Genomic DNA, 271618 nt, shown 5'->3' on the forward strand with positions numbered 1-271618 from the left:
GGAGGGAGGAACCTGCTTCCACAGGCTGACTCTGCCCAGCACTGGCCCAAGAGAAACACAAAATAGATGCTTGTAAAAAAAATACTCTTTTCCTTTAGGAGGAGATTCAGGAAGCGGTAAGGGGCTTCTCAGAACTTCCAGGCCTCCTCTGCACCTCTGCCAACCCCTGCGGTCCACCAGTGACAGCAGAGAGTCCTTTCCTAACTGTCCATGACCTAAAGGAAACTCCAGTTTACAATTCTCCACCCTTGTGTCACCCACCCCACCCCACCTCCACCCCCAGGCCAGCAGGAAAGGCCACCCTGCCCCTGCCCCTCCCGGTAAGATTCAAGATAGTATCTCCCAGACTCTAGAACCACAGCCAACCATCGAAGCAGGAGAAACTGGTCGGCTTCACCAGGGACATCCAGAGACTGCAGCCAACCCTCTGGCAGCTTGGCCATCCCTGGCACACAGGATCTGAAGCAGCCATGGTGGTTACCTTTGGGGGGACGAGCAGGCTTCCCAGTGTGGTCCCCTAGGAAACTGGACACGTGTGTCCAGGAGTCAGCAGAACCACAAAGATGGATGGTGGACCCACACTCCAGCCCTCCCCCCAGGAGTGCACACAGTCCCGAGCTGGAGCGAGGCTCTTACGCCACAGCATCAAAGGACCTGGAGGACAGTGGGCCGAGTGAGAGACCCAGACACAAAAGACCACACAGTGTGGGGCTCCATGACAGGAAATGTCCAGACAGCGGGACCCGGAGAAGGAAGTGGACTCACGGAGGCTGGTGGGGGTGGGGGTGGGGGGCTGCTCAAGGCAACAGTTTCCTTTGCCAAGGAGAGAGTTCTGCGTGGGGATGGCTGTCCCAACACTGGTCTCTCCGTCTGACGCACTCCGTTCTCAAGAAGAGAATATCTTACATTTCTAACAGCTGACTGACTGGTTGAGTTCTATCTGCTAATACTTGTTTAATATTATAACCACCTAGATGGCTGAACAGGCAAAACTGCTTGCCGCACAAGCCAGATGACCTGAATCTGGTCCTGGAATCCCGGTGAGGATGGAAGGGAGAACTCACTCCTGCATTTTCCCCTGACCACCGTGAGCACCATGGAATGTCACCCTTACATACACATCACACATGCACATCAACAAACATCTTTCCAGCCCCTCTGGAAAAAAAAAAGTTTTGTATTTTTGTTGTTTGTGTTTTGAGACAGTATATCTCTACCTAGCCCTCGATCAGGCTGGCCTTGAACTCGCAGGAATCCTCCTGCCTCTGCCTCTGAGTGCTGGGATTAAAAGCGTGCTTGCGGTCACCGTTGCCGCCACTGCCCCCCAGCCCGGGCTGTCTTTTTTAAATTACATTTACTCATTTTGTGGTAAGGACACGTGTGCCATGATGCATATGTGGGGGTCACAGGACAGCTTACAGGGTCATTTCTCTCCTTCCGCCATGTGCATCATGGGAATCAAGCTCGGGACATCAGGCTTCATGGCAAGTGCCTTTACTCACTGAAGTACCTTGATTTGCCTGGGCGAGTTTAGTTTTGTCTGTCTGGGAATGGGTGCTTCTGTGGGAAATGGGGTCTCAGCAGACGCAGGTGGAGGCCATGAATGTAGGGCGTAGAGCAGCAACAGGTTCATAGAAGGTCAGTTCAGACTGGCGCTCCGGGTGGAGAGTGCTCACCTGGCATGCTAGGAGCCCTGGCTTCTATCCCCACCGGTGAACCGGCTGGGTGGTGCAACCTGTCACTCCCAAACTGGGGAGATGGAGGATCAAGAGTTCAAAGTCATCCTCGGCTACATTTACAGCCAGCCTGGGCTACACAAGACTCTGACTCCAGAGAGAGGAAGACATTCAGGCACAGGCACACAGGCACACTGCCCTGTACCGACTGCCATAGAAACCGGGTTGGTGAGGAAGGCCCCTCGAGGGCCCCTCTGGAGGTCCTGGAGAGGGAATGGACAGAAAGAACTCCTCCTGGACCCTGGGCATGCTGCAGCCCTGTGCTTGCCCGGCGGCGGCGGCGGCTCCCATCCTTGTAATTCCATTATTGAGCCACAGTGTGTTTTTCTGAGTGGCCCAGGCTGTTCAGATCGCCACAGTGCAGGCTGCCGAGCATCCAGGACGGCGGGTGGAGCAGGGCCAAGCGTTCCTGGGCCCCGTGCAGCCATGGAGACGGGGTAGCAACGGCCCCGTCCGCAGGCTTGCCTCTGAGGCCTTGCAAAATTTATTAAAAGGGAGATGTCTAGATAAGACAGTGAACCTGAGCCAGGCTGGAAATGATCCAGCCTGCCTCTTCCCTCCTGGCTGTAGGATCAGGGGTAGGGAGCATCAGGGGACCTGGAGAGCCCTCCAGCTGATAGTTCCAGGGTGAATTTTTGGGGACCACCCCCCATGTGGGCCTCTGTGGCTTTTAGACCTTCGCTTTTATAATCACCAAGTGTAAAGGATGTGCTTTTTTTGTTTTCTGTTTTGGTTTTGAGAAAAGGTCCCCAATAGTCCAGGCTGGCCTCAAGTTCACGGTATAGTCCGGGATGAGCTTAATCTCCTGATCCCCCTGCCTCCACATCCCAGGTACCAGAGTGACAGGTGTACACCGCAGTGCAGGTCTCTATGGTGCTGGGGATGGACCTCAGGGCTTCATGAATGCCAGTGAGCTCCCAACCCACTGAGCCCATCCCCAGTCCTAGCCTAAGACATCTTTTTTTGTTTTGTTTTTTGTTTTTTGAGGGTTTTTGTTTGTTTGTTTGTTTTTCAAGACAGGGTTTCTCTGTGTAGCTTTGCGCCTTTCCTGGAACTCACTCTGTAGACCAAGCTGTCCTCGAACTCACAGAGATCCGCCTGCCTCTGCCTCCCGAGTGCTGGGATTAAAGGTGTGCGCCACCAGCACCGCCCAGCTCTAAGACATCTTCTTTTTTCCCCCCATTTTTATTTATTTTTTTTTCTATTATCAGCTTGATACAGTATAAATTTTCATCCTAATAATGAGATGTTTCACTGAGGCTTGCCCAGTAATTGAGTAAAACCAAAACTTATAAGCCACAGTCACCCTAGGGTCCCCCCTGCTATGTAGCCTCCCTGGTTCTGTGGGTCGCAGTCTGATTGTTCTTTTCTTTATATGTAGTATCCACTTATGAGTGAGTACATACCATGTTTGTCCTTCTGGGTTTGGGTTACCTCACTCAGCGTATTTTCTAGTTCCATCCATTTGCCTGCAAATTTCATGCTGTCTTTGTTTTTCTCTGTGGAGCAGTACTCCATTGTGTCTATGTACCACCTTTTCACAATCCAGTCTTCGGTTGACGGGCATCTAGGTTGTTTCCAGGTTCTGGCTATGACAGATAGTGCTGCTATGAACATAGTTGAGCGTGTATCTTTGTGTTATGTATGATTGAGCATTCCTTGGGTATATGCCCAAGAGTGGGATGGCTGGATCTTGAGGTAAACCTATTCCCAATTTTCTGAGAAACCGCCATACTGATTTCCACAGTGGTTGTACAAGTTTGCATCCCCACTGGCGGCGGTGGAGGAGGAGGAGGAGTGTTCCCTTTGCTCCGCATCCTCTCCAACATTGACATTGGTGTAAGGTGGTATCTCAGAGTCATTGTCTTGATTTGCATTTCTCTGATGATTAAGGAAGTTGAGCATTTCTAAGACATCTTTTTTTTTTTTTTTTTTTTTTTTTTTTTTGAGACAGGGTTTCTCTGTGTAGCTTTGCGCCTTTCCTGGAACTCACTTGGTAGCCCAGGCTGGCCTCGAACTCACAGAGATCTGCCTGCCTCTGCCTCCCAAGTGCTGGGATTAAAGGCATGCGCCACCACCACCCAGCTTTAAGACATCTTCTTAATGTAAAGAGAATAAAAGCAAGGCACCAAGGATGGTCTTCTCTAGGAAGACCCGGGTTTCATCTCTGGTACCAAAACTGAGAGGAAACAGAAGCAAAGCATGCAGTTCAGCAATCCCAAGAGCACAGGGAAGGCTTCTCATCCAAAGGTGAGCCGTCCCCAGGGATGGTGGCTGATGTCTGGAGATACGAATGTTCACAATTGGGCCAGGAGTAGCAGGGCTACCTAGAGAGACCCTGTATCCAAAAACAAACAAACAAACAATATAGAACATGATCTGGCCTGTGTCCACAACCCCAGTGGGAGACCCTGCACAATAGTGTACTTAATACTACAGTGTCGGTGCCAGGCGGTGGCGCCGGGCGGTGGGGGCGCAAGCCTTTAGTCGTCTCTACTGGGAGACAGAGGCAGGCGGATCTCTGAGTTCCAGGCCAGCCTGGGCTACACAGATAAACCTTGTCTCGAAAAAACAAAAAGCAAAAACAAAGCAAAACAAAAAACCCCACCAAACCTACGGTGAGTAGCTGGGGTGTGATGTCTGTCACCCCAGCTGGGAAGGGAAGGGCTGGTTATAATTTCAGATCAGCCTGGCCTACACAGGGAGACCCTATCTCTGAAAAACTGAGGCAAAGCCAAACTGCTCCCTGATACTGAGCCCCGGTAGTTCCCATGTGTCACAGACTTGGAATGTCATTACCTCTGGGAGGTACAGGTGAGTCCCATGGGGCTCTGGGACCGAAGAGTCAGCAGGCAGACCTGGCTGTTGGCTGTCCCTGTCCCAACACTGGTCACCCCCTCCCCAGGGTTTTATCCAGGGTGAGGCAGGAAACTGGAGATGGAAATCTCACAGTGTGGGGGTGATCTTTGCAGCATCAATAATTCACAGCGGGCACCCAACACTCGATCTTAGTCCCAGCTCAGGTGGCCTTCTGCCCGGTGATGGACACTGCTGCAGCCAGCCCAGGAGACAAGCCGTGTGGGACCAATCAGAACTGCTTGGTGAGCACCACATGGCCTCATGGAGAAGAAGAGTCACACCACTGTGAAGAGCCCGCACTTTCTCTTTCTCTCTTTCTCTCTCTCTCTCTCTCTCTCTCTCTCTCTCTCTCTCTCTCTCTTTCTTTCTTTCTTTCTTTTTTTATTTTTTGGACAGGGTGTCATGTCATGTAGCCCAGGCTGGTCTCAAACTCACTATGTGGCAAAGGACAACCTTGAATCTTAACTCTCCTGCCTCCGCCTCCAGAGTGCTGGGACAAGGTTTAGCTAGCAGGCCAGTTTGTTACTTTTTCTTCCAAAGGGCGTTTTAAATGTACAATTGTTGGTTTATTTGGTGTGTGTCTGGGTGCACAGGCAGTGGACGTGCTCGGACATCTGAGGACAGCGTACGGCAGTCCGTTCTCCCCTTCCACGGTGTCAGTTTCTCCGGTCATCAGCCTCAGGGGCAGCAACACCTCACCCAGAGACGCCGCTGGCCTGACCCTGTTTCTCTGGGACAGTGTCTCACCCTGCAGCTAAGGCTGGATTTTTTATTCTTTTTTTTTCTTTTTTTTCCTTTTATTTTCCTTTTATTTTATTTTACAATACCATTCAGTTCTACATATCAGCCATGGGTTCCCCTGTTCTTCCCCTCCCTCTTTTTTTAAAATTATTAATTCTTTTAGGGGGATTTTCCAGACAGGGTTTCTCTGTGTAACAGTCCTGGCTGTCCTGGAACTTGCTTTGGAGACCAGGCTGGCCTTAAACTCACAGAGATCTGCCTGCCTCTGTCTCCCGAGTGCTAGGATTAAAGGCGTGCACCACCGCCTGGCTACTTTTAATATTTTTTTCATACACTGTATTTTGATCATGTTTTTCCCATCTCCCAACTCCTCCTAGATCCTCTGCACTTCCCTAAACACCCAACTTTATGGGTTTTTTTTTTCTTTCTTAAAAAAAAAAAAAAAGTCAAGTATCAAGTGGTGGTGCACGCCTTTAATCCCAGCACTCGGGAGGCAGAGGCAGGCGGATCTCTGTGAGTTGGAGGCCAGCCTGGTCTACAGAGTGAGTTGTAGGACAGCCAGGGCTATGAAGAGAAAGCCTGTCTCAAAAACAAACAAAAATAAACCAAACAAAAAAAATAAAAACAAAAACCTAGTAAGACAAAAATTCCAAACAAATAAATAAATCAAAAATCCTCCCCCTGCCGCCGCGCTCCGCCCCCCAAAAAAAACATGGAATTCCTTTTGTGTCTACCACTCCTGAACTTGAGACCTATTGTGAAATGTGGTTTATAAACGCAGTGAGATTTCATTGTAAAAAAAATTAATTTTTCTCTTGGCAAACAGATATCAATTGCAATAAAGTCTCTCTGGTTTTTTTTTTTTTTTCTTTTTTTTTGGGGGGGGGCAGTTTCGAGGCAGGGTTTCTCTGTGCAGTTTTGGTGCCTGTCCTGGATCTCGCTCTGTAGACCAGGCTGGCCTCAAACTCACAGAGATCCTCCTGCCTCTGCCTTCCGAGTGCTGGGATTAAAGGCGTGCACCACCACCACCCCTGGGCTGTTTTTTGTTTTTTCAAGACAGGGTTTCTCTGTGTGGCCCTGGCTGTCCTGGAACTCACTCTGTAGACCAGGCTGGCCTTGAACTCAGAGATGTGCCTGCCTCTACCTCCAGAGTGCTCGGAATAAAGATGTGCTGTACCTTAGCCAGGCTCTCTTTTTCTTTTATTGTTATTGTTGTATATATGTGCACGCCTTTAATCCCAGCACTTGGGAGGCAGAGCCAGGAGGATCTCTGTGAGTTCGAGGCCAGCCTGGTCTACAGAGCAAGATCCAGGACAGGCACCAAAACTACACAGAGAAACCCTGTCGCAAACAGACAAACAATACATATGTATATATAAATCCAACCTGCTCAGTCCGTTTGTTGTGTTCAGTGGATTCCGAGCTGAGCACTCTGTCCTGGACACCCTGGGAGAGGCTACCTCTTCCCCCGGCAGTCACTCCTTGCCTGCAGCTCCTTGTCCCGGGGTGGGAACCTCACCAAGTTTTACTGTGTTAGCATGTCCGTTGCTATTGCCATTGTTCCCGCCTTGTTTATGCAGCCTTTTCTAGGACAGACTGTTTCACAGCGGACTTCCTGGTATTCTGGCTTCCACAATCTTTGTACCCCATCTTCCGCTGTGTCTGCTGTGATGTTGGAGCCGGGATACCCTCAACATTGTGTTCAGCTGTCATTTTCTTTGATGGTCTCCATTTGCTGTAATGAGTGTCTCCCCTCCCCCAGACAGGGCTTCTCTGTAGCCCAGGCTGTCCTGGAACTCACAGAGGTCCACCCGCCTGTGCCTCTCCAGCGCTGGAATTAAAGGCATGCGCCACCGTGCTGAGAGAGTCTTCTTTGATGAGGGGCGCTGGCTGCACTCATCTATAGGTACAAGGATAAGATTTAGACGGCAGTTAAGAATTATGCAGGTCTAGCAAAGCGCTGGCCGTGGATTCTCTTCTAAGATGCATGATCTCACTGGCCTTGGGAAGCGGTCTAGGATTCCAGGACCACGCCCGTCCCCCTCCTGTGGAGTGGCCCTCAGGTACAATTAGACGGATGTCGGTTGCCACAGACACGTGGGTGCCACTTACCGCACCTCTCAGGACATCACGCCATGTTGGTCACTGCCGGGGTTCCCGTCTGTCTCAGCCAGGTGGGACTGTGTAATTGCTTCCCGAACTTGACAACTGACACAGCACTTTCTGGAACCATGGAAGCTAGGTTGCTGGAACAAAGCCTCCAGGGCAGATCCAGTTCAAACCGCCCCAATCCTTTGTCCTGAATGTGGAGTGTCTTCAGCAATATGGACTCACTTTTAACCTCTGACCCCCAGTCAGAGGCAAAGGTCAACAGAACCCCGGACCACACATGCTTGAGGAGATCCGGGAGGAAAAGGATCCTCGTTCTCTGTTGGTGGGATTGCAGACTGCTGTAGCTAAGACAGAAATCAGCGCAGAGAAGCCTCAAAAAGCTAAAAAAAGATCTCCCACGGGACCCGCCCAGCTCTACCACGCCTGGCATGTGGTCAAAGGACTCAACATCCCACTCCACAGACACTTGCTCACCATCATTGCTGTGTCCACAATCGCTAAGATGGGAACAACCTAAATGTCCTTCAACCGATGAAAATGATAATGAACTTTAATCCCAGCACTCGGGAGGCAGAGGCAGGCGGATCTCTGTGAGTTCGAGGCCAGCCTGGTCTCCAAAGTGAGTTCCAGGAAAGGTGCATAGCTACACAGAGAAACCATGCCTCGAAAAAAAACAAAAACAAAAACAAAAAAAAAAAAAGAAAGAAAAAGAGAGAAAATGATGATGAAAATGTGGTACCTCTACACTCTGGGATACTACTGTCTAGCTGTAATGCTAATGAAAATGTGGTACCTCTACACTCTGGGATACTGTCTAGCTGTAAAGAAAAACAAAATCATGAGACGTGCAGGAAAATGGATGGAATGCAAAAAGATCACATTGAGTGAGGTCACTCAGACCCAGAAAGACAAACATCCAATGTTCTCTCTTATTGGTGGCTCAAATATTCAAATATTCAGATGTGAGTATGCAGCCTGTAATAATGATGGAAACTGGGAAAATGGAACAGGGGCCATGATTGGGGGGTGGGTCTTGGGATGGCAGGATTCAGACACCATGAAAGGGGAAAAGTGGGGAGCAAAATCATGGGGAGATGGCTCCAACTGGGGGAAGGTCAGCTCGGGAGTCTGAGGGATGACAGACAAACAACACCAAGGTTGCTGGATGAAGTCGCAGTGAATTCAATTTTTTTTTTTTTTACATTTACCTAAAATTATACACAGTACATCCATCCATCCATCTTAAAGGAAGTTAAGCCCCTTGGGCTGACAATGCTCCCCACAAAACTAACCAAATCCAGGACTGGTCACCAAGAAGCCACCTTTCAGTACTCGGTCAGGGTCATCCAAGCGTCTCTCAGAACAACACAGAGTATTGTGTTGAACAGATCCACGCTGTGGCCGATGAGGGTTAAGAGCACTGGCTGCTCCTCCAGAGGACGTAGTTTGATGCCCAGCACCAACATGGCAGCTCACAACTGTCTGTAAGTGAAGTCTCAGGGGATCAGTACCCTTGACCGGCCTCTTCCAGGTATGCCGGCGGTGCACAGACATTCCTGCAGGTAAAACATCCATACACGTAAAATAATAAAAACATAAAAGAGAGAGAACCGTGTTGAGAAAATCCTGCCTGCTCCCCTGACTTCTCTGTGGTCCCAACAGGGTTAAATTCCCCAGACTTCCTCTTGGAGAATTCTAGAATCGCCTGTTGGGGGATCTGCTGCTGTTGTTTTCTGAGCAGGCTCTTCTCTAAATCCAGATAAAATAGTTCCCTGCTAGAAAAACAAAGACGGGGGACCTTTCTTATCACCTGCAAACCTGGGCCTCTGAGACGTTTGTGGAATCCAGAGAGGCGTCAGGAAAGACCTAGGGTCTCACCCCCAAAGCACCCCTCAGTCCTAGAATACTTTGTATTTAGGAGAGAGGGTTTGAGAAGGATCTCAAGTAGCCCAGGATAGCCTTGAACTCCTGATCCTCGGCCTCCGCCTCCTGAGTTCTGGAATGATCGGTGTGCACCCACAGTGTGTTGAGAAAAGGTCTCATGTAGCCCAGCTGGCATCAAGATCTCAGCAATCCTCCTGCCTTAATCTCTCAATCGTGAGGTGACAAACGGGGGCCACCCAGGCTGCAGAAATGTACTTAAAAAAGTCACTGTTTTCAAAGGGCTTGCAAAGCTCTGGCTCCTGTTCTCAGCAGAGCTTTTCCTGAAGAAAAACCCCATCCAGTACCCCAGGTCAGAGCCCGGACTGTCCTGAGGAGCAGCCGACCCGCCTCAAGAAACAAAGGTTTTCCAGATCCGGAATCTGTTAATATTCCTGCCGTGTGTGTGTCTGTGTCTGTGTGGTGTGTGTGTGTCTGTGTGGTATGTGTGTCTGTGTGGTGTATGTGTGTGTGTGCGTGTCTGTGTGGTGTGTGTGTGTCTGTGTGGTATGTGTGTCTGTGTGTGTGTGTGTGTGTGTGGTGTGGGTGTGTGGGGTGTCTGTGTGTCTGTCTGTGTGGTGTGTGATGTGTGTGTTTTGTCTCCCCTAATTTGCAGCCAGCTGAGCAAAAGGCCTTAAACCAGAGTAGTCCTGAAGGCCGGGCTGGGCTTGGTAGTGTTTTCCAGCTCCCTGCAGAGACGGGTGCGGGGTTGCTGGGGTCACGGTGACCTCCGTCCTGCAGGTCCGAGGCCCCAGTCCTCCGGCAGGGAGGAGCCACGCCCTCATTCCTCTCATTCCCCTCCCTCTGAAGATTGTTTATTTGTTTGTTTTAAATTAGACTCAGGCAGGAATTCCTTTCTCTGTCTGGACTTGGCAGGAGCCTGGGGGATGGGGTGAGAAGGGGTAGACAGCGGCAGCCGGGCAGGGGCGCAGACATTCCAGCGGCAGATCCCTCCCACTTCCTCAGACTCACAGCGGGCTTTTCCTGCGCTCCTCTCTCTTCATAAACCCAGGGTTCCCACTCTGAGCTTCACCCCAGCCCCTCACTGGGGATTCTGGGCGGGGCTCCACCCTGACCACGCCCCCAGCCCCTCACTGGGGGATTCTAGGCGGGGCTCCACCCTGACCACGCCCCCAGCCCCTCACTGGGGATTCTGGGCGGGGCTCCACCCTGACCACGCCCCCAGCCCCTCACTGGGGATTCTGGGCGGGGCTCCACCCTGACCACGCCCCAGCCCCTCACTGGGGATTCTGGGCGGGGCTCCACCCTGACCACGCCCCCAGCCCTCACTGGGGATTCTAGGCGGGGCTGCACTCTGACCACGCCCCAGCCCCTCACTGGGGGATTCTGGGCGGGGCTCCACCCTGACCACGCCCCCGGCCCCCTCACTGAGGGATGGATTGTGGGCGGGGCTCCACCCTGACCACGCCCCCGCCCCTCACTGGGGATTCTAGGCGGGGCTCCACCCTGACCACGCCCCCAGCCCCTCACTGGGGGATTCTGGGCGGGGCTCCACCCTGATCACGCCCCAGCCCCTCACTGGGAGATGAATTGTGGGCATGTATGGCTGTGTACCCTGTGCATGCCTGATGTCCTCGGAGGCCAGAAAAAGGTGTCGGATCCCCTGAAACTGGAGTTACAGACAGTTGGAAACTTGCATGTGGATGCTGGGAATCAAACCAGGGGACAAGGTGGCTCCGAAGTGATTCCTGTCACCTTCAGGCCAAGTTGGAACCCAGTATCCCAGCACTGTGATATCCCTTCACTACCCTCCCGCCTCAGCACAGCAATGGATCTGCTTGTTGGACCACGGAAGAAATTCCAGCAAGTCCAAGCAACGCAGACACACGTCGCTGCCTTGGACTCTGAGGGCTGGAAAAACCTGCTGGGGATGTTTGCGGCCCAATTTTCCGAGTTCGGAGGTTTGAATGTGATCTCCATCTGTCACTGTCCTTAGGCATTTTCTACCTTGAGCTCTAGGGCAGGGATGGACGAGGCAGGGTGCCGGCTGCCTGCATTTGCTTCTTCTTCCTGGACAGGGTCTCAGGTAGCAAAGGCTGGCTCATGGACGTGTAGCTGAGGATGGCCTTGAGCCTCTGATCCTCCTGCCTCTATTTCCCTGGGTTACAGAGCGAAACCTTGGCTCAAGACCAGAAACCTCATCATTATCAACAAAGAAACTGAAAGAAAGTCTAACTTCATTTCACTTTTTTCCACCTTTTTTAAAAGATTGCGTCTATTTATTTATTTTCATTTTCATTCATCAGGGGTGTTTTCCTGCATGTGTGGTCGTGTACCATGTGCATGCCTGGTGTCTGTGAGGGCCAGAAGGAGGTGTTGGAGTCCCTGGAACTGGAGTTACAAACAGTTGTGAACTGCCTGTGGGTGCTGGGAACCAAAGGAGTCCTCTGGAAGAGCAGTCAGTTGTTCTTAACCCATGAGCCATCCCTCCAGCCCCTGTCCTTCAATTTATTTTTATTTGTATTGTTATTTATTTGTTTGTTTATGTTTTTTTGAGACAGGGTTTCTCTGTGTAGCTTTGTGCCTTTCCTGGAACTCACTTTGTAGACCAGGCTGTCCTCGAACTCACAGAGATCCTCCTGCCTCTGCCTCCTGAGTGCTGAGAATAACACACACTCTGTCTCTTTCTTTCTTGAGACTGGAAGTAATGTACTGCAGGCTGGCCTTGAACTCATGACAGTCCTCCTGCCTCAGCCTCCTGAGTACTGGAGGGCTATGCACCTGCCACGCCCAGCTTGAAGGACACAGTGCTGAAACCCAGCTTAGCCAGGCTCTGACCTCCCGGTGTGGGCAGTTCCCACCAGACCATTTACCACAAACTGCTCAGAAATTACCTGGGATGATGGGGGCAGGGGAGGGTCCCTGACCCAAGGATGTCACACAGCTGGGGGTAGGGAAAGAACTGTGGTGGTATTGTGTTCCCCAAAATATTGTGCACCCTAATAAACTTATCTGGGGTCAGAGAACAGACAAGCCACTAGATACAGAGGCTAGAAAATGGTGGCACTCACACCTTTAATCCCAGCATTCCAGAGACAGAAATCCCTCTGGATCTCTGTGAGTTCAAGGCCACACTGGAAACAGCCAGGCACGGTGACATACGGCTTTAATCCCAGAAAGTGAGCCTTAAATCCCAGGGAGTGATGGTAGAAAGCAGAAAGGTATATAAGGCGTGAGGACCAGGAACTAGAAGCATTTGCCTGGTTAAGCTTTTAGGTTTTGAGCAGCACAGTTCAGCTGAGAACCATTGGGATGAGGACACAGAGGCCTCCAGTCTGAGGAAACAGGACCAGCTGAGAAGTTGGCCAGGTGAGGTTAGCTGTGGCTTGTTCTGTCTCTCTGATCATCCAGCATTTCACCCCAATAACTGGCCCCGGGTTTGATTTTATTAATAAGAATTGTTAAGATTCCTGCTACAAAGAGCCTTTTTCCACGCTCTGTTACAAGCCACCAGCTTGGTGAGGCTGCAAGCCGGAATGGTCAGCACACAGATGGCAGCTTCCGGGCAGGAAAGGGGATTTGGGGACTTGCAATTATGGGTTTCATGCCAGACCAGTAGACTTCCTCAGAAAGGTCCAAATATGGCCCAGGGGCTGAACCTTCCAGAATCATCCTGACCACGTGGTCACTAGAGCCAAGAGCAATCGTCCAGAGAGCAGGGGTCTAATTTCGGCTCGGATGCTGCTGTGTCACCGGGCATCTGGCAACGGTCGCCTCTTCCTCAGTGGATGCCTCAGAATTGTCTTGGTCATCCATGTGGAGAAATTGATACTGTGGTTGGTGGCCAGTTCCCACAGATGACTCAGGCACTCAGCCTCTGCGTATGCAATTTATTTCTAATTAAAACATTTACTATTTTATTTTAAACAAGTTGCAAACAGCACTCGGGCAGAAGGCTCTTGGCAGAGCATGATCAACAAAACTCAGGTGCGGAGTATACAGAAACCACTGAGAAATCAGTGGTGTGACTATCCTCAGAAAGACAGGGACAGAGGCTCATGCCTGTCACTCAGCAGCCCCAGAAGGGCTATCCTGGGCTACAGAGTTAGTTTAAAGCCTGTTCTAATTTCTGTGTAACTCTGTCTCAAAATAAAAGCTGTGGATGACCCAGAGCAAAGGGCACTCCCACCCACCAATGTCCACAGGCTGATGTAGCCATGGCTTCTTTTTGTTTGGGATTTTCCATCACTCCACAGAAAGCCTGGGCCTCAGAAGTGGTGATCCCTGAGGTGGTCTGAATGTAACCGGCCCCAACGAGCTCATAGGGAGTGGCACTATTAGGAGCTGTGGCCTTGTTGGAGGAAGTGTGTCACTGTGGAGGCGGGCTTTGAGGTTTCATATATGCTCAAGCCATGCCCAGTGTCTCAGACCACTTCCTGTTGCCTGAATATCAAGATTTAAAACTCTCAGCTCTCAGGGATGGTGGATGGTGGATGGTGGAGGATGGTGAGGGATGATGGAGGATGGTGGGGGATGGTGGAGGATGGTGAGGGATGAAGGAGGATGGTGAGGGATGATGGAGGATGGTGGGGATGGTGGAGGATGATGGGGATGGTGGAGGATGATGGGGATGATGGAGGATGATGGGGATGGTGGGGATGGTGGGGATGGTGGAGGATGGTGGGGATAGTGGAGGATGGTGGGGATGGTGGGGGATGGTGAGGGATGATGGAGGATGGTGGGGATGGTGGAGGATGGTGAGGGATGGTGGAGGATGGTGGAGGATGGTGGGGGATGGTGAGGGATGGTGGAGGATGGTGGAGGATGATGGGGATGGTGGAGGATGGTGGGGATGGTGGGGATGGTGGAGGATGGTGAGGGATGGTGGAGGATGGTGGAGGATGGTGGAGGATGATGGGGATGGTGGAGGATGGTGGAGGATGGTGGAGGATGATGGGGATGGTGGAGGATGGTGGGGATGGTGGGGGTGGTGGGGATGGTGGAGGATGGTGGAGGATGGTGGAGGATGGTGGAGGATGGTGGAGGATGATGGGGATGGTGGAGGATGGTGGGGGATGGTGAGGGATGGTGGAGGATGGTGGAGGATGGTGGAGGATGATGGGGATGGTGGAGGATGGTGGGGGTGGTGGGGATGGTGGAGGATGGTGGAGGATGGTGGGGATGGTGGGGATGGTGGAGGATGGTGGGGGATGGTGGAGGATGGTGGAGGATGGTGGGGATGGTGAGGGATGGTGGGGGATGGTGGAGGATGGTGGGGGTGGTGGGGGTGGTGGGGATGGTGAGGGATGGTGGGGGATGGTGGAGGATGGTGGAGGATGGTGAGGGATGGTGGAGGATGGTGGGGATGGTGAGGGATGGTGGGGGATGGTGGAGGATGGTGAGGGGTGGTGGGGATGGTGGGGGATGGTGGAGGATGGTGGAGGATGGTGGGGGTGGTGGGGATGGTGGAGGATGGTGGGGGTGGTGGGGATGGTGGGGATGGTGGAAGATGGTGGGCATGGTGGAGGGTGGTGAAGGATGGTGAAGACCTGCCATCTCTTAGACCTCAGCTCTCTGTCTCCTCTGAATCCTGACCACCGGTGTGTCCGTGTGTCCGTCCTGATGACCTGCTGTCCCATTGCTGAACGGCACTCCTCCAGCTCCGAGGTCTCTGGTGTTCGTTTTTTTGGTCCCTTTGTTGCAGGAAACTCATGCAGGTAACCATGGAGTTAGACTGTAATTGGCTGTCTTTGGGGTAGTTGTTGAGAGACTTTGAAACTGGGGTTGGGGATTTAGCTATTCGTGCTGTGGATGACCTTGGATTGCTTATCCTCAGGCCTCCTCCACCTCCCAAGGGCTGTGGTGACAGTCTGGTTTGTGTGGTGTGGGGAATGGAGGCTAAGGCCTCCTGCATGGCAGGGGAGAGCTGAGCTCACCCAGCTAAGGCATTAATGCAGTGTGTGTGCGCGTGTGCGTGTACGTGTGCCTGTGTGCGCGTGAGCAAGTGCGTGTGTGTGTGCGCGCGCGTGTGCCTGTGTGCACGTGCGCACGTGCATGTGTGCGCGTGCGTGCGTGTGCGGTGTGTGGTGTGTGTGTGCTCGCGCACGCGTGTGTGTGTGTGTGTGTGTGTGTACGTGTGTGTATGTGTGTATGTGTGTGTGTGCGTGTGTGTATTGAGGCAAGGTTTCACTGTGTAGCTGTAGCTGAGGCTAGTCTTGAATGCACTGCAATCCTACCTCAGCCTCTGAGTGTTGGCTTTAGAGATGTATGCCACTGCATCTGACTTTTTTTTTTTTTTTTTTTTTTTTTTTTTACAGTTGCTGGGCCTGGTGGCGCACACTTTTAACCCCAGCACTCGGGAGGCAGAGGCAGGTGGATCTCCGCGAGTTCCAGGCCAGCCTGGTCTACAGCGTGAGATCCAGGGCAGCCAGGGCTGCACAGAGAAACCCTGTCTCCACCCCCACCCCCCCCGAAACAAAACAAAACGGAAAAACGGGTCAGGGGAGATGGCTCGGCAGTTCCGAGCACTGGCTGCTCTGGCTTCAATTCCCCACAGGACGAGAAGAAAACTAAAATTCAAGAACAACAAAACTCAGGCTGGCGCGGCGGCGGAGCAGGCGTGGCTCCTGCTGCGCAAGCCCGACCTGAGTCCCACCCGGAGGACCCGTGTCAGGGCAGAGGCAGAAGGCACAGTCCACAGAAGCATCCTCTGACCGCCGCGTCGATCCGCCACGCACATAGAGCACATAGAACTCAACCGACCCAAAGACATCTCCGTGCACACCCTGCACGCACGCACGCACACACGCACGCACTCCCTCGTCAGCACTGCGGAGGCGTCAGTGCAGCCCGGGGCTGCTCCGGGCTCCCCCTCCCCGACGGCCCGGCCGCTGCTGGTGCTCTGCCTCCCTCTAGTGGCCGTGTGCAAACGCTGCTGCGAACCCGGAGGTCCTGGACTTCCCTACCCCAGGGGCCCCGCATTAATTCTGCGCCCACTGGGTGCCCGGTGCAGGGTCACCGCCCCCCCCCAACACACCCCGAGGGTGGAGCGCAGTCACCGCTCCTCGCAGAGAGGGAAACTGAGTCTGGGAGGAAGCAGTCAGTTCTGGGTGGCAGGGTTGGCGCTTTGTCCTGGCCTTGGCCCGCGCTCACAGATCGGGGACAGGAAGTGGGAGGGCCGTATCCAGCTCAGCCTGAAGCCGAGCTTACTCTAACTTTTTGGTCACAAGAACCAGTAAATCCTGGTTCCGCCAAAGCCAGTTTTGAGCTGTCTTGGTTGTGCCGTCTTTTTCTTTCAAAAGACCTTTGGCTGTTGGTTCCCACAACCAACTTCAGTCCTCACGCGTCTGCTCCAGCCACTGATGGGCTCTGTGACCCTGAGGGAATTTCACAACCTCTCTGACCTCCTGAGCCCACTTGGGACATACTTCACACAGCCAGGGTTTCACCTAAGGCCGTGGTGCAATGTTATTTTAACTAGGCAAAGATGTTACATTTGTTTATGTCCTAGGATATTACCTTAACTGTGTAGAGGTGTGTTACATTTGTTTATGCTGAGTTCATTTAATGATGTAAGGATGTGTTACATTTGTTTATGCTGGCGTAGAGGTGGTGGCGATGCCTTTAATCCTAGCACTCGGGAGGCAGAGGCAGGAGGATCTCTGTGAGTTCAAGGCCAGCCTGGGCTACAGAGTGAGTTCCAGGACAGGAACCAAAACTACACGGAGAAACCCTGTCTTGAAACAACAACAATAACAAAAACAAACAAACAAACAAAAGAGACAGAGAGGAGAAGGAGGGAGAGAGTGTTGTGGAATATTAAGATGTGTTACATTTGTTTATGCTGTGGAACATCTGTTTAATGATGCAAAGATGTGCTGCATTCTTTCATGTTGCATCTGTTTGACTCTGTGAAGCTGTGTTACTGTGGCCATCTAAAGCACCTGATGGTCTAATAAAGAGCTGAACGGCCAATAGCGAGGCAGGAGAAAGGATAGGCGGGGCTGGCAGGCAGAGAATAAACACGAGGAGAAATCTGGGCTCCGGAGAAGAGGGAGAGTGAGAAAAGGAGGAGAGGAGGACACTAGGGGCCAGCCACCCAGCCACTCAGCCACCCAGCCACGCAGCCACTCAGCCACACAGCCACTCAGCCACCCAGCCACACAACCAGTCACAGAGTAAGAAGGGAAGAAAGATATATAGAATAAAGAGAGGTAAAAAGCCCAGAGGCAAAACATAGAAGAAGAAAAATGAGTTAATTTAATTTAAGTTAGAAAAGCTGGCTAGAAACAAGCCAAGCTAAGGCCCGGCATTCTTTTTTTTTTTTTTTTTTTTTTTTTTGGTTTTTTGAGACAGGGTTTCTCTGTGTAGCTTTGCGCCTTTCCTGGAGCTCACTTGGTAGCCCAGGCTGGCCTCGAACTCACCGAGATCCGCCTGGCTCTGCCTCCCATGTGCTGGGATTAAAGGCGTGTGCCACCACCGCCCGGCAGGGCCAGGCATTCTTAAGTAAGAATGAGACCCTGTGTATTTATGTGGGAGCTGGGTGGCAGGCCCCCAAAGAGTAAAAATAACCACCTACAAAACAGAGGGAGATGCCCACAGCCAGCCAGGCAGCCGCCAGCCCACAGGCACAGAGTAGGACACACAGAATGAAAGGTAAGAAGGCCCGAGGCAAAAGAAGAGGAAGAGAAACAGGATAATTTAAGCTATAAGAGCCAGCCAGAAATGTGCCTAAGGTACGCCGAGCGTTCATAACTAATAATGAGTCTCCATGTCATGATTCGTGACCTGGTTGGTGGCCCAAAAGAAAAACCCTGGTACAGAAGGCAAACTATACACTTGGGGCATTCATCAAGGTTGGTGCTCATGGGCTGGGGTTTCCTTTTAGCATCGGTGGATTGTTCTGGAATTAGTAGATATGACATGGCGTCATACAGGCTTTGCTCATAGTTGGAGGAGAGAAAACGCTCCAGCATCGGGGAGCCCTGAGGAGACATGTTTGTGCTTGACCTTGTCAGAGTGACTGGGTCGTGGTGGCCCTGCAGGGAGAAACCTGGGAGGAGGGCTTCAGTCAGGTGTGGGTGGCAGTGTGGGGGCCGTGGGCCAGGCACGTGCTGACCCTGCCCCTGCCCCCAAGGCCCTGGGCCACCCTAGATGGAGGCAGCTTCAGGCCCGAGCCACAGGGGGCAGGAGGGGAGGAAGATAATGTCTGGGGGCTGCGGTGGAGATCAAAGTGGAGACATAGAGCACAGGATTGGGGGACAGAGACAGAGGTGAGGGACGGAGGTGAGGGACGGAGAGGCAGAGGGAGAGGACACGGGCAAGGGACACAATCTCCCCCGGGCTGTAAGGTGGCGGGTGGCCCAGTCCTGTGTGCCCTGCGGTTGCCGAGGGGGATGAAGCTGTGGCCTGCGCCAGGCTTGCGACGTCTCCAGACCGGAAGTGGCACTCAGGAGCCTCTGTGCCCCTGGAGAGCTGGGCAGATCTCGCTGTGGCACGTGGAGAGAGAGCGTCTGCAAAAGGTCGTCTGATGCTTTTCAGGACACGCCGGCCACATGTGGAGCCGACACCACAGCCTTGGCTACGTGCCCTGTGTGGGGACAACGTGTGCACTAATCCCAGATGGGGCTTTTCTCTTTTTATGTGTGCACCTGAGTGTATGTGCATCTCTCATGCGTGTGGGAGCACACGTGTGTGCAGGTGCATGTGCATGAGGAAGCTAGAGACAGAAGCCAGATTGTCTTCCTCGGTGGCTCTTCACCTTGTATACAGACACACGGTCCCTCACTTGAACCCAAAGATCATGGACCTGACTAGTCTAGCTGGCCAGCTGGCCCGGCTCCTTTGTGTTAAGATGACAGGTGAGCTCCGTGCGTGCCTGGCATTTACACAGATCTGGGCATCCACACGTGGGTCCCCACACGTGGGTGGTGAGACCTTTACCCACCCCCCAGCCCATCTCAGGGAGTCTAAGTGACTGTTTGATGAAAAGGGGGGTGTCCAGACACCCTACCGACTGCTCCAGAGACTCCCACCACAGAAGTCCCAGGTGCTGGGGTCCTGTCACTTTCTGTGGTAGAAGGGACCCCGCAGATGGGCTCAAATTGAAGACCCTGATGGTGGGATCATCCTGGATCATCCTCAGCTCAGTGTCACCACAGGGTCCCCAGAGGGAGGCGTGATGGTCAGAGGCAAAGAGACAGGGAGACACCACGCTGTGAAATCTGGAGAAGGGGCCACAAGCCAAGGGTACAGGACCTTCCCACACTGCCACTGAGGGAAGAGGCTGACCTGCTCCCTCGGGTTTACCTCTGCTCAGATGCTGTACCCTGTCACTCACCCGACTCCCAGCTCCCCCCTCTCCCGCCCCCCCCCCCCACTCCAGTCTCAGCCCACATCTGCCATGCACCATGTGGGAACCTTAGAGATACAGATCTTCAAATGTCTGCCATGGACAGCTACCAGCAGCAGGGCTCGGGGACCCAGAGGGACTGGCAGAGTTTAACTGTCTCCAGCTGCTCCCAGCAGGCCTTGGGGCGCACCCAAGTGTTCACCTGTGGTTTCTCTTAGGGCCACCTGGGACAGTCGCACAGGTTGTCCACGGCAGAGGGTGCTTGGCTGAGGCACCTGTCACGGCTGCTCCTGGCTGTCAAGTTGACTACATCTGAAATGAACTATAGTCCAGAAATGGAGGGCACACCCGTGAGTTTTTTTTTTTTTGGCTTGGTTTGAACTGGGTGAATCCATTCTGGTTGACCTTTGAAGTAGGCACACCTTTACTCTGAGCCACACCTCCTGCTGGAAGCCCATATAAGGACACGGCAGAAGGACGCTCTCGCCCTCGGCCTGCCTGCCCTGTCTTGCTGACACATCCATTCCTTCACTGGAATTAGAGTCTACTTGGGGATTCCAGTGTATGCTGAAGACCAGCTGAGACACCCAGCCTCGTGGACTGAGCAACTGCTGGATTCCTGGACCTTCTGTTCACAGCCTTTGTTGGATTAGCCGGACCACAGCCTGTAAGTCATTCTAATAAATCCCATGTATGCATACATACATCTGTGCATTCTGTGAGGTCTGTTACTCTAGGGAACCCTGACTAGTCCAGCACCCCACGTTTTGCAGATGTCCATGTCCACCCCATCATCTCACTCAAGGCCTTTCTTCTCTGTTCAAGGTCCCTGTCACCGTCGTGACAGTAGCCTCCCAGCCCTAGGACCTCAGCCCAGCTGGAATTCATGTCTGGGGGGACAGGGCTGATGTCACCAGGAGGGAGGACAGTGGCTGCTGGTGGCACATTCTCCACTCCAGGCAGGCAGCTCATGGCAAGTTTATTTCATAGCAACATGGACACATCTGGGGTTGGCAAGGCTGGAGTGGCCGGTCCCTAGAGAGCCCTCTTTCTGACGGGTGGCAGATCTGGGCTCTGCACCCACTGGTGCCCCCTGCAGGGGGGCTGAGGGGTATAAGGGGGGATGCTTGGACCCACAGCTCCCAGGACATTACATCCTGTGGTGGGCAGCCTAATTCCCTCCTTGGATCCCAGAGCATTTGGCAACGTCTTAGATACACAGAGACCTGGCAGAATTATCATTTCAGCCCCAGCTGAGAACCACCCCCAACCAGAAAATACTCCCCACCCCAGGAAAACAGAACCCATTTCCAGGCCACCTGGAAATGAGGGGGGCTTGTTTGGGACTGACGGCAGAGGTTTGGGCAGGTCCGGCAGCCTCCACAGGGCTGGGGTGGGTGGAGGGGATGGAGGTCCTCCATCTCCAGCTTCAGTCTTCGTCCTCGCTGGCATAGATGCGTGCCTCCCAGCGTTCCGCCAAGACGTTCTTGTGCCTCGTTACCCGCGTGGCTCCCAGGACCTGCGCATGAAGAGGTGTGGCGTCCCCATGGACATACGGACCACCCCCGACTGCCTCCCCATTGCCGATGTGCAGGAGGGTCTGGCACAGAGCTGAGGTGAGGACCTCCCCTCCCCTCCCCTCCTTTCACAATCTCTCCTTCGAACAACAGGACCTAGGAACCTGCTGACTTCTGTTGAGCTCCACAGCAAGAAGACCAGGCCCCGCCTCAGCCCAGAAAGGTCACATCTATAGTATCAGCACTCTAGAGGCTGAGGCAGGAAGATGTCAGTTTTAGGCCAGCTTAATTTACCTAGCAAGTTCCAGGCCAGCCAGGGCTACATAGTGAGACTGTCAATAATAATAATAATAATAGTAATAATAATAATAATAATAATAATAATAATAATAATAATAAAGTTCTTATTTATGGCTGTACCTGTTGAAATCATTGTCTTTTGGGAAAAAAAAAAGCCGCACACAGACCTATTTGCCATAATCTGTGCCCATAGCAGGCATCACAAGCAGATGACAGCACAATCTATCCCAGGAAGACTCTACCAACAGAGCAGATACCCAGTGCAGTCCCACATCCAGAAGAAAGGCCCTCAGTGACCAGTGCTGTGGTCGAGGTATTGACAGGAAGAGACAGACGAAGCCCTTTCCCTCTGGAGCTCACTCACCTCTGAGTTGACGCTGTCTGAAGGGTTGATACCTGCATACTGCGTGGAAAGAACAAGAATCAGTGTTCACCCTTTCTGTCCAGCCCCTGTGCCCACCTGAAAGTCCTCACACGGCCGGATCACCCGCTAAGGGCGGGATGGGAGGAGATGCCCAGCTGATGGCGCTCTCCAGAGTCTCAGGGTCACCAAACTCCAGGCCGTCCGCCATGCCGTCCTGACACACTGTTCCACTCATTGCGGCCTCTGGCCAACAGTGTCCACGGGTAGTCTCAGTGTATCCCAGTGAGCACCGCAGGCCTGTACCAGGCCCCGCCTGTGACAGGCCCTACCCCCAGCACACAGACAGCATTCCATGCGCAGGGCCACACACTCAAGGTTGTCGTCGTGCCGATTGTCCGGAGGAGACTGGAGGAGACTGGGGGTAACAGTAGGGCCACTGCTTGTCTGTACTTGATGGTCACTGGGCCATCTGTGTCCACTCGCCATGGGGGTCGGGCTGTGAGACCAGGCGGGTAGGCTGGGGTGTGTGCCGGTCTCATCTGTGGTCCCTGCCGGCATGGCCTGGGCACTTGACACTGGGCTGGCTTTGTGAGCCCGCCGGCAGGGTGTGGCACATCCTATGATGGCCGGGGCCAGGGAGATGGCCTGGTGGGTGAGGTGCCTGCCTTGAAAGTGGGAGGACCTGAGTTCGAACCCTGGCAATCCACGTGAAGTTGAAAGGGACAGTGTGTATTTGCGATTCCATTGTTCTGTGGGGGTGGGAGGTAGAGACAGGAGAGTCCCCAAAAGTGGTGGGCCAGTGAGCCTGGCCACACAGCAGCAGAGATGCGGTCTCTAAGAAGGAAGGCGAGAACCAAACTGGAGGTTGCCATGTGATCTTCACACATGCACAGCGGCACTCGGGTTCACACACACGCGTGCACACACACGCATGCACGCATGCACGCACACAAACACACATGCACACACGCACACGCATGCACACACGCACGCACGCACACAAACACACACACACACACACACACACACACACACACACACACACACACACGATTTGTGAAAATAATGGTGCTGGGCAGTAGTGGCTTATGCCTCCCACATGATCCCAGCCCTCAGGAGGCAGAGGCAGGTGGAGCTCTGTGAGTTTGAGGACAGCCTGGGCTACAGAGTGAGATTCTGTCTCAAAAAATAAAAACAATCAAACAAAAAATGGTGATAATGACCAGTCAATATCTGTTTTCTTCCTCAGCAACCTTTGGCCTTTGACCCTGAGGGTGACCCCACAATAAGCACGATGTCCCGCTTGTGTGTCCTCTCGTACTAGGGACTCAGGGACTAGAAGAACACGCAGTCCGTCTGCTGCCCTGGCCCGACCCCGTGGGGGGTGGGCAGTTCCAGCCGTCTACTCACCCACGCCTCCCTTTTCGTCTTCTGTCCCGGAGCACCGTCCTCGGGCGCCTGCACCTTCCACACCAGGCCAGAATGCAGCTGGATGGGGGTGAATAACGGTGATTCCGACACCGAGTAGCTGCCGGTGATGCCTGTGGCGGGGGGAGGGGGGAGATGTCATCAGGGAGGGTGGTCTGGTTGTCGGTACCCAGGCCAAGAGACTCGGGGTCTCTGGGCAAGAGTGGAATGCTCACAGAGACAGGCGGACAGACAGGCGGACAGACAGGCAACTAACTCATTGTGACAGACTGGCTGAAATAATCAGAAGAGATTTTAGATAAACAGTGGACCAAAGATACCACGTAGTGAGCTGGAGAACATGCCATTAGCACAGAGGAACAAGCCATCAAGATAAACAGTTGCAAACTTGTATGGGCCCAGTCACAGCACTCAAAGCCATAAAGTAAAATCCTGTGTTCCCAACAGCATCATTCAAAATCTCTAAAGCAAAGTTGGCATTTTCTCTCCAAAATCTACCTCCTGGGAGAAACTTCGCCACTGCCTCTCCAGCCACCTCCTCCAACCCCGAGACCTCAGACAGAATGGCCGTCCCCCGAGTCCCTGCTCACCAGATGCCCTGGAGGAGCTCCGGGAGTCTTGCTCATCCTGGTCCTGCACTGGGGAGAACACCTCTGGGAAGAAGGCATTCCTCCGCTCCTCGGCCACCTCTCGCTCCCTCCGCAGCACGCTCTCCACCTCCCTTTCCAGCAGGTCAGAAGACTGGGACTTCTGCAGCCTCAGCGCTGGGCCTCCGGCCACCTCCCAGCCCCAGCTGTGGGAGGTCTCAGCCTTCTGGGGGACATCTGGGACGCCGAACCGCAGAGGGCGCAGGCGGAAATTCTCTAATCGCACGGTACCCACATTGGCACGCAGGGGCTTCTCGGGGGGCTTTGAGCGCTCTTGTTTTGAGCTCGGAGACCTTTTAGAGCATTCTGAGACATGCTTTGGAGACTCTGTGGCCTTCTGGAAGGCCACGGCTTTGGTGTTCTCTGTGGAGACACCATTTGGCTTGCTGTATACTCCAAAGGCTGAGAATTCTAGTTTGGGGGTCCCAGGGCCCAGATATGGCTGATAGGCATCCAGTGGGATTCGGTTGACCTTTCTTGCCTCTGGAGGCGGGTCTGTGGCTCGGGCGTCTGGGCTGAGGATGCAGTCGGAGCTCAGGCTTCTCTGGAGCCCAGGCTGAGGGTCCTGGGAGAGCCAGTCGGGTGTGGACGCCCTGCCCACCTGCAGACCCTCCCGACGATGGTCTTCTTCGCGCTGTGTCTCCTGCACCATGTCCCTCTGCACGTAGAGGGACGGGCGGCCCCGGTCCCTGCGCGCTGGCGGCTCCGTTAGGCTCACCTTGCTAAGCAGTGGCCTGCTGGGAATCTGGACCAGGTCTTGATGCCCGGCCGCCCGCCCAAGCCCTCTCTGCTCCCGCAGCTCTGCCTCGCGCTCCTGGGCCAGTCTGATCTCTCTTTCGATGGGCGTCTCTCTGGGGGTCTCAGGGGACTCTGCTCGGGTCCAGCGGCCTGGGTCATTGGCTGCACGGATGGACCCAGCTGGGGAAACTCGGACAGTCTTCTCCAAAGTCACCTCCTTCACTGGTGACGTGGTCACAGGAATGGTGTAGCCGTTGGCTAGGCGGGGCCTGGTGGAGGCTTTGGGGACCTGGCTGACCCCTGGTGGGGCACCCGCAAAGGTCTCCCTGCCTGTGGGACTCCAAGTGACTGGGTTCGTGTTCGCCTTCTCCAAACTCAGGAATTGCTGTCGAGCGGCCAGGAAATCAATTTGCTCTGTGTCCACCAAGATCTCCTCAGTGGACGTGGGCCGGGGCTGGCCAGCCGGCCTGGGCTCTGTGCTGCCCTTCCTGATTGCCTGGCTGTGGATGACGGAGCGCTCAGCCTTCAGGTCCCTGGGCTGGCTGCAGAGGGCAGCGCTGGTTTCGTCCAGGTAGTATGCCTTCATCTCTTCATCCTCATCCTCCAGGTACAGTGACCTCGGGGGCAGCTGGCTGCGGAAGACTCGTGTGGTGGAGCTCACACTTGTTCTCTTCACGTCTGGCCTGGCCTGGTACTCATCGGACCAGGCCTGCAGGTCATCCTGGCTCCAGCTGGCCTCGGGCCCGACGCCCACCAGCTCGACGGTGTAGCTGGTGTTTTCGTCCAGCACCAAGCTGGTGGCACGTGCCGAGTGGGGGTTGCTGAAGAGCGGGTATCTGGTCACGCGATCCATCTCAAGGGGTGTGGGCGTGACCTTCCTTCTGCGGGTTGGAGATCTCCAGGCTCACTTAGGGAGGAGAGGGACACCAGGTCAGTCCACCTGGGGACAGGGACAGCTTCAGGGGCCTGCAGGAGAGCCCCTGACAGGCAACGCGTCTTGAAAGCAATCCCAACCCCAGCATCGCCCCAGCACCTCTGAGCTCCTAGACCAAACTGGACCTGAATTCCTGAGTACTGTGCCTCATACAACACATTTATATTTTCCTGCCTGATGTCTTTATTCCCTCTCTTTCTTCCTGGGACATGCCCTCACTCTGTAGCCCAGGCTGTGTCAGAACTCGTAACAATCCTCCTGCCTCAGCCACCCGACTGCAGGACTAACAGGCATGTGCCACCACACCCAGCTACCTGCTGATTCCAGCCACGCACGCATCTGAACATCCCGTGGGCTGAGCGGCTGCTCCATCCTGCCTGGCCTCACCCTGTCTTCAGCAACCGGAATCAAGGGCAGCCTCACCTCTGAGACTGCGCAGGTTTCCCACCTCGGCCACCTTCTCCCTCTCGAGGGCACATCGCTCACCCCTCACACTAATTCCCAGATGGAAACTTATTTGCTGTCTTGGCACCTGACCTTCACAGACAGTCATTGGGCTCTGGTTCTTGGAGATTGATGATGACATGTGGGGAAACTGAGGCACAGGGGATGTGGCAAAGTCCATTTCCCAGCTTACACACCTGGCATCTCTGCCCCGAAGAGCACCTGGTACCATCTCCACAGCACCTGCCTCAGCACCACAAAACCAAGAAGAATTGGGAGTGCCTTGGACCTTGTCCCCGGACCTGGGCTGGGCTCAGAGCCGCAGACCACCCTGACCTGGTATCTGGGCTTCAACCTTTCCCCAGCTCCTTCCCTGGCACTCACACCTGCTCACTTTTGTTTCTTCAGTCTCCTGGAGTCGGCAGCTGCACTCAGTGCTCAGTCCAGAGGGTCACCAAGCTCAGTCAGTGTGCACAGGTGAACTGCGCCCCAGCCTCTCCCTGGGGATTCTAGGCGGGGCTCCACCCTGACCACTCCCCCAGCCCCTCACTGGGGGATTCTAGGCGGGGCTCCACCCTGACCACGCCCACAGCCTCTCACTGGGGGATTCTGGCAGGGCTCCACCCTGACCACGCCCCCAGCCCCTCACTGGGGGATTCTGGGCGGGGCTCCACCCTGACCACGCCCCCAGCCCCTCACTGGGGGATTCTGGGCGGGGCTCTACCCCGGAGCGCTGTCCTTAGCCAGGCTTTTCTAGCACTCCTAGCAATCCTCCTGTGGAGGGCAGTCCCTGTGCTGCTCTCCTTCACAGTGCCTCGGAGAATGGGGTGATTCCATTCTGTGTGGGTGGATATTTCTAATTCATACAGTAAGCATTTAATAAAGACTGGCTTACTGGGCGGTGGTGGCACACGCCTTTAATCCCAGCACTCAGGAGGCAGAGCCAGGCGGATCTCTTGAGTTCGAGGCCAACCTGGGCTACAGAGCGAGATCCAGGACAGGCATAAAGCTACACAGAGAAACCCTGTCTTGTAAAACCAAAAATAAGTAAGTAAATAACTAAATAAACAAATAAGATAAAATAAAATAAAGACTGTCAATGACCCTGCTGTCCCTGGGTGCTGTCTCCCCTCCTCTAGCCCAGAGCTGTTGTGCACCCACCTTTGTGCGCTGACCGATGAGTACACAGTATTTTATGGCCCTCGTCATGGACAGACAGACATGACCTCTAGAGAAGGGATGTCATCCCTCCCTAGGGTTGGGGCCTCATTCTTTCCCAGTGATTCAGGTCAGAGGGTGAGCTCTGGGTCGGGATTCAACCCTTTCTGTTATGGGCTGGGCTGGTAGGTCAACCTTGCCAAGGGGCTATAAATCTGAGTTCAGCTGGGTGTACTGGCCTGCTTCTTTAACCCCAGCACTTGGGATACAGAGGCTGGAGGATCTCTGTGAGTTCTAGGCCAGCCAGGGCTACAGAGAGAGACCCTGTCTCAAAAAAACAAAAACAATATCAGCAGCAACAACAAAACCTAATTTAGCTCTTGGTGCCTGGCATTCAGTAAGCACTCAATAGCTGATTCATAGTGGCTGTAGATCTGATCAACGAAATCCCAAATCCAGCAGGGGTTAGGGTCTCCTAAGGGGCCAGTGGGTAGAGCTGGGGAGAGGGGAGCTGGCGGCCAGTCTGCAGAAGCCCTGGTGGGGACAAAGGGCCCCTTGAAGACCTTCAGCTCCCCACAGGGGTCTGTTGTTAGTCCTTGTCCATCAATTACCTCACACATCAGTGTTCTATTCAGGGCTCAGAGGACGAGGACAAGGGGGTCAGTTTTGTCTCTGCCCCGGAGGGAACAGAGGTGAAGCTGGAAGTTCGCACACAGATGATGGAGGCCTTTCCAAAGCCCGTTCTTTCCCAACTCTGACCTCCTCTTCCAGGAAGCCTGCTCCACCCGGCCGCACCCTGGAACTGTGACTCGCTATAGAAACTGGCTTTATGGTCCCTGCAGGCACACCTGCAGGCTCTGGCCTCCTACCCTCAGGGCAAAGGCCCCTTGGTGGGGCAGTGGGTCACCCAGTAGAACGGTGTCCTTAGGAGTCCTCTGTCCTGTCCCTCAGGGCCAGCTATGGCCCTTCTTGTTGCCTGAGAGCTGGCTCTGGGGAAACCAGTCCAAGACTGACCTCTGATCCTATAACCTAGACCGGCCTGGGCCTGAGCAGGAGACAGACCATGGCTCCTGTATTTTCTTCACATCAGGCCCTGAATCCATGGGGTCTCACAGACTCTGGCTATGAGGGTGTCTGTGGCTCTAGTCTCTTTCTCAGTGACCTGGGGTTCAGGGTTCTGGCGTTTGGGGTGCAGATGAAAGTCCTATCCGCATAGGCCCAGGAGTTAGTTTGGGTTAGCGGGAGACAGCATGTTCTCAGATGCAGGAGGACAACATGGGCCCCAGCCAGGACCAAGGGCGGTGGAGGTATAGACTGGGGGGGGGGGGGTTCCCTGGGGCTCCCTGTAGATGAGCCAGCTCTATGAGTCGGCACACGGCACACAGCTCCTCCCCTCTCCCCACTCTGCTTCCCCAGCCTCACCTGCCAGCTCCAGGTGCCCAGGCTGCCTCCCAGCCCCAGGCTCTGTCCTCTGCAGGGAGGCCCCCTGGGCTCCGCCCTGGCCACATGTTGCCAAGGGGACAGAAGCCTCACCCGGGAGCAGGTGTGCCCCTCCTCCCGTCCCCACCCAGACACGGGAAACAAAGTCCAGAGAAGACAGAAAAACGATACTCAGGCCGACAAGGGCGGGCACCGTGCCCGCTGTGGGCCTTGGCCCCACAGAGCCGGAACTGAGCCTCTGCCTGGCTTCCCCACCTTTCTCAGCCCTGCTGATGGAGGGCTACCCCGGCCCAGGGCCGCACAAAAGCCTGTTGCTTCCGTGGAATGAGGAGCCTGAATCCCAAGCCTGGGCTGGCTTGTGGGACCCCTTTGAATGTCGGTCTCTTCCAGTGGACGCCCCCTCTGGTCTGGCGAGAATGAAGGACACATGTGGCTGTTTCCAGCCTCGAATGCGCCGTGGCTGGAATTGTGAAACTCAGGGTGAAGGTCTCGGGTCGCTGTTCTCTGGGAGGGGTCAGCGGGGCGTCGAGCTGGATCCAGCCCAACCCTCTGAACCTTGTTTTCTCATCCAGGAAATGGGAATTCTCCAGGTCATAGTCACACAAAAGTTCCCATGAAATATGAAGCCTTCTGAAATACCCAGCGAAAGCCGGTACAGAGAAACAGGCCTGCCATCCCAGCTCTCACTCAGGAGGCTGAGGCCGTGGGATTGCTACTAGTCTGAGGCCAGTCTTGGCTACAGAGTGAGACACTGTCTCCAAAACTCAAAAATAAACAAATAAGATAAATGCCCAGGAGCACTGGCCACAGGTGAGGCTTACACCCAGTCCCAATGAGAAGCTGGCAATGGCCAAGGCACCCACCCCCTCGGGGTCCAAGGGGCTCTGGTCCATGGTCTGTGGGACCCGAGGACACAGTGCTGGGATTCCCGACCTGCTCCCACCCCCAGGCCTGGCTTTTCTTCCTGCCAGTCAGTGGTCCCAGCTGTGACTCCAAGGGGACTTGATGGGCGGCATAACAGAGCCCACTTACCACACAGTACTGTGGAGAGGGTCAAAGCCAGGGTGTGGGGTGCCCCTTCGGACCCCTTCACCCCCGTTTGGCAGAAGTGGACGTTGTAATGGGGGGCACATCCAATCCCACAGGTCAGGTGGGATCTGAATCAGTAACCCTCTCCCCACAACTTAGGCACAAACCACCTTCCACAGGGAAACTGAGTCTCAAAGGGGCCCCAACTTGAACCCACACACCTGAGATCTCGGCACTCAGGAAACCGAAGCAGGAGGATTGCTGCGAGTCTGAGGCCAGCTTGGGTTAGACTTTACTCAAGCCTGGAATACCCAGTATTCTAGGGGACACAGGGCTCCCAGCCAGCTCTTCTATACAGACAGGGAAACTGAGGCCAAAGGAGAAAAACTTCCCAAATACCACAGAAAGAAATGGGGTCTCCACTGTGCCTGGGGACCTAGCTCAGAGCTGGGAGTGTCTACAGGGACCTCTCTATCCCCGACCCCGCAGACCAAGGACATGGGTGTGGCGGATGGGAAGACCGAAGCCCTCGGGGTGGCTGCCCACAGCTGCCCCTCACCTGTCCGGGTGCCGCAGAGTCCTGGGGAAGATCCACCGTGAGGGGTTCACCCTGAGGGGTGCAGTGGCCACAGAGGAGAGGCGTCCTCCTGTGTCCTGCTGGGCCTGGCTTTTTATGGCTCCTCCACCGGGAGGCCGCCCTCCTCGCCCGATGGCCGCACCCCTTCCCGCCCAGATGAAACCCAAGAACTACGTCGACCTGGCTCTGCACATTTGCACACTTTTTCTTTTTAATTTGTTTCTCTGGGAAAGTCAAGAACATGGGAGTGAGGGGGTGGGGCCTCGTCACACTTCAAAAGCAGAAGGGGGCAGCAAGGGCACTTCAGCTGAGGCTCAGGGCTCCAGGGACTCAGGCAGACTCAGAGGAGGAAGAGGAAGGGGTGCCATGACCACGGCCGCGGCCGCGGGTCACCCCTCAGGGAAGAGCGCCTCTCCTCCAGGCCACAGGAAGGACAGGACACAGACTCCGTGGCCTCTGGGAGCCCTACTGCAGCTGCGGGCAGTGACAGGGCCCCACAGGTGGTCCTGCACCCTACACGCCAGGCTGGTGTCCCAGGGAAGGGACGTGGGCTGGGCGTGGTCCTCCGAAGCCAGCGAGGGCGGAGCGGGCTGAACCTGCGCCAGGGTGCAGGGCAGCGCCTGCGTGCAGGGCAGCGCCTCTGGGACCAAAGTGGCTGCTGCCGCCTGCCCACGGGTGGGTGTCCCCCTGCCATGGTTCCTGTCCAGCCAGGCGGCAGATGGGGGATTCCCTCACTCCCACCCAAGGCGTGTGTGGGGCAACCTAAACCTGCCTAGAAGTGCGAGGCTCCGCAGCGCGGGCAGACGCACCCCGACTTCCGGGGTATAGGGTATGTGGGAAACCCAGGACCCTGGTCCAAGCCAACTAGAGAAGAGGGCAGAGGTGACTCCAAGGGTCCCAAAATTAGCACCAGGAAGAAGGGCCCAGTGTGTGCATGGTAGGGGGGACCCAGGACAGGGGGTGGCTGACTTGGGGCCTTGTCAACAAATGACCCCATCGTGGGGTGATGTTTCCATCCCCAGGGAAGGGCTACCCCCACTGTGAGCTCCGCTACTTACTGGGGGGAATCCACAGGTGCCCGTCCTCCACCCTAGGACTTGGAGACTTTGAGCCTCCAAAGAGGTGTGGCCTCACCCCGCCTGCCCGCGCGAGGCCACTGGCGCACTGGCCAGGGAGACCCTCTCTGTTGGTCCCCTCGGAGACTCCCCAAAAGTAGCAATAAGGCACAGACAGGCTGGCCTGGGGTGGCGAGGGGACACCAGGCTGAGACCACGACGGGCGTGAGCGCCTGTGTAAACCTGCTGTGACCTGGAGTGGGGGCGTCCCCATTCTTAGGGGATCTGAGATGGGTCGGCCTGTCTCTCACCAAGGGAAGATGCACGGCTCAGAGGTTCGGGGTGAGTGTGGAGTGTGGTGACGGGCAGAGCACCCCCCACCCTCGACTTGAGGTGCATAGGGACCACACACGTGTCTGGGGCCTGTGAGGCGGAGGGTGAGGGTGGGCAGGCGCCGGGGAGGGCCGGGCTGCTGGGCGGAGTGTGGAGCGTAGGACAGGGATCGGGGGACTTGGGCGCCCCGACGGCTCACATGACAGAGCAGCATCTACAGCGAGGCTTCTTCATGTCAAGATCCTGGGCGTCGCTGGGGGTGGCCGAGGGCCCCGTCTGGTTCTCTTCCTTGGCGTCTGGGAGTTCAGCCGCGCTGCCATTGAGTGGCGCGGGCTCCCTGGGGGTGGCGGCGTCTTCGATCACCACCAGCTCGGCCTTGATGGTGTCCTGGAGGCCCAGCACCTTCTTGGTCTCGGCTTCGTCTTCCACATTCTGGTAACCCATGAAGACCATGGTTACCGGGGGCTCCTGACCGGGCTGGATGCCTGGCGGGCCCGACGTGGCCTCTCCTGGCTGAGCCTCAACTCCCGTGATCTCCCTCCTTGAAGGCGTGGTCCTGGTGGCCTCCTCTGTGAGTCCCCGAGGCTCTGCTGGCCCAGCTGTGGACCCTGCCTCGCTCAGTGTGACCTCATCGGCCTTGTGAATGAGTTCGTCCACCTCGGAGGAGCTTAGCGGCTGGATCCCGTTCTCAGCGATGCCGTCCACGGCATGCACCACTGCGTGGGGACACAGACAGAGTTAGCCGGGGGGCGCAAGGGCAGAGCCGGGAGGCTGTGGAAGACGCCCACTGTGACGGTCAGCTCTGGTGGTGCACGCCCGTCGTCCCAGAGCTCAAGGAGACTGAGGCAGGAGGATTGCCATGGGCTCAAGCATCAGGTAGCAGTTCTCCTGGCCTCAGCTCCCTGGGTGCTGGGATGATAGGAGTGCACTAGCAAGCCTGGCGGTCACTTTCTGAGTTACAGTGAGCTACGTAAGATAGTGTCTCCTCACGGAGGGGATCGGCTGTCTACAGCCCCCCAAACACACCCGGGGTTCAGCCTGGCAAACGCCTCCGGAATCCTAGACGGCAGGGGAGGAGACAGAGTGGCCCCAGGGATCCAGGGAAGGGTCAGGGCTACCACCCCCAGATGTCAGCTTCCCACCCCGGGAAGAGGAGCCCCCCCTGTGTCTGGCCTCCTGGTGATATTGGGGTGAAGAGGGTGGGGTCAAATTTCTCCCATGGGCCTGGGCTCTTGAGATGAGACTCCATCAGTCTCCAAAGAAACAGATCCCCTGCGGTTGCTAAGCAACCGGGGTCCAGTCGGGCTGGTTCTGGGTCCCCAGAGAGACTGCGGGGATGGAGGAACGGCAGGGGGAGAGATGTGTGCAGCCACCGTGGGAGTGGAACAGAGCTAGAGATACCAGGCTCAGTGTATCCGTAAACAGAGTCACATCCATCGGGGCCAGCAAGCCCTGCTCCAGTCACGCCCGAGACGTGGGCGTGTGCTCACACAAAGACAAGCCCGGTACCAAACACACACAGCACGGTCCCTCCACGTGCTGGAGTATCACGCAGCCGTGAAAAGGAGCGCGGCTCTGACACATCACAGCGTGGAGGGACCCTCAGGACACTGCTCAGAGAGAAACCCAGACACAAAAGGTCACACATGATGGGAAATGCTCAAATAGTCCCACCTGAGACAGGAAGTAGATGCATGGTGACGGGAGGCTTCCTTGGGGATAATGGAATGCTCTCAAAGTAGGCAAAATTATCGGACACCAAGGACCAAACCTCATAAACCACAAACGGTAAAAAGGAGAATTACAGGATATGTATTTGTTTCTTAAAAAGAGGATGGGGTGGGGACCAGTTTGGCTTTATGGGTCCTGCTGAAGTCCTCTCTGATTAGATGTGCCCTAGCTTCCTCAAGATGACTTCCCCACAGCATAGTCCTGGAAAACACCTCTAAAACCATCCAGAAAAACTGGAAATAACAGCCTAGAATCCAACAGTGAGGGCTGGGGGCATGGTCAGGGTGGAGCCCCGCCCAGAATCCCCAGTGAAGGGCTGGGGGCGTGGTCAGGGTGGAGCCCCGCCCAGAATCCCCAGTGAGGGGCTGGGGGCGTGGTCGGGGTGGAGCCCCGCCCAGAATCCCCAGTGAGGGGCTGGGGGCGTGGTCAGGGTGGAGCCCCGCCTAGAATCCCCCAGTGAGGGGCTGGGGGCGTGGTCAGGGTGGAACCGCCCGGAATCCCGGGAGGGTTTGGCGCTGCCTCAGTTGTTCCCCTTCCCTAGCATTCTGGAGGCCCTGATTTCTGTCTCCAGCACCACAGACACCCGATCTCTCCCAAGCCTCCCAGCGCCCCTCCAGCCAGGCCACCCAGTAGCCTTCGGGGCCCGGTCTCTTCTCCCCTGTGGCTCACAGTCCTTCCTCTTTCAGTCTCCTGCTTCTGCGAACCTCAGGGCCTCTGCACGAGCCCTGGCTCCTACCGGGGCACTGCCCGCTTCCCTGGCTGCGCAGCTGCGGGTCCGAGAGGCAGGTAGGAGCTCTGCGGTGGCTGAACCTGCCTCTAGACTCCACCTCGGTGCTCAGCACACTGCCCGGGCTCTGGATGGCTGACCTGGCCGGGAGGCAGGGCTGGGCGGGGCCCTTGGCTCTGCCGGGTGCCCCTGCAGCGCGCTCGGCTTCGCATACCTTTCGTTTCGTCCTCGTAGACTTTCACGCCCTGAGGGAGTGGGTCCCGGGGGAGCAGTGTGGTGCTGGACAGCACCCTGGTCTCCCCGGTCACCTTGTCCTTCTCCACCGTGATCTCCACCGAGTACATGGCTGGCACGAGAGGCACGGGGTTACCCCACGGCCCGTCCCCCCTCAGGCGCCTCCCGCCAGGCTGTGGCCAAGCCAAGGAAGAAGGGTAGCAGCAGAGCCGAGCAGTGATGGTATTCACGCAGGGGGGCGGTGCACCGGCGCCGGACGCGGCCTTCCCCACTGCACACCCTGCCGCAGCTCCCAGCGCCAAGAGTTCAAGTCCGCGCTCTGCTCAGAACCCGCAGCCCACGCTAAGCTCCTTCCATCTCCGCCCCCGGTGCGCTGCTGAGCCACCAGACTCTCCCTGGCCTCGAACTCAGAGATCCGCCGGCCTCTGCCTCCCGAGTGCTGGGGTTAAAGGCGTGCGCCGCCGCCAGGCCCCATGAGATGAGTCTTAACAGCGGCTGCCAGGCACTGACCATGCCCCCCACCGACCAGCCTCCTCGGGGCGCCGTGAAAGGGGCCAAGCCGTAGCAGCCACATCTACAGCCCAGCCGACCTCACACTGAGCCAGACGGGGTCCCCAGGGCTCCACTGCAGTTTGGGGCCCTCTCGAAGTCATCTTCGGAAACATCTAGAACTTTCCCTGGCTGCCCTACACAGCACTCCACCCACCCAGGCTGCGACCTGGCATGGTCTCCCTGGTCCAGCGGCGGCCTTGGCCTGGGTCTGCGCTGCACGCGGCCACCAGAGGGCACCGGTAAGCACGCGGCTGGGTGGGAAGCCCCGCTGTCCCGGGGAGATCCTTCCTGCAGCCCCAGGGCCCTGAGGATCACTTCCTCCTTTTCCTCACCCACCAGAATACCAACTCCCCCTCTTCCACGCCCGGCTCCACGAGCGTCTGTTGACTGAACAACCGATGGGTGGTTAATCATTTGTCCCTATACCTTCACACCTACTTGGGAGGCGGCCCCACTGGCTTGGGCAAGATGTGAACTGCACAAAGCCCCTGGCTGGAGTATGGGGGAGGGGAGGGGCCACATCTGGCATTAATACAGCGGCGGCGGTTCTGAAGGCACCTTCTGAATTAAGAAACGTCTCTAGCCTCCTGAACCTGAACCCTGTGCAAGAAATCCCAGTCCTTCTGTGGTCCAACCTCCCCCAGGACTCGGTCTAGACTAGTCACCAACTCATCTTTCTGGGTCTTGGGTACGGAACGCATCGGGTCCCACGTGAGGTCAGTGTGATGCCGGGACCCCTGGAGCAGGCAGGATGTGACACAAGCGTGTTCAGGCGTGAGGGAACATGGTCAGCCTGTATGCCAGTCTAGCCGGGTCCCCAGGCTGAGGTTAGGAATGGAAGCTGCCGGGCACTGGGTTAGAGCCCCATGCTGGGCCCGTCTTCTTGGAGAAGCGTGGGCCGGTGGGTGCGCCACAGCAAAGCAGATGGGTATCGAGGTCGGCGTGAACGCCACCCTGTCAGCCCCACCCTCCAGGACCCAGACAGAGTCTCAGATGGCAGCCAGACCAGGGTGGGGAGTGGGGTCTGACCCACCTGCCTTCATCATGGTGGATCCCCCCGGAGTCCGCACCGGCGTGGAGGTCATGCGGTTTTCTACACCGGGCAAGGGGTGGAGAAAAAGATGGAGTCAGAGACAGAATCGCAGGATCCCCTCAAAATATCCCTCCATGAGCATGAGTCCAGACCTCCAAAATACCTGGTGCACAGGCATGGCCAGACCCACATATGGCCTAAACACTCCAGACTCCCCAGAATATGTACTGGAACCCTAGACTCCCTAACTCACTTGAAACAGCAGAACTCCAACACATGCACCTGCACATGCCAGAACCCCAACACACGCACCTGCACCCCAGACCCCAACACATGCACCTGCACCCAGACCCCAACACATGCACCTGCACATGTCAGAACCCCAACACATGTACCTGTACCCAGACCCCTTACACATGCACCTGTACCCCGGACCCCAACACACGCACCTGCACCCCAGACCCCAACACATGCACCTGCACATGTCAGAACCCCAACACATGCACCTGTACCCCAGACCCCAACACATGCACCTGCACCCCAGACCCTCAACACACGCACCTGCACCCCAGACCCCAACACATGCACCTGCACCCCAGACCCCAACACACGCACCTGCACCCCAGACCCCAACACATGCACTTGAACCCCAGACCCTCAACACATGCACCTGCACCCCAGACCCCAACACACGCACCTGCACCCCAGACCCCAACACATGCACCTGCACCCCAGACCCCAACACATGCACCTGCACCCCAGACCCCAACACATGCACCTGCACCCCAGACCCCAACACATGCACCTGCACCCCAGACCCCAACACATGCACCTGCACCCCAGACCCCAACACACGCACCTGCACCCAGACCCCAACACACGCACCTGTACCCAGACCCCAACACATGCACCTGCACCCAGACCCCAACACATACACCTGCACCCCAGACCCCAACACACGCACCTGCACCCCAGACCCCAACACATGCACCTGCACCCAGACCCCAACACATGCACCTGCACCCCAGACCCCAACACATGAGTCTGCAAATACCACACCTGCATCCCCAGCTCTAGGCATGCCCAGGGTCCCTCACTCCATAGCTAGCCCAGCTGAGCCCCACAGACATCTCACTGTTCAGACCTAAATGACTTTCACAAAATCCCTGAGAGGCCTGCGTGGATTTTCTTTTAATTATTAATTTTTAATTCTACAGCAAGACTGGGAGACACTCTCCCTATGAATAATTAACAGCAAATCGGGCCAGAGAGTCCTAAGGCCGCATCGCCAGCCATGCCGGCAGCGCTGGGCAGGAAACACATGCTCAATAGAGATCTCAGAAAAATGTAGACCCAGGCTGGCCTGGTGCTGCGCGCCAGAGGCAGGGGGATGGATCTAAGTTCAAAGCCAGCCTGGTCTACATAGTGAGTTCCAGGACTGCCTGGGCTATGTAGATGGAGACTTTTCTCAAAAACAAATGAATAAATAGGCCTGTGTTGGGGGTCAGTGCTCAATGACATGCGGGAACCCACCGGCCCACGCTTCTCCGAGAAGACGGGCCCAGCATGGGGCTCTAACCCAGAACATCACTGGTCCCATCCCTGGCACTGTCATCCCCAGTACCGAGGATCCGGAGTTCAGGGTCATCCTGGGCTACACACTGAGCCTAAGCCAGCCTGGCCACATGAGACTCTGTTTTTAAAAAGTGTACTTATACATAAGACGTACATATATATACATATATGATATTTATATATTTCCATTTTTGGAACTTGCCATGTAGCCCAGGCTGGCCTTGAACTCAGAGATCTGCTTGCCTCTGCCTCCCAAGTGCTGGGATTAAAGTTGTGCCCGTGTGTGTGTGTGTGTGTGTGTGTGTGTGTGTGTGTGTGTGTGTGTTATATGTACTTATCAGGAGGGCGTGTACACGAGTGTGCATGTGCATGCAGAAGTCCGAGGTTGGCACCCCGTGTCTTCTGCAGTCGGGGTCTACCTTGCAGCGTATTTTTTCAGTTTATTGTATTTTAACAGGTGTCCATGTGTCTGTCTGTGCGTGTGTATGCAGGTGCTCACAGAGTCAGGGCCCTGGCCTGGAGTTACAGGCAGTTGTGAGCTGCCTGACGTGGGTGCAGGGATCCGAACTCAGGTCCTCTGAAGAGCAGTGTGCACACCTCCCAGCACTGATTAGGCGGAGCCGGCCAGCCAGCGGGCCCAGATCCTCCCGCCTTGGTGTCCCCAGCACTGGGATGACAGGCGTGACATTTTACAGGTGTTAGCCAGAGGCTGCCTGGCTGGGGACAATGTCACGGAGAGTGGATGTGGACCGGTTGGCCCCGGGCCTCCGCCCCGACCAGCTTCCTGATCCCCTCCACACTCACCCGCCATCCCGCCTCTGGCCACCAGAGGGCACCAGAGGCCGCGTGTCCCAGTTGGAAGCTTACCTTTCGGGGTGCCCAGTGGCGTCTGCAAGAGAGAGGAGAAGGATTAGAGCGGTCCCCGCAGCCTCCACTGACCTAAGCTCCATCTCCAGCTGAAGAATGGGCCTGCGGGGCTGGGAGCCCTGGGGAGACAGGCTCAGCCCATAATGGGGTCTCCAGCAAAACCTGTCAATTTGTGCCTGAGAGCTCCTGTTCAACCTTCAAAACCCACACCCTCTGGGAAGCCTGCCCACCCTCCTCAGGAACCTACATGCTTTGGGGGAAGGATGTGTCTCCCATTGCCCAGGGATTGTCTGATGATTGGTCTGCTCTCCCTTCTGAGCCATGGTCCCTGATGATGTACATGTGCCCAACAGGCAGGGGCCAGCACTCAGACCTACATCATTTCGGTCTCCCCAAAACCCAGAAGAACATACAAGAGACGAGGGCTGGGGTAGACTCCATGGCAGAGCAGGACACTTTCCCAGCATGCACAAGGCTGTGAGTTCATCCCCCGCCCAGCCCCTCCGGTCAGCTGTGTGGCCCGAAGTCAGACCCTTAACTCTGGTCCTCCCTCCATCACATGGGTTATGGGCAGGTGTGGTTTCTCATGCCTTTAATCTCAACACTCAGGAGGGTCTCTGTGGGTTCTACGACAGCCAGGGCTACACAGTGAGACCCTGGCTCTAAAATCAATCCACCCATCTTTAAAGAATAATAATAACAACGTGGAGATCAACCAACATGACATCCGTACTGGCCTCTGTGTGCACACGCACCCACGTGTACGCAGACACCACACTCACACAACAAATAAATAAAAAACAACGTGGACAGCTAGGCGTGGCGGCACAGGCTTGCCGAGGCAGACACAGGAAGAACAGATCCACGCCGGCCCGAGATACATAGAGAGATATGGTCTCAAAAGATGCAAAACTCGGGTCAGCAAGATGGCGGTTCTCAGGGCAAAGGCACCTGCTGACAATACACCAGTTCGATCCCTGGGACCCACATAAAGGTTGAAAGGATAAAACTGACTCTACAGAGGGTCCTCTGGCCTCTGTGGCGCATTCATGTAGTCCAGGATACTATAATAAACAGCCGGGCAGTGGCGCACGCCTTTAATCCCAGGACTCGGGAGGCAGAGGCAGGTGGATCTCTGTGAGTTCGAGGCCAGCCTGGGCTACAGAGTGAGTTCCAGGAAAGGCGCAAAACTACACAGAGAAACACTGTCTTGAAACACCAAAAACAAAACAAAACAAAAACAAAAACAAAACAAACAAAAATATGAATACTAGGCTGAGATGTGGACCAGTGGTGGGTGCTTGTCAAACACTACTCAGGTCATGCACAACACCCACCTCCTCACAAAAAAGAAAGAAAACTGAAAAAAAAAAACCCGAGGGTGGGGTCCATTTGGGGGCCAAGGCCTGACTGTCCACTAATCCATCAGACTCCTATGAAATTGTCCACAGACAGGCGTGGAAGTTGTCTCTACACAGCGGAAATCGAAGCCCAAAGAGGCTGAGCAACACAGGACTGGCTGCCCCAGGAGCCTCTCACCTGCTGAGAGTTCACCAAGGCATCCGACTTTTGCTCTTCCTTGGCTGGGCTTGCAGAGGGGGGCCGGGCCGGGCTGGGGGCTGTGGCGTTCTCCTTTGGGGCGGCTGGGGCTGACTCTCCAAACTCCAGGACATCAATTTCTTTCTCGAGCCTTTGGAGGGAGAAAGGTCATAGAGCAGCTCCTCAGATTTAGGTTTTTGTTTTTTCAAGACAAGGTTTCTCTGTGTAGCCCTGGCTGTCCTGGAACTCACTCTGTAGCCCAGGCTGGCCTCGAACTCACAGAGATCCACCTGGCTCTGCCTCCCGAGGGCTGGGACTAAAGGCGTGCCCCAAAATGCCGCGCTTGAATTTAACTTTTCTCTCTCTCCTTTTACATTGATTTATCATTACGCAGTGTCTCTGTGTGTGCATAGGCCACAGTGCAGTGTGGCCGGCACCCTGTGAGCTCTGCGGATCGAACTCTGGTCGTCCGGCGTGGCAGCAACCTTCTTTACACACCGAACCATCTCACCGGGCCAGCAAGCAGCAGGCCGAGTCCGCCGTGTGCTAAGCTGCTTCAAACAAACCCGCTTCCCCGTTTTCCCGCTCACAACTGACCGGAAGGGTTAGCTTTGTAGGGGCAATGGAAAAAATATGTCACTGTCACAAGCATCAGAAGACTTTAGTACAAACGAGTCCCAAAAAAACAATTAGGGCAGAGCCAGGCGATGGTAGTACACCGCTGTCATCCCAGTACTACCTAGGCCGCTGCAGGAGGATTGCTGCCGGTTTCAGGTCAGTCTGAGCTACAGAGATCCAGGTTCAAAAAAAGCAAAAATAACAAAGAATTTTTAAAAAGAGGTAGGACGGGGCAGTCAGGGCTGGGGCGTGGTCAGGGATGGAGCCCCGCCCAGAACCACCAGGGAGGGGCTGGGGGCGTGGTCAGGGGTGGAGCCTAGTCCCAGGGTTAAAGTCCTGGATTCCACCAGCCAGGCAAAAAACAAAACAAAACCTCAGAAAACACTCAGCGGGATCCCTGACTGGTTCTCAGGAAGGAAAACAGAAGCCCAGGAACGCCGCTGACGCACTTAGCCCCTTAGCCGGTCTCATGCCGTCTTTAAAATCCTCCCCAAGTGGACCGGGAAACCCCAGCTAACCCCCACACAGGGGCTCCCATGGCCAGGCTGAAGTCACTCGGGGGTCTTCCTTGCTTGCAGACAATGCAGAAGTTAGCCATTTCCTTCTACCCCGACCTCTCTTCCCCAGGCCAGACCCTCATCAGACGCCTGCCTGCCGGAAACACTTGTGTTTTGTTCCAGCCCCGCAGGCGCGGCCACTCTCCCGGTCCCGACCCCGACCCCTTCCCAGCTTCCTGCAGGCCCAGCTGCCTCTGTGGTCTCCATTAGGGCTGCAAGGGCCAGCTGGGCTGGCGCCAGGAAGCCCTCAGGGAGGCTGGTGGCGGGACCTCCCTTCCTCAGGGACTCCTGCGTTTCCAGGCCTCACACGACTGCTCCAGGTGTCAGGATGAGGAGGAACCCCAGGCAGGCTCTGACCCCCGTCCACTGTGACACCTGCCCATCCCTGGTGGGGGTCCCCCGAACTGTCCCCAGGCCCATCCACCTGGGCTCGCCCTGTGTCACCGGACAGGACCCCCCCCCCCCCGGGCTGCCCACCTGGCGATGGACTCCTCCAGGACCCGAGTCTTTTGTTCATCCTCCTGCATCTGCTTCTTCATATCCTCATCGCCCTCAGAGGCTGAGGATGGCGTCCCCTCCAGCAGCCAGCGTTCCCGCAGGGTCTTGGACTGGGGGGGGGGGGGAGCAGCTCAGAATCCAGGTAGGGTCGCAATAGGATGCGTATGAAGGTTAGGGTCATGAATGGGGTCAGTGTCGGGGCTGCGGTCAGCCAGGGTCACTGGAGGTCGTAACTGGAGTTACAGTGACCTTAGTCCCAGCCGTTCCAAGGGTCACACAGGCCAGCAATCCATGCAGGCCCCGGACAGAACTACACAGACCCACTTAGGCCTGCGTCCGCCCCAAAGACCAGGCCCAAACAGAGCCCAAAGTGTGCCCACAGACCCCGCGCCCCGCCCCGCCCCACCTTGAGGTACTGCAGCTGTCTCCGGTCATCCTCTAGCTGTCTCCGCTTGCTCTCGATCTCTGCCTGCTTTCTGCGCTTCTCCTGCGAGCATAGACCAGGTCAGGACCACACCCACCCCGACGAGATCCAGGAGACCCAGCACCCCTGGGAACTGTACCCAAGACAGCCAGGGGACCCGGACATGGGAGCATTAGCAGACTGTGGGCTAAGTTGTGACGAATGCCAGCCTCAGTCTTCCCCACCTGCTTCATTTCTGGGGACCCCGAAGTAACTCTCTGCCTGCTGTATCCAACCAGTTCTGAGCCCCAGACAGTGCATCAAGAATCCCGGAACTCCACCCTGCCCGACCCACTCACGGCCCCGGTCCACAGTGGGAGGAACTCACTGCGATGGCCTGAAGTCGCTCCTGCTGGAACGCAGTGTCTGTCGCCAGGACCCTGCACACAGGAGGCAAAGTTAGATCCTTTAGCGTCCAGCCAGCCAGGACCACCCCTAACGCGCGATCCCCCATTGGGTAGGACTCCTGGCCCCCTCAGGGGCTCTGCCTAGACACCTGGGATGGGCGGAGGAGAGGGGCCAGGAAGGACATCCAGGCGGCAGAATTAAAGCAGAAGGGTCACCTTCCGGGACGGACTAGACTTGTCAAGATGATCCCCAGGGACCCTCCTCCCCACCAAGCCAGACACAGGGAGGATCAAGGATGCCCCCCCCCCCCTGCACACTGAATGACAGAATGGTAGCGTCTCTAAGCAGCCCAAGATCCCAGAGACCAAAGCAAAGCGTGGGCAAGGCCAGTGCTCGTCCCCCCCTCGTTCTGGAGGCAGATGGCCGAAAGGTTAGCCTCCGTCACCCCCCCCCCCCGCACCCACCCCCACTTTCCTGATGCCTAATCTCCAGAGACTGAAATTACAGCCATGGTCAACACCCTTGGCTGAGGTCAGGCTTCCCTGCACCTCTCTGGGCCTCAGCTTCTCTCTCTGCAACTCGGAGCAGGAGAGACGTCTGCCTGGGACCGGTCCTGCATCCCCCACCAGTGAACTGCCTCCACCCAAGTCGGTCCAGACAACCTGGAGCCAGCGGCACCTCCCCACCCCCCACTTTTGGGTTCAATTTCCTGACCTCACTGAGGCCTGTGAGGTGACCTGGCTCCCACGCCCCAACAGGTGACCCTGTCCAGCTGCTCCCTTCCTGGCAGGAAGCACCTTCCCCTCTCGGTGCCTCCCAGGGACCTGGCGGAGGGAGCACACACTGATTTATCTATTTTCACAGGCCTGGGGATGGAATCCAGAACCTGTGACAAACAGGGGCTCCACCCCGACCACGCCCCCAGCCCCTCACTGGGGATCCTGGGCGGGGCTCCACCCTGACCACGCCCCCAGCCCTCACTGGGGATCCTAGGCGGGGCTCCACCCTGACCACGCCCCCAGCTCTTCACTGGGGGATTCTAGGCAGGGCTCCACCCTGACCACGCCCCCAGTCCTCACTGGGGATTCTAGGCGGGGCTCCACCCTGACCACGCCCCAGCCCCTTACTGGGGGATTCTGGGCGGGGCTCCACCCTGACCACGCCCCCAGCCCTCACTGGGGGATTCTGGGCGGGGCTCCACCCTGACCACGCCCCCAGCCCTCACTGGGGATTCTGGTCGGTTCCACCCTGACCACGCCCCCAGCCCTATTTCATAGTGTGTACACATGTATACATAGAGTTGTGGATGCCAGAAGCCAATCTTGGGTGTCATTCCTCAGTCACCACCCAGCTTGGCTTTTTTGTTTTGTTTTGTTGTTGGTTGGTTGGTTGTTTTTTGAGACAGGGTTTCTCTGTGCAGCCCCGGCTGTCCTGGATCTCACTCTGTAGCCCAGGCTGGCCTCGAACTAAGAGATCCGATATCTGCCTGCCTCTGCCTCCTGAGTGCTGGGATCAAAGGCGTGCGCCGCCACCGCCCGGCGCCCCTTACTTCTTACTGAGACACTGCCTCACTAAATTGCCCATGCAGGCCTGGACCATCCTCCTGCCTCAGCCTTCTGAGTCCGGGAGTCACCTGGGTTAGCTTTGGGCCTGGCTTTTCCTCTCTTCCGTTTGTCCTCGGTGAGGCTCCGTCCAGCTTGGCTGGGAGGACCTTGCACAGCACCCTCGGGAGCTCCTCCTCGGCTGCCTTCTTCCATCTCCCATTTCCTTACAGCCCCGCGCAGGCCGCCACTGCCCCCTCCCTCCTCTCTGCCCCCCAGCAGCCCCCTCTCCACCCAACCACGGCAATGATCGGACTCCTCTCTCTCCTTCACTCACACCATCCTCCCAGAGACCCCCACCTGGTGCAGCCTCGCCCACATCTGCCTGCTTGCTCTCGGCCCCTGCAGGCTCCCCCTCGCTCAGTCTGTTGCAGCCACTGAGACGCCTACCCAGACCCTTTGCATTTCCAGTCTGGTGAGCTTTCTCCAAGGCCGAATGCTAACATCTAGAGCTCTGAGCCTACACTCCTGAGCTGCCCCTGTGCACCAGAGGCCACCCCACATTGCCTCCTCCATTCTAGGAAGACAGCAGAGGTGAGGGGTTCCTTTCTGCAGCCAAGACACCCAGGGCCCCGGGATGGGTGGCGCACGCACATCTCTAATCCCAGCGCCCGCCCGGGAGGCTGCATAGTGAGTTCCCAGACAGCCAGAGCCACGTCCTGAGGCTCTGTTTAAATATAAAATCGGAAAGATTAAAGACCCTCAGTGGGAAAGGGGGCCGTGCAGAGCTACCCACCCAGTGTGTTATTCCCCCCACCAAAGAGTCAGATGGCCCTTCAGGCGGGCCCAGGGGCAGCTGTGTGGCTGGCGGGTGGGCAGAGACAAGGCAGTCAGTGTCCTCGGCTGGGCGGCCTGTCCCCGGCCAGAGGGGACCAAAGTCAGGCGGACACAGCCAGCCGACACAGAAACAATGTTCTCAGTCGTCCCAAGAAGACAGCTTCCGTCCCTCTGTCCCTGCCGTCCCCAGATTGTCGTCGCGTGGTCACAAGCACAGCTGAGCCCCTCCCGCGCCCCTCCCCACCCCCGGGCGCCGCTGCGGTGATGGATGGCGGCCCGCGGGAGGCGGTCGCCCTGGCAACCTCCCTGTCCCCATGGCAACGCGAGGCCCTGAGTGTGGAGGCGGGGCCTGTGCTGAGCATCCACCCCCGGCCCAGAGCTAGGGGGCTGCGAGGCTTCCCCTAGCTTTTGGGGGGCGGTGCTGGAGGGTGGGAGGGCGCTTGCCTTTTCTCCCATTTTGGTTTCTGGCGTGCCCACGCGTGTCTCTGGAAAGGGTCTGGACCAGGCAGTGAAGGTTAAGAGGGGAGAAATATGCAAATCATTAAACCCAAGTCATATCTAAGGGCCCATGCCCGTGACTTCAGCAATAGAGAGACTTAGGCAGGAGCACAGTGAGTTAAAAGCCAGCCTGGAAAACTCGGTGACACCTGGTCTCAAAATACAGAGTAAAGAGTGATCGTGGCTGAGGCTGAGAGGGTGGATGTTCCCCTAGCATGCGGGAGGCTGGGGTGTGGGCAATCAGTTCAAGGTCATCCCTAGTTACACAGTGAGTTTGGGGTCAGCCTGGGCTATGTGGGACCCTATCTCAAAAACTAAAAATAAACTGGAACGTACGCAAAAAGCCTTTAGTCCCAGCACTCGGGAGGTAGAGGCAAGTGGACCTCTGAGTTCGAGGCCAGCCTGGTCTACAGAGTGAGTTCCAGGACAGCCAGAGCTACAGAGAAACCCTGTCTTGAAGAAAAACAGAAATATTGATCTTTTGTGTGTGTGTGCCTGCAAAAGGAGCTGGGCACAGTGGCCGATGCCCATCATCCCTGCCCTTGGGAGGCCAAGGCGGGAGGTCTTCAGTAAGCTCAAGGCCAGCCCGGGCTACAGAATGAGCCCAGTTTCTTAATGAAACACATTAAGACACTGAGAGAAGCCCCCACGGAATGACCCTCGGCTTCTGGTGGGGGCTGGGAAATGCCAAAGGTCTTACATGCACCGAGACGCAGGCCGCTGCACTGTGGGCTGTGAGTCCCCAGACAGCTGACTTGTGGTCTCAAGCCTCTCCTGGTGCCTCTGGGGACAGCGGGCACCGGCTCAGAGCTGTTTACTGAGCACCCTATGCCCACTCACCCCGCAGCTCAAGGAGCCGCACCTCCTGGGGATAATTTTAAAGCACTTGGGGGGATCGGCTCCTTCGTTGATGTGTGTGGGTGGCTGAGGACCAGGGAGGGCGTCGTCTCCTCGCTCCTGAGATAATTCAGCTCCAGATGAGATAATGGGAATCCAGTGACAGCCGAGCCCAAGCCTTGGCTTCCAGTTTTGTTTTTGCAAGGCCCAGAGAGGTTATGCAACAGGCCCAAGGTCACCCAGCGGACAGGGTGGATCTGGCAGGGATAGGAGAAGGGGGGGGGGGCGGAGGGGCGCTGTTGTTCATGTTTATCCCTCCACAGCCTGGGCAGCTCCAGTGTCCAGCCAGACAGAAATTCGAGGGATCAAGCTGGTCAGGCGTGGAGCCCAGCGCCCAGAACATTCCTGCGGCTGAATGAAAGGAAAATGCTGATGGTGACCTTGGCCAAGAGGGGAGGGGTGGTCACCAGGGCGGGTGAGGAGACTGGCCCGGCAGCCCCTCCCCCACTGAGGCCTCCGGCGTGGGGCTATGCAATCCTGTCTACTGCCCCCTCTCTCGGGGTGCCCTGTGTCTCCCGGGCTCTCAGTATTTGACACCTGCAGACCCGAAACCCCAGGCATTTCCCAGCCTGCTCCAAGCCCTAACCTAACCTTAGCCGTCAACCGGCCTGCCCTGCCCTGAACACCAGCCTTCCCTCCCACCTCCAAGCTAAACTGGGCACAGCCTCTTCCTCCAGGTAGCCCTCCAGCGAGTCTCCTAATCTCCAACCCCAGGATTACATGCAGCCTCAGGCACGGCGTACAGACTCCACCCGCCCTGAGCAGTGCAGAGGACAAAGCATAGACCAGTGCAATAGCCACACTGATTATTAACCTGCCGCTGGAGAAGAGGCTGGACCCTGCCCTGGTCCTCGCGCTTGCTAGGCGAGCACTCTACCACTGAGCTAAATCCCCAGCCCTCTCTGGCATATTCTAATGTAGAGACCAGTTTCCACAGGCGCTCCCCCCCTCGACCCCCATAACACTTCCAGGAGTGATCTTCAAAGACTTGGGGCCTGCTGTGACCCCAGGACCTTGGTACTTGCCATCCTGCCCACTGGGTGCAGTATCCCCCAGATCTCCACAGGCCGGGCTCCTCACGCAGGCGTGCCCTGACCATGCTAATTTTCAACCTCCGACACTTGCTAGCCTCCACCGCGGGGACACTCCCTTATGGTTCGTATCCCACAAGAACGATGCTGCATCTTTTTCCTCCCAGCTCTGTCTCCAGCTCGGTGTATACAGCAGGTACTCAATGATTGCAGGACCGGTGACGCATAGTCAGGGGACGTCGCCCTCAGGATACCTGCACTGTGAGCACTTCAAGTGACTTCAGGGACCCACATTTATCCATAATGGGGCCTGGATGCCTAACACCCTGAGCAAACTAACACATAAACCATTACTGTCCACAGGTGGATGATGGGTGGGTGCACACCCTGACCACCCACAGAGGAGCAGTACTCAGCCATAAAGAGGAGCAAGGCTCCCACACATGTCACAGCACAGGGAGACTTCGGGGACACAAAAGGCCACACAGTAGCCGGGCGGTGGTGGTGCACGTCTTTAATCCCAGCACTCGGGAGGCAGAGCCAGGCGGATCTCTGTGAGTTCGAGGCCAGCCTGGGCTACAGAGCGAGTTCCAGGACAGCCAGGGCTGCACAGAGAAACCCTGTTTCTGAAAACAAACAAACAAACAAACAAACAAACAAACGCCACATAGTATGTGGGACTCAATAACAGAAAATGTCCCCAGAAAATCCAGAGATGGGAAGTGGATTCAGGGGTGCTGGAGATTTGAAAGGGGATGGGGTGACTGCTGCTGGGTGTGGGCTTCAATTTGGGGTGATGGAATGTTCTAGAGCAGTGGTTCTCACCTTCCTAATGCTACGACCCTTCAATACAGTTCTTCACGTGTGCTGACCCCCAACCATAGAATTATTTCACTGCTCCTTCATAACTGTAATTTTGCTACTGTTATGAATCCTAATGTAAATATCTGATATGGGACCCCTGTGAAACCGTTGCTTGATCCCCCTCAGGGGTCACTGCCCACAGGTTGAGAACCGCTGCTCTAGAACTAGATAGGAGATGATTGAACAACTTGGCATCAATATGTAGGTTGAATGTCCCCTTAAGGGAAATGGGATCAAGTCTAAACACAAAACAGCGTGTTTCCTACCTATTCAGAGGGCCACTTTTTCTTTGCGATGGGGTTCAGGTAACTTAGGACACCCCTGACCTCCTACTAGGAGCTAAGGACGGCCTTGAATTCCTGCTCGTCCCTTCCGCCTCTGTCTCCCAGTGCTCGGATGGCAGTGTGTGCTGCTACACCCGCTTTCTGCAATGCTGGTGATGGGGCCCAGGGTCACGTGATGCCAGGAGTGTGGTGTACCCGCGGAACCCCAGCCCCAGAGCACTTCAGATGACACACTCAACACTCCGGCCTCGGGTGGACCGGTACAGGGCCAGGTGCAAAATCCTCCACTATCAGCCTCAAAATAGTCCAGATTTTTTTTTTTTTTTTTGGTTTTTTCGAAATAGGGTTTCTCTGTGTATTTTTGATGCCTTTCCTGGAACTTGCTCTGTAGCCCAGGCTGGCCTCGAACTCACAGAGATTCGCCTGCCTCTGCCTCCTGAGTGCTGGGATTAAAGGCGAGTGCCACCATCACCCGGCTATATTATGTATAGCCTGCTCCAAGCCCTAACCTAACCTTAGAGGTCAACCGGCCTTCTGTGCCCTGAACACCGCATGGCGGTGCCACATGCTTTTAACCCCAGCACTCAGGAGACAGAGGCAGGAGAATCTCTGTGAGTTCGAGGTCAGCCTGGGCTACAGAGTGAGTTCCAAGACAGCCAGGACATAGAGGGACCTTCTCTCAAAACAAAAACAAACACACCAAACAAATAAGAGACAGAGAGAAACAAAGAGACAGAGACAGAGAGAGATAGAGAGAAGACAAAAGACACGATCTCATCTCCCTCTGGTATCACAAAACCCCAGCCTCTGTGCCCACCGCCACCCCCATCTCCTCCGTGTCTCTGCCTCTTTGCTGGGTGCCCAGGCCGGGCCACACCCTCCACAGCTGTTCATGTGCAGCTGGCTCCACGGGGGCCGCTTTCTCAGTCATCCGGGGCCAGGCCAGGCCTCCATCACCATCCTCAGACACACCACCGTGCTCTGACCCCCTAGTTTCTTCTTGTAAAACCTCCAGGAGACACATGGCCTCTGCAGCCCGACCTGCGCTCCAGACACAAGTCCCGGCTCTCTGGCTCCTGAGCGCCAGCCTCTCAGCCCGGCCTGCCCTCCTGGGCCTCACCCCGCCATGCCCTTGGTCCTTTAGTGCAGACACTGTGGCTCTGCAGCCTGCAGGGACCGGGACCCGGGCACAGGTCGCAGAAGGCTGTCTCCCTGTGCCTGTCTGCACCACCGGTCTGGCCGGCAGGGGTTCCCGGCCTAGCAGGTCCTCAAGAACCCTTGACAGAAAAGGCCCAGGGTAGAAAGGGCCAAAACAAAACAGGAAACCTTTCGAAGACTCGGAGACTGAGGCAGGGGGGTGGCGGATGGGAAGTCAGCCTGTGCTACAGTGAAAGCCTGCCTTAGGGGGAAAAAGAACCTTTAAAAAAAAAATCTGCCAGTGGTGCCACCACTCAGAAAGCTGAGGCCGGAGGCTTAGGAAGCTGAGGTCTTCCTCGGCTGTGTCGTGAGTTTGAGGCCACTCTGGGCTACGTCTCAAACAAACAAACAGCATTAAAACTGCAAGGAGAGGGCTGGCCGGATGGCTCAGCAGGTAAATGCACGTGCTGAGAAACCTGAGGCCCTGACTTCGATCCCCAGGACCCACATGGCGGTCAGACAGAATGACCTGCAATTTGTCCTTTGACCTCCAGACACGCACCATGCCCCGCCCACAAAAGTAACAAAATAACAAACTAAGGAGAGGACCAACTCCCACAAATTAAAAACAAAAACAAAAAATGAAAAACAAAACCAAATTAAAAAAAAAAAAACTCTCGGGGCTGGAGAGATGGCTCAGTGGTTAAGAGCACTGACTGCTCTTCCAGAGGTCCTGAGTTCAGTTCCCAGCACCCACATGGTGGCTCACAACCATCTGTGATGAGATCTGGCACCCTCTTCTGCCCTGCAGGAGTACATGCAGACAGAACACTGTATATGTAACAAATAAATCTTTAAAAAAATTATAAGCCAGGCGGTGGTGGCGCACGCCTTTAATCCCAGCACTCAGGAGGCAGAGCCAGGTGGATCTCTGTGAGTTCGAGGCCAGCCTGGGCTACAGAGTGAGATCCAGGACAGGCACCAAAACTACACTGAGAAATCTTGTCTCGAAAAACAACAACAACAAAAAACAAACCTCTCACATTTCGAGCCAAATTCCCTTGTACTGGAGAAGAGCATTACGGAGTTACGCAGACATGGGAAGCCAGAGTTTGCAAGTACAACAGCCAAGTAGACACAGAGAAAACCAGAGCTTGCCTTGAAATTCAATGATCAGTGTAGACCTGGTGCCGACACCAGGACACTTACAGGCCCACAGGCTGGGGTGGGGGCTGGGGTGGGGTGAGGTCGGGGGTCAGGATCCAGGGAGCCCCAACCCTTTTCAACATCTCCGTTCTGGTAGCCCATACTCGACACCCCAGCACTCCAGGAGGCTGAGGCAGGAGGATTACTACAGCTTCCTGGCCACCCAAATCTGCCACATATCTCCGAAAGTAATTTTATTAGGTCTTTAAATTTTTTAAAGATTAATTTAATTTTTAGTCTGTGTGTGGATTCGTGCATACGCATGCAATGTCTGTGGAGGCCAGAAGGGGGCGCTGGGTCCCCTGGAGTTGGGGGCCACCGTGTGGGTGCTGGGAACCAAACCGGGGTCCTCTGCACACGCAGTAAGCGCCCTTAAGACTGGGCCATCTCTGCAGTCCCCTCCGTTAATTCTTCAATGTACACCTCTTTTGTTGTTTGTTTTTTGAGACGCAGTTTCTCTGTGTAGCCCAGGCTGTCCTGGAATTCACTCTGTAGCCCAGGCTGGCCTCAAACTCTGCCTGCCTCTGCCTCCTGAGTGCTGGGACTAAAGGCGTGCGCCACCACACCCCACTCTTTTTCTTAATTTTCAAAATATTTTTGTTGTTGTTGCTCAGGCTGGCCGGGAACTCACAGAGATCCACCTGCCTCCACCTGAGTGCTGGGATTAAAAGCCTGGGCCACCATGCCTGACCTTTAAAAGGCATCGTGAAGATCCTCTCTCCCCAGCCTTCCATCTCCCATGTTTTGGGCCATCCAGGGAATGAGTTCAGCCCTTGTGGAAAGGGACCGGGAAAATGGACTGGCCAGGGCCAGTTGGAAACTTCACCCCACCCTGAGTCAACTGGAAACCAAATAGAGGTTTCTCTCATTCACAGCCACATGGGGCCAACCTCACGCTGAACTGCACCCCCCCCCCCAACTCAGTAACCGCTGGACCGCCCACCCGGGGAGAGGCTCGTGAGCCACACAGTGCTTCAGGAATCCACAAGAGCCTTGCAGCAGGTGCTTAGGGACTCTGGGTGTGCTGTGTGGCTCTGGGGCATCACCTGGTCCCCTCGGAGCCTCTGGATCCCCGGTGGGAAAGGAAGGGCTACAAGACCGGGAAACAATGGAGGCCTAAGCAGAGAAAGCCTGCTGTTCTGGACGGGAGGTTTTCTCACCTGTCAGCGCAGCCCCGCGGCCTCCTCCGCCACACCCAGGCCTGTCCCTGCTCCCTTGGGCCAGGCCAGCCGAACAGATAAACAAGCCAAGGGATGTGGGGCAGGCAAGTCCGGGCGCTGGCTCCCCTGAGCCCCTGGCGGGGCTCCCGGGGCGGGGTGGGGGAGCAGCCGGGCCTTTGTCTGGGCTTTCTGAAGGGAAGCACTGGGAGCCAGCCTTCTTGGCCAGGGAGGGATGTGACAGCTCCCACCCATCGGTGGGTGTGGTGGGTCACGGGTTGATCCCCAGAGGAAAGTTGTCTCGTCCGAAACACACCCAGAGAGGGAAGGGTAGGGGGAGCGGCCACCAGCCCAGCCAGCTTGGCTGGGCTCCTATGTCCCGAGCGAGCGCTGGCCGAGGTGAGGACAGGGGCCCTGCGGGGCAGTGACACTACCCCAGTCACCAGGCAGGCAGGGTTGTGACCTAGGAAATGCTTCCCCACCCCCAGGCCTGCCAAACACCCCTCAACCACCTACCCTTCCCACCTGTGGGAGTAAGGGGCTTGGGGGGCGCCTCACATGGCTTGGAGGGGCTGCGTGTCTGAATGACTGGCTGTACGTGCTCTTTGGGCCTCGGGCTCTGTCCAAAGTCTCCCACTGCATCCGCCTCTCTCACAGACCCACACAAGCAGACCCCAGCTCACACCAGCGGGGTCTGGGGACTGAGTACCACCACGGTCTTCAACCTGGTCCAGTCACCCCTTTGAGTCACACCACCAGGTCCCCCCCCTTTCTCCTGCCGGGGGGGGCATTCTTAGAGGGAAAGGGGGAAATGAGATTAGAGCCCCTGACAGGGAACCGCCCGCCTAGTTCTCCGCGGAAATCCACCTCTCCAGCCCGTGGCCACTCGGGACCACATCTGATGGGCCGGAATCGGTTTTGCCAGGAGTCTGCGGACCCCGGTGAGGCCACGAGGAGGGCAGCGCGCAGGAGGGACCGACCGAAGCTCCAGGAGCGGCTAGCCGAAGCTGGGGGAGGGGAGGCAGGGAGCACCCTGGCTTTTGAGGAAGGGTCCCCACTACTCCCGAGGTCCCGTAGGCTCTCGGGGGGCGCCCACCCACAGGTGGCCCAGCTTGGATGAAGGGTCGCGCACGCGTGGGCCCCTCTCCTTCGCATCCTGCAAGCGATGTGTGGGTGCAATCCGGGTCCGTCCCCGTCCCCGTTCCCCCCAGATTGATTGAGGACCGGGCCTGGAACGCGAGGCCCAGCTCGATCCCTCCCCTTTGCAGCTGGGGACGGTCTCCCCGCGTCGCCTCCGGGTCCCCCGTTGGGGGCCTGGGGCGGCGGAGGGCGCGTGGCCGGGTACTCACTCCATCTCCCGCGAGGTCCGTGGGCGGTGCAGCGCGGGGCAGGGCCGACTCTAGGGCCTGGCGGCCAGGGCTTCGCGGCGCGGGGGCGGCACCGGCGCGGGCATCGTCCCCAGCGCGCCGGGTATTGTCCGGGCGCGGCCGGGTGGGCTCGTGCGCGCGCCGCCTCCGCGCGCTCCCTGCGCCCCGCGCGCCCGCGCGCGCCTCCTGCCGGCCGCAGACGCCCCGCACCGGCGCAGCTGCAGCCCAAAGCGTCGCCTGGAGCTCTAGACGGGAGGAAAAGAGCCCAGGTGTATAGCCGAGGGCCTGAAGTGGGGCCCCGAGCCGCGGGACAGCCACGGCAGCAGCAGTTTCGGGGGGACTCAGCTTCCGCAGGAGGCCCAGCCTGGGCTAACGGTTGGATCTGGTCACTTGAACTCAAGAGTTTAGTGAGCCCCATGATGCTGCCTGAGTGAGTGAAGGGGCAGCAGGTTAACTCAGACTTTGTTCCCAGGACCCTGGAGAGCCACAGTTAGCCAGACACGGGGCTTGTCTCCCCTAGAGGGTGCCCCACGTGGCTTCCCGGACTGCAGCCCCGTGGCCCTAGACAGATCCGGCCTTGGGGTAGAGCAGGGAGGGTGCCAGGAGACGCGCCTTTAAGATAGAATAGTTGTCATTGTTTTAATGAGCATGCGTGTTCACCCTGTGTGCGTGTGGAGGCCCAGGGACACCCGCAGCTCCTCTCCAGGAGCCGTGCACCTTGGTTTTGTTTTCTTTTGACGGGGTCCCACTATGTAGACTAGGATGTCCTGAAACTCAGAGAGATCCCCCTGCCTCAGCCAGGCCTACGCCTCCACACCTGTCTATCTTTCCTGGGGATGTGTTTCGCGGCCTCTGTCTTTCTGTCCATCCCACCTCCGTAGACCGCTGGAGGGTTAACAGCATCATCCTCGTCTCACAGCTCTTAGAACGGGGCCCAGGACGCACCCAGGGTTCAGCGAACTTTGTGGATAAAAAGCCAGATAGTAAACATGGTCAGAGTTGTGGGCCAGATGGTCTGTGCCTAAAGAACTGTACTCTGTCGTGGACACCAAAGGAGCAGGAGATATGTGGAGGTGATTGTGTGCCAATAAAACTTTATCAGCATTGATAGGCTGTACACTGTGTGCCAATAAAACTTTATTGACAGCCGGGCAGTGGTGGCACACGCCCTTAATCCCAGCACTCAGGAGGCAGAGGCAGGCGGATCTCTGTGAGTTTGAGGCCAGTCTAGTCTACAGAGCGAGATCCAGGACAGCCAGAGCTACATAGAGAAACCCTGTCTGAAAAAACCAAAAATACAAAACAACAACAACAAACCTTCACTGACAAAGACAGGCTGAGTGCCATATTTTGCTGAGCTTACGTTAGGTGCTCAAACTGACAGCTGGTGTCTTTGCTGTTCCCGGCCTCTGTCTTTTCTGCCTAGGAGAATTATTGAACTCTTACTGTAAGCATTGGTGATTCAGAACAGTGTCTTCAGAGAGGCAATGCTCTTCGTCTCCTGAACGAGCGAGTTAAGGTTTGAAGTTCTTTCTGTGCGAGAGTGAGGGCACCTGCCTGTAACCCCAGCACCGGGGAAATGGAGATGGGAGGAGCCCTAGGGCTCCCTGGCCGTCCATCCTAGCCAAAGTTCCAGGCCAGGGAGAGATCCTGTCTCAAGACACCGGGTGGGTGGCACTTAAGGAACGGACGGACGGACGTTGTTCTCAGGCCCTCACACATTCTCCCCTCCCCCACAGAAGCATGCACCCATGCAAAATAGAAATAGAAAAGTAAGGGATTCAGGGGCTAGGCGTGGAGACGCACACCCTTCCTCCCCGCACTGAGGTAGGAAGGTCACCATATAGTGAGATTTAAAAAAAAAAAATGTTTTAATTGAAAAAGAAGAGAAAAAACCAGACGTGAGCCTGTCACCCAGCTCTCGGGAAGCAGAGGCTCATGGTTCAGGGTTCTCATCGGTTACATAACGAGGGCGTATGGGAGGGCTGAGATCTCAGGGAACATTTATCTCCTGCTCCGGCCCTAATCCTCGCAGGGTCCCCAGACTTTCTCAAGGCTCCCTGACGGAAAAGCTCCCTGGCTTTCTCAAGGCTGTGCAGTGCTCCCGGGGGCTGCTGTGAGCTCCGAGGTTGAGGTCAGCACAAGGTGGTTTCACAACTGATCACCAAAGCGGAAGGAAGTGGGGGAGCAGAAATGGCTCCCCGAGTCGCCGCCCGCACCTTCCCCTCACTGGCTGTGTGTTTTTTCTTTTGTTTGTCAAGGCAGGGTCTCATTATGTAGGCCTGGCTGTCCTGGAACTCTCTCTGTAGACCAGGCTGGCCTCGAACTCAGAAGGACCCACCTTCCTCTGCTTCCCGAGTGCTGGGATTAAAGGCGTGGGCCATCACCACGGGCTAATGTTTACTTTTCACGGTCTGGATGTGTTCCTGTGCCTGTGGACCACACGCATGCAGTACCCACAGAGGCCAGAAGAGGGCATCAGATCCCCCGCAACTAGAGTCAGGAACTACTGTCAGCCACCGTGTGGGATGGGAGCGGAACCAGGTCCTCCGGAAGAGCAGCCAGTGCCCTAACCGCTGAGCCACCTCTCTGGCTCCTCTGTGTGATTTTTGGCAAGGTCTTACTCTGTAAACCAGGCTGGCCTTAAACTGACCGAGACCCACCTGCCAGTGTCTCCAGAGTGCTGGGTTTAGAGCTGAGCACCGTCCATCCAGCCTGGCTTTCTTTCTGTCCTTGCCTTTGTCTCTGTCCTCCCCGCATCTCGGCCTCATTCCGTCTCCAGTTCTCCCTCCCTCCCTCCCTCCTTGTGGCTGTCTCTCTGTGGCTGTCTCTGTTTGTGTCTCTCCCTTTCTCCATCTGAGATCTCTCCCCCGACCCCCACCATGCTGTGCTGTCTGTTGCCATCATCCCCCCACCCCCCACCCCCCCACCCCCCCACCCTCACTCCCCCACCCCCACCCCACCCCCCGGCCAGTCTGGCTCCCTCCAGAGCCCCCGGTGCAGAACTCCATCCTTCATCCTCAGGGCGGCTGGAATGAGCCTCTTGGGGGAAAGGAAGCCAAGACAAGGTGCCCTGTCCCTGCAGGGTGACCGTGCTGGCCCTGTGCCCCCTCCCTGAGCGGCACAGGGGCATTGCTGCCATTGTGCGTCCTGAGTCCATCCGGGTCCTTCTGTCCCTTCCTCCTCCTAAGCCCCCAGCATTTGCATCAGCCGTGGGGGCAGGTCCTACGGGCCGACTTGGGGGCCAGCCTGCTGTGTCCAGATAAGCTGAAGCTAAGACGTTGGCCACCAAATGTGGACGGTGCAAGTCCGGCTAGCGTGTGCTCTAGACTTCACTCCACAGTGCAGGGGGCCTAAGTTCCCACCTAAGTGGGGCTGTGGTAGCTCATGCCTGTCATCCCGTCCCGCACTTGGAAGGTGGAGGCTGGAGGGATTCAAGGTCAGCCTCAGCTACATATTGAATTTGAGGCCAGCCTGGGCTACATGAGAACCTATCTGAACTTCCTCTTCCAAAGGTCCCCACCATGAAGAACCCCAAGCCTAGCACAGATCCTGCCAGACCCCAGAACTCAGGGTCACTCTCTGCTGTCCCCGATTCTTCCAGCCAAGTCTAGTACACAGTAGGAGCTCAATAAATGCAGCAAAGTCAGCCAAACCCAGAGCTCTCCAAAGGATCAGCCTTCCTCATTTCATGATGGGGAAACTGAGGTCAAGGGTCAAGGTGCCAGGGGCAGATGGGTAGGCAAGGCTGGCACTTCCAGGTGACTGTGTCCCCTGAGATGGTGTGAGAGGCAGTCACACATGATGTCTGTGTTCAGCCCGGCCGGGCCCAGATGAATTAGGAAGGTGTTGGGCGAGTCTGGGCTGACAAAACGATCTTCTGGGCTTTCACCAGCCGCGATCTTGGGGACAGGGGACAGTCGAATTGCCTTCCCTGTTTCCTAGAAATGCCAGCTCCACCTCCTGACCACAGACCACAGCCTTGTTCCTACTTTGGGGCTGGACCGTTGGTGAGGGTACCTCCGTCATCCGCAGACCTTGCCAGGGAGCTGCCGTCCTGCTGCCGCCATGGCGCCAGGGACTGGACGCTGGGGCTGCCTGGTGTTGGAGGTGGCCGCTGCCCTGACCCAGCTCACGAGGACCCCTGGTGAGAACCCAAACTGCCATTACACCCTACCCAAGGTGACTCCCGCTGACTCTAGGCTCCCAAAGAGGACCCACATCTAGTCTAACTGCTGAACCGGGAACGGTGGCTGTGGGTTGGAGCGTGAGGTGCCAGGCAGTGATCTTGGCCATCTCATGTACAGGACTGTGGGCTCTGGATTCCCTCATACTTTCTTTTTTATTTTTATTTTTCCGTGTATGAGTGTTTCGTCTGAATGTCTGCATGCATGCAATGTCTGAGGAGGCCAGCAGAGGGCGCCAGATCCCCTAGAACTGGAGTTGGCACTACCATGCTGGTGCTGGGAATCGAACCTGAGTCCCAAGACCAACCAGGGGTTTTAAATGATGGGCCATTTCCAAGTCTCCTCTTTTTAAAATTACGTTTATTTATTTGATGGATCATATGTCTGTGGTGCTTGTGGCAACCAGTGGTAAACCTGCAGGGTTGGTTCTGCCCTTCTATCGCAAGAGTCCCTGGGAGGGAGGTCGGGTTGTCAAGGTTGGAGCCAGTACCTTTGGCTACTGAGCCCCGACAGTGGTCCGGGGTTTCTCTGTTCTTGCCCCCCCCCCCTTATTTAGGGAAGGTCTCACTATGTAGCCCAGCTGTCCTAGAACTTTCCCATGTAGACCAGGCTGGCCTTGAACCCACAGAGATCGCCTGCCTCTGCCTCCCGAGTGCCTCTGTCTTTACCCTTGTCCTCTCAGCCCAGCCTCCACTCCTGCCCCCTGCCAGGGCTGGCCTCCGTTGGCCCGTCTTCCTGTCCTGCTCTTTCACATAGCCACACTTATCCCAGGTTGCTGTGGATCCCGGATTATCGGGGGCCATGAAGTGACGCCACATTCCCGGCCCTACATGGTCTCTGTGAGCTTCGAGGGCCGTCACCACTGCGGAGGCTTTCTGCTCCACGTCCGCTGGGTGGTGTCAGCTGCCCACTGCTTCAGAGACAGGTGATGTGCTGGGGCCACTGAGGGATGAACTTAAGGCCATCGCTAGGATGTGACCCAGACAGGACCAACCCTCCCCCTGGGGCACTTCTGGTGATAACAATCGAATATAATAACTATGGTCACCTTCAACACAAAGTGTGTTACTCTTAGCACTCATATTACTGCTGGGAATGGCAGCCCGGTCTGGGAATTTCAATTAGCCAGAAGGCTGCGTCGGGAGAATGGAAAATGGAAGCTAAGTTTTAGCTCTAGACTGGGAACTTGTCTCAAAAATAAATAAGCAAATGGTTGTAGAGCTGTAGCTGAATAATAGAGCCCCTGCCAAGAATCCCCCAGTGAGGGGCTGGGGGCGTGGTCAGGGTGGAGCCCCTGCCAAGAATCCCCCAGTGAGGGGCTGGGGGCGTGGTCAGGGTGGAGCCCCGCCCAGAATCCCCCAGTGAGGGGCTGGGGGTGTGGTCAGGGTGGAGCCCCGCCCAGAACCCCCCAGTGAGGGGCTGGGGGTGTGGTCAGGGTGGAGCCCCGCCCAGAATCCCCCAGTGATGGGCTGGGGGCGTGGTCAGGGTGGAGCCCCGCCTAGAATCCCCAGTGATGGACTGGGGGCGTGGTCAGGGTGGAGCCCCGCCTAGAATCCCCAGTGAGGGGCTGGGGGCGTGGTCAGGGTGGAGCCCCGCCTAGAATCCCCCAGTGAGGGCTGGGGGCGTGGTCAGGGTGGAGCCCCGCCTAGAATCCCCCAGTGAGGGATGGGGGCTTGGCCATGGGTAGAATACTTGTCTAGCAAGAAGCTTGAGGCTTTTGGTTTCATACTCAGCACTACAAAATAGTATTATGGAAGGAAGAATTATAACCACTAAGGTGTGTTGTGTTCGGTTTAAGTGTGTTTTTATAACTCTTCAATACTGCCAGGACTGGGGCACTGCTGTAGTGGGGGAGGGCTGTAAACCCGGGGACGGTGAGGGGCGGCCTGAGCTCAGGAGTTGGCGATCTTACCCCTCTCATCTCCCTGCAGGGACCTGTCCACTGGCCTGGTGGTGCTCGGGGCCCATGCACTGCTCAAAGCGGAGCCCACACGACAGGTTTTTAGCATTGCAGCTCTTGTCCAGCATCCCAGTTACCAGCCAGCCACACAGGCCAACGACATCTGCCTGCTAAGGGTGAGCTGCAGGAGGGTGGCTGGCAGACCCGGCCCACCTGACTTCTGAGTTTGCTTATTTAGTTTTTTGTGGGGCTGGGGATGAACTCTTTTCAAGACAGGGTTTCTTTGTGTAGTTCTGGCTGTCCTGGAACTCACTATTGACCAGGCTGGCCTCGAACTCAGAGATTGCCTGCCTCTGCCTCCTGAATGCTGGGGTTAAAGGTGTGTGCCGCCACACCTAGCCTGAAACCCCCCCCCCCTTTTTTTTTTTGCATGCTGAGAAAGGGTTCTGGCTGGGCGGCAGTGGCGCACACCTTTAATCCCAGCACTCGGGATGCAGAGGCAGGCGGATCTCTGTGAGTTCAAGGCCATCCTGGACTACAGAGCGAGATCCAGGCCAGCCTGGTCTCCAGAGCGAGATCCAGGACAGGCTCCAAAACTACACAGAGGAACCCTGTCGGAGGTGGGGGGTGGGGGAGGAAGGGTTCTGGAATTCTGTTTGAAGATGTCTGGTAGCACCTCAGACTCCTGAATCCTGTCCTACACCTCCGCTGCCCAGAACCCTCATGACTCCCAGCTCTGGGAATAAAAAGCAAAGCCAAGAGCCAGGCGGCCCTGTTTCTCAAGGGAGTGTCTCAGAGCTGGCCTACAGACACACGGCAAGCTCCCTGTGTGCCGCCGGCTTCAGGGCACGGCAGTTTCGCAGGACAGAGGAGGCAATGAGGGTTCCCACTGCCAGTCCCCTGACATCTGGTACAGGTGGGGAAACAGGCTGGGGAGAATGGGGAAACCGAGGCTAAGGTGCAGCTAGATAGACTAGTCCTTCCCTGGAGGTTTGGTCATTCCGTCCTCCCCTTCAGCTGAGTAGCCGGAGACGTTGCAGAGGCCCCAGGCAGGCACCCCAGGCAGCCCCACGCTGACCAGCACACGTCCCTGAAGAGTGATGTCTAACCTGAGGCCTGAGGCTGAATGGGAAGGTACCCCAGCGGGGGAGCCCTGGGGGAGAGGGGCGGCGGCGCTGATTCCAGCATTCCTCCCGCAGCTGAACGGCTCAGCTGTCCTCGGCCCTGCTGTCCGCCTACTGCGCTTGCCACGGAGAGGGGCCAGGCCACCCTTGGCGGGGACGCGGTGCCGTGTGTCTGGCTGGGGCTTCACGTCTGACTTTGAGGAGCCTCCACCGGCGCTGATGGAGGCCGAGGTGCGCGTGCTGGACCTGAGTGCTTGCAACCGCTCCTGGCAGGGCCAGCTGAGTCCTGCCGTGCTCTGCACCCGCAGCGGGGACCGCCGGTGGCGTGGCTTCTGCTCGGTACGGTGGCCTGGTGCTGGAGAAACCGAGGCCCAGAGGGGTCAGGGTTGGACATAGGCTACCCCTGAGAACTGGGTCCCACTGAAGTGTGACTAGATGGAGAAATGAGGCCCAGGAAGGTGAGGGCGGTTGGACAGGCTGCGCCCTGCACGAAATGCCCTGGGGCAGGCCCGGTAGGGGGCGGAAAGTGAGTTGGGGATTTTAGGGTAGATAGGACACAGAAAAGAGAGCCTGGGGGCTGAGACTTGAGGGAACCTCAGCTTTTTTGAGAGACACGTCAGAAGACCGGGGCACACCGCCACGCTTTTGGGCTGTGTGCTGCTCAAAGACCACAGACCTGTCTGTATAGGAGACGCCTTTGCGGGCAAAGACCCCAGAGCAACACCTAACTTCAACTTTTTTCACTCCAGGCAGACTCTGGGGGGCCCTTGGTCTGTGGGAGCCGGGCCCACGGCCTTGTCTCCTTCTCAGGCCTCTGGTGTGGTGACCCCAAGACCCCGGATGTCTACACCCAAGTGTCGGCTTTTGTGGCCTGGATCTGGGACGTGGTTCGGAGAAGTTCCTCCCCTTGCTCTATGGGATGCTCTATGGGGGATGTTTGAATCTCAGCCCCCTACTGGGGCCGAGATGGATGGCAACCTGCGTCCATTGGCTAGGATCTGGAATATTCCACGGCTTGGCTGGAGACGGCGGAGCACCTGGCATCCATACAAAATGAAGAGCTGTACTGAAGGCTATCAAGACACAGGGCTTATGGCTCCATGTGTGCCAGTGTCACTGAGGGGCCCTCAACCCTGCACTCACCCTCTAGGCCAAGACCTTCCACAGCCGAGATCACCCACTCCCACACCACAGGTCCCCATTCCAGGTGGCTCCCGGCCTTTGTACCTGCTCTGTCCCCTTATGGATTGCAGACTAACCCCGCTAACACACAGGCAGGGACCAATATGCACAGTGAGGACAAAAAGATAAAAAATAAAACAAAATGGTCACTCCACTCCTGGAGTTGCAGATTAGCCTGCCTCAGCTCCGAATCACCCCATCAGCCACCGCTCCTGAGGGCTCCTGAGGGCTCCTGAGGGCTCCTGAGGGCTCCTGAGGGCTCCTGAGGGCTCCCTGAGGGCAGGCCTCCCCTTCCCAGCCATCTTGTCCCTCTACCTCAGACCCCAGAGGGGCCCACTTCCGTCCCTCTGCTCGCCTCCACGCTTCCCAGGGCCCGTGAACACGTGCCGCGTCTCTCTGGAGGCTCTCACGGTTGCTCCACGCTCCACCCCAGTCCCCAGGTTGAGAGAGAAGAGGCAGGTGGAGGCTGAGCCTGGTCACCATGGTGGTTTTTACCGTCTTTATTTCTTTGGTGAGGCAGAACCCCAGGGTGGAAGAGGCTGCCCAGGCTGCCTGCTAAGGACACTTTGGGGGGCACTGCAGGAAAGGCACAGCCGAGGACGGGGGCGGGGGTAGAGAAGACCTGGGAACTCTTTGCCCCCAAATGGGGGGCTGTGCACCCTCCTATGGCCCTGTTTATGAGCTGACATTTTGTCTTCCTTTTTAAGGTTTTTACAGATAAGGTCTCAGGTAACCCAGGCTGGCCTTGAACTCCTGACCCTCCTCCTGTCTCCATCTCCTGTGTGCTGGGACGGCAGATGTGTGCCGACATGTCTGTCCACGTGGTGCTGGAGATGGAGCCCAGGGCTTTGTGCATGCTGGGAAAGCACTCTAACCACTGAGCCACAGCTCCCCATTCTTTTTGGTCTCCTTCAAGGCACGTGTGGGTAATTTTGAGTGGCAGCTGTCAGAGTGAAGGGTCATGCCCCAAACAGCACCTGGCTGATGTCACCACCTGTTGCCGGGCTTGGTGATGAATGCGGCTGGCTGGGACCTGATTCTGGTGTCCCCAGAACAGGACAGTAGGCACTCGGGTGACCACAGACTACCCAGTCAGCCAGGTTCCCACGGGTCCCACTCTAAGTGGAGTAAACAGGGAGGAACCCAGTGTTTCTGGGCGGATGCTGACTGCCCCCCCCATCTGAGGCCGGGAGGCCCCGTGTGGACAGCAGTTGAGGAGGACACAGCTACCATAGACTGTGCCCTGAGACTCAGCTCCAGCGTAGAAAGCAGGCGGAGAGGTCAAGGCAGGGGTCTCCACGAAGCTGCCTCCCTGGGCAGCAGGTGTCTGGGGTCCTGACTTGACCCCGGTACCTGGTGATGGCACATACCAACTCTTACAAAATCTCCCTTCGGTCCTTTGTGATACGTGCTCAGGATCCGAGGGGACCCACAGTGGTTCCCGGCCAGGTCTGGGGTACGTCCACGTGACATAAATTAGAATCTTTTCTGCGACAATAAATAAAATTGGGACGGCCTCAAACAGCAGCTGCTGCAGCTCACAGGAAGTTCTCTTCCTCCTCTGGCGGGACTTTGGGGGAACCTGCAGGGAGGGAGGGAGAGGCAACAGTGAGCGCACGCACCACCCCTTGGTGGACCGATGCCCGGGCCCACCGAGCCTCACCTGTGCAGACGCCCGGGTGTCGCACCCCAATGGAGCGGCCCAGGAAGCAGGTGGCCTGGCGCAGGTGACAGGAGGAGATATAGGTAACGTTGTTGTTGCCGCAGAGTTCCTGGCCGGGGCTGGAAGGCACCGGACAGGGCGCAGCGCGACACACCACGCAGTGCGCGCTGCCAGTCTGGTCCACCAGGCACGACTGCGGGCGCGGGCAGACTACGTGAGCGCAGGACTCTGTGGGCCCGAGAGAGGGCGGGTCAGGCGCCGGGCGTCCCGCTACCTCACCAGGGCTCCACCTGAAGGCCCCATTCCTGGGGCTAAAACCCGCGCCGCCCCGCCCGAGCCCCGCCCCGCAGCACAGCTCCCGCCTACCATCGAGGCCCTAGAACCAATCCCGCCCCGGCTCTGCTAAGCCCCGCCCCGTTCCACCAAGCCCCACCCATCAGGTGGCCTCCGTGGCCACACCCACGTCCCCCGCTGCCCGTCACGCGCCTCCTCCCGTGGCTGCAGCTTCTCCCGCGCGTCAGCACTCGTGAGGGCCCGCGGGGCTGCGGAACGCGACGTGCTGCCGCGCACAGCCGTCCCCAGACACGCCCGCGCGTGTAGCTATCCCGGGGCCCGGGCTCAAGGTCGCAGCCGGCGACTTTGGCACCCACCTGACCTGACCCAGTCTTGCATAGACCTGCCCTCCCCCAGACCCCGCCCCTAGCGGTGCCAATCCCCAGAGTCCGTAGAGAGCGGCGGACGTGGCCACGCCCCTGCAGAGCCTGTTTACCAACATTTGGCCGGGACTTCGTACAGGTCACGCCCCCAAAGGCTCCGCCCCCGGAGTAACTAAGCCCCGCCCCTCTCCCAAGCCACGCCCTTTCGTGGGCCCATCTCTTCCCGGGCCCCTCTACCCCAGGCTCCGCCCCTGCTTAGTCACACCTCCATCAGGCCCCGCCTCCTCCAGAGACTCCACCCCTCTCCTGCGCTACCTTTTCCCGGGCCCCGCCTCTCCCAGTCCTGCGGGCCCCGCCCCGCCCTAATCTCCCTAGCCCCGCCCCAGGCCCTGCTTTCACCTTCTGCGGCCCCGCCTCTCCGCGGCCCCGCCTCTCCGCGGCCCCGCCTCTCCGCGGCCCCGCCTCTCCACGCCGCGTCCCTTACTTTGGCAGCGGCCTCGGTACATGACGCGCAGGTCAGGGTGTCCGCGGCAGCGCGCGGCGCGCAGCTCGCACTCGTCCCGGTAGGTGGCGCCGTCCGAGCCGCAGACCTGCGCGCTCGCGGGAAGGCCCTCGCAGTCGGGGGCGCACTCGCAGTGTGGACGGCCCCCCACCATGCGGCACGCCTTGCCGGGGCCGCACTCCACTCCGTCGCAGGAATCTGGGACACAGGACGCGCAGGTGGGTTCCCCGCGTGCCCCTGGGCCCGGGCTCACCCCAGTGCACAACTGAGTGCGAGTGCCTGGCGGTTCCCACCCACCAGCCTGCCCTAAGAGGCTCGCCTGCACAGTCTTGCGTTGGGATGCCCCACACTCCTTATCTTGTTCTTTTGAGACAGGGTTAGCCCAGGCTGGCCTTGAACTCCTGACCCTCTGCTTCCCGAGTGCTGGGAATCTGGGCCTGCACCACCACTCCTGGCCTCTTGTCCCTTTTAATATGTGGTTCAGCCACCGTTTTACAGACGGGGAAACTGAGGCTGTTACAGCTGAGTACAAGGGGACCCCCAAAACATCCTAGCTTGAGCCCTTCACGCCAGAGTCAGAATGGACACCCTCCTCTCCCAGTTCAGCTGCTTTGTGGGTCTGGACAGACGAACAGACCCTAAACTCTGGCCTCCGTTTCCCAGTGTGAAAAGGGCTGGAGAGACCCACATTATGGGGTTAGGCCTGGCACCCCCCGGGGACCACCCACCCATACATCTGGAACCACATCTGGAACGGCCCTCTAGCCAACTTCAGGAAATCTAAGAACTAGAGGCCGGGGAGGGCAGTCCTCGCCCTCACACCCAGGCCAGGCGCCTGTTCCTGGGTATCTGTTCTCTTCCCAGAAGCTAGGGGCGGGGTCTGGAGGAGGGCGTGTGGCAGTGGACGCAGCCAGGCTGACCCGACATTAATCCTGTCCCACAGGCCAGCCCGAGCACCGGCGCTTGCCCTTCAGGTCTGCAGCCTAGCCTCCTGGGTAAGCTGCCTGATATCGGAACCCACCCTCCTAGAGACCGACCCTAGCCCCGGTGCACTCTTCCTTGTGGGGTCCACCCGGCAAACTCCTAATCATCCCCCAATACCCTACATCTAATGCCCGCATTCCCCACGTCCTTCCCCAGCACGTCCTCCAGGTCCTTGCTGGTTCAGCCCTGGTCACAGAGAGACGGGGTACCCTCCGACCAGTGCTCCCTCCAAGGCAGAGGTGTCTGGATGCCACTCACTCTGTTCTCGGCAGGGATGCGGGGGGCATTCTCAGGCATATTAACCATGTTAAACTGGCGGACTCAGGGCCGCGGCGTGTGGGCACCCTGGGGGGGTGTCAGGCGGGGCAGGGTGCAGGCTGGGGCTCCCCGTGGCTCCCGTCCACCCGCCACCAGGACCCGACTCCTCACCTTTGCAGGGGAGGCAGTGGACGAGGCCCAGGAAGCCCAGCAGGCTGATTTTGTTGCCCGGGTGAGTGAAGTTGGACCAGGCGGTGTGGATGTTGCTGGAGGCACAGCACTCCTCGCGGCTGACGTCCGTCTTCAACACCAGGCTGCAGGTGGCCTCTCCGCCCTGCTGCAGCCAGCACACGCCGCCTGTGCCACAGGAGGGGCGGAGGGTGACTCCAGACCCCCGCCGCTACCTACGGACTGTTCCCTGTGTCGCAAACTCCTAACCAACCCCCAACGCCCCAGGCCTAATGCCCCCTCCGGCCAGAGCTGTCCATAGCCATCCTGGGTATCCTGTCCCCCTGCTCGGGAAGACGCGGCGGCAGAAAGCCACAGTTTGGGTCCTGACTCTGCTCTGTGGGGAGCCCTCCTCCTCTGAGCCGCACCCCAGTGCTCCACCACCAGCTCCTGCCCGGCCTCCGGGCCTGAGAGCTGGCACCCTGCCCGGCCCCTTCAAATGCCAGGCACTCGGCATGTGAGGGTCTGTGGGCCTGCACTGGTGCCCGCCTCTGCCCTCCGTCTAGACAGTGCCCAGGGCCGAGCCCCGGCCTGCAGCCCCCCCTCGCCTGAGCCGCCTCTTACTCACTCCAACTGGGGAACATTCCCTCTGCGTGAGCTCACTCCCCCGGGACGGGACGGGACGGGGGACGCGGCCCTAGGGGAGGGGGCTCGGCTCCCCTGGAGGCCAGCAGCCCTGCGGGGCGGGCGGGCGGGGTAGAGGCAGGAACGCAGAGCCCAGCTCTCTTCACCCTTAAATGGGGACAGCCGCATCCCCTGTATCGGGGCTCCTCCGTGCTCAGGAGACACTGCTCAGCGCCTTCCGCGAACTGGGCCCCCCGCCTCAGCAAACACTTTTCAAAACGGGAAACTGAGGCCAGAGCTCTCCAAGCCAGACGCAGGTACACCATTCCAACAGAGACATTCCAAGGAATCCTGAAACCCTCTGCCCAGATGGCATTAGCAGGTCTGGCCACCCAGAGATGTCTCTCTAAAAGAGATGTCTCTCTAAAGGGGCCACCCACAGTGTCACTTACGAGGTTCATGACCCCGAGCCTCAGTTTACCCATCATGAAAACGGGGATGGAAAAAGTACCCACAACTTTGGGTTCTGTGGACTCATGGGAAAGCAGGTAAACAATAAGAGCTTAATAAATAAATGTCAGTCCTCTCTTGAGGCTGGAGGCGTGGAGCACCCCACTCGCCTACCCAGCCAGAGCGCACCCCAGACATCCCCCTGCCGCATTCCGCAGGCCACGTGGGTGGCCCGCCTGCCCGCCCCTTCCGCCCAGCCCCACTCACCGGGCGCGGAATCCCCCGAGCCCATCACGGCGCCCACGGATCCCACCGCCCAGACCAGGACTCCCCAAAGCAGCGGCCACAGTGCCCCAGGACGCATGGCGAGCGTGGGGCAGCAGCGGGACTCGGGGAGTGCGGGCGCCTCGGCCTATAAAAGCCCCAGGCGGGCGGGGCCGGCGGCGGGCGGGGCGGGGCGCGGCGGGACGGACGTGTCCCCTAGGCGCAGGGCCCGGGCCTGCGCGGGGGTGGCCGCCGGGGGCAGGCCCTATCCCATCTGGGAACCAGACAGTTGTCTAGAAGAACAGCTCACAGCGGGGTCAGGTCACAAGCTGCGGCCCGGGGGGCGTGTTCTGGAGGTGACTAAGGTGGACACCGCCAGGTGCCTGTGTGGGGTGACTGAGGTGGACACCGCCAGGTGCCTGTGTGGGGTGACTGAGGTGGACACCGCCAGGTGCCTGTGTGGGGTGACTGAGGTGGACACCGCCAGGTGCCTGTGTGGGGTGACTGAGGTGGACACCGCCAGGTGTCCGCGTTCCTCGGGGGTCTCCACCTGGAGTGTGTCTGCAAGTCTGGGCCGGGCATGACAACGAGGTTGCCATCTGGTCTCTTCAGCCTCTGCCTTGACCTTCACACTCACCAGCCCCAAGGTGGCAAAGGGTGTCCCGAGCTGCAAAGCTGTTTACAGGCTCATACCTCTCGTTCTAGCTGAAGCAGGAGGATTGCTGTGAGTTCAGAGTGAGTCAGACTAGAGTCGGGCGACGTCATCAGTAGCTCGGTCGGCAAGCAGAAGGCATGTTGGAGCACACCTGCCACTCCACCTTGCGGGCGGGTCAAGGAGGTCAAGGTCATTCTCAGCCACAGAGGGAATTTCAGGCTAGCCTGGGCAACCTGAGATCCTGTCTCAAAAAGGACAAACAAAACCCAGGGGTTAGAAGACGGCTCAGGAGTTAAGACTGATTACTGTATAAAGAGGAGGGCCTGGGTTCAAAACCCCAGCACCCGCGAAGTGTGAGCTGAGCGTGCAGGGCAAGAGGGGCTGTGACCCCGGAACTGCGGGGAGTGGAGACCGGGGGGTCGCCCGGAGACCGGGGGGTCGCTGGGGTTTGCTGGCCGAGAGCCCTGCTCCAATGTTAGGGAGAGTCGGTGTCAAAGGCCCAGAGTGCTGAAACTGAACACCCGTGTCCTCTGGCCCCGTAGGTGCAGGCGTGCACACGGACACGGACACGGACACATGCACGCACGCACGCACGCGCGCGCGCACACACACACACACACACTCACCCACGGAAGAAATCAGGAGGGAGGCACACCCTAGAATCCCAGCACTCAGGAGGGTCACAAGTTCAAATCCAAACTGGTTTGCCTAGGGAGTCCAGGCCAGGGAGACCCTGTCTCAAAACAGTCAGGATGGCTCAGTGGCCCGGCCTGTAATCCCAGCACTGGGAGGCAGAGCCAGGCAGATCTCTGTGAGTTCGAGGCCAGCCTGGGCTACAGAGTGAGATACAGGACAGCCAGGGCTACATGGTGAGACCCTGCCTCAAAATAGCCATCACAAAAAGCTGGTTCAAAGAGTGAAGGTGTGTGCAGCCAGGACGCCGCAGAGACGCAGTAGAAGGAGACCTGACTCTTGCAAGTTGATCCTACACTAGCTGCGGCACATACACAAACATGTGTCCAAAAGACGGGGGGACTTTTCTCCTCTCCCTCCCGGGTAAACACCCGGCTTCCGGCGTAGATGGGCCACAGCTGCCATGAGATTTCCAGTCCACGAGGGTAATACTGGCATGGGTCTCGGGTGTTTTGTGCTCTGGGGTCTTAGGCTAGAGGGTCTGGGGTCTTCTCTCTTGAACCTAGAACCTCCCATCTGGGGGCCTCCAAAGTAGCTACCTCACTCCTCCTTGAAAGGCCCTTGGGTCCCATGGAGTCCCTTGCGGATTTGGGGGAATTAGTGGACAAGCTTGGTGTGGGGGATCCCAGTGACCAAGGATGATCTAGTTTGTCCTCACCTAAACCAGCTCGTGGTTTAGACAACAAAATACACAAATAAGGGTCTGGAGAGACGGCTCAGCAGTTAAGAGCACTGGCTGCTCTTCCAGAGAACCAGGGTTCAGTTCCCAGCACCCACAGGGAGCTCACGCCTGTCTGTAACTCCAGTTGCAGAGGACCTGACGCCCTCTTCTGGCCTCTTTGGGTACTGCACACACGGTACACAGACACGGCAGGTGGAACACGCACTCGTATAAAATAAATATATTTAAAAATACACAGATAAATAGTCTATAGCTAGAAAATATGGGGGTGCTATAGGGGACACTAGGTCTCCTGAGATCACCCCCGTCCTTACATCTGCTCCAGACCCCTTCAGGTGACATCACACAGTGAGGCCCCGGCAGATCACTGGCCGCAGAAGCCGTTCTTTTCCTCACTGTAGCTGTCCAGTGCCAATGAGGGGGGGACTGACCTGGCCCTGGCCTCTGGCAGTTCCCCGAGGATGCTCCTAGGTTGGGCGGGGCATGGGACCCTGTGTTCTCACCAAGAGCTGGCAGGAGGGAGTGGGGGTGGACAGCACTGACCTTGGCCGAGGCCTGACCCCTCCTGTTGGGCCACTGTGGCCTGGGCTGGGTGAATCAAAGGACCATTGTGTGGTTGGCGCGGGTCCAGGGCCCCTCTCTGTCCTGCTCCCACATACTGGGAACCCATGGGTTCCCCAGGGACACCCTTGGCACAGCTGTCCCCAACTCAGCCTTCCCTCCCCGCTGCCCACTTCCTACCGCCAAGCTCTGAGAGTCAGTTGTTCTCGGCTCACGCCCATGATCTCTGCTCAACTTCGCAGACTTCTCTCTCACCCAGACCCCGGAGCACAGAGGAAATGACAGTCTCGGGACCCCTCGACCCCTGACAGCTACCAGAGCCTGGAGGGTGAAGCCACGCTTGAGACCAACGGGAGAGGTCATGGCTGCCTGAGGAGGGGTCTGCGTGTACGTGTCTGTGTGAGCGGCGGCCAGAGACAGGGGCCCGGGGCCCACACCTGACTGCTCTCCACCTCATATTTTGAAATGGGGTCTCTCGGTGACGCTGGGAGTCACTAATTCAGCTAGACTGGTTGGCGGGAGAGCCCCGGGGATCCTCCCGTGTCTGCCTCCCCAGCGCCAGGTTATTTCCACACACCCAGCCTTGTCCGGGGGTGCCAAGGGTCTCAACTCAGAAGCCCGGGGTTGTTTGCCCAGCGCTCCACTGTTCCGCCACACCCCGGCCCTCACTTCTTTTTGACGGAAAGTCTTGTTCTGTAGCTCAGGCTGGTCTGGGACTCCAGATTGTTCTGCTACTAGGCACAAAGAAAGGATCTGTTGAGGCTTGACAGTCTGAATGTTTGTGCCTCGCGGCAGACCTAGGACAATTTAAGTGGGGCAGATAGGACAATGGCCTCTAGTTATCCAGGTCTCTAACCCAGAGCCTGGGGATCTGTCTCTTTCTCTAGTTACAAGAAACTATCCAGCTAAGGACCTTCAAAGCCTTGGGTGTGAATCCATCCCAGGCTGAGGCAGGAGGATGACAAGTTTTAGCCTGGGCTGCATGGAAAGACCCTGACTCAAAAATCAAACAGGGCCAGTCAGGTGTGGTGGCAGACACCTTTAATCTCTGTGATTTCAAGGCCAACTTGATCTACAGAGTGGTTGGGGCCAGCCAGACATCAACAACAACAAAATCCAGAAAACAAACAGAGCCACAGGCATAGTCAGATGTCAGAGTGGCAGGAAGCCCTGGGGTCCACCCCGCGGACCCGGTAGACAGCACTCAGGACTGGGAGCCAACTGCTCTCCCGCCCCACCCTGGGAAGACTCGGGGAGTCCAAGGTCATCCACCCCTACATTTCAAGGCCAGCCTGGGCTACAGGAGACCTGTTCCCACGTTTTCTTTCTTTGACTGGACCTGGACCACTCCTGTCTAACTTGCTGAGTTGGAAGGCGGATCCCACAGCTGCAGGCTGCCCCTGCCAATGGCCAGAAGGAAGCCAGCCAGGCAAGACGCAGAGCCGGTCGGGGCCATAGGTACCTGCTATGGCATCAGAAGTCCTGGATTCAGCCATGCCTGCAGTCCTTCCCTGTAAGCCGAAGTCAGTAGATAGTAAGTTTCTACAGCATTTCCAGAGGGTTGCTCTGCATTTCATTCAAATGGAGTCTTGAGGGCACAAAGTGGCGGCTTCTTAGGGCTCTTGGGGAGCCGTGTCCTGGTGCTTCTGCTTCTAGGATGTGGGTTGTGGCTCTCTGCAGGACGTTCCAGGCCCCACACTCTGGAGATGAGAATGTGACAGCTTCCCTCTCCAAGTAAGAAGGATAAGTGATGTCAGAACCAAGGCACAGCCTGAAGACTCCACAGTGGCTCTCCCTAGCTCCACACCACCATGACTCCCTAAAGCCATAGAGCAACTCCAGGTCTACCCACCTAAGTTCCAGGCCCCTCCTGTTCACACTCTCATGTCAGCCCCTTCCACATAAACTCACCCCTGTCTGATAAGGATGCCGATCTTAAAACAAAAACAGGTTTATTTTAAATTATCTGTATGTGTGTATCTGTGGGTGGTATTTACGTGGGTGTGCAGATACCCAGGGGCCAGAAGAGGGCGCCAGAGCTCCTGGAGCGGAAGTTACAGGCAGCTGGGAGTCACTTGATGTGAGTGCTGGGAATTGGATTCAGGTCCTCTTCAAAAGCTGTATGTATTGTTATCCACTGAGCCGTCTCTCCAGCCCAAGGGACTCGGGCAGCCGCGTCTATTACAGAGAGCAGGCCCTGTCCTTGGTGACGACAGTGAGTCCTCGCTAGTTGAAAATGGCCGGCCGGTGCCTTCACCACCCCTCTTTCTAGCCCCCGGGCAGCACGACCCTGTGGCCCAGCTCTGGCCAAGGACAGGATGGATGACTCCCAGCGGATGGAGTGTCCAGCCTGCAGCAGCTGCACAAGCGAGGCCTTCTGTTCGCTACAGTAACAAAGTTGCAGGCTTTATTTTCCATTTTACCCAGAGAGTTCCGGGGACTAATCCCAGAGTCGTGCTGCACTGAGACCCAGTTTGTTGGGGCTCCGAGCGAACTTTTACCACATTCACTGTGTACGTGTGTACAGGGGTGCGTATGTCAAAGTGCATGTGTCTCACTGTGTACGTGTGTACAGGGGTGCGTATGTCAAAGTGCATGTGTCTCGGGGGTCAGAGAACAACTTGCAGGAGTGGAGCTCTCTTTTCACCAAGACGGTGGTAGATAATGAACTCAGGCGATCAGGTTCGCAGCACTTAACTCACAGAACCATTTTACTGACCTCAATGTTGGCATCTGTTTTTCTAGTACTGAGAATTGAGCCCATGTAATGCATGTGACCTACCTCTGAGCCACGCCCTCAGCCCCTCACTGGGTGATTCTAGGCAGAGTTTCCACCCCTGACCACGCCCCCGCCCCTCCCTGGAGATTCTAGGCGGGGCTCCACCCTGACCACATCTCCACCCCTCACTGGGGAATTCAGGGCGGGTTCCACCCTGACCACGCCCCCAGCCCTTCACGGGGTGGGGGTGGGGGATTCCAGGCAGGTGCTCCACCCCTAAACAGCCGTCCCCAGATCCTCACTGGGGGTTCTGGGGAATGGCATCCTCTGAGTCATGCCCTGGGCTCTTTGCTTTTTAACACATGGTTTCATTAAGTTGCCAGGTTGGACTTGAGCTCACTCTGTAGCCCAGACTGGCTTTGAACTTGAGATGCTCCTGGGTCAGTGTCTCCCGTAGCTGGCATGACTTGTTCCCCAAATACAGTAACTAAACAGGAACCTCCAGAGTGCACCTGGAAGACGCTTGCCTGCTTAATGGGGTGGAGTGTTGAGCAGCTGGGCTCAGTGTGCAGAGACGGAGGCCAGAGGTTAGGGAGAGCTGGGTGCGGAGTCAGAGCTGCTGTACCACAGACAAGGCTTCTCTCAGAGAGACTCTAGTCTTTCCAGGAGCGGGACACTCATCACATAGGTAAGACAAGCTTAGGCAGGAAGTGTCCCTCTGCACGTGACTGCTCAGGAAAGTACAGCTTGCATCTTGGGCTGATGGGGAGGCTGCCAAGCCCTTGGTCTGAATAAGGAAGAGACTCCGGCACTGAGCGTCACAGGCCCAGGCTCTGGTCCCCACTGTAGAATTTTGGAAATCTTCCCCTGCAGGCAGGCGTCAAGGACTTGACCAGTAGAACTGGACCCTGGGGGACACTGGACGCCTCAGGAGCCCTGGATATGGATGGTGCCCTCCTCCCTAATCTATATCAACAACCATGAAAGTCACACAACCACCTGGTTACCAATGGACGCCTGCAGGCCACAGCTTCCAGGGCTGCCGGGTCCCATGCGCCTGATCACTGACTCTCACCCTGCAGCGCAAGACTGGAGGTGGACATGGGTGGCCAGTGGCAAGCAGCAAATGCAAGGGATGAGGTTCCCAGGAGGCAAGCTCTGCCATGGTTCTGAGAAAGGTTAAACTTTCGCCCAAAGCCAGACAGCAGTGGCCTGGTGGGAGGTCAGCTCACGCGCACTGCCCAATAACTTTTATCAGCTGCCCTGAGCTGCCCCGTGGAGGGTATCTCCAATGAATGTCCTTGTGTTTAAACAGCCCCGGGGCTGCTTTGAAGTCTCTGCATACCACCAGACTTGGTCCCATTGATGGGTGTCCTACGCCCTCTGGTGGTCAACGCCAAAATGAATGGGACTCCTGGACAGAAAGATGGCCAGGGAGCTGGCTGAACGTCCACTTGTTGCAAGAAGCCCAGCTCCCAGCAACTCCCATTCTTTCCTCAAAAGTCTGGTTCCACTTCACCCTCCCTGCCCCCAGGAAGCCCCTCTTGTGCCGTCAGACACATCCAAGGTCAGTCTGGAATTCCATCCTTCCCCTGACCTCATGGGGCTGGGTGTTGGTATGCATTCCATAGGTGCTCGATGAATGTTGAGTGAATAAGAAAATCAATACAGGAACTAACTTCAGGAACATTCTGGACCCAGCCTAAAAGATGACGCAGGCTTCATCCTTTCCTCAAGGGTCACACAGAGACATGGGCTGCCTGCAAGCTAGAGGTTCTTCCTTCCACCAAAGAATGGGTCCCTTCGCGTCCCTATCTCGAGTGTTCGTGTGACGCTTGATGTGTACCGCCCGGACATAACACTCCCTCCTGCCTGGCGTTGTCTTTACAGTTTATGAGGTGCACATAGGGTATGGGGTAGATCTGTGGAGGCCACACGAGAAGACTTGGACATGGGAAAGAAGGACCATGCACTTGGAGAGGCACAGACTGTGCGCGTAAATACCCAGAGGCGAGCTTGCCTGGTGCGCCAGATGAGGGGGAAGGACAGAGGGAAATGGGGGCTTGGCGGGTTGGAGAAGAGGAGGAGCCACCTAGGCCCCACCCATCAGCCTCCTCCAGGGGGTCCGGGGTATCGCCCTAACCACCTGAGCGGTTGCCAAGGCGACCAAGCCCCGCCCCTCGGGCGACTCTGCTTCGCGGCGGCACCTGGCTTTGCGAGGGCTCTCCATCCAACCCTGACTGCCAAAGAATCTCAGCCCTGCGGCCTCCAGCCCGTCTCCCCAGCTAGGCACCCGCTTTCAGGCTGCGCCCCAACCGTCCATCCCGGTTGCCAAGGAGACGGCCCTGCCCGACGCAGACCACGCCCCGAGCGCCTGAGCCCGCCTCCAGCCAGCACGGCTTACTAGCCCGGTTGCCAAGGAGACGGGCCCGCAGGCTTGACGCTTTGCCTCAAGGCTCCGCTCCAAGCTCCCAGGCTGTTTCCAGGATTGGTCCAGGGATCTGGTCCTCGTTACCAAGGAAACCCGGCCCTGCCGCGCGCGCAGGCTCAGTCTGGAGACCCCACAGCTTTCCAGTTGCTTACAGAGCTAGAACCGTACCCCAGGTTGCCCGGGAGACAGCCGGGCAGACCCTGGCTCGCCGGAGCTTCCACGAGGCCCCGCCCCGCCCAGGTTACCAGGAAGAGTCTCCTCCCCGCACGGCTCGCTGGTCTCCATCCCCGACTTCTCCCCGCATCCAAGCCTGGCTTCACCTCTGCAAGCCGTTGTCAAGGAGACCCGTCCTCTCGCCGTCCCGACGTTTCCGCGTTCTTCACGCACGCCTCTGCCCCTGTTCGGGTGCCAAGGCCTCTCGGCTCCGCCCACTCCAGGGAGGCCCCGCCCCCAAGGTGCTCCGCCGTCCTGAACACCCCGCCCCCAAACTCCTCCCGGTTGCCAAGGAGACCAGGCTCCGCCACCTGATCTGCGGGCCCCGCCCCTCAGCCCGGCCCAGGCCCCCGGCTTCCGGCTGTCTCCAGTTTGTCCTCGTGCGGCCACCGTCCTCCACGACCCGGCCCTCCGCGGCGCGGCGCCCGCGTTTCTCCGCGAGCTCGGCGCTCGCCGTGCGTGCCGTGCGTGCTATGCGTGAGCGTGCGCGGGCGCGTCGGCCGGCGAGGGAGCAGCAAACGGCCGGCGGCGGGCGCCGCGCGGGGGGCGGGCGACGCGGAGGCGGCGGTGGCCATGGCCGAGGCGTCGCCGCAGCCCGGACGGTACTTCTGCCACTGCTGCTCGGTGGAGATCGTGCCTCGCCTGCCGGTGAGGTCCGGACGGGAGGGCGGCGGGGCTGGGCGCGCGAGGCGGGCGACAGGGGAAACTGAGGCCCGGTGGGGTGCGAGCAGCGTGGCGGGCAGGCCCGGGAGCCCAGGGCGGCGGCGGGGCTCCCCCGCAGGGACGTGGAGTCGGTCGGACCCCTGGGGGATCGGAAGCCGAGCTCCGCGCCGGGGACGATCGCCGAGCGCGTGGCCAGGACGCGGGGGCGCGCAGCGCGGCCTCGAGCGCCGCCCCGGGCCTCGCAGCTGCGCCCGCAGGAGCTGCGAATCCGACGGCGCGGCCCGGGGGTCGGGGCCTGCCGCGCTGGAGCCCCAACCGGGTCGTTACAGGCCTTAGGCTAGTGCCTCGGTGTGGCTCTGGCCAGCTGCACCCCCAGCTCCCCACCTGGGCGGCCCCAGTTCCCCACCTGGTCGTCCCCAGTTCCCCACCTGGGCGTCCCCAGGCCTCCACCTGGGCGTCCCCAGTTCCCCACCTGGGCGCCCCCAGGCCCCCACCTGGGCGTCCCCAGGCCTCCTGCCGCTTCACGGTGGCTCGGGGCATGTGTACCCACCCCGAGGACCCTGCTTGGGTGTCCTGGGGCCTCCTGCATTCAGTTCAAGGTGATTTTGGCCAGGTGCCTCCCAGGGTTCCTGCAAGCCTGTTGAGAGTGACTGACGAGTTCTGTGTCTGGTGTCCCCGACCTCCCCTTTCTTTTCCCAGGTCCATCTGGCCAACCCCTGGTGGGTAGCTCCTAGGTTCCCAGGGCAGCATCCTCCTACCCCTCGGGCATCCCTTGTCTCATACCAGGTTTGAGGCTCACTCTAGGGAGGGTCCATCTCCCTGTACTTGCAGCCAGCTGGGCATGGAGTGTGCCCCTGTATTTTGAGGAAAGGAAGCTTGGGTGGGTCCTTTGAAGTGGTACCTGGTCTGGTGTAAGCCACACTGCCGTTGCAGAGAGGGTGATGGATGGGGTCGTATCTGAATCATGCAGAGCCTGTCCGGGTGAAGGGCGGGTGGCCAGAGTTGGTGTAGTTTCTTCGGGTCTACCCCTGGGTGGTGACACAGTGGTGTTCTTTAGGGCCATGTTAGGTCTAAGAATTCAGTTTGGCTAGGTTTGGTGGCTCATGCTTTTAATCCCAGCACTCAGGAGGCAGGGGCAACATAATGAGTTCTAGGACAGTCGGGGTGACACCAGCAAACCCTGTCTAGAACAAACAAAAAGCAAAATGACAACAAAAACACAGGTTGGAGGGAGAGTGGGATCTGGGGTGCCACGCAAACCTAGGGTGTGGGAATCTCCCTGATGGTCATTTCTGCTTCTGGGTTTGCTGCGCCTCATCCCTGTCTCCCCAGCTTCCTTGCTCTTTGCTGTCCTCAGTGTCAGGGAGGAGCCTGGACTGGGGACTGCAGCCCCCAGCGTCAGTGTGAGCCCTGGGGTCAGAAGCCTGGCTCTCTGCCAGGAGATGGCCTGATCCTAGCTGTTGCTCTTCCTGGCTGGGGCCAACACAGCACCAGGTGCTGGTCCTGTGGCTTTGAACAAGGAGAACCCTGACCTCTGACCGCTGCTGTGCCTGGCAGGGGCCCTCCTGTAAGTCCCGGTGACCCAACACGGTCCTTGTTCTTCCAGGGTTGGTAGGCCGGCCAGGGAGTGACAAGCGTTTGGACAGTGGTGTGGTGGTTCCTGTGTGAGCAGCTAGCGTGCTAACGGGAGCTGGGGCGGGTCTGGGGTTCAGTGGGACTCGTCACGGTCTAGAGTCCAGGACAGGCCCCTCGGGAGGAGGGGACCCTGCCCTGTGTGCAGTTGTAGTGACAGCGGCCACTCCAGACCCTGAGCTGGTTGCTAGAGACACCACTTCCAGTGGTGGCACCTGGGCTGCCCTGCTGCTGCTCTGGAGTCAGACAGAGGCCACTTCTCAGGGTGGCCCTGAGCCAGGCACTCTGTGTCGTCAGCTGTCCAGTGTGCTGCCCATGCCAGACAAGTGAGCAGCACCCCTGGTTTCTAACACGGTGGGTCTCAGCCTTCCTGACACAGTGACCCTGTAGTGCAGTTCCTCGTGCTGTGGGGACCCCAGCCATAAGGTTATTTTCGTTGCTACTTCATAACTGTTTGCTGCTGTTATGAATCCTAATGTAAATATCTGATATTCAGGATGTCTGATAGGCAACCCTGAGAAGAAGTTGTTTGACTCCCAAAGAGATCACGCCCCACAGGTTGGGAACTGCTGCTCTGATGGGTCGTCTGTGTCGTGCCTGTGGGGCTGGGGCTGCCAGGCAGCGGCCGAGCTTCAGGGTGCTGGGAAGAAGAGCTTGCTTGCCTGGGAACGTCAGTAGGAAGCAGATGAGTTGGCTAGAGGCCGTGGGTAGTGCACGCCCAGACTTGATCCTCTGCAGGGTGTGTTGGTGGAGGCCATGTGACACACAGGTGTGGACATGGGGTGTCTGTTCATGGGCAGACACCTGCAGCCTGGCTCCTCGTTTTTCCTGTGCACTGCCGCGTGGGTCAAGGGGCGTAGATGAGAGGACCAGTGTCTGCTGCATGCGTGAACACGGTGCCTAGCGTGGACAGAGCGTGAGGGGCCTGGCCTGGGGCCTGGGCAGAACCACTCCTACAGACAGAGCGCCAGGCAAGGTGAAGGCCTTAAGTCCTCCTGGTGGGAGACTAGAGGGCACGGCACGGCACGGCCATGTGCCGAGGAAGGTGCTGCATGGACTCGTGAGACAGGCGGTGGCTGCTGCGTCTTCTAGGGATGTAGGACACACGTGCCCAAGGATGGCGATTCTGCATGCGCAGCCATGGGCAGGGAGCTGGCTCTGTGGCTGCCCATGCCTCACACCCTGTCAGTTCTGGAAGCCGCCTGTCCTCTGGAGACCAGGGGCTGCAGACCGGTGACACTGGCCAGAGATGCCTAGACTCCGTCCCCTTGCCTTCCCTGTGGCACTCAGGGTGGTCCTTTGGGATGTGTTCTAGGGGTCACCTGAGCATAGGGCACCCCATGTCCTGTGGATATCCTACAGTCTCGGGTCTCTATCAGGGCTCTTCTCTGGGTAGGATGTCACTGGGACCATCAAGGCAGAATGGCCTCTGCTGGGTGACCCTTGGCGCCAGCTGCTGTGAGGCTGGGCAGATGCCTGCCTGAGAGACAGACATGTGGCAGTGGATACGAGCTGACCCTAACTGTGTCCCTGCTGCAGCCAGTGAGGAGTGGCTGGGTGTGGAGGTTGAGGCAGAGAGCACCAGACCATGTGTGTGCTGCTGTTGTACTATGCCAAGGAGGTGGTACTGGTCAGACTCTGGCCCTGCCAACAGTGCGACCACCCAGCTCTGGTGAGGCCTGCCCCCGGTTTGCTGACTGTCTCGGGTCAGCCGAGTCACGCTGGCATTGCCCTGGTGACTAATGGCGTGCCCTTCCCATGTTCGTGGCAGTGCGTCCAGCTCTGGAGGTGTGTCTGCAGGGTGGTGAGCGGGCCTCGGATGTCACGTTGCCGGTTGGGCCGCCCCCTCCCTGCCCTCTGCTCCTGTCCAACAGCTTGGAGCTGCCTGTGGCTGGAGCAGGACGTAGTGTGTGATGTGCCGTGTGGAGCCCAGTGGTCAGGCCCGTGGCCACTCTTGATTTAGGATCCATTCTGTCCGTGAGAGGCCCGTGGTCTCGGCTGACCGCCTGTACCACCGCCTTAACACTCAGCAGCGTGGCCTTGTGGGAAGCGTGCCCTGCACCTGGTGGGGCTTTCTGTGCGTGGTGGTGGCCCCAGAGGTGACCCGGGCTCTGGGTCCAGGGGTTCTGGCCCCAGAAGCACAAATGTGGCTGGCACTTGGCCTCAGGAAGGCATTACCTGGTTTTCAGGGTGTCTGAAGAAAGGACTGGGGTCCTCTCATTGTGGGGTGCACACTGTCTGGGTCTTCACTGGGACTGGAAGTCACTGGAGGAATCCAGGCTTGGGGAGACCTAGCAGGGTGCTGGAGTCATGAGGCTGTAGGAGGAGGCCATTACTGTCCTCTCTGCCCTGTGTGCCTCAGGCGCAGGCTAGACAGACTGCCGTACATGGCTTGGGATAGATGCCGTCCTGACCCTTGCCTCTCCCGCAGGATTACATCTGCCCAAGGTGCGAGTCTGGCTTCATCGAGGAGCTTCCAGAAGAGACCAGGTAGTGATGAGGGTGGGGGGCTGCCATACGTTGGCATTTTTTGCCCTGAGGACCTAGGAGGGGCTTCAGCCGCAGTTGACAGGCTCGCTCTCTCCCCAGGAACACAGAAAACGGCTCTGCCCCCTCCACAGCCCCCACCGACCAGAACCGGCAGCCATTTGAGGTGAGTCAGGGTCCCTGGTCCCCAGATCCTCCCCTGTCCTACAGGAGGGCACACACCCATCCCATGCTGGGTGCTCTTCCTAGCCCTGACAGTTGTCCCCCATCTGTGGGATGGTCAGTGGACCCCCTCCCCCCTTCGCTGTCTGTGGTACATGGCGGCCTCACCACGTCCTCTCCACAGAGTGTGGACCAGCACCTGTTCACGCTGCCGCAGGGATACAGCCAGTTTGCTTTCGGCATCTTCGATGATAGCTTTGAGATTCCCACGTTCCCTCCCGGGGCACAGGCCGATGACGGCAGGGACCCTGAGAGCCGGCGGGAGAGAGAGCACCAGTCTCGGCATCGGTATGGGGCCCGGCAGCCCCGTGCTCGCCTTACCGCCCGGCGAGCCACTGGCCGGCATGAAGGTGTCCCCACACTGGAAGGGTGAGTGGGCTGGGTGGCTGGTGAGGGCTTCCCTGCCACAGTGAGACGTAGAGACATGGAGGCAAGCACACGCCACTGACCTGAGGCTCCAGACTTCCTTAAGGGCCTCACCTGGCTCCCATGGGAGCCATCTGGCCACCTCTCTCCTTAGACAGGACCCAAGGAGCCTGGGTCCCCCACAGGAGCTGAGCACTACATCCCCATGCCCCTGTGGAAGTGGAATAAGGCTGGGATCCACGACCTTGAAGCCGTGCCCCGCGGCCTCTGGCTCCTGGGATTCCCTATGAGACAGTTTGTACCAATGGCTTCCTCCCATTGGGTAGAAGGGCACGTGCCTGTCATCCCAGCACTTGAGTGGTGGAGACAGTTCAAGTCTAGCTGCCTGCAGGGGCTGCAGAGCAAGCCTCTTGGCGGTGAGGCGGTGGGCTGGCCGCCGCAGGCCCCTGTGACACCGTCTCTCCCACAGGATCATCCAGCAGCTCGTGAACGGTATCATCTCCCCGGCCGCTGTACCCAGCCTGGGCCTTGGTCCCTGGTGAGTAGGGGACGGGTGCCCGGCCCCTCCCACCCTGCGTCCCCTGACCCGGCCTCTCCCCCCCAGGGGCGTCCTGCACTCGAACCCAATGGACTACGCCTGGGGGGCCAACGGCCTGGACACCATCATCACACAGGTACAGCCGGCCACTCAGCATCTCGGGGGTGGGGGGCGGGAAGCCAGCCCGATGAGGCTCTGCAGCACTGAAGGCCACTGCAGCATCCTGCCCTCTGGTGTCGGGCATCTCAGTGGCCGGTCCTCCTTCCCCCGCCTCGTGAAGGATGCCTGTTGTTCTAGAAGGACAGTGGCCTGTACCAGAGCTGTACGCCCCAGACAGCCCAGAGGTTTAGTGGCCTGGTGTGTCTTGCTGGTCTGCAGCCCTGCAGAGCTGGGCAGGTGGGGACACCACGCCCCACCTCCCACTGGGAACCCTGCCCCCTCAGGCCACTGCTCCTTTTTGTCTTTCAGCTCCTCAATCAGTTTGAGAACACGGGCCCCCCACCCGCAGACAAGGAGAAGATTCAAGCCCTCCCCACAGTCCCCGTCACAGAGGAACACGTGGGTATGCTCACAGGGTGGTGTTCAGTCCCGGGGTCCTCCCCTGCTCCGGCCTGCCTCTCACCGACCTCTTCCTCTGCAGGCTCGGGGCTGGAGTGCCCCGTGTGCAAAGACGACTACGCCCTGGGCGAGAGCGTGCGGCAGCTGCCCTGTAACCACCTGTTCCATGACAGCTGCATCGTGCCCTGGCTAGAGCAGGTGACCGCCCTACACTCGGAGGCAGCCCGCACACCCAGACCACCTCTGACCTAACCCTGACCTGCTTGCCTGCCACCCAGAAACCTTGTGCTCATCCTAACCGCAGCCCTAACACCAGCCAAACTCCCAGACCGTCCCTTCCCCTTAGCTCTGAGCTGCCTTTGCCATGCCTGGCTCCAGCTGTGACCTCGGCTCACACCTGGACCCTGAGGCTGACCTCACGCTGCCCAGATCCAGAAAGAACCCCTGGGTCAGAGCATGTTAGCGTTGCCCTGGGTGCTGTCCCTGACATCCTGCTGTGCCTGTTGGCGTCTCACCCAGACCCGGGCCCCGACGCGGCCCTCGGCCCTGCCCCCCCCTCCTAACTCCTCCTCTGTCCTCTCAAGCACGACAGCTGCCCGGTCTGCCGCAAGAGCCTCACCGGACAGAACACGGCCACCAATCCCCCAGGCCTAACCGGAGTGGGCTTCTCGTCATCCTCGTCCTCATCCTCGTCCAGCTCGCCCAGCAACGAGAATGCCACAAGCAACTCCTGAGTCCCACCTGGCCACCCACCCTCCGGGGCTCGGCCCTCCCACCCGCCCCAGGTGCCCCAGCACCGCCGTGGCCGCGGACTAGAGGTGCTGCCCCGTGGTGGCCAGCAGCACCTGGCGGGCCGGGCCCCAGGCTGCGACAGGCTCGGACTTGGCCATGGCCGCTCCTGTTGGAGGCACGTGCGTGGGCCCCGTGTCCCCAGCCGGCGTCCTCGGCGTCTCCAACCTCACCCTCCAAATGTTCAACTGCGGCAGAAGGGTTTTTATGATTTTAAATTATTACTGCTTTGAAATAAACGGACGTTTGAGCCACGTGCGGCCATGCATGATCTGTGGAGAGTCAGCGGAACTGTCGCCAGGCCCAGCACCCAGCCAGCGCCGGCCTCGGGACCATGAGGGTGACCAGCAGACCCAGGAACAAACTGCTCCAGCAGACTTTTTTTTTTTTTTTTAAAGGGAAATGTGTGTTATCTGGAAAGCTATTTAAAATACACCTACTCAAAAAGCAGAGCCCATGGCTTGGCGTCTTCCTTCAGCCAGGGAGTCCATGACTGCCCGCTGGGGCAGCCCACAGGGTGGGTTTATGCTTCTGGCAAAGGCCTGAAGGTGTCTGGGCCCTGGCAGTGTTCCACAGTAGGCGATTTGAACCTCAGGGCTGCTTGGGTGGGAAGCTGTCTGTTGCAAGCCCCGCGTGTGGGTGACCACGTGGTGGGGCCTGTGGCAAGGGACCCTGCCGTCTCGTCCACATACCACTTCCCTGCCTTCATGGGGGGACGGACTTGCAACATCTATGAGGGCTGGCTCACCCAGCGCCACACCAGCATTGCTATGGGTGAGCAGGTCCCCAGCCTTCTTCCCGTTCCTGAGTCCGTGGAGGAGACCCAGAGCACCCCCACGGCCCAGAGCAGTCACACTTTCAGCAACCGTGGGACCTGCCCACCTGTCCTCAAGTTTAGGACCTGAAGAGCCCAGAGGACCATGTGTTGCTTCAGACCTGGCGATGCCATGGTGTCAGCCAACTAACCTTTGGTTGCCCTCTACTCTGCCATGGTCTGGGGCATGAGTCTTGGCTTCCTCGGGTTGGGGTGCTTAAATGAAGCTGCCAGCCACATCCCACCCTGACGGCCTGATAGCAGAGAGGATGCCACCCACAGGTACCATGCAGACCGCCATTCTCTGGAGATGCTGTCCCTGCCGAGGACCAGAGTGTCCCTTCTGAAAGCTGTCAGCACAGTGTCTGTGTCCTGCCTCTGTGACGAGCAACCATGCTCACCAAAGCTTACGACATTTATTGTTGATGGTTCTGGGACAGAAGCTTGACACTGGCATCCCCAGGATGTGATCTAGGTGAGATTAGGTTGGTCTCTCCCAGTGACTCCTGGGAACATGGTGAACCCATCTAGTGTCCAGACGCCCCACATCAGCCCCGAGTGGTGGCATACACCTTTAATTGAGTAGAGGCAGAGGCAGGAGGATCTCTGAGTTTGAGACCAGCCTGGTCTACAGAGCGAGATCCAGGACAGCCAAGAATATGCAGAGACTGTCTCAAAAAAAAAAAGTGTATGTGTATCTTTTTTATGTGTATGGGGAGCAAGTTCTGTGCACTTGAGTACAGGTGCTGGTAGAGGCCAGAAACGGAAGTTGGATCCTCCGGAGTGGGACATACATGTGACTGAATGACCTCATGGGAGAAATAAATTCAGTCACCCTGGAAGAGCAAGACGTGCTCTTGGCTCCAACCCTACTCTGGCCACATGGCACAGGTCTATGTCGCTATTACCGCCAACCTGGGCCATGCCCTCCACAACGTGTCCACCCTCCCTGACCCTGTCTGGACTTTCCTCATCCACCTGGTGCGTCCCCACCTCCAAACCTCTCCATGCTGTTCCCAGAGCACAGGTCAGGCCGAGCCCAGCCATGTCCTCACCTCCAAACTAGATGGATGGAAACTGCCAGTTTTGTGTACCCCCTGGGAGTGGCCTCGCCTGAGGGACACTCCATACTTCCATGCCTGGCGGCCAGAAGACACAACCTGTGACCTAAGGGAAGGCATGTGTGGGCCCAGGGTCTCTGGCCTGGGCACCTGGCTGCCCAACCCCAGATCTTCCAGGCCTTCTCCGCTGCCCATGCCTCCTCAGCCATCAGCAAGCCCTTCAAGACGAGACCAGCACTGGCAGGAAGTGTGTGGACAGTTGGTGCCGCCGTGTCCGCCCGCCTTGCCGAGGAACGCCCTGGCCGTCCAGCGCCAGGAACATGGGTCGGCCGCGGTGCCGCCATCGTCGTGAGGCGTATGTGTTATAGCCGTTCTCCTCGATGCGCTCCCGGAACCTGCAGTCCACAGAGTAGACCCGCTACAGTGCGGGGATGTGAGGCTGGCTGGCTGCCCCGCCAACCACCACCACCCGGTGGCCGCCCACTGCACATCACTCACCGACCCGTAGAGGCGGCCCCTGCGATTCATGGCCACGTAGAAGCCTGAGTACACAGCCTTGATAACCACAGTGCCCACACGGACAGAGCGGATCTCAACAATGCCTGAGAGGGGATGGAAGAGGACAGTCAGGCAGCAGCCACCCCGGACTGTCTCCAACCCCGGCTGGCATGGACCCTGGGGACCAGGACTCCACAACAAACACGGAGCTTCCCTGCATGAAGAGGGGTCTGTCTACAGCCGCCAGGCGCTAGCCAGAAAAGACCCGGGGAGCCAGGCCATGGCTAACACTGACGTGCTTGGGCACCGGCTGATGCCCTCTGCTTCATGGCACTTACACAGCCCTGGGTGGAGGGTGCCAACTGTACACATTTCCAGAAGGGAAACTGAGGCCCAGGATTGGAGAAGCCAGCTTTGGGCTCATCTGCCCTGGCAAGCCCTACCTGCCTGGGTCTCAGCTTCCCTCCAGGAACCGGTTCCGGGAGGTAAATCCCACCACGGGCCTCTCGGCCCTCTCCAGAAGCTCGAGGCCCCGCTGGGACATAGTCACCCTACTCTGCCACAGTCCCTATCACCTACGGAATGAGTGCATCTGCCCCACCCCAGGGACGGCCCATGACCGTGGGCCGTCCTGCTTAGCATTGCATCCTCCTGGCCAGCACCACACAGTAACTACCACATTGGGGAGGGAAGAGCCCATCTATCACCCCCATCCCTATCTAGGTGGGATCTAAATCTCAGAAGTAGTGAAGGGCCCAGGTCACTCAGCTGGGCCTCTTCCCCAGCCTGGGGCCGCTCCGCCTGGCTGTGCCACCACGGATGGACCTGCCCAGCCAGTCCCCTGTCACGGCCCTCGTCCTGTGTGGCCTAATGAGGGCCTTGGAACCCAGATGAAAGCCACTGGGATGGGCAGTGCCCTGTCACCTGCCCAGGGCTGAGCTCAAACCCTCCCAGGAACTCTTGTCAGACTTTAGTACCAGGGGAGCTGGCTGTGGCCTCTCCATCACCCCCAGCTTCCTCCTCACCGTGGCCTTTCCTCGCCACATACACACCACAAGCACTTATGGAAGGTCTCCTGTATGCAAGGCAGGGTTCTGTCTGGACCCAGCTACATTCCTGGTCTCTTAGCAGGACCCTGAGATCAGGGCATCCCTCTTACCTCATTTGCCAAATAGGGGTGTCTGGGAACAGAGCGAACCCCAATTCAGGCAGGTCGCAATCCCAGGAGCAGGATTCCTGCCTCAGTCCCACTCACTGGAGTCCCACTGGGCATGCACAGCTTGACCTTGTACATAGGCCGGTGACCCCACCCGGAGGCCCCTGCCCTGCCCGGGAGCCCACAGGAGGTGTGCCCATCTCCCTGCCCCAGCACTCACTGTCCTGGCCGTGCCGCCAGCGCGTCCCCTGCACCCGGCCACCGGGGTCCACTCGCAGGAAGAAGTGGGTGGAGGAGAAGAGGCGGCGCCAGCGCACGTCGCCCTCCAGATGCGGGTACCCGCCCGGGGCACCCGGTGCCCGCGCCAGCAGCAGCCAGGCCAGGCCCAGCCAGAGGCGGCGGCGCATCCCGACCTGTGCCCGCCAGCGCGCGGTGGCCCAGCTGCACGGTCGGGGGCGGGGCTAGGGCCGCGGCTGTCCAATGGGCGCCGGGGGCGGGGCCGCCGGCCGGGGCATCACACGCGGGGTCTGCGCGCCGTTGTCCCACAGGCGGGTCGCCGTCACCCCGGGGGTGAGGGTGCGGGAGTGGAGAGGGAGACACAAGAACGAGATGGCAGAGGAACAGAAATTGAAGACGGAAAGACCGGAGATGGAGAGAGACAGAAACCAGAGAGACAGGAGAAAGGGATCGCGAAGAAACAGACAGCGGGAGAAGACTGTGGAAGAGATGGGCGCGTGACAATGAAGTAAACAAGACTTCAGAAGGTGTCAGGACAGTGTGGCCTCCCTTGTCTTAGAGATTCTGAAGCCACCCCTCGGGAGGGGCTCTGCCATGGAAGACGGACAGGGAAGGGATGGGGTGAATGGTGGGCAGCGTGACAGATGCAGGGACCTGTGTTTGGGCGGGAGGGACAGACAGGTATGTCACCACCAGCTTAGGGGCATTGAGGACAAGAGGACGGCGTCTGGGCAGCAGAATTAGGGCGGTGTGTCCACCCCCACACCTGCTCCTCGTCGCAGCCACACCCATCCCCAGGAGACATCCATGGCAGCCAGTGGCTCTGAGGATGGGTGCAATGACCTTCAGGTGCAGCCTAGAGTCACTGGTGCTGGGGAACCTTGGTCCTCCACGCCAGTTCCCTCCCCCTGGCCCCAGGGGCACCTTTAAATAGCACTAGGGTGAGGTTTGCTGACAAGTTTACCTTTTGGGGAGCCCTCTGGAAAGACAACCAGTCCTTCAGGATGCCAGGATTCCTTCCTGGTGGCTCAGTAGATCCCGTCTTCCTGGCCCTGGGCAGGTCACGCCGGGGGTGGGGGGTTGTCCAGGATAAGATGGACCAGCATGTCCGTGCCTGGGTCCATCTGCTGCTGGCACCACATACATATGGCACAAGGCCCCGTGACCCTTCCTGATGGTCCACACTTGAGTGCTTCCTCTGTGAGGAAGGTTGACAAGGAGGTGTCTACACTGAGAAAGTCTAGGCGCAATGCTGGGCAAACAATGTAGCACACAGCACCAATGCCACCGAGCCACTTTTGTTCCGGGCTGAAACTGGAAGCTCGCATTCCGCGGTGAACACCTTGCAGGCCCTGGACCCGCCCCTGGACATTTTTAGATTCCCTGTATGAGAGGCCAGGACGCACGCCTGGGAGGTGTCTGACTTGGTTTAATTTAATAACAGCTCATTGAAATATAATTTGCATACCACATAAATCACTCATTTAAAGTATAAACTGAGTTATTAGTGCACAAGCGTTGGGCAACCCTTACCTGTCAAACTCCAGAGCGTTCCATCATCCCCATGAGAGTCATCCTATCTTACCTGCTTCCAGTACTCTCAAGTCCACTTCCCGTCTCTGGATTCTCCTAGCACTAGGGAGGTGGAGACAGGATCTACTGCCCATTTAGTCTGAGACTTCGAAGACTTTAGAGGTTCCTGGTGGTTGGCTGCTCTGCTTCTCTGATCTTTCAGCTTTCACCCTCAATATCTGACTCCAGGTTTTTGTTTTTTTTTAAAGATTGATTTATTTATTAGGTATACAGAAGAGGGTACCAGATCTTATTATAGATGGTTGTGAGCCATCATGTGGTTGCTGGGAATTGAACTCAGGACCTCTGGAAGAGCAGTCAGTGCTCTTAACCTCTGAGCCATCTCTCCAACCCCTGAATCCAGGTTTTTATTGTGAAGACGAATCAGGATTGGGCTTCAGGGCTCCACCCTGACCACGCCCCCAGCCCCCTCACTGGGGGATTCTAGGCGGGGCTCCACCCTGACCACGCCCCCAGCCCCTTACTGGGGATTCTGGGCGGGGCTCCACCCTGACCACGCCCCCAGCCCCTCACTGGGGAGTCTAGGCAGGAGTTGAGTCACAGCCTCAGCTCCCCTCCACACTCCCCCTACCCCACACCATGTTTACCTCAGTTCTAGATACCAGAATCCCCAGTGAGGGGCTTGGGTGGGCTCAGGAGTAGCATCCTTGCCTACAATCTGTTGACTAGGAGCAAAGTATTTAAACTCTGAGGTGGAAAGTCTGGTGCTTTAGCAAATCAAAGAGGAACTTGAATAATAAGGAACAGGGGAAGAACTCGAGCCCATGGTTCTTCCAGCCCTCAAAGATCTGAGGAGCTGTTGATGTCTTGGAGTTATAAGTCCTGCTACTTTATCCCTGGGGAACAGGAGGCTGAACCCAGGAAGAAGTCAAGGTTGAGGTCACCATGCCCCAGGTACCCTAGGGAATGAGCCGAGCCGGTTGGGGAGGGCAATGCTCAGTGCTGAAATTATTCTCACCCTGTGACATCAGCAAGGCCAGGCCTGCTTGGGCACCTTGGAGTGTGTAGTTGAGGGGCCACGGGTCTTCAGTTTAAGGAGAGGAAATCTGTTGGGTTCCTGCGCTGAGGCCTCTCTAGTGGTTCATCAACTCACCTCAGGGCCTTTGCACTGGCTGGCACTTCTCCCTCCACCCCGTTGTTGCAGTAGGTCTTCCACATGAAAGCTGGTCCTAGCCCGGGGATCCTCACGGAGCCTCAAGCGGGCATGCTTCGAGGTTTGACGGCCCACACCTAAGCGGAGTGCCTGGGGGGCTGCAAATGAATACGTGGAGGAGCTGGGATTACACCACTTCTGTGTCTAGCTCACTCCTCTCTCTCTCTCTCTTTCCTTCAGGGTTTCTCTGTGTAACCTCCGTGGCTGGCCTTGAACTCAGAGATCAGCTTGCGTCTGCCTCCCAAATGCTGGGATTAAAGGCATGGGCTGGGGCAGGAGAGATGGCACAGAGGTTAAGAGCTCTGGCTGTTCTTCCAGAGGTCCTGAGTTCAACTACATGGTGGCTCCCAACCATCTGTAATGGGTGATAAGTTTTAGGCCTCCTGAAGGCGCCTCTCCTCCTGGTTGCAACAAACCGAATCAGACCAAATTGGAAAGCCCAGGTTTAATGGATAAAGCACTCTTGGGCGATTCCCTGGCCCCGCAGAGAGGAGACAGTGACATGAGACCTGAGGAACCAAGGACCATAAATCTGGTTTTGGGGATGCCGCTTATATATAGGGGAGTCGTCCTGAGCCTCTCTGGGGGAAGGAGCTGTGTGAGGTGGAGCTCCCACCCAAACAATGGGATCTGATTCCCTCTTCTGGTGTGGATGAAAACATAGCACTCATATCTATAAAGTAAACAATAAATAAACATTAAAAGTAAATAAATGAAGGCGTGGGCTGCCACACCCGGTTTAGCTCACTCTTCTTGCTCTGTTCCTGTCTGCCTGTCTGTGGAGGTAAACTGAGGCTAGGATAAGGGGAAACATGATCCTGGACTGTAGCTGGAATTTTAGTTGAAGCTTAAGCAGACCTGGGCTTTCTACACATCTTTCTAAGATCCATGCTCTGCACATTTTGGCCACTTGTTGGAATCAATCTCTTTTCCTCCCTCCCTCCCTCTGAATAATTTATTTTTATTTTATGTGCATTGGTGTTTTGCCTTCATATATGTCTGTGTGAGAATGTGAGGTCTCCTGGAACTGGAGTTACAGTTGCAAATTGCCATGTGGGTGCTGGGAATTGAACCTTGGTCCTTTGGAAGAGCAGCCAGTACTCTAACCACTGAGCTACCTCTCCAGCCCTAAAGAGACTTTTTTTTCTTTCTCTCTTTTGATTTTTTCAAGACAGAGTTTTTCTGTATAGCCCTGGGTGCCCTGGAACTCACTCTGTAGACCAAGCTGGCCTTGAATCTGCAGAGATCCCCCTGCCTCTGTCTCCCGAGGGCTGAGGGCATGGGCCACCCCCCCTCTCTCTGTGGGTCTGTCTGTCTCATTAAGACAGTTTTATGTGCCCCAGGCTATTGCTTTGAATTTTAATCCTCCTGCCTCCACCTCCAGAGGGCTGGGATTATAAATCCACCGCACCATGTCCTACATTCACTGAGAACCTCCAGACAGTAGTAGTCTTAGTACTGGGAAGCGGGAAGATAAGCCAGTTTTGGCAGTCCAGGCCTCCTCTCATTCTGTCTGGGCTACAGAATTACTTCAAGAACAGCCTAGAAAACTTAGCAAGACTGTCTCAAGAATAAAATGCTTGTGTGTGACGGTGCATACCTGTCATCCCAACACTCCTGAATTAGAGGCAGGAAGATTGGAAAGCAGGGTGGGGGTGCGCGGGAATTGGGGTCAGCTGTGGCTCAGAGAGCGGAATACTTGCCTAGCATACAGAAAGCATTGCCAGCACCAGACACATCAGGCCTGGTACTGCAGCTCCTCCGTTGTCCCAGTGCTGGGGAGGTGGAGACGTGAGGGTGAGGGGTTCAAGTCAGCTCCCATACATGTAAACTGGAGGCCAGCCAGAGCTATATGGGACTCTGGGAGTGAATGAATGAATAGAGATGTGTACTATTTACATTTCATTCATTCATTCATTCATTTGTTTGTGTATGTATGTATGCATTTATTTATTTATTTATTTATTTATTTATTTATTTATTATGTATAGTGTTCTGTCTGCACATAACCCTGCAGGCCAGAAGAGGGCACCAGATCTCATCACAGATGATTGTGAGCCACCATGTGGGTGCTGGGAATTGAACTCAGGACCCCTGGAAGAGCAGCCAGTGCTCTTAAGCTCTGAGCCATCTCTCCTATTTACATTTCTTTTGCATCTGTAAGGCTGCCGATTCCATTTGCACACACACACACACACACACACACACAAAGAAAAAACAAAATAGGGGATTGTGCATGGGTGTGCAAACTATAATTCCAGGACTGGGGAGGCAGAACAAGCAAATCTCTGTGAGTTTGAGGCCAGCATGGTCCAAATATAATGAACTCCAGGACAGTCATGATTACATAGTGAGACTCTGTGTCATTTATATACATTCATATATATATTCTGTTATATATAGATACACACACATATAAAACAAAACAGAAATCAAACAAAGAATAAGAAAGTAAAAAACAAGCCGGGCGGTGGTGGTGCACACCTTTAATCCCAGCACTTTGGAGGCAGAGGCAGGCGGATCTCTGAGTTTGAGGCCAGCCTGGGCTACAGAGTGAGTTCCAGGACAGCCAGGGCTACAGAGACAGGTTTTCAAAACCTTGTCTTGAAAAATCAAAAATTAAAAAAAAAATATAAAAAGGGAAGGAAAAAAAATCGAATCAGGAAACTTGGATTATGAAAAGAGCCAATGAAATGCGCAGAGTATTTCTGCGCCTGCTCTCTTGCAGCCACACTGCGCGCTTCCTCCTGGGAGTTGTAGTTCTACTCCGGCGCCTCTCGCGGAGCCGAGCGTACCTATCCTTCCGGCAGTCTCGGAACTACAACTCCCGGTTGGCGGCTCGCGCGCGCGCGTGCGCTGTGTGGGTAGCGGGCGGCATGTCGGCGCTACGCTGGACCAGAGGCGCAGCGGGACTCGGCAGGGCGTTGAGCTCCTCTGGACGCCGCCGCCCGACTTCGGAGGAAGGTAAAGCAGCGTCGGACCCAAGGCTGTGATTTTTCGCCTCCAACCTTTGCCCTTTGCCCTATGGAGGAGTCCCCGGGAACCCGCTCGGGACTAGCTGGCACTCCGTTTCCAGGGGAAGCCGCAGGGCACTTTGACTTTTGACTCTTGCTCGCGTTTGTAGCCCTCTTAACCCATTGTTGGGAACTTTTGGATTCTGACTTTGACCTTTATGGCCACTTTTAGTTATGAGTCCTTGCTGGATCCTGCACCGCGACTCCGGTAGCTTTGGCCTGCTCTGCCCTTGAGCTTACATTCTCCTGGGTCTTGATTTATTTGGGGTGGGGGTGGGTGTTACTTTTTGAGGCATGGTTCTTCCATGGGGCTCATGCTAGATGTTGGATTCGAACTCATGCCTCCTGAGTGTTGAGATCACAAGCCTGTACCACCATGCCTGGCTGTCCTTGTCTTTTGATGTCGTTTCTTTCTGGGCATGCGTGAGGTAAGTTTGAGGCAGGCCCTCACACTAGCCTAGGCTGACCTGGAACTCACGATGTACCTCAGGCTACACTCCACTCAGCCTCCAGAGTGCTGGGGTGCCCACTGGAGGCGGTGGTTTCTCTAGTCTCACCCTTCCTGTCTCTTTCAGGGACCCTCAGTGGCCTCTGCAGCTCCAGAAGGAGCTCTGCTGCCAGCCCCCGTGAGCAAGATGCCCAAAAGGAGTGGGGCCATGCTGAGCTGCTGGAAGGTAAGCTGGTACCCCACGCCCTTCCTGACCCCTGCGCAGGGCTCACGGCCTTGGCTCCTTACACTGAAGGCCTTGAGGGAATGGGCTCCTCACTGGCCCTGACCACGCCAAGACAGTGTGTCAGTGTGGTCCGGAGTCCACCGAGCAGTGTTGCCTGAACGTCCTGTGTCCTGTACGTGGCCTGTGGGGTCCTCTCGTGTGCTGGGCTGCTTCTGGGAGCTGTTGTAATTCCATGCCCAGGACTCTCACTTCCAGGAAGACAATTAGGGCCCCAGATTAAACCTGAACAAATGCCCAAGGTACATTTGTCATTGGAGTGGTCTTCTGCTGAGGTAGAGAGTCTCCAGCTCGAGTCCTAAACAGTCAGGGTGGAGCTGGAACCCAACTGTTTTGTTTGTTTGTTTTTCTCAAACAAAGTTTCTCTGTGTAGCCCTGGCTGTCCTGGAACTCTCTCTGTAGCCCAGGCTGGCCTCGAACTCAGAGATCCACCTGCCTCTGCCTCCTGAGTGCTGAGATTAAAGGCGTGAGCCACCACTGCCCTGTGAAAAATCCAATTTTTACTTCATGTATTTATTGGTGTTTCCAAATCAAGGTTTTTCTATGTAGCTCTGGCTGTCCTGAAACTCCCTCTGTATTCCAGGCTGGTCTCAAATTCCTGCCTCTGCTTCCCTAGTGCTGGGATTAAAGGTATTCATACTTCCACCTGGCTTTGGAACCCAATTTTAAGGGCTAGGGGACCAAGTCTAGTGGACAGGATGTCCCAGGCCACCATCCAGGTTTCCCTCCTGACCCCATGTCATGTCTGCATGGTAGACAGACAGACAGACATATAGATAGTGACTGTGCACAGCCATGGTCCTGCTCCTCCATCAGCAACAGCTGATTCCTGGGATGGACACACACACACACACACACACACACACACACACACACACACACACACACACACGGAGATCCTGGCAACCTTAAGATGGAATCTGTCATCTGGCCAGAGAGGGTATTAAAGACTTAGTGCACAGTCCATGTCTCCTCTCATGAGGCCTCTTTCTGTCAAGAGCACAAACGCCCTGTTTCTCGGGCCACGGAGCTTCACTCAGTCACGCTGACTTCTCTCCTGCCACATCAAATACTCCTGCCCCAGGGCCTTCGCACCCTCTTGGCTCTTGGGTCCCTGCAGGGGCGGTCAGTGTCCCTACTCCCCATCTGTTTCCTTTTTCAGGAGGCCTCACACAGATGTGCCACCTGCCTTGTGAGGTCGCCTGAGAGCCAAGAGCATGTGTGTTGAGACAGGATCTCACCCAGAACTCTGATCCTCTCCATCCACCCCTTCCACTCCCAACTTTGTTTCTTTTTGTGCAGACCTGAGCCAGGTCCCTGCTCACACTGGCCGTCGGGCCACGAACCAGGGACTGGAGCTGTGGGAATGGCAGACAGTCAGCTGGTCCTGGGATGTCTGTGTGTGGAGCTGTGGGAATGGCAGACAGTCAGCTGGTCCTGGGATGTCTGTGTGGAGCTGTGCTCAGCGCTCACCCCGCCTGTTGCTGTATGCCGTGTTCCCAGCCAGGCTCTGACCTGCTTGTGCACTAGCTTGAGCACATAGAAGCTGTGTGGCTGGGGCCCTCTGTATAGTGCCACTAATTGCCTTTTGGAGGAAATGTGAGCATTTGGAACACTCACTTGGGGCATTGACCTAGGAATGTTTGCTCTGTCACCACCCATGTGCATCAAGTATGTGCCTGAATCAGAGACAGAGGTCACGATATGTTGGCCAGTGCCAGCATGTGCGAAGACCCTGAGGTAGGAGCCCTAAGCCTGGGAGGAGAGAAGGAGGGAGAGAAGCAGGCTGTGGTGAGCAGGAAGGTGGGAGGTAGAGCCTGGAGTCTAGGCTCGGAGCGTGCGAGGTGCAGGAGTGGGTCCCCAGCCCCCCTCTCTCCGCAGTGCTGGAGGCTCGGGTGCGGCAGCTGCAGGCAGAGAGCAGATCCAAGGTGAAGGGGAAGAAGGTGCAGATGGACCGGCCCGCGAAGGGCCGAAGCAGCCGCTGGTCCCAGAAGCTGGAGGCCGAGAAGGAGATGAAGCGGAAGCGCCAGGAATTTCTTGACATGCAGCAGAAGCAAACCTACACCCTGCACACAGAGCCCCGGATCTGGAGCAGGAAGGATCTGGCCGACTGCCTGCAGCCAAGCAAGAAGGGGGCAGCCAGGAGCTCAGAGGAGGAGGAGCAGCGGCTGGCCCGGGCTCTGCAGGCCGCCCTGCCGAAGCTCGGTTCCTGCACCCCGGCCAGTGCCAAGGCCGTGGTGGTAGAGCCGAACACCTTGTTCCTCCAGCAGAAGTTTCTGGCCTTCTTTGAGTGCTGCGCCTGCACCAGCAACATGGCCCTCGCCCACCACGTGCTGATCACTCAGCACAGCAAGTGTGACAAGCAGCCGCTGCTCACACTGGACATGTATAACACCGTGATGCTGGGCTGGGCCCGACAGGTGAGTCCCGGTCCAAGTTCCTTAGGCTTTTCCGATAGAAAACATTCTTCCCTTAAAAACCACCACCAGGAGCTGGAGAGATGGCTCAGCAATTAAGATCAGTGACTGCTGTTTCAGAGGTCCTGAGTTCAATTCCCAGCAACCACATGGTGGCTCACAGCCATCTGTGATGAGACCTGGTGCCCTCTTCTGGCCTGCAGGCACACATGCAGGCAGAACACTGTATACATAGTAAGTACATCTTAAAAACAAAACAAACCACCACCGCTACCAATAACAAAGCAAACAAACAAACAAACAAAAAAAACGAGCTGGGCAGTGGTGGCGCACACCTTTAGCGGATTGAGGCCAGCCTAGTTAGTCTACAGAGTAAAAACTCTGTTCCCCTTCCCCACTAAAGATAAGAGACTGAGAAGGCCTGGGTGTAGTTCTGTGTGGGGAGTGGTGATGCACACCTTTAATCCCAGCACTTGGGAGGCAGAGGCAGGTGGATCTCAGAGTTCCAGGACAACCACGGCTGTTACACAGAGAAACCCTGTCGTAAAAACACAACAAAACAAAGCTAGCCTGAGAAATACAGCAAGACCTTTTTCTTTTCTTTCTTTCTTTTTTTTTTTTTTTTTTTTTTTTGGTTTTTCGAGGTAGAGTTTCTCTGTAGCTTTGCGCCTTTCCTGGATCTCGCTTTGTAGACCAGGCTGGCCTTGAACTCACAGAGATACACCTGCCTCTGCCTCCCTGTGTGCTGGGATTAAAGGCGTGTGCCACCACCGCCTGTCTTCTTTTTTTTCTCTCCTTCCTTCCTTCCTTCCTTCCTTCCCCCCCCCCCCCCCCCGCCCCGCCCCAGACAGGGTTTCTCTCTGCAGCCCTGGCGGCTGTGCTGTCCTGGAAATCCCTCTGTAAGACCAGGCTGGCCTTGAACTCACATCAGTCCACCTGCTTCTGCCTCCCAAGTGCTGGAATTAAAGTCGTGCACCTATACACCTGACCTTTTATATATATATATTTTATGTTCATTGGTGTTTTGCCTGCATGTATGCCTGTGTGAGGGCGTCAGATCCCTGGAACTTGCGTTACAGACTGATGTGAGCTGCCGTGTGGGTGCTGGGAATCGAACCCGGGTCCACTGGAAGAGCCCCCACTCTTAGCTGCTGAGCCGTCTCTCCAACTCTGAAAGAGCCTATTTCAAAGATAGAAAACAAAACAGAATGAGAAAAGAAACATGAGAAAAGAAACATAAGACAGACGGGAGGCAGAGACTCCGGCCAAGGCCAGCCTGCAAACAAACACAGGTCCTGGAGCTGGAGCTCAGTGGTAGAGCGCATGCCTGGCCTGCAGGAGGCCCAAGGTTCAATCCCCACTAACTCATTGTCCCTCAGAAGGATACCCCGTGGTGTCCAGATCCCCTGCCAGATCACGGATACAAAGGCTGGGTCCCTAGGGGACTCGGAGAAGGGGTCCCGGTGCTGTCCTTGGACCTCATTGCCTCACCCATGCCCCTAGGGCGCCTTCAAGGAGCTGGTGTATGTGTTCGTCATGTTGAAGGATGCTGGCCTCTCTCCCGACCTGTGTTCCTACGCAGCCGCACTCCAGTGCATGGGACGCAGGGACCAGGATGTCCACATCATCCGGAGGTGGGTCTGGAGTGTGCTGGCATGGCCCGTGCCCCTGGGGCAAGCCGGTCCCCCAGTGCTGACGTTGCACCGCCCCGTCCCACGTTGCCTCAGGTGTCTGAAGGAGATGGTGGAGGCAGGCTTCCAGCCTCAGCAGCTCTTCACCGACCTGGACCTGGCCGGGGACGAGCGGGCCGCACTGCTGAGAGCCGTGCGCAAGGCTGAGCCTGCCTTCAGTCTTCCGCCACAGGCCCCAGATCCGGTCAACACGTCCACACTGCTCAAGGAGATCTACGCCAAGGTGAGCCCCACGCGTGAAGCTGCCACGACCTCAGGAAGACTGACCTGCAGGCACAGGCTAGACTGGCGCCTTCCCAGACGAGCACCCACAAATCTGCTCGGGATTCCTGTCCTGGGTACTTCCTGTCTTGGAGCCTTGTACTGTGTGGCCTTTTGTGTCTGGCTCACTGATGACAGTGTCCTCAAGGTCCCTACATGCTGTGGTATATGTTGGAGCCTTGCTCCCATTCATGGCTCAGTAGTATTCCAGTGTGTTGTAGGGCATCCTGTGTGTCCATCTGTCCCTGCACCCTGGGCTGTTCCTCCTGGCTGTTGGGTACACGTGTGTTCAGTTCCTAGTCCTCCAGGATTTTGCTCTGAGTGGGCAGAGGCAGTGAGGTGGCCTCTTGCCTGGCATTGTCTCCTGCGCCCAGCAGAAGGGTCCCAAGTCCTACCCGAAGCTGCACCTGCCCCTGGAGACCCTGCGGGACCTCTTTGACGAGCAGCTGCGTGTGGAGCTGAGCCCTTACGTCTGCATCCCGTCGGTGGAGAAGGCCCCAGTGATGACCAAGGAGGTCACTGAGGCGGTAAGGGCCTCATCCTGGCCGGTGGGTTGGAGCCGTGAGCCCAGCCCGGGGCCTGGGGGGGTCTCGGCGGGGAGCTCTCAGTGCTGGGCTGTGACAGCCGCTCTCCACAGCGGAAGACCCTGAAGACGCTGCGGGAGCAGTGGGAAAGGGAGCTGCTCCGGGTGCTGCAGCAGACCAAGGCCACCACGGCCTGCCAGGCCCACGAGGGCCAGCCCACCCTCTACCCTTTCCTGTGCCTGCTCAGTGAGGAGGAGTTTGTGAGCATGCTGATGCAGGTGGGCCGGGTCTGGAGGCCCCGGGCGGAGGGCCAAGGGCCCTGCTCGGACGGCCACAGCTTGAGCTCTTGTCGCTCGCCCCAGGTTCTGCAGGTGCTGCCGGCGCAGGGTGAGCCCCTCCTCCACCTGGCCCACGACCTGGGCCTTCGGGTCTTAAATCGGCACATGGTGAAGCAGAAGCAGGTCACCAACCACGTGCAGAAGCTGGGGCAGCAGTACTCGGAGTACCTGCGGCTGCTGGCTTCTGACACGCAGGTGAGGGGCAGCCTTCCTTGGAGACACCCCTTCTCTGTGGGATTTCCTCTGCTCGATACATGCTCCGCCCACACTCCTCCCCCACCGCACTCCTCCCCATCACACTCCTCCCCATCACACTCCTCCCCATCACACTCCTCCCCATCACACTCCTCCCCATCACACTCCTCCCCCATCACACTCCTCCCCATCACACTCCTCCCCCATCACACTCCTCCCCATCACACTCCTCCCCCATCACACTCCTCCCCATCACACTCCTCCCCCATCACACTCCTCCCCATCGCACTCCTCCCCATCACACTCCTCCCCCATCACACTCCTCCCCATCACACTCCTCCCCATCACACTCCTCCCCATCACACTCCTCCCCCATCACACTCCTCCCCATCACACTCCTCCCCCATCACACTCCTCCCCCATCACACTCCTCCCCATCACACTCCTCCCCATCACACTCCTCCCCATCGCACTCCTCCCCCATCACACTCCTCCCCATCGCACTCCTCCCCATCACACTCTTCCCCATCACACTCTTCCCCATCACACTCCTCCCCATCACACTCCTCCCCCATCACACTCCTCAGGCACCCCCTCCCCAAATACATCGGTCCACTGAGCCTCAGTTCCCCCATCTAAAACATGTGGGCTGTCCCGGGCCTCCTGACCGCCCCCCCCCCACAGGTGGAGACGCCCTGCCTTCCTCGGGAGTACTGGGAATCGCTGGGCCCCCTGGAGGCCCCGCTGCAGCAGCCCTGGTCCCTGGCGGTGCTGCTGCATCTGGGCAAGCAGCTGGCTGAGTTGCTGGTGCAGGCGGTGCAGATGCCGCGCAGCCTGGCCACCCCGCAGGGCTCGAGCCGCCTCATCCCGGTGCTCTACCACGTGTACTCCTTCCGAAGCTACCGCCAGGTGAGGGGGAGGACACAGCAACGGGACTGTGCCGTTCCGTGGGGCTCTGCTACTCAGGGCAGCACCCTTCGCGGCCGTCCCCATCGGTGCTGGGATGTGTGTGAGAGCCGGGAGGTGGGGGCTGTTGTATTGGTCCTGGGCTCTGGGTTTTCTCTTCTTCCTGTGTGGTGGCAGAGAGTACCCCTTGTACATGCCTCTTGTGTCCGCTGTCTCCGCAGATCGGCATCCTCAAGCCTCACCCTGCCTTCACGCAGCTGCTGGAGACGGCAGCGGAGCCCACGCTGATCTTTGAGACCACAGAAGTGCCTATGCTGTGCCCGCCGTTGCCCTGGACGTCACCGCACGCCGGCGCCTATCTGCTGAGCTCCACCAAGCTGATGCGTGCCATGGAGGGGACCACGCAGCACCAGCACCTCCTGAAGCGCTGCGCTCCCGCCCAGTTGCACGGTGCCCTGGACGCACTCACACAGCTGGGGAACTGCGCCTGGCGTGTCAATGGGCGCCTGCTGGACTTGGTGCTGCAGATCTTCAGGGACAAGGGCTGTACGCACCTGGGCGTTCCTCCTCCACGCTCAGAGGCGCCCCGGCCAGCTCAGCAACAACTGCCGCCCGGCTCCTCACCTCTGCAAAAGGCGGAGCTGCGGAAGGAGCTGGCGCGCTGCCTCAAAGCGGCTCGGGAGATGCACAGCCTGCGCATCGAATCCCTGTACCGCCTGTCGCTGGCGCAGCACCTGCGCAACCGTGTCTTCTGGCTGCCGCACAACATGGACTTCCGCGGCCGCACCTACCCCTGCCCGCCTTACTTCAACCACTTGGGCAGCGACCTGGCGCGTGCGCTGTTGGAGTTCGCTGAGGGCCGGCCCCTCGGGCCGCAGGGCCTTGACTGGCTCAAGATCCACCTGGTCAACATGACGGGCCTCAGGAAGTGTGACTCACTGAGCATGCGCCTGGCTTTCGCAGACGAGATCATGGAGGAGATCTTGGACTCTGCAGACAACCCCTTGACGGTGGGGAGTCGCCGGCTCTTCTCCCTGGCTGCCCCCATCTCCGTCTCCTCTCTCTCTCTCGGTCCACTCTGGCCTGGGCCGCCTCCCTGGGATGCTCTCAACCCCTGCCCCAGCTGTCTCCACCCCCGAGCGGCCCTCCCCATTCCCCCCATGTCCCCATGTCACCTGAGCCGCCCTGTCAGCTTCTGCTGACTCTGCGCCCCGTGGGTCTTACACTCCACAGGGCCGGAAGTGGTGGATGGAGGCTGATGAGCCCTGGCAGACCCTGGCCTGCTGCATGGAGGTGGCACGAGCCGTGCGGTCCCCAGACCCCACCGCCTACGTCTCTCACCTGCCGATTCACCAGGTGAGCACTCGAATGGACTGCCCACGGGGGCGGGGCCCAAGGTGCCCCAGGAACGGGCACTTGCAGTGGGGTCTCACCTGTAACTGGGGCTTTGCTTTGTGAGGGAGGTGGGGTGACGGCTGTGTCAGTATTGGGTCCCTTGGGCTCAGCTCACCGGCGCCCCTTGTGGCCAGGATGGCTCCTGCAATGGCCTGCAGCATTACGCCGCCCTGGGCCGGGACAGCGCGGGAGCCGCCTCGGTCAACCTCACGCCCTCGGACCTGCCTCAGGATGTGTACAGGGAGGTGGCAGCGCAGGTGCGTGCCAGGGCCCCTTCCTGTCCCCAGGGGCGTCGCTTTCTTGTGAACGTCCAGATGGATCCCTGCCTGTCCCCCGCCCCATCCAGGTGGAGGAGTTCCGCCAGGAGGACGCCAAGGAGGGCCTGCGGGTGGCCCAGGTGCTGAAGGGCTTCATCACTCGCAAGGTGGTGAAGCAGACGGTGATGACCGTGGTCTACGGGGTCACGCGCTACGGCGGCCGCCTGCAGATAGAGAAGCGCCTGCGCGAAATCAGCGACTTCCCCCAGGTGTGCAGCCTGCCGGGTCCCCGCCGAGTGTGGCCCCTCGACACGGGCCGAGCCTGGGTCTCCTGTACGGTGCTAGTCCTAGGTGCTAGTCCTAGGTGCTAGTCCTAGGTGCTAGTCCTAGGTGCTAGTCCTACGGTGCTAGTCCTAGGTGCTAGTCCTAGGTGCTAGTCCTAGGTGCTAGTCCTAGGAAGCCTGGGTTCCGGCGCTTGGGCAAGGGGAGGGGCCGGCCCCGCCCACCCGCCGTTCACAGCCGCCGTGCCCACAGGAGTTTGTCTGGGAAGCCTCACACTACCTCGTGCGCCTGGTCTTCAAAAGTCTACAGGAGATGTTCTCCAGCACCCGGGCCATCCAGGTGAGTGGCAGCCCACCCCTCATCCGGAGCCCCCTCCACGCCGTGGCTTGCCCATCCGACCCGGGGTCCCGTCATCCCCGCAGCACTGGCTGACCGAGAGCGCCAACCTCATCTCTCACGCGGGCTGGCCCGTGGAGTGGGTCACACCCCTGGGCATCCCCATCATACAGCCGTATCACCGGGAGGCCAAGATCCAGGTACTTGGAAAGGCCCCTCCCCCTCCCTCCCCCCTCCTCCCTGCCCAGGGCCGGGCTCACCAACCCCCACCCCGCTTTAGGTAAAAGGTGGCATCCAGAGCCTCACCTTCACCAGCTCGGTGGACATCAGCCAGTGAGTCCCAGACTCCAGGGAGGGGGAGGGGAGAGAGGGGGAGGGACAGGAAGGAGGGTGGGGTGGAGGGCGAGGCCTAGCCCTTCTGGGTCCACAGGAAACCCAACACTCTGAAGCAGAAGAATGGCTTCCCTCCCAACTTCATCCACTCGCTGGACTCCTCCCACATGATGCTGACTGCCCTGTACTGCTACAGGTGTGTCCCGGGGGGGCAGGCGTGCACTCGCTGCGGGTGTGTCCTGGGGGGCAGGTGTGTCCTGGGCACAGGTGTGCACTCGCTGCGGGTGTGGGGGGGGGCAGGTGTGCACTCGCTGCGGGTGGGGGGGGCAGGTGTGCACTCGCTGTGGGTGTGTGTGTGGGGGGGGAGGCGTGCACTCACTGCGGGTGTGGGGGGGGGAGGACAGGCGTGCACTCCCTGCAGGTGTGCCCTGGGGGGTAGGCGTGCACTCCCTGCGGGTGTGTCCCGGGGACATGCAGTACCTCGGCTGCATGGGCGCTCAGTCCGTGGTGGTTAGCTGCCCGGGGCATGCCAGCCTTGTCTGCTTTCTAGGGATATGGCGACATGGCGGGACAGGGATGGTGAGGTGGAGTCTGGTGGGTAGACACTGTCCTGAAGGGCAGGGCAGGATGGGGGTGCTGCTGTGAAGTTGCAGGGGTCCCTGCCTTGTGCCCAGGTGGTCCAGCAGCAGGTCCTTGGCACAGACCTGCCACTGGACCGAGCTGCGATTCGGACAGGGGTCAGTTTACTACCTAAGACCCAGCAGCTGTTTGGGAGTGTGTGAAGCGAGTGTCTCCCCGAACACGTGCTGCTTAGAGCGCTGGGGAACCCGGGTGTGTGTGCTGGGGCCCCACGGAGCCCGCCCGTGCTGGGCGGACAGCCAGGCACCTGTCAGCATGAGGCTCAGGGCGGTGGCCGGACAGCACCTGCCTCACTTGGGGTCTCCCTGGCCAGGAGGGGTCTGACCTTCGTCTCTGTGCATGACTGCTTCTGGACGCACGCCGCGGACATCCCGGTGATGAACGAGGTATTTCCAGTCCCGGCTCCCGGTCACCCCGCGGGTAGAAGTCTGTGCCATGGCTGACTCAGGGTTGTCGCCCCTCAGGTGTGTCGCGAGCAGTTCGTGCGTCTGCATAGCCAGCCCATCTTGGAGGACCTGGCGAAGTTCCTGGAGAAGCGCTTCTGCTCTGCCTCCAGGTGAGCTGCCCCTCTGGCGGCCTGGTCCCCGCCTGCCGCCTGCCCCCCACTCATGTCTGCCCATCCCCTTTGCACTACCAGGTCCCTGAAGCCCTCGGAACGCGTCCTGGTCGCCAAGCTGCAGGAGACGCTACGGTCATTGCCAGAGACGGGTAAGGGTTAAAAGGGGCGTGTGTGTGTGTGTGTGTGTGTGTGTGTGTGTGTGTGTGTGTGTGCGCTGGCCCTGAGGGCACGTCTGGGGCCTGGCCTCAGCTTCATGCTCTTTGGGCCCGCAGGTACCTTCGATCTGCAGCAGGTGATGAGATCCACCTACTTCTTCAGCTGACCCACCCTGTGCTGTCCCTAGACCTGTGCATAGTGTAAATAAATTAATGTCTGTGTCACTTACTCCAGCTGCCACTTTCTGGCGTCGCGCAAACCCACCAAAGCAACCAGACACGGCGCTGGGCGCCAATGCTGTCGTTTATTGCGCGGAATGGGGTGTGGGTTAATGGGGCATGGGGGCCGCTGCTGCCTCGGCTCGTCAGTACATTCATGGCGACGGCGGGGACCCAGCCTCGCCCCCACGCCGGCTTGGCCGTGAAGCCCACCCCTGGGTGCCCGAGGAAGGTGACTCGGACGCGTGGGCAGGGGCCAGGCTGGTTATTGCGTGAGCTTGCCGGGCTGGGGCAGCGGGAAGCCGGCGGGCCGAGTATTGCACTTGATCCATATTCCTCCTCGGCCAGGGCCGCCCCGTCCCCGTCCCCAATTGGGGCTGAGGCACCGAGGTGATCGCGCCCCTCCCTCTCCCGTGCGCGGCCGCCGCTGGGGCAGGGGCGATGGGGGTGGGCGCAGGGCGATGAGGGGACAGCCGGGCGCAGGGCCGCCCGCCGCCTAAGCTACCTACGTCCCTCTATGGCTTCTGCACGGGCACGGGCGGGCGGCGCGAGGCATGGCTTTGGTGTGGATGACGGCCCCGCCCGGCCCGCGGGGCGGCGCGCAAGGGTCACAAGTTGGAAGAGAGGCGCGAGCGCGCAGAGTCCAGGGGGTCCAGGCCACCGGCAGCGCCGGGCGAGGCTGAGTCCCTGCGGTCCGGGCTGGGCGCGGCGGTCCGGGCGGTGGGCGCGGGCGCGGGTCCCAGGCGCGGCGTGGAGCTGCTGGCCGGGCGCGTGGAGGCCGCGGGGCTGGGCGCGGGCGCGCCGTGGGGCAGCGAGGGCTGCGAGGCGGACAGCGGGCGTGAGGCGCGGCTCAGACGGCGCGCGGGCAGTGCGGGCCCCACACGCGTGGCTGGGGAGCTGGGTGCACCGTAGGGCGAGGTCCGCAGTGCCCGAGGACTGGAGGGCGCGGCCGGGGGGCTGGCGGCGGGTGGCCCTGGCGAGGCTGCCGGAGGCGGAGGCCCTGGGGGTGCGCGGCGCACGAGGCGTGGGGAGCCGAGTGCCAGGGGCCCCACGAGCGGGCGCGCCACCTGTGGGCAGAAGCTCATGGCCACGGCTTGCTGCAGCGTGGCGATGGCTGAGGTGACCTGCGGCGGCGGCGGCGGTGGGAAGAGCCCCACGCGCTGACCCAGCTCCGCCTGCTGCACCATCTGCCGGTCGTACTTGACGATCTCCTGAATGATGGCGTTCTCCTGGTTGTTGAACACGCCCGAGCTGAGGTCGTGCTGAACCTTGTGCAGCAAGATGGAGTTCTTCTTGCCTGCGGGCGAAGCGGGAGTTGGGGGTGGGTGTCAGCGCTAGCCTGGGCACCTGCCTATGCAGCCAGTGTGAGCACAGCACCTACTGTATACAGCCAGCCGCACGGCCTGCAGCAGGCATGTTCTCGGCACCCACAGGTGAGGGGCCTGTGTAAGCTCCAGGTACTGAGTGCCTGCCTTGTGGCAGGTGCAGGTTAATCGCCTGCTGCGTACTGCAGGTGAAGCAAGTGTATCCTGAACAGAGTCCCTGTCGTGTGCAGGCGTGTGTGAGCCCCTGCTGAGTGCCCTCTGACCCACCCTGGCACACTTGATTAGAGCCACTGTCTTATTTCCAGACAGGGTTTCTCTGTGTAGTTTTGGAGCCTGTCCTGGATCTCACTCTGTAGACCAGGCTGGCCTTGAACTCGCTCTGTAGACCAGGCTGGCCTCGAACTCAGGGAGATCCATCTGCCTCTGCCTCCCAAGGGCTGGGATTAAAGGTGTGCACCACCACCGCCTGGCTACGAGTCATTGTCTTACCATCCGATTCCCCGTCATCATCAAGGGCTCCACCTCTCCCTGCCCCACATGCCTGACACAGGCCACCAGCCTCCTTCCAGATGTTGCCACCAAACCTAGACTATTCCACGCCCCTAAAGTGCCTGGTTTATTGCACCGGAGCTGTTCCCACCAAGCCCTTCCTGCCTCTGCCCTCCAGGCCTCCTCTTCACCCCAGGAGGACATCTTGCCCTGTGTCACCTGGACACTCCTCAGCCCCTTGTGTATGCCATGCCTCCACCTCCCTGGGTGCCTCTCAGGCAGTCTGGCAGCTCACCGATGCGGTCCAGGCGGTCAATGGCCACGGTCTCGAAGGCACGCCGCATCATGGGGTACTCCTCCAGCACCTCGTTGAAATTATCGACACTCAGTGAGTAGAGGCGGCAGTAGGTGTCGGCCCGCACACTGGCCGTGCGCCGGCCCCTTGTGAGCAAGCAGATCTCTGCAAAACCAAGAACGGGGCCTCAGCTGCTGCACCGCACACAACTCCCCACACCCCACACCCGCCGCCGCCGGCTCAGAGCCTCCCGGGACCTCCCCAGGCTGCAGCTGTCCAGATCTCCCCCTTGCCGTGGGGTGCTCACCCCCGAAATAGGAGCCGTCGGACAGCTTCATCTCCTTGTTCCCCTTGGTGAGCACGCTCACCACCCCGTGCTGGATGAAGTACATCTTCTTGCCGATGGTCCCCTCTCGGATGATGTAATCGCCGGGCTGGAAGACCTCGAACTTGAGCTTTGTCAGCATGGCGGTGACGAAGTTGGGGTCTGCGTTGGCAAACAGCGGCATGGAAGCCACCAGCTTCCGGCAGTTGAAGTTCACGATCTCCTGTGGACGGGAGGAGGGTGGCTGAGTGACGGGCTCCTCTGTGCCAGACCTGGCCCCTCAGCTCTATCCACTCCCTAGGCCGATGCTGGAGGCCTGGGCTCGCGACACACAGGGAGGCCCGAGTCCCCACACCACCACGGAATGGCTGACGCTGGACTGGGCAAGGAAAACATGGCCTCTTTGTAGATAACAGGACCACAAACAAACAAACAAACAAAAAGGATCAAAGGAGGGGCCCAGTGGACAGAGCTCTCTCCTGGCATGCACGAGTCCCTGGGTTCCATCCCCAGCATGGCATAAATCAGGTCATGCAGGCCTGTCATCACAGCACACTGGAGGCAGGAGGATCAGGAGTTCAAGGCCAGCCTCACCTACACAGTGAGTTCTAGGACAGCCTGGGCTACTGGAGACCCTGTCTCAAAAACCAAACTTCTGAAGGAGGCCGCGCCACGTGTGACCTTGGGCCTCTTAGGGCATCCATTCTCTCTTAGTTACACACGAAATGTAATCCTGGCCAGGACGCTCCAGGCTTGTGCTTTATACAGCTGGATCTAGTCAAGGTCACTGCCAAGGACACAGCAAGAAACTCATGGGAAAGAAGACCAGACTCCGGCCGGGCGTTGGTGGCGCACGCCTTTAATCCCAGCACTCGGGAGGCAGAGCCAGGCGGATCTCTGTGAGTTCGAGGCCAGCCTGGGCTACCAAGTGAGCTCCAGGAAAGGCGCAAAGCTACACAGAGAAACCCTGTCTCGAAAAACCAAAAAAAAAAAAAAAAGAAGACCAGACTCCATGATTCACCACAGGGCTGGGGTTGTGAGCTGAGGCCCTGCCAAGGAGGGAGTCAGAGGAGCACACGAGAAAGCAACTACGAAGCCAGACAGGGTGGCCCAGGCTGTCTCATCCCACAGACTCGGGAGACTGAGGCAGGAGGATTGCCACGAATTTAAGGTCACCTGTGCTGTAGAGTGAAACCTTGTCTAAAAAATAGAAAAGAGGGCCGGGCGGTGGTGGTGCCCACCTTTAATCCCAGCACTCGGGAGGCAGAGGCAGGCGGATCTCTGCGAGTTCGAGGCCAGCCTGGTCTACAGAGCGAGATCCAGGACAGACACCAAAACTACACAGAGAAACCCTGTCTCGAACCGCCCTCCCCTCCTCCCTGCAAAAAGCTTTCCTTTGGGCTGCTGGTAAAGTTGTGGAACTGGAGATGGATGCCTACAAACCCATGTACTTCGCAGCCTGTGAGCTCCATTCACTACAAAGGACCCAGTGAGAATAACTGAATCCTGTTGAACATCTCCAAGGTCATTAACCACAGGCTGCTTCCCGGGATGTCCCCACACAGCCCTGGGCCCCAAGGCTCTGCACAGGGACCTGGCCTCCCAGCCTTGGCAGCCTCCTCCTGTAATTCCCTCCGGGGGGCCTGGCCGTGCCCTCAGCTGGGATCTAGACATCATGCCCTTGCTTCAGCCCACCCCGCCACGCTCACCCACGGACACTATCGCTGCTCTTCGCATCCACTGCCCCGACCTCACCGGCTAAGACTGGGGCTGAGGGCTGCAGTCCCAGAGCCTATGAATGGGACTTTCCTTGGAAATGGGGTCTTTGCCAGAAAGACAGTTATGGTATGTACTCACTCATTGGTGGATTCTAGATATAAAATGAACAATCAGACCACAACCCATAGAACCATAGAGGCTATATATATATAGCATGGAGGTCCGTAGGACGACTGTGGCATATAATAAATTTCAGTTTTACTCAATTATTGAAAAAAAATAGCCAAATGAATGGAAACACATGAACTATGAACCAAAGACTGAGAGGCTCCCAGCTGGATCAGGCCCTCTGAATAGGTGAGACAGTTGATTGGCTTGATCAGTTTGGGAGGCATTTAGGCAGTGGGACCAAGTCCTGTGCTCATTCCATGAGTTGGCTGTTTGAAACCTGGAGCTTATGCAGAGACACTTGGCTCAGTCTGGGAGGAAGGGACTGGACCTCCCTGGACTGAGTCTACCAAGTCGATCACAGTCCTCGGGGGAGGACTTGTCCTGGAGGAGATGGGAATGGAGGGTGGGCTGGGGGTAAGGGGAGGGCGTGGGAGGGGGGAGAATAGGGGAACCCATGGCTGATATGTAGAACTGAATGGCATTGTAAAATAAAAAATATATATCACAAAAAAAAAAAAAAAAAAAAAAAAGGAAATGGGGTCTTTGAAGAACCATACAGATGAAGCCAAGCTTCGGGGGGGGGGGGGGGGGGGCTTTCCGAGCACCGGTAAAGGGGTAGGGAGAAAGGCGTTAGCCACGCAAGCGTGGGGATTGGAGTTCGTCTTCAAGACACGGGTGAATCGCTGAGCTCCTGTGTACGCTTGGTATCCCGGGCCTGGGGAGGCAGGGCCAGGATCCTCGGGGCCTGCCTGCCTAGCCAAATCACCGAACTCCAGGCTAGTGGGAGACCGTGTCTCAAAAGGTGGCAGCTGGTGTTCTCCAGGGCAACACCCACGCTGCCTTCCGGCCCCTGTGCATCTGGTACACCAGACGCATGCACGTGTGCATTTAAAAAGGAGATGGGATGCAAGAGGTTCCTCAGTGGTCAGGAGCGTTTGCTACTCAGGGGCTGCGGGTTAAGAGGACCGACTGCTCTTCAGAGGACCCGGGTTCAATTCCCAGCTCCTGCATGGCAGCTGACAACTGTCTGTAACTCCAGTTCCAGGGGATCCGACACCCTCACACAGACATACGTGCAGGCAAAACACCAATGCATGTTAAAAAAAAAAAAAAGAAAAGAAAACAAGAAAAAAGTTGCTCAATCATGAGGGCCCTGAGTTTGATCCTGGCCAGCACCCATGTCTGGTAGCTCACAAACACCTGTAACTCCAGCTCTAATGGGTCAGACACCCTTTTCTGGCCTACATAAGTACCTGAACACACCTGTGGGCACACATGCACACACGCACACATGTAAAGTAGAATCTTAAAAGGTGGGGGGGCTGGAGAGACTGCTCAGTGGTTAGAGCACTGGCTGTTCTTCCCGGGAACCTGGGTTCCATCCCCAGCACCCACATGGCAGCTCACAACTGTCTGTGACTCCAGTTCCAAGGGATCCAATGTTCTCCTCTGGCCTCCACAGGCACCACATGCAAGCAAGGCATCCACACACGTGAAGCAAGTGTGTGGATGACAGGAGGGGCAGAAGGACCTCCCCAGGGTCTTGGAGGGAGCATCCTGCACACAGATGTGTATGTCACGTCCTGCACCTGGGAGACTGTAGCTTGGTGTCTGAAGCTGGCAGGCGGGCAGGTGTTGGCCAGGGCAGCCCTGGGAGACTTCCCAGGGGCACCCACAGCTGGTCAGACCCGATCCGTGGGACCCTGGGTACAGGTGGGTGTGTGCAATGTCGGGGTGTGGCCGAGACTCCCCAGGTCCTGTGGCCACGGCCACCTCACCTCACGCAGCGGCCCGTTGAGCTCCCCAAGGATGCTGTCCTCGTCAAACATCTTCCCCTGGTACCGGTGTTCATAGTAGTCGTGGATTTTTTGGCGGAAGTCCGCGGGCAGCTTGTGGAAGGACATGTACTGCTCTACTTGCTTGTACTGTGGGGAGGAGAGCAGGGTCAGTGTTTGCCCCCGAGACTGGCCCAGACCGGCGCCACCCAGCTCGGGGACACACCACCCAGTCCAGCCCGGCCCAGGGAGATGGCAAGCCCAGCAACACCAAAGACAAATATGTTTTGTTTTGAGACAGGGTTTCATGTAGCCCAGGCTGGCCTCGAAGCTGCTAGCTAGCCGAGGCTAACCTTGAACTGACTGTCCCGCCTCTACCTCTCTCTCATGACAGACGTGTACCACCATGATAGGTTTATGACGCTGGGGTGGGACTCAGGTCTTCACAGACACTAGACCGGCCAGCACTGTAGTCACACCTTCCCCAGGCCCTCATGCTTCATTCTGTTGTGTGCAGTAGGGTCTCACTCTGTAGCCCAGGCTGGCCCGGAATTTGAGTTCAGCCTCCTGAGCGGTGAGATGACAGCCTGAGACGCCATGCCCAGTTAGCAGATAGAGTTATGTTTAAACCTGAGTCTGGACCAGTATTTAACCTCTAACCTCATCACTAGGCAGGAGGGTCAGGAGTTCAAGGTCGTCCTTGTCATAGAGTGCGATCGAGGCCAGCATGGGGTACACCATGTCTGTCAAAATGTCTACTGGGCGGGCACCTTAGGGTGTCCGGCTCAGATCTGAGGCTTGGTTATCTGTGGAGTCAACATCAGCATGCATGCTGACTTCCATCCAAAGCCTGCCCCTGGGACCTGGGGAACCACACAGAGTCAGCCCCTCCCCTGCAGGGCTGGGGTGTGGGTGCCAGGCTGTCCCCGGCCCCATTTCTAAGCCGCAGCTGCCCTTATCTCAGCAGACCCCGTGACGGCGGGTGGTGGCAGCACCCGCTCATGTTTGGGTGTAAGACGGAGGCTTCCGGACGCGGGTGCCTGGCACAGAGCCTGGGTGACCCGGCTGGCACTGTAGGGGGTGGGGAATTGAGACCCATTGCAGAGGGCGGGGCTGCAGGTGGCGGAAGGCGCGGCCCCTGCCCTTTCGGCTGCCGCATGTCCCCAGCGCCAGCCTGGAGGACGCACTCTGTGCAGAGGACAGACGGAAATGGCTGGTAACGCTACTCTCTGCGAAGGCTCCCCCTGCTGCCCAGCCACCCCCATGTCACTGACACCCCAGAATGCTCAGAACCGGGCCCCAGGGACTGGTCTGATTGGCTCCGAACCACACGGGCTCCTGTCCCCTCACCTCACTTACGCCAGCCGGGTCCTTTCTTGACTGTGTCCTGAGCGCTGCCGGGAGCCCTCAGCACCAGCATCCTTCCCCACCCCAGTCTCAGGGCAAGTGCCCCCTCTGACCTTCTCCTGGTACTGGCGCCGGGAGGAGTCCAGGGACTGGATGAGGGCCGTGGCGTGGCCGATGAACATGGCGTAGCAGGTGGCCCCCACGATCATGCTGAGCATGGTCAGCCAGATGTCCGTCATGCTCTCGGGCGCCTGCCGCCCATAGCCGATGCACAGCATGTGGCTCATGGCCTTGAAGAGCGCGAAGGAGTAGAGTTCGCTCCACGAGTGATTCTGCAAGGTCAGCGGGGATGGCTGAGGGGGGTCCCTGGACCCACCTGCCCACCTCCCCGCTGGCACTCGAGGGGGGTGAGTTCCCCGCGACCAGAGAGAACCAGAGGGGCACTTGCAGGGACGGGCCTGAGGGTCGCACCCCACTTCACCTCCCCCCACCGCACGTCTGGAGAAACGAAGCCACAAAAGGGCTGCGCTCGCCAAAGCAGCTTCAAGGTCAAGGGTGCCAGTTGCAGAGCCCTGGAACACTGGAATAACACCCGAGGGGCAAGGAGGGGAGAGGTCCGCCCCTGGATGTCCTCAGTTGACCCGGCCAGAAAAGGGGGGGCACCGGGCCCGTCCAGGAAATGGAACCGCTTGTGCAGGCAGCAGCGGACAATAGGCTCCTCAGCAGGGGCAGCTGTGCCCGGCTCTCGGGAGGGGCGCCTGTGGGTTCTCCCTACCCGGCTTTTGACTCCATTGATGCCTGTCTGCTGTGTGTGTCCCTGTCCTGGGGTGCGACCCTCGCTGTAGACCACATTCACACTTTCACAATTCCAGGCGTGCAAACCAAGGCTTCAGGGGTGCTATGCAGGTGCTCATCACTGAGCCCTATCCTCTACCCTCACTGGGGGATTCTGGGCGGGGCTCCACCCTGACCACGCCCCCAGCCCCTCACTGGGGGATTCTAGGCGGGGCTGCACCCTGACCACGCCCCCAGCCCCTCACTGTGTGGGGGGGATTCAAGATGGAGCTCCACTGTTGTCACCCCCAACCCTCTTTTTACTCTGTCTTGCTACCCATGAACTACCATCCTACATCTGCCTCTCTTAGCAGCTGGTAGAGACTCCTGCCTGAGCTGTACAGCGTCTTTTTAATTGTCTGGATGCAGACCCTGGGACACCTACTTGGGGTTGTTACTTCTTAGAGCTGATGGTAACAACTTTCCCATCTGAAGGTTGTTTTGTTTTAAATACATTTACATAAAGACAAAAAGGGGGTCTGGAGAGATGGCTCAGCGGTTAAGAGCACTGGCTGCTCTTCCAGAGGACCTGGTTCAATTCCCAGCACCCACACGGCAGCTAACAACTGTCTGTAACTCCAGTTCTCTGGGATCTGACATCTTCACACCAATGCACATAAGAAAGTTAGATGCATCATTAAAAAAAAAAAAAAGACAAAAAGGGAAGCTGGTGGCTGGTGTGGTGGTACGCATCTGCCATCCCAGTACTCTGGAGGTAGAGGCAAGGTGATCACAAGTTCAAGGTGATCCTCAGCTACCTAATGCATTTGAGGCCAACCTGGGCTACATGAGATGCTGATTACAAAATGTAAAGGGCCTGGATTGATGGCTCTGCAGTTAAGAGCACTGGCTGCTCTTCCAGAGGACCCGGGTCCAGTTCTCAGAACTCACATGGCAGCTCACAACCACGTGTGACTCTAACTCCAGGGGATTTATTTGATGCCCTCTTCTGGCCTCTGAGGGCACTGCACTCATGTGCATATACCCACACACATAAACATAATTTAAAACATAACAATAAAATAAACCTAATGTGAACTCTTTTAAACACACAAGTAAGGGGGGCTGGAGAGAAGGCTCAGCTGTTGAGAGCACTTGTTGCTCTTGAAGAGGACCCTAGCTTAGTTCTCACCACCCACATCCGTAACTCTAGTTCCTGGGGTACCTAATGCCTTCTTCTGACCTCCATGGGTGCACATATACACATGCAGGCAAACATACACATAAAATGAAGTAAGTCAGCCGGGCGGTGGTGGAGCGCGTTTTTAATCCCAGCACTCAGGAGGCAGAGGCAGGCAGATCTCTGTGAGTTCGAGGCCAGCCTGGGCTACCAAGTGAGTTCCAGGACAGGTTCCAAAACTACACAGAGAAACCCTGTCTGGAAAAAAACCAAAAAATCTGGTCCGTGGTGGCGCACACCTTTAATCCCAGCACTCGGGAGGCAGAGCCAGGCAGATCTCTGTCAGCCTGGTCTACAAAGCGAGATCCAGGACAGGCATCAAAACTTACACAGAAAAAACAAAACAAAACCTTATACAGAGAAACCCTGTCTTGAAAAAAACCAACCAACCAAACAAACAAACAAAAATCCCCCAAAAAAGTCTAAAAAAATTTTGGGGTGTGTGTGGGGGGATTTCAAGACAGGGTTTCTCTGTGCTGCCCTGGCTGTCTCTGTAGCCCAGGCTGGCCTCGAACTCACAGAGATCCGCCTGCCTCTGCCTCCCAAGTGCTGGGATTAAAGGCGTGCGCCGCCGCTGCCAGCTACGTAAAACATTCCTTTAAAGTAAGAAGAGCGCGGAGTAGCGTGTCTGTGTGACACTGAAAACTGGCTCCTGGGGACACTGGCAGGCGTCAGACACCAGGACCGGCGGGCTGAAGGGCCCCAGGGGCGCTGTCGGCTTTGGGCACGGGGCAAGTGTGGGGGTAGCTGAGGGGCACTAGTGGGCACAGGCGTCACAGCATGCGGGAGCCGCTCTGCCCACAGAGGACCCTAGATGGCGCTGGTGGGCACAGGGCACAAGGGCAAGTGGGAGCTGCGCTGTGCTGGGGGGCCCCAGGGGGCGCTGTCGGGCCGGGAGCACTCACCACCATGTTGTTGATGGACACCCAGCAGTCGCTGGGGAAGTCTTGCAGCATGGGCACCAGGAACTGCAGGCAGCCGTCCCAGTGGCACAGCAGGAGCATCATGCTGATCAGGTTACAGATGCGCATCACCGCACTTGCCAGGTCGTAGGTCATGTGGAAAATCTGAGAGCGGGCATGACCATGAGAGCCCCAGACCCTCCTCTCCTTCTGTCCCTGCCCCACACCCTGCTTGCTGAGTCCTGTGACCTTTTTGTCCAAGGTTAGTGAAATCCTCTGTACCCTCCCCCAGCCACTTCTGTTCCGAATTCCACCTAGCCTACCTCACTCAAGACCCCTCTGGAATGTCTGGCCCCATCCTGCCCAAGTTCTGTCTCCACCTGCCAGCCCCTCTGAGATCCTCCCAGTGGCCAGGGAGGCAGGAACGGGTCAGAGTCAGGGATCTTGAATTTGGGAGTTGGGTAGCTGGAGAAGTCTGAATGAACCTCCTTCCCCTACATCTTACAGGAAGGGGCATGTTAACACCACGAGGCTGTCTGAAGGACTCCCCAAAGTCCAGTGTCCTGAAGGTCCGTGAGGGAGGAGGGGATCCATGGAGGTCCCCAAGACTGTCTGTCCTCAGGCCTGTTCCTGAGCCTATAACCACAATGTGAGACGCCTAACAATGTGCAATGCACCACTTACCCCATCCCTCTGCAAACCTTGCTCCTCATCTCCCTGGGGCCCAGCTCTGGGCCTTCCATCGCAGGCAAACCTCGCTTCCCTGAAGGCTCCCATAGTAAGGGTCTCATCCACTGCCCTTGGCAGCTCCTCCCTGCAGCCTTGGTCCCACAAGGCCGCCCCCCCCCCCCCACCTACAGCTTTGACTCTGCCCTAAGATGCCATCTTTGTTCCCTGTAGAGGCCTTAGCCCTGCCTGCTTCCTCTTATGGTCCTCAGCCTTGGCCACACCCACAACCGAAGGCCCTGTGCTCCCGGAACTGGTATCCAGGTGGGCTCCACATCCGCAGCTCTGGCCCTGCCCAAGCGTGAGGTTCTCTCCCTGCAGCTTTGACCCAGCTAAACCCCAAAGCCGCAGCCCTGCAGCCCCAGTCTGTTTCTTGTGATCCCTGCCCCTGCCAAGACCTCGTACCCACAGTACTGGTGTCCATGTCTCTCATGCGCACCCCAAGTCAAAGCCCTGGCCCTAAAGGCATGGTCACACCTATACCTAGGACCCACCCTCAGATGATCCGCTCGACTCACAGAATAGACTTTGGCCCCACCCAAGCCCAAGGTTCCACCCCCACCCCCACCCCCACAATCGCACACCTAAGGACCCCATCTCCAAGCCCTAGACTTAGTCTTCAACATCCCTCGTGACCACGCCCCTGCATCCTTTGCCTGGTCCACAGTCGAAGCCCCACCCACACCCGAAGCCCAGCATCCCTGGACTCTCTATCGCTGGTGGCCCCAGCTTCAATTATAGCCCTAGTCCTGCCCAAGACCACGTCGCTGGGGTTCCGCCCACAACTGGTCCACTGCCTGCCCCTCACCTCCTCCCACTGGTGGATGTAGCGAATGAGCCGCGATAGACGCAGCAGCCGCAGCAGGCTGAGGATCTTGGTGAAGCGCACGATGCGCAGCGCGCGCGCCGTCTTGTAGACCTCAGAGTCAATGCCTTTCTCCACGATGAGGAAGATGTAGTCCACCGGGATGGACGACACGAAGTCTACCACAAACCACGTGCGCAGGTACTTTTTCTTTATCTTCTCGGGGTCCAGGATGATCTCCGTGTTGTCCTCAATCACAATGCCAGTACGGAAGTTCAGCACCAGGTCCATGAGAAAGAAAGTGTCCGAGACCACATTGAAGACGATCCACGGCGCGGTGGTCTCGTCCTTGAAGAACGTGATGCCCACTGGGATGATGATGAGATTTCCCACCATGAACAGCAGCATGGTGAAGTCCCAGTAGAACCTGGGGACAGGCAGGATGCTCACACCTCCCGGCCTTGGCCTCGGCAGGCGCTCCCTCCTCCCCAGCCCAGGGTGTTTCGGATACCGCAAAACCCTGAGGTGGTCTCCAGAACTGCAACCTTAATGTGGTCTCCGGAACCCCAAGCCTGAGGTGGTCTCTGGGACCCCAATCCTGAGGTGGTCTCCGGGACCCCAATCCTGAGGTGGTCTCCGGGACCCCAAGCCTGAGGTGGTCTCCGGGACCCCAATCCTGAGGTGGTCTCTGGGACCCCAACCCTGAGGTGGTCTCTGGGACCCCAATCCTGAGGTGGGTCTCCGGGACCCCAATCCTGAGGTGGTCTCTGGGACCCCAACCCTAATGTGGTCTCCGGGACCCCAACCCTGAGGTGGTCTCTGGGACCCCAACCCTAATGTGGTCTCCGGGACCCCAAGCCTGAGGTGGTCTCTGGGACCCCAAGCCTGAGGTGGTCTCTGGGACCCCAACCCTGAGGTGGGTCTCTGGGACCCCAAGCCTGAGGTGGTCTCTGGGACCCTAACCCTGAGGTAGGTCTCCAGCAAAACTAATGTAGTTTCTGGGATCCCAATCCAAGGTGGTCTCTCTCCCTCTGGGACTCTAAGGTGGGTCTCCAGACCACAATCCTAAAGTGGTCTCCGGGACTCCAGGTCTTGCTGTGTAGCAAGGACTGGACTTCCTCAAAGGAGCCTCCTGACCCCAGGCAGCCAGGGTCCCTCTCTCTGGCCCACTCTGACCTTGCCTTGAAGGTACCTCCAGACCGCAGAGAAGACTCAAAATAGATTAAACACTTCACATGACCAGAGAGGGACCATGTGCCAGGTACAAATCTGGCCTTCAAAAGGGATGGGAGCCAGTGGGTGGCACACCGCTGGGCATGGGTGGGAGGCTAAGAGCCAGGTAGGGTACATGGCAGGGCTTCTAGCAGCTTCTCTTCTCCACTAAGAGCTGCGGGGCCCGCACCATGGCGAGACCACAGCTCTTGTAGGGCTCAGCTGGTCACCTCAAGAAACACCTTGGAGAGCTAAGCACGGTGGGCACAGGTGCCATCCTAGTGCTGGAGAGGAGGCAGGAGGATTCAGAGTTCTAGAACTAGGCCAGGTGAGGTGGGGGACCCTTACAATCTCAGCACTCAGGGGGGAGATGCAGGGGCCTCTGTGACTTCCAGGCCGGCCAGGGAGACAGGCCAGACAGAGAGAGACCCTGTCTCCAAACAAACAAAAACAGGAGAGGGTCTCCTCACACCTAGACAGTGTCAGCCCCTTGTGTCTCCAGCGGTCTGTCGCCAGCCCTGGAATTTGGGGCTTCCCACAGGCACAGAGCCCACTGTTTCTAGAGCACACAGGCTGGGCACTCGCCCGAATCAGCTCAAAGGAGTGACGTGCATCAGGGGTGCGGTGTCTGGAGCCGCTGTCTCAGGGCCCGCCTGTGAGCTGGCTCCTTCTGCTGGCCTGCACCTCAGGGGCACAGTTATAAACACCATGCCCAGCGGGCGACCAGCACTCCACGTCAGAGAACTGAGCTCAAGGAAACAGTCCAAAAAAAGAGAGAAAAAAATTAAAAAGTGATTTGTACTGGGGCATTCTCAGCAGCTCAGATTGTGAGAGCCAATGGCCGGACAACACCCAGAGTCTCCCAGTCCAGCCTTGTGCCCGCACCTGCCAGGCACGAGTGACCTTGGGCAAGCTTCTCCGTCCCCTGAGGACCTCAGTCTTTTCTCTCCTCAGCCCGTATAGGGCGAAGCCCTTTGGGGGAGGATTTGGGGATTCTATCCATGTACGATGTCCCTCACAAAGCCTCTTGGTGGGGGAAAAAGACCTCTGGAGCTGAGGGCTAACACTCCTGGAGGTAGGCAAGGGTCTCTCAGACCTCAAGAGCAAAAGCAAATAACAGATTTAAAGGTTGTTTTTTGTTTTTTGTTTTTTTGTTTTTTTTTTCCTTTGAGATAGGGTTTCTCTGTGTAGCCCTGGCTGGCCTCGAATTCACAGAGATCCGCCTGTCTCTGCCTCCCGAGGGCTGGGATTAAAGGTGTGCACCACCACCGCCCGGCTAAAACTTTTCATTTTAAATTATGTGTATGTTTGTAGGTCTAGGGTGGGGACTGTCCTGCGCATGTGAGTGCAGAGGCCAGAAGAGGGTGTCTGATGCCCCAGGAGCTGGAGTTACAGGAGCTTGTGAGTCAGCCCACCGAGTGAAAGGAACCAAAGCCTACTTCTCTTCCCAGCCATAAATAACTGCTTTAAATTTGGCCACGAGTCTGGACAGCATTGGTGGCTCAGACCATGATGAGAGGTCCTGTTCATCAACAGACGCTCTGAACTGCTGCTCTCCGTCATAAAGCTCGGCCTCAACCTCTCCTTTCTGGATTGAGGATGCCTTCTCTTTGGGGGAAGAGCCAGAGTAAAACAACGAAGAAAGAACAACCAAAAGTCCACAGGACTAGAAACCAGCAGGGCAACCTAGAAACCACCATTGGTGGGCACAGTAACCGTCTTTGGCGGTGGGGAGCTGGCAACAACTAAGGGTGGGCCAAGAAACCACCAGGGGGGCCTAGAAACCACTGGGGGGGCACTTTTCAAGGGCGATGGGAAGGAGGCTCAGAAACGATTAGAGGGTGGGTCCTGACAGTCTGCAGAGCACAGCAGGCACCTCTTTCTAGGCCGCAGTCACGCACACACTTCTCTTTGTGTGTGTGTGTGTGTGTGTGTGTGTGTGTGTGTGTGTGTCAGGGCCAGGCACACTGCCCACCGAGGCCCAGGGATTGCCAGGTGGGAAATGGGGCCCGGGACTAAGGCTGTCCTCTGTCCCCAGTCACTCTGTCCAGGAACCTCCCTCAGCGACTGCATCTCCAGGCCACATGGCATGGCCTGCTTTCTCCCAGGGACAGAGGAGACAGAACAGTGGTGGCTGTCCTTGTGGCCCTGGTAGGGTGGAGCCCGCCCACCTGCTCTAACCCAAGTGTTCCTAGCTTTCACCCTCCCTAGTCAACCTGGTCCCCACAGATACAGTCCAAATGGGTCTGAAGTCCCACACCGAGGGAATCAGGACAGGCACATCAAGAGCCCCAGGACTCCGGAGGTCCCCTCCCCCACCCCGTCTCAAAGCCCCTAACCATGACATCTAGTTTGAGGAGACAGGACCTGGCATGGCGGGTCGTCCAGACTCAGCTCAAACTTCTCTCTCAGGCTGTGCGTCCTTGAGAAGCATCACCCCCACCTTCTCTAGGACTCCAGGGATTCTCTACGCCATCCCCAGCAGGGAACACTTGGGAAGTTGAGGCCAGAGAGTTCAAAGACATTTTTAACTACATAATGAGCTTGAGGCCAGCCTGGGCTACATGAGACCTTCTCAAACAAAACAAAACAAATTCCCTAATAAACAATGAGTCCTGATGACGGCCCAATTCTGTGAGGACTCTCAAGCCCCCGGCTCAGGGGTCAGATCCGTTGGGAAACAAGAGAAGGAGTCTCTCTCGCTGACCCTCAGCCTGAGCCCTCTCATATCCATAGGTGGATTCTGGATGGCGGACACCAAATGAACTCTATTCTCCCTCAGCTGCCCAGCCATTCTCAGCTCCAGAAGGGAAACTGAGGCCCATAGATGATGGAGTAATAGAGAAAAGCCCCTTCCATTCACAGCTGGGCACTGCTGGGGTGGGTCACAGTCCCATTGGGACAGTCAGGGTCCTAAGAGCTGCTCACTGCGCCCTCCAAGCCAAGGTCAGGCTTCCGTGGACCAACCAGGGCAGCCACATCTCTCCAGGCAGACCCGAGATGGAGCCAGAAGCCGTCTGGGATCACAGATCCCAGCAAAGCTGGAGGGATTAGAGGCCGGAGATCAGGGATTACGGGCCAGGCTTGGACAGAGGATCAGGGCCTGAGCCCACTGAGTCCCCAGAGCAGGTGTCAGGATTAGGGCTGGAAACCCGGTGGGAAGACAGCTGGAGTCCCAGGTGCAGGATTTGTAAAGGCCCATTATATGCCAAGCACCAGGGACACAGTGACCAGGGACAGCAGATAGCCACACACAGGCTGCATGCTCCCCAACTCCCAGCTCCTGTGGGGGTGGGTTAAGGAGGAAATGTCCATCAGGAAGGATTGTGCTCAATGCCAAGGTGTGAGAGATGGACCTGGGTTGTGTTGGAGGAGGCTGCTCGGAGGAGCTGGCATTCGAGAGCTGATGGTGTGGGGGAGAGGTGGTTCCTGGGCAGTCAGAACAGCAACACAAAGACTCTGATGCCAGTGTGGGGCTTCCCAGGCGGAGGCAGAGGGACCTGGAAACAACGGAATCTGCAGAGGGCTGAGATCCCCACCTGGTCAAGGAGACTACAATCTGTCACTCAACTCAGGAATAACGTCAGGGTGGCTAACAGGGGATGGGGTCATCCGACACTGTGCTTGAGTGTGTGTTGGAGGCTGATGAGGCCATGCCAAGGAAAGGGGTCCCCTGAACACTGAAAGGATAGCCTTGGGGTACAGGAAGAGGGGGCCTCACCCCTCCCCAAAGACTTCTTTCACAACACTGAGAGTTTCCGGGTCCCAACCCCATCCGGGAGGCCGGTGCATGCCCAAACACCACATCCTCGATGATAATGCGATTTATTCTAGGGCCTTGATACAGGGCCCATTTCCAGGGATTTGCATGCAGGAAGCAACGTCCTGACCTCACACTGACCCCTGGCCATCTCGTGGGAGGGTGTGGCAGGCTCAGAACCGGCGCCTACAGGTCTGGAGTGGGTCTAACAGCTCCCGAGGACTGTTCGGCTCTCTCCTCTCACTTCCCCAGGTATCACACCCAACTTGAGCATGTGAATCCAGACCTGGTACACTTTCCCCAAGCCCCCTCAACCCTGCTTCTCCATAGAAGCTTCTAGAACCTTCTCAGGGCCAGGGCTGATTCTCAGAAGAACCAGGTAGAACTGGGTGGGGTGGCAATTGCCTGTGATCCTAGCACCTGGGAGGATGAAGCAGGAGGATTACTGTAAGTGGGAGGTCGGCCTGGCCTACAGAATAAGAGCTCAAATGGGAGGTCAGTGGGTAGCATACTCTCCGAGCATGCACAAAGCCCAGCTCACAGTTCCAGCAGCACAGAAGCCGGGCTTGGGGGCACACTCCAGTCATCCAGCACTCAGGAGGATCAGAAGTTCAAGGCCATCCTCAGCTACATTTTAAGAAAACAAGTGGAGGCAGTGAGAAAACTCACTGGTAAAAGTCACAGCTACCAAAACCTGACAAACTGAGTTCAGTCCCTGGGACCCACAGGGCAGAAGGAGGGAAGTCACTCCCACAAGTTGCCCTCCCTCTGAAGAACACATGGGCACCGTGGTGCCCCCACACACAATGCACAAAGGTAAGAAGAATTGAAATAATGATAATTTTTAGATGTCTGGGCACAGCTTGGACAAAATTCTATCCAAAAAGGAGGGGGGTATTTAGAAGATCCTTTCAGACAGCATCGGACACCTGCCCCTTCCCCCACAGCACAACCTCCTCACATCTTAGGAGATGGAGGCAGAGAAGCCTAAAGTGGTCCCTAGGCACCCTGCAGTCCTAGGGCACTCTGGGACAGAATTCTGCTAAGAACTTGGCACCCCTAGGTCCCTGTGGACTGCATGGTGCAGGCAACTGGTGCCCAAGGGCTCTGACATCCCAGCCTGCCTGCCTCCCTCCATGCCTTCAGTGACTTCTCCTGCCCCTCCTGCCTGGGCGGGGAGAACCGGTTCCTAGTCACCAACCAATGAAGTCCCATTCGGATGTCAGGCCTGCCTGCCAAGTCACAGGACCGAGCCACTGGGGAACCAGGTCACAGCCAACAGAGAGAGGTGCTCAGGCCCTGGAAAGACACGAGGCCCCGCCCACTACTCTGCATAAATATTTTAAAGATATACACCATATATATGTACACACACACACACACACACACACACACACATTTCCTATCAGCCCACCAACCTCCTGAGACAACTATGACTGAATGGCTCTTCCTCTCCCAGCCTTGGGGTGGGATCTTCCTTTTTTTGTTGTTAAATCAATACAGCTGGGCCTAGTAGTGCACACCTGGGAAACTGAGGCAAGAGGACGATAAGTTCAAGGCTACTGAACAACTTAATGAAATCCTGTCTCGGGACAAAAGGTGGAAACTGAGCTGAGGGTGTGCATGTTTCATCAGTAGGAACCACCCAGGGAAGACCGAAATCAATCAATCAGTCCCCCTATTCATCACTAGTCAGCACTTGTGTGGTGTTTCCAATCGCCCCTAGAGGCTCTGAAGACCTGTCTTGGTCAACACAGAAGGTCCTAGATGGGACACAAGTCCCCAGACATGAAAGGTGGGTGGCCCCCTGAACCAGCCTTGAAGTTTGATGGCCACACTGACTCCTTTAACCCCAACTACAGCCTCTGTCCCTTCTGTTTGCTCACCCCCTATTTTACAATCTGGCTGTCCAGGCAAGACTGGTGGCCTTTGAACCCACCAGGGCTTAAAGCAGCCACGGCATGTACAGGTCCCCCAGGCATCTGTACCACAGGGCCTCAAGGACAGGAGCTCAGTTTCTTCTCCCAGCCTTCCCTCCCCATGCACCCCCAAACCGCCACATGTCACCACTGCGGCTAAGAACCCAAGCCTAGGGCCTGCCTCGTGTTCCCCACCTGTAACCTGGACATAAGGGAGATGCTGGGGTGGGAGGGGAGCGAGCAGTCCCCACAGGCTTTCTCTGGCTGGCTGGAACCAGACTGCGTTCATACTGGCCAACCAGGGAGGCCTGGCGAAGCTCTCTCTTCTGTCATCTCACAGGTGGGATCCAGCAAATGCCCAGGGTCCAATTCTCAAGCCTGGACGTTTGTGGAGCAAGACTGAGTCTGGCACTCAGGCTATGCAGGAATAGCTCCTGTTGGCCCAGAATGTGCTCCCCCCACCCCGCCCGCCCGCCCCAACCCCTGGGCCTCTTTCCCAAATCCAGGTTCGTGGTAAAGGTGGCATTCTGGTCTCAGGGAGGTTGTTCCTGGGCCTCTGTTTGCTCAATTATCAAGCACTAGAGATAAAGAGGAAGGACAGAACAGGAGCATCACCACTGAAACATCCTTGTTCAAGAGTCAGTGTCTCAGGAGACTCAGGCCTGGGGAACAAGGGACCAGGACTCCAGACTAGCAGGAGCCTCACCAGGTCCCAGAGCTGTCCGTGGTCCTGAAACTTCAGACTACAGTTTTCCAGGATAGCGGAGCGCCCCGTCCACAAATCTACATCCCAACTGTCACCGAAGACAGGGACATTCTCCTGCATTCCCTGCACGCAGCTCTCCCTACGGCCCGCGGGTGTACACCCACCCGGGACACACACGCGCACACACAGCTAGCATCCCAACAGGTACTTCTAGAGACCCACCAGCCACACCCCTAGGGACACGCCTCCTCTTGATCGGCGGGTACACGCCCCCCAGGACCCCTGCAGGCATCACATCGCAAGCTCCCGGGGAAAGGAGAAACAGATGGACACAAACACTCGGGTCGTGGCCCTGCGCCAGCGCCTACCGCTGCACGCAGCAGCCAACTCAGGCCACGTCCATATCCAAACACTCAGGATGTGTGGGGACTCGGGACGCACCCGCCTCAGGCGCAAGCGGAGACCGTGGGAACGCGCGGCGCCCGCTTGATTAACCCCCTCCCCGCGGCCTCCGGGGCGCGTCCTTCCCATGCGCCCTTCCTTCCTTCCTTCCTTCCTTCCTTCCTTCCTTCCTTCCTTCCTTCCTTCCTTCCTTCCTTCCTTCCTTCCTTCCTTCCTTCCTTCCTTCCTTCTCTTCTTTCTCTTCCTTTCTATCCATCCTTCCATCCTTGCTCCTGCTCCGCGGCCTCTGGGCGCCCACGTTCCCCTCTATTCGTCCTCTCCGCTCCTCTGCGCTTAGACCCTGGCCCTGCGACCGCGGCGCGCGCCCACCGCAACGAGGGCGCGCGGGAGGGGGCGCGCCGGGGACCCCCTCACCCCAGGCCTCTAAAAGGGCGGAGCCTCGGCACATCAGAGTCCCTCGGGGGCGGGTCCGGGGCGCGCCCGAGGTCACCGCGAGGGGACTGCCGCCAGCCCCGGCCCTGTGCCCCGAACTGCCACCACCCCGAGGTCACCATCCGGGACGCGGCGCCCCGCCCCCTCCCGGGCGCGCCAAGGACGGGCCCCTCCCGGAGGCGGCACCTGAAGTCGCTGTAGGGGTGGATGATCCAGGCCCCCGCCGACTTCACGCGCTCCTGCTCGCGCTCCACGGCCTTCTGGCTGCCGAACATCCGCAGGGAGAACTTGTTGACGCCGGGCTGCAGGAGCGCCCCGAATTGGCGCTGCAAGAAGCTGGCCTGGCTGCCGCGCGGCTCGCCCGCCGGGCCCGCCTCCTCGCTGCCCGCCTCCTCGGCCGCCGCGGGCCCCGAGGCCGCCCCGCGGCATGAGAACGACACCTTGGGGCCGCGCGCGGGGCCCTCGGGGCTGCACTGCGGCTCCCCGCGCCCGCACTCGCCATTCGCGCCGCCCTTGGCCGAGCTGGGAGTGCAGGAGCTGTCGCGGCTGCAGAGCCGGGCGCGCGGGCCGGGCTCGTCCACCGGCTCCGGGTGTGAGGGGGTCGAGGGGTTCGGGGGTGGCGCGGGCGGTGGCTGAGGCTGAGGGGGCGCGGGCGGCGGCGGCGGTGGCGGCGGCCCCGGCGCGGGGGTCGCGCCCGGACTATCGCCGGACCGCCCGCCGCCCCCGCGCGCATCCATGGCGAGGCGGCGCCGGGCAGTGCGGAGCGGAGCGGCCGCCGCCGCCGCCGGCCGAGCCCGAGGGAGGGCGGAGTCGGGGGCGGAGCCTCTTCGCGCGGGGGAGGGGCGGGGGCGGGAGCCCCGCCTCCACCTGCGCTACCCCCACCCCCACACGGGGATGGATGGGGGAAACTGAGGCTAGGGTCCTCAGGCAGGCTCAAAGTCAGTCAGCCCCCTCGACACCGTGGAAGTGAGCTCAGGCTTAGTTCCCCAGGGGAAACTGAGGCCAAGGACGCACCCAAGGTCACCGAGCACAGCCCGCCGGCCCCTGCCTCTGCGCGCGCGATGCAGACCAGGCCCTGGTCCTCTCTGGGGCTACCTCCGCGTTCCCGAGGACTGCGCGAGCGGGGCACCCGCTGACGCTAAGCCCGCGGGTGCCAGCCCCTTTCTGGGGTTGCTCAAGGTGCCAGATTCCATAATAAAAGTGTGCTCCCGGAGGCCACCGGATCCCTGGGTCTGTCCCTTTCACTGCCTTCGCTACAGAGACCTACTGATATGTGTGGGGAAAGCTGAGATCATTCTGGGATCTAGGTTTAGTACCTCTCCAAGCCCTGCTTGTGGGGAAACCGAGGCACAGTCGAGCAACAAAAGCGTAGTCGATAGAATCTCTTGTGGCTTCTGGCGACCTCATCCCCAAAAGGTGCCCTTCAGCGTAGTGAGGGCTTCCAGGTATGGCGATCCTTGGAGGTCTCCAGGGTATCCAAGCTCAGCTTCTGCCTCGGCACCTCCCCCGACCCCCACGGAGCCCTTCTCTATCGCCTTGGACTCAGGCCTCAGCTACATTCTACCCACCCCAGCTCTGGGGAGACATCGGCTCCTAGGGGGTCCCAAGCTGCGGCCTGAGGCTATGTGCCAGGTGACACCAGATCTGACTCTAGATGTCCACCCAGCTTCACAGAGTGGGGAGGATTTTATGACAGGAGGGTGAGGGAGGGGCGGCAGTAGAGGGGAAGGATAGCTGGGAGTTGGTGAGAAGACAGTGCTCATGCCCCGGACTCTTGGCAATCTTCGTGTGTCCCCTCTGGGCACCTTAGCTTCTCCTGCCCCCTCCCCCATCTCATTTCTCCTGACCCACCTAAGTTCATCAGTAAATCCCCTGACCCCTCTTAGACTCTCCTGGATGCTTCTGGGCCCCCTCCAGACCCCCTTAGATCTTCCGGGTCCTTCCTAGGTTCTCCTGAACCCTCTGGCCCTTCATGGGTCCTCAAGGTCCCTCCAGCATGCACCATTTCTGGCCTGAGTTCACAGGATGACAGGACTTGTACCTGAAAACAGTAGGTGTTCAGTGGCGTCAGGGGTGTGCCCTGCCAGCTGCATGTCCTCATGTGACACAGATGGGCTGCCCCGACCCTGGGGACTCCAAAGACGCCCCTGCCGCCCCTTTGGCATCCACTTTTGAACATCAGAGTTGACAGTGCCAGGCTGTGGCCCGCCCCAGGGCACATGCCTGTTCCAGATGAAGGGGGATCTTTTATGTTCGCCCTGGGAAGATGTCAGCCGGGCAGGTCGCCAGAGCCCCAGGGCTTGTGGCTGAATGCAGGGGAGGAGGCAGCCCAGCGGCAGTGGCAGGCTGTCAGAGGACCCGCCATGCTAGGAGACGGCTCTGCCAGCCCAGGGGTCACAGAGGATGCTAGGACGACCGACCTGGCTGCAGGCTGTCCCCATACCCATTCTCACACCTGCCCCAGTGGGCTTGCAATATTCGATAAGTACCTGGCTCAGGGCTGCAGTCTCAGACGTGTGTGTGTGTGTGTGTGTGTGTGTGTGTGTGTGTGTGTGTGTGTGTGTGTGTGTGTAAGCCAGAGGTCAATCTTGGGTGCCATACCTCAGGAGCTGTCCACTTTAACTATCTAAGCTACTTTTTGTCCTTTTAGATATATTTATCTTTTTTGTTTGTTTGTTTGTTTTGTTTTTTGAGACAGAGTTTCTCTGTGTAACTTTGCACCTTTCCTGGATCTTGCTCTGTAGACCAGGCTGGCCTCAAACTCACAGAGATCCACCTGGTGCGCCACCACCGCCCGGCTATGTTTATCTTTTTATGTGCATGTATGTTTGTATTTGCACCACCATGGTACATACATGTGGTACATACATGTATGTGCCACCATGCTGGAATGGTCCTGAACGAAGCCAGAAGAGGGTGTTGGATCCCCTGGAGCTGGTGTTATTTGGAACTATGTATTGCTTGTCACCATGTGGATCCTGGGAACCAAACCCAGGGTCCCCTGCAAGAGCAATAAATGCTCTTAGAACACGCAGCCCGCTTCTCTAGTTTTTTTTTTTTTTTAAGTTTATTTTATTTTATGCCGGGTATAGTGGCCCTGCCTTCAATCCCAGCCCTGGAGAGTCAGAGGCGAGTACATCTCTGAATTTGAGGCCAACCTGATCTACACAGTGAACTGCAGACCAACTAGTACCACTTGGTAAGACCCTGACAGGCAACCAATCAAACGCTGAGGGTAGTTGTGCACCTTTATTTTCGGCTCAGCCCTATAATCCACCCTCCACACACACACACACACAATCTCATCGCCTTTGGAAAACTAATGACCTAGGAATCAAATCATTTGTTCCAAGGGTCTCCTTCAGTCTTCTCGGGTCTTCCTCATCCCCAATCCCTCTGCCCATCCTCCCAGCACTAACTGGTCATTTCCTATTCAGGATTCCTGGGTTTGAGCGGAGACAGAACTAGGCCAGGGAAGGGGTGGGCCCGTAGGGAAGCTGGCCCCAGCAGCGTTTGGCAAACTCAAGCTGGACCCCTGGGCTGACAGGATCCGCTCTGTGGGTTTCCTGGCCCGAAGGGTAAGGCTCAGGAAAGGGGGTGGCTCTCCAGGTTCTGATCCACACACACAGCTTGTGTGTCCACCACACATCTCCCTGGGGTCTGTTTCCATAGCATCTGCACATTAAGCAGGGAGGAGTGTCTTACTTCTGTCTACATACTTTACTCAGTATGTGGCTGAGGGTGACCTGGAACTCCCGATCCTCGCGACTCCACTTCCGGGGTGCTGAGAGACAAGTGTGCATCACCACACCAACCTGTGGTTCACTTCAGGCTTGCTCCTCCCACAGCCCCGGTGGGGAGGTGGAGAAGCTGGTTCATGGTGAGCTGGTCTGATGGACTACAGTCTTTACAAACCTCAGCTCTGCCGCCTTGTTCGGCTTCCCTGGGCCTCCGGATCCTGGTCCTCATGCTGTGGGTATACACCAGCGTACCATCCTTACATAAGGGTTAGGATTGGGTAGATGAGCTGGACCAGGGACTGGAGAGGGATGGGCAGCCCTGTCTGCCCAGAGCAGAAGTGAGCAGCCAGCTGCTGGGTCCCTGTGGGGTCCAGCTCCATCAATGAGCCTTTGTTGTACCAAGGCCCTGGGCCTCGTCTCTGCCTGCCAGCTGGGGGCTGGGATTCCTGAGACCCTGTGGTTCCCAGGGGGGGACCCCAAAGGCCAGTTCCAGATTCTTCTAAATGTTTTGACAAAGGTGATCCTGTGCCCATCTCACCTCGAACTGAGCAGGCTTTCAGGACAGGGGTAAGCATTTACTCCTGGATGTCCTGGGCTGAAGGGCATGCAGCCGACACTCACCAAGCTTTGGTTGTATGGACAAGAACCTGCATGATGGGAGGTACACCCCCTGGAGCACTGCTCTGGAGGTGACTGGAGGTGAGCCCTCAGTGGGCTCCACCTCCTAAACCCTCACTGTGCCCTCTTTTCTGGATGTAAGACCCACAGGCTTAGAGCCCCAGAGACCATCTTGGGGCCCCAGAGGCAAAGAGCATGAGGACTGGGGTTTCACCTGCAGTTTTGGGGTGGTGGTGGGTTCTTTTATGGACAGAACCCCAAGAACACCATAGGCAGGCTGTGCTGGGAGTGGATATCCTGGGCTTCCCCTACCAGGACCGTGTGCACATTTGTGTAGGCAGGGCTGACTGCCTTGGCAAGGTCATACCCTGTTTTTCTAAGGGATCCACAAGAATGAGGCACCTAGGTATAGCCCGTTCAGGTGAGCACCACAGCTATCCCAGCCATTTGCTTGGTTCTGGGGGCACAGGTCTTACCAGGGGACTCAAGTGCTACGCCCTCTGGTGGCTCCTGAAGGCAGGATCTCTTTCCCGAAATTTTACCTGTGGTCCTCCAAAAGGTCGGCCAGTGCGTGAGACTCTGCCTCCCGACCACCACCACTCTGGGATGTACTATGCTGGAACCAAAGCTGACTGTAGAATCCCATCTCTCTGGAGCCAAACCATGTAATAACACCACCTCACATACACACCTGCTCCAGCCCCAAACTTCATGCACGGAAGCCAGCTTGGCTTGAAGCTGCCTGTCCATCTCCCATAACCCAGCACACTTCCTGGAGGGCGGGTGTCCAATAGTTAGATTAGTACTAGGCCAAAGGGCAGTTTAGAACACCAGTGACGGTCAACAGTGCCCTCAAGAGGCCAGCTTTTCTCGGACACCCTAGAGCAGTGTGGTTCTCAACCCCCTTGGGTGTTAAGGACCTTTTCACAGGGTGACATATTAGATATCCACATTACGATTCCTAACAGTAACAAAGTCAGTAATGAAGCAGCTAGTAATTTTATGGCTGGAGGTCCCCACAAGATGAGGAACTGTACTGAAGGGTCCCAGCGTTGGGAAGGGATCACACTCTTCACCGGCTCCATGCCAAGCCCTCTTAGTCACAACCCTCCCCAGGCTGTGGTCTCAACACTCCCTCTCCTGCTAAGATGGACTCTCGGACCACAAACAGCGGACACAAACATGGCGGGGTAGGTCTTTATTTGTGGGGTCCCAGCAGGCCCAGCCATGCTGCCCATGGTGAGGATGGGCAGTCCCATACAGGGGAGCAGGTGGGGGCCCCCTCCACCAGAAGTCAGCGCCTGTCCTGGCCTCTCCCTCCTGACCAAGGACAAGACTCCACTCTCCCACTCCACAGGGTTGTAGTGACCAGCTTAAAAAAGGGAAGGGGAAAAAACCAAACAGAACCCCCTAAGGAACGGATTCTCTGCATAGAAACCTCGTTTAGTTTAAACTAGAATCAGGGGTGCTGTGGGCGGCTTCTTCTTCCAGGTGGGCTTTCTGCACGGTGAGGCTCTGTCTTCACCCGGGTTGGGACAGGAGGTTGGGCAGATGGGAATGGGCGTGGAGGTGGACACTGGGCTGGGGTCAGGCGTCCCCCAGGCCCCGCCTGCTCCACCATTCAGGTGGCATTCCTCTGGCGTACGTTCTTGTCCTTGTCGTTCAGGTGATGGCTGCTGCCCTTCCTGAGGACAGAGAAAGGACTCTCAGCACTGAGGGGCACAGGGCTGGCCTTACTCCCACCAGGAAGGGTCTGCAATCCGGCCACTGTTCCAACAGCAGCCCCCACCAAGGCCTATGAAGGATGGACGTGCACCCCCCCCCCCATTTCTACAGGACAACAGCAGCTTCCCAGGGCGCACAGTGGGCTGGACTTACAGTGGAGCAGCACCAGGGTCATCCTCTGTGATGAGCAGCCACATGAAAGAGAGAGAGAGGACAGGGGTCAGCGTCCACTAAGCTCTTCCAGCCGCGGTCCCCCTCAGTGTGGCTGGCTTGAACCCCGCCCCACAATGCCACCCTCAAGGTGCCGCACAGGTGTCATGCAGTGATCAGCACATGGTGAGGCCAACACACCCCACAGCCCAGGCTCGCCGCCATGCAGTCCACGGCCGGAGGCCCCCACAGCCCCAAGCCCCCCACAGCTGCCTGAGCCACAGGGGGAGCTCACCACAGAGGACACCAGCTTGTGGCCAAGTGAAGAGAAGAGAGGAAGGTGAGCTATGAGCAGACTGCCTTCTCCCTCAGGCTGACACTGAGGGGCGCCCCACCCACTCACCCAGACCCAGGGATGCTCACCGTCCAGGGACTGGTCGGGCTTCCGTCGCTTCTCATAAATGAAGATGATGGTGACCAACACCAGGACCTCAGCCACGATGCCCAGGAAGGGCCAGAGGGCGGCCAGGCGGCTTCGCACACGCAGTGTCATCCTCTCCTGGGCAGTGCCCTGGGAGTTGGTGGCGTTACACAGGTAGGTGCCAGGGTCGCTATTCATGTCCAGGTTGCTGATGGTCAACTCAGATCTCTCCGGTGTGGATATCACGAGGTACTTGCTCTCAGAGCCATTGGTGATCACCTGGGGAAGAGGGGCTCGTCACGTTCTGCCACAGCCTTTCCTCCCGTTCCAGGAGCCCCACAACATCCCTCTACGGGCCCGGGTTGTCCCTGCCATCCTTGAAGCCTCATGTCCCCAAAGTCCCCCACCCCCTTCTGTGACACTCCCCATCCCTGAAGTCCGGTCTCCACTACAGCGCCCCCAGTCCTAGGGCCCCAGGCCCCTCTGCTGCCTGTCCAGACCCCATGTCTCCACGCAGCCTGCACCTGGTCCCCAGAGTCAGAGGTCTTGAACCAGGTCCACTGAATGACAGGAGGATGGGATGAGTCAGACTTGCAGACCAGTCTCACGGTCTCCCCCTCACTGGCATGCTCTGACTTCTTTCCGACCTTGATCCGGGGTGGTCCTGTGAGAGGGAGGTGACAGCCTGGTACCCAAGCTTGGACTGCCCCGGCCCCACAGCGCCACCTCCTGGCCACCCAGCTTACCTTCCACAAGGATGCTGGCCCTCCCCACGGGCTCGGGAAGGAAGATGCAGGAATACTCCCCAGCGCTGTCATGTGTGTCCACCCTGTGGGGGCAGAACGATGGCGTAAGGAGCCCGCAGGGCGTGGCGGCGGCCACCTCCCCATGCAGGCTGTGGAGACCACAGGGTCTCCGCTTCTCATGCTACACAGCGAGGCCACGTGACCCATCTAGAGCTGTGGGGAGCCCTAGCACAACCACATGCTTTGGGGGGTGGGGTGGCATCATGGTGGCGCCCCGAGAACCACGGACTCACGAGTATTGCATCTGCAGGTCAGGCAGCGTGTCTTCCTGCAGTACCTTGCCGCCTCTCATCCAGCGGTGGCCAAGGATGTCGACGGCACTGCTGTTCAGAGTGCATGTGAAGTATGTCTTGGACTCTTTTTTCTCGATGTTGGTTGAGATGGTACCCGCTAGGAGGGCACAGGGACAAAGAGTCAGCGCAGCGTCCAAGGGTCTTGACCCCACAGCCTGCCTCGTGCCCCCGACAAGGGCCACTTTTGGAATCACAGTGGCTGACACTGCAGCCCCGGACTCCTTCCAAGGCAAGCTAATGTCCGAGTAGAAAGCCATTTCCAAGGTAAGACACTTGGCTGCCCAAGTTCCGTCTGCTGCTCCCACAGCTACGTGCTTCGGGGGGAGCACCAGGCCCAACTCCCCACATAACAAAGCGGTGTGGGTGCCTCTCATTTCCTTCACTCAGAACTGGAAACTAAGGCCCCAGAAGGTTCTGGAGAGCTTGCAGTGGGCAGTCAGAGCGAACACTTGGGCAGCAGCCCCCACCCCAACCAGACAAACACACGGGAGGGGCTGTGAGCCGGGAGGGCAGGTCAGAGAACAGGATGGACGGGAGCCGAGGACCCGCCTGCAGGAGGGCAGGGCCAGCCAGCACCCAGCAAGGTGACATGGATGGCTGTCCAGCCCACCCATGTCCCCAGGGAGGCCTCAACTGGTGGTGGACAGAGCGGCATCTGGTTCTACGAGTGGGAGCCAGGGTGGGTGGCACAAGAGGAGAACAGAGGACAGGTGCCCTGGCCACTCACGTTCAAGGACCACCACGCTTGCTTGGGCACGGACCCACTTGACCCTGGGTGGCCGGGTCAGGTGGTTGCGGTCAGGGTCACTGCTGGCCCGGCACTCGTAGGTGCCCGTGTCCTCTGCGGCGAGCCCGTCCACAGACAGTGTGCTGGCCGCATGCTGGCGGTAGGTGGCATGGATGTGGACTCGGTCCAGCCAGGCGCCATCCCAGAGCTGGGAGCAGCTGTCGTTGGGGTTGTTCCCTTCAAACCACCACTGGATCTCAGGGACAGGGCTGCCCACGGCCTCACAGTGCAGCACCACACTGCCCCCCGCCCACTGCTCCTGGGACAGCGGCGCCTTGAGGAAGCCAGCTAGGGGAGAGGGTTATAGCACCCATTACTACCTAGACAGGAAGACGGCCAACCACAGGGCCTGCCTGCCACATGGCCTGGTCTGAGGCAAACTCAACCAACTCCATCTCCTTTCTGCTTGTGGGGAGAAGCAGGAGGTTAGGTGGAAAGACAGAACCCCAGGGGCTGAGGAAAGGTGGTCGCCACCAAGCAAGTCTGAAGTCCTGAGTTTGATCCTCAAGACCCAGGGACCTGTGGGCGGGCAACCAACACACACACACACACACACACACACACACACACACACACACACACACACCATAAATGTAACTTAAAAAAGACAGAACGGGAGCCAGGTGCTGCTGTGGCTCACCTGTCATTCCCTGACTTGGGAGCTGCAGGCCAGAAGGTTAGAGTCGTCTCCAAAATGAAAGAGTGAGAAAGATAGGCAGGCTTCTCAGCACTACACAGAGGCCTGTGCGCCTGCCTCAAACACACGTCCCGGGGAAGGCAGGGAAGGCAGGCAGGCCCTTGCATGCCCACACAAGGCATGGATGTGTCTGAAGGCACAAGTGTATGGGTTTGGGCCCTGAGGCCCTGTGTTGGGCAGTAGGGACCAAGACTGGACCTGCCACCTAGGTGGCCCCAAGGCCCCCGGGGAAGAGACGACACAGTTAGCAGCTTTGGTGGAGAGATGGCTTCCTAATAACCTACATTCCAGAGTGGAGATCTCCCAGACCTGCAGCTCCAGGCCAGTGGGTGTGGCAAGTCAGGGCAGGAGAGGGCGCAGCCTGGCTCCCTCGGTTCCCTTCTCTGCCCACCGCTCCAGGAGGCCTGCATCAACACTTCATCTAGAACTGACGTCAGGAAAGACAGAAAGACAGATGTCCCCAGGACCCCAAGCGGGTTTCTGAAGAGATACTATGGTATCATTCATCTGGGGCACGGCTGCCATGTTCCAGCGATCAGGAGCCGAATGGTCACATGCCAGGCCGTTAGGACCCGCTGGGTGGGCCAGGATCTAGTCTCAGGAACCAGGGTGCTCTGTGGGACTCCCTGGCATCTGTCACGGACCTCCCCACACCTCCCTAAGTACAGCTGGGGTATAGGTGTCTGGGAAGGTACCATCTACACTACTTAGGGGTGACCAATAACCCGGATCCCAACCTCAGGAGCCTCTGAAAAGCCAAGCTGGGAGTCTGGCCACGTGACCTGCAGCCCACAGCTTCCAGCCGCCACCTCGGTCTAAAAACAGCGCCCTCCTCCCTGCCCACTCACAGCCGGGCGGGAGCAGGGCCAGACTGGGCCATGGGTAAACAAGCCAGCGCCACAGGGTGCAGGGAGGGGGCACTGCTCTGGAGGGCAGCCCACACCCAGCCTCCTGCGACCCAGCGCTGACCCAGCTAGCAACTCTGTCACCCGAGGTATTAGGGTTAAATCAGACCCGGGTGGCCGCTGGAAAAGCAGGAGCTCTTCAGGCTGTGTCAAACTGGAGTGTGGCAGGCTCACACCAGCCTCTAGGAGGCCCCAGTGTCAAACCCCAGCCTCACACAACCAGGAAAACAAAACAGGAATGCCCGGGCCACACAGCCCTCTGAGCAGGGCCCGCCCGGGGCACCTCCCTCCCCTCCGCGGTGGACAGTGAACACACTGTAGACTGAACTTAGCCCTGCCCAGGCTGTTCGGCTGTCCCCAGGAAGGGCTGAGACCTGCCCGCAAGCTACATTTTGTGCTTGGCCCCCGGGCATTGCAAAGGTCTGCTTAACCCAGGCAGGAAGCCACTGGGCCTGCGCCCAGGCAGAGTGGGAAGACTCCTGCCAGGCTCCCCATCTGGGACAGGGCACTTTATCAGCTGCATCCACCTTGCCAGGGGCAGCTGTCTGCACCCGAGAGCCAGCCGGTGGGGGCACCTCAAGATGTTTTGATGGTGAGGAAGAGGGCTGGTAAAGTGGGTCAGGATTAACCCGGGGGCACTGCCGCCAGGCACAGCCGCTCCCGAATCGACTGCCCAAGAACCCCACTTCTCTAGTAGAGCTCAGGTCCGGCCCTGTGCCTGCTGTCTGGAGTAGGTAGGAGAGCAGCCCATGCGCTCCAGGCCTGCTTCACTGCCCCCTACACTCAACCTTGCCATGACCTTGAACACCAGCCTCCCCCACCTGGACCTCAGTTTCCCCTTTGAGCCCCAATCAGGCAAAAACCCAAGGCTAGAATGGGCCAGGCTCCAGGGTGGGGGCAAGCGGGGTGTTGGGCCTCAGCCACCGGAAATCTCATCAAGAATGATAATCCCACAAGTCCCGGAGCCTGTGAACCAGGGCCATTCACAGGCTCTCACTCCCAAGGGAGCCCCAGATCAGCTTTGATTCCTGCCCGGGGGCTCCTCCATCTCCTTCTCCAGAGGCAGGAGCACTGGCCATTGCCAAGGAGCAGGGATGACTGATACAGCCCCTGTGGGCAACGGCAAGCCTGGCAGCTCACTCCAATGAGGACAGGGACAGCTGGGGACACCTGAAGAGCTACCTAATTGGGACTCTTCCAAACTTAGGGACAGGAACTCCCCACCCAACCTCCATATAATGATACCAGGGCAACAGATCTACGCAGCCCAGTCCTCCAAGCCCAGGATACATTATCCCCAGGCACTTCTGTACCCCAAGAATCCACAGGGTCTCCTTCCTCCCCCCCCCCCCAGAGACAGGGTTTCTCTGTGTAGTTTTGGTGCCTGTCCTGGATCTCGCTCTGTAGCCCAGGCTGGCCTCGAACTCACAGAGATCCTCCTGCCTCTGCCTCCGAGTGCTGGGATTAAAGGTGCGCCGCCGCCAGGCTTCCCACCCCCTTTCTAATCCACATCTTCCAGTACTCAAGGACATTACTTACAGGCAATGCCGCCCCCAACCCAGGGCCAACACCTCTCCTTCTCCCAGGTCCCCAAACAGTGCTGCTGTCATCCTCCACTCACTAAGTAGAAACATCAACGTAGCACCTTCCTCCGCCCCATCCCCTACATCAGGACCACTGTGCCCAAGACACACACCCCACCCGGTTGTTTCCCAACCTCCCCCCGGGGTGCAGATACCAAGTTATTGGTGATTTGGTCTCCATTACCCTCACATGACCACAACTTCAATGACCCTGCCCCCCAAGTCCCCAGAGTCACCTCACTGCCACTCACATGCCCAAACTTGGAGACTTCACCTCCAGGCACTTCTGCACCCCAAATCCCCTGGATTACCTCCCTGTCTGGTTCCCAAGTTTGGACGCACTGAAATGGAAGCTTCTTCCACCCCAATTTCCCCCAACCTTTCAGGAAAGGCTGCCTCTCACCCATCCTCATCCTCCCCAGGTGTGGACACCAAGATTGCAGTTCCTTCCACTCCCAGGTCTCCCAAACTTGGGGTCATCTCCTGACACGTTCCCTAGGGGGGGGTCTTCCCCACCGTGGCCGCTTCCTCAGCCTCCAGGTCTCCCCAAATCTGGAGGAAGCCATCGGCAGCACGCCGTCCCCCACACCTCTCCCAGATGTCGGGCAATAATCCCTCCTGCCCGAGATCACTGCCCAGCCCCGTCTTTCAGGTGGGGAACGATCAGCGTGGTGACTCCTTTCATCCTCGTGCCCCCCGGGTTCCTAAACCGAGAGGAGGTCAATCTCCATCCAGGGTCGCCTCCCAGCCCGGTTACCCAGGTGCTAACACCGAAAGGGTAGCTCCGTCCACGACCACTCAAACGTAGAGGTGTTGTCCCAGGGCCTTACTGTGCCTCCCAGCCTCAGGGTCACCTCCACCCACGCCTTCCCCAACTCCCCCAAATCGAGGCCAATTATAGTCGCTACTGTATCCTCAAGCCCCCAGGGTCAGCTCCCAGCCCGGTTCCGGGAGCGGGGACAGTAGGGCAGCGGCTCCCCCCATCCCCAGCGGTCCCAAATCTGGGGTCATCTCCACTCGCGTCTGCACTCCGAATCCTCTGGGTTGCCTCGCAGCCCATGCCCAGGTGGGGACGGCTGCAAGGTGGCGGCTCCCTCCACCCGGGCCCCCCAGCCTCAGAACGCCTCGCGTAGCTGTGCCTCTACAGGGCCGCGTCCCCGGGGTCCCCTCCCTCCACCCTGTGGCCCAGCCCAGGTCGGGGGTCAACTCCAGGGTCACCCACAGCCAGTTATTCCTCCCCGAGGTATGGAACCCAAGCTGTGGCTCCCCAGACTCCCGGGCCCCGCAAACCTGGGGCTCACCCGAGGCCCGTGGCCCCCGCCCCGGGTCTTACCCGCCGCGCAGGCGCCCTGGCCGCCCAGGAGCGCGAGGCCCAGAGCCAGCAGCAGCGCCGCCGCCATGTCGCCTCGACCGAGCGCGGCCCCGCGGCGGCTCTATAAGAAGGACGGGAGGGCGGAGCGCACGCACGCGCGTAAGCCCGCACGCACGCAGGCACGCCCGCACGCACGCACGCGGCGTCGCGGGGCGGGGCGCCCGGCGCTGCAGCGAGTAGGCACGTACCCTGCACCCGGCGGCGGGCAGCGCGGAGGGGGCGCTGGCACGTGACCACGCCAGCCACACCCACTGCGGGGTGGGGCCTGCATCCTGGACGTCCCGGGAGGACTCAGGTTTTCTTGTTGGTTGGTTTTTCTGAGACGGGGTCTCTCCACGTGGCCTTGGCTGTTCCAGAACTCACAGAGATCCGCCCGCCTCTGCCTCCCGAGTGCTGGGAGGGAAGGCGTGCGCCACCGCGCTCCGATCTCCTTTGCATTTAAAAAAAAATCATATTTCAGCCGGGCGGTGGTGTCGCACGCCTTCAATCCCAGCACTCGGGAGGCAGAGACAGGTGGATTTCTGTGAGTTCAAGGCCAGCCTGGGCTACAGCGTCTCAGGACAGCCGGGGCTACACAGAGAAACCCCATTGTAGCATGAATCTTAAAGGGTCTTTATTAATAAAATAAACCCTGGGCCAGTTACTGGGGTGAAATGCTGGATGGTCAGAGAGACAGAACAAGCCACAGCTAACCTCACCTGGCCAACTTCTCAGCTGATCCTGTTTCCTCAGACTGGAAGCCTCTGTGTCCTCATATCTGATTGGTTCTCAGCTGAACTGTGCTGCTCAAAACCTAAAAGCTTAACCAGGCAAATGCTTAACCAGGCAAATGCTTAACCAGGTCAAATGCTTCTTGTTCCTGGTCCTCACGCCTTATATATCTTTCCTTTCTACCATCACTCCCTGGGATTAAAGGCTCTCTTTCTGGGATTAAAGGCGTGAGTCACCATGCTTGGCTGTATCCTTGAACACATGGATTTCTGCCTAGCTCTGCCTCCCAAGTGCTGGGATTAAAGGCGTGTGCTACCACTGCCTATCCTCTATGTTTAATATTGTGGCTGTTCTGTCTCTGACCCCAGGTAAGTTTATTAGGGTGCACAATATTTCGGGGAACACAATACCACCACACCCCATCTTAAAAACAAAACAAAAATTAAAAAACAAAACAAAAACCTACTGTGAGTCTTACTTGCTCTGAAGTCTGAGGCCAGAGGATCGCCTGCTTACTGGGAGTTCAAGATCAGCTAGGCAACCCAGACTCAGTTCCCCATCAAAATAAAGTGGGGGGAGGGAGTAACCAGGGGGTTGGGAGCAGCCTCAGGGGTCAGCAGCGCCTTGGAGGGTACGCACACCCTGCCAGGAGCTTCGGGAGTGGCCAGGAAGGACAGCCACTGGCAGGGGTGATAGGACGGACAGAGCCTGTGTCCGAGGGGCCCGGGCTCCACGGTAAATCGCTATGGGCCTCCTGACCCACTTACACACAGCCGCAGCGGCCTCTCAGGCTTGGGGGCCTCTGAACTGCCCAGAATCCCCAAAGCCCTCCTGGAGAGGGCCTTCCAAGCTACGTGCAGAACGAGGGCCAGGGCAGGGGAGCCTGCCAGCTGGCATCAAAGGGCCTCAGGGTCAAAACAAACAAGGCTGGGCCGCGGGGGAATTCCGAACCCCTGCATGTTCGGGCCTCTGGGAAACTTCAGGTTGGCCAGGAAGCCAGGGCCTGTTTACACAGTGAAGCCCAACCCCCTCCCAGGCTTTCTAGAGTCCTCCTTGACCCCGCATGCCTGCAGCCTCCTCAAATCCTTTCATCTGACCCAGCCCCTCCCAGGGTCCCAGGCCCAGCTGACCCTACATGGCCTGTAGCCTTCTGAGAAGTCCTTTCGCCTGACCGCCCTGGCCACCTGACCTCCCAAAACCAGTTTCTAGAACTGCCTAGATTAGCAGATAAAAATGGAAAGTCGTCAGGAATGGTGGTACATGCCTGTCATGCCGGCACCTGGAGAGAAGCCAGGGAATCGGGAGTTCAGGGCTCTTAGGCTACACAGTCAGTTAGAGCCATCCTGGGCGATAGGAGCCCCAAAACCAAAAAACACGCTGAAGAAGAGGGAGGGGGGGTGGGGAGATGACTCAGCTGTTTAAGAGGAGGATTGCGCTTCCAGAAGACCCAGGCTTTATCTCCTGCACCCACATGGCGGCCTACAGACATCTGTAGCTCCAGTTCAGGGGATCTGATGCCTGCTTCTGGCCTCCTCAGTCGCCAGGCCCGCAAGTGGTGCACAAACATTCATACAGGCAAATACCTGTACACCTGAACTGAAATGAAATTTAAAAAAAGAAGAAAATAACTAACCACAAACCAATCCATAAATTTGAATGCCATAATTTTAAAATTTAGATTTTTTTTGGGGGGGGGTGGTTTCAAGACAGGGTTTCTCTGTGTACTTTTGGTACCTGTCCTGGATCTCGCTCTGTAGCCCAGGCTGGCCTCGAACTCACAGAGATCCACCTGGCTCTGCCTCCCAAGTGCTGGGATTAAAAGTATGCACCACCACCACCTGGCTAAAACTCAGAATTTTTTTTTTAATTTCTTTTTTTTTCTGCGCTGGATATGGAATCCACACACTCAGTGCCAGCCCCACACACCCCAGTCCCTAACTAGGTCTCTGTAACTGACAAAAGAGTCACAGCAGAACCAGGTAAAGCCACAGGAAGAGGCTGGGGGGGGGTTAAGGCGGCTGGGGGGGGTAAGGCCTCAAGCCCTGCAGAGCCAGAGTCCCGGAGTCTGGGACAGGAAGGAAGGACCCTCCCAGGCACCACCTGTGACCAGGGTCTGGGACTCTGGCTGCAGATGAGAGCACGGCCAGTTCTTTTGGACTGGCCCACCTGGGGAGGACTCCTCTGTGGAGCCAGCCCAGCCCATAGGAAGGCTTTCCGCTTGCGTGTGCTCTGGGTGTGGCAGCTCTCTGGCTCTCCCAGTTCCCTCGATCTACTGAAATACAGCTGTAAAACACACATTCGTTTGGCTGCTTTTATTCTTAACTTTTATAAGACTGTTTAAGCCGGGCGGTGGTGGCGCACGTCTTCAATCCCAGCACTCGGGAGGCAGAGCCAGGTGGATCTCTGTGAGTTTGAGGCCAGCCTGGTCTACAGAGTGAGATCAAGAACAGGCACCAAAACTACACGGAGAAACCCTGTCTCGAAAAACAAAAACAAAACAAACAAACAAACAAAAACACAAAGACTGTTTAAATTTTTTTTAGGGTTTGTTGTTGGTGGTGGTGTTTTTTCCAGACAGGGTTTCTCCGTGCATCCCTGGCTGTCCTGGATCTCGCTCTGTAGACCAGGCTGGACTCAAACTCAGAGATCCACCTGCCTCTGCCTCCCAAGTGCTGGGGTTAAAGGCGTGCGCCACCACATCACACAATTTATTCTAGACTTTTATTTTTAATTATTTGTATTAGTGTGTATTCATGTATAGATGAGGTTTATTTCGTTTTATTTCATGTGTATGTGCGTTTGTCCGCATAATCTGTGCCCCGCATGGGTACAGGTCCCGGCCCTGCCAGAAGAGGGCACTGGATTCCGTGGAACCGAAGCGGGTTGTGAGCTGCCTGTGGGTCCTGGGAATTGAACCCAAGTCCTCTCTGAGAGCAACAAGAGCTCTTAACCGCTGAGCCACCTCTCCAGACCTCTTTTCCTTCTGTCTCAGGCTCCTCTCTTTCCACGCTGGCCTAAAACTTAGGACCGTCCTCTCAAATGCAGAGAGGATGTGGGGAGGTCTGGCTGAGGTGACACCCCCCCACCCCACCCCCTGCGCGCTCTCAGGCATTGGAATGCTTGGCCTGGCTTGGGGAGGTGGAGGAGGTGCAGCCTCGCTGGAGGAAGTATGTGGAAGAAGTATGTCACCGCGGGTCGGTGGGCGTTGGGATGAAAAGTCTCACCCCGTTTTCAGTTCGCTCTCTCTGCTCTGTGCTGTGGTTCCCTATGTGAACTCTTCCTCGTCTGTTCGCCACCTAGTCCACGCCGCCCCACCCTCGGAACCGTAAGCCCAAATAAACTTTCTTCCATTCGTGGCCATACGTGTTTTATTTATCAGGGCAACAGAACAGCAGCCAACACGGCAGGCCTGCGCACAGGGCAGGCATGGGCACACGGCAGGCATGCGCACACAGCAGGCCTGTGCACCGTGCTGGCTGCACGCGAGCTGCGGATCCTGAGACCAGGTCTTCTGTGTCCCGTGCTCGCTGCTCACGGTGGCCTGTGGGTGGCTCTGGGACGCGGCTAGCTGTGGTATGGTGGTCTCCCACTTGGCTCTTCACGGTGTGATGTTTCCGGAACCCTGTCGTCGCTCCCAGGCCCGGCCTTAGCCACCCCGGGCACTCAGCCTGGCGGTTCCCACCCTGCTGTATGTAGGGATCTGCTGAGGAGCTGGGTCTGGTGTCCAGCATAGGCCAGCCAGTGCTGTCCTGGGGGAAACTGGGTGTGCTGGTACAGGTTTGTCATCCTAGCACTCGGGAAGCTGAAGCAGGAGGATCACTGGGAGCTCGAGAGCAGACTAGGCAACAGAGTCCAGTCTTGCCTCAAGAGGTTGGGGAGGGAGAGAGAGCAAGGAGAGAAAACCACGTGGGTCTCCACTCCCAGGTGGGGCGAGCACTCCAGTCTGCATATTGTTCACAGAGGGGGTCCCGCTCATTGTAAGCCCCGGGACTCCTGCTCTTCGTGGCATCTGGGGACAGCTGAGAAGGCTTGGACAGCATCAGTCAACATCTGGCCTGCCACACACAGGCCGGGCCCCTCTGATCTGTGTCCAGTTGGAGCTGCCCCAGAACCCCGCCAGGAGACTGAGAGCAGAGAGGAAGTCCAGCTGGCCGTGAGCATTCAGGCTGGTGGCTGAGGCCCAGCTGGCCACTTCCTTCTTTAGGCTGTACCAGTCTTGCTAGAGGGACAGTCAGGGACAGAGGCCACCACATCCATGGGAAGGGGCCATGGGTGAGTGTTTGGGGGTTTATGGGTAAAAGCTTCAATGATTTGTTTGTTTGTTTGTTTTTTGAGACAGGGTTTCTCTGTGTGGCTTTGCACCTTTCCTGGAACTCACTCTGTAGACCAGGCTAGCCTCGAACTCACAGAGATTCGCCTGGCTCTGCCTCCCAAGTGCTGGGATTAAAGGCGTTCGCCACCACCACCCAGCTTTTTTTTTTTTTTTTTAAGTTTTCAAGACGAGGTTTCTCTATGTAGCTCTGGCTGTCCTGGAACTTGCTCTGTAGCCCAGCCTGGCCTTGAACTCAGGGGTCTGCCTGCCTCTCCTTCCTGAGTGATGTGATTAAAGGAGTGTGTTCACACCTCCTGGCTTAGCCCCAAAGATGTCAACCAGCAGAAGAAAACTTAGAGTGAGCTGGGGAGACTGCTAAATCTGTAAAAGCCTGTTGCTCAGACATAAAGATCTGTGTTCCAGTCTGCACAGGAAGCCTGAAGTGGTGTCCAGGGCTTGTAATCCCAGGGCTGGAAGGGAGGGATAGGCAAATCTCCGGGAATCACTGGACAGCAGGCTAGCCAATTCAGTGAGTCCCAGGTCCCAGTAAGAGACCCTGTCTCAGACAACCAACAAACAAACCAACAATCTGGGTATGGAGGTGCACACCTTCAACCCCAGCACTCTGGGGGCAGAAGCAGGTGGATCTCTGGGTTAGAGATCTCTGAGCCCGGTCCACAGGGAGAGTTCCAGGACAACCAGGGCTACACAGAGAGACTTTCTCACAACAACAAAACTGAAACAATTTTTGTTGATGCCTAAGGTTAACTTGCACATACACAGCCCAGGGTTTCAGGGCTGTTTGTGGAAGGGTCAGAAGTGGCAAAATGCCCATGGAAGACGAGGCCAGCCAGCCAAGGTGGCTCACACGTGTGACTCCCTACGCCCTGAAGGCTGAGGCACAGGATTACCAAGAGTTTTCAAGGCCAGCCTGGGATAGAGTAAGACATTGTCTCAAAATGACCAAGAGTGGGGTGTGGTGGTGTGCTCCCCTAGTCCAGGCACTGGGGAGCCAGAGGCAGGAGCCATTTCTGTGAGTTTGAGGCCAGTCTGGTCTCTATAGGGAGTTACAGGACAGCCAGGGCTACTGAGATCCTGTTGCAAAAAATCAAAACAAACAAATAAAAAGAAAAATAAAAGGAGAAAGACAGTGTTGGGGTGAGAGTTGATTAGTCCAGTGTTGGCCTCCCCTGGGCTTCCACAGTGCAGAAACAGCTGGCACATGCCTTTCACTGGGGAGGTGGGGCAGGATGACAGGGTCTCATGTAGCCCAGGCTGGCCTTAAATCCCTAGCAGAGGCTGACCTTGAACTTCTGAGCCTCATGCCTCCACCTCACTCTTCTTCTAAGATTTATTTTTATTTTGGGGAGGGGGCTCCAGAGGCCAGAAGGAGGTGTCTGAGCCCCTGGAACCTAAGTCACAGGTGGTCCCTGAGCTGTCATGTGGGTGCTGGGTTTCAAACCCAAGTCCTCTGCAAAAGCAGCCAGTGCTCTTAACCTCTGAGCGGTCTTTCCAGCCCCCCCCCTTTTTTTTCTTCTTCTTTTTTCACTTCCATCTGGCTCTGTAGCCCAGGCCTCCCTAGAAGTCTTGCCTTGACCACTCTGGCCTCCGAGGGCTGGTATCCCAGGCCCACCCACCACTCCCAATTTTGTTTTTCCCAGGCCTTTCTCTGTCTATAAAACCAAGTTAATCCACTGATACCTTTGAAACCTGTTTTATAGAGCCAGGGCCACCCAGTCCAGAAGGCGGGTGAGGCAGGGGATGTTCCCTGGGGCAGAGAACAAGGCTGAGCCAGCCCAGCGATCTGGGACAAAGGGCAGGGTGGGAAATCAGCCACCGAAGGCACTGAAGCTTCATCGCTGACATTCCACCCTCTACCCTGACTTCTGGCTGGCCTTTCTCAGACTTCCTGTTCTTGCAAAGCTGTTTTTGTGAAAGAAACAAGGAGAACAGCTAAGCAGAGCAGGCTCCCCGAGCAGTGGCTTCCAGAGGGTGTATACAGCATGCCTGTCACCCCAGCACCCAGGAGGTGGCAGAGGGGGGACCAGGATTTTAAGGTCATCCTCAGCTACCGTAGACATGGAGTTTGAGGCCAGCCTGGGCTGACGGGACTCTATCTCAAGGGGAAAAAAGAATATTCTGGGTGGAGGCTGTAGGGATAAGTCACCCCCGCTTTTGGGCCAGGGTGTCACATAGCTTGGATTGACTTTGAAATTGAGGCAATCCTCCTGCCTCAGCCTCCCCACTGCAGAGATGTCAGGTAAGGGCTGAGTGCCATGTTTTCCAGGCACCTTGATGTGAATTTATCTAACACACCGTGGTGATGGTTTCTTTCCTGCTGATCTATTTTCTGTTGATTTAATTTAGAGCCCAAAGAACCCAGGTAGTTAGACGAAGGAGGATCCTACACCTGCCACCATGTGAAAGGACACAAAGGCCACACAGTGTGAGATCACGTGACAGGAAATGTCCAGGAGAACCCACAGAGGGAAGAAGAGTCTGGGGAGGCGTTGGAATGACCCCTCATGGGGAAGGGGCTTCGTTCTGGGTTGAAAACCCAGTGATGGGATGTTCTGAACTGATGCTGACACCCACTAGAACGATACTTTAGCTGCTTGTGTTGAGGTGTCAGTAAAACAGAAGTCGGGGTGCTCCTTGTGGAGCCTTCCCATCGCCCCACCTCATGTGACAGCCACAGAGGGCAGTTGGCGCCCCCTGCTGGCCAAGCTGTTGCTATTTGCTCTTGCCTTGGCTCCAAGCAGGCGAGTGCCACCTCCCTGGCCCTCCTGCGTCCTAGAACTCTCCTGACAGCCACTGAGAAGGACTGCCTTCGCATTATAGGGGAAAAATGGAAGCTCCCAGAGGCCACAGGCAGACAGCGGTGGGTTCAACAGATGCATCATGATTTACTGGTCCCTTATTTATTTAGAGGTACAGCAAGGTCCCCCGTCCCCCCACCCCCACCCCGGGCCAGTGAGTATCCAGCTCATCTGGAACATCAGGCCAGAGGCTGATGTGGCCACCCACGGATGATCTTCCTGATCCAAGGGCTGTAGGGGGCCACGGCGATGGCCACAGGGGGCTTGAAGATGCCTGTGCAGTGTTTGGAGCTGAAAGACAGGATGCCATCCACCTGGCCTTTGCCACACACCAGAGGCCCTCCAGAGTCACCCTGCCGGAGGTGAGGGACACAGGTCAGCTTCTGCATCTGCATCAGGGGACCAGGGACCTGGGGGGCTCTGGGGCTGCTGACAAGCTACATGTGCATCCCTGTCCTGTCTTCCTTCCTCTGTTCTCTCTCTCCTTTCTACCCCAGGGCCTTTGCTCTGGGCCCAGATGACGACTCTGTGATGCTGGATTTCAAACCACAACTCTCTGCCTTCCTGACTTCCAACCTAGACAGCCTGCTTACTCTCCGGGGGCCTGGGTTTCTGCATCTGAGAAATGAGATGAATCTTAGTTTCCCCCTCTCCCAATAGGTGTCAGAAGCCAGCTTGGGTTGCGGCCCAGGCCTGGCCTCCAGGCCATCCCTTTCACCTTGCAGGGTGCCTGGCTCTTGGACTCCGCCGCCTGCAAGCACAGCATGTCGTCCTCGAGGGCACCGTTCCAGAAGCGGCTGTTGTTACACATGCGGGTGTTCATCACACGCAGATCCAACTCCCGCAGGGCCGGAGCCAGGTGCCTGCCTCGGTGGGTTACTCCCCAGCCAGCGATGCTGCACCAAGCGCCTTCTGCGGGCCTGGCTTGGCTCTTCCTTGGCAAGGCCAGCGGTCGGACATTCCTGCTGGGCTGCACCCGCCCATCCAGCTGCGGAGACAGGAGGGCCCAGTGAGCGGGTGAGGGGAGCGGGGCCAGGGCGGCCCTCTGCCCCTCAGTCCTGCACCTTCAGCAGCGCCAGGTCCTTCCCATAGTTGCGATTGTAGCCAGGGTGCTTGATGGCTCTTGCGATGTAGAAGGTGAGGCCTGGATCTTGGAAGTCGTGGAGGTGGTGCAGGCCCAGCACCAGCTTCAGCTGCTCCAGGCTGCAATGCAGAACCCGCTCGCCACAGCTGCCCACAGCCGCCCACAGCCAGGGAACTGCCGATCCTCCCTTCCCGCACCCACAGATCCTCCCAGCCCACTGCTGACAGATCATCTTCCATCTTCACAAACCTCCTCCCCCAGGTGCCTTCCTGCTCTGGCTCCTGCTCAGCGCCAGATTCGGGGATTCTTGAAGAGCTCAACACCCCCATCCCCCAACTACAGCCTTTCTTCTGTGGTTTGCTCTGGGGTGGGCTTGTGTTGACTTCCTGCATCTGTCCAAACTACAGAGAAATAACTTCTTTCCATAGGACTCGGGTCCACATTGCAGCCATGGGAGAGGTCCTCAAGTCAACACCTGGATCAAGCCATACCTGAAGCCTAGACTTCTGGAATACATGAGCTAACTTTGGGTTGTTTTTTTTTTTTTTTAATTTTGTTTGTTTTTAAGATAAGATCTTACTATCTGACCCTGGCTGGCCTAGAACTATCTCGATCATGTAGCGATCCACTGCTTCTGCCTCCTTGAGGATTAAAGGCTTGCACCAGCACACTCGAGAGCTGCTTCCTTTTGTTCAGGGCTCAGGATTTTTTCTTCAGGGTTGAGGATGAGAGAAGGCATTAGGCAGGCACTCTACCATTAACGATGTCCCTCCCAGGATGGATCTATTTAGTGGTGTCTTGAGGACAGTTCTTGCTACGCAGGCTCTGTCTCACTGGCAGGCTGGTTTTCACAGGTTGCTGGGTGTCAGATGGAGGCATTCTTTCCTGTACCATGTGACCCACTGGACCAGAACCAACAGCCTAGATAGCCCTGAGAGGGTTGGCCTGAACTGGTAGGCCTGAGTCCTTCAGTGCCTTAAGCCAGGGAGTCTTTCTGGGGGTGTAGGTGGGGGGAGTGGGATACTCACGGCTCAGACAGGCAGTGGGCAGCCGTCAACACCCACTTCGGATGCACCAGGACTCCCCCACACACATGAGACCCAGCTTTCTGTAGAGAGGCCATGTATGGGCGAGAGTGTGGGGCAGCCTCTCGACCCCCAATGATGTGGGTCTCAAATGTGTTGCCTGCTGAAAAGTGAGACAGAGAAGCAGGTTAGGGGGGCTGCACCCAACCTTCCTCAAAGCCTGGAAGCCCTGAATCGGGCAGATCTGCTGTCTGAAATCCCTACTGAGCTGTCCCAGATCCCACTAGGCCCAACTGATCAGATGCTCTCAGCTGTCAGAGGCCAGGCCTAAAATGTGAGTGAAGGGCTGGAGACGGCTCAGAGGGCAAGGGAACCTCCAGCTGATCTCACACGGTACCTGAGTTCAGTTTCCAGCACGCACTGCAGGTGACTCACAGCTCCAGGGGAGCTGACACTCCCTTCTGAAGCCTCTGAGGGCACTACACTCACCACCATCCCAAACTTCAAAAAGGTAATTACAAAATAAAACGTGAAATGAGAGGAAGTCTCCCCTGTGGCAGCCACAGGGGAGGGTGTGCATGTATGAGTGACTGGCTCTGCTCACACACTAGCCAGGAGTAGGTTCTGACGCCGTAACAATGGAAGGGCCTAGAGGAAACGGTGCTGGGGGGAAATCAGACACAAAAGGCCACACAGTGTGAAACTCCACAACAGGAAGTGGATTTGTGGGTACCAGGGTGTGGGGTGAGTGTTCTTGGGGCTGTGGGGGTGCCTACACTCCTTTTTTCTTTTCTTTTCTTTTTTTTGGCTTTTCGAGACAGGCTGTAGCCCAGGCTGGCCTCGAACTCACAGAGATCCTCCTGCGTCTGCCTCCTGAGTGCTGGGATTAAAGGCGTTCGCCACCACCGTCTGGCTTGTGCCTATATTTCTGTGTGGCTTCTGAACTTCAGTGAGCTGAGCAGTGTGTGAATTGTTTCTCTAAACTTCATTGCCATATTGATGAGTAGAGCGCTTGTCCACTGCACACAAAGCCCTGGGTTCCAGTCCCGTGTCCCCCCCCCCCCACACACACACCACAGAAACAACGTCTAGTGGTGCATGCCTGTCATCCCAGCCCTGGGAAGGTGGAATCAGGATCAGGATTAAAATTTTAAAATAGGCCAGCCTGGTCCACAGAGTGAGTTCCAGGACAGCCAGGGCTATAGAGAAACCCTGTCGTTAAAAAACAAAACAAAACAAACAAACAAACAAAAAACACCCAAAATTTAAAATAAATGAATTTAATGTGAACCAACTCAAAATATCTCGATTTTCCATCATTTCTTAAAGATCCTGCCTCACTCTGGGCCACATGGCCAGTCTACACCTACCCCAGGCAGCCTTTGAGGCCATTCTGCAGAGACCCACAAGGTTTCCTAGTGAGAACTTACCCAGGGTCCGAGAATATGAGCTTCTTTATCCAGCAGTACTGCTTAAGGGGATGATTTGACCAGGGCGGGCGTGGTTACCATGTGTTTGGAAGGGTCTACCCTTGGCTGTGCCGTGTGCTTTGATCTAGCAAGGGGGAGGTCTTGGCCCCGCCCCTTGGCATTGTTATAAAAGCCCCTTTGAAGAGCCAGAAGGGATGTTGGGTTTTGATCCAGGTCCTCCCAAAGCTATCCTGTGTTTCTGACTCTCTCCTCTTCGCTATCTTTCTATCCAGAAGTTTCTTGTTCCTCTCTCCTCATACAAACCCTTTTAAAAGGTGGGGGCTGGGGCTGGAGAGATGGCTCAGAGGTTAAGAGCACTGGCTGCTCTTCCAGAAGTCCTGAGTTCAATTCCCAGCACCCACATGGTAGCTCACAACCATCTGTAATGAGATCTGGCACCCTCTTCTGTGTACATAATAAATAAATAAATCTTTAAAAAAAAAAAAAGGTGGGGGCTGGCCTCCCACACATGGCGCCAGAACTAGGCCCAAGTTAGGGGCTTGGGTGCAGAGGAAGTGAGTGGGGGAGGGCACACCGCGGAAGCAGTTGGACATGTCTGGTCTTGTATTAAGGTTAAGGCGGTGGCATTTTATTCTTCTGGAGCAAAAACTGTATATAGATGAAGCAAGTAATAAAAGTTAGGCTGCAGCAAGTATATCTCTCTCTGTCTAGGTTTCTCTCTCTCTCTCAATTTCTATCTATAAAATTAGGTAAACATATAGGGTTAAGTATATGGATATTGTGCAGGTTTAATAGGAAGGAACTTAGGGTAAGAGAATTTCCCTAGTGCTGGACCTGGTGCACAGGAAACAGCATCCGGGAATGAGCAGCCCCTGCGGCCTTAGCAGTCTGAGAGAAGCCGCTACGGGCTGGTGTTTGTATACTCACTTGTACAGGGGCTCTTGGAGTTTGTAGATGAGCTGTGTCCTTGCTTTTCCGACTGTGGGACTCTGGACGCAGATTCATGGGGGAGAATTAGAGTCAATCCAACAATATCATGAGGAATGTGGGCCGAAGATTCCAGTGGAAGCTTTTGGCCTGTGGGCACTAATTTGGGAATACTGAATACTGAGCGGCTGCGGGGGGGGGGGGGGGGGGGGGATATCTTCAAAAAACAAAGCCCTCCACTCTGCTCTGCCGGAGTTTAAGGAACAAAAGCCTTGGGATAAGACAAGGGAGGAACTGAAGGGCTTGAGAGACTTAGTAATTTCTCTTTCTTAAAAACTGGAGAGATGGCTCAGGGGTTAAGAGCACTGCTTGCTCTTCCAAAGGTCCGGAGTTCAATTCCCAACAACCACATGGTGGCTCCCAACCATCTGTAATGAGATCTGGTGCCCTATGTGCAGACAGAACACTGTATACAAAACCTGGAGGCTCTTCAGGTCTCTCCTTCTCAGGGGCATCTTCCTTCTACTTCCTTCTATAGGGGCAGAATTAAGACTCACCTGGGGGGTTCTCTATCAGAGTGACAGTCGCCCATAATTGCCCTGATGCAAAAACCTCCCGGAGCATGGCAAACCCTCACTGCTAGGATTAGAGGTGTGCACCACCACCCTCCTAATTTTTTTTTGTTTTGTTTTGTTTTTTGAGACAGGGTTTCTCTGTGTAGCTTTGACGACTTTCCTGGAACTCACTCTGTAGCCCAGGCTGGCCTCGAACTCACAGAGATCCACCTGCCTCTGCCTCCAAGTGCTGGGTTTAAACGTGTACGCCACCACTGCCCAGCCTCACCCTCTAAGTTTCGAACACTCACAATTGGTTAGAACCTTCTCAAAAGATCAAGGAGGAGAGAGGAAATTGGCATTTTGCAACTGTAACAACTCGAACCTAAGTTGTGGACTGCCCACTCTCAGACAACACAGTAACTTTTGTCTTGAGAGTTGGTGGAGACACAATGTAGCCAAGGCTGAGGTTAAACTCCTTGAGATCTTGCCTTGGTCTCCCAATGTGATTTTAAAGTATGGAGAGGGGCTGGGGCTGCGCCTCAGTGGGCTGGGCCTGCATCAGTGGGCCGAGCACTCTCTCTCACCTAGCATGTTCCACCAGATATAGTAGGTGGCACATAGCCGGCCTTGCAGTCTTGGGGAGGTGGAAGCAGGAGGATTGGGATTTCGGGGCCATCCTCAGCTACATGGGTCCAGGCCAGCCTGGGCTACATGAAACACTGTCTGAAAATAAAGGTTATTTTTTACAGGGGAAGAAAAGCACTGCACGGGTGAGAAACTTCCGTGGGTGGTGGAAAGCTACTCAGTATGGGTGCTGGCTGCTGCACAGCTCTACAGATACAGGTTGGCCTGGGAGTGTGGGAGCTGACTCCCGTGAAGCCACAGAGCTTTCTCTTTCATTTACACTTGGTTTAGGTTTCTTCATTTTTTTTTTAAGCTTCAAGGATTGAGCTGAGTGGTAGTGTGCACACCCAGGTGGATCTCTTGAGTTCCAGGCCAGCCTGGTCTACAGAGTGAGTTCCAGGGCTACACAGACACAGACTTTGTGTCAAAGTAAAGCACTTGGGAGGCAGAGGCAAACAGACCTCTGTGAGTTCCAGGTCAGCCAGGACTACAATCTTGAACCTTGTCTCAAAAATAAATGTGTGTGTGTACACGTGTATGGCGGCCAGACATCAAGTCTTGTGTCTTCCACATCACTCTATACCTTAACTGTTTGAGACAAGGTCTCAAGCTTGGAGTGCAATGATTCAGCTTGAGCCCCAGGGATCCTGTCTCCTGCCCTAGTGCTGGGCTCAAGGCATACCTATTGTTTTGTTTTTTCCCCTGGAGATGGACAGCCCTGGCTGTCCTGAACTCCATCTACAGACCAGGCAGGCTGTCCTCAAACTCAGAGATCCACCTGCCTCTGCCTCCCGAGTGCTGGGATTGAAGGCATGCACCACCACTGCCCAGCTTTCAAGGTCTCATCATGTAGCCCTGATTGGCCTGAACTCAAGGGATTCACTTGCCTCCGAGTTCTGGGATTAAAGGCATGTACCACCATGCTGTGTACCCCTTCCCTTCTTTTCCAAAGCAGGGCATGAGACCCAGCTGGCCTCTACCCAGCAGAGCGGAGGTTGGCTTTAAATGTCTGGTCCTCTGGTCTCCACCTCCTGCGCTGGGATGACAGGCATGCTCCACCATGCCTGGGTTATGCAGGATGGAACCCAGGCTTGGCATATGCCAGGCACATGGCCCACCAACTTAGATATATCCTGAACCCACTTTAGGTTTTTGAGATAAAGTCTCACTCTAACTGAACCATGGCGATCCTCCTGCCTCACTCAACTTCTGAGCTCAGGGTTTAGGTTTACTCAGTGTATGCTCTTGCACAGACACCAATCCTCAGAGATCTGGATTATCTAATTTCCCAGTACACAAACCCACCTCTCCCATCCAGAGCCCCGAAAACCGGGCTCTAGGCCTGTTTCCCCTTCATGCTCACCTGCCCACAGTGTCTCCAGGGCCAGCAAGAGCAGCAGGGACTGGTGGACCGCCATGCTGGTTCAGGACTTGTGGACCCGGGGTGAAGGGGGGGGTGGCTCCCCACTCTCTTCCTGTGAGGACAGGTGGCCTTCTGAGACCCGCCCACCCAGCGCAAGTGCCAGCTCCTCCTTCACACCCTGCTCTGGGTGGTTTTAGAAAGTGTCTTTGAAGTCAGACAAAGCCACGTCTCTGGGGCTGCAGTGGAGTCCAGTGATCAGTCCCCAGTGACCGTTTTCCTGGTGTTTTTAGGAATTTTTGCTTCCTTGAGCACTGGGGCGAACCCACGGCCTGGCTGACAACCCAACCCCAACAGAAGACAACTTGCAGGGGTGCGTCCTCTCCTCCCACCATGGGCCCTGGACTGGCACTGTGCCCAGTGGTGCCAAGCCTTCACCCAGAGCCCTGTTGCTGGCCTGAACTCTATGAGACCAGGTTACCAGGCTGGCTTCAAATTGTATGCAGCACAGGATGGCCTGAGGTGCTTTTTTTTTTTTTTTTTTGAGGCAGGTCTACGTAGCTCTGGTTGTCCTGGAACTCACTTTGTATACTAGGCTGGGTTCTGGGTTTGAATTCATCAGGATTATTAGCCTGCCTCTGCCCCAGAGTGCTGGGACTGGAGTCGTGCGCCGCCACCCCTTGCGCCTTGCTTTCTTACCATCTTAACTGCTAACAGCGGCAGGAAGTGCAATGCCATGGCCGGGCACCAGGCCCGTGCCGTCCCCACTCCCAGCCTCCTCCTGTTCTCGGCGATGACTGGCAGAGGTCCCTTGAAGTCCAGTTCAGTAGAGTATGGCTTTGTTCCAGAGACTCAACTCTGGAGTAACTGGCCCACTTCTGGGGAAGTGACAGTGTTTCACTTTTGGTTTCTCTGTGCAACCACCCTGGCTGTCCTGGAACTCAATCTGTAGAACTCAGAGACGCGCCTGCCTCTGCCTCCCGAGTGCTGGGATTGAAGGTGTACACCACCACCGCCCGGCATCTTTTCCCTTCTTTACATGGCACACACACCATCAGTGGTTTAAAGTCCTGGGTTCGACCCCAGCACATCGTAAGCGGCAGGGCAGGTCTGTCATCTCAGCACAGGATTACTTCAGTCTGTTAGAGTAAGACTCACCCCGCCTTTCTCTGGGGAGTCTCGAGGCTGCATCGCAGTGCCCTGGCCACAGGGACTCCTCAGGCAGGCACTGGAGTTTCCAGAGCCGAGGAAGTACCTGGACCCCAAGAACTGCTGGGATACGGGCCTCCACACGCCTCGGCATCCAGGACTTTCCAGAGACACAGACCCCAGGCCCAGGCCTCCTGACTGCAGGCTTGAGGTGGGCACAGGCCGATGGTGCAGCCGCACTGCCGGATGCAGGCCAGCATGATCTGCAGGCAGCAAGGAGCTGCTCCTGGGCCTGGGGCCCCTGCTGACCATTGAGCACGATGAACAGACCGTTACCAGTGTTTCCTGCCCATCCTACCGTCCTGGCTGCGTCTCCCAGCTTCTCCGAAAGCCATTTTATTTGGATTTCACACACACCAAAGCCCTGCGGGCGGGCTGGGATGGAGTCTCTGCCTCCCACCAGGCGGTCCCCAGCCTCCCAGACTTGTCACCATCTGTGAGCCGGGTGGGGTGTCTGCCAGGCACCACGGGGTAAGAGGACCTAAGGGTCGCAGGACGGGAGCCCACAGGGAACCTCAGTGAGGTAGTCTGTCGCCCGAGGCCCACACGGTCCTGCTGAGGTAAAATCTGTAAGTTTATTTCGGGGCGCGGTCAGGACTCCTCGGTGCCAGAGTCGTCCTCCTCGTCCCCAAAGCAGCTGTCGGCCTCCTCCACCTCGCCATCCTCATAGTAGTCATCGTAGAAGAGGTCCGAGCCCTCGTCGGGCGCCGGCGCCTTGGTCTTCACGCAGTACTCAGCCAGCGTGGTGGGCACCTTCACGCCATCACGCTCCGCGTCCACCTTGGTCCCCAGGACCTGCTTCCTGGGGAGACAGGGGAGGTGAGGCCCCGGCCAGGCACCCCGGATCCCAAAGACAATGAAGAGGGGGGATGGTGGGCGGCCTTAGTGACCAGCTCCAGGCAGGAAAGCAACCCCGGCAGGTGTGGACCAGGCCTGCTGCCGGGCACTTGGAGGCTGAGGAGGAAGCGCTGAGCCTGGGGCTGCCTGGGGCTGCAGTGGGACCGTCTACGGCCAGACAGGCCGGAGAGCACGCAGGAAGAGCGCCTGTTGCGAGGCCCGGGACCTGCGCCCAGTTCTAGCACCCGCACCAGCCGCAGCGCGGCAGCCGCGGCCCGCACGGCCAGTGCGGTGGGGAGCACACAGGAGGAAAGTGACAGGGCGGGGACACCACACTTTGTCCCCTGGGTTCTCTGTGTGTGCACCCCCACACCCCCACACCGACACCCCCAAACAAACTCGCCAACTGCAGCTGAGGGTGGCCTGGGGGAGCCAGGACGCCAGGCTGCCCTGGCCTCACTCTGAAGCCACACAGCGAGAGCTCCCCTGCACAGGGCAGCCACTTAACAAAGCAATCAGGCCTGGGCCAGAGCCTCGAGTGCCCCCAGGGGCCAGGGCCGTCCTCAGGGTGCAGGTCCTGATGGGAAAGGTGAAGGGTAGGGCAGATGCCGGTCTGAGCTTCCTTCCCACAGAGAGAATGGGGTACAAGACCGGGCTGGAGGGGCCACCATGACAGCACATCAGAACAGCCTAGACCAGTCTCAAGGCCCTTCCCACAGATGTCCAGCTGTCCCGTCCCCGTGGCTAGACACCGGCTCTCAGGGGAGTCCCAGGAGCAGCACAGGCCTCCTCATGGTCACAGCAAGTGGCGCCTGGAGTCAGAATGGTAAAAATAGCCCGGGGCTTCTGTTCTGGGACAGGGACACCGCAAGGAAGCAGCCAGGGAACGAGGCCGAAGGCGCCGCCAGGAGGAGCCTGCAGTGACCACAGCAGATCCTCCACTGGTTCTTTCTGCAGTGCTCCGTGCAGGGCAGAGCCCACAGCAGCCCCCCCCCCCCACCATTCTAGCCCCGACTGTCAGGCTGACAGGGAGTGAGTGGTGGAGAGGCTGAGTGTGCCCATGGCAATCTCAAGCTGAAGACTTACAAATGACAGACAGAACAGCCAACTAGAACAGCCATAGCTGAGCCGCAGGGCGGTGCACACACCTTTAATCCCAGCACTCAGGAGGCAGAAGCAGGTGGCTCTCTGAGTTTGAGGCCAGCCTGGGACACATGGTTAGTTCCAGGACGGCCAGGGCAATATAGTGAGATTTTGTCTCAAAAATCTAAGAAGAGAAACCTACAGGGCAGCTTGCCCTCTTCCCAGCTGAGAGACAGGCAGGAGGGTGGTGAGCCGCAGGACAGCCTGAGCAGGACAATGGGGACAGGGCTGCAGGGACTTCCAGCCCGTGCTGATGTGAGCATGGTGACACCTCCACACAGGACCACAGTGGCCACACGGCGGAGGGGAAGCAGAGGCACATCTGGTTCTGATGAACCTTTCAGGTCTTCCTGCAGCCTGTGCCAACTCTGAGAAGTCGGGCCCGCCTTCTGCAGGACAAGGCTCAGGGCTCCTGCTGGGCGGGCACTGGTCCTGTCCAGCTCCAGGCTGACATGTGTGGCTTGCTCAGCATGCCTGCTGATAGGCCTGGGCCGCTGCCAGCGTGGGAACAGTACCAGCCCGTCTGTGTTTGGGTCACTGTGTGGGGACAAGCGCTGTCCTCCTGGGTTGGCGTTGAGGCAGGGGATGGCTGGCTGTGAGGTGTTATGTCACCCTGGCATCAAGAGGGAACTTGAGGAGGAAGATCTGGGGTTACAGGAAAGCCTGTCTCAGACAACAGAGAGAAACTGAGCGACCAAGACTGGGAGCGGGTACCTGTGTGGACGGACACTCAGCGGGGCTGAGGAGCTGCAGGGTCTGACCTCTGCCTAGAACCCTGTAAGTGCAATTCTACACAGCTTTAGGTGTGTAAGGGAACCCCTGGCGAACAGTGATGGTGTGTGTGGACACTGCCCACACGGGCTCCTGAGGACGGCTCACACAAATGCCAGTGGTGCCCGCACAAGAGTTGGGGCTGGAGCGCTCCACCCACTCAGGAAGAAAGACCGCGGGAGGATCGTGGCCATCCCGGGCGGCCACTCAGCGCCTCTGGGGGGCACACAGAGGGATGGAAGACTGGAGACGTTTAGCAGCTGCCCCAGGGAGCAGCTGTGTTATAGGGGACAGAGAAGAGCTGCCCTGCAGGACGTGTGTGTCTGTGCGGTGCTCTGTGGGGGCGCGTACCCTACTCCACCCACAAAGCCCAGATCTCTCGCTCTTACAGCAAGCAGCATCTACTGTACAAAGACCTGGCGGCGGCGGTGGCGGCGGCACTGTCCTGCCCGTGCCCGTGCCCGTGCCCGGCACTCACCGGATGATGTCTGTGTACTCGCGGTCCTTCCCCTTGCTCTCCTTCCACTTTCTGTACATCACCGAGGCGTCCACATTGGCGGGCGAGAAGGTGTTGGGCTCATTCAGCAGGGAGATCACACTCAGGAGGATGGTCCTGTGGGTCGCGGTTGCAAGCTCAGCTCCCCACAGACCCGGGGACCCCGGACTGGTGGAGCCAGGAAGGAGGGACGAGGTGCAGGGTGTCTCGGGGTGCCCACGGTGCGAGGACACGTGCAGTTCTCACCTGACATTCTGTGTGGGGTTCCACCGCTCTGAGGGCAGCTCCCCACTCTGAGGGTCATCGACTGGGGGATGGAGGATGGAGATGCACACGTCCCCTGTCTGCAAGAGTGACGACAGGATTAGACGAGGTGTGAGCCAAGTGTAAGGGAGGCGTGAGGGTGTGTGTGGGCTGTGCCTGAGGCAGGCATCTGTAGTGCTCTAGTGACTGACTTACCTCATAGATGTTTGGGTGCCACATCTTGGTGAGGAACCGGAAGGCTGGTGGGGAATATGGGTAATCGATGGGGAACTTGAGGCGAGCCTGGGGGGCAGAAAGTGGGGGTGGCTCAATGGCAGCCCACTGAGCACTGGTGTACTGAGCTGTGCCCAGAGGGGATGAAGAACCGTCTGTGACAGGCTGCCTCTCGTCTGCTCAAGCACTGAAGCCAACCCAGTCCCTGTGCAGTCCGGGCACTACCTCTGGGACCTGGCCCCCAGGTAAGGAAAGGCTTAGGATGACAGAGCCACTTGCTGTGGACCAGCCAGGGGATGAGTCAGCAGGCTTCATACCTGCACCACCCGGCCCAGGGGCCTAGGTCAAGGGTGGTGCCAGAGACAAGCTGGAGCCACCCGTCTAGCCACAGCAGCTGCTTGTAGCTGAGGCTCACCCTGCCCACTGCCCTGCAGCCTTTAGACCAGTAGGGGAGGAAGGCCCACGGCCGCCTCTAGAATGTCCCCTGGGCAAGGGGAACACTTAAGGGAAGTAGCCTACGGCCTCAGAGCCAGCCAGGGATTCAAACTGAAGGCTCTGCCCCGTGACTCCTTCCCATTGGACATCCACAAACCTAGTGCAGAGTTTCCAACCCTGATCCCCTCAGGACAGCTGAGAAGGAAATGTGGTCTTGCTGGAACAAGACCTATCACTTCTGTAGCTCCAGATGCTCTTTAAAAATGTGCAAATTGCCGCGCGGCGGTGGCGCACGCCTTTAATCCCAGCACTCGGGAGGCAGAGCCAGGTGAATCTCTGTGAGTTCGAGGCCAGCCTGGTCTACAGAGCGAGATCTAAGACAGGCACCAAAACTACTCAGAGAAACCCTGTCTCAAAAACAAACAAACAAAAAAGAGCCAACTGAGGCTCATCATCGGGAAGGCCCCCACCCCTTCCTGGACAGCCACACTCAAAGTAAGACGGGCTGGCCACCCAGAAGAAGCTCTAAAACAGCTCCCTCCCCTCAGAGGGGCTCCATGTCTCAGCCACCCACACCACACAGAAGGCACCCACGCTGGCAGATCTGACTGACATCCTGCCCAAGCTGGTCCCAGAATAATGTGAGCCTAGGAGGCTCTACCCACAATCCTTTACAGGAGGGAACCAGGTCAGGTGTCCATGCTTGTCCTCCTGGCAGTCCCCGCTCCACGAGGTATTAACAGTGCCTGGACACGCCAGTGGCTTCTCAGTTCAGACCACACTCTAGGGTGGGAGGCAAAGGTGTCCACATGACTCCCATTCTCCATATGCTGTACCTGGGAACCCTACTCTAGGGTTACCCTGGTGGAGTGACTGCTGCTTTCCTAGTCACTGACCAGGAAGGGTGGGGACATCCACCACAAAAGAAGACACAGGACAAACATCTGTCATGGACCTGCACCTGGGACCTGGACTGGCTGGGATTTGTGCATCCACCTAGTCCTCACCTTGTTCCTCTTGGCTCTAGAATGTGACTCTGACTGCTAGGAGTCCCAGTCCACAGCAGGCAGGATGGTACAGCTGCACTGATGTGGGTCCCTATACTTGGCAATGTTGGGTCAGCCTAGGCTCTCTGCTCCCAATCACAAAAACATCTGGTACATTGAGCCCGAAGCCACCAGAGGGCAGATGACATTGCCTGGAAGGCAAAAATCAGGCCTCCAAGAAGCCACCTGCTCAGTGGAACCTGAGAAAGGCTGCCTGCCACGGGGCAAACAGAGAGCTCTAGGGGCCAGAGCCCTTGGCAGGAAGCCAGGGTGCAGCTCTGAGGATTCAGGGTGGGCAGCCAGGCCCCTGCCTCCACTGTCCCCTTGGAATGGATTACATAAACCCTGGCTAGGGCTAAAGGTGGCTGTCGTCCAAGTAGGCGAGTCTGCCAAAGCCCTGTCAGGGCCTCTGCTGGAACTGGAGCAGGTGGCTGTCCAGGCTGCACATCCCTTCCCTGGGGACACAGCGGCCAGCAGCTGCCCCTGGTCCTGTGTCCTGGAGTGGGGGACATGCTGAGGACATGCCAGCAAGCAGCTGTCTCTGGGGGTTTGTGTTCCAGAGTGGGGGGACAGCCTGAGGATGCCAGTCAGTAGCTGACCCTGGGCCTTTATGTCCTGGGATGTGGGCAGCCAGGGCAGACCCTTCCCCAGGGGCACGTTCGTGGGATGGGGGACAGCCCGGGAACACGCTTGCCAGCAGGGGGCTCGGAAGGGTCTTGTGGTGGGGGGACTGCCTGGCGACAGGGCCAGCAGCTGTCCCTGGGGAGATCCTGCCCCAGGGACGTGCTTGGTCGGTGCAGGACAACCCGGGAACAAGCTGGCTGGCCGCAGGCTCCGGAGGGCCCTGGGTCTTGCGGTGGGGGGACTGCCTGGGGACACGCCAGTCATTAGCTGTCCCTGGTCCCCCGGGGCTAGGTCAGCACGTGCCCGACGAAAAGGGAAGGGCCGTCTTGCACCCAGGGCCTGAGCCAACCCGAGGGGGGCTTGGTACAAAGGGTAAACTGAGGCCCATCTCACCTTGAAGTAGCCGCCCTCGTAGTAGGTGTTGGGGGGCCCGAAGATGGCCACCTCCCAGTTGTACAGGTCGCCCTCGTCCACCAGCGTCACCCGGAAGCCCTCCACCGGCTCCTCCTGCAGCCCCTTCAGCTCCAGCAGCAGCGCCTTCTGCGAGCTGGGAACCAGCGGCCGGGCCATGGCGGTGGCGGCGGCGGCGGAGGGGCCCGGGGCCGGGGCCGGGCCGGGCCGCGGGACCGGCACGAGCTCGCGGGACGGACCGGGTCGCGCGCCCGCAGGGGGAGAGCCGCCGCCTTCCTCCTCTGCACCGCCGCCGCCACCACCCGGGGACCCCGAAGGCTCCACTCGCTCTGGCGCCGCTGCCCGCCCGGCGTTCGCTTCGGCCCGGCCCGGCCCGCGCCGAATGCGCCTGCGCGCAGCAGCCACTGGCCCTCGAATGCGCCTGCGCGCCGGCACCGGGTCCCGAATGCGCCTGCGTGCCACACCCGGGCCTCGAATGCGCCTGCGCACCGCTGCCGCCGGGCCGGAAATGCGCCTGCGCGCCACTGCCGGGTCTAGAATGCGCCTGTGCGACGCCTCCACCGGGTCCGGAATATGTCTGCGCGCCCGCCCGCGGGGCACGCCGGGAACTGTAGTCTTCTTCCCCCGCCCTGCCGCGCAGGCGCCTTGCGTTTCCGAAGCCCCGGAGGCCGCCGTCGCCTCCGGCCAGAAGAGCTCGGCGGATGCCTGTGTGCTGGGTGGCGGGCAGGGCAGGGCTGCGCGGTGCGGCCCAGCAGCGGCGGCTTTGGGGGCCTTTTTTGTGACGTCCGGGGGGCGTGGCTGTGGGCGGGAAGCTGGGCGTGGCTTGGGCGGGGCGGAGCAGGCCCCGCCTCGTTTTCCCAGCGTGAAGCTGTGGGTGTTCCCTTTGCTCTCCGCCCGCTTGCTTAGAAGCAGGGCAGGCAGAATCGATGACCTGGGGTCCGCAGGCCTGGCTTCCAGGAGGTGGAATCTGAATCCCGGCGCTCGAGCCTCACGTCAGGCTGACCTCTGACCACACCCTAGTCCTGCTTAAACAGACCGGAAAGCCGTGGACAGGCATCCCGGGAGGTCATAGGAGCCAGAGCAGGCGTGCAAAGTCCCTGAGGCTGTCTGGTGCAGACACCCACGCTCCATGCTTGGACTTTTGGTCATGAGAGTTGGGTGTGTGTGCGGTGTCCCTGTGACCTCTAGGGGTGGGTGGTAACTGACCCTGCTTGTGGGCGTTCTGGAGAAAGGGCACCTCCCTACCGACAGCAGCACCTACAGAGGCGCCACCATCCTGTCCTGGCTGGGCACAGCAAGTAGGCGTGTTTGGGGACAGGGAGACAGTGCCAAAGGTGGGGCTGGTTGATGTGGCCAGGGGAGAGCCTCAGCGCCAGGGCCGCCTCACGTGCAGCAGGGCCAGGCCTTGGCTGTCCTCTCCCTGGGGGCTCTGGGTTCCTTCTAGTCGGCACTCTGGGCCCCTGGGCTAGAAGACCTCCTTTTGCGAGGGCTCCTCGTGTTCTCCGCTCCTCCTGTCTGTGAGCACCTCTCCTCCATTTTACAGTGGCATCTGGTTGTCCGGACATAGCAAATAGCCCAGGCTTTCCTCTCAGTGTGCCTGGGGTGACCACTCACTCCCACAGCCTCCACTGGGAATCCCTGATGGACAGAGGGACAGGGCCCCCCTCCCTCCGTACTCCCAGGGCTCAGACATCCTGAATCCTGGTGTTGAGCATCTGAGAAGTGTACTGGCTTGGCCTCTGGTACTGGGGTCTCCCCACTTCTAGCCTGGCGGGTTCGGACATGGGTGTCATGGCCCCAAGTGCCCAGTCTCTGAGACTGGTCATCTGATCAGGACAGCCCAAGCCTCCTCAAAGAAAGGGGCTGCCCCCATCCCAGGCTGCGGGAATGCCTCATGATGAGCCTTAGTCCTTGGGCATTTTCCAGGAACAGGGCTGGCAGCTCGGGCAGGGATTATGGACCATTTCTTCCCCATTCTGGAAAGCTGAGACCTCCCAGGAGACAGAAGAAAGATGCTGACGGTAGAGCCGCTGGGATTTTTTTTTTTTTTTTTTTTTTTGAGATAGGGTCTCTCTGTAGCCCTAGCTTTCCTGGAATTCATTCTGTAGTCCAGGCTGGCCTCAAACTCACCGAGATCCTCCCTAGTGTTGGGATTAAAGGCGAGTGCCTCTGCTTCCCCCACCCCCCACCCAGTGTGTTTGTTTACTTTTGAGACAGGGTTTCTCAACATCGCTGAGAATGGATTTTCGCTCACTCTATAGCCCAGATTGGTTGAGGAACTGTGGTCCTCTTAAGTTCCTGGGATGCCAAGTGTGTACCATTAGGCCTCATTTCGGTTAGTGTTCCTGGATCCAGCCATACCTGACCTTCCCTGGATGGGAACTTGTGGGTTTTTTCATTTTGTATTGACCCATTTGAGTTAGGCCATTTGTCACCTGTTGGGGGAGTTCCTGCAGATTTCCACAGCTGGTTTGGTTCACAACTGAATGTATTTTAGTAATTTTACCTTCCAATCATTCCCCTACTGGACTAGGGAGGGTAATCTTTTAGAATAGATTTTCCTAGCTCACAATTAAAAGTTAAAGACAAGCTATATAGACAAGGTGTTTGAATTGGTCAGTTGTCAGGAATGGATCCAACTGAGATAGTAGGACCCTATACTAATGCTGAAATTGTGCAAGCATGGTGATTAATGATGATTGGCAAAGAACTTGTAATTTTTTAGGAGAAATTAACAACAAATATCAAAAAAAATAAGGGACTTCAGTTTATAAAAAAACTGAATGGATTCTTCCCTGCATAGTGAAAACAGCACATATTCCTAGGGCTCTTACATTCTATACTGATGCAAAAACATTAGAGCCGGGTGGTGGTGGCGCACGCCTTTAATCCCAGCACTCGGGAGGCAGAGGCAAGTGGATCTCTGTGAGTTCGAGGCCAGCCTGGTCTACAGAGTGAGATCCAGGAAAGGTGCAAAGCTACACAGAGAAACCCTGTCTCGAAAAAACAAACAAACAAAAATTAGGAATGACTGGTTGCAAAGCAGGAAACATAAGTAAAATAGTGCAAAGTCCATATACTTCAGCTCAAAAGTCATTGTTATATGCCATTCTAATGGTTTTATTACACTTTAATGAATCTATTAACATAATTACTGATTCTCAGAATGCAGAAAGGGTTGTATTGTATATAGGAACTGCTGAACTCATCCTGATAGTTCAGAATTGACTTTATTGTCTGCATAACTACAACTGGCAGTTGGAGAACGGGCTGCCCACTTTATATCACCCACGTTCAGTATCATACTAGGTTGCCTGGACCATTAGCAAGAGGAAAAGAAGAAACTGATCAATCATTGATAGGAAATATGTTGGAAGATTCAGAATTTCTTAAGAAACATGTTAATAGTAGGGGCTTAAGTGCGGCGAGCTCCTCGGCCAGCGAGGAAGAACAACCACACTCGAGGATTCTTCTCAGATCACACTTTATTGGAGCGCCTCTTGATTAAGGGAGAGCGGGAGGTGAGGGGCCCCGAGAACTAAATTGCAGCTGCTTATATAGGGAATCAGGCAAACGTGCCGTACTGTGATTGGATCCCGCCAGAATGCGAACACGGGGAGCCACAGGATAGGCTGAGGACATAAGGTCGATTACCATACTTGTGCATGCTCGGGTCACATGACACGTAGTCCCCAGAGCATAGCCAAATATGGAGTTGTTTACAGCTGGGCTACCAGGAAGCCAGCACCATCTTAGAATGGCGGCTCCCTACACTTAAGGAAAAAAAAGTTTCCGTTACTTGGTAACAGGCTAAGAAAAAAAAAAATCCTCTACTGTTTGTTCTTTTGTGGTGATATTTTATTTGTGCTCTAATAAATAAAGCTTGCCTGAAGATCAGAGTGTGGAGCCAGAGTGTGGAGCCAGCCTCTAGTTAGCCATAGAGGCCAGGCAGTGGTGGCACACACCTTTAATCCCAACACTAGGGAGGTGAAGACAGTAATATAAGGTGGGTGGAGACAGGATCTCACCCCTTTTTAGTCTGAGGAGTCATGGAGGTAACAGGTGACTTTGGCTTCTCCTTTACTTCTCTGATCTTTCAGCATTTATCCCAATATCTGACTCCAGGTTTTTATTATTAAGACCAATTAGAATTCGTGCTACATTCTTTATATAATCAAGTTCCTTTACTTGCAGGAACTAATCCTAAAGGTGCACAAAGAAAAGAAATTTGGCAAATGGATGTATTTCATTTAGCAGAATTTAGAAAATTAAAATATATTCATCACACTATTGATACATACTCTGGATTTCAATGGGCATCTGCCTTAAGTTCTGAAAAGGCTGATCCTATAATTACACAGTTATTAGAAACAAGGACTGTAATGGGTATACCGATACAAATAAAAACTGATAATGCCCCAGCTTATGTTTACAATAAAATGAAACATTTGTGTGTATGTGTGTGTGTTACAACATAAAACACATTACAGGAATAAAGGACAAGTAGTTGTTGAAAGATTTAATTGCATTCTAAAGGAGATGCTTGTTAAACAAGGGGGATATGAGGACCCCCAGGGGTAGACTACGTAATGCTTTACTGACTGGATGTACATCTGAGGGTGAAGGAATGAATCTGTTCATATCATACTTTGTTGCATGTCTCTTTATTCTCCTGCTTCTCTAAGTCTACAGCTTCTTTTCAGCTCTCATTCTTAGCTCCTCTCTTGTCTGACTATCCTTACATTTCTAACAGGAGACTCCTTGCAATCCTGAGAAAAGTTTCAAAACTCTCAAGGTCATAGCACATTCCTAGAATAGACAATAAGGAGCAGAGCCATTACCATGGTAACACAAGGTTCCAAGGTCTCAGGACCAGAGGGAGGGGGCACAGTGGCTGGTGCGACAAACTCTGAGACATAGCTTTTTATCAGCAGACTTGACAAGTGAAGAATTGGCAGGGTTTTCTTAGGATATTTTGCATTTGTAACCTTGGTGGACACCTGCAACTCTGACCTTGTGCATAACTGTGACGTTGTAAACTTATGATCTATTTTCAAAGGCCTTTAGTCTAGTTTGAACTTGCTCTGAGGTAAAATGAGCTAAATGTGTGCAGTTTGTGTTAGACTGACGCGAGATTGCTATTTTTGTTAGTCTGAGTAAAAGGAACAAGGCAGGGTTTGTCTACAGTCTCGTGGGACAATGGATCTGTCGATGAAGCATCTCCTAGTGTATTTTCTACGTGTCAACATTATACAGCTAAACAAAAAGTCATCTTTCTGACACCCACAGATGTATGTGCCCATAAGATTGAGATTAACCATGAGATCACATATACACATTTTATGGAAATGCACAGCGATGGAGAGATATCATCACTGTTATTGCACAAGAAATTTCAGATGAAGGCAGCAGCGTTCAGAGTCGGTGGCCTGCAAGCCTTGACCTACAGGTTAGCCCATCAGAGAACATTCCACTGGTGGGCTGACATCTGAATTATCAATTGCTATAAACTGTAATTGTGTCATGGCCCACAATAGCTCCTGACAATGGCATCTGACAGTGAGGGAACCCTGGGCCTTGTGCATGGCAGGTGAGCGCTCTGCCTACTGAGCCAGTCTGACCTCCATGAACATGGCTTCCCCAGTGACTCACAACAGTGTCCATGTTATCAAAAGTCCCCTCTCCTCCCTCAGCTGGCCTCGAACTCACAGAGATCCGCCTGCCTCTGCCTCCCGAGTGCTGGGATTAAAGGCGTGCGCCACCACCGCCTGGCTCAACTAATATTTTTTAACCTGCTCTTTTTATGTGGTTGGTTACTCTGTACTCGGGATCTGGCTTCCTCTCTGTCTGCTGGCATTTTTGCCCTACTTCCCAGTATCCTCTGTGCTTGGAAATCCTGACTAGCTATTGGCTGTCCAGCTTTTTATTAAACCAATCAGAGTGACACATCTTCACAGTGTACAAAAATATTATTCCACAACAAGTCTGGGCTACATGAGACTCTGTTTTAAAAATGGCATTTTGGAGGCAGGTAGCTAAGCACACAGCTGTGGTTTCTTGAGGGGCTGGGGTTGAGGGAGGCTCTAGGGTATTGTGGGTTTTTTTTTTTTTTTTTGAAGATAGGGTTTCTCAGTGTAGTTTTGGTGCCTGACCTGGAACTTGCTCTGTAGCCCAGGCTGGCCTCAAATTCACAGAGATCCGCCTGCCTCTGCCTCCCAAGTGCTGGGATTAAAGGTGTGCACCACCACCGCCCGGCTCAATCATTTGATTTTACCAACAAAGACTCTGGAGCCAGATGCTGGGGTGAAAGCCTGTTAGCTCAGAGAGGCAGAGAAAGCACCCTACTGACCTTCTTCCTCAGCCAGTGTACAATCTCAAAACTTCCTCAAACTCAAATGTCCCTCCTCTTCCACTTCCTGTGTGCCTCTCTATCCATCCTCCTGACTCTCTCTTACCTTCTATGGTTACTTCCTATCTACTGGTTGCTTGCTCTGCCTCTTCACCTATGGAATGTTTTTATTTAATACTGTTTGCAATAAGCAGACACCTCTTGTATTAAAGGGCCGGCAGTTGGTGGCACACACCTTTAATCCCAGGAGTCAGGAGGCAGAGGCCAGCCTGGTCTAAGGAGCGAGATCCAGGACAGGCACCAGAACTACACAGAGAAACCCTGTCTGGGTGTGTGTGTGTGTGTGTGTGTGTGTGTGTGTGTGTGTGTGTGCTAGGAACGAGCCACACGTGAATTGTTGGATGAATGGAGAACAGTGTCACAGGAAACTGAAACGGACGTGGAAAGGCCCTGAAGAGGAGAGAATCCAAACTAGCCAGAGGCCAAAGTGTCTGGACAGAGTGAGGGAGAGTGTCACTATTCTGACCCGACCCTTGAAATCCCACCCCTTGTCGCTGCCCTGCGATGTAAAAGCCTCATTCTAAGGAAAAACTCCTCCCCTTCCTCTCTCTTCCGCTTTTCCTCCCACAAAGTGCACTCCTTCTCTCTCTCTCTCTCTCCCCCCCCTCTCTCTCCCTCCCTCTTCCTCATATCTTTCTCTTCATCGCTCTATTATAATAAACTCTCCACACGGATGCAGCATCTGGGTTGTGAATTAGTGGCCGCTGCCATGCCCGCATGGTGTACGTCTGCCCAGCATGTTTCCCTGCGCGTGGGGTACCCTCAGTGTTCCCTCAGCACAATAATTGATAACAGAGAGGACATTAAAATGGAACAAAACAAAAATCCAGGTGACTCCTCAGCCGAGTCTTTAGTGCCAACTCTTTCCATGCCTTGTGGTGACCAGATGGTTGCAGAGTTCAATCCAGGGCCTCCTAGTCAAGCATCCCAGCTTGTCTCCAGAGGTTCAGGCTACAGTTTACAGGAGAGTTGTTGGGGGCCCAGAGGTCCTGTACTCAAAGAGATGCACTAAGAGAACCAGGAATGTTAACCACACAGGGGAGTCTCCTCATTGGAGGAGATAAAATCAAATACCTGCATTCCATCCAGAAGGCTGAGAGTGGGTTTGTTAAAGACCTGGCGACCTTTTTGCTATCTGTGGAAGCAGACCTCACTCACCTTTTGCTATAGAGGAAGACCCCAGAATGATTATTCCAGACTCCTCCCTGTGAGGATTCCTGGCCACTCCCCCAGCTACATGACCACGTATGCCCTGTCCAGTAGCCAGGCAAGATGCTTAGTCATCCTAGGGCCTTATGTCCTATGTAATCCTTGCGCTGCGTGAACATGTAATCTATTTGCATGTGTGGCGTAGCTACGTAAGCCCATATGTGCGTATGTGTGTGGGTACCTATAAAAGCGGATTCCACCTATTCCTTCTCTCTCTTCCTGCGCAGTCATTCCATAGACCTATGCACAGCCTTTCTATTCCTTTCCCTTAATAACTCTTATAGTGGGTTTTGTTCTGCCTTGTGGCTTCTCTTGCATGGTAAACAGTGCCACTTAATAAATAACAGTCCCTCCCTAGACCATTACCCATCCTTAGGGGAGATGTCTAAAGCACTCTATGGCCTGATGATTTCTACGCGCTCTCTCTCAGAGACCACACTAGATTCTAGGCCTTTGAACTATAGAACCCACCTTCATGGTCACATGGACTTTGTAAAGGAGTTTCTTCCTAGTCACACCTTAAGCTTTATTCTACACCTGGAATTCACTGATTGTACCTAGGAAACCTTTCCCCAAATTGCATTGTTTTAAATATGCTGACAATGAACCTCGGGGCATTTGACTCTTGAAGTCTGGTCCAGGCTGATGAAGTCAATCTACTCCAGGTTTTCATTCTCATCTCTCCGAGAGGTATGCTTCCCTGCTTGACACCTGCAGGGACACCCTGTAGGTCATGGGGTGATCTGTGACTGGTGCAGGCCAGGAGGTGGAGAACGGGAGGGGCCTTGCTCAGGAAGCTGCGGTTGGGTTGCATCGGGTCTGCTCACTGCTGGGCGCCCCAAACCCACTGCACCCTCACCCTGGCATCCAGGTTCTGCTCGGCGCACCCTCCCCGCAGCCCCAGGGGCGTCTTCATACAGCAGGGGAGCCAAGTCCGGCAGGATAGCATTCCTGAGCTAGCAGAGGCTGTGAGGTTGTTATTCCTGTCACTCTGGTGTCCTGGCCATGGCGAGAGGGCACTGAGGAAGTTTCTGGAAGTTTCTCCCTCTTACCTGCCGAGAGAGCTCCCAGGGGAGTTAGGGCACCGAGGAAGTTTCTGGAAATCTCTCATCTGGTCAGTGTTGATTGGCTCATGTCCCAGAAATGCTGAGAGATGGGACAGGTTCATCCGGTCTCTACTCAGTCATGGGATTTAGAAAGCATCCATGCAGCTCGGCAAGGTGGTGCCTGGTGTCACTCAAGCTGCATGGGAAGGTGAGGCGGGAGGGTCATGAGTTCAAACCAGCTGAGGCAACTTAGTGAGACCTTGTCTCAAAATAACAAGGGTGAGTTCCAGGAAAGGCGCACAGGGAAACCCTGTCTTGAAAAACCAAAAAAATAAAAAAATAAAAAAAAAATAACTGGAGCAGGTAAGATGGCTCAGCTGGTAAAGGCACTTGCCACCAAAACTGACCTGAGTTCAGTTGGTGGAAGGGCAGATCTGATTCCTGCCAGCTGTCCTGCCAGGAATCCCCCAGTGAGGGCTGGGGGCGTGGTCGGGGTGGAGCCCCGCCTAGAATCCCCGTGAGGACCTTAGGAGTGGAGTTCTTGTTGTGGAACAGAATATTGGTTTAACTATGTAAAGATGTGCTGCAGAATAATTGTTTAACTATGTAAAGATGTGTTACTGTTTCACCTTGCCTGACTAAGGCACCTGATTGGTCTGATAAAAAGCTGAATGACCAATAGCTCAGCAGAGGAGGGACAGGTGGGGCTGGCGGGCAGAGAGAAAAGGGGGCCAGTCAACCGGAGGACAGTCAGGCAGACACAGAGGAAACTTGAAAGCTGGATGGACAGTAATAGGTGAGGTAAAGGAGCCTCAGCACACACAGATGAACAGAAATGGGTTAAGTTAAAGAAAAAAAGCTAGCTAGAACCAAGCTAAGGGCGAGCATTCATAATTAGTCTCCGTCTCATGATTTGGGGGCTGGCGGTCTAAGGAAGTTACAAGTTCTGACATCAGCAGAGATATGTTGTCCTTGGGAAAATCCTCCCAATATCCCCTCATCTTCTTTGGTGATCCTGAGGGACCTTGGGTTGGGAGGGACCTGCAGTGCCTGGCAATGGCTAGGGAGCTGCACACAGGCGACCAGCAAGGCTGGGACTTTTCAGATTTTATTTCTGTGAGTAGGGAAGACAGGCCAGTACAGAGGGGACTGAGCTGAAGGTGCTGGTCCTGCAGGGTCCACCCAGGTCTCCCTCCCTGGGGGAGGGCCCTGTGCAGGTTGTCTGGACACCGGTTTGCAGATCCCAAGTCCACGCCTTCCCGGGGAGGTGGCGGGGTGTGCGTGTGTCCTGGACTCAGCCCACCGGCTTGACCTTGGCGATGAAGAGGGCGGCAGCCTTCTCCAGGAACTCCTCTCGGGACATGGGTGCGCTGGGCCGCCGTCCAGCCGCCGCCCTGTCCAGGGCACGTGCCAGATTGTCGGGGCCCAAGCGGGAACCGGCCTCTAGGTAGTGTGTGGGCGCCGCCGCCAGGTCTCCCGTGCCCAGCGCGCCCTCCAGCGTGTCCAGCACGGCCTGGCCCACACGCCGATCGGCCACCGCCAGGCCCGGGTCCTCCAGCAGCTGGAAGAGGGCGCCCGCGCGCGCCACAAACTCCAGCAGCACAAAGCATGACAGCATGCCGGCCCGGAAGATACCCAGCGGCACAGCCTCGTGGTCCCGGCACTGGATCTTGCGCAGAAGCGGGGCCACCACCTCCTCGGGCGCCCCGCCGTCTCTGCACACGCGCTTCAGCAGCTCGCTGTATGTGCGCCCGTCCAGCCCAGGCTTCTTCTTGCGGCCGCTGGCGCTCAGACACTCGTAGGCCACGCTCACGTTGTTGTTGAAAGCGGTCCTGTGGGGACAGTGGGGTGTCATGAGGCCCTGCATCCTGGCTGGCCACCCGGAGCCTTTCCAGACCTTCCCGGCACCCCAGCAATCCAGTTGTATGCCCCTTCCTCCAGAGCACCAGGCATGGAGGAACCCCAAGTGTTTGCTTTCTTAAGTTTTTTTTTTTTTTGAGACAGGGTTTCTCTGTGTAGCTTTGTGCCTGTCCTGGATCTCACTCTGTAGACCAGGCTGGCCTCGAACTCACAGAGATCCTCCTGCCTCTGCCTCCCGAGTGCTGGGATTAAAGGCGTGCGCCACCGCCGCCCGGCTTTTTTTTTTTTTTTTTTTTGTGTGTGTGTGTGTGTGATTGCTTTTTTTTTTTTTTTTAATGATTTATTTATCATGTATACAGTGTTCTATCTGTGTGTTTGCCTGCCAGAAGAAGGCACCAGATCTCATCACAGATGGTTGTGAACCACCATGTGGTTGCTGGGAATTGAACCCAGGACCTCTAGAAGAGCAGCCAGTGCTCTTAACCACTGAGCCATCTCTTTAGCTGCTTTCTTAAGATTTATTTACGGGGCTGCAGAGATGGTTCGGTCGGTAGGCCTGCATTTGCAGAGGACGGGGCTGATTCCCAGCACCACATGGCAGCTCACAACTATTTGTAGCTCAAAGGCCTGGGGGATCTGACGCCCTCTTCTGGCCTTCGAGGCACCAGGCATGCACATGGTTCACAGTCATACCTGCAGGCAAAACACCCATACATATAAAATCAAATTTAAAAGAATATTTAAGATGAAAGTGGTAGAGCAGGCCTGGAGAGATGGCTCAGTGGTTAGTGCACCGACTGCTCTTCCAGAGGACCCAGGTTCAATTCCCAGCACCCACACTGCAGCTCACAACTGTCTGTAACTCCAGTTCCAGGGGACTGGACACCCATGGCAAAACACCAATGCACATAAAATAAAAATAAATAAATTTAAAAAAGGAAGTGGTAGAGCAATCTTTTAATCCCAGCACTCAGGAGGCAGAGGCAGGAGGATCTCTGAGTTTGAGGCCAGCCTGGTCTACACAGTGAGACCTTGTTACAAAACCAACTTATTATTAGTCGTAACCATACATGTACATGTGTGTCTGTATGTGTGGGTGGTCAGAGGGCTATCCTTTAGAGTTGGGTCACTTCTGTTTCCACATGGCTTCCAGAAACTGAATGAATTCAAGTCGTCAAAATTCCGCAAGCACCTGTACTGGATGAGCCATCGGGGTTTGTTTGAGACAGAGTCTCGTGTAGTCTGATCCTCCTGCCTCCACGTCCTGAGTGCACCGTGTCCACTTTATGTGGTGCTGGGCCTGGAACCAGTGGCTTGCACATGCTAATGAGGGCTCTGCCAGGCGGGCCCCCACACCGGCACACAGTATGCACTGGGTACAGTATGCACCGGGTACAGAATGCACCGGCACACAGTATGCACTGGGTACAGTATGCACCGGGTACAGAATGCACCGGCACACAGTATGCACAGGGTACAGTATGCACCGGGTACAGAATGCACTGGCACACAGTATGCACAGGGTACAGAATGCACCGGGTACAGAATGCACCGGCACACAGTATGCACTGGGTACAGAATGCACTGGCACACAGTATGCACTGGGTACAGAATGCACCGGCACACAGTATGCACTGGGTACAGAATGCACCTGCACACAGTATGCACCGGGTACAGAATGCACTGTGCCATTCAACCACCAGCGGACACGTTGGGGCATCTCTCAGCTCTGTGCCCCCAGCACACGGCTGCAGGGGAGGACACGCCAGTCCTCACTGCCATCATGCACACACCTGAGCCTTACTGTGACGTCTTTGTGCAGCCGTCCTGTGACAAGCCAGCTGTGACAAGCCAGCTGTTTAATTTGAAGCAAAGTCTCTCAGTAGCTGAGCCTTGAACCCACATTCTCCCTGCATCTCCACCATGTCTTGTAATTACAGTTTTATTGAGACACAAAGTGGCCAGTTCTGACATGAACCTGTGGCTAGTGAGCAGAGAGGGTATGGTGAGTCAGGCGGTTCCTCCCCTGACCCCAGGGTGTGGTCCCTTCTTGTGGGCCACAGTGGTGATCATGAACACAGCCTTGTGAGAAATCGAGGCTCTGAGTAAGCCGATAGTCTCAATGTAGGACTCAGAGAGTAACTGCCTGGCAGTGGACCTTACTCTGGTCCTTGTGTGGCTCAGCTTCACAATGAGGGTGGTCTGCTCCATCCTGACCTCCTGGGGGCTTCTTGGATGCTTCATTTTCTAGAGACCTTCATGTAGTAGGTGCTTAATAAATCCTAGCCAGCTGCAGACACCCAGAGAACAGACCGTGTGTCTTTTGTGAAGGGCATTTAGCAGGCCCCAGCTGTGTTAAGAGCCACGGAGACTCTGGGACTGTTTGTCATAGCAGCACAACATAGCTCTTCCTGACTGATACTCCGGTTGACCTATAACCACTAGCTCTCTTGTCCTGATCCTGCCTTCTCTGGCAGTGACCTCCAGGGGTAAAAGGCCTGGGTGGGCCCTTGCTCTGTTCCTGGACCAGGTCCACACCTGTCTCCCAGGGCCACTGGCTTTCTGACGCTGTTGTCTCTGTGAGCCTTGTTCTGCTTACCCAAGGAGTGCAAACCCCATTCTGCAACTCCAGATTCTTGCGGGGATGGACAGCACAATCTCGTGCCGGCACAGGGGAGGGCCACCCTGCCCTTGGGTGTTTACAGCCACAGGTCGGGTAATCACGCCTGGCACAAGGACACCCACCTCTGGGATGGCTCACATCCTCTCCTGGGGATCCCCACTGAGTCACTGAGAGGTGAGGGGCACAGACAAGGTGGTGAGCCCCAGAGCTTGGGGAGCATGGGCTGCGGCTCCGCCTTGCAGCTCTTTCTGCTGAGTGCTCACGCTGTGCGCAGGCAGCGGGGCCTCCCTCCTCCTGCCAGTGGCCTTCTCTGGGGTGGGGCTGGATGATGTATGGATGTATGGGGTGGAGCACATACCCCTGTTCCAGCTCTCCTCCACACTCTTGAGCACCCTGCAGGGTCTGGGGTGCCTCATGGAGAGTGGCTGTGCCCGAGGGGAGGCGTGTGCTGGATTGTCCTCAGTGTGACCAGCTAGTGACTCAGTCATTTTAGATCATTACGTTGTACTTGATCATAGAAATGACTCCCTGACAGCTTAGGGACAGTGTGGTCAGCGCCCCTCCCCCGCCCTATCAGCAGCACAGTAGCCAGGAAGGTGGCAGGGGTTTGTCGCACGGGTCTGACTCCTGGCTTCCCCCGCCGTGGCCAATGCTTCAGTCATCTGGGGTGAAGAGTGATCTTAAGTGGCGCTCACAGGCTGCTGGGGAGGTGGCCGATGGGGACACCAGGCTACATAGAGACCTGGAGGGACTTGGGAAGCGTGGCCCCTCAGCTCCAGAGAAGCGGCTCTGCTGACGGGTGTCAGCGGCCGCCGTGTGTGGTGGCCCAGGCTGAGCACTGCGCAAGGACCCACTCTTCACAGACATCCATCATGGGGTCTGAAGTGGGGAGCAGCGGCTGGGGGAGGAAGAGAGGCCTAGCTCTGTGACATCAGACACAGACACGCTGTGGCTCCTGGGTCCACCCATGGCTGCATCTCTGGGGACCCCACCTGCCTGCTGGCTCCTTTCCATGTCCCCTGCTGTCCTGAGCTGCCGAGTTAGTGGTATAAGACTAGGTCCTGGGGTGAGCAGTGACCCCCAAGTTCACACCCACAAACCTCAGAATGTGGTAAACACACAGCTTTCACGGTCAGCTGCTTAAGATGAGGCCGTGTCAGAGGATGCCAGGCACGGACCCAGCGGCTGGCAGGGCACAGAGACCTGGTGACATGGTCACAAACCCTGCCCCGGAGCCTCAGGCGGCCTGTGACTTCAACTCACAATGTTCCTGTTTTAAATCACTAAGCTGACTGCTTTTCACCCTTGTGTTGGAGCCCACTAGGTTTCCTAGTGCGGTACCCCGCAGGGCTGCACAGGAGGCTGACTGGACCCCGGGCCTGGGCACCAGGTGACTGTAACTAGCAAGGGGGAGGGCTTTGGCTCCACCCCTTGGCATTGCTATAAACAGACCTTTGGAATAAAGTTCTAGGCCTGTGGCTAAGGATCCAGGCCCACCCGAGTCTGTCCTGTGTTTTCTCTCTGTTTCTCTTCCTCTCTATTTCTAAGTCTCTTATCCCTCATTCCTCAAGAGTCTCTGGGGTAAATAATGGGGGCCGGTCCCCCACAGCCCTGGGAGACTCTTATCTAGACAGATGCCCTAGGAGGCAGCTTGTTCCTGGCCCCTCCTTCCCTGGGGCACCTCACGGTGCAGGCCTGTGGGCTTGCTCCTCTGCTAGTGCTGTGGAATATCACTTTAACTATGTCAAGATGTGTTACATTTGTTTCTGCTGTGGAATATTACTTTAACTATGTCAAGATGTGTTACTGCTGTGGAATATTACTTTAACTATGTCAAGATGTGTTACATTTGTTTCTGCTGTGGAATATCACTTTAACTATGTCAAGATGTGTTACATTTGTTTCTGCTGTGGAATATTGATTTAACTGGGCAAATATGTGTCACATTTGTTTCTGCCGTATTTGTTTAAGATGTAAGATGTGTTACTGTTTCACCTCGCCTGCCTAAGACACCTGATTGGTCTAATAAAAAGCTGAATGGCCAACAGCTCGGCAGAGGAGGGATAGGTGGGGCGGGCGGGCAGAGAGAATAAGTAGGAGGAGGAATCTAGGAATGAGAGAGAGAAGGAGAGAGAAAGAGGAGAGAGAAAGAGAGGGCAATGCTTGGGGCCAGGCGGCAGCCAGACAAGAGGAAACAGGAAAAGATAAACAGAATGAAAGAAAGGTAAAAAGCCCGAGGCAAAATGCAGATGAGCTAGCAAGAAACCAGTCTAAGCTAAGGTGGAGCGAGCGTTCATAACTAAGTCTCTGTGTCATGATTTGGGAGCTCGTTGTGGCCCAGAAGAAAGCCCGCCACACAGAGGCCTTCAGTCTCCCCACTCACACCCCAGTGCCGTCTCAGCTGAGACTCTGTCCACTTTCTTGCTCGAGCTCCTCACCAAGTGATCAGCAACCTCCCAGAACCACTGGTCTCCCAGCCGTTGTGCCTGTCCGACCGACCGTACCCCGGCCCCATCAGCTCGTCCTGCTCCACCCCTCCCTTCCTGGCCATCGTCTGGGGGTCCCGGGCCCTCTGCCCCTGGTGCGGAGGTGTCTGCTTGGCTCAGATCCACCCTGCTCTGCCCCTGGTGCAGAGGTGTCTGCTTGGCTCAGATCCACCTTGCTCTGCCCGACTTGTTGCAGCTTCTCTGGGACTCCAGGAGAGAACCAGCAGGAACGCGCCCTGGACTTTCACTCCCTCGGGGAAGCCGGGGTCACTGCTGCCCAACACCTTCTGAGCCCTCCTCCACGCACCCTTTGGAAAGCCACTTCCCTGCTGAGACCCAGACACCAGCTCACCCACTCTCTCACTCTGGTTGATGACGCCTACTGATCAACTTCCCCCATCCACTGCACTGAAGTGCCCCTCACTCATCTTCCCCACCGGGGCACAGAGCAACTGCCGAGCTCCAGGCCTCCCTGCACGGCTCACGCCGGGCTCTGGACCAGCCTGTGCCCTGCGGGTGCATCTCAGGACCATACTGCGGGGTGGGGTCTCAGCACACAGGTTGCCCGTCTCCGGGACAAGCACCGCAGCTATTTACGCTCTGACCGCAGGGATGGCTTCCTGACCTCCAAAACCCTGGGCTGCGGGGAGAAACCGAGCACAAGCTCAAAAGCAAAAAAACCCACTAACTAGGCCATCATCATCTGGACGCTCCAGCGAAGGTGGACTACAACTCCCAATACCTCCTACCAGGACCACAATTCCCAGCACAGCCCGCGGCCACAGCGGCCGAAGGCTACGCGAAGCATGCCGGGAGCTGTATTCCGGACGCTACACCGCCCCCCAACGGACCAGGTCCGGGAAAAGAGGTCAGACTACACCTCCCGACAGGCCCCGCGCCGGCGGTGGGTGGAGCCCAGCCCGCGCGGGGCCTGTCGGGAGGTGTAGTCCGGGCACCCCGCCCGCCGTCGGTCCGCACCTCTGCGAGTGGTGAGCCAGGCGAAGGTGCCACAGCGCGCGGCCCAGGCGCTGCTGCTGCAGGAGGAGCTGGCCTGGCGGCTCCCCGGCGCCGCCGCTGGCCGGCGAGCGCAGGCCCATGTTCTCGAAGTAGTGCGCCAGGAAGGCGATGGGCTCCTCGGGCCGCGTCTCCAGCACCTTCAGCAGGGCGGCGCGCAGCATCTCCGTCACGCCGACCTGCCGTAGGAAATCCTCCTCGCTCTCGGCCGCCGCCGCCGCCTGAGACACCGACGACCGGCCGCTGTCCGCGAAACCGGCCGCAGGTGCCACGGCCGGCCGCCGCTTCTCCACGGCCGCCATCTTTGCTGAGGGCAGCGGGGCCGGAAGCGCTGCCATAATTCACGGCGCCGACAAAGCATCCTCCTTGGGCGGCCATTTCTGTTGAGGGCAGAGGAGCGGCTTCCTCTCCGACGGGGTCTCGGCAGGGACAGGCACAGGCTGCCTATCCCCCTGTGCCCTCACCGGCATTCTCCGTTTATGCCTCTGCTGGTACTCCGTGACTGCATCTCTTTACTTCGGTCCGGAGTCATGAGCTTGCCAGACTTCAAAATGGTCCCCCAGGAAGGGCTTGGTTTCTGGCTTGAAGCGCGATTGCTTGCCATCTTGGTAGTGGGCAAATCTTCGGAAGCATGGTCTCCTAGCAACCAGGCTCCCCGGGTACCAGAGAAACCCCATCAAGCGCGCGTGGGGCTTCGTCCACCGGGAATCTGGGACTGAGGGCGGGATTCAGTCCTTTTCTGCCGGGATTTTGGCTTCACTTGGCCTCCTGAAAGGATTAGCTCGCCGGGAGCGAGGCTCCACCAGATTCCCCGCCCTCCCCCAGGCTGTTAGTTACCCTTCCTGACCACTGGGGGATGCCCTTGCTGTAACTGTGTGGTGGCTCTCTGGGACCCTTCTGCCTGCCACCTTCATCCCTTGCCCGCCTCACACCCCGTCTCGGTGTTTGCCCCCCAAGTACGTTTTTTCCCAGGCCGTTGGGCACCTCCTTAGTTGCTCTTAGGAAGCGCAGGCGTTTCCCAGCCTAGCATCCTGCTCGGGCCTGCCAAGATAGACTGGGATGCCCGCCTGTCTCCAGGGCCCCCGGGTGTAGGCCTGAGAGATGCGCAAAGCTTCTCTATTTTACAGCATGACAGGACACAGCAGTGGCCAGGTAGGGGGCCTTTATTCTGCGCCGGGCGAGCAGCGGGAATGAACCTGCAGATGTGCTGACCACCAAGGGAAGGGGCCGCACTCTGACGCCTTGACTGCCCCAAACCCAGCTTCACAGGAGTGTGCATGAGCTGGAGTCTGGGGGAACACGCGGCGCACAGCGTTTCCACAGGCGGTAGGCAAGGAAGGCCAGCGCGAGCAGCCCCAGGACCAAGCTGCCAACCCACAGGGTGATGCCGGAGGCTGGAAGAGTAGGAAAAAGGGTATCATCAGCCCCGGTGCCTGCGACCCCACCGAGGGAACTGTACATCGGCCCTGTGGTTTAAGAGTGGACTCCCCAGCTAATTAATGTGTCTTAAAATTCAACCATTGAAACAGGTGTAGTGGTGCACCCCTGTTATCCCAGCGCTTACGGGGCTGAGGCAAGAGGATCAGCTACACACCAAGTCTGAGGCCAGCCTCAGCCATGTGAAAGCGATCTCACTCTGTAGACCAGGCTGGCCTCGAACTCACAGAGATCCACCTGGCTCCCCCGCCCCCCAGTGCTGGGATTAAAGGTGTGCACCACCACTGTCCCGCCCCAACTATCATTTAAATCCCATATGTCCATCCCTCCCAGGGCCCCAGCACTCACAGGGTTTTGGGAACACCTGACTGGAGATGTACAGACTGGCTATCTGCCCCCCGGGGTCCAGGCGGCACTGGAACCAGCCCTCAGGAATGGGACCTGGGGGAGGCACGCTTAGCCATGCCTGAGCCCCGGCCTCCCTCTTGTGGTAGGCTGCCAGGTTGCCAGGAGCCAGGATCCAGCGCACAGTCACTCCAGGCCCACAGGATGCTTCACAGAGTAGCTGCCAGACTGCCTCCTGGTCCTGGTGGATCTCGGGAGAGCAAGTTCCAGCGGAGCTCAGAGTCCTGGGGCTAAGTGTGGACCGAGGAGGGGCAGACGGCAGGGTTGTGCTGTTGGGGAGCCCAGTGGAGCTGGCCTCAGTCGTGTGTGCTGAGGTCAGGATGTAGGGCTTGGCAGAGGTGGTGTTGGGGGGCTCTGGTGAGGTCCGGCTCTGTAGGACTGCAAACAGAATGTTCTTCTGTAGCCCCTGGCCTCTCTCCTGCCCCAGTTTCTTCATCTGCAGCCCGGTGTTAGGACAGAAACACCCCCCCCCACACACACACCCCTGTCACTCAAGTGACACAGGGCATCACAGTGGCTGGGCCAGGAGATGAAGACACAGACAGAACTTCCTGGGTCCTGTCCGAGTCTACTAGGCCACCGCTTATTTATTTATTTATTTATTTATTTATTTATTTATTTATTTATTTATTATGTATACAGTGTTCTGTCTGCATGTATCCCTGCTGGCCAGAAGAGGGCACCAGATCTCATTACAGATGATTGGGAGCCACCATGTGGTTGCTGGGAATTGAACTCAGGACCTCTGGAAGAGCAGTCAGTGCTCTTAACCACTGAGCCATCTCTCCACTGAGCCATCTCTCCAGGCCCCGCTTATTTATGTATTTATTTTGGTTTTCTGAGACAGGGTTTCTCCATGTAGCTCTGTTTGTCCTGGAACTCACTCTGTAGAACAGGCTGGCCTCAAACTCAGAGATCCACCTGCCTCTGCCTCCTGAGTGCTGGGATTAAAGGCTAGGCCACTGTTTATAAAGCACCTACTGGGTGCAGGTTTCTAAGAGTCTACTTGACTACTGTTTATACAGCACCTATAGTGTGCCAAGTCCTGTGCATCTGCTCGGCCAGCATTTGTAGAACACCTTCTGAGTGCTGGGACCTACCCCGAGTCTGCTTGGCAGTGTTTATCAAACACCTACTGAGTGTTTACCCCATCCTAGTCTTTCAGGACAGACAGGAAATGATGGAGCTGTCATTTTGGAGTTGGCGCAGAATAGGCCCTCATCTTTTGAATTAGTCTTTTTTCTGGCTGCCCCACAGGGCAGATACTGTGACCAGTTCTCTTGGGACTCTCCAGGTGGGGACACACAATCCTGGTTCAAGCTCCAGAGTAGCCAGCTCAGAGGCAGGTGGGCCCCGGGGACTTACCTGGGAGCCCCCTCTTGTGGGTTAGCACCAGATTGGGCAGCTGCATGGTGACCTGGCAGTAGAGGGCAGGGGGGGCAGGGGTCTCCAGGGCGGGCAGCATCCAGCGCTGTGTCGCTCGGAGCAGCGGCGTGCCCTCGGCCTCCTGCGTCTCCTCCTCTTGCTCTGATTCCAGGACCTGGGCCCCCTCCAGCCTCTGGTCTCCCAGTAGCAGGGTGAAGGAGAGGATGTCTGGGTCTGGGGGCCAGATGTTGTGGGCCGTGCAGGACACCTCTTGGTCCTGTCCTGACCAAGACACCACCAGCTGGTCTGGGAAGGCTGCGGATGGAAGATGGGGCCCAGGGCTGAGCCAGGCGGAGGAGGTAGGTTTGGTTGGGGTGATGATGGAGCTCTGTGCCTTAGGTGTCTGGGACAGGAAGGGCGGATGTGTCAGCCTTGTGGGTGTGGGGTGCAGGGACCTGGTGGGTGATGGCATTGGTGTGGTGCAAGGTCCTGATACCCTGGGTAGGTGGCACCTAGAAGGACAGAGTGGGCCTCACCGTACACCACGATCTGCACAGAGTACTGGAAGCTTCGGCCCCCACAGGAGCCCACACACAAACGTGTGCCAGCGTCTGTCAGCAGGCCGTGTATGGAGAGGATGCTGCTGCCCGGGAGGTTCTGCACATTGCCCAGGTGGGTGTCCAGGCCACGCCACTGCACCTGGGCGACACCCTCGTCACAGGGCAGGCTGCAGTTGAGCCGGAGGGATGTGTCTTTGGCCACAGCCACCACAGGATCAGGGGGATCCACATGGAGGGACTGGCCTGAGGGGAAACAACATTAAACTCATGTTGGGGCAACTGGGTTCCAGATTCCAGTCCTGACCCTTGACCCTGGGTTGAGACCCCAGGGCTCTAGACCCCTGCCCCAGGTCCCTGGCCTTGACTAGAGGGCAACTAGAGCCCCAGATCCCCGGGCCAGCCTCTCAAAGCCCTGGGCTTTCAAAGCACCCCCAAAGCTCTTTCTCTTGTGCTCACTCATCTCCCGAAACCCCCTCCCCTCTCCACACCCCTGCTCACCACTGCCAAGCTGGAAGGGCGCCATGGCCAGGGCCAGCAGGAGGACCAGGCTGGACTCCATGTCGTCCCTCTGTCTCGTGACCGCCAAGGGAAGCGGTTTAAATAGCAGCGGGCTGGCGGCTTCCCGCCGTCTTGAGACCCTGCCTCTCCTCCCCCTTCTCCCTACTCCGTGGGAGTTTCCCGGGGGGCTTTCCCAGCCCGACCTCCACTCCGCAGGAGGCAGAGAGTCAGGGACCCGGGAACGCAGGCGGAACGGACGGACGAGCAGGGAAGGTCTGGGAAGGTTCCAGGCCCCAGTTCTATGGACGGGAAGGCTGAGGCTAGAGGCTGGGGTCACCATGGTGGGTCAAGTGCATGGACATCAGCCAGTCCTAGACGGCTCCACCCCGGCCGACTCGAGCTCTGACTTCATTTCCAGAGGTGGCCACACGGGGGCGGCAGAGAGGCCAGACTCGGTTCTGGATGGTGGGGTCCCCTGCGGACGCCCCGCAGTGGGGGTTTCTCCTGGGACTGTTCTACCTGACGTGTCAGTTACCCCTGTCTGTGTCCTTTCATCGCACGAGACCTTGCAGTTCCAGCAGAGCCGGGGGGCTGGAGCTGGCCGGCTTTGGACATGTCTGGGGTAGACCCTGGGCCTCAGCGCTGAGTTCTGTCCCACCTTCCTCCAAGATCGGCACACTGTCCTCCCGTGCTTTGCCCTTGGCCCAGACCCGTATCGAGGGGCACCGGTCTACATATCGACACCCCCAGGGTTGTGCCGCACCCGGAGAAGGAAGGCTAGAGTCCTGGGTCCTTCCTGCCTCAGGCGGCCACAGGACCTTTGCTCCACTGCTCTGCTCTCTCCAGTCTCCAAGAGCCTCCCCCTCCTCTGCCTTCCTAAGGCCCCTGTGGAGGCCCAGTCTTCAGACACTTGAAGTCTGTCTCCACCAACATGGGGAGTGTGCTCTCCTCGGGTTTTGGCAACTTGACATAAGCAGAGCCATTTGGGAAGAGAGAACTTCAGTTGGAGAAAAGGCCCACCAGGTTGGTCTGTGGTCAAACCTACAGACCTTTGGGGGTATTTTTTTGTTTGTTTTGTTTTTCCAGACAGGGTTTCTCTGTGTAGCCCTGCCTATCCTGGAACACACTCTGTAGACCAGGCTGGCCTCGAACTCAAGATCCCCCTGCCTCTGTCTCCTGAGTGCTGGGATTAAAGGCTGCACCACCACCACTCAGCTGGGTTGTGCAGGTGTATTTTTCATCAATGATTGACATGGGAGGGCCCAGCCCATTGTGAGTAGTGCCATCCCTGGGCAGGTAGGTGGGCCTGGGTGCTATAAGAAAGCAGACTGAGCCGGGCAGTGGTGGCGAACTCCTTTAATCCCTGCACTCGGGAGGCAGAGCCAGGCGGATCTCTGTGAGTTTGAGGCCAGCCTGGTCTCTAAAGTGAGATCCAGGACAGGCACAAAGCTACACAGAGAAACCCTGTCTTGAAACAAAACAAAACAAAACAAAACAAAACAAAACAAAACAAAACAAAACAAAACAAAACAAAACAAAACAAAACAAAAGAAAGCAGACTGGGCAAGCCATGGGGAGCAAGCCAGTCAGCAGCTCCCTCCATGGTCTCTACATCAGCTCCTGCCTCCAGGGTCCTGCCTTGGCTCCCCTTCATGAAGGACATGATCTGAAATGAACACTTTCCTCCCTAAGTTGCCTTTGGTCATGGCAGTTTATCACAGCAACAGAAACCCTAACTACACAGGGTGAGACTTTGTCTGCTCCTGCCATGACCCCTGACCCCTACCCAGCCTGCAGACTGTCAGGATCTTCTTAGAAGTAGAAACTGAGGCACCCATGGCAGGGTGTGTGGCAGGTGGAGGCTGGTATCACAGTGGGGAAACCGAGGCACAGAGAGAGTAGAAGACACCAGACTCAGGTGTGTGGACTCAGAACTGTGGCTGCCTGGGTCCCATCCCCCCGCCCCCCTCACCCAGCATGCGCCAGTGCCCGGAAGCTGTGCAGGAAGGTGACTCCAAGACACGGGCCCTTCCCCGGAAGCTGGGCCCTTAACCCGGGTGGGGGGCCGCGGGCTGGTGAATGGGCTGCTTCCCAGCCCCTGACCCGGCTTCCTGCTATGCCATGGCCAGGTGGGGAGGGGTCAGCAGGCGCCTGGCAGGCTGAGGTGCGCTGTGGGCTGCAGGCGTGGTCCCTGCTTTCCTTGAAGATCTCAAAGGACACTCTGGCTCCACCTGCAAGACAGTGGGGCATCCTGTTCACGGTGGGGGAGAGCGAGCAGGAGCCCGAGCCACAGTGCAGAGGGGACAACTGTGGGCCAGCCAGAGGGGGGAGGAGGAGTGGGGAGACCAGGAGAAAAGGAGGGGCGGGGCGGGGAGAGGGACAGAGAGGGGACACACAGAGACAGAGGACAGAGAGGGACAGAGACAGAGAGAGACAGTTCAGAAAACTAGGAAACAGAGACAGAGGGAGGTGCAGAGGCACAGGCAGACACAGTGAGGGCCTGGAGTGCTGGTGGCTCAGGGGCTGTCTGTCCCCACTGGGGCTGTCTGTCCCCACTGGGACTGTCTGTCCCCACTGGGGCCAAGGGCCAGTAGGACTCTGTTGTGCTCTCCGTGGCCCCCGGGCACCTCCTGTCCTTCTCTGCAAGTCCAGGGCCCGACCCCCCTTCCCGCCATTGTCCTACAAGAAGGAAGTCCTCCTGGCGTCACAGGAAGCCCCCCTCTCCACAGAGGTCCAGCCTTCTCAGGAGACCTGACATCCTGGCTCCCCTGCCTACAGCGCGAGGAAGGTTCCAGAAGGTAGCCTTGCTCCAACACTGGCCCTTCCGCTGGCCCTCACTCACTCATCAATCTTGCATGCTCACCGTTCCTGGCTCCTTCAGAGTGGTTTCCAGAGGCCAGGGTGGCAAGAGACTGGCTGGGGTCCCTGGCCCGGGGTGGTCTGGCCCTGTGGAGCATGAAGAGGTGGGGGCCAGCTGGAAGTTGGACTTTGAGAGGACAGTGTCAGGGGCTGGAGAGATGGCTCAGTGGTTAAGAGCACATACTCCTCTTCAGAGGACCTGAGTCCTAAGCACGCAGGTCAGGTAGCTCTGTAAATCTAGTTCCAGGGGCATCCAACGTTCTCTTCTAGCCTCTGAGGTCACTCAAACTTAGATGCACCCCCCCACCCCGTACACATAGATACAGAGCTGTCAGGGCGATGGTGGCTCACGCCTTTAATCCCAGCATTCAGGAGGCAGAGGCAGGTGGATCTCTGAGTTCAAGGCCAGCCTGGGCTACAGAGTGAGTTCCTAGACATCCAGGACTATGTAGAAAGGCCAAAATTAAATAAATATTAAGCAAACAGATAAAAACAAACAGACAAAAAGGAGGTGGGTGGAGATATGGCTCATAGGCTAAGAGCACTGGCTGCTCTTCCAGAGGACCCTGGCTCTGGTGTTGTGCCAACATCGCAAGACCCCTGAGCAAGACCACCACAGAACCAATATCTGATGTAAAACACACAGGGGTTTATTGATAACAAGCAAGCCCAGGCTTGATCTGTGTCCAACACACTGGCTAGCCAGGTGGAGGAGGACGGCCCTGAGCTCTCAGGGTGAGGGGTTTTTAAAGGGAAAAACCGCAAACAGGGTGGCACAAGCCTTTGCATCATATGATTGGGTGAGGGGTGTGACCTTTGAATTTACTGGTTGGGGGTTACAGTTATCATTTTGGGACAGGCCTGGACAAGTCCCAGGCTCTGTCCTTGAGCTGCCATGGAGGCTGGCTGGCCTCACACTTTGGTGAGGGGTCCCAGACAGTAAACAACTGGCTGAACCTTGAGCAGTCAGAGTACGTGCAGAAAGGGAGCTACTGCAAGGACTATGTCATGGCCCTCCCAGAGACTGCTTGCTCAGTCTCAGGAAACTGAACTTGAGGCCTGATCTCTGAGAGAAGACTGAGCAGCCTGTTATGGCATCTACTTAGTCCTTTCATTCCCCCTTCGAGTGGTGTATCATCTCCAACCTTGGAGGTGTTTTGTTTTGGTAAAAGACTTTATCACCAGGGTATTAGATAATTTTGGAGACTAACTGGACCAGGATGTAAGAGGTTTTCCATCATCAACGGCAAAGTGAGCCTCCCCTTACTCGGTTGTTGCCATCTGCAAGTGTGTCATGGGTTCAGGGGCTGATAGTGGGATTCTAGCATCCTCAGTTTAGTGGTACCCAGACACGAATCATCATTGAGTTAAGACATCAGTGACATAAGAGCCAACAGTAATTAGCAGAAGCAGAAGGGCCAAACCCTGTGATGGCTGACAGAGTTCCTTATCCTGAAGGAACTCGGAAATGAGAATGGGGACCAGTTATTATTTTATCTCAGGTCCCCTATGACAAGAAATTCCCTTTTGATCTAACATTCCGGGGGTGGGGGGACGGACAAGAGTGATGTTTTCTCTTCTGTAATTACTTCCTGCTGACCTTGGGACATTGTTGTCAGGGCCCTGGAAAGCCAGAATGTTAACATTTTATTGACCAGCTGAAGAGATGGCATGTATATCGGCTGAACTGGTCCATATCAGCTTTCAGCAAGTTCAGGGCTCGTCAGCAAATGATGCTTGGATGTGTCTGTCAGCCAAGTGGAAACCTGTTGAGAAAGATATAAACTAGGAACAGGAGTTAAAATTTATGAACTTCAGAACCATAGTCTGGGTAATTGTAGTATTATCAATTTGCCCTGAAATCCAAATCCATACTGTCTTTTCTATCTAGAGAGCCAGGTATAGATTAGACTGAAATGTTTTTGGCCTGATGAAAAGCATCTATAAGTCTATATTTAGAACCAGTTTCTCTCTCTCTCTCTCTCTCTCTCTCTCTCTCTGAGACTTAGTAGCTTTTAATTAATTAATGCATTGATGAATTAATTAATGAAGTGGCTGCAACCTTGTGGAAGGTTGTCTGATGTTGCTAAGCTGACCAAGTTATAGCTAGCCCAGTCATCAATGCCATCAGAGATCCGAGAAGATAAATTTTACCTGAGTGCAGACTTCCAAGTCTATTAAAAAAGACTATCCATTACCCAGACCGCCATCACCCCAGGCTCCTGTAGTCTTCACAGCGTTGGCAGGACAGGTGTCAGGACAGCATCAGTCTTGACGGCCGGGCCCATAACATGGAAGTTCTCCTGTGGAGGAGCAACTTGGGAAAGACTGATCTTATCTTGTCAGTGTCTCATTTGTCCATTCTGGGCCGGATCCCTGGCAGCAGGGGTTGAGTCGGGGCATCTTGCCCAGTGGTCGGTGCTGTCTGCAATTCAGGTGGAGTCTTCTTGTCGTTGTTCCATATCTTCTTTGGAGACTTTGGGAGTCATTGCTAGGAGCTAGGAGTCTCTGTTCGCTATAGTAAGCTTTTTATCAAATAATTTAAATGTCATATGCATCAGATCTTTGACAGGTTTGAGGACCATTATCTATTAAATACATCTGAGCCAGACAAATCTCGGCCTAATCTTGAAAACATCTCTAAGTTTGGTAACAACAACCAGGCCAATTTGTTATCCTATAGATATATTATTAGTCAAATGCATCTCTCAGATTCTGTTTTTTCTTCTTATTTAAATAGCTTATAATTAAATAAATAAGCATTAACAGTTTATGCTTTAAACTAGTATCTAGATAGCCAGATGACCAGTATTAACTTGTATTCCTTAACACAGAGGACATGCAAACTCAGACATTCGAAACCAAACATACATGTGGCCACATTTTCATTCACACCTGCAGAGTAGACAGGCATTTTTACAACTATGAACCTTTGGAACCTGTGTGACACAGGGCATCACAGTGGCTGGGCCAGGAGATGGAGACACAGACAGAACTTCCTGGGTCCTGTCCGAGTCTACTAGGCCACCGCTTATTTATTTATTTATTTATTTATTTATTTATTTATTTATTTATTTATTTATTTATTTATGTATTATGTATACAGTGTTCTGTCTGCATGTATCCCTGCTAGCCAGAAGAGGGCACCAGATCTCATTACAGATGATTGGGAGCCACCATGTGGTTGCTGGGAATTGAACTCAGGACCTCTGGAAGAGCAGCCAGTGCTCTTAACCTCTGAACCATCTCTCCAGGCCCCACTTATTTATGTATTTATTTTGGTTTTCTGAGACAAGGTTTCTCCATGTAGCTCTGTTTATCCTGGAACTCACTCTGTAGAACAGGCTGGCCTCAAACTCAGAGATCCACCTGCCTCTACCTCCCGAGGGAGGGAGGCGGCCCTTGCTGGGCCTCTCTCCTTCTCTTCAGGGAAGGAAGGGAGGTGAGTAGACAGAAACAAGTAACGTTTACACAGACAGCCCAAGTACCAGCACGTCAGCACTGAGGTCTCTCAGAGAAGACTGACAGCCTGTATGGCGTCTGCCTGGTCCTTTTCACCATGACTCCAGTTCCAGGGGATCTGACACCCTCACACAGACATACATGCAAGCAAAATACCAATGCACATTAAAATAAAAAGGGATAATAAAAAAAGGATAAAATAACAACCAAACCTTTAAAAGCAACAAGCACATTCTAGTGCACTCTTGAGACACACAGACAGACAGACACTCCCTCCTGTACAGACCACCCATGGAGGTAGGACTAGACCTGGTTACCCACCGTCCATGGTGGGACACCTGATTCCAATCCGCATGGACCTTGTGTCCCTGAAATCACCTGTCTGAGCTGTGCTGGGCCTGGAGGGAGGCGCCAATAAATCGTAAGCAATGCTGTCAGAAAAGTTTGCTCTGCCTGTCTCTGTCATTTGCAGAATGAGGTGGGGGTGGGGGAAGCTGTCACAGGACCTGCCAGCCTGAGGGACTTCATGCTGCCTGCTGCCTTCCATCTGGAGGGGCAGGAGGAGGTCCGCCAGCCTGGCCCTGGATTGCCTGAACTTGGAGATGTCAGGAGTCACAGAGGCCAGGGAAGCCCAGTTCTGGCTTTGAGGACTCCTGTGGGGTGGGTCTGGCCGGCCAAACGCATCTCAGGTTCCTGGCCAGGCTGATAGTGACACCTGCTGGCCTGGGATGGATGGGCTGGCTGCAGTTCCTCCTCAGATCCGAAACCACCCCTCAGTCCTCACTCACCCCAGGCCGCTTATCCCTTCCTCGGGGTCTGTCCCCTGAGTTAGTGAAGGGTTGTCTCAGGGAGCACTGGTCTGGGGGCCCCACAGCAGCCTGATATCCAAGACAAAAGCTATGCCCTGCAAGGTTGCCGGGGTCAGTAACCTCTGAGGACAAACCTGGCCCTAGAGGCTGGGAGCCTAAGGGACTCTCTGGTGACCCCTCACGCCTGTTAGAGGACCAGAGTGCCCTGACGCGGTGATAACTGTTTGGTGGGTGCTGGCTTTGCCCAGGGGTGGGCCCAGGCGGGCCTGGGTAGGGGGTCACAAGTGGACTGGGGACCCCTGAGCAGGACCTGACAGGGCCTGGCTTTCAGAACCACCCACCATTTGACTGAACAACCTGAAGCCCTGATCTCAGGTCTCCTATGGATTGTTTCATGCCGGGGACGCCATGCTGGCCCTCACTTGAGACACACTCCAGTGGTGGCCCTGACTGGACCAGTGTTCTGGGGACCCCTCAGAACTCACGTGGTTGACGGTGGACACAGCAATGAGAAGGGTTGCCAGGGTTTAGTGGCACAAAGCAGGAGCATCAGACATTTAACCTGACGCTAGCCTAGCCGCCGCCTCCTCCTCCTCCCCTTCCTCCTCCTCCTCATTCTCCTCCTCCCCTTCCTCTTCTTCCTCCCCCTCCTCCTCCTCCTCACTTTCCTCCTCCTCCTCCTCATTCTCCTCCTCCTCCCTCTCTTCCTCCCCTTCCTCCCCCTCCTCCTCATTCTCCTCCTCCTCCCCTCCTCCTCCTCTTCCTCCCTCTCTTCCTCCTCCTCCCCCTCCTCTTCCTCCTCATTCTCCTCCTCCCCCTTCTTTGGTTTTTCCAGACAGGGTTTCTCTGTGTAGCCCTGGCTGTCCTGGATCTCACTCTGTAGCCCAGGCTGGCCTCAAACTCACAGAGATCTCCCACCTCTGCCTCCCGAGTGCTGGGATTAGAGACGTGCCCCACCTTCTACCTCAACCCCAACCCCACCCTACCCTCACTTCAACCCCAACCCCACCCTAACTCCACTCCAACCTAGCCTTACAGAGGAGTAGAGTCTGGTTTCCAGCCTGTAACAGTTCCTGGCCCTCCCCTCCACACCCTACCCACCAGCACCCGGGCCTTTCCCTCAGCCTTTGACCTACGGACTCCACACGCCCCACCCATCAGAGATCAGCTTTCTCTAGCCCTCCCCACCTGCGGAGAACACACCTATGGCCTCAGCAACACCTTCCTCCCACCTCTCCACACTTGGCCCCACCCACACAAACAGCCCTTCCCTGTGGTCTCAGCCAAGTCCTCAGTTCCCTGGAGTCCCGTGCCACCACCATGACTGAACTACATTTCCCATCATGCTGCGGGTCAAGGATGCGGTCCACAAAACTACGGAAGCCAGGCACCTGGGCACTCAGTCCTCAGCACTCTCAACGGAGGATGCAAGGGCTGCAGGGGCCTTTGGAGCTGAGGGAACTTCGATTCTCATTTACTTGTCAATCACGAGTCTCACTTAGGGAGCTTTGGCCAGTGCCAGGGTGCAGGCACTGGAGACCAAAGACGCACTCACGGTCTCCCTGTGGCAGGGTTGTGTTACCCACTCAGGAGTTGGCACTGTTGGCTGGGACCATGTTGATAGGCTGGGATCCTGTTGCTAGGGGCTGGGATGATGTTGCTAGGCTGGGATCCTGTTGCTAGGGGCTGGGATGATGTTGCTAGACTGGGATCTTGTTGCTAGGGGCTGGGATGATGTTGCTAGGCTGGGATCATGTTGCTAGGGGCTGAGACAGTGTTGCTAGGCTGGGATCCTGTTGCTAGGGGCTGGGATTGTGTTGCCAAGGGTGGAGAACGCTAAGCCTGAGGTTCTGTTGCTAGGGGCTGGCTGAATGTGGATAGGTCTGGGGTCCTGTTTCTAGGGAGATGGGTTCAATTTCCTTGTGTCTGGGTTCTGTTACCAAAGTTACCAACCTATTATTAGGGGGCTGAGATTATGATGACAAGGTTGCTAAGCAGCAGGCCTTGTCATCAGGATGGACTCAAGTGCCTCACTTCCTCACCTGGGGTGAAGATACGAGGGAAATCTGATATTGTTTTATTCATTTAATTTTCGTAATCCTGGCTGGCCAGGAACTCACTATGTAACCCAGGCTCATACTCAATCTCCTGTCTCAGCCTCCTGACCCCTTGGTACTTGTATACACCACTGCATACAGCTGCAGCGTTTTGTTTAAGGTTTGCAGGGTGTGTCTGGAAACAGATGTGATGGTACTGGACACCAGGGTCCCGTTTGATAGAACAGATTTGGCCAGAGCCTGGAGGTCCTGGAGTAGGAGACTAGTTACTAGGATAAGGGATGGTCAGTAACTCAGGATGAATTTATTGAATGGTGCTCTCTAGTAAGTGTTGTGTTAAGTACCACAGAGACTCTTGGCCCGAGGATCTTATGTTGTGTGCCTTGCATGGTAGAGAGGGTGCTGGGGATTAACTGTGGGCATCGTGTGTGGTAGGGAAGCTCGCTACTATCATCACACACCCCAGCCCTCACTGGGGGACTTTAATCAGGGAATCCCCGACCACGCCCCCAGCCCCTCACTGGGGATTCTGGGCGGGGCTCCACCCTGACCACGCCCCCAGCCCCTCACTGGGGATTCTGGGCGGGGCTCCACCCTGACCTCGCCCCCAGCCCCTCACTGGGGATTCTAGGCGGGGCTCCACTCCTGACCACGCCCCCAGCCCTCACTGGGGGTCTCTATCCGTGAGTCACATCCTCAGTCCTGGAGCTTTAGTTCTAGGGCGAGGAGTCTGAGCCCTGAGTAGAACATTTTCGGTTACTATAATGCCTGGGAAGTGGCTTATTTTGACTCAGAGTTTTGGGAGTTCAAGATTAATTAGTTTGTAGTGAAGCAGGATGTGTGTAGTGGAGCATCCTATTCATCTTGCAGCCAAGAAACAAAAGAGAGAGACCTGGGAATAGTGGCACACACCTGCCAACCCAGCACTCAGTGGGTTGAGGCAGGAGAATTGCCATGAAGTTGAACCTAGCCTGGACTTCCTCATAAGACCCTGTCTCAAACACAAAACAAGACAAAAACAGGGGCTGAGAGTGAGTAAGAGACTGGAGCTCCACAAGCCTTTGTGAGGGTATGACATCAGTGACCTTGGGACCTCTGCCTAGGACTACTCTTCAAAGCGTCCACCACCTCCAATGCGGGGACGCAGGGTCTTTTGGGGGCACTCCAGGCTTGCTTCCAGCTTGGAAAACAGAATTTGTGAACTGGAAAGTGCTTGGTGAGTGTCTTGAGCTACAGCCTGGCTGAATGGGCATGGGGTGACCTGTGGGTAGATTGGGGTCAGGAAGGTCATTCATGTGAGGACAGACAAAGGCTTGGGGGAGGGGAGGGGAGGGCACACCAGGCAGAAGGGGCAGTGTGAGGTGTGCTGGGAAACAGGAGGGGCCGCCAGAAAGGAAAGGCTTTGTGGGTCCCCTCTCCAGATCCCACTGGTCCTCAGCACCTGAGCCTTTCGATTCCGGGGAGGTTCACGTCCTCCTGTTCTGAACCTGAGGCTGGATCTCCCAGCAGAGCACATGAACCAGTTCTGACCTGCATGGCTGGCAACTATTTCTGGGAGGGAAGGGACAGGAGTCCTGCTGGGCTGGGACAGGTTTTCTTTGTCAGTGTCCCCATGGGACACAGCCAGCAGGCCACTGCAGAGCTCTGTCTGAGTCAGCGGGCCTGGCTCTGGGACAGAGGACAAGATGAGCGGTACCAGGAAGGTGAGGGACAGATCAAGGTGTCTGGGAGGGCAGTTTGTGAGCTGGCACCTGCCGACGTCCGCCTTCTGAGTCGCCATTGTCCCCAGAGGCCAGGGACACAAACAACAGGAATCCAAGACACTCAGTCCCCTCGGGAGCGCCCATTCAGGCTGTACAGTCTTCCTGCCTCAGTCTCCCCAGCCTGCCTGCCACCCTCCATCTCCTGCCCACTGCTTTGGGATGACAGAGTGGATCTAGAATCTGCCTTGCTTTGATCACCCACAGTCCCACACCAGCCCGGTCCTTGGAGCCTGTCTGTATCAATGCAGTCGCCTCCCACTACATCCTCCATGTAGTGGGACAATGAGATGTCGTGGTATTGTGTTTCCCAAAATATTGTGCACGCTAATAAACTTATCTGGAGTCAGAGACAGAACAGCCACAGTATTAAACATGAGGATAGGCAGTGGTAGCACACGCCTTTAATCCTAGCATTCCAGAGGCAGAAATCCATGTGTTCAAGGATACAGCCAAGCATGGTGACTCACGCCTTTAATCCCAGAAAGTGAGCCTTTAATCCCAGGGAGTGATGGTAGAAAGCAGAAAGGTATATAAGGCGTGAGGACCAGAAACTAGAAGCATTTGGCTGGTTAAGCATTGGCTGGTTAAGCATTTGGCTGGTTAAGCTTTTAGGTTTTGAGCAGCACAGTTCAGCTGAGACCCATTCTGGATGAGGACTCAGAGGCCTCCAGTCTGAGGAAACAAGACCAGCTGAGGATTCGATGAGGTGAGGTAGCTATGGCTTGTTCTGGTTCTCTGACCTTCCGGCATTCCCCCCAATAACTGGCTCAGGTTTGATTTTATTAATAAGAACTTCTACAGATTTTTTTTTTTTTTCTGGAGCTGAGGACCGAACCCAGGGCCTTGCGCTTGCTAGGCAGGTGCTCTACCACTGAGCTAAATCCCCAACCCCATTAATAAGAACTTCTAAGATTCCTGCTACCATGAGAAGTCTGTTTTGTTGTTTAATCTCCTACATCCATGTTCATGTGTGTGTATGCATGTGTGTATGTGTGTGATGCATGTTCGTGTGTTTGTAAGCATGTGTGTATGCATGTGTGTGTATGCACGTGTGTATGTGTGTATGCATGTGATGCATGTTCATGTGCGTGTATGCATGTGTGTATGCATGTGTGTATGCGTGTGATGCATGTTCGTGTGTGTGTATGCATGTGTGTATGTGTGTGTGCATGTGTGTATGTGTGTATGCATATGTGTATGTGTGTATGCATGTGATGCATGTTCGTGTGTGTGTGTGTGTGTGTGTGTGTGTGTGTGTGTGTAAGCATGTGTATATGCGTGTGTGTGGCGGCCAGAGGACAACGTGGAGGTTCCTTGTGTATATGGGGTGGGGATGGGTTGCACCACTGACAGCACAAACGTGGACATCAGAAGACAGCTGGTGTCAGTCCTTGCTTTTGTTTGAGATGGGGTCTTGTTTGTCCCTTCACATGTCAAGGTGGCTGGCCTGAGAGCTCTGGGGCGTCTCCTGACTCCACTTCCCAGCCTGCCTTTGGAGCACTGGAATTACAGATGGCTTCTACCACAGAGATTTATGTGGGTTCTGAGGATTTGAACACAGGTCCTCATGATTGCTCAGCGAGTGCTTTATCCACTGAGCCATCCCTGCAGCCCGGGAGCCATTCCCCAACAGCGGTCTGTCTGTCTTGTGTTTTTAAATCTTTTTCATTACGTTATTTATTTATTTGGTTCTTTTTTCCTTCCTTCCTTCCTTCCTTCTTTCCTTCCTTCCTCCCTCCCTCCCTCCCTCCCTCCCTCCCTCCCTCCCTCCCTTCTTTCTTTTTGTTTGTTATTCGAGACAGGGTTTCTCCGTGTAGTTTTGGAGCCTGTCCTGGAACTCACTCTGTAGACCAGGCTGGCCTCGAACTCACAGAGCTCTGCCTGCCTCTGCCTCCTGAGTGCTGGGATTAAAGGTGTGTGCTACCAAACCTGCAGGAAGAAGGAATCTTAATTGAGGAAATGCGCCCATCTGATTGCCCAGAAACAAGTCTTTATGGCATTTTCTTGACTGATGGTTAGTGCAGGAGAGTCTGGCTCACTGTGGGCGGGGCCACCCCGGGCAGGTGGTCGTGAGTTATACAAGAAAGCAGGCTGAGCAAGCCATGGGGAGCGAGCTTGTAAGCAGCATTCCTGCATGGCAGTGGGTCTCACCTTCCTAATGCTGTGATCCTTTAATACAGTCCCTCATGTTGTGGTAAGCCCCCAGGCATAAAAATCACTCCTTCACAACTGTAATTTTGCTACTGTTATGAATCATAATGTTAATATCCTATATACAGGATATCTGATATGTAATTCCCCTGAAAGGGTCATTTCACTCCAAAGGGTTCGTGACCCACATGACGAGAACCCTTGTTCCATGGCCTCTGCTTCAGTTCCTGCTTCCAGTTCCCGAAGTTCCCTTCATGAAGGGCTGTGATCAGGACACATAAGTTAAAATAAACCCTTTCCTCCATGCCTTGGTCATTGTTCTATTGTTGTGAAGAGACACTGTGACCACGGCAACTTGTAAAAGAAAGCATTTAATTGGTGGCTTGCTTACAATGTCAGAAGGTGAGTCCATGGCCATGGTGATGGGGAGCATGACGCTGGGCAGTGGCCAAGAGCTTACATCCTGTCTACAAGTGGAGGCAGAATGAGAGCCTGGGCCTGAGGAGGACTTTTGAAACCTCCAAGTTACTCCCAATGACACACTTCCTCCAGCAAGGCCACACCTCCTAATCCTTCCTAAACAGTTCCACCAACTGGGGACCAACCATCCAAATATATGAGCCCACAGGGGCCATTCTCACTCAAACCACCACATCCTACCCCTGAACCCCACAAATTCATGGCTGTGTAATAATGCAAACGCATTCAGTTCAACTTTAAAAGTCCCTGTTGGGGGCTGGAGAGATGGCTCAGGGGTTGAGAACACTGGGTACTCTACCAAAGGACCAGCGTGCACATGGCAGCTCTGTCTGTAACTCCAGTTCCAGGGGGTCTGGCACCCTCACACAGACATACGTGCAGGCAGAACACCAGTGTATGTAAAATTTAAAAAGTCCCTGTAGTCTTTCAGTCTCAACACTGTCTCAAAGAGCAAGTCTTCTGAGACTCAAGGCAATCTTAAACAATCTTAATTGTGACCCGCTGTAAAATTACATAATTCCAAATACAATGGAAAAGAACATATGTTATCATTCCAGAAGGGAAAAAAGGGGGAATAGCAATATATATATACACACATACATATAAATACACACACACACACACATATATATACATATATACACATATAAATACATATATACACATATAAATACGTATATACACATATAAATACATATACACACATATAAATACATATATACACATATAAATACATATATACACATATAAATACATATATATACACATGTATACATACACACACACACACACACACACACACACACACACATATATATATATATATATATGTATATATATATATATATTTGGGACGAAAGCAAGACCAGAACCCAGCAGGGTAAACTTCACATTCTGTGTCTATATGCCTGGTGTTGTCAAAGTGCTTACTAGACGACTCCTCAGGTTTCCCATTCCTTGCAATTTTGCTGACTGCAACACATTTTTCTCTCTCAGGCATTTTATCTGATGCTCTACTTGGCCAACGTCCACGGCTTTGGCATCTCCAACATTGTGGGGTCTCCAAGGCAATCCAGGCTTCATCAGTGTCACACAATGGCCTCTCCAGGCCTCCAGGAGGGACTCCCCTGGCCCACCCTTGGTCTTAGCAGTATTGCTGAACCATAGAGGAAGATTCCGCAGCCCCTTGACTCCTGTATCCTCTCGACAAAGCGAGAGCCATGTGGCTGAAGCTGCCAAGTTCTCCAACCCCTCCTTCAGTTACATTGTAGACTTTTTCCCGTTCACAGGCTGCAGGATTAGCTGTGGGTCTCCCCCTGAGGACACCACTCTCTTCATTCCATTTCGTAGTTAGTCTTCCTTTAAACCTCCCATTGCCGCTGGTGGTGGTGGCGGCGGCGGCGGCGGCGGCGGCGGCGGCGGCGGCGGCGGCGGCGGCGGCGGCGGCGGCGCACGCCTTTAATCCCTTTAATCACTCAAGAGGCAGAGACGGGCGGATCTCTGTGACTTCCAGGCCAGCCTGGTCTACAGAGCGAGATCCAGGACAGGCACCAAAACTACACAGAGAAACCCTGTCTCGAAAAGCAAAAAAAGAAAATAAAATAGTGCTGTCAGTTGTCACCATCCTCCCCTATCTCACACCTCTGTCCGCCGACCTCCTGCCATCCTCAACCGTCCTCCACCATCCTCCACCATCCTTCCATCATCCCCCATCATCCTCCCATCATCTTCCACCATCCTCCACCATCCTTCCATCATCCTCCACCATCCTCCCACCTTCTCCACCATCCTCCCACCTTCTCCATCATCCTCCACCATCCTCCCACCTCCTCCATCCTCCCCCTCTATCCTTCACCATCCTCCCACCTCCTCCATCCTCCCCCTCCATCCTCCACCATCCTCCCACGTCCTCCATCACCCTTCACCATCCTCCCACGTCCTCCATCACCCTTCACCATCCTCCCACCTCCTCCATCACCCTTCACCATCCTCCCACCTCCTCCATCCTCCTCCTCCATCCTCCACCATCCTCCCACCTCCTCCATCACCCTTCACCATCCTCCCACCTCCTCCATCCTCCCCCTCCATCCTCCACCATCCTCCCACCTCCTCCATCACCCTTCACTGTCCTCCTCTTACTCATCCCTTCCTATCTGCTTTCACCTGTCTTCTCATGTCCCCATCTTTTCTAGAGTATTCCACACACCTAGAGACATGCTAGGGCCTGTTCTCCAGTCATCCACCAGAGGGTACCCGTGTGCAGTAGGCTCTAGGATCCACCAGCCCTCAGACCTTCCCCTGACAAGTTCCAGGGTGAAGATTCCTTCCGGCCCAGACCAGGCCTTTCATACCTGCCCCACTGCTCTCTGCCTCCTGTCTGTCTGTCTGTCTGTCTGTCTCCTCCCTCTCTCCATCCCTGTTACTAAGTTACTCCATAGTGTATGAAACAGTCTCCCTCCCAACTGTGCCTTGCTCTAGGCAACTCCGCCATCATCCATTTTACAAGCAGCTTTTGACTTTGTCCCCAGGGAGAAGAAGGACCACAGTCCCTGGGTGGACCCAGGAGCTGCACCGTCTGGGCGGGCAATACAAGGTTGGCACATGGTGTATTCCTGGAGGTAGAAAAGGAGCCACTCCATGTTTACTGAGGTCAATAGAGATTGTGGGGGACACACAGACATATTAAAATCACATCAGGTAAACCAGGACCAATTTATCAGACACATCCAACAGAGGAAAGATGTAACTCCCTCACCTGGATCTTGTAACTGATGGACACTGGTGGCCTGGCCGCACACCAGTTCATCCATCATATGATGCCTGGCCTGTGTGTCCAGGAGCAACAAGCCGCGGACCCCTGACTCTTCCTGGCCTGTGTGTCCAGGAGCAACAAGCCGCGGACTCTCGACTCTTCCTGGTGCATTGGCTCAGTTCAGGTCCCTCACTGGTGCTGCCTGTCGGGTTGCCCGCTGGCCACCTGTTTGCCCGTCTGGATCAGGATTTGAACCTGCTGTTTCCTGCTCCAGACCCAGTGTGGCCTTTACCTTGTAACAGAACATGGCAAGCTTCACCCTCCAGCCCTGACCCCAGCAGCCTCCTCCGGCCTTGGTCTGGTTCATCATCATCCGGTGTGGACTCTTTCTCAGCTCCTCAAAACTCTTGAACTCTGTGCAGCTGACTTAGCTTTGTTCATTTGTTTGTTTGTGTTTTGAGACAGGGTTTCTGTGTGCAGCCCTGGCTGTCCTGGATCTCACTCAGCCTGGTCTACAGAGTGAGTTCCAGGACAGCCAGGGCTACACAGAAATTCTGTTTGGAAAAAGAAAGAAAGAAAGAAAGAAAGAAAGAAAGAAAGAAAGAAAGAAAGAAAGAAAGAAAGAAAGAAAGAAAGAAAGAAAGAAAGAAAAAAGAAAAGAAAAGAAAAAGAAAGAAGAAAAGAAATATAGGTGCATTCACCTCCATATCCTCCATCTGTGACCATACAAGAGGGATCCTAGCACCAGGTAGGCTGAGACCAAAGGATCAGGAGTTCAAGACCAACCTGGGCTACATTGTGAGTCCTTGTCTCAAACAAAACAACACAAAGCAAAACCCAAGTCACTACATTTAAAAAAATTCCCAGTAGCGTAGAAACAAAACGGGAAGAAATATGTCTGTGTTTCGTTCGGCTAACCTTCCCAGAACTCTGTCCTGGCTGGAACACAGCAGTAGCCTTCAGCAAAGGTGAAAACACAGGATGACCCTGGACCGCTGTCCTCAGCCCTGCCTCAGGACCTTCGCACGGCTGGTCCTCTCATCCTGGCATGGTCTTCCTTCTCAGCGTGGTTCATGCCAGAACAATCGATCACTTTATCGTTTAGCCTCCTTCCCCACCCCGAGAACACACCCGCCCTTCACCAGTCTGTTTCTGGTCTGTCACACTACCCTAAAAGGAGCCTGGGATACATCAGGTGCTGGGTACATGCTTGCTGGTGAATGATCACCTGCCTGGGTAGGGGACGTGCTGTGCACAGCCCTGGGCTCCGTGGAAATGGGGCGCTGCGCTCTTCATCCCTGCTGCTGCTGCTGGTGTCCCGTTTGCAGTCCTGGCTCCCTGGGGCCTGCTCTGGCCCCGTGGCCCGGCTCAGCCGGCTCCCTGGGGACCTGTTCGGCTGACACTGGAGTCTTTCCTGGGCCATCCAGCCACCTGGCTGACACTTGATCTCAGCTCCACTTCCAGGCCAGCGTCCGGCCGACCAGCCTGGCTCGGGCCGGGCCCTGAGATCCTTGCGTAGGGACAAGGGGCTGTCTGTGTGGTGGTGAGAGGGTGTGGTGAGGCCAGGCCTCTGCCAACATACTGGCTGAGCTGCGAGGATTGGGGACAGTGCCTGGTTCGTGGCGGCACAGCAGGGCGCAGGAGCCCACACCAGGCCCTGCTCACCATGGGGACCCTCAGCTGCGACCCAGCGGCCAGGCTGGCCTCAGTGCCCGTGGCCCGACGGGTGGCTGAGGGCCACATTCTGGAGACCGGGCTGAGGAAGTCCTGTGGGAGGGCCACCCTGGAGAATGGTTCGTGCTGGCCTGGTGGGGGAGGGCCCCTCCTGTCTTCCTTCTGGGGGCTCCTGGGATGTTCTAGAGTTCAGTAGAGGCAGTATGTGCAGGCAGGTCCACATGTCCTCTGTGGGGTCTCTGGCCCTGCACAGTTGCCCTGCATGGGGACAGGTTGAGCGCAGTAGGGGAGAACCGGAAGGAGGAAGTCGGAGGGAGGGTACCTGTGGGGACTGCAGAGCTATGGAGTGTGTGCAGGGGCTGCAGCTGGATGCTCAGCAGGGGAGACATTGGTGGAGGATTCAGGCTGTAGCCTGTGCCTCAGTTTCCTACCTAGGATGGACAGTGGAGTCACATCTACACTGGGTTCTGTCTCCCCACCTCTGAGGTGGCGTTTCTCTCTGTCCTGGGCTCAGTTTCCCTCCCTCAGTGGTTTCTATGTCCCCGGTCTGCGTTTCCTTAGCTGCGGCAATCTCTATATCCTGGCCTCAGTTTCCCCACCGGCGGTGGTCTTTGCTTCTAGCCTCAGTTCCCTGTGTTAGCTTGTCTTCCTTGCTCTCTGCCTCCCCAGTCTCTACAGTCCTGTGACTCATGACTAGCTCACAATGGAGGTGTCGCTCAGTCCTCCAGCACCCCTTCCCCTACTCTGCCATGGGGGTGGCTGGGGACCAGGGTGGGACACTTTGCCCAGCCTCTCAGGGTTCCAGGCGCCAGCTCTGATCCAGTCTCCGGGTCTTAGGCTCTGGACCTGGCCTGTACATCCTTCCATCCACCGTTGGCTATGTCAATCACGATTGCACCAAGGTAGCCAGTCCCGCCTACTCGCTCGCTCGGAGGCCCAGTGAAGGTAAGGCCAGCTGAGGGGTACAGGGTCCATCCTTGGGCCTCCAGAGTCCTACTGAAGGAGCCACCAGGGCGAGCGACGTGGGGCAGGCGGACGGGTCGTCCTCCCCGCTGCTGTGCCCCGTTGGGTAAGCTGTTGCCTTCTCGTATCGCTCAGGCTGACTCTGAACTCCCGATCCTCCTGCCTCCACCTCCCAAACTCTGGGATCACAGATGTGTATCACCACATATGGCCAGACACCAAGATTCTGATGGATCGACAAGGACTGGGTGGCTAGGGTACAGGGTGTATCTCAGTGGGTAGAGCGCTAGCCTGCCATGTGTAAGACCTTAGGTTTAATTAAAAACAAACAAACAAACAAACAAACAAAAAGCCATAGTCCTGCATGGTGTCCAAAAAGCACTCAAGCTGTATGAGTGCATCTGTTGTCCCAAGTGCAGGGTGGTCTTTAGTGGCTGGCAGAGATGCAGGCACAGGAGCGTCCCTCCCTCTGACAGTCTTCAGTGTGTGGCATCTAAGCCCCAAGGCAAGCTTCGAGCTCTCAGTGATGCTGGCTGAACACACAGGCCTTTAGTCCCAGTGCTTGCTCCTAAAGCTGCTCCGAGGCCCCAGTGGACTGGACAGAGGCCATCTGGGTCCCGGACTGCTGTAAATACTTAGAGACCATGAGGCAGAAGGCTGGAGGATCCACTGAGCCTCTCACCAAGCTGGGAGGGCCCTGGGTGGGCTGTGGGCTGTGAGGTCAGTGAGATGGTGGTGGGATGGGCCTAGAGATGGTATTGGCGACCCTTGCGAGTTCTTGCATAGTGTGGCTCACAACCTCTGGTGACGCCACCTCCAGGGGAACCTGATGCTGTCTTCTGGCCTCTGTGTGTCCTGCACCCACAGTGCACGGATCCTCCCCAACAAGTACACATCATTTAAAATGAAAACTGAAGTCTTAACTGGCTGTGGTAGTGCACATCTTTAATCCTAGCACTCGGGAGGCAGAGGCAGGAGGATCTCTGTGAGTCCGGGGCCAGCCTGGTCTACAGAGCAAGTTCCAGGACAGCCAGGGGGTCTTACACAGAGAAAAGTTTGGTGAAGGGGGACCCAGGAGAAGAGCCCACCAGGTGCAGCCTGCAGGTTGGGCAGGACATGTCCTGGTGGGTGAGCTGGGGTCTCTCACCACACAAACTGGGTAGGAAAATGGGAAGGAGGTTTGCTCATGCAGATCAGGGGCTAAGCACTGACAGTCCTCTTTCCCACAGGCCGAGGAGACAAGGGACAGGCATCTTCCTGTGTGTGGCCCAGCACATATTGGTGACTGTGACCCCATCTGCTCCTATCCTGGGAGTCATTTAGATTAGCTCTGAGCTAGGGGAGAGCTGGGAACAAATTCCTGTCACTCAAATAGGCGCATAGAGGTGTTTCTGAGGGCCATCATTTAACATTAGTGACCATCACAGAGGTGACAGGGAGGCTACTGTGTGTGCAAAAACTGCCTGTGTGGGTGTGCACAGAAGCCCACACCTGGGTGGTACCTATGCACATCCTGGGACTCACTGAGGCTTCGAGAAAAACTTGGTGAGGTGTATCAGTCCCTCCCAGGGCCCAGTATGGGTGCACCAACACTTACCATGCTGACTGAACTCAGATGCTCACCATGCACATGCTAGTGTGTCTGAAGTCCAACAATCAGTGATCAGGCCAGGCATGGCGGTGCAGACCTGTCATTTGGACAACTCCAAAGCTGATGCAGGAGGATCATGAGTTTAAGTAAAAAGGAGTGGAGCTCCCACTTAGAATCCCCAGTGAGGGGCTGGGGGCGTGGTCAGGGTGGAGCCCCGCCTAGAATCCCCCAGTGAGGGGCTGGGGGCGTGGTCAGGGTGGAGCCCCGCCTAGAATCCCCAGTGAGGGGCTGGGGGCGTGGTCAGGGTGGGGCCCCGCCCAGAATCCCCAACGAGGGGCGTGGTCAGGGTGGAGCCCCGCCTAGAATCCCCCAGGGAGGGGATGGGGTATGGCTCAGGGGGAGAGCGCAAGACTACCATTTATGAGGGCCTGGGTTCCATTCCCACATAGACAACTGTGAAAATAGTGACCAGCTGTGGCTTCAGTGATCTCTCTGCCTTCCGTGTTGATATGAAAATGTGGGTCAGGCAGGCTGAGCCATCTCAAGGGTGACTCAAGGTGACTCCCTGTGAGCCAAGGCCCTGCAGGGACTGGCGTGCCCTGCACAGTCCCTCTGCCTGAGCCAAGGCTGAGATATACCTCAGGCTCTTGGGAGGCTCTGGGCCGGGCGTGGGGAGCCCTTAGCTCGGGGCACCTTTGGGATTCTGGGTCCTTTCCCCAGCACCTCTTCAGGATTCCAGCCCAGGACCTGTCTATTTCTTGGACCCCAAAGTTACTCGATTTGGCCGTAGCTGTCCCCCTGCCTACTCCATGCAAGGCCGGGGCAAGGTTCGAGGTGAGTATGGGGTGTGTGTGGTGGGAACGGGTGCATGCGGTGGGAACCGGCACGTGTGGTGGGAACTGGCGTGTGTGTGTGTGTGGTGGGAACTGGCGGGTGTGTGTGTGTGGTGGGAAGTGGCGGGTGTGTGTGGTGGGAAGTGGCGGGTGTGTGTGCATGTGGTGGGAACTGGTATGTGCGGTGGGAACCAGCGTGTGTGGTGGGAACCAGCATGTGTGGTGGGAACCAGTGTGTGTGTGTGGTGGGAACCGGTGCGTGTGTGTGGTGGGAACCAGCTCGTGTGGTGGGAACCAGTGCGTGTGTGTGGTGGGAACCGGCTCGTGTGGTGGGAACCGGCTCGTGTGGTGGGAACCAGTGTGTGTGTGTGTGGTGGGAACCGGCTTGTGTGTTGGGAACCGGCGTGTGTGGTGGGAACGGGCGAGGGTGGTGGGAACCGGAGTGTGTGGTGGGAACCGGCTCGTGTGGTGGGAACGGGTGCGGGCGGTGGGAACCGGCAGGTGCGGTGGGAACCGGCATGTGTGGTGGGAACCGGCGTGTGTGTGTGTGTGTGTGTGTGTGTGTGTGTGTGTGGTGGGAACCGGCGTGTGTGGTGGGAACTGGTGTGTGTGGTGGGAACTGGCGCGTGTGGTGGGAACTGGTGGGTGTGGTGGGAACCGGGCTCTCGTGGTCTTGGAGACCGTCCTCTTCCCCCACGATTGGAGCTCTGAGATCTTCAGTGTTTGCAGGGATAAAACCCGAGTTTCAGATGAAGGGTCACTACTGCAGTCCCGCCGCCTTGAGCTGAGGTGGCAGCACCTGGTGACCCTGCTGCCTCGGGGCAGGGAGGCCTGGCTCTGGCCCCTTTGTTACTCCCACTTCATGGTCCCAGAGGAATGCTCAGACACTTGATTTTATTCTCTGCACGTGTTCTCAATCCATCCATTCACCTACCCAGCCATTCATATACCCACCTATCTATCCATTTTATGTCCATCCATCCACCCGTCTACCCATCCACTCACTCACCCACCCACCTCATCCATACATCTACCCACCTACCCATCTACCATCCATCTACCCAGCCATTCATATACCCACCCATCCATCTATTCTATGTTCATCCATCCATTCATCCACCCACCCACCCACCTACCTATCCATCCACCCACCCATCCATCCATCCTCTTACCCACCCACCCACCCATCCACTCACCCCACCCACCCATCCACTCACCCATCCACCCACCTACCCATTTACCATCCATCTACCCAGCCATTCATATACCCACCCATCCATCTATTCTATATCCATCCATCCATCCATCCATCCATCCATCCATCCATCCATCCACCCATCTACCTATCCATCCACCCACCCATCCATCCACCTTCTATCCATCCACCCACCCACCATCCACCTGTATAGCCATTTATATACCCACCCACCCATCTATTCTATGTCCACCCACCCACCCACCCATCTATTCTATGTCCACCCACCCACCCACCCACTCATCCGCCCATGCTGCCACCTTCCTGCTCACCCACTCACCCATCTCCTGTGCTCCGTGGCTCTGCTCAGCTTTCTCTCACTGCCCCACCCCAGCTCTTTAGTCACACTAATGCTGAGTCAAATATAGGAAGGAAGCAGCTTAGACATTTTTAGTGAACTTCCTGGTGGACACAGGCCCACCTTAGTCGTCCATCAGGGTGCCCAGATCTTCAGAGAGGATAATCTGGGTGATCACGTGGCCTCGGAGGGGTAGAAGGTACCACGGGTGGGCGTGGGGTGGTTGGAGGAAGGGGTGGAAGCGGGAGCCTTTGCTGGCTCAGGGCTGGGAGTATCAGGCAAAGAATGCAGTGTGAAGAATGTTCCTGGGGGAGACTGGGTCTACATGACCTCTGGTGCAGGTCAGGTGAGGCCTCCATCTTGTGCCAATGTTCACTCATTCTCCAGGTCTGGAGGTGACACCAGGTCCTGGGGCCTACAGTCCAGAGAAAGCGCCCCCGGTACGCCAGCGGAACCCCCCAGCTTTCACTCTGGGCTCCCGCCTCCGACAGAAGCCCCCGGACGCCTCTGTTCCCGCCCCCAATGCCTACACCATGCCACCCCTCTGGGGGTCACAGATCTTTATCAAGCCTAGCAGCCCCAGCTACACAGTTGTGGGCCGCACGCCCCCAGCACGCCCCCCTCAGGATCCCTCAGAGATTCCAGGCCCTGGGCAGTACGAGAGTCCTGACCCCAACACCTATCGACAGCGTAGGCCAGCCTTCAGCATACTGGGGAGACCCCGAACCCCGCGGCCCCTGGAGGAGACACCTGGTCCTGGTACCCACAACCCAGAACAGGTCACCGTGAATCGGGCCCGGGCTCCAGCATACACCATGGGCATCCGTCATTCAAAGCGGGCATCTACCATGGCAGGGTACACCAAATACTGATGGCTGCCCGGTACAGGGAGCTGGGGCCCTTTCTGGGCCTAGCTTCTTCAGAATGGGGCAAAGAGGTGCCTCCCTCCCCTTCTGCAGTCCGAGGTCCTTGGAGGCCACTTGATCTCTCTGTCCCTGGCGCCTGTGACCCAAGGCCCCATCCAGGGTGAGGGTGAGCCTCCCTCCAGGGCCCCAGTTTCTTTTCCCAGGTCAAGCCAGGCCAGGGAGAAGTGTCCCTTCCCCTGGCTGGACAGGGAGCTGTGTGTCCTAGAATTCAACATCTAGGCCACTTGGGTTTCTGCAGATGAGGCAGGAGACTTCTCCTGGAGGTGGCCCTGATGCCTCTGCCCTCTCTACACCGCCCTCTAGAGTTGCTTGCCAATAAATCGCCCACCAACAGCTGGCAGCACTGTGCACATTGGTTTATTTAGCATTTCTAGTCACGCCACAAAAGAACACTAAACACTGCCCTCCAGGCTCACAACTTTATAAACCTCTCCCAGTTCAGATGGGGCAAATGGAAGACCCTGCCACCAGGAGCCTGGATTTGGATTGTGGGACCTGCTAGGTTCTTGGGAAGGGGTACTGTAAACTGGGCTTTGAAGGATGTGTAGGAGTTTAAAGCATTGCAGTATGATCTACTGTCATTTGTACCTCGGATTAAAGAGTAGAGTCAATGCTCCCTATAACCTCCCCATTCAGATGGGAGGACACACGATGGATGGGCACCTAGACTCCGAATGCCGTGGTCCACACTCCATACAGCCAGATCCCACAGCCCCTTCCCAGACCTCAGCCCAGCAGCATTTCTGCTCCACCCAAGAGCACCAAAGGCTCGCTGGTGTGCCTTTGTGGATACGGCTGAGCATCCCCGCCCGCGCGTCCGCGTCCCCGCCCCCTTCGCCGGCGGCGATCTAGTTTCTCTCCTCATCGATCTGGCTGGCCTTGCCCCTCCTCCGCACCCTGCCCCGCCCAGCCCTCTTCTCTTTGTTTCCCGGCAGGACTGTCCTGGGTAGGGCGCAGGGGAGGAGGAGGAGGATGACACCCCCTTTCCCTCACAGAAGGAATCCCCTCGGGGTCCGAGGGAGGCATCTCAGAGGTCCCTTGAACCTGGGATGGAACTGGCAACTCCAAGAACCGACGGGTGTCCTTGGCTGACAGCCTGGGACACAGGCCTGTGTTTACCCTCAGACCCTTCCACCGCAGCCCTACCTGCGGTGTCCTGGACACCTGATGTACTTCCAGGCCTCAGTTTCCCTTTAAACCTCGTCCTGGCTCCATCCCGGCTTCGGTTTTCCCACTAAACAGTAAAATAGGACAAGGTCCAGGTGGAGGGGATAAGGGGAGGGACCTCTGAGTTCGAGGTTCTCTAGTCCTGGACCCCGGCCACTGCCCTGCCCCAGGCCTTATTTAGAAGTTGGGCAGGATATGGATGAAACAGTGTCGACGACTGGGACCCTCTCAGCCCGCCTCTGCCACCCCAGCCACACCCCAACTCCCCTGTTGTGCCTTCTCCCTGCCCTAGCCCTCAGTTTCCCCAGTGAGCTGCTGCCCTGCCCCAGCTTCAGTTTCCCTACTCAGTAGAGAAAGCAAGGTCCAGCTGGAACAGTGGCTTAGGGGGCACTTTAGGGCCCGGAGGATGCCTCTTCAAAGCCAGGCCTCAGTTTCCCAATTTAGAAGTAAAGAAGAGCAGGATGTCGCTGGAATGGTGATGGGGACCTCGGGGTTGGAGGATGACGCCCCGCACCTGCGACCCTAGGCCTCAGTTTCTCCATTTAGAAAAAGGGTAGGGTGGGGTGGTGCTGGAGCGGGGGCGAAGGGGGACTTCGAGGTTGGAGGATCCCGCCCCGCCTCCCATCTGGGACCCCTAGCCTCAGTTTCCCCATCGGTCAGAGCGTGACTGGACAGCCCCTTCGGGAGCCCCGGCAGGCCGTGCAGGGTCGGATGCGGTGCCGCCAGCGGAGGGCCGGGGTCCCAGGAGCGCAGCCCCCCGCGGCTGCGCGCTGCGCGAGGCGGTGACATCACCCGGCGGGGAGGAGCGCGCGGCTCGGCGCCAGGCTCAGCCGGGGCTCCTCGGCGGCCGCGGCCATGACGCAGGGTCCGGGTGGCCGCGCGGCCCCCGAGCCCGAGGCGCCCACCACCTTCTGCGCGCTGCTGCCGCGCATGCCGCAGTGGAAGTTCGCAGCGCCCGGCGGCTTCCTGGGTCGCGGTCCGGCGGCGGCACGCGCGGCGGGGGCGGCAGAGGCGCAACCCGAGCCCGGGGTCCCCGCGCTGGCCGCCGTGCTGGGCGCCTGTGAACCGCGCTGTGCCGCGCCCTGCCCGCTGCCCGCGCTTGGCCGCTGCCGGGGTTCAGGGGCGCGGGGCGCGCGGGGGACCCCCGACGTCGCCGACGAGTGGGCGCGTAAGGGCGGCTTCATCCACAAGCCGGCGCACGGCTGGCTGCACCCCGACGCTAGGGTCCTGGGGCCCGGGGTCTCCTACATCGTGCGGGTGAGTGCGCCCAGCCTCCTTACCCGCACGCCGGGGTGGGGGACTCCCTCCAGTTTGGTCTCCCGGATCCCCAGAGCCAAGTGAGCTCACCCCACTACCCTGGAACCCCCGTTTCCAGTGCGCGCTTCTTGGCCGCCCCCACCCGCAGGCACTGGGGTCCGAGTTCCCACGGCGTCACGTGGGGAGGGGCGGGGAGAGGGCGCAGGTGGGGAGGGGACACACGCATGCGCAGGCTATTATCCCCCCCCCCCCCCGCTATTGGGCGCGAGAGGTCCCTAGGTGAGGCCGGGAGCGGAAGACCCCGTCACCCTCCGAGCCTCAGGAAAAGCGACTTTGCAGCTATTTAGTGGGGACACGCAAAGACCTTGGATGGAGCGTGGAACCTAAGCTCGCTCAGGGCTCCAGAGTCGACACCAGAACTGCTGTAGTGAATGGGCCTGGCTATGTTTATCCCTTTTATTTTGGCAGGGGTGGGAGCGGGTAGGGATTTGGGGAGAGGATTTCAATCTCCAACTGCCGGCCGCCAATCCTGCCTCATCCACTTCCCGGATATTGGGGTGGTAGATGTGTGCCACCACTCCCGGAACTTTATTCTTTGTTTTGTTTTTGAAACAGAGTCTCTTGTAGCTCGGGCTGGCCTGGAAGTCACTAGGTAGCCAAGGATGACCTTGAATTCCTGATCCTCCTGCCTCCACTTTGCGAATGTTGGGGTGACAGTCATCCACCATACGCCGTCTATATGGTGCTGGGGGTGGAACTCAAAGCCTTGTTTATGCCAGACGAGATTTGTATCCAATGAGCGAGATCTGTATCCAATGAGCGCCTGCTTCAATCCCCACCCCCCAACCAGGTTTTTTGTTTTCCGAGACAAGGTTTCTCTATATAACAGCCCTGGCTGTCCTGGAACTCGCTCTGTAGACCAAGCTGGTCTCGAACTCAGAGATCCACCTGGCTCTGCCTCTGCCTGCCGAGTCCTAGGATTAAAGGTGTGCCACACACCCCCTCCGGCCCCCTGCCAGGTTTTTATTGTGACCTTTGCAAGGGATGCGGTGTGGGGGATGGTCTCCCACTTGTCCCCAGGACATTTTATCTTCACTCCAAGCATCAATCCCTGTGTGTGCAGTTTGATCGACCACTTGTAAGTAAGCTGCTCCGTGATGCTCCTAGTCTGATGGGCACCCTAGTCTGGTGTCATGCCCACCACAATCTATGAGATGACAAGCGATCCCAGAATGCCGTTTGTTGGATGTCCTGGACCAGGATGCTGAGAGGGTGTTTGTGTCTTTCACTGTGCCCTGTTTTCCCCACCGTGTGTGTGTGTGGGGGGATGTCACTTTCCGCACAGTGTCACTTCTCTCCTCCTGGGCTGGGTGAGTCCTCCAGTGGGGATCTACAAACAGGACCTTTTTTGGAAGTGAGTTCAGCGAATGGTGGGGTACACCTGTAATCCCAGCATTCAGGCCCAAGCAGAAGGATTGCCAAGCGTTCTAGGCCAGCCTGGGCTACATATCCAAAGAAAAAGAAGGTGGGCATGGTGATGAACGCCTTTAATCCCTGCACTGGGGAAGCTGAGGATGGGGAATCTGAGTTTGAGGCCAACCTTGTCTGCATAGTGGGTTCCAGATCTGTCTCACAACAACCAAACAAGCACATAGGAAAGAAGGGAGTGGGTTTGTGCTGGGTGTTGTGGACTCGGGTGAGGTTTCACTGGAGCAGGGTGGCCTTCCTGCCGTGACTGAGGCCCAAAGCCAACACACAAGGGGCCAGGCATGATGGCTCACACCCGTCATCCCAGTACTTGGGAGGTGGAGGCAGGGGATCAGGAATTCAATGTTTCCTTTGCTAGAGGGCGAGTTTGAGATAGCCTGGGCTATTCGAGACCCTGTCATAAGACAACTGAACGGCTCTGAGAAGAGCTAGAGGCTAGAACAACAGATAAAAGTCTCAAGCCAAGGGCCACTGGCGATTCCTGGGAGCCCCCAGATGCTGGGAGAGGAAGGGGACCCTCTGTGGAGGCTCAGAGGGAGCGCCATCTGCACAGACCAGCCTCCAGAAGGGAGTGAGAGCACTCTTGCTGTCTTCTGTCCCTCGCCTGGGTCTGTGGCTGCAGTAGCTCGGATCACTGATCACCCTCCAGCGCCTTGACACTGAAGCCTCTGGGTGCGTACCTGGCGCCGGCTGTGGCTGTGGGTCCCCGCAGCGCTCAGGCCATGTTTGGATCCCCCTCTGGCTCCTCGCGTGCGGGATCTGAGTGCCCTCTGTAGCTCGTGCCCACAGTCTGGCTTCCGTCCCCTTTCTCCCGTGTCTGGTTTGATGTTCAGCTGGGTTCTGGTGTCACACTGTGAGAGAGCATCCCATTCATTCAGCTGCCTCACACCCAGTTCCTCCAGGGCCCTGTCCTGTCTGGTGGATATGTGTTGAGAGTTCAGAAACTGTCGTTGTTGGGGCTCCTGATGTTGGTGTGTAAGTAGTGTGGTGTTTAGATCAGCCCTTGTGGAATAGTGACCTTGTAGAGGATGTGAGGAATCTCTGGTCCCTGTCTGCCAAGTCTTAGATTGCAGTGGGAGACACAGATAATAAATACACCAGAAGACAGCCCATGGGAAGACTGCGGGTCCCGAAGGAGCAGGGACGGTAAAATCGGATGACGTCGGTGGGAGCTGTAACTTCTCCAGTCACAGTGGTTTGGAAGACGTCTCTCAAGGGCTGAGACCAGAAATTGTGGAAACCCCCAGCACAGGAGACTCTTCTGGCAGGACACAACCAGTGCAAAGGCCCTGTGGCCGGGGGCAGATCTGGAATTTTCCAGTAACAGTGGGAGACGTGGATAAGATGGAGCTTGGGGTTTCCAAAGGATCTTTTCAGGGGTGTTGTCAGAACAGCGTCATGGGGCACAGAGGGGGCTACAGGGATTCAAGGGAGACGTGGGAGGTGTGGGGAGAGCTGACGTGGCTCGGACGTGGGTGACTGGGGGTATGCAGAATGGTGTCCATGTTAGAAATGGTCAGGGCAGAAAGGCGTGTGGGGTGAAGCAGCCTGAGCCTTGACAATGTGAATATGGAGAGCCAGGCCAGCCTCCTGGTTGACAATGGGAAGGTCAGAGCAGGGGGCAGGGGGATGATCACAAGGATTCGTCTGAGCGGGACTCTGACCCCTGAGGGAGGCGGTGCCATCCTTATTTATGAATAGTTGCTGTCAGGTATCAATCAGTCAGAGGCTCTGCCTGCAGGACCCGGCACCCTGCTGTGCTCTCACAGGCCTCTGTGGCCAGTAGATTGGTGCCCCCCCCCCCCACGTTGGGTCCCTGTGACCACAGCCTGTGGCAGAAGGGACCCTGCGGATGAGCTCAGGCCAAACCACGGCAATCTAGGTTTATCTGGGAACCGGTGTCACCACATGGGATGTTTTCTGAGCTGCAGAACTGAGGAAGCAGAGGGCCACCTGAGACTTTCCCAGGAGTGGTCACTGCCAGCCCCGTTGGAGCGGCTCAAACCAGGAGGGGCGTGTCAGAAGACAGAGGTCCTGGGCGGGCCGCTTGCATTGGCTAATCCAGCGGCTCCGTCAGGCACCCAGGTTGTGGGCATTTGTACTGGGGTGAAGGTGCCCCTCCAAATTCATGCTCACCTGGTACCCCAGAATGCAGCCAGACATGGGCACGGCATCTCTGCAGATGTAGTCAGTGGAGATGGGCTTGGGCCAGGAAGGCTAAGTCCCGAATCTGGTGACTGCTGTCCTTAGAAATACCGTGCATGCGTGGGAAGACATGGGGAAGGAGGCTGTGACGGTTCAGGCAGAGTGAGTGGTGTGGCCCCAACCAAAAGACTCAGTGGACTCGGGAGAGGCAGGAAGGGCCCTCTGTGGAGCCTCCGGAGGCAGCTCAGCCCCAGCAGACCTGGATCCTGGTCTTTGGCCTCTAGAACGTGGATGGAAGTATTCGTAGGCCCTGTCCTTGTGGGGATTGTCCGGTGGTCCCTGGAGACCTGATCTTCGTCCTCAGGGTCTTGGCTGTCCGGGCTAGCTCCTCTCCTGGGGGCTGTGGTCCTGGAGAAGGGGCTTTCTTTCCTGCCGCCCGCGTTCTTGGTGCTTTTCCTGACTGACCAGCCAGAACAGGGCCGTGTGGCTCCAGAACCACACCGACTTGGGCACACACGCACAAACATGTTTATGTGCCCTTGCACGAGTATGTCCTGAGGTGTGCCAGCTTACGGTGACTGTGACACGTGGCTGCTCTGTTCCCTGTAGCACAACCCTCCTCCCTTAGTATGTGTGTACGTGTGTGTGTCTGTGTGCGCGTGCATGCGTGTGTGCGTGTTTGTGCGTGTATGTGTGTGCAAGCATATGTGCATGCGTGCATGTGTGTGTTTGTGCGTGCATGCGTGCGTGTGTGCACATGCATGCGTGTGTGCGCGTGAGTGCGTGTGTGCGTGTTTGTGCGTGTGTGCGTGTTTGCGCGTGCGTGCGTGTGTGCGTGCATGCATGCGTGTGTGCGTGTTTGTGCATGCGTGTGTGCATGCGTACATGTGTGCATGCATGTGTGTATGTGTGTGCGTGCATGCGTGTGTGCTTGTGTGTGTGCACGTGCATGCATGTGTGCGTGTTTGTGTGTGCATACGTGTGTGCATGCGTGCATGCGTGTGCGTGTGTGTGTGCGCGTGCATGCGTGTGTGTGTGCGTGCATATGTGCGTGCGTGTGTGCATACGTGTGTGTGTGTGTGTGTGTGTGTGTGTGTGTGTGTGATGCATGTGCACATGTACTCTCACTGGCCCGTAGCTCACCAATTGGGCAAGGTTGGCCAAGGAAGTCCTAGGAATTCTGCGTCTCTTTGCATCTCTAGCAGTGGGGTTATCAGTGTATACCACAATGCTCCACTTTTTATGTGGGTGCTGGGGGTTTGAACTCAGGTCCTCATGCTTGTCCCATGAGTCATCAGCTCCCTAGGCCCCCAGAAGGACAGAGTGAGACATGTTGTAGGGCCTGGGGCACTGTCACTGACAGAGACAAGGGCCAGGAATGAGGGATCTGGGGGCAACGGGGCCTTTCCAAAGCAGGGAGCCTGGCTGATGCCCTCTGATGTGCTATGCAGTGGACATGCCTGATAGGGAGTCCATATTGTCATTTATTGTTGCTCTTCTCTGTCCATGAACTGACAAGCTCGCCATCAGCCATCCATCCACCCACCTGCTCGCCCACCCAACAATCATCCATTCATTTATCCATCCACACATCCATCCATCCATCCATCCATCCACTCACCCACCCAACAAGCATCCATCCACTCACCACCCACCCACGCACCCATCCAACAATCATCCATTCATTTATCCATCCATCCATCCATCCATCCATCCATCCATCCATCCATCCATCCACACATCCATCCATCCATCCACTCACCCACCCAACAAGCATCCACCCACCTGCTCGCCCACCCACGCACCCATCCAACAATCATCCATTCATTTACCCATCCATCCACCCATTCATCCATCCATCCACCCATCTCCCCACTCATCCCTCACTGACCACCCATCCCTTAGGTGAGGTGCTCGGCTCGCTTCTGTCTGTAGCTCCCCCATACCTCTTCCACTCAGAATGAATGGACCCTGTTACACCGTCACAGTAGGGGTCTGTGGCCTTGGCTTTCCAGTCATATTCTGGCTCCCACTTCTGGCCTGGCACTGCCGCTCCATCTGCCTGGCTCCTCCTGTCCTGCTCCTCCTGTCCTGCTCCCATGGGGCCCAGAGACGTGAGCGCAGACTCCCCTTCCTGGCGGTTCTGTGCGGGGCGGGTCCCTGAGTGCCCTCTTCATACCCTTTTGCACGTGAGCAGCCTGGCTGGGACAAGGCACTTCATCCAGCTCCTGGCCTTGCATCTTGGACAGTCATGTCACCTTAGATGACTGCCAGGGATGCATCCGAGGTCCCTGTGCTTCTGAGAACTGTCCCCCTTGCTGATATTGTACTGGCAAAATCATCACGTGGCCTGTGAGGGGTGATGTATTGTCCCTTTAGAGTGTCGGGGGCATCCTGGTCCTCTGTCTGGAGGCAGCCTGACTGCTGAGTCCATGTACTTGGGAATGCAAACTGAGCATGCACCCCCGTGTACCTTCACGTCGAGTCACACGAACGTCCTCGTGATGACTCCCCCTTCCCTCTTGTCGCCGAGCAGCAGCCTTTGGAAATCGTATCGTATAAATTCATAAAAATAACTTGCCTCGTTTTACCACTGTGGGCCGTTTTCTCCCACGGGCCGTGTTTGTTCAGCCTCTCCAGCGCAGAGGGCAGCCAGTTTAGTGTAAACTTGGAGAGAGCACGGTCAGAGCTTAGTGTCCGCATGAGGGGATCCACTTGGGCTGCAAAGCGATTTATTTGGCTACAGCGAATTCAGCCGTCACTCTGTGACTGTGGAACTCATTCCACCTGTGTCGGCACCGTCAGCGCTGAACCCCTTAGGAGAAACCGAGGCAGTCACTGCAAGAGGAGGGCTGTGGTGGGTCCCGTGCTGGGAGGGGACAGGACAGTAGGTGCCTCGGCTGACTTCTCCTCACCCACGGGGAATCTGCCCACACGGCACAGGGCTGGTGGGCTGTATGCATTAATCTTTTTATTTTATTTTACCTGAGAGGTGGTCATGGTGGCACATGGCTGGACTCCCAGCACTTGGAAGGTGGCGGCTGGAAGGTCAGGAGTGTAAGGTCATATTTGGTTATATAGTGAGTTTGAAGCTAGCCTGGGCTACATGAGTCCCTGTCCCCCGAACAACCTAAGTAAATAAATAATACAAAATTACAGAATAAGCTGGGTGCAGCTGTGTGTATACACGGTCCCAGCACTTGGGGAATGGGGAAACTGCAGTATGTCTCAAAGCCTGGAGTTTGGGGCTAGCCTCGGCAACAAGCAGGACTCCAAAATAAATTAATTGATGAGACATAAGTCAGCGACAGGCTGGGGAGACGCCTTGGGGTTAGTTAAGAGCCCTTGCAGAGGGACCTGCATGTGATTCCCAGCTCCCACAGCTGGGCGGCTCCAGTTCCAGGAAACCTCACATGTACACACACACACACACACACACACACACACACACACACACACACACACACACACACACACAGCGTGTGGATGGAGGCTGTGCCACCAGCTGCCAAGATGGGGTTGGAAGGAAGTGGCAGTCATTTCTGGTCACTTCCTCTACTAGCTAGATTCCTCGCTCCCCCCTTCTGTTGAGACAGTCTCCCTATGCAGCTCAGGGTAGCCTCAGCCTCCTGAGTGCTGGGATGACAGGTGTGCACCCCCATGCCAGCTTCCCTTCCAGAGGGGAAGCTAGGTGGTGGACGTACTGAAGGTTCCGCTTTGCTCCTCCTGTGTTCCTCTGACTGTGCCCTTTCTACCGAGATGTTTGTCTAGATAGAGGCCCACAAAGTTTCCTTTTCTTTTGAGACAGGGTCTCTGTATGCCAAGTTGGCCTCAGACTCCCTATATAGCTGGGCAGTGGTGGCGCACGCCTTTAAACCCAGCACTCAGGAGGCAGAGGCAGGCGGATCTCTGTGAGTTCAAGGCCAGCCTGGGCTACAGAGTGAGATCCAGGACAACCAGAGCTATACAGAGAAACCCTGTCTCGAAAAACAAAAAACAACACAAAACAGACTCCCTATGTGGCCAAAGATGGCCTTCACCTCCTCATCCTCCTGCCTCCTCAGGTGTGTGCCACCACACCGCATTTATGGGGTGCTTGGGATGGAGCCCAGGGCCTAATACATGCTGGGCGAGTGCTCTACCTACTGAACTACAGCTATGAGGTTTCTGTGGAAGGTGGCTGGCTGATGTTTGCATCTTTGCCAGCCAGATGGTCCCTGTCTGGATCTTGTCTGCCAGTCCTGTGGGTGGTGACTGGACTCAGTGAACGCGCATGCCACCATCCGGCGTCAGAGCCTGGACATTGAAATTGAGCCTTGGGGTCGGGGATGGGCAGGACTCAGTGTCAGGTGGGGAGGGTAGATCCAGGACACCAGGTGTAAAGGTCCTGGGGCAGTGGCTGTGGATGTCAGGGAGGGAGGAGAGCTCTGGATCGCTGGAGAGAAAGTTAAGTTCTTTGCAGAGAACCAGCTCCTGGGCTGGGCTCCACCTGCTGACTGATCACACTCTCTCTCCCCAGTACATGGGCTGTATTGAGGTGCTCCGATCCATGCGGTCTCTGGATTTCAACACCCGAACGCAAGTGACGAGGTGAGGCCTTGGAGTGGGCTGGGAGCTCGGGTCGCAGTTGGCCCGTCCATCACGAGACCTCTTGAGGGTGGCATAGTGGGGTGGAGGTGACCTGCCAGGCACCCAAAGACAGTGGAAGACGGCTCAGCACCGGCTGCTCGTCAGCTGTGCGTCTCGGCTCTGAAGGACATTCCCCAGACTCGGTTTCCCTTCAGCCTGCCCTATAGTGGGGTGTGACTTCTGGAGGGTGATGGGAAAGGCTTTGTATATTCCAATTGCTGTGAACTTAAAAACTAAGACACAGCTGGGCAGTGGTGGTGCACGCCTTTAATCCCAGCACTGGGGAGGCAGAGCCAGGCAGATCTCTGTGAGTTCGAGGCCGGCTTGGTCTACAGAGCGAGTTCTAGGACAGGCTTCAAAGCTACACAGCAAAGCCTTGTCTGGAAAAAAAACAAAACAAGACAAAAACAAACAAACAAAACAACTAAGACACAAAGCCAGGTGTGGTGACTCACACCTGGAATTCCAGCACTTGGGAGACAGAGGCAGGAGGTTTGCCATGACCAGCCTAGCCTAGGCTACAGAATGAGACTGTCTCAAGAAACAAACAAAAACAGTAGACAGGATTTATTGCCCCAACAACCCACCCCTGTACACCGCAATTCCTTGTTTAAAATACCTCTGCATAGTGTTTTATAGCCACCTGATCTATTTCCAGAACATTCCAACACCCTAAAAAGAAGCCTTGTTCTCATGAGCAGTTATCTGCCCACAGCCCACCCAGCACCTACGCATCCACTTCCTGTCTCCGGGCATTTCTTCGCAGGGAGCCCCACACCGTGGCCTCGCGTCTCTGTCTTAGTCACTGGGTGCCGCTCTGACAAGACCCTGAGAAAAGCCATTCAAGGGAGACGGGATTTATTTAGCTCACTCAGAGCGTCAGAGGGAAGTGCATCAGGCAGAAGCTCGGAGGATCTGCTCATCATAATAAATATGTAATCAAATAATAGGTAGATAATAAAGTCAAATTTGCTTGAGGATCACAGGCATAATAGGGAACAGAAGAGATGAATTAACATGTGCGTGTTTACGCTCAGTTTGCTTTGTTCACTCGTACACAATCTAGGATCCCCTGCCTAGGGATGGTGCCACCATAGTGGACAGCTCTCCCCACCTCAACACAATCGAGATAGCCCTCTGCACACGTCCCCTGAGGCTCACCCCTGGGTGATTAACCACATGTCTCACGGTCACAAGTGTCCTCACGGTCCCTCCATGCTGTGGCACATGTCAAACCTTCACTTCTCTTCAGGGCTGAGTAATAAATACCCCAGTGGGTGGGCGGACCATGCTGTGTGTGCATGGACAATGGGTACCCAGGACTCTTCACTTCCCATCAGCCCCATGTCCTATCTGTGGCCTTAGGCCTTTGCACCACCTGCTCTCATGAAGCCCAGGCTGGCATTGATCTTACTGTCTTCCTGCCTTTGCCTCCTGAGCAAAGGGATCATCACGCCCGGCTTTCCATGGCTTGTCTCCTGGCACCCAGCCCTGGTGTTTCTAAGTTCGGTCTCCCCCTCTGCAGGGAAGCCATCAGCCGGCTCCATGAGGCTGTGCCAGGTGTCCGGGGCTCCTGGAAGAAGAAGGTGGGTGCCGCCTGTGGTCCCGCAGAGCTAGTGTGCGTCTTGGGAGGCTGCAGGGAGCGCTGTGGCCACCCAGAGCCGCTCTGGCCCCGGGCATCTGACTCAGGTGGCGCACTCTACCCTCCCAGGCCCCCAACAAGGCGCTGGCCTCCGTCCTGGGGAAGAGCAACCTGCGCTTCGCTGGCATGAGCATCTCGGTGAACATCTCTGTGGATGGCCTCAACCTCTCTGTTCCTGCCACCCGCCAGGTGGGAGCCACTGCCCGCCACCCACAACCCCACCTCTGCCCAGCCTACAACCCTGCCATCTCACCCCACCCACATCCTGATCTTGGCTCCACCCCCACACTACCCACAACCCAGCATCGTTCTTCTCAGTCCTGTACTTCAGACAGGGTTTCCCTGTGCAGCCCTGACTCTCCTGGAACTCTCTGTAGACCAGGCTGGCCTCGAACTCAGAGGTCCGTCTGCTCCTGCCACCACCGCCTGACTTCAGTCCCTCCACAGCCAGCTCCATCCACATCCCCACCCTCAGCGCTGCTGCCGCTCCATCAGTGCCACCGTAGACCCCGCCATGCCCACTTTCAACCCAGTCCACGGTCCTATCTGGCCCCACCCTCAATTCCACCCACTGGTGAACCAACCCCTGGGCCTTACCCTTGGCTCTGTCCATCTACAAATCCTTCTCCCTGCTCTTGGCCCCACCCGACCTCAAAGCCCTTGGCCACACCCACCTGGCAGGCCTCTCCTATAATCTGCAGGATCCTTAAGATGCCCAGAAATATATGATGCCCGCTGAGGTGGAGCCAGGACGTGGGGGTCACTATGGGCACGAAGTCCCCAGTAGCCAGGATCCGAAGGGTCTGCTTGCTGCCTTTATGCAGGGCAAGGCCACCGTGAGGGCAGATGTGTCGGCAGTTGTCCGGGAGGGCACCTGGGCTCGAGTAGGTGGCGGCCAGGGACCATTCTCTGCATTGTGCACTCTGAGGACTTGGAAGTGGGCTCCCCCTGGACGTGGGGAGGGGAGGCATCTCCTGGGGGAAAGGACAGCATGAACCTGGGGAGGAGTCGAGTCCGTCCTGAGAGTAGTGACCGTGGCATTCCCATCTCTGGGAACTGGGGGCAATGCAGGGCTGGCTGAGCAGTTGTCCTGGAGAGGGGCCATGCCCAGGTGTTGTGGGGGGGGACTGAAATGAAGATAGACTGAGGCAGGGTGGGCAGGCCCTGCTGAGGGACTCACCGTGGGGAACAGGCTGCGGGAAGACCTTGACCCCAACAATAACCCCATTCCGACTCTAACCACCTGAACCCCAAGCCCAACTCTTAATTCTGATTACCTAACTCTAGCTCCAACCTCCATCCCAACCCCACTGTTTTGTTTTGAGGCCAAGACTCACCACGTAGCCTTGCCTGGCTACATGGGAACTCATAGAGATCATCCACTTGCCTCTGTTGGGATTAAAGGCATGGGTCACAGTGCTTGACTTCAGCCGCACTTCTAACACTAACCCCGATTGCAACCTACCCCAACCCCTAACCTTAACTCTAACCCTAACCAGGCCATCAGGTATGTGGCAGACCTGGCTCTCCTAGTGTGTAAATTCTCACTTTGCCCTGGTAGATCTGAGATCCAAGGAAGTCTGAGCTGGAATTTTATCGCTAGCAAGGCACAGGCTGAGTTTGTCAACAGTGGTGGCAGCCATAGTTCCGCAGCGAGCATTCCTTCCATCCATGCGTCTCTGACCCTCCCGGCTGCTGCTGGTGTAGCACACGCCGAGGTGCAGGACGGCACGTAGAGCCACACATGGCATCCACCTCACATCAGATACGGGGCAAGCTGCCTCACATCAGATGCAGCTGGTGCCAGAGGAACGTGCTTGCGGGCGGGGCTCAGCTGGTAGAGTGCGGGATGTGATGCCCTGCATGGGGGGGTCTTCCGAGCAGCCCAGCGGGTTAGTGAGCGGGGGTCTAGAAGGTGGGGCCCTCTGCCCCACACAGAGGCTGGGAGCCTGCAGCATGGAAGGAGCTGCCATTAACGGAGAAGGAAGACCACACTGGACACAGCCTGGGGATAGGCAGAGGAAGGCAGCGGGCAGGGGAGCAGGGCCCGGAGCAGGGCCCGGAGCAGGGGCCGGAGCAGGGGCCCGGAGCAGGGGCCCGGAGCAGGCCCTGGAGCAGGGCCCACAGCAGTGCCCGGAGCAGGAGCAGGGCCCGGAGAAGGGCCTGGAGCAGCGGGCAGGGGAGCAGGGCCCAGAGCAGGGCCTGGAGCAGGGCCCGGAGCAGGGCCGGGAGCAGTCTGATGCCCAAGCTCCGCCGCTGGTGGGAGGGACACTGCCTGTTCGTCTCCTCCGGAGCCCGTGGTCCCACTGAAGGGTCCTAGAGGCTCCTGGGAAGACGTGGCCACTGAAGCCTCAGTTTCAGCTTGTGAGTCTTGTCATGTTGAGTCTTAGGAGCCTCCCTCCTCCCCTCTCCCCACTCCTCCCCATCCTCCCTCCTCCCCACTCCTCCCTCCTCCCCCTCCTCCCTCCTCCCCTCTCCTCCCTCCTCCCCATCCTCCCTCCTCCCTGCTCCTTCTTCCTCCCCTCTCCTCCTTTCTCCCCTCTCCTCCCTCCTCCCTACTCCTCCCCACTCCTCCCTCCTCCCCTCTCCTTCCTCCCCGCTTCTCCCTTCTCCTCCCTCCTCCCCATCCTCCCTCCTCCCCGCTCCTCCCTCCTCCCCTCTCCTTCCTCCCCGCTCCTCCCTCCTCCTCCCTCCTCCCCATCCTCCCTCCTCCCCTCTCCTCCCTCCTCCCCGCTCCTCCCTCCTCCCCTCTCCTTCCTCCCCGCTCCTCCCTCCTCCTCCCTCCTCCCCATCCTCCCTCCTCCCCTCTCCTCCCTTCTCCCCTCTCCTCCTCTCTTCTCCCTTTTCCCCTCTCCTCCCTCCTCCCCTCTCCTCCCTCCTCCCCGCTCCTCCCTCCTCCCCTCTCCTCCCCTCTCCTCCCTCCTCCCCTCTCGTCCCTCCTCCCCTCTCGTTCCTCCTCCCCTCTCCTCCCTCCTCCCCTCTCCTCCCTCCTCCCCTCTCCTCCCTCCTCCCCTCTCCTCCCTCCTCCCCTCTCCTCCCTCCTCCCCGCTCCCCCTTTCTCCTTCTCCCCCCAGGAGGGCACGCTTTAATCCTGAGGAAATCAAATCCCTGTACAACTTTGGGAACCCGAGGGACAGGCAGCAGACGGGGTGGGGTCGCATAAAGGAGCGGAATGAACACAAAGGTGGTCCACATTCAGAGACCAGAGCCCGGGACAGGCCGCTGGGAGTGTGTGTGTGCCTCTGTGTGTGTGTGTGCGTGTGCATGCGTGTGCATGTGCGTGTGCGTGCCTGCGTGCGTGTGTGATGGAGGGTGTGGCCGTGTCTGCGTTCAGGTGGGCACACAGTCATGTGACTCCCGAGACCGGCGTCCTGTGCCTTCCTTAGGCCCTGTCCGGTTCTCGCGGGGCTGATACCAGGTGGGACTCTGTGGCCTCAGCGGTGTTAGTCAGCGGTGTTAGACAGCGTCCCCACGTCACTCCGTGTGGCTGTGGCTCACCTGCCAGGGCCCTTGGTGACCACACGTGACCACACCTGCTTCCCTGTCCTCACAGATCATCGCCAACCACCATATGCAGTCAATCTCCTTCGCTTCCGGCGGAGACACGGTAAGATGGGTGGGCGGACCCCTGTGTCCCTTGTCACCGCAGCCTTCCCTGACCCCAGCTGGGCCCCCTGCCCCCCACGCCGGGGAGCTGAACCTGGCTAGCCTCTGCCACCTCTCTCTCCAGGACATGACTGATTACGTGGCCTACGTGGCCAAGGACCCCATTAACCAGAGAGGTGAGCCGAGGGGAGCTCAGGGCCCTGGGCCCGGGGCGGGGCTGTGCTGGAGGTCACAGGCGCGCTGACCCCGTGACCTCCCCAGCCTGCCACATCTTGGAATGCTGTGAGGGTCTAGCCCAGAGCATCATCAGCACTGTAGGCCAAGCCTTCGAGCTGCGCTTCAAGCAATACCTGCACAGTCCCCCCAAGGCCGTAGTGCCCCCCGAAAGGTAAAGAGACACCAGGTCCCGGGGCCAGGCTCCAGCTCTGCCCTCCAGAGGCGGCTGCTTCTGCCTTCCTTTGCCCAGAATCCCTCGTGTGGCCCCATCCCCATTTATCCCGTCTAGCCTGAGGGCTGGCAGGTGGCGGCCCCCTTGTCCTCCTGAGGGGGTGAATCCCATCTGATAGCAGAGGAGGGTGGGATGTCTTACATCTGGGGTGCTGCCTGCTGCTCTCGGGTTCTAGTACAGACAGCGGCCGGTGTTTGTGGCAACCCTCTGCACGGGGCACCATGTCCCCTCTCATGGATCATGGTTACTGTCACCCGTGTTCCGTGGGGCAGGCGTGGCTGACAGGTGGAGGTGGGGGGTTGGGAAGTCTAGATGAGGTAAACGGGGATGGGGCCACACAAGTGTTCTAGCCTTGCTCTGTGCCCCCAGGCTGACAGGGCTGGAGGAGTCGGCCTGGGGTGACGACGATGAGGCCGCGGACCACAATTACTACAACAGCATTCCGGGGAAGGAGCCACCCCTGGGTGGGCTGGTGGACTCCAGACTGGCTGTCACACAGCCCTGCACACTGGCCCCACTCGGGGGCCTCGGACAGGTCAGTCTCCACTGTCCTATGGGGCCAGGGGCCTGGGGCTGTCCTAGGGTGGTGAGGGGTGCTGGGTGGGAAGAGGCCTGGCACATACCAGGGTCACCACGCCTTTCTTGCAGGGAATGTCACCTGCACGGAGAGATGCCCGTGGCTTGCCTTGGGACATGGGTCCCTCTGGAGTAGGTAGGTCGTGCGGCCTCACAGAGTCTGGGGTCCCCTGAAATGTCCCACCCCCCACAGACCTCTCTGCGTGTAGTTGTGCCCCGCAGGCTGTGTGCTCCCGGCTCTACCCCTATCCTGCATCTTCATTTGGGGGCACACTCAGCTTCCCACCCTTCTAAACTCCAGGAAGCCGCCCTCCCGTGAGACCGTGTCTCCTGCCCTGCACCTTGGCTAGGCAGGCATATTGGCGACTAATGAATGACTCTGGAGGTTTCCAGAATTCTCTGTGCACACTCAAGCACTTCAAATATGAATTGCTTCCCAGTGTCTCCAGTGCGGAGCTCACTGATAGATGACCAAGTGACAATGCTTTGTGGAATCTTCCCGCACCTGCTCACTGCAGACTTCTTCATCTTTTCATGACTGTATAATACTTCCCCATACAAAGCAATGTGGCCTCTCCGGTGTGAGGATCGTGCACCCACTCCCAGGTGCATGGGGCCCCTGTGAACTTGACAGAGATCACCCGGTGCCTTATTAATCTTCCCATTTGGGGCTGTGGCTTTGGCTTGCTCCCCCCCCCCAGCATCCACTTGACCTGGCCAGTGTTCATACAGATCTCAGGTGCCCCTCTGACTTTCAGCTGTGTGTGTGTGTGTGTGTGTGTGTGTGTGTGTGTGTAGAGAGAGGATCACATGTAGCCGAGGCTGGCTTTGAATTCACTATGTAGCTGAGGATGACCTTGAACTTGTGCTCACAAATAGGTGCATTTTCCTTAAAACAGAAAAGGACAAAAAAAACCCAAAAAACTTTGATATAGGGTCTCATTCTGCAACCCAACTGGCCTTGAACATCACATCCTGCTGGCTCCTGGATTCACATTTAGTGGCCATCAGTATTTTATGATTAAGCTCTTACTCTCCCCATTTTACAGAGGCTAAGTGACATGTCTGGGCTCTTAGAGGGTAGAGCCATGTGTCCTGTATCATGCTGATGATACAGGCAGGCTCACACTCCCCGAGGAGGGCATGGCCACAGCTGCTGCTGTCCGAGCCTCACTTCCTGCCTGGGGTTCTGAGAAATCTGCTCAGCTGAGATCAGACGGGAGAAATGAAAGTCAGGGTTGTTCATGAGGTTAGCACAGCCCCCAGTGACCCTGAGGGGCGAGGTTGGGGGGCAGGGCGTCCTGCTACCCCTGGGTGGGTGGAGATGGTGTGTAGGACCTGGCATGATGTGAATAGCCCTCAGGAGACAGGCCCATTCCAGAAGTAACTACAAAGGGAAACACAGCGAGAAGAGCCATATTTGATCTCTCTCACCCAGGTAAAAGCTGAGTGAGATGGTCCGTGTCTGGAGTCCCGATGTCGAGGACAGACAGGAGGGTCCCCAGGGTTGACTGGCCATCCACCCATTCCAGTTTAACCAGAGTTTTGGGTTCAGTGAGAGACCTTGTCTCAAAAAATAAGATGGATATGTGAGGATGACACCCAGCACTGATCCCCAGCTTCCATGTGTACATACACATGAAAGGGGAGGAGGTGGCCGCCAGCCTTAAAATAGGAGCAGAGTGGGGAATAGCTCAACCATGTGGCCGGTCACATGGCACAGGCGCTCGAGAGCCACGGCTCTTACTGTTTAAACAGAGGGTCCACGTGAGCGCCCAGCTCTTTGGAGCTTGGCACCCCTGCCTACTCTCCCTTTGGCCAGAGAGCTGCCCACTTGCTGTGGCATATCTGGGCTCTGGCCCAGTCTTGCACGTGTGACCAGACTCTGTCCCCAGCTGGAGCACTGTGTGGCTCTTTACTCCTGCAACAAGCCTGGGTTTGTCCCCTGAGGAGGGACGCCACCTGTGGAGTGACCCTGGTGGCGTCCCTGCCCCTTCCTGCTCCCTCTGGGTCTTGTTCCATTCACTGTCCTGCTCCCCTCTCCAAGGCCTCTGGGTTTCCGTCTGACCTGCCGCCCCTCCATCCTTTCCAGCCCCACCTGGGGATGGCTATGTGCAGGCAGATGCTCGAGGGCCACATGACTACGAGGAGCACCTGTATGTCAACACCCAGGGCCTGGACGCCGTGGAGCCCGAGGACGTTTCTGAGGCACCTCTGCTGCCTGAGGACAGCCCGAAGAAGGACCTGTTTGACATGCGTGCGTGGCCGGTTCTCCGTCTGATCTGGGATGGCATGGGGAATGCGTCCTTGGGAATCCAGAGGGTAGACGGTCCCAGACTATGAACCTCAGTCGGCTAGGGGCAGACTTCCGTGCCATGCCCAAGCTGGCCTGATGGGTGAGGCTGAAACCCCTTTTGTGGGCAGCCCAGCCTCTGCCCACAGTGAGGGGAGAGCCCTGACCTGGCAGTGGCCCTGGCAGTCCCTACCTAGTTGGTTACATCTCTCTGGTGGTCTCAGTTTCAACTCAGGGTCTCATGTGGGGGTTGGAGAGCTGGTCCACCTTCCTCCTCTGGCACCGCCATCCTGAGGAGGGAGAACTGGTGTGGCGAAGCCAGTGCTCCCCCCCCCCCCAGGAAGATGACTCAGTCTGATGGCCCAGGCTAATCTTTCCTCCCAGAAGGGTTTGTAAGGCTCCATATTCTCATGTCAGCCCCACCCCAGACCTGGGTGCTGCGGGTGCTGACTCTCTCAGGGCCTCCCAGATGGCTAGAGATTTCTTCCTCCAGATCTTTGCAGTCGGTCGTTGCTTTTCTTTGGTGTGTGCCGATAAGCATTTAGAAGCCAGAGGACAGCCTTGGCTGTTGTTGCTCAGTGCTAACCACCTCGTTCTTTCAGTGGCCCGGGGTTTACTAACTAGGTTAGGCTGGCTGCCCAGTGAGCCCCCAAGATCCTCCTGTCTCCGTTTCCTTGGTGTTGGAGTTACCAGGACACACCGTTGCCCCCAGCTCTTTCACGGGTGCTGGGAATCGAACTTTGGTCCTCTGGTTTGCACTGAGCCATTTCCCAGGCCTCTGCCATTGCATTCCTTCTCATCGCTGCAATTGTGGCGAGAGGTAACAGCTCCTGAGTGCCTGCTGTGGGCGGCGGCGGCCCTGGTTGTACAGCGTGGCCTCCTGGCTCCTCACAGCGGGAAAGCAGGTTGGGGTGAGCTCCCTACAGAGGCAGCTGACCCTGAGTGACAGCCATTTGCCTGACTTCCACGGGGAGGTGGGGTCCCAGTCACCGCTTGGCAGGGGAGTGGGTGGGGCCTGTGTCAGGCACGTGGGTGCCGATCTGTGTCCCCGGAGGGTCCCGAGACTGGGAGAAGTCATCTGGCCCAGAGCAGTGACAGCTCCACAGAGGTAGGGAGGTGAGGCCACCAACTGTTACCAACAGTCAGCCAGGCCAAGGGCATAAGATGTGGTCAGCCAAGAGAGGCGTCCGTGGCGGTAGAGGCGTCCGTGGCGGTAGAGGCGTCCGTGGCGGTAGAGCCAGGGCGAAGGGAGTTCTGGTGTGTCTCAGCTTCCTCTGAAGACAGCTTTGACAGTGAATGGAACCAGTAAACCTTGTCGACAGTCACAAGGCTGGGGTTGCAGAGGCTGCGGCCCAATGCCAGATTAAGCCTAGTAAGTTTCAGATCTGGGCTTGCAGCTCCACGCTGGTCATTCAACAAAGTTAGAGTATGAGGCAGAAAGAATTCAAGGCTGGCCTTGGCAGCTTGGTGAGACTCTCAAAAAGTAAAACAAGGACTGGGGACATGACTGAGGGATAGAGTCCTTGCCTAGAATCCCCCAGTGAGGGCTGGGGGCGTGGTCAGGGTGGAGCCCCGCCTAGAATCCCCAGTGAGGGGCTGGGGGCGTGGTCAGGGTGGAGCCCCGCCTAGAATTCCCCAGTGAGGGCTGGGGCGTGGTCAGAGTGGAGCCCCGCCTAGAATCCCCCAGTGAGGGGCTGGGGGCGTGGTCAGGGTGGAGCCCCGCCTAGAGTCTCCAGTGAGGGGTTGGGGGCGTGGTCAGGGTGGAGCCCCGGCCAGGATCCCCAGTGATGGGCTGGGGGCGTGGTCAGGGTGGAGCCCCGCCTAGAGTCCCCAGTGAGGGGTTGGGGGTGGGACTCGGGAGTGACCGACCTGGCAAGCCTGAAGGCCTGGGTTGTGTCCCAGCAATAGAAAAAAAACATGACCCACAGGACCCTTCGAGGATGCCCTGAAGCTGCACGAGTGCTCAGTGGCAGCAGGCATCGCTGCAGCCCCGCTCCCTTTGGAGGACCAGTGGCCTAGTCCCCCTACCCGCAGGGCCCCCATTGCACCCACAGAGGAGCAATTGAGGCAGGAGCCCTGGTACCATGGACGCATGAGCCGTCGGGCTGCGGAGAAGCTGCTTCGTGCGGACGGGGACTTCCTCGTGAGAGACAGCGTCACCAACCCGGGGCAGTATGTCCTCACAGGCATGCACGCAGGGCAGCCCAAGCATCTGCTGCTGGTGGACCCCGAGGGCGTGGTAAGCTGGCCCTTTGGGAAGGAGGGGTGGTAGGGACTCCGGACTTCAGGGTTGGCCCCGGTTTTTAGATAATGATCCCGAACGGTCGAAAAGCTCGTTGGCATTAGCTTCTGGAGAACTAAACATTTTTCAAAGTTTTTTTGTTTTCTTACTTTTTTTTTCCTTTTTGTTTTTGGAGATAGGGTTCTCTGTGTAGCCCTGGCTGTCCTGGATCTCGCTCTTTAGACCAGGATGGCCTGGAACTCACAAAGATCCGCCTGGCTCTGCCTCCCGAGTGCAGGCATGCGCCACCACCGCCCGGCTTTTTTTTTTTTTTGTTTTTTTTCTTTCTTTTGAGACAGGATTTCTCTGTGTAGCCCTGGCTTTCCTGGAACTCGCTCTGAAGACCAGACTCAAATTTATAGAGATCCACCTGCCTCTGCCTCCTGAGTGCTGGGATTAATAAAAAAGAATGTTGAATCCAAATGTGGTGACTCATGCCTGTCACCCCAGCACTTGGGAGGCTGAGGCAGGAGGATTGCAGTAAGTTTCAGCCCAGCCTGGAACTTCAGAATGAGAACATTGTCTCAAACAAAACAAAACAATAATAAAACATTTTAAAGGGATTTCTACTTTGAAAGCATTTTGGGGTTCACGGAAGCACTTCTACCCCAGCCTCCACACTGGGTGCCTGCTCCCCACATGCAGGATGGCAGTTATGATTTGTTTATCTGGATCTCTAATTTATCAAGTCAGATCCTTTGTGGAATCAGTTGTCACCACCACCCCTTTTTTTAGTCAAATTCTCACTGTGTGTAGCTCTGTCTGGCGTGAAACTCCCTCTGTAGACCATCAGCCTGGCTTTGAAGTTGGAGCTCTGCCCGCCTCTGTGGAGTGCTGGGATTGAAGGTGTGCACCACCACACCCAGCTCTGTTCATTTCCCCTTTTTATTTTCAAATTTGTTATTATTATTTTATGTCTATGTGTGTTTTGCCTACATGCATGTGTGTGTGCAGTAGTATCCTGGGAGGCTAGAGGAGGATCCCAGAGGACTGGAGGGTTATGAATGCCCAGGTGGGTGCTGGGAATCAAACCCTGGTCCTCCCGAGAGCGGCCAGTGCTCTTAACTGCAGAGCCATCTCTCCAGCCCCACCCGCTTATTTTTCTAAACCACAGACTGCCTCTTGAAAGGCAGCATGGCTGACCTTGCTCCCCGTTCCTCTGGCATGGATGTTGCTGGCGCCACGAGAACCACAGATGACTGCTTCTGAAGCACTCGGGGGTTTGGGAAGTCCTTCTAACGCCACAGGGACGAAGGATTGGGGCTTGGAGCTTTCTCAGTCATGGAAGCCGTAGTTATTTTACTGTCTAGGGCAGTGGTTCTCAGCCTTCCTAATGCTGTGACCCGTTAATACAGTTCCTCGTGTTGTGTGACCCCCCCAACTATTTCATTGCTGCTTCATACATTTCAATTGTCTACTGTTATGAATTGTAATGTAAGTATCTGATAGGCAGGATGTCTGATATGTGACCCCTGTGTGAAAGGGGTTTTCAACCCCAGGGGGTTTGTGACCAACAGGTTGAGAACCACAGTCTAGGTGGACCCTCATGTGATTTCAGGGGTGTCTTGGTTTCCTGGGTTTCTGAAGCACAGGACCACCAATGATACAGCTTAAACGGGCAGGGCTTGTCCTGGGGAGACCTCTGCCAGGGCTTTGCTGGAGTCTGGGAGTGCCTGGTGATTCTTGCTGTCTTGGGCTTGTGGACACATCGGTACCATCTCTGTCTTTGTGTTCCTGGCTCCACCACCCCCTTCCTGTGTCTGTCTTCTTCCTTGTCTTGTGCACACGTATGCTTGTGCGTCTTTCTCTGGGGCTTTGTACCTTTTTTGAGGCAGGGTCTCGATGTGTCGCAGTGGTTGGCTTGTAGCTTGTAGACCAGGTTAGCCTCTGCCCTCCTGAATGCTGGGGCTAAGGGCATACAGCTCCACCCTTTCTTTGGAGGCATGGTCTCTCACTGAGGCTGGTGCTCTAAGATTTAGGTTGGCTGGTGAGCAGGCTCCTCCCTTTCGGTACCGGGGTTACAGGTGCACGAGGCTTTCACGGGGAGTTGGGGATCCAGACTCAGGTCCCCATGCTTGCTCAGCAGGCACGTTACTGACTGAGACGCCGCAGCTTTTCTGCTTTTTATTGTTGTTTTTGAGACAGATTCTACAGGGCTGTCCTTACACTCGAAATCCTCCTTCCTGCCTCGGCCTCCCTGAACACTGGGATCACGGGTGTGCCTTACCATCCCGGGCCCCTGGTTCTGGAGTCTTGGGGCTGATTCTGGGGTGGAGTCTAAGCCGGTGGGGGCGTGGCCTGCGGGGTGTGTTTGGGGTGGGTGCTGAGGTCTCTGCCTACAGGTGCGGACGAAAGACGTGCTGTTTGAGAGCATCAGTCACCTCATAGACTACCACCTGAAGAACGGCCTGCCCATCGTGGCTGCGGAGAGCGAGCTGCACCTGCGCGGAGTGGTCTCCCGGGAGCCATGAGCCAGGTGCCCAGTAGCCAGCTCCGCCCGCTGCCTTCGGAGTTCCTGTGGTAGTCACCCACTCTGTGCGCAGCCTGTGGCTTTAGTACATTCGCTGAGTGGTGCGGCTGTCGCAACAGCTAATTGCAGAACATTTTATCATCCCAAAGCAAGTCCAGCCCCGAGAGGCAGTCACGCCACCCTTCAAGGGCTGGCCCTACTGTGTGCCGCTTGCCCAGGTTTCCTCTCTGGGGGAGGGTGGGTTCGGTTTACCTTTGGGCATTTGGTGTTAAGGGAATGGAGGGCTGACGGAGAGGGAGTGAAAGACGTGATGACCTCAGGGTCTCTGGGCAGAGCAGGAGGAGGGAGGTGGCTGTGGTAGGGAGGGCAGGAGGTAGCAGCTGGATGTGGGAGCTGGGTTGGGGGAAGTAGGGGGGGGCACTGTGGAATTTTCCCCAGAGCTGCTGGTCAGGTCAAGCTGTTCTTCGTCCCCATGACAACCTCTCCTCCTGCCTGGGGGCCAGGGCTGCAGGCAGAACTGCTCTGTTGTAATGATGTGGCCCTGTGGACCTCTCCGATAGCTGTACCATGCTGGGTTGGTGTATGTCACCCAGACAAAGGTTCTATTTTAGCCTCAAAGGAATTTGTGAACCTAGACATGAACACTCAGGGTCCTTATGCTATCTCTTAGACCACACGGTTCTGAGGCAGGTTCTGAGGCTAGCATCTTTGCACAGAGAGGTTAAGATATTGCCCTGGGGCACCCAGCAGCAGCTTGTGGAACCCCCAATCCCCGGTAGCTGTATGTCCATGGCTGCTGAGGTCCTTTCTGTTCAATGAACACAGAGGTGGCTGCTGTCACAGACACCCTAACTTTACCTCTTTCTGTCCACAGGTGATGGTCCTCAGCCCAGCTCCTACCCCCAAAGGCTCTTGCCATGGCCTTGAGGGCTCAGCCTTTCTCTTGGACCTTGAAACCACCAGAAACAGAATGGCCATCATTTCTCCTTCCGCATGAGCCTCAGGAAGCCACCCTTTCCTAGCTGCGCTCGGCTGGCTGGGCCAGTGAGATAGTCAGAGTCCAAGCCCCTGGTCCTGCCTGGGCCTCCACCCTGAACTTGGGTGAGGTAGTATAAACCAAAGACTGACCGAGTCGCCTTTAACAAAGACACCCCAGATGCAGGCCCTGCCTTCGGCAGAGACATCAGGCTGTGTCCACAGAATGACGTGCGGGCAGGTGTAGATTCCTGCCTTGGCTGGGCTCTGAGGACCCAGATGCACTGTTGCCTTTGGGGGGTGGGGGGTCAAGGTGCTTTTGGGTCTCAAACCCCTGCTGGGGGAGCAGCCTTGAGGCTCACCTGGAATGGTAGGGCATCCAGGTGAGTTAGAGGCAGAGGAACCTCACTGAGGTGTGGCGTCCACTCAGCACCCCCCAGCTGTTACCTGCCTGGACCTTCAACTGTAATTAAACACAGCGTTGGACGTGAGTCTGCTGTGCCTGTGTGGACCTGCCAGGGTTCCCGGGGGGGGGGGGGGGATAATTGAGGCTGAGGAGGAAGCTGTGCTGAGTCCTGGGGCTGGAGCGCCTGTGGGGTCTGACCGCTCCACAGTCCCCCACCCCACCCTGTGCCCCGGCTCTCAAGAAGCCTACGATTTTATTCCAAGAACAAGCAGGCCTCTCTTTCTCTGTTCAGTGTTACCCCAGCCCCTTCTTGGAATCACTGTGGCTTACCTCCTAGGGGCCCCACCTGAATGAATGGCCTCTGCACACGGGGCCCCTAGGGAGGACTGGGTACCTCTGTGTGGTGTTCTGGAGTCCATGCCAGGGAGGGCGTGGGAGTAAGAGCTTCCATCTGCTCCAAACATGAGACACCAATAAAGGCAGAGTTACAGATCACTTTGATATCCTCTTCCTCCAAACAGAGGCTGAGAGCCCCGTCCCCACCCACACATCTTTCCATCCCCCTACCCATCCGCCTCCTGACTTATCCATCCACCCACTCATCTTTCTACCCACCCGTTCATATGCCATCCATCCATCTACCTTTCAGTTCATCTACATATCTATCCATGTATCTACCCATCCACTCATCAGCCCATTCTTTCATCCACCCACCCACTACCCAACTAGTTCATCCATCCATCCACCCACCCATCCATCCATCCACCCACCCACCCATCCATCCATCCATCCATCCATCCATCCATCCATCCATCCTCTCTCATCCATCCACCCACCCACCCATCCATCCACCCACCCCACCTTCAGCCCTATCCACACCCCACCCACCCTTCTATCCACTTACTCATCTACCTGTGTACCAGCTCATCCATTCATCCCACCACAGTCCTTGGAGCACCTCTCATCCGCCAGGACTTCTGCAGGGATGCAAGACTATTCCAGACATTGATCAGCAAGTCACCACTAAGGGCACTTCCCAGGTAGCACCTGGGAAAAGGATCCCAGGAAATCTGAAGGGCATCGCTGTAGGGCCGCTCTTGATCCCAGAGTGGAGGTGACAGAGTTCTGGGCAGAGTGGGAACATGCACAGAGGCCCTGTGTATGTGAAGCTGGCATGCCCAAGGAACAGAAAGATGCCCAGGGGTGGAGGACGCAGGACTGGGGAGTGGCTAGGTGCCAGAGAGAGCTGCTGGACTGCTTAAGCATGAGGTCATAAACTTGATTTCCAGTGAAAAGAGCCACTCTGGCAGGGAGTGTCCTGTTGATAGGACAGGGACGTCTGAAGACCAGGAAGAGGCAGTGTGGTTAGATTCTGGAACCTGGGTCAAAGAGGGGTCTAAACTAGCTTCATTCATTCATTCATTCATGAATTCATTCATATATCAGGTCTTCACAAGGTCCAGTCCCCTGTCCTCTCTGAAGTCCTGTGTCTGGTGCCCCTCAGGACATGTCCTCAGACCTGCCTGAGTTTAGGGACTCCAGACCTCACTGTGCAGGCCAGGAGATGGATCCTAGTGACTCACCAAAGACCCACGCGTGGTGAGGGGTGACGGGATGGCGGAGCAGCCAGGCTCTGTCATCTACCTGATCGCTGAGCTGAGCCGCTGGTAAAGAGAGGCTTATGTGGCCAGCCAACCCTCCTATCCAGGACTCAGGTTCAATTCTCCAGAAAGTCCATGTGCTTGGCCCTGGGGGGATTCCACCCCCAGCCCTACCTTTCCTACCTCCAACTACTCAATTAACATCTGCCCCGAGGGATCTCAGGATGGGTGTAGCGGAGTTCTGAGTTCGAATTCTGGGGCTCTCTTCCTCTGAAGTGCCCATAAGCCCCTTACACAGGGACGAGAGGCCTAGTTCCCTGTGGCCTGCCAAGCACGGCACATGTCTGGACGTGAACAGGAGCAGGAGCAGTCAGGCCTCTGTGATCTGAGGGGAGACTTCTCTTGCTAGAGCTATGTGGGCACAAGGGTTGGCACTGGGTCTTGAGCCCCGCGTCTTAGTTCTATAGCATCGCATTGTATTTTATGTGTATGAATGTTTCGTCCGTCCGTCCGTCCGTGTGTGTGTGTGTGTGTGTGTGTGTGTGTGTGTGCATGTGTGTGAGCACCATATGGGTACTAGAAACTGAACCTGGCTCCGCGATGAGAGCCAAGTTCTCTGAAGCACTGAGCCGTCTCTCCAGCCCCAGACAGGAGCAGAGTGCCACACAGACCCCTGGGAAATGCCCCTCCCACTGGCCCTGGGGGCTGAGGTCACACGGCGGGAGGTGTCACGATCCAGGACAGCAGGAAGAAGCTAGAAAGCTAGATCAATACCTCCTACTCCAGGAGCTCTCCCCAGCGTGAACCCAGATACGAGGGGGTTGGCCACACCTGCCTGTCAGTGCTTCTGCTGACAGAGGCAGACGGCTTTGTTGACCAAGAGGCTCCTGTTTGCCATCTGCCAGCTGGAAGGGCTGGGCTCCTTCCCTGCAGGGTGGGGTCCACGGGGGGCCAACAGGGTGGAGGGGAGACCCACTTCCAGGTACCTTTCCCCATGGGCTTCCCTTTCCACGCTTCCAAATGTAAACAGGGTGCAGGGGACAGCAGCCGGGCTCAGCTTTTGGAGCCAGCCTCTGGAGCTCTTTGCCGCCTGGGTCCGCACCCTTGGCTAAGACACTTGCTCACCTGCAGAAGGCCTGGGAGAAAATTCTAACCATCATCTCTCAGGCTCTCTGGGACCCTCAGCAGTGGACAAATGTAGCCTGTGGAGTCACTGAGGTGGCAGAGGGACAGAGGTTTGGAATCTTGCCTGATGTCACACAGCAGGAAGTGTGTATGGCCATAAGATTCAAGCTCCAGCTGAGCAGACCGAGGCAGCCTGGTTCCCAGGGACTGTGATCCAGGCCTCTTCATCGGCCGTGACCGATGGCAGTTTCTTCATGTTGCAGTTTTTGTTGTGTTTATGTTGCAGTTTTTGTTGTGTTAGTTTGAGACAGGGTCTCACTGTGTAGCCCTGGCTGTCCTGGATCTCACTCTGTAGACCAGGCTAGCCTTGAACTCACAGAGCTCTACCTGCCTCCGCCTCCCGAGTGCTGGGATTAAAGGCCTGCGCCACCACGGCGGCTTGCTATAGTTGTGTCATGGAGAGCCACACGCCTACAGTACCATTCCCCTGTGTGTTGCTCTGTGGGCACCTGTCTCACTGGGCATCAGGATGACCATCAGATTGTCCCCAGCGTTTGGGTCATTTGGCCATAGATGAGTCCCAGACAAATGTAGGCCCATGGAAGGTGCATCCCATCAAGACCTAACACTGAGCTGTGGAAACCCAGTTAGAGGTGACCAGGCCTCCCTCTGGGTAGGTCCTTCTGGAGAGAAACCTCTCTACAAACCGCTGAGCACGACTCCCTGCCCGGTGGCCATGGGAACCCGAGATGGAGAAGGTCATTTAGAAGCTGATTGGGACTCAGTTCCCAATTCCAATCATTATTACTATTATTATTGGATGAAGCGCCGCTGGCTGGTGAGGGGGCCTGCTATGCTCCCCAGAGATGAGGGGCGGTGCCCGGACCGGAAGTGGTACAGCTTGCCTCAGCAGGGTCCAGTGTCACCAGCCCTACCCCCCAGCTCTCCATCCAGTCTGTACTCCACTCAGTCTAGTGCCAGGAGGCCCGGGTCAGTACTGTGGGGTCCTGCTCAGGATCACAGGCCATACAAGTTGGTATCAGGAGACCCTGCCCAGAGCCCAAGACCCGTCCCACACAGCTGGATCCGCCCCTGGCCTGTACCAGTGGGTTCCCCTAACCTTCTCTGCGCTCCCTCCTTGTGCCAGGCAATTGGTCCAATGCTACCGGCCCCGCCCCCGGGCCCCGACCAACAAAGTCCTGCCACTCCGGCCAGCCCCGCCCCTTCTTCAGACTCCACCCTATTTTAGCCAGGAGCTCCGCCCATCATCCGACCCCGCCCCCAGCCCTAATAAGGGACCATCTCCTAGGCCGGGTCCCACATGCAGACCCCGCCCTATTTATATTAGGAACCCCGCCCCCGCGGTCTCTCCCCGCCCCGCCAGTTCCGGGAGGCCCCGCCCCTCCCGGATTGCGGGGACGCGGGCGCGCGGCCGCATTCGGAGGAATACGGCTTGGTGGGCGGTTTCCCGCGCCGAGCGCAGAGCTGGCCACTGCGCTGCCGCCTCGCTCGCAGCTGCGCCGGGCCCGCAGCCGAGCCCCGCGTTCCGGAGTCGCTGCAGCCCGCGGCAGGTGAGCCCCGCGCGCTCCGCGGTGCCCAGACCCCGCTCACGGAGAGCCGGGGGCGCGGTCAGCTCGCCGCGCGGGGGGCCCAGGGCCGCCGCCTCCTCCCCCCCACGCAAGGCGCAGCAGCTGAGCGAAGCCACAGGTGGGTGGCTGCTGGGGGCGGGGCCGGGACAGCTCAGGCCTGTGGTTCCTGGGGGGACCCCGAGCTCTTCAGGTGGGTGGGTAGGTGCGCGGGATGCAGGCTGGGCCCCGCTGGCGTGGGAGGGAGGCTGACACTACTCAGGGCGCCTCAAGCGCTCAGCGTGACCCTGCATTACGCTGGCCTCGACCCTGACAGGTGGTGACCCCTGAACCAGGTGTCAACCCCATGGGGCCCTGGCAGATGACCCCCCAACACCCGATGTACAAGTGCTAGCCTCCGACAGTTCTGATAATCAGTTGACCCCTGGGCGCAAATGCCGGCCTTTTGGTGACCCTAACAGGTGACCCATGCACATAGGTCCCACCTCTGACAGCGCTGACAGGTGACCTTTGAGCTCAGCTGTCACCCCTGACCCCTATTTCTCTTCTCAGACCCCCTGGTCTTTGCCTGTTGCCCTCATGAGAAAAACCAACATGTGGTTCTTGGAACGGCTTCGAGGGTCCGGGGACAACGGAGCCAGCCGAGGGGTGGGTGGTGAGGCTGGGGACAAGGCCTCCAAGGGCCCTCTATACAGCAACGTGCTGACGCCGGACAAGATCCCCGACTTCTTCATCCCCCCCAAGCTGCCCTCAGGCCCCACCGAGGCCGAGGGGCAGGCAGACCTGGGCCCGTCCACCTCGGAGCAGAACCTGGCCTCACCGGGGCCCCGGCGAGCCCCGCGGAGCCCCCGGCTGCCTGTCAAGCTGGCCTCGGAGAGCAGGAGCCTGCTGAAGGCGGCCACACGACACGTGATTCAGATCGAGAGCGCGGAGGACTGGACCGCAGAGGAGGCCACCAACGCCGACCCCCAGGCCCAGGGGGCCATGTCACTGCCCTCTGTGCCCAAGGCCCAGACATCCTATGGCTTTGCCACCCTGGCCGAGAGCCCCCACACCAGACGCAAGGAGTCCCTTTTCCACAGTGAGCACGGGGCCCTCGCCCAGGTGGGCTCCCCCGGTGCCGGGCGCCGGCGAGCAGGTGCCAAGGCCAACGGGGGTGATGGGGGGTCCCGGGAGGCTGGGGGGGCCCTGATGAGCCCTAGCCGCTACTTCAGTGGTGGGGAAAGTGACACGGGGTCGTCTGCTGAGTCCTCCCCCTTCGGGTCCCCTTTGCTCTCGCGCTCTGTGTCGCTGCTCAAGGGCTTCGCCCAGGACAGCCAAGCCAAGGTGAGCCAGCTGAAGCACTCGGTGGGCCGCCACGGCTCCCTGTCTGCCGACGACAGCACCCCAGACACTAGCCCAGGGGTCCGTCGCCGCTTGACCCGCAGGGCCACCCCGGAACCAGGCCCCGAGTCTGGCCAGGCACCACGTGGAGAGCACACAGTGCGGATGGGCACCAGGGGCAGCGTGAGGCTGCTGGCCGAGTACGAGGCGGCTCAGGCCCGCCTGCGTGTGCGCCTGCTGGCGGCCGAGGGCCTGTATGACCGGCCTTGTGACGTCCGGAGCATCAACTGCTGCGTGGGGCTGTGCCTGGTGCCCGGGAAGCTGCAGAAGCAGCGGAGCACCATCATCAAAAACAGCCGCCACCCCATCTTCAACGAGGACTTCTTCTTTGACGGCCTGGGCCCGGCCAGCGTGCGCAAGCTGGCCCTCAGGATCAAGGTGGTCAATAAGGGTAGCAGCCTCAAGCGGGACACACTCCTGGGGGAGGAGGAACTGCCACTGACCTCGCTGCTGCCCTTTCTGTGAGGTCACCGGCTCCTCCCCCTCCGCACTCAGCTCAGCTGGGGGGAGGGGTGGGCGGGGCCTGTGGCCCTGTGGTTCCCTGGGTCTCTCTCTCTCCGTGGATCGCTCTTTTCCTGGGAGAAGATGGGCTGCAGGCGCCAAGCACTGCTCTGCTGGCCGGCATCCCTCCCCCTCCACCCCCCGTGATAACTGCCTGACCCTTCCATCTAGAGCTGTGGGGTCCCAGGATCCCGGGTACCTAAGGCAGCTGGGACCCCGAGCTGAGTTCCCTGAGGGGCTGGCCTTGGTTTTTCCCACCCCCTTCGCTGCACGGGGGGTGATTTCCCTCAGAGTCTGGTTGCTATACTCTCTGCTCAGACGCTCTGAGAACCCCTCTGTGACACCCCCCAGTCTGTGGGAGGTCATCCTCCTTGGCCAGGCTGGCTTCAGGTCGACCCAGCCTCTCAGGTTCTGGGGCTGGGGTTCCATCCTTCTGGCTGGAGCTGGGGAGACTGGAAGGCCGGGGCGCAGGCACTCGAGCGGAGGGAGGCAGTGTCTCCTGGCTCTTGGCTCCTTGGCACAGGCTTCTCCCCACTCCTGCTGGCCAATCAGAGCCCCCTGTAACCCAGAGCTTCGGCCTCAAGCCTCTGACTCCCTCCGCGTCCTGCAGGCTGCAGACTAGCTGCCTTCCCAGGATGCCCTTCGCTCCCGAGTGTAAATAGGCTGCGGCGGTGGGTGGAGGGATGGGGCTGGGCTGTGAGTGGTTTCCCTGCCCGGGAAACCCCCCTGGGGTGGGATTCACGGCTCCCTGAATGGCTACTGTGTTTTGCACGGACTCTATGGCTCAGAACAAAATGGACTGCCTGTTGGGCACTGATGGACCAGGGAGGGTCCCGTATCCTTCCTCTTTTGCTGTCTCCAAACTCCAAAAGCCCAAGTCCCTCTAGAGAAGGGCATGGGAGCTGACTCCTTAGGGGCCCTGGAGGCTCAGCCCGCCGAGTGGCACCTTGGAGTTGACTCCTCCCTATGCCTGGTCCCCACTGTCTCTGGAACTGGGCAGTACCCAGGACCTGGTCAGTCGGGATAGACAGAGGTACCCATGGATCACCTGCTATTTTGTTTCCCATCCCCTCTCCCTCGTGGGGTCCTGTTTTCTACACTGTTTGATATCTCTGTGTTTGCAGTTGACTGTGTGTGAATCTTTAAGACGCCTCCCCCAAATGTGTTTGTTTATAACGCCGTTTTTAGTGCAGTAAAGGTGTTTGGGAGTGCGGGGGTGAGGTCTGCTTGCTTTGTGTTTAATAACAACAGGCGGTTCACTGTGGAGGGCGGGCAGGGAGGGGAGCCTCGGGTGAGGAGCCTCGGGTGAGGAAGACCTTTCTTCTCATACTCCTACTCTCTGTTGCTTGGGACTGGACAGAAGAGGGAGGGAGGCCCAGCCTGTGTGATGGGGGACTCACGGATCCGAATGCTGGGCTCTGTCCTCAACTGCATCCACATCAACACAGCCCTTCCTCACAGCAGCCTGCAGAATGGACGTTGCTGATCTCTCATGAGGTGCTGGAGGCCCATGGATTCTGCTGAGAGCCCAGCTGTCTGGTTGAGGTTGGGAGTGGAGCGTAGTCAGGCTGTGCAGTCCCCAGAGAGCTGTCTCCATTTCCTCCCTAGGTCCTGCCCACTAGGGGACTCTTGGTGACTGTCAGTTGCCTAAACCAGGAACTGGCCTGCCCCTGTCTGGCCCCGTGAGACTCTGAGGCAGGTCTGGAGGCTGCTGGCCTGCAGTAGGCACTTCCTACAGGAAGCCCTTTGGGGCCTCTCAGCTGGACCAGGGTTTTCTCTGCAGTGAGTCACTGCATGGCCATGTGTCTGTCACCAGAGTTGGGATAGGATCATCTAGTCCCTGGGAGTCACCATTCTTCATGAACCCATGTACAGGACACCCAGGGTGCCAGGTGGGGATGCCTTAGATGGGCAGTAGACTGGAGAGAGAAGGTCCCTCTGCCCCCATTGTCACACCGTCCCTCGTCACCTTGCTGGCCTCTTTGGTCATCGTGGGTTCCTAACCTCTGTCCTGTGAGTGGGAGGGACCCATGCTAAGGATTAGAGCTGCCATACTGTGGCCCGTGGCCCTCTGCCAACCTGGGCATGAGTTACAACATTGGAGGAAGGAATATGGGAAGTCTGTGACCACGTGGGGAGGGCTGGCCTGGTGGGTCCTCGGCTACAGGAGAGAACCAAGTAGAACCCAGGCTGGGTGTCCCACAGACTGAAGGTCTCCTAGACTTCCAGGACAGGGCTCACCTTCCGGTGTCCACCCAAGGCCCTGTGACCTCTCTGATCCCCACTAAGGACCTCATGTCCTTCTGGCCCTAGGACAGAACCCCTGTGTCCCTCTGACCTAAGATAGGACCTCTGTGTTCCTCTGACCCAGGACAGGGCCCCATGTCCCTCTCTGCCCGGGACAGGGCCCCCTGTGTCCCTCTCTGCCCGGGACAGGGCCCCATGTCCCTCTCTGCCCTGGACTAGCCAGTTTAGCTCACTGCCCAGGACAGAAGTCCGCTTGCTGACCCTGGGATCCTCCTCCTGCCTTGGAGTTGCCAGCAGCTGCTGCTGCCAGTGGGCAGGTGAGCAGCACCACTGAGGCCAAGGTCCTGGGATGTGCTGCCGGGGGTTTCTCCTGGGCCACCTGTGTGCCATTCCAGAGCTACGTCATCTCTCAGAAGCAAGTGTTCTGTGTGTCACCCTGATACCCTGTGTGGCTCTGAACACATCCCTGTCTCGGTTTGTACACTCGTGTGTTGGTGTGCGTTTACCCGTGTCTGTATGTAATGTGAGTGTGCCCCTTATTTCCATGGTTCACCCTGTGTCTGGCAGTGGCGACCCCAGGCCAAAGCACAGGTCCTGCATCCCCATCCCCATCCCTCTGCCTGAAGCTGAGAGCCCCTTTGACCCTGGTCCCCCACTCTGCCTCCTGCTGCCCGGGAGGACACACGAGGGAGCGTGGACAGTGTCCAGTGTTGCCTGTCGACAGGAATCCCAGGAGAATTTCTCTTTGCCTTGTGGTCCTCATGGTTCTCAGACCCCATATGGTCTGTGGCAATGGTAAAGGCAGATGTGAGTGTCAGCACGCACCCCTGCCAACATGGCTTCCATCTGAGCCGTCCTGCCTTGAAGATGCCGTGGACAGCCAGGTCCTCAGAGGCAGAAGCCTCTTAGAGGATTCCACTCACAGCTGATGTGCCTTCTTCAGAGGGGACCAGCGTAGGGGAAGCGGAACTGAGGGTGAGGGTTACGTCCATGTTGGCTCTCTGGGTCCAGCTGTGCCTAAAGTCCATGGCTGGGCATCCTTCCAGTTTGGAAAGGGGCTAAGTCTCTTTTGTGCTCCAGCCTGAACACTGGAGCAGTAAGCCTCATGACTGAGGGGTGAGGTCCCTGTCCTGGGGAGTCCCAGGAAGAAGCAGACAACGGATACAGCTCCAGAAGCCTGGGCTGTGGACACTTCAGAGCTGGGAGGAAATGAAGAGGGCGCGAGTGTCCTGCCCGAGATTTGTGGAAGGGACGAGGAAGACCCCAGGCTCTGCTGTCTCACTGATGCCCTGTATGCCCTCGCTGGCCCTCTCCCAAGCTTTCCAGGATCTCTTGAGCCTCACTTGGCCCCCCAAAGCCCACTCACTGGAATGGGCTGCTGTGGCTGCTTGAGGGGCCTCCCTTCATCTCCATGCCCCAGTTCAAGCTTCTATTTTCCACTTGAGTATGGGGTTCCAGCTGAGCATATGATTAGCTTGGAAAGCCTGTGTGTGTGTGTGTGTATGTGTGTGTGTGTGTGTGTGTGTGTGTGTGTGTGTGTGTGTGTGTGTTAGTGGTGTATGTGTATGTGTGTGTATGTGTGGTGTGTGTGTGGGGTAGTGGTGTATGTGTGTGTGGTGTATGTGTGGTGTGTGTGTGTGTGTGTGTGTGTGTGTGTGTGTGGTCTAGAGTAACCTTGGGCTCACTGCTCAGTCCTCATACTCTGCAGTGGTAATTAACACAATCGTATTAGGTGGTAATTGCAGGTTGTCCCCTCCCCCCACACACACCCTGTCCCCCCCCTCCCGCCCCCCCCCCTCTGCTTCCCTCGGTGCTCTCCCAGTGGGAGGGGCCTCAGCCAGCTCAACTGACTTTGGGTTTCAAGCTGCTGGAGCTGCGAAGCAATGAAGACTTGGGTGTTTCCAGGGTGTGGTCTGTGAGCTGGCCACCTGCCGACTCACTTTACAGTGGGTATCAGCCACTGCCCTTAGGGCCGCTGAAGTTAGGGTTCACCTGCCGACTCACTTTACAGTGGGTATTAGCCACTGCCCTCAGGGCCGCTGAAGTTAGGGTTCAGGTTCAGGGCTGCTCCTGTGCAACCTTGGTTTGCACCCGGGCAGGTTGCCCCTTTCCTGTGACTCCATTGCCTCTCCAGCACCCTGCATCCAGCCGTGATGGTGGTGTAGGAGGGGCGGAGCCTGACACAGGATACCGATTCTGCTCTCTGGAGGGCCCAGGTGGGAACCAGCCTCTCCCATTGGGAGGGAGGGAGGGAGGGCTGGGCCTGACTCCTGGGAGGGGGCCTGTGAAGTCTACTGGGGGTCTTGGATGAGGACTTTGGGGAGGGCTTTAGGCCTCAGGTAATCAGTCTTGATCTGATCAGACTCCCTTGCCCTAGAACTCAAATGCCACTCCATGCCAAGTCATACCACACTAAGAGAGCATTGATCTAGGGTATAACAAGAAGGCAGCAGGGATGTTTTTGTCCCTTTCCAAGCTTTGGATTTTTCTTAACCTGAGAAGGGAATGAGGTTAAGACATGTGGACTTCCGGCCACATGATACAACTTGCTGCGAGCTGTGAGCGCTCAGTGCGTGCTGGCTGCACACGGCAAACACTCAATGCCTCCTCTGCATGTAGAAGGTGCTCAACATTCTTTAGTTGGTACTCAAATCTGGCTCCCGAGTCTCTAGTAGAAGGTAGGATCCTATGATGACTCGTGTCCCTGGGCTAGTGTCCCAGATGACATCCCAAACCCTCTCTCAACTTGGGATATGTCATATTCCCCAAGGCGAGGTGACAACAGGATGCATGCATATCCCCCCGCCCCCCCCCCCGCCCCCCCCCCCCCCCCCCCCCCCCCCCCCCCCCCCCGCTCTCAGTCAGGTTCCAAAGAAACCCAGGAAGAATGGCTGTGGTTCCTATTAGCATACCAAAGCGCATGCTGGTCGCCAGGCTCCTTCTGTCCCTGTGGCTCCTCCCTGCTCTTCTCACCCCCACCCCTCCACCCCCACCCCAATGCCCTCCCTAAACCTCTGTAGCCCAGGGGTTGCGGTTCCTATAAAAAACCTGCCGTTTTGGCCACTCTGCTCTTGGTTCTTCTCTTGATCCTCTTGGTCCTCTGCTCTGGCCCCTGGTCCCTCTCTTGCTTCCCTGTCTTCCCCACCTCTCCTCTATTCTGCTGACCATGTTCAATCTGCTACTTTCTCTGCTCTGGCCTCTTCCAGAAGCCTGTGACTGAGCTCTTCCTTAAACCCACCACGGATGGTCATGCCCTTGTTTTCACTCACTCTCCACTTACTCTGGGAACCTGCCGCCCTGCGGAGGGGAGGTCCAGGCAGCCAAGTGGCCAGCTGGCAGCCCACAGGAGCCTAGTCTCAGTGGGACAGTACGGTGGTCCCTGTGTGCCTGAGCTCCTGCTCAGTGTTCCAGTCAGGACATGGCTGTGCTACCATCGAGGGCGAGACTAGGGGCCTCCTGGACAGGGAGGGGACAGGAAAGGGAGATGTGTGTCAAGGGTTGCGTCCTGAATGGGAACAAGCCTGGGATTCATGCACTTTGTTCTGGGTATAAGGTTTTTTTGTTTTTTTTTTTTTAAATTAGATTATTATTATTATTATATCATTATTGTTAGGTTTCCTGGGTTTGGGCGCCAGATGAATGAAAAGAGAAATAAAAAGGAAGGACATGCTGGCTTCTACGTATGGTGGAGGAGGAGGTTTATTGCAGATGAAAGGAAGACATAGCCAGAGGCCGGAACATCTGGGAGAGTCCAAAGTGGGCGTGACCCTGAGCCATGGGTGTAGCTAGAGTTTTCCTGCCTTGTCCACAGTCAGGACAAATCTCTGTCACCTGCCAGTCCCACAGCCGCTCAGACCCAACCAAGTAAACACAGAGACTTATGTTGCTTACAAACTGTATGGCCGTGGCAGGCTTCTTGCTAACTGTTCTTATAGCTTAAATTAATCCATTTCCATAAATCTATACCTTGTCACATGGCTCGTGGCTTACCAGCATCTTCACGTGCTGCTTGTCATGGTGGCGGTTGGCAGTGACTCTTTCTGCTTTCCTGTTCTTTCTTTTTCTCCTCTCTGTTAATCCTGCCTATACTTCCTGCCTAGCCACTGGCCAATCAGTGTTTTATTTATTGACCAATCAGAACAACACATTTGCCATGCAGAACATCCCACAGCACATGTGAGGGGTGGGGGACAGGGAGGGAGAGGGCAGGGTCACCAGAGTGGTTGGATTATATAAGGAAGGGCAGCCCAGCCCCTGGGCTGGAGAATTTAGGGTAGGGACTGGGTATGCCAGCCAGAAGGGTCCTGTAACAGGTAGGGACTGAGGGATGCTGGGAGAACCTGGAGGCCAGGTCTGCTTTGATATGTTAATGGGCACCTTAGCCTTTTGTCCTGGGTTTGAAACCTAACAATTATTATTTTACACGGGAGGCAGAGGCAAGTGGATCTCGATGAGTTTGAGGCCAGGCTGGTCTACGCAGCAAGTTCTAGGCTAGCCTGGGGTACATAATGAGAGAGGAGAAAAAGAAAGACAGGGTCTCAAAACAGGGTTTTTAAATATTTATGTATTTATTGAGTGTGTGTATATGTGTGTGAATGTTTATATACTTGTGTTTGTGTGTGTGCTCGTGCATGTGTGCGTGTGCATGTGTGTGTGTGTGTGTGTGTGTGTGTGTGTGTGTGTGTGTGTGTGTATGAGGAGGTCAGAGGACAACCCATGGGAGTCAGTTCTCTCCTTCTACCATGTGCGTCCCTGGGATCAAACTCAGGTTGTCAGACTTGGGTGCAAGTCTTTAGCCATCTTGCCAGCCCAGGCAATGGGTTTTGGGGATATTTTAGTAGGAACTCCCCACCCCCGGCCCACGGCCAGATGTCTGTGGGGCAGGACAGAGATGGCATGGGGCAGAGCTGGGGTGGGGCTGGCATTGTCTGATGAGGGGTGCAGAGTTTGCAGCGAGGTTGCCAGGCTCCCGGGCAGAGGAAACTCAACACCCGAGGCCTGTGAGGAGGCCCAGGAGTTGCTACTGTGTTGCGAGCATGCTCCAACTGTTAAACCAGAGAATCAGGAGGAGAAAAGGCCAAGTCTACGGTTGTCTGCTCCAGCTGTTAACCCAGAGAATCAGGAGGAGAAAAGGCCAAGTCTACGGTTGTCCAATTGAAGCAAACCGTATTTGGGGGCTCACTGGGACTGGCCAGCTGGCTCACCCTGTTGGGACTTGAGAGAGCAGTCCCTGCTGGTCTCTTGGGGTCCTTGTAGGAGAGATGAGGAGTTCACAGAGGGAGAGGGTTGGCAGTTCCACATTGGTAGAAAGGTACAATGAAAGGGAAGGAAGAGGGAGGGGGAGGAATCATGGAACCGGGTTGCAATAGTTTCTGTCAGACCTAAGAAACAGGAACTTATTCTCAATTACAAGTAGAAACCTTAACTTGCAAGGACCTAACACAGGACAAACAGGAACTTATCCTTTGACTGCAAACAGAACCCTCAACCTGCACAGGACAAACAGGATCTTAGTTACAAACAGAAACCTAAACTTTCAATGACTTTGACAGGACAAACAGAAACTTTTTTTTTTGAGGCAGGGTTTCTTTGCATAGTTTTGGTGCCTGTTCCTGGATCTCACTTTGTGGACCAGGCTGTCCTCGAACTCACAGAGATCCACCTGCCTCTGCCTCCTGAGTGCTGGGATTAAAGGTGTAAACCACCACTGCCCAGCCTCTTTTTTTTTAAATTTTTATTTATTTTATTTCTCTGTGGAGCCCTGGCTGTCCTGGAAGTCACTCTGCAGACCAGGCTGGACTTGAACTTGGCAGCATCACCCAGGAGGTCCAGTTTTCCAGGTATAAAAGATGCAGGATGGAGGAGTTATGGAGTCCTATACCTTGCTTCGCTGAGCCAGGCAATGGGAGGCAGGGCTGGAGTCTCTGCAAGGCTTTGAGAGGCCACTGTGAGTGAAAGCAAACTCTATGTTTCAGCAGAGACCCCGGGAGGAGTAGGTGCTGGGACCATAGTACACCAGTGTAGGGGAGCTGTAGGTGTGGCGTGGGGTGAGCCCAAGGGAAAGCTGCACGAGCTTTGGTGGCAGAGCTGGAGGAGTGGGCTACCCAAACAAACCCTCTGGAGGCCAGAGGGTTCTAAACCATGGATGCCAGACATGGGGCTGGGGGACTTGGTGTTTGCATGCTGGGTTTTCTTCTTACTTTGGTCTGGTAGATAATTGCCATATTGTATCGTTTCCTGTTGGGAATGAAATGTTTATTGTGTGCTGTTGTGTATTGGTAGGATGCAATGTGTTTGATTTTAGAGGCCTTCACAATTAGGGATATCTTGGACTTTCTGAAAGTATTAGAACTGTTAAGGTCTATAGGTGACCCTTGAAATTGGATGGGATGCATTCAACGTTATGAGCCAGCCATGAGACTCTGGGGAAAAGGGGAGGAAGGTTAGGACTTCAAGGTGATAAGTTTAGGCGTCAAGTAGACAAGAGGTGTGACTGATACTTCTCTAGTAGATAGCCTCTAGCCCCGCTTGTGAGGGACAGTGCAGATTAGGTTAATTGAGGTAGGAAGGCCCACCTAAATGTGAATGGCGCCTGTCCTGGACTGAATAAAAGGGAGCAGTGTGAGTTGGATGTGGTAGGGCACACCTTTAATCTCAGCTCTCAGAGGCAGAGGCAGGCAGATCTCTGTGAGTTTGAGGACAGCCTGGTTGGTCTACAGAGTGAGTACCAGGACAGCTAGGGCTATAGAGAGAAAACCCTGTCTCTGGGAAGGGTGGGAGTGGGGTGGGGAGGGAGAAAGTGAGCTGAGTCCCAGCATTCATCACTCTGTTTCCTGACTGGATACAATGTGGCTAGCAGCTGCTCCGGCTGCCATGATTTCCCTGCCAGGATGGACTATGCTCCACCAAATGCTGAGTAAAAATAAACCCTTTCTCCTTTAATTTGTTTTCGTCAGGGTGTTTTACTATTTTCTTCATTTTTTTATTTTATGTGTATGGGTATTTTGCTTTCATGTATGTCTATGTACCGTGTATTTATAGTGCCAACAGAGGCCAGAGGAGGCATTGGATCCTCTGGAACTGGAGTTATAGGTGACTGTGAGCTACGATGTGGGTGCTGGGAACTTGACCTGGGTCCTCTGCAAGAGCAGCCTGTACCCTTAATGCTGAGCCATCTCTCCAGCCCCTTGTTAGGATATTTTATCAAAGCAACAGTAAACTAATACAGCCCCATGTGGAAGGTGCCCACTGACTGATCCCGTCACACACTTCAAAATCCATCCCATAATCTCACCCTCAATCTGCGACTACCTTCCCGTCTTTTCTCCACATTATCTGGATCCTCCACCATTCTCCTATCACCATCCTCTATCATCCTCTACATCCTCCACCATCCTCTTATCACTATCTTCCATCATCCTCCACCATCCTCCACCATCCTCTTATCACCATCCTCCATCATCCTCCATCATCCTCCACCATCCTCTTATCACCATCTTCCATCATCCTCTACATCCTCCATCATCCTCCATCATTCTCCATCATCCTCCACCATCCTCCATCATTCTCCATCCTCCTCCACTATTCTCTATTATCCTCCACCATCCTTCATCATCTTCCACCATCCTCTACCATCCCCCATCATCCTCCACCATTCTTCATCATCCTCCACCATCCTCTACCACCCCCATCATCCTCCACCATCCCCCATCATCCTCCACCATCCCCTATCATCCTCCACCATCCTCCATCATCCTCTACCACCCCCATCATCCTCCACCATCCTCTATCATTCTTCACCATCCTCCCACCATTCTCCTCTCACCCAGTCACCATAACAAAAAGCAGCTTAGGGAGGCAAGGGAGATAAAACACCATAACAAAAAGCAGTTTGGAGAAGAAAGGGTGCATTTGGCTTACAGGTTACAGTCCTCTATCAAGGGAAGTCAGTGCAGGAACTGAAGCAGGAACCTGGAAATATATACACCAGGATCACCTTCCCAGAGTGACACCTCCTCCAGTGAGCTGAGCCCCTATGTCAATCATCAATCAAGAAAATGCTCCCGCAGACTTGCCTTCAGGCCAATCTGGTGGAGACATTTCCTCAACTGAAGCTTTCTCTTCCTTAGCTAAGTCAAGTTGACATCAAAGATCAGCCTTGTAGGGCAGGGGGCTGAGGTAGTCAGGGGAGCAGGTTAGCTGGTCAGTGGGTTAGCTGGCCTGGGGCTGAGGTAGTCAGGGGAGCAGGGGGTGGGTTAGCTGGCCTGGGGCTGAGGTAGTCAGGAGTTTAGCACTCACTGATGGTAGCTGAGGGGTTAAATGTTCCCTCTGTCTCACAGGCCTCTCTTCTTCCTTTTACCAGAAGCTGGGCATGCTCCCAGCAGCTCAGCCCCAAGAGTAACAAGTGAGTTTTAATCTAAAGGAGCCATGAGTTTTCCTGAAGCTGAGGCCCTAGTGGCCAATATGAGGTTGTAGCCGACAGCTCCAGCATCCCACCCAGACCAGATGGTGGCCAGCTCTGCCATTTGGCCCTTCACTGGTCCTCATTCTGGGCTTGCCCCTGGTGGGAGTATCCCACTGTCCACCAGCCATCTGGACCAGGCAGGTGCTCAAGGCAGCCGCCTCTGCTTGCAGAGGGGTAGTGAGGGCAGGTGGTTTGCCGCAGCCTGTGGGCTTCACAGCGGCTACTGCTCACTGTCTCACCCACAGATTAGTCTTCTGCACTCAGGCGACTCTGCCCTAGGGGACCCTGGGCCCTGCTGGGGTCATGTGTGTCTCTCTGAACCAGGGGAGCTCCTGGCATGGAGTGGGATGGTCACTTCTCTTAAATTACAGAAAGCCTGATGTCTATTAATAAACCTCTGTCAGACGGAGCGGCTACGTGGCCCCCCCTCACTGAATGGGACCTTGGTGGGCTGGCTGCATCCCCCTCAGGCCCCCAGTGCTGACTCACCCGGCTCATTTTAGATCCCTCTCTTTCCACCTCCCCCACCGGGACGACTTAATTTAGTCTGAGGCTAGAGCCTGGCGCATGGCAGGAAGCCCAGCTCAGCTTGGTTCCACTCTGGGCGTCTCCATAGGAACCAGACTGTGCTGGGAAACGCCAGGATGGAGGACCACATTGGAGCTCATCTCTGCCTTCCTGAAGCCTGGGCTTGTGGATGCTCATGGCAGCCTCTGCCCACAGCCACAGAGGGTGCCTGGACAGCCCTGGGTCCCCTCTGACCCTTCAGTGCTGACCAAAGCCCTGGAGAGAGGTGGGAGCCTGAGAATTCTGTCAGCTCCTACCCTTTCTGCTTCTTTAGAGCAAGTTCTGGAATGTTCTATCTCCGGGAAGGAATTGCAAAGTCTGAGGACAAAAATGAGGGCCTCCTAAGGTCCTAGAGTTTGGGCAACAATGAATGACTTGTGTTGTTATTGTTTTCTTTTGGTGGCCCCATCACCCAGCTCCCAAATGAATCATGCACAAAGGCTTATTCTTAATTATAAATGTCCTGTCTTAGCTTGGCTTGTTTCTAGCCAGCTTTACTTAACTTGAATCATCCCATCTTGCTTTTGCTTTTGGGCTTTTACCTTTCTCTATTTCTGTATTCCTTTCATCATTTCTTATTCCATGGCTTTCTGTGTAGCTGGGTGGCTGGGTCCTGATGTCCTCCTTCTCTGGTTACTTCTTCCTTCCTCTCAGATTTTTTCCTTCTATATATTTTCTCTTTACCTGCCATCCCCACCTATCCTTTCTCCTGCCTTGCTATTGGCCGTTCACTCTTTATTAGAACATCAGATGTTTTAGACAGACAAAATAACACAACTTCACAGAGTTAAACAAATGCAACATAAACAAAAGCAACATACCTTAAAATATTCCCCAATAGATATGTGTAACTCGAATTTGAGGTAGGTCTTTTAATAAAAACCCCAAGCCAGATATTAGGGTAAATGCTGAAAGATCAGAGAGACAAAGGAACAAGCCACAGCCACATCTCACCTCGACAACTCCACGAATCCGCTGACTGAATGTCTCTGAGTCCTCTGCCAAAAGGGGTACAGCTGAAAAAGCCTTTAGTTCCTGTCTCCTCACACCTTATATACCTTTCTCCACCCAGCCATCACTTCCTTCCTAGTGCTGGGATTAATGGCATGTGTGTGTGCTTTCCAAATACTGGCATTAAAGGTATGAGATCTCAAGTGCTGGGATTGAAGGCATGTGATTGCCAAGTACTAGGATTAAAGGTGTGTGCTACCACTGCCTGCCTCTGTTTCTCTCCTAAACTGAGTCAATGTAGTCCTGGGTGGCTTTGAACTCACAGAGATCCAGACGAATCTCTGCCTGCCAAGTGCGAGGATTAATGGTGTGTGTCACCACTGCCTGGCCTCTATGTCTAATCTAGTGGTTTGTTCTATTCTCTGATCTTCAGGCAGATTTTATTAGGGTATATAATATATCACCACATTCCCCCTTTATTGTCTAAAATAATAAAAGGAGGTTATAACTTGTAAGGAACATGTAAGGCCTAGGGTGAACAACCCTGGTCAGGAGTGATAAGCAATAGAATGATGTAAGTAAACCACAAATGGAGTAGTGATAAGCTATAAGCTATGTGTGGAAGTAGGCATAAAACTAGAAACCTAGCCAGAAAAGAATATAAAAGATGAAGCCTCAGACCCGACCAACAGAGGTCATCAGGCCCTTGCGTGAGACGACTCTCTTCCACCAGAGATGTGAGATCCTGTCCCCAGTGCAGATGTGGCTGACCGGAGGAAGGCTGACCCAAGATCCAGAGGAACAGACGTGGCGAGTCCGGACCTGTACACCCAGAGAGGTACTCCTGCTTCCATTTGGAAGATGGGATAAATATTGCTTGTAATCTTACTGTGTGAATAAATGAGTGTTATACCAAGTCTGCATCAAGAGTGATTATTCCTACCCTGGAACCAGGATAAGTGCTCTCTACATAACTAATATAAAAATTATATACAATAAGTACAAGAAGTATATACAATATATACAGTCAAGAATTACATTAACAATGTCCAGTTCATAAACATTTGGTGAATTCAGAGAAAATACTCCATCATCTATCCTATTTTGGTGAGTCTTAAATGTTGCACCTAATTCACTTTCTATCCTAATTTGTATTACCAACCCAAAACTATCTTTTGATGTCTTTCAAACTTATATGCTTTACACCTCTTTAGTATCTTCTGAATTTCTCAATAAGGAAAACTATAACTATCTAGTCTTCAACTCCCTCACAGACCAGAGAACGAAATAATATTACCTAAGTAAACAGGAAGTGCAAACAAGCAACTTCCAAAAAATGTGAGAAATGACTGAAACAGCTGGCTGCCTGGACAGTCACCCAGGGTTCCTCTGCAATGTTGGGGCATCATCTTCTCCATACAGGCCTAGCATATCTGACAGACTCCTCTGTGAAGCAGGATTCTCTAAAGGGCCTTCCTACATTGTCTAGGCAAGGTTCAGCAGTCCTTTCTCTTGTGTTCTGCTTATCCCATTTGGACATTATACTGTCAGCAGTCAAGGCAAGGTACTTTCTTGCCCAGTTGCTAACTTTTGCCACAAAAAAAGTAAACTCCATATGGAGTTTCTTCGATGCCCATCATCTTTTCTAAAGTAGATTGGTGCTGCCAGGAGCAGATATGTCTTGTTGTCATTAAACAAAAACAAAAACAAAAACAAAACTATGTTATTAAAACATCTTAAATGCCATATTCTATAGATCTCTGAAGTTTTTGAAGATGATCTGTCTATCTAAAATATATCTGTTGGACCTTGAAAACATACCTAATATGACTAAAAGTTCAAATGTAATATCTAACTACTAACTTTCATTTCTTTATATCCTAATTAGTTGATAATAATAACTTTCAAGGACTAGCAATTTGCAGTACATGAACTGTATAGGTACAATACCTTGAACAAGATTAGAAGTGTATGTACAGTATGTTCTAACAAAATCAATCTCAAATTTGTATAAATGTACAAATTTTGTACATAATATACAAAAATCCAATCCAATGTAAAATATTTAAAATTAGTAGTTGCTTTGTACAAGTAGATTCAATAATCTACCTTTTTATATTATCATATCTGTATCCTCCCCTTTTTCTTTTCAGAGTAGATTTAATAATCTACCCTTTTGTCCTATCATTTCTACATAATACATTTCTATATCATATCCCTTTTTCTTCTTTTATAAAGAGATTGACTATGACCAGTAACAAGTTTTAACCAACCCCTAAACAAAGACAAATATCCATAAGCCATTTTTTTGGAATGTGATCATAGTTTTCTAGACTACTTCCTACTGATTGGGGGTGCTGGCAATCTTATGGGGACACAAAGAAAATTCAGGGTTATGGTCAAGTCCTGATTGGAGTAGTCTGTGAAGCTGTATCATATCAGCTAGCCATCTGGATATTGTCCTGAGTAGTTTGCAGCCCAAAGCCAATCTTTGGGTGGTGTTTGTCAGCTAAATGGTATTATCATTGTCCTGATGGAATCGTCATTGTGGGGTTCCATCATCTTTTTGGAGACTTCAAAGTTGCTGTTGGATGTGGTCATGGTTTACTGCAGAAAATCTTTTTTGTGGGACATTTTTTTCTGGATGATTTGTCCTTTTTCTTCAGATGTCTCATTTGTCCAGTGTTCTTCAGAATCCTTAGCCTTCATTCTCCTCAAAGGCAAAAACAAAACCCTTCCCCAACCTTAACTTTGGGGAGATTCCTTTTTGGCCAGTTATATCTGATCAAATGAAAGGCATTTGTTAGTTATATAAGGTAGTTTAAATTGAATGGTCATGCAGGTTGATGAACTATCACCTCTTGCAATTAAGAGGTCTCTCTTGTTCAAATCAAACATTTATCAATTTTGGTGGTATTCATAGCTTTTCTTCTTTTGTGGAAACAAAAGCAAAACCTCGTTCCCAATGTAACACATATCCTGGTTTCCATTCTGAGGTCAGCACATCATTAAAGTATATAGGCTGATTTAATTCTGTAGTTTTTTTCTATTAGCCAATGTCTCTCCGCAACTGTTGTTCCTTTCTCATTAGCAATGAGAAAACTCAAAGTTAATAAAACATTTTTAATCTATTTCTGGGGGGAGGGTCTTTGTTACCCCTTTTTGTTTATTTAGCATAACTTTTAGAGTTTGATTTAATCTTTTTTTTTTTTTTTTTTTTTTGGTTTTTCGAGACAGAGTTTCTCTGTGTAGCTTTGCGCCTTTCCTGGAACTCACTTGGTAGCCCAGGCTGGCCTCGAACTCACAGAGATCCGCCTGGCTCTGCCTCTCGAGTGCTGGGATTAAAGGCATGCACCACCACCACCACCCCGCTTCCCATTAGCATTTTCAAAAGCCAGAGATTCAATTATTATTTGTCTAGCTTCTGAATTTGGTATCATTATATTCATTGCTAAAGTTAGTTTTTGTAAGAAATTAGTGAAGGTTTTTTTTGGGCCTTGCATAACTTTTGTAAATGACTCAATTTTCTTTCCTACTTATTAAATTCTGTTCCAAGCACTCAAGGCTACCATGTGGCATAAAGCCAGGGAGTGGTCATCATATAAATATTGTCTTTGTATATCAGCATAATTGTCTGTTCCAAGAAGTTAATCTTGAACAATTTCCATACCTCTAGCCCTACTCCATTGTTCAATGGTCTTAGCCTCATCCTTTCATCAGGTCCTCCATTGTAAATGAGGACCAGTCTCTAAGACTGCTCTAATCAAATCTCTCTCCGTCTTTTTTTTTTTTTTTTTTTTTTTTTTTTTAAGATTTATTTATTTTGTATACAGTGTTCTGCCAGCATGTATCCTTTCAGGCCAGAAAAGGACACCAGATCTCATTACAGATGGTTATGAGCTACCATGTGGTTGCTGGGAATTGAACTCAGGACCTCTGGAAGAGCAGCCAGTGCTCTTAACTGCTGAGCCATCTCTCCAGCCCCTCTCTCCAGTCTTGAGGAATAATTCTATTACAAGTTGACCATGAATTTAACATCTGCTTTACAAAAGATGAGTGGATGTCATATGAGACTATCACTTCTTTGAATCTCCTCAAATTTAACATTTGTATTAAAGTCCAGTCAGCTTATACCCAGTCTTGGGGATATCTACCATTTGGCAGGTCCTATAAGGTTACTGAACAAATTAAGCTTGGCTGTTTGAAAGCCTTAGACTGTTTCTCTGTAACCTTATAATGCAATGCTGAGATTGGTTCTCCTTTAAATTCTTCTGTCTGAGTCTGAATATCTCTATGATCTGTTTTAACGGGCTTTTCTAAAACTTTTATCTTGGCACACATATTAACCAGCTTTTTGAATAATCAAACAGAAATTGTAGCTGTGTGTTGCAGCACAGTTGTGTGAGTTCACATGGATTCATGGAAAGAAGACTCAGAGGCATCTTAAGAATGAATCTAGCCTTACTTGACTGCAGGGGGGAACAGCCCTGAAGGACAGAAGCACTATCCCTTTGCCTAGGGCATTGTTATATCTCTCTAATTACAGTTTAGCCAGTTAATTTCCATACCTTCAAAAGCAACCTGAAAGGAGCTCCCAGCCATAAGATGACAAGTGCAAATCACTTGATTTCTCAGGTACTATGGTTTTCTGGTTTCCTGAACCAAGTTTTGCCCAGGCCTTTGATCCTTTGGAGACTCTCTGATCCTTGACTCTCAGATAAGATTCACATAGGGGATAAGAGAAACAAAGGTGTGGTTACACAAAGGAAGGATTAGGGCTAGGTGCTACTCTCTGGAACCAAGCCAGGAGCTCAGCAGGAATGCAGCCACAAGAAATGATCAAACAAATAATACTTATAATTGACATTACAAAAATCCCATCAACATTAGTTATTCTCTCATTTAATTGTTCCATTTTCAGACCATTTAATGTATAGTCAAACAGAAACCAAACACGTTCCATTGTAAGAATGTTTTATTTTTTTAATGTGGGGAAAAAAAAAACTTTCTTTTAACTAATTCCTCCCTTTAAGAAATCCCAATTGACTCACCAAATCTACTGACAATGATGATTCAGAATGGGCCCAGAGAAAGCCAAAACCCGCTAGGAGAGGAAAGAAGTGAATGTCCAGCTATCTGCATGAGGAAGTGTGTGAAAGCTGCTAATTCTGGCATGTTTGAAGCCTGAAAGCCTACGGAATTTGCTACAGAGGCTGCAACTATGGTGATATTTTATTTGTACTAAAATGTTATTTGTATGTTAATAAAGTTGCCGGGGGTCAGAGCTATTAGCAAGCCATTGGAAAACAGGGCAGTGGTGGCATACGCTTGTAATCCCAGCACTTGGTAGGCAGAGCTAGGTAAGTCTCTGTGTGTTCAGGGATACAGCCAGTATTGGATACCCATGCCTTTAATCTCAATACCAACCATAGAAAACTTGGAGGTCTATACAGACAGGCCGTGATGAGGCAGTCATGTGGTTGGGTTTACAACCAATGAGAAGGCAGAACAGAAACTCTATATAAAGACTTTAACACAGGAAGTTTTTCTGGTTTGGAGAGGTAGGACCACCGCAGGAGGAAGGGTAAGCTTTTAGATCTTAGCTCTGACCTCTTGGCTTTCTTCTTTGCATTGGTTCTGTGTTTCTTATTTAATAAGATGGTTGGTTACATCTACATGCAACAAAAACTTAGCCAGCACGGTAGGACCTCTGATCGCGTGTGGCTCTGGCTCAAGCTGGTGAATTTGTGATTCATGCCCCAAAAGTTGAATGCCAGACATTGCTCGAATTTCTAAATGGTCTTGTGGTGATATATTGTGTACCCTAATAAATTTGCCTGAATATCAGAGAACAGAACAAACCACTAGTTTAAACATAGAGGCCAGGCAGTGGTGACACACACCTTTAATTCTAGCACTTGGGAGGCAGAGATCCATCTGGATCTCTGTGAGTTCAAAGCCACCCTGGATTACATGAGTTTGACTCAGTCTAGGAGAGAAACAGAGCCAGGCAATGGTGGCACACACCTTTAATCCCAGTGTTTGGCTATCACAAGCCTTTAATCCCAGCACTAGCAAAGTTGAGACAGGAAATGATATGGGTTTATGGAGAAAGGTATATTAGGTGTGAAGAGACTGGAATTAAGCCTTTTAGGCTGAGGAAGCTCTTTTGGCTGGAGCTCTTTCAGACTGAGGAGTTCTAGAGATAAGGTGTGGCTTGTTCCTTTGTCTCTCTGATCTTTCAGCATTTACCCCAATATCAGACTCTGGGTTTTTTTTTAAATTTTTTTTTTTATATAAAGACCTTTTAGCAATTCATGTTACATCTGGCACCCAACTTGTGGGGTTTGAATTTATGCAAAAGCCGCTTGCCTGTGGACCTTCAGCCCCTGTCTCAGGTCTGAGCTATACATGGCCAGAGTCTCCACCCTGCCTGGGCTGGACTCTCGAACCTGCTGGCTAAGTTTTTGTTGCAGCCTCTCTGCAGCAAACTCCATAGGCTTTTGGGCTCCAGATCCACAGGAGTCGGCTGCTTTTGCACATGTCTCCTGTCCAGATGGCTGAGTCTTTTGCTTTCTTCCTCTCCTGGTGGGTTTTGGCTTTCCTTGGGGCCCCTTCTCTGGCTGCTGCCATACCATCATCTGAATCATCACTCTCAGCAGATTTGATGAGTCAACTGAGATTTCTTAAAGGGAAGAATTAGTTAAAAGAAAGTTTTTCCCCACATTAAAAAAAGGGAAACATTTTCACAATGGAAGGCATTTGGTCTCTGTTTGACTATACATTTAACGGTCTGTAAATGGAACAATTAAATGAGAGAATAATTAATATTGATGGGATTTATGTAATGTCAATTGAAAGTATTATTTGTTTGACCATTTTTGTTTTATCATTCAAAAAGTTGGTTAATATGTGTGCCAAGATGAAAGTTTTAGAAAAACCTGTTAAAACAGATCATAGAGATTTTCAAACTCAGAAGAATTTAAAGGAGAACCAATCTCAGCATTGCATTATAAGGTTACAGAGAAACAGCCTAAGGCTTTCAAACAGCCAAGCTTAATTTGTTCAGTAACCTTATAGGACCTGCCAAATGGTAGATATCCCCAAGACTGGGTATAAGCTGACTGGACTTTAATACAAATGTTAAATTTGAGGAGATTCAAAGAAGTGATAGTCTCATATGACATCCACTCATCTTTTGTGAAGCAGATGTTAAACTCATGGTCAATTTGTAATAGAATTATCCTTCACAACTGGAGAGATTTGGTTACAGCAGTCTTAGAGACTGGTCCCCAATGTGGGACAGAATTGAAGAAGTAGGAAAGAAAATTGAGTCATTTACAAAAGTTACACAGGGCCAAAAGAAACCTTCACTGATTTCTTACAAAGACTGACTTCAGCAGTAAATAGAATGTTACCAAATTCAGAAGCTAGACAGATAATATATCAAATGTTTCAACTGTGGTAAACAAGATCACCTAAAAAGGGACTGTAAACAGGGCATTCCTAGAAATAATGTTTTCTCAAGAAATAATCCTGGGTTTGGGGATTTAGCTCAGTGGTAGAGCGCTTGCCTAGCAAGCGCAAGGCCCTGGGTTCAGTCCTTAGTCCTGAAATAAAAAAAAAAAAAAAGAAATAATCCCAACAGAATGTCCCCTCTGGATTATGCAGAAAGTGTTGCAAAGGTAGACATTGGACTAACAAATGTAGGTCAACAAGGGACACACAAGGTAATCCCTTGACTTTGCTGGTGGGAAAATGCCCTGAGGGGCCTCTCACAGGCTCCCATGACAAATTCAGTTCAATCCTTTCCTGCCATCTTGGAGGAAACTCCTTCCCAGTACAATTAAATAACCTAATGACTATTGTAAGAAACCATACTGCTCTGGATGATACAACACCTTTAGAAAATAAAACAAAAATTTAAGGAGAAATTATAAATCAAAATTGATAAAGATTAGATTTAGAACCTCCCCAAAGTTAGGGTTGGGGAAGGGTTTTGTTTTTGTCTTTGAGGAGAATGAAGGCTAAGGAATCTGAAGAACACTGGACAAATGAGACATCTAAAGAAAAAGGGCAAATCATCCAGAAAAAATATACCAAGAAAAAGAGTAAATTGGCCTATTTGTATGTCACATCACCAACAGGATAACATTTTATAAGTCTTCCTAAATGTTTGTTTCTGCTGTTTTCTACAGACACATAATGCAAATGGCCTTTACGTAGGCCCAGTTTAATTAAAAATTAAAGCTGGATTTGGAGTTGGAGTGTGGTTCTCTCCTTCTCTAAAGCCCAGCATGCTTGTTAAAAGAAAATTCAATGCCAGCGCACGCCTTTGATCCCAGCACTTGGGAGGCAAAGCCAGGCAGATCTCTGTGAGTTCGAGGCCAGCCTGGTCTACAAAGCGAGTTCCTGGAAAGGAGCAAAGCTACACAGAGAAACCCTGTCTCAAAAAACAAAAAAAACAAAAAACAAAAAAGAAAGAAAGAAAGAAAGAAAGAAAGAAAGAAAGAAAGAAAGAAAGAAAGAAAGAAAGAAAGAAAAGAAAATGCAAAATTTTTGTATCATGTCAGAAGAGCCACCTGATATGGGATAGAAGAAAAATCAAAATTAAGGGACTACTCTATTGCTATTAATCTCATGATCCTTTGGTCTTATTTGGACTCTTTAAAACTTTTCTTGAGGTATAAATTTTATATCAAAATTCATAAGATTTATATGTATATTAAACTTTTGTCATGATATTAATGGTTATATAGAGTACTAACTAATTGTAGAAAAAAGGGTTCATCCAGCTTCCTGTACATGATTTTGGGTTTGAGTCTCTATCAGTTTTCTGCAGTGAACCAGGACCATACCTAACAGTGACTTTGAAGTCTCCAAAAAGATGATGGGACCCCACAATGACGATTCTGTCAGGACTATGATCATGCCACCAAACTAACAAACACCATTCAAAGATTGGCTTTGGACTACAGACTGCTCAGGACAATATTGAGATGGCTAGCTGAGATGATACAGCCTCACAGACAACTCTGATCAGGACTTGACCATAATCCTAAATTTTCTTTGTGTCCCCATAAGACTACCAATGTCCTAATCAGCAGGAAGTAGCCTAGAAACCTATACCCACATTCCTCCCCAAAATGGCTTATGGATGTTTGTCTTTGTTTAGGGGTTGGTTAAAAATTGTTATTGGTCATAGTCAATCTCTTCCTAAAAGGAGAAAGGGAGATATGGTATAGAAATGTATTATGTAGAAATGATAGGACAAAAGGGTAGATTATTAAATCTACTCTGAAAAGAAATAACAGGAATATAGATATAAGATTCAAAGGTAGATTATTGAATCTACTTTTTTTTTTTTTTTTTTTTTTGGTTTTTTGAGACAGGGTTTCTCTATGTAGCCCTGGCTGTCCTAGAACTCGCCCTGTAGACCAGGCTGGCCTTGAACTCACAGAGATCTGCCTGCCTCTGCCTCACAAGTGCTGAGATTAAAGGCATGCACCACCACTACCCGGCTTGAATCTACTTTTACAAAGCAACTACTAGTTTTAAATATTTTACATTGGATTGGATTTTTGTATATTGTATACAAATTATGTATATTGATACAAATTTAAGATTGATTTTTTTTTAGAAAATACTGTACATATATTTCTAATCTTGTTCAAGGTATGTACCTATACAGCTCATATAACAATGTAATACAAATTACTAGTCCTTGAAAGTTATTATTACCAACTAGTTAGGATATAAAAAAATGAAAGTTAGTAGTTAGTCATTACAATCAAACTTTTAGTCATATTAGGTATGCTTGCAAGGTCAAACAGAAATATATTTTAGATAGACAGGTCATCTTCAAACACTTCAGATATCTACAGAATATGTCATTTAAGATGTTTTAATAACATAAATTCTTTTCTTATGACAATGAGACATGTCTACTCCTGGCAGCACCAATCTACTTCAGAGAAGATGATGGGCATCAAAGAAACTCCATATGAAGTTCACTTTCTTTGTGGCAAAAGTTAGTCACTGGGCAAGAAAATGCCCTTGCCTCAACTGCTGACAGTATGTTTGTCCAAAGGGGACAAATAGGGCACACACACACACACACACACACACACACACACACACACGGACACACACACACACACACACACACACACACACACACACACACACGAAAGGACTGCCAAGCCTTGCCAAGACAAAGTAGGAAGGCTCTTTAGAAAATCTTGCTTCACAGATGAGTCTGTCAGATGTGCTAGGCCTGTAGGCGGAAGATGGATGCCCCAATGTTGCAGAGGAACCCTGGGTGACTGTCAGGCAGCCAGCTGTTTCTGTCATTTCTCACATTTTTTGGAAGTTGCTTGTTTGCACTTCCTGTTTACTTAGGTAATATTATTTCCTTCTCTGGTCTCTGAGGGAATTGAAGATTAGATAGTTATAGTTTTTCTTGTTAACAAATTCAGAAAAGAAACTCACTAAAGAGGTGTAAAGTGTATAAGTTTGAAAGACATCAAAGGATAGTTTTGAGTTGGTAATACTAGTTAAGATAGAAAGTGAATTAGGTACAACATTTTGGACTCACCAAAATGGGATAAATAATGGAATATTTTCTCTGAATCTGTCAAATGTTAATGGACTGGACATTGCTAATGTAATTCTTGACTGTACATATTATATATATTTATTTACTTATTGTATATAGTTTTTCTATTAGTTATAACCTTTTATTATTTTAGACAAAAAAGGGAAAATGTGGTGACATATTTTGTACCCCAATAAATTTGCCTAAAAATCAGAGAACAGAACAAACCACTAGATTAGACATAGAGGCCAGGCAGTGGTAACACACACCTTTAATCCTAGCACTTGGCAGGCAGAGATCCGTCTGGATCTCTGTGAGTTCAAAGCCACCCTGGACTACATTGACTCAGTCTAGGACAGAAACAGATTCAGGCAGTGGTGGCACACACCTTTAGTCCCAGTGTTTGGGAGTCACACACCTTTAATCCCAGCACTAGCAAAGCTGAGACAGGAAATGATAAGGGTGGGCAGAGAAAGGAATATAAGGCATGAGGAGACAGGAACTACAGCCTTTCGGCTAAGGAAAGCTTTTCAGATTGAGTAGTCCTGGAGGTAAGACATGGCTTGTTCCTTTGTCTCTCTGATCTTTCAGCATGTACCCCAATTTAGGTTCTGGGTTTTTTATTATTTTATTTATTTATTTATTTATTTATTTATTTATTTATTTATTTATTTATTTATTTATTTATTTATTTTATAAAAAGACCATATAGCAGTTCATTGCATGGTCTTTTAATAAAAACCCCAAGCCAGATATTAGCCAGACACAGGACTTAGGCTGAAAATCAGCCGTGAGGTCTGGGCTCCCCATCTCTGTCTGAGCATGAAGACAGCCCTTCCCAGATCCCTGCTCTTGGGAGTGTATGTGCCTCAAACCTCCCGCTCTGGGCCTCCCGCAGCTGCCCCCCCCCCCCCCCCCCCCGCAGAGGCCTCACGGCTCAGGGTCCACTTGTGCCCCCTACCCTGCCCCATACTTTTCTGGCCACACTACTAAGTGTGGTAATGTCTCGACTCTGCTACTGTTTATTGAGTTGGCTCAATGTCGCGTGTGTTGGCTTCTCAGATCTGTTCTTCCCTCGCCCCCCGCCCCCACAGGGTTTCTCTGTGTAGCCCTGGCTGTCCTGGAACTTGCTCACAGAGATCGGGCTGCCTCTGTCTCTCGAATGCTGGGATTAAAGGTGTGTACCACCACTGCCTAGCTCAGATCTGCTCTTCAAGTTTCCTAGCCCTGCCGACACCCCAGCTTTAGAGGTAGCTCGGACTTGGAGGCTCAGAACTGTGAAAGAATGAGTCCATGTCTGTCTTGTTCCTCCCTGCCTTTCTGGTGCGGGAGTTTGAACCTACGACCTTATGCGTGTCCTGACACTGAGGTACAGCCCAGCCTGAACCTTCATCAGTTGGCGGTCCCTGCAGAGGGGCCCAAATGGAAGGTCTCCTGTAGATTACCTCCAGAGCACTCCTGGAAAGCAATCAGGTGGTGGAGGACGTGAAGCTTCTACACAAATGGAAAACAGTCTTGCCTGGCCGCCAGAGAAGGACACCTTGAAAGATCCTGTAAGGCGCGAACAGAAGTTGATGGATAGCTTAGGTTCCCAGGCAGCAGGGGTCAAACACCCCCAACCTCTATGTGCTTCATTTCCTAGTTCTGACCACTCTGTGGGATCTCAGAAGAGATCTCTGTTCTCAGAAGAACATGTCGGTGCTGCTGGGGCAGCAGGGTCTCCAGAGGAGCCTCGGGTGCCCAGGGAATCCAGGCAGCCCCACACTTGTGCTGGTGGCCAGGCCCTGGGTGCTGCCTTTGTATTGATGGTTTCAAGCCTGCTCTCCTCTGGGGCACCATCCCCTGGAAAACAGACCTCCTTGGTCTCTGGGACACCCGTGACCCTTCAGAGGCAGGCGATAGTCCCAGGAACGATGCTTCGGCTCTAAGCTTTGTTCAATGGTAGTTTCCATGCACGCAAGCTTTTTGGCACCTCTTTCTGGTCTGTCAAGGCTGCCCGGCTGTGGGGAGACCAGGACGCTAAGCCGGGAGCCTCCTCCTTGTTGCAGGAGGGTACCCGTAGCCGTGAGGGGGCTGCCACCTAGTGGTCACCACGAGCATCACCACAGTCTCGGCTGGAAGCATCGCTGAGTGGAGCGGTCCCGGGAGAATCTCCATCCTCAAGACCTCTCTGCAACTCGCGCAGCGGGAAACATCGTGTCCGCTTTGAAATGGAGAACCGGAGAAGTGCCGAGGACCAAAACAAATGGGAAAGAAGAGCTAGGAAGTAGGACAGAGAAGCAAGAAGTTCCGATGCGGAGAGAAACGGGGCGGGGGTGGGGAGACAGGGCAGGGAATCCAGGGAGTTAAGGGCAGCCAGGAGCCGAGCTATGCCGGAAGAAGCTATGCCGGTATGTATGCTGTACATACCGGTTAGGGGGACGGGTGTGGGGAGGGGGCTCAGGGGAGGATGGAGGAGGAGAGGGGGTTGAGTGGAAGGTGGAAGAGGGAAGGGGCCTGAGAGGAGGACTGAGGAGTAAATACAGTGGCAGGACAGAGGGGAGCAACCTGCATTATGGGGATAGGTCCCACACGGGGAACGATGTGGGTTGTTTGAAGTCAGGGTGATGTGCATCTGGGGACGCGTTTGGAATCTTTGGTATTGGCTGATCTGTGTCTGTCAAAGCCAAAGTCGTATGCTCCCGCCCTATGCACTGCTGTCCTGTGTGGCTTCCTCTGCGGTTGAGCTGCGTGGCTACTCTCAGGGTTGGGCTGGCCTGACTGTGAACATATTTGGGCTGCTGTGTGGTGCTTTCTCTCCCACAGCCGTCTTTGCGCGGACAGGGTGGGGCTCTTTCTGTCTCCTCCCTCGCTGTGTCCCTGGGGTCAGGCCAGGCTCTTCCTGAGTGTGCGCTGTCTGAACACAGCTGAGGTCCCGCGAGGTGTGCAGTCAAAGCCAGGGAGCTCTTCCATAGAAGAGTTTGGGTCTTAGCGTCAGGCCTACAGTGGGTCCTTCATTAACATCAGCTGGGGAGGCCACTCGGACTCTGGTTCACAGGACCAACAGGGATGGGCCCCAGGTTTCTTAAAAACCGTGGGGGCTGCAACTCCATACAGGACTGAATGGGGAGGGTGTGGAAAACTGGACAACAGTTAGAGATTTTGGAGTATAAAACAGCCAAAAAGAAACTCAAAATAAAAAACATAACAAGACTGGGGCTGGAGAGATGGCCTAGAGGTTAAGAACACTGATTGCTCTTCCAGAGGACCCAGGTTCAATTTCCAGCACCCACATGGCAGCTCACAACTGTCTGTAACTCCAGTTCCAGGGGATCTGACACCTTCACACCAATGCACATAAAATAAAGTTAAATAAAAAAAAAATAACAAGACTGAGATGTCTCTGGCCTCACTTTCCTGTACAGCACTGCACAGCTTCACCGCAGCTCTGGACGTGCAGCATGCTGGTGCCCTTACGACGAGCAGTGACCAGTGTCACCAAAATCCCTCAATGGTAGGCCTACTGTGTATGACTGTGTTGTTCAAATTGTACGAAAAACGCGTTCTGCTCTCATAGAAACATAATGGTTTAATTTTGGAAAACAAAGACTTAGGATTGTCATCCCACCCTGTGTATCAAATGAATGTGTCGATGGGTCGTTTTCTGTTAGAATGCTTGATTTTAAAAATGGCTGTTTGAGTTGCTGACTTGCGTTTTATTTAAAAAAAAATTGTTAAAAGCCAGGTATGGTGGCATGTGCTGTAGTGTTGGGGAGCAGAGTCAGGCCAGTCTCAGGAGCTCCTTGGCAAGCCAGCCAGTCTAGCTGGAGCATCGAGCTTCCGGTTCAGTAAGAGATTCTGTCTCAAAGCAGCAGCAGCCAGTAACAGGCCAGAGGTGGGGGCAGATAAAGACACACACACATCCGACCTCCTGCAGGCTCCACAAGCGCACACAAGCATGCGCACCTGCACACACACACACATAAAGACAGCGGCCTTGCACACACTTGGGCCATTCTGCACTGTGCACACATATGAAGTAGTACTCTCAGCACTGGTGATGGTCAGATTGGAACACTGATTGGCTGAAAAACATTGAAGCTGTTTTACGTTCCATGATCAAACATTTTAACCAGTTAATGATGTCAAAACAGATGAGCACATCATCTCATTAGTGCTCAAATTTGCTTTCATTGTTTGTGAGCAGTAAAATTACATCGAATACCAAAAATTGTGAACAATTTTTTTTTATGATTCATGGTCACTAAATGTCTTATTTTTTAAAGTTAATTATTTGTTTTATGTGCATTGGTGTTCTGCCTGCCTGCATGTCTGTGTGAGGGTGTTGGATCTCCTGTAACTGGAGTTGCAAGCAGTTGTGAGCTGCCATGTGGGTTCTGGGAATCGAACCTGGGTCCTCTGGAAGGGCAACCAGTGCTCTTAACAGCTGAGCCATCTCTTCAGCCCCCTAAAGTCTGATTTTTATACCTTTTTTGGGGAGACAATCTGATTTTTTAATTTTAAAATTTCTCTCTAAAGATCTGTTTTTGTATATGTGCACAGTTTTTTTTTTATGTGTATCACGTGTGCCCAGTGCCTGTGGAAGGCGGAAAGCTGTCAGATCCCCTGGAGCTGGAGTCACAGGCAGTTATGAGCCACCTGATGTGAATACAGGGAAAAGAACCCATGTCCTCTGGAAGAGCAGTGAGTGCTGTTGTTAGACCCCAAAATCTAGGGTCTCAAGTGGGCACCCCAAGAACCCAGACTCCAGTCCAGTTGATGCAACAGCACGAGGTTTTTATTGAAGCATCTGTACAGATGGGCTACTCTTGTCCTGAGAGCAAGAGTCGCATCTTACTGTAGCCACATGGGTGCTTTTAAAGGAAAACCCACAAAAGCCATAAGGTTACAATTCCCATACAATTTCGTTTCACAAGATCATGGTCTGATCACAGAGTGGGTACAGTCACGTTCACATGTACATTCTTCCTGAAACCTCAAGGGGGGTATCAGGGCAGGAGTGGAGTTTACACAAAGGTCACAGTGGTCCTTCCTGGAACACTTGCAACTATCCCAGTCACAGTTGAGCACATCTCTTAACAGAAATCTTTTTACATTGTTACATTGTAGCAAGGGTGGTTGAATAATGGCTGAGTCAGCTTGCCCTTGGAACTAGATTTTTAGTTTCTCATTTCCTGGGGCTCGGGGGTGTAAGCCTGAAGGGTTAGGGTCTTTCACTGTTAACACCGAGCTATCTCATTGGCATCTTATTCGTGTTTTTATGTGCATGTGAGTGTGTGCCATGCGTGTGCAGGTCCCTGCTGTGGTGGTGTGAGTGAGAATGGCCCCCGTGGACTCATATATTTCAATGCTTGGTCCCTAGTTGGTGGAACTGTTTTGGGAAGGATTAGTAGGTGTGGCCTTGCTGGAAGTACATCACTGGGTGGGCTTTGAGGTTTCAAAAGCCCATGGGAGACTCAGTCTCTCATTCTCTGTCTCCAGCTTGTGGGTCAGATGTAAGTTCTCAGCTCCTGTCCAGCACCATGTCTGCCTGCCTGCTGTTGGGATCCTTGCCTGATGGTCATGGACTTGCTAGGAAGCTGTAAGCAAGCCCCTAACTAAATGTTTTCTTTTATAAATTGCCTTAGTCATGGTGTTTCTTCACAGCCACAGGACACTATGACAGAAGTTGGATTAGGGAAGTGGCTGAACGCTTTAAGTGGAGCTTAATGGGCCATGCCACTAGGAGCATGGAAGGCAGGGTGCTGGGAGAAATGTAGACAATGATGGTCCCACTCAAGAGGTTTCAGAGGGGAAAAATGTTAGAAACTGGACTAGATCGTTCTTGTGATATTTTAGCAAAGAACGTGACTGATTTCTGCCCTTGTCCTAAAAATCTTCCTGAAGCTAATGGGAGAGTGTTGGATCAATGTTGTAAGCAGAGATTTCAAGACTGCAGCAGGCTTCCTTGGGCCCCCAACCAGCTCTTAAATCATGACATGAATGAAGACTTAATATTAATTTTGAATGCTCAGCCTTAGCTTATGCGTGTCCCACAGGCTCTTATAACTTAATTTAACCTGTTTCTCTTCATCCACGCTTTGCCTCAGGGCTTTTTACCTTTTTTTCATTCTGTATGTCCTACTTCCCTACTCTGTGTCTGTCTGTCCGGTGGATGCTTGACTGTCTGGCTCTGGGCATCTCCCTCTTTTTCTCCCTCAATTCCCTCTTCTTGAGCCTAGACTCCTCCTCCTGCTTATTCTCTCTGCCCACCAGCCCTGCCAATCCCTCCTCTGCCTAGCTATTGGCCATTCAGCTTTTTATTAGACCAATCAGGTGCCTTAGGCAGACAAAGCAACACATCTTTACATTGTTAAACAAATGTAACACATCTTTACATAGTTAAAAGGAATATTCTATAACATAAACAAATGTATCATATCTTTGCCTAGTTAAGCAAATATTCCACAGCACAAGACAGCCTGGTATTGACTGTGATATGTGGTTTTTAGTAATCACTCTTTTTTTTTCTTTCTTTCTTCCTTTTTTTTTTTTGGTTTTTCGAGACAAGGTTTTTCTGTGTAGCTTTGTGCCTTTCCTGGATCTCGCTCTGTAGCCCAGGCTGGCCTCGAACTCACAAAGATCTGCCTGCCTCTGCCTCCCAAGTGCTGGGATTAAAGGCGTGCACCGCCACCGCCCAGCATAGTAATCACTCTTATGCAGATGTATAATGAAAAAGAGCAAGTGAGGCAAAATAAATGCAAAATGTACAGTTTGAGGAGAAAAAGAGCACCAGGTAATGGACTGTTGGAACCAAGCCATGTGCTCAAAGAAATGAGAAGTTTAAAGAAAATCCTGGTGCTAAATGGAATAAAGGGAGAGGTACCCTCAGGGAAAGACTACACCCAGCTAACCCTGCAACCTGTAAAAGGAAAAGGCCCAAGGAATGATTTGTTTTAAAAGAGTGTTAATAAGTTGAAGTTTATGCAAATTAATTTAAGGAGGGGCCAGGATCCATCCCAAGCAGGCAGGAGAACTTGGCAGCTTCAGTCCTGTGGTTTTGTGAAGAGTAAATGTAATTAATCTTATCAATAAAAACCAGGAGTCAGATATCAGGGTAAAACCCGAAAGATCAGAGAAGCAGGAGAGCAGCCACAGTCTCTTCCTTCCTCTTCCGTCCCTCCAGTCCAAAAGGACTGAGATCCTGTCTCTCCCCTGCCTTATCACTTCCTGTTCCTCTCTGTACAGACCTCCAGACCTCTATGGTTAACTAGTGGCTAGCTCTGCCTTCTGATTCTAAGCAAGCTTTATTTGTCAGAACACAAAATATCACACATTTCCCCCTTTTTGTCTAAATAAAAAACAAAGGTTTTAACTAGCATAGAAAAACTATATACAATAAGTACAATCACTATATACAAATATATACAGGCAAGAATTACTTTAACAATGTCAAATTACAAAACAATTTAACAAATTCAGAGAAAACACTCCATTATCTACCCTATCTTGGTGAGTCCAAAGTATTGTACTTAATTCACTTTCTATCCTAACTTGCATTACCATCCCAAAACTATCTTTTATGTCTCTCAATCTTATACACTTTACACCTCTTTTGTGAGTTTCTTTTCTGAATTTATTAACAAGGAAAACTATAGCTATCTGGTCTTCAACTCCATCAGAGACCTGAGAAGGATACTATTACCTGAGTAAACAGGAAGTGTAGAACAAACAACTTCCAAAAATAAGAAATGACAGTAACAGTTGGCTGGATGTCATCCAAGGTTCCTCTGCAATGCTGGGGCATCCATATTTGGCCTGCAGGCCTGGAATATCTGACAGACTTATCTGTGAAGCAGGATTTTTGAAGGACTATTTTGCCTTGTCTTTGCAAAGTTCAGCAGTCACTTTCTTTTCTGTCCTGCTTGTCCAATTTGGACAGCATACTGTCAGCAGTCAAGGCAAGGGCAGTTTCTTGCCCAGTGGCTAACTTTTGCCACAAAGAAAGTAAACTCCATATGGAGTTTCTTCAATACCCATTATCTCTGAAGTATATTGGATCTGCCAGGCACAGACATGTCTCATTCTCATTAAAAAAAAAAAAAAAAAAAAAACAAAAAAAACGTATATTTTTAAAACATCTTAAATGCCATATTCTGTACATCTCTGAAGCATTTGAAGACTACCTGTCTATCTAAAATACATCTCTGTTTGACCTTGAAAATATATCTAACATGACTACAAGTTTGATTATAATAGGTGACTAACTACTAACTTGCTTTTCTTTATTATCCTAAATAGTTTGTAATAATAACTTTCAAGAATTAGAAATATACATTACAATGTTAAATGAGCTGTATAGGTACAATACCTTGAACAAGAGTAGAAACATATGTACAGTATGTTCTAACCAAAATAACCTTAAATTTGTATCAATATACAAAAATATCTTAAACAAGTGTAGAAACAGATACAGTATAACAAAAATAACCTCAAATTTGTATCAGTATATGAAAAATCCACACCGGGGCTGGAGAGATGGCTCAGAGGTTAAGAGCACTACTTGCTCTTCCAAAGGTCCTGAGTTCAATTCCCAGCACCCACATGGTGGCTCACAACCATCTGTGATGAGATCTGGCGCCTTCTTCTGGCCACAGTCATACATGCTGCAAACCTAATAAATAAATAAATAATATCTTAAAAAAAAAAAGAAAGAAAAATCCACACCAATGCAAAAATATTTAAGACTAATAGTTGCTTTTTTTGGCTTAAAGGTAAATTTAATAACCTACCCTTTTATCCTATGTCTATATCCCCCCTTTTTCTTTTTAGAATGAGATCCCCGAATCTAATCTCCTTTGTTGAGATATTTTTCCTGACCATTACCAATAACAACTTGTAACTAATCCCCCTAAACAATAACCATAACCCACTGAATGACCAAAAACTGCCCACCTTCCCTCTTGGGAATGTGGGCATTGTGTTCTTAAAATTACTTCCTGCTGTCTGGGGATCATGGCATCTTTAGGGGACCCTGAAAAAAATTGGGATAATTGTCAAGTCCTGGGAGAGCTAGCTGTATCATTTGTTATCTAGTTTCTGTGAAATGGGAAAGTGCAGGGCTTGTCTCAAATCCTGGCTAGAGTAGTCTGTGAGGCTGGACCATCTCCTCTAGCCACCTTGAAATTGTCCTGAACAGTTTGTAGTTCAATGCTGATCTTTAGGCAGTGTCTGTCAGCTTAGTGGCATTACCATAGTCCCAGTGGAATCATCATTGTGGGGCTCCTTTTGGAAACTTCAAAGGTCACTGTTAGGTGTAATCATGGTCATTACAGAAAACTTAAACATTTTAAATGTCATATGCAGCAGATTTAGAAGAGCTTAAAGGACCATAATTTGTTATGCATAACCAGAGTACAAAAACTTAATTTCTAGTTACCTGATAGAGACTCAAACCTGAAATCATGTACAAGAAGTTAGTTAAAGCCATTTTCTAGAATTAGTTCTCTACATGTCCAGTAACATCATGACAAAAAGCTGAAATATATATATATATATATTAATTTTATAAATTTTGAGATATTTATACCTTAAGAAAAATTTTAAAGAGTCAAAATAAAACCAAAGAATTATGAGATTAGTGGCAATAGAATAATCCCTTAATTTTGTTTTTTTTCTGTTCCATATCAGGTGGTTCTTCTGGCATGAGACAGGGATTTTGCATTTTCCTTTAACAAGCATGCTTGGGTTTAGAGAAGGAGAGAGCCACACTCCAACTCCAAAGCCAGCTTTACTTTATTTATTTATTTATTTATTTATTTATTTATTTATTTATTTATTTATTTATTTCAAGACAGGGTTTCTCTGTGTAGTTTTGGTGCCTGATCTGGATCTCACTCTGTAGACCAGGCTGGCCTTGAACTCACAGAGATCCATTTGGCTCTGCCTCTCAAGTGCTGGGATTAAAGGTGTGCGCCACCACCACCCAGTTCAGCTTTCCTTTTTAATTGAACTGGGAATACAAAAAGACTATTTGCATTATGAGTCTGTAGAGAACAGCAGAAACAAACATTTGGGAAGATTTATGAAATTTTATCCTGTTGGAACTGTGATATACCAATAGGCCAATTTACTCTTTTTCTTGGTACATTTTCTCTGGATGATTCATTCTTTTTCTTCAGATGCCTCATTTGTTCAGTGGTCTTCAGATTTTTTAGCTGGATGCCTTCATACTTCTGGAAAGACAAAAACAAAACCCTGCCCCAATGCTAACTTTGGGGAGTTTCCCTTTTGGCAAGTTATGTCTGAGCAAATGAAAAGCATTTATGGTCTTATAAGTTAGTTTTCTAATCCATTCATCTATGTGTGTTGATCTTGCCTTTAAAGGCCTAATTATCATTTTGCATTCTGAATTAGCATTTTCAAAAGTCAAAGATTCAATTAGTATTTGTCTAGCTCCTGAATTTGTTATCATTTTATTTACAGCTGAAGTCAATCTTTGTAAAAAAATCAGTGAAGGTTTCTTTTGGGCCCTGTATAACTTCAGTAAATGACTCAGTTCTCTTTCTGACTTCTTCAATTCTGTCCCAAGCATTCAAAGCTGGTGCTTGGCATAGAGCCAGGGTGTGGTCATCATATAGAGACTATTTGTACATGAGCGTAATCTCCCTCTCCAAGAAGTCGGTCTTGGGAAATTTCAACACCTCTAGTCCTACTTCATTGTTCAATGGTCCTAGCCTCATCTTTCCACCAGATCCTCCACTGTAATTGAGGACCAGGCTCCAATACTGCTGTAACCAAGTCTCTCCAGTCTTGTGGGACAATTCTGTTACTAGTTGACCATGAAGTTAACATCTGCTTCACAAAAGGTGAATGCATACCACATGAGACTATCACTTTCTTAAATCTCCTCAAATCTACCATTTCCACAGGAGTCCAGGCAGCTCTTACACAGCCTTGGAGATACCCATCATTTGACAGTTCCAGTCAGGTGACTAGATAAATTAAGGTTGGTTATTTGATAACCTTGTTACATCATCATGCCTAACGATCAGCAGCTTAGCCCTCACCGAAATACTCTTTCTTACAGGCTTCTACTCAAAAGACCTAATCATCGAAGCCACAAACACATTGCTATACCAATGCCTGAGCCCTTTAATCACGGCAGTTGCCACCTCTCTAACAGGATTGTTCCTCTCTAATTTTATAGTATAATGATGAGGTTGGTTTTTCTTTAAATTCCTCTGTCTGTGTCTGAATATCTCTATTATCCATTTTAATAAGTTTTTCTAAGGCTTGTAACTTATCAGTCAAAATTGCATTATTTTCTTTAGTAATTATTTGTAAGGCTTGCATGTTATCAGTAGTAACCTCTTCTAAGTCCTGTATCTTATGAATAGCAAGTTTTTCTAAGGTTTGTATCTTATCAAATTTCTCATATTTGGCACTGATATCAACCAACTTTTTTAGAGATAAAACAAGAATTACCAAACTGATAATGATAGTAATTGACATTACGTAAATCCCATCAAAGTTAATTATCTCCTCATTTAATTGTTCTATTTCCAAACCATCCATTGTGTAGTCATGCAGAGTCCTAACTCCTAATTTTAATAGTGTTTCCCATTTTTTAATGTGAGAAAAGACTTTTTTTTTAAAACTAACTCTCCCTTTTAAGAATTCCCAACTGTCTCACCAAATCTGCTGCTGCTGCTGCTGCTGCTGCCGCTGAAGTGTGGTGCTGACTGCTGTTGTGTAGCACATCTGGGCAGAGAACACAGGGGTGCACAGCCTGGCTGAGGGCAGCTGCCACTGATGGCATGTCAGCAGCCTGAGGAGGGGGTGCAGGGAAAGCCCACACAGGAAAAGGAGCCAAAGAGCCTGCTGCCTGCTCGCGCCAAGCACAAAAGCAGCACTGGTGACCGGCAGGGAGTGAGAGCACAGAGCTGCCTGAAGGCAGGTGGGATGGTGAGGGGCTGACTCCTGCGGTGTCTGGAGCCCAGGGGCCTGTGGTGTTTGGTGCTTGTGGAGATTACTGTGGAGAGGCTGCAACAGGACAATTCCAGACTTGCTCAGAAGGCTTGGGGAAGAAAGGGAAAACCTAGCCGGCAGTGCTGTGACTCCAGGGGGTGCCAGCGGCTGCAAAGCCACAGGCAAGCGGCTATGGGGATTCATGCCCCAAAAGTTAGATGCTAGATGAAGCATAAATCTAAGTGATCTTATCAGTAAAAACCAGGAGTCAGATATTGGAGTAAAACCTGAAAGGTCAGAGAAGCAGGGGAGCAGCCACAGTCTCTTCTCCTCTGTTCTTCCAGTCCAAAAGGGACTGTCTGCCCTGCCTTACCACTTCCTGTTCCTCTCTGTACAGACCTCCAGATCTCTACGGCTAACTCTGCCCTCTGACTCCAAGCAAGCTTTGTCAGAACACAAACAAAATATCACACAATAGTTCTGGCTTTGTCAAAGAAATGTACAAGAGGTAAAGGACTGTGGACTCTTCCTCTGCAGTTAAAGAAAGCTGCCAAGGCCAGGCACGTGTCAGGGGTGTCCCTGCATGGAGGCCTGGAGAGGCCATTGCATGAAGCTGTGAAGGTCAAACCTGGATTGTCTTAGAGACCCCAAGACTTTGGAGACCCCAGTGATAGGAATCCTAGCCACGCCCCCATGATCCGCACATGCCCTGGTGAGACACTTAGTCAATTCTGCCTAGTCATTTCTGAGCCATACATCCTACATAATCCATGCGCTGTGTGGTCACATAAATAGTGCGTGGCGTGACCATGTGATCTATGCGCATGCGTGGAGTAGCCATGTGGGCCCATGTGTGCATGCACAGGGTAGTCCTTAAAAGGTGGATCACACGTACCCTCCCCCTTCTCTTCCTGTGTCTTTCCAGGAGGCCTGATCACTCCCTGTCCTTTTCTCCTTTTCTTAATAAAACTCTTGTTACTAGATTTTTATTGTGTTCCGTGACTTTTCCTCGCAGGGTAAGAGCACCGATAAAACCAATAGCCAGAGCTGTGGGATACTGACCAAGGGAGCTGCAGACACACGTGGAACCAGCCCAAGAGAGAGAAATGTATTCCAGTCAACAAAGCTGGAAGGGTGGAGCCGAATAAGCCCTTTGACACAGGACTTAGAGACACTGGATTTGGACTTTGTCCTGCTGAGGTTTGGTCCAGCATTTCCTCACTGTGTCCCCTTTCCTTTTGGAATGGTAATGTATATCTTGTGCCATGGCATATTGGATTTTATTAAGTGTTACAGTTAGGGAGAATGCCATGAGTCTCAGAAGAGACTTTGGACTTTTAAACAGTGTTGAGATTGTGAAAGGCTATGGTAGCTTTTGAAGTGGACTGAATGTATTTGCATTATGATGTAGCTACAAGCTTGTAGGGGACAGAGAGTGGAATGTGGTGGTTTAGATGAGAATATCTGTCATATATTTGAATGCTTGGTCCCTAGTTGGTGGAACTGTTTTGGGGTGACTAGGACATAGATGGAGTTTTCCTAAGCTGGCAGCCACTTCCCAAATAACTGACTCGGAGACTTAATATAAATTACAAATGCTTGACCAATAGCTCAGGCTTG

At 55.5% G+C, this 271618-nt stretch overlaps 16 protein-coding genes and 2 long non-coding RNA genes across 36 annotated transcripts; 7 read left to right on the top strand and 11 right to left on the bottom strand.

Annotated features, from left to right (window-relative positions):
- Window positions 1-2011: 2011 nt before the first annotated feature.
- LOC143270092 (uncharacterized) lies at window positions 2012-8098 on the bottom strand. Its single transcript, XR_013047018.1, has 3 exons — window positions 7449-8098; window positions 6723-7236; window positions 2012-4074 (listed from the first exon to the last, which is right to left on the bottom strand). It is a non-coding gene; the product is annotated as an uncharacterized LOC143270092 (long non-coding RNA).
- Window positions 8099-20634: 12536 nt separating this feature from the next.
- On the bottom strand, window positions 20635-30372 carry Misp (mitotic spindle positioning). Of its 3 annotated transcripts, none has more exons than XM_006978225.4 (5): window positions 30239-30372; window positions 23880-25581; window positions 23272-23402; window positions 21862-21900; window positions 20635-21199 (listed from the first exon to the last, which is right to left on the bottom strand). In XM_006978225.4, the coding sequence occupies exons 2-5, from the start codon at window positions 25525-25527 to the stop codon at window positions 21110-21112; spliced, it is 1908 nt and encodes a 635-aa protein (XP_006978287.1). In that variant the 5' UTR covers window positions 25528-25581; window positions 30239-30372; the 3' UTR covers window positions 20635-21109. The 3 variants fall into 3 exon arrangements, with proteins under 3 accessions (XP_006978287.1, XP_042123470.1, XP_076414913.1); XM_042267536.2 differs by having other exon boundaries at window positions 23880-25614; window positions 30239-30311; XM_076558798.1 differs by lacking the exon at window positions 30239-30372 and adding an exon at window positions 28633-30221.
- A 77-nt stretch (window positions 30373-30449) lies between these two features.
- On the bottom strand, window positions 30450-53364 carry Palm (paralemmin). Of its 7 annotated transcripts, none has more exons than XM_006978226.4 (9): window positions 53188-53364; window positions 42367-42418; window positions 41982-42062; window positions 41555-41685; window positions 39903-40053; window positions 38364-38385; window positions 35922-35981; window positions 34317-34448; window positions 30450-32360 (listed from the first exon to the last, which is right to left on the bottom strand). In XM_006978226.4, exons 1-9 carry the CDS (start codon window positions 53190-53192, stop codon window positions 31840-31842), a joined length of 1155 nt encoding a protein of 384 aa, XP_006978288.1. In that variant the 5' UTR covers window positions 53193-53364; the 3' UTR covers window positions 30450-31839. The 7 variants fall into 7 exon arrangements, with proteins under 7 accessions (XP_006978288.1, XP_042123472.1, XP_076414922.1 ...); XM_042267538.2 differs by lacking the exon at window positions 53188-53364 and adding an exon at window positions 44724-44745; XM_076558807.1 differs by lacking the exon at window positions 53188-53364 and adding an exon at window positions 43101-43212.
- Window positions 51626-61478, top strand: Prss57 (serine protease 57). The gene is made up of 6 exons (XM_042267539.2): window positions 51626-52779; window positions 57151-57352; window positions 58164-58317; window positions 59324-59468; window positions 60492-60755; window positions 61166-61478. The coding sequence occupies exons 2-6, from the start codon at window positions 57274-57276 to the stop codon at window positions 61355-61357; spliced, it is 834 nt and encodes a 277-aa protein (XP_042123473.1). The 5' UTR covers window positions 51626-52779; window positions 57151-57273; the 3' UTR covers window positions 61358-61478.
- Window positions 61479-62069: 591 nt separating this feature from the next.
- Window positions 62070-67329, bottom strand: Fstl3 (follistatin like 3). 2 transcript variants are annotated; one of them, XM_006978228.4, is made up of 5 exons: window positions 67171-67329; window positions 65833-66018; window positions 64402-64617; window positions 63262-63489; window positions 62070-63180 (listed from the first exon to the last, which is right to left on the bottom strand). In XM_006978228.4, the coding sequence occupies exons 1-5, from the start codon at window positions 67265-67267 to the stop codon at window positions 63137-63139; spliced, it is 771 nt and encodes a 256-aa protein (XP_006978290.1). In that variant the 5' UTR covers window positions 67268-67329; the 3' UTR covers window positions 62070-63136. The 2 variants fall into 2 exon arrangements, with proteins under 2 accessions (XP_006978290.1, XP_042122782.1); XM_042266848.2 differs by having other exon boundaries at window positions 64317-64617.
- LOC143270091 (uncharacterized) lies at window positions 64503-71720 on the top strand. The gene is made up of 2 exons (XR_013047017.1): window positions 64503-64637; window positions 70001-71720. It is a non-coding gene; the product is annotated as an uncharacterized LOC143270091 (long non-coding RNA).
- A 3881-nt stretch (window positions 71721-75601) lies between these two features.
- Rnf126 (ring finger protein 126) lies at window positions 75602-82828 on the top strand. Of its 2 annotated transcripts, none has more exons than XM_076558812.1 (9): window positions 75602-75769; window positions 79848-79906; window positions 80006-80069; window positions 80250-80494; window positions 80961-81029; window positions 81096-81165; window positions 81498-81587; window positions 81670-81785; window positions 82172-82828. In XM_076558812.1, exons 1-8 carry the CDS (start codon window positions 75695-75697, stop codon window positions 81778-81780), a joined length of 783 nt encoding a protein of 260 aa, XP_076414927.1. In that variant the 5' UTR covers window positions 75602-75694; the 3' UTR covers window positions 81781-81785; window positions 82172-82828. The 2 variants fall into 2 exon arrangements, with proteins under 2 accessions (XP_076414927.1, XP_076414926.1); XM_076558811.1 differs by having other exon boundaries at window positions 75604-75769; window positions 81498-81591.
- A 107-nt stretch (window positions 82829-82935) lies between these two features.
- Window positions 82936-86709, bottom strand: Fgf22 (fibroblast growth factor 22). Of its 2 annotated transcripts, none has more exons than XM_006978229.4 (3): window positions 86126-86694; window positions 84750-84853; window positions 82936-84669 (listed from the first exon to the last, which is right to left on the bottom strand). In XM_006978229.4, the coding sequence occupies exons 1-3, from the start codon at window positions 86310-86312 to the stop codon at window positions 84472-84474; spliced, it is 489 nt and encodes a 162-aa protein (XP_006978291.1). In that variant the 5' UTR covers window positions 86313-86694; the 3' UTR covers window positions 82936-84471. The 2 variants fall into 2 exon arrangements, with proteins under 2 accessions (XP_006978291.1, XP_042122834.1); XM_042266900.2 differs by having other exon boundaries at window positions 84499-84646; window positions 86126-86709.
- A 4993-nt stretch (window positions 86710-91702) lies between these two features.
- On the top strand, window positions 91703-103150 carry Polrmt (RNA polymerase mitochondrial). Of its 4 annotated transcripts, none has more exons than XR_001578155.3 (21): window positions 91703-91852; window positions 92478-92576; window positions 94515-95053; window positions 96554-96684; window positions 96778-96964; window positions 97380-97529; window positions 97640-97804; window positions 97889-98059; window positions 98744-98968; window positions 99187-99975; window positions 100199-100321; window positions 100471-100617; window positions 100707-100886; window positions 101152-101238; window positions 101322-101435; window positions 101516-101568; window positions 101649-101764; window positions 102521-102593; window positions 102672-102763; window positions 102845-102915; window positions 103039-103150. XR_001578155.3 is itself a non-coding variant. In XM_015996961.3 (21 exons), exons 1-21 carry the CDS (start codon window positions 91765-91767, stop codon window positions 103086-103088), a joined length of 3633 nt encoding a protein of 1210 aa, XP_015852447.1. In that variant the 5' UTR covers window positions 91703-91764; the 3' UTR covers window positions 103089-103150. The 4 variants fall into 4 exon arrangements, 2 of the variants coding, with proteins under 2 accessions (XP_015852447.1, XP_006978292.1); XR_013047016.1 differs by having other exon boundaries at window positions 100495-100617; XM_015996961.3 differs by having other exon boundaries at window positions 101666-101764.
- A 62-nt stretch (window positions 103151-103212) lies between these two features.
- Window positions 103213-124216, bottom strand: Hcn2 (hyperpolarization activated cyclic nucleotide gated potassium and sodium channel 2). The gene is made up of 8 exons (XM_076558794.1): window positions 123651-124216; window positions 115037-115460; window positions 113506-113667; window positions 110700-110918; window positions 109243-109389; window positions 105557-105797; window positions 105250-105414; window positions 103213-104437 (listed from the first exon to the last, which is right to left on the bottom strand). Exons 1-8 carry the CDS (start codon window positions 124199-124201, stop codon window positions 103749-103751), a joined length of 2598 nt encoding a protein of 865 aa, XP_076414909.1. The 5' UTR covers window positions 124202-124216; the 3' UTR covers window positions 103213-103748.
- Window positions 124217-129005: 4789 nt separating this feature from the next.
- On the bottom strand, window positions 129006-136678 carry Bsg (basigin (Ok blood group)). 2 transcript variants are annotated; one of them, XM_076559596.1, is made up of 8 exons: window positions 136523-136604; window positions 131945-132292; window positions 131158-131314; window positions 130865-130947; window positions 130643-130782; window positions 130121-130397; window positions 129701-129725; window positions 129245-129507 (listed from the first exon to the last, which is right to left on the bottom strand). In XM_076559596.1, exons 1-8 carry the CDS (start codon window positions 136587-136589, stop codon window positions 129444-129446), a joined length of 1161 nt encoding a protein of 386 aa, XP_076415711.1. In that variant the 5' UTR covers window positions 136590-136604; the 3' UTR covers window positions 129245-129443. The 2 variants fall into 2 exon arrangements, with proteins under 2 accessions (XP_006978293.1, XP_076415711.1); XM_006978231.3 differs by lacking the exon at window positions 131945-132292 and having other exon boundaries at window positions 129006-129507; window positions 136523-136678.
- Window positions 136679-144543: 7865 nt separating this feature from the next.
- Window positions 144544-153024, bottom strand: Gzmm (granzyme M). 2 transcript variants are annotated; one of them, XM_015996965.3, is made up of 5 exons: window positions 151414-153024; window positions 146516-146672; window positions 145468-145606; window positions 145122-145391; window positions 144544-144756 (listed from the first exon to the last, which is right to left on the bottom strand). In XM_015996965.3, the coding sequence occupies exons 1-5, from the start codon at window positions 151466-151468 to the stop codon at window positions 144583-144585; spliced, it is 795 nt and encodes a 264-aa protein (XP_015852451.1). In that variant the 5' UTR covers window positions 151469-153024; the 3' UTR covers window positions 144544-144582. The 2 variants fall into 2 exon arrangements, with proteins under 2 accessions (XP_015852451.1, XP_076415738.1); XM_076559623.1 differs by having other exon boundaries at window positions 146516-146675.
- Window positions 153025-153175: 151 nt separating this feature from the next.
- Window positions 153176-159601, bottom strand: Cdc34 (cell division cycle 34, ubiquitin conjugating enzyme). Of its 2 annotated transcripts, none has more exons than XM_042266899.2 (5): window positions 158842-159601; window positions 156326-156412; window positions 156113-156210; window positions 155849-155983; window positions 153176-153417 (listed from the first exon to the last, which is right to left on the bottom strand). In XM_042266899.2, exons 1-5 carry the CDS (start codon window positions 159016-159018, stop codon window positions 153375-153377), a joined length of 540 nt encoding a protein of 179 aa, XP_042122833.1. In that variant the 5' UTR covers window positions 159019-159601; the 3' UTR covers window positions 153176-153374. The 2 variants fall into 2 exon arrangements, with proteins under 2 accessions (XP_042122833.1, XP_006978294.1); XM_006978232.3 differs by having other exon boundaries at window positions 153176-153421; window positions 158842-159599.
- Window positions 159602-168615: 9014 nt separating this feature from the next.
- On the bottom strand, window positions 168616-175975 carry Tpgs1 (tubulin polyglutamylase complex subunit 1). The gene is made up of 2 exons (XM_006978233.4): window positions 175471-175975; window positions 168616-169355 (listed from the first exon to the last, which is right to left on the bottom strand). The coding sequence occupies exons 1-2, from the start codon at window positions 175842-175844 to the stop codon at window positions 168818-168820; spliced, it is 912 nt and encodes a 303-aa protein (XP_006978295.1). The 5' UTR covers window positions 175845-175975; the 3' UTR covers window positions 168616-168817.
- A 794-nt stretch (window positions 175976-176769) lies between these two features.
- On the bottom strand, window positions 176770-180111 carry Madcam1 (mucosal vascular addressin cell adhesion molecule 1). Its single transcript, XM_006978234.4, has 5 exons — window positions 179772-180111; window positions 179250-179516; window positions 178714-179028; window positions 177292-177726; window positions 176770-176900 (listed from the first exon to the last, which is right to left on the bottom strand). Exons 1-5 carry the CDS (start codon window positions 180109-180111, stop codon window positions 176770-176772), a joined length of 1488 nt encoding a protein of 495 aa, XP_006978296.2.
- A 17644-nt stretch (window positions 180112-197755) lies between these two features.
- On the top strand, window positions 197756-204209 carry Cimap1d (CIMAP1 family member D). The gene is made up of 4 exons (XM_006978235.3): window positions 197756-197897; window positions 198616-198723; window positions 201053-201166; window positions 203106-204209. The coding sequence occupies exons 1-4, from the start codon at window positions 197771-197773 to the stop codon at window positions 203588-203590; spliced, it is 834 nt and encodes a 277-aa protein (XP_006978297.1). The 5' UTR covers window positions 197756-197770; the 3' UTR covers window positions 203591-204209.
- Window positions 204210-205620: 1411 nt separating this feature from the next.
- Window positions 205621-229159, top strand: Shc2 (SHC adaptor protein 2). The gene is made up of 13 exons (XM_006978281.4): window positions 205621-206068; window positions 214221-214291; window positions 215856-215916; window positions 216042-216161; window positions 219526-219579; window positions 219703-219754; window positions 219840-219966; window positions 220396-220561; window positions 220675-220738; window positions 222695-222859; window positions 224824-225134; window positions 227519-227652; window positions 228521-229159. Exons 1-12 carry the CDS (start codon window positions 205667-205669, stop codon window positions 227645-227647), a joined length of 1722 nt encoding a protein of 573 aa, XP_006978343.2. The 5' UTR covers window positions 205621-205666; the 3' UTR covers window positions 227648-227652; window positions 228521-229159.
- Window positions 229160-233165: 4006 nt separating this feature from the next.
- On the top strand, window positions 233166-236437 carry C2cd4c (C2 calcium dependent domain containing 4C). 2 transcript variants are annotated; one of them, XM_006978237.4, is made up of 2 exons: window positions 233166-233460; window positions 233892-236437. In XM_006978237.4, exon 2 carries the CDS (start codon window positions 233919-233921, stop codon window positions 235185-235187), a length of 1269 nt encoding a protein of 422 aa, XP_006978299.1. In that variant the 5' UTR covers window positions 233166-233460; window positions 233892-233918; the 3' UTR covers window positions 235188-236437. The 2 variants fall into 2 exon arrangements, with proteins under 2 accessions (XP_006978299.1, XP_015852452.1); XM_015996966.3 differs by having other exon boundaries at window positions 233166-233324.
- Window positions 236438-271618: the final 35181 nt, after the last annotated feature.

This window comes from Peromyscus maniculatus, chromosome 22, assembly GCF_049852395.1.
Source record: "Peromyscus maniculatus bairdii isolate BWxNUB_F1_BW_parent chromosome 22, HU_Pman_BW_mat_3.1, whole genome shotgun sequence".
NCBI classification, from domain to species: Eukaryota; Metazoa; Chordata; class Mammalia; order Rodentia; family Cricetidae; genus Peromyscus; species Peromyscus maniculatus.

What these genes read in the sequence shown, in the direction of transcription:
- Cimap1d (XM_006978235.3), top strand. Translation starts at nt 197,771, where the DNA reads ATGGGGACCCTCAGCTGCGACCCAGCGGCCAGGCTGGCCTCAGTGCCC. An exon ending in CGCTCGGAGGCCCAGTGAAG is followed by an intron (nt 198,724 to 201,052) that starts GTAAGGCCAGCT and finishes TCCTTTCCCCAG; the next exon opens with CACCTCTTCAGGATTCCAGC. An exon ending in AGGCCGGGGCAAGGTTCGAG is followed by an intron (nt 201,167 to 203,105) that starts GTGAGTATGGGG and finishes CTCATTCTCCAG; the next exon opens with GTCTGGAGGTGACACCAGGT.
- Misp (XM_006978225.4), bottom strand. Translation starts at nt 25,527, where the DNA reads ATGGATCGCGTGACCAGATACCCGCTCTTCAGCAACCCCCACTCGGCA. An exon ending in GAGCTCCTCCAGGGCATCTG is followed by an intron (nt 23,403 to 23,879) that starts GTGAGCAGGGAC and finishes CCCCCGCCACAG; the next exon opens with GCATCACCGGCAGCTACTCG. An exon ending in CAGACAGCGTCAACTCAGAG is followed by an intron (nt 21,200 to 21,861) that starts GTGAGTGAGCTC and finishes CTTCATGCGCAG; the next exon opens with GTCCTGGGAGCCACGCGGGT.
- Gzmm (XM_076559623.1), bottom strand. Translation starts at nt 151,468, where the DNA reads ATGGCGGTCCACCAGTCCCTGCTGCTCTTGCTGGCCCTGGAGACACTG. An exon ending in GCCCACTGCCTGTCTGAGCC is followed by an intron (nt 145,607 to 146,515) that starts GTGAGTATCCCA and finishes TCTGCATTGCAG; the next exon opens with CCTGGAGCAGCTGAAGCTGG. An exon ending in AGGACCTGGCGCTGCTGAAG is followed by an intron (nt 145,392 to 145,467) that starts GTGCAGGACTGA and finishes CTGTCTCCGCAG; the next exon opens with CTGGATGGGCGGGTGCAGCC.
- Hcn2 (XM_076558794.1), bottom strand. Translation starts at nt 124,201, where the DNA reads ATGGATGCGCGCGGGGGCGGCGGGCGGTCCGGCGATAGTCCGGGCGCG. An exon ending in CGACGGCTCCTATTTCGGGG is followed by an intron (nt 105,415 to 105,556) that starts GTGAGCACCCCA and finishes TTGGTTTTGCAG; the next exon opens with AGATCTGCTTGCTCACAAGG. An exon ending in TGACCGCCTGGACCGCATCG is followed by an intron (nt 104,438 to 105,249) that starts GTGAGCTGCCAG and finishes CTTCGCCCGCAG; the next exon opens with GCAAGAAGAACTCCATCTTG.
- Palm (XM_006978226.4), bottom strand. An exon ending in GACAGCTGCAGTACCTCAAG is followed by an intron (nt 41,686 to 41,981) that starts GTGGGGCGGGGC and finishes CCCCCCCCCCAG; the next exon opens with TCCAAGACCCTGCGGGAACG. An exon ending in ATCCACCATGATGAAGGCAG is followed by an intron (nt 34,449 to 35,921) that starts GTGGGTCAGACC and finishes CTCTCGTGCCAG; the next exon opens with CCATGTACTCGGTGGAGATC.
- C2cd4c (XM_006978237.4), top strand. Translation starts at nt 233,919, where the DNA reads ATGAGAAAAACCAACATGTGGTTCTTGGAACGGCTTCGAGGGTCCGGG.
- Fstl3 (XM_042266848.2), bottom strand. Translation starts at nt 67,267, where the DNA reads ATGCGTCCTGGGGCACTGTGGCCGCTGCTTTGGGGAGTCCTGGTCTGG. An exon ending in CTCGGGGGATTCCGCGCCCG is followed by an intron (nt 66,019 to 67,170) that starts GTGAGTGGGGCT and finishes CCTGTGGCACAG; the next exon opens with GCGGCGTGTGCTGGCTGCAG. An exon ending in GAGAGGCGGGGCCGCAGAAG is followed by an intron (nt 63,490 to 64,316) that starts GTGAAAGCAGGG and finishes TCGGGCCCACAG; the next exon opens with AGTCCTGCGCTCACGTAGTC.
- Prss57 (XM_042267539.2), top strand. Translation starts at nt 57,274, where the DNA reads ATGGCGCCAGGGACTGGACGCTGGGGCTGCCTGGTGTTGGAGGTGGCC. An exon ending in ACGACATCTGCCTGCTAAGG is followed by an intron (nt 59,469 to 60,491) that starts GTGAGCTGCAGG and finishes TTCCTCCCGCAG; the next exon opens with CTGAACGGCTCAGCTGTCCT. An exon ending in GGTGGCGTGGCTTCTGCTCG is followed by an intron (nt 60,756 to 61,165) that starts GTACGGTGGCCT and finishes TTTTCACTCCAG; the next exon opens with GCAGACTCTGGGGGGCCCTT.
- Bsg (XM_076559596.1), bottom strand. Translation starts at nt 136,589, where the DNA reads ATGGCGGCGGCGCTGCTGCTGGCTCTGGGCCTCGCGCTCCTGGGCGGC. An exon ending in GGCCAGCATCCTTGTGGAAG is followed by an intron (nt 130,783 to 130,864) that starts GTAAGCTGGGTG and finishes TCCCTCTCACAG; the next exon opens with GACCACCCCGGATCAAGGTC. An exon ending in CCTCTGACTCTGGGGACCAG is followed by an intron (nt 130,398 to 130,642) that starts GTGCAGGCTGCG and finishes CCTCTTCCCCAG; the next exon opens with GTGATCACCAATGGCTCTGA.
- Cdc34 (XM_006978232.3), bottom strand. Translation starts at nt 159,018, where the DNA reads ATGGCCCGGCCGCTGGTTCCCAGCTCGCAGAAGGCGCTGCTGCTGGAG. An exon ending in AACCCCACACAGAATGTCAG is followed by an intron (nt 155,984 to 156,112) that starts GTGAGAACTGCA and finishes CGCGACCCACAG; the next exon opens with GACCATCCTCCTGAGTGTGA. An exon ending in GAGTACACAGACATCATCCG is followed by an intron (nt 153,422 to 155,848) that starts GTGAGTGCCGGG and finishes CTGTCTCCCCAG; the next exon opens with GAAGCAGGTCCTGGGGACCA.
- Shc2 (XM_006978281.4), top strand. Translation starts at nt 205,667, where the DNA reads ATGACGCAGGGTCCGGGTGGCCGCGCGGCCCCCGAGCCCGAGGCGCCC. An exon ending in ACCCGAACGCAAGTGACGAG is followed by an intron (nt 214,292 to 215,855) that starts GTGAGGCCTTGG and finishes CCCCCTCTGCAG; the next exon opens with GGAAGCCATCAGCCGGCTCC. An exon ending in CTGTTCCTGCCACCCGCCAG is followed by an intron (nt 216,162 to 219,525) that starts GTGGGAGCCACT and finishes CTGTCCTCACAG; the next exon opens with ATCATCGCCAACCACCATAT.
- Madcam1 (XM_006978234.4), bottom strand. Translation starts at nt 180,111, where the DNA reads ATGGTGACCCCAGCCTCTAGCCTCAGCCTTCCCGTCCATAGAACTGGG. An exon ending in TGTGCAGATCGTGGTGTACG is followed by an intron (nt 179,029 to 179,249) that starts GTGAGGCCCACT and finishes TTCCATCCGCAG; the next exon opens with CCTTCCCAGACCAGCTGGTG. An exon ending in CCACAAGAGGGGGCTCCCAG is followed by an intron (nt 177,727 to 178,713) that starts GTAAGTCCCCGG and finishes TTCTGTTTGCAG; the next exon opens with TCCTACAGAGCCGGACCTCA.
- Polrmt (XM_015996961.3), top strand. Translation starts at nt 91,765, where the DNA reads ATGTCGGCGCTACGCTGGACCAGAGGCGCAGCGGGACTCGGCAGGGCG. An exon ending in TTGTGAGCATGCTGATGCAG is followed by an intron (nt 97,805 to 97,888) that starts GTGGGCCGGGTC and finishes CGCTCGCCCCAG; the next exon opens with GTTCTGCAGGTGCTGCCGGC. An exon ending in ACGGTCATTGCCAGAGACGG is followed by an intron (nt 102,916 to 103,038) that starts GTAAGGGTTAAA and finishes TTGGGCCCGCAG; the next exon opens with GTACCTTCGATCTGCAGCAG.
- Fgf22 (XM_006978229.4), bottom strand. Translation starts at nt 86,312, where the DNA reads ATGCGCCGCCGCCTCTGGCTGGGCCTGGCCTGGCTGCTGCTGGCGCGG. An exon ending in CTGGCGGCACGGCCAGGACA is followed by an intron (nt 84,854 to 86,125) that starts GTGAGTGCTGGG and finishes ATCCCCTCTCAG; the next exon opens with GCATTGTTGAGATCCGCTCT. An exon ending in GGGGCCGCCTCTACGGGTCG is followed by an intron (nt 84,670 to 84,749) that starts GTGAGTGATGTG and finishes CCCGCACTGTAG; the next exon opens with CGGGTCTACTCTGTGGACTG.
- Rnf126 (XM_076558811.1), top strand. Translation starts at nt 75,695, where the DNA reads ATGGCCGAGGCGTCGCCGCAGCCCGGACGGTACTTCTGCCACTGCTGC. An exon ending in GGTGTCCCCACACTGGAAGG is followed by an intron (nt 80,495 to 80,960) that starts GTGAGTGGGCTG and finishes TCTCTCCCACAG; the next exon opens with GATCATCCAGCAGCTCGTGA. An exon ending in CGTCACAGAGGAACACGTGG is followed by an intron (nt 81,592 to 81,669) that starts GTATGCTCACAG and finishes CTTCCTCTGCAG; the next exon opens with GCTCGGGGCTGGAGTGCCCC.
- Tpgs1 (XM_006978233.4), bottom strand. Translation starts at nt 175,844, where the DNA reads ATGGCAGCGCTTCCGGCCCCGCTGCCCTCAGCAAAGATGGCGGCCGTG. An exon ending in CTGGCTCACCACTCGCAGAG is followed by an intron (nt 169,356 to 175,470) that starts GTGCGGACCGAC and finishes CTGTCCCCACAG; the next exon opens with GACCGCTTTCAACAACAACG.